Raw genomic sequence first — 288,358 nt, forward strand, 5'->3', positions numbered from 1 at the left:
CAGAACCATCTGCAACTAAACGTGGCAAAGACTAAGGAACTGGTAGTGGACCTGAGGAGAACCAAGACACCTGTGACCCCTGTTTCCATCCAGGGGGTCAGTGTGGACATTGCGGAGGATTATAAGTACCTGGGGGTACACATGGACAATAAACTGGACTGGGCTAAGAACACTGACGCTCTCTACAGAAAGGGCCAGAGTCGTCTCTATTTCTTGAGGCGACTGAGGTCCTTCAACATCTGCCGGACTATGCTCAGGATTTTTTATGAGTCTGTGGTGGCTAGTGCAATTCTCTATGCTGTTGCGTGCTGGGGCAGCAGGCTGAGGATGGCAGACGCCAACAGACTCAACAAACTGATCCGCAAGGCCAGTGACATTGTGGGGATGGAGTGTGACTCTCTGACGGTGGTGTCAGAGAGGAGGATGCTGAATAAGCTAAGGACTATCATGGACAACGCCTCACACAAACTTTATGATGTGCTGGTCAGTCACAGGAGTACGTTCAGTAAGAGACTAATACCACCAAAACTGAGGACTGAACGATGCAGGAAATCATTCCTGCCTGTGGCCATTAACCTGTACAACTCCTCCCTCTGAATGGCCCTGGGACTTCACTGTCACTGTCTGTTCTGTTGTATATCTTACATTTCAGTTTTTGCACATTTATTTCAGTTTTTGCACATTCAACATTCAGTACATAGTACATAGTAATTCTAATATATATTTATTTTGCACATCCAATTGTATTGCGGTACATTTTATATTGTTGTACATTCATTGAGTGGTTATTTCTGTATATTTGTATATTTCTTAAAAACATATATCCTTAGTATTAATATTCTGTTTCTTTTATATTGCCTTTATATATATATATTCCTTCTCGTCCCTCTTTCTAATTTTTATTCTAATCTATAATTCTGTTTTGCATGGAGCACTGCTAAAAACAATTTCCCCGGGGATAAATAAAGTAATTCTGATTCTGATTCTGAAATAACTGTTGAATGTCAAACTGAGTGTCTTACAGCCTCTGTCCCTCCTCCAGCCAGTCCTCAGTTAGATCTTGCACGATCACCGACCTTCTTTCCTAACTCCCCTTTAATTCTTCTCTGACTAACTGCCTTCCTCTCTTTTTTTTATTTCCTTTACCTCCCTACACACAGACAGACAGACAGACAGACAGACAGACAGACAGACAGACAGACAGACAGACAGACAGACAGACAGACAGACAGACAGACAGACAGACAGACAGACAGACACACACACACACACACACACACACACACACACACACACACACACACACACACACACACACACACACACACACACACACACACACACACACACACACACACACACACACACACGGTCCATTCTAACAGCTAAATAATCTGCTGGTGTGTGTGTATATTTGTGTGTGTTCTCCAGGCTCCCACAGAGGAACAATGTAGCTCCCAGCCTCTCAGCACCACTAAATCACCCAAACTGTATGAAACCTGGCTGGGTGAGTGATGATCCTGCATCCTTTCCCTCCTCTGCCTCCAATAAGAGACTCAAATATCATCTCTGAGAACACAGTTAGGGATGATTTTTCATCGCTGCCTGACACAGCAATGTCTTTTCCTGCATGTATCAACATATTTTTCTCCTCTTCATCTGGGATTTATGCAATTCAAAACAACGGGGACAGTGATGGACTGCTGATTTGGGGGACCAGGGGCCAAAAGACACTATTTCTGCTCCGACTGAGAAACTCTTTGATTCCACTTCTACCAAACAGCACATTCTTCAGATGAGCTTTCCAGAGTTGCCCTGCAAATCCACATTTCGGTCAGACTGACACAGCAGCTGAAGCTATGGTCAGCAGATCAAAGGGAACTTGGAGAGGTCAACTTCTTAAAACCTTCTTACACTCACAGATTGAGACAAGATCCTGAGAGAGAGAATATCCTTTTTTCAAATTGCTCAATAAGGCCTATTTCTGGGGTATTTGCATCACCGATGGGTGCTTTTTCCACTGATGATTGATACTGGGTTACATCCATGCATCTCTTATCCAAGGTGTTTCATAAAGGCTACTGACATATGAGATACATTGCACCATATAAAGCCAGGCTTGTCATGCTTGGCTTGCACTTTCTGCATGAAACATTCCCAGCAGACTCACACTTTCCTCTCTGACTTTTATTTGTTTAAATACTGAGGCCATGTCGATATTTGTCACATCTGCTGTGGTCATGGATATTACCAGCTGCTTGCAACTTAAGTGAGACAGGACAGTAAGCTTATTCTATAATAAGTTACTCGTATTAAAGTGCCCAGAAGCCCCAGTGAAATTCTGTTTGCACAATCAGAAATTCTATTTGGTTTTGGCTTTATTTTGTAGTAAACAGCCATTTTTTTTCCCCTTTGTTTATACTGAGTGCTGGGGACACCCAGTTGGGGTATGGTTGATGCTGATGGGTGGAGGGTATCACAACTGAAAAAAGGGTTAGACTGTAATTATGGAAGCCAAACAGTCATTTTACCTCCCCCACCTCCTGTGAATAAAAAAACTTTTTTCATTCGTATAACGTCCCTTTTGTGCTGAAACATATAATTTCTTCAGTAGTGCTGGCAGGCCGTGACCCCGGCGTTTGGAAACCGCTGCTCTAACAGATTGAATTAGGAATTTAACAGCGACTTTCAGGTTGAAGTGCTGGTTTTTAGCTTTCAAGAGTCAGTACACAGAGAAAAGCTCATATCCTCTCACCTGTGGCAGTGGTATTTAGCCCTGCTCACAGACTTGGTGAAATTGTTGCTCTGAATAATTCACTGCCCTCGCTATGAGAAGATTTCCTGGTAGGAAGTAGCCCCAAAGAGACACTGCTGCTGATTTTATTTACAGTTCACCTCCAATGAATTGGCCATGTGAGAAAGTATGTTTTTTATGAGTGAGAGTTGAGGGAGTTTGCACTGACCACAGATGAATGGTGCAAGTATTGCACAGTCTTTTATATATAGTTCCAAAGGGTAAAAAGGGCTGCAAGTACAATGTGGACAAATAAGGACGTGAGCACCTCTAAGCACAATGTCCTAATAGTTTTACTCTGACTGCACTGGGACTAAATGAGTAATGGCGCAGGATAATTTTCAGGGTGCAAACGAGCGCCACATCACGCTTTGCTTTTTCAGCCTGCATAATACTCCTTCAGGACCATTATTTTAGAGCATTAATGTCTTTCTGAGGTGAGATCAATCTTCAATCTGACAGCTAAGTGGAGCGATCAGTCGTATTTACTAAAGCAGCTGCTGTTCCCCCATGTGCTCTTCATTACAGACACACATGAAAGTAAGGGGGGTGATTTAGAGTCGAGGGTGCTCCAGAGAGTTAGCACCAATAATCTACTCAGAGGGACTTTATTAGCATTCACGTTACCCTCTCCTATTGATTACAGCAATGAGAGGGGGGTTCCAAAGTAGCTGTTTTGTTGTGCTTCAACATCAAAATGATTGGGCTTTTATGCCAAGGAGGACCACATTCGATTCGAAGCGAGGATATGCACACAAGTTGGATGATTCAAACTGACATTTTTCAGAGTTATTCAGCCAAAGCTCTTTTTTCCCAGAATTCCTGCTTCCTAGCAGTCTGGAATAATCAAATCCATCCACCGGTGCAGACACTTGGCAGAATCTTCACAGCAAAGATTTTACTGTGAGCAGAAATTGCCAAAAACAGCTCCTCAGTCCTTCTTGCTACCATTTAAAGCATACTGCCTTCATGACTATAAGTGGCTCTCTCTGCTTCTCATTTTTTCAGATCTGAGAAGTGATTTTCTAACTTGGAGACAGACTGAAGTGCGGGGGCTCGTACATGAGGTAAGGCAGGGAAACAACAGCTGGAGAGCTGCAGCTCAACAGCAGCCGTTGAGGAGCAGCCAGATAACCTCAGGTTGTAAACAGCACTGGCCCGCGCCTCGGCAGTGAGGCAGCTTATCAACTGAGGGTCAACATAAGGTCTGAACACACGGGCCTCCTCGTCTCAGCACGGTCCTGCATGGGATGAGATCACTTGCAGGCGCTGCGCTGGCAGTAAGACTGCACTCGTATTCATAGTAGATGTCAGATCAGAGCCAGATGAAGAAAAACAAACAATAACAAGTGCAGGGTGCCGGCAGCAGCGCGAGACCAGGAGTCTGAAATGTGGCGGAGTGGAAGGAGCTGCTCTTCACAGGGAATGAACTTTTTATTGCTCGGCTGCACAGCCTTTCATATTTGTCCCTTTTCGCCCAGTGACACATAAGCAAATGCAATATTCCAGCAGCTTTGCGTGGAAGCCGACAGAACTAAATATAACGGTGAAAATCCCGCGGAAACACAAACAGCCAAAAACTTCATCAAAAAAACTGCAGCAAACAGCCGTGGTTTTTACAGACGAAGATCTTTATGAAGTCACCATAAAATATTTCACTGCATGTCATGACAGCTTGCAGGTGGCAGCTGTTCGTGTGCTGCAGAGACTCTATATACAGCGCGATGAAGCAAACAAGAGACAAATCGGACAGCTCATTATGAGTGCACAATGCATCATTGTGCTGCTCTTTCACACTTGTAAAACTCCTGGAAGTTGGCATCTGGCTCTGCAGTGTTGCTCAACCCCCTTCTCGCACATTTGTACACATGTATCAAAGATCTTCAGGGATCGGGCTCGGAATAATTCGGCTGCATCTGCTCGCGCTCCCTCACTGAGCCACCAGGCCTGAAGCCAGATTTTTTGATGTTCAGGACTGGAGGATCTCAGTGTACTGACTGCAGGCTGGAAGGTGTGTGATGCAACCTCACAATAATCACTAATTCTATTTTCCCATAAAACTAAAAATGGTCAATAGCTGTTTTGGGAAAGCATGTGTTAAGTTATTTTTAAGACTTTCTTCTCACTCCTAAAACCAAAACAATCTCAGCAGAGTCCAGCTGCTGCAGAAATCAGACTTTTAATCGTAAAACATGCCGTGTGATTCCCAGAAAAGCTACTCAGCCCTCTCAGGTGTGAGCTTGCCTTCCTCCTGCAATATGATTCAGGCCATGGATGAGGAGGATAAGATCAAAGCCTGCGGGAGACAATATCTGCGGTGTCCCAGGGATTGACTTGATAGCGTCTCTGTTTGTGATGCATTGTTTGGGAGCGCAGCAGGGTGATAAAAGCCATACAAGTGTGCGGACAGGGAGGCGGAGACGAGGGTTTCTTCTCTGTTTGCCTCCATTACTAGAGTACACATCCAAACACAATCATTTGCTTGCATTGTGTGAGGATTACTGGTTGAATGGAACGGGCAGGGATTGGTCCTCGTCCAAGGCAAGACCTTCCCCTGGAATGACATGCTGTCCACTTCCATTTGGTTAAAAAATGTCGGCTGCTTCACTGATTATCTGCATATTCAGGAAGTATGCTGAAATGGTTGATAGAGGGATGGAGGTCGGTGCAAATTTACAAGACTGTCCTCATGAATAGAGGCTTAAAGGGTCCATTCTCTCTTACCTCTGGTGGTTTGAGGCAATACAGATGACCTGCCTCTGAGATTTCTGCTTAAACTCAAAACAAAGGAGCTGAATTGCACTGAAAGTTAGATTTATTGTAAAGCATCTTTGGAGGACAAATAAATTCTCTCTGTGAAATCTCAAGCAATTTCTGTTGAATACTGAGCAACAAGGACAGTTTCATGCAGCCGATTCCACTGAAATCCATCGACAGATGAAAACCATCTACACTGTTAGATACCACACAAGGTAAGTAAGAAAATCTGTGTGAACTGACCATTTAAGGATTCAGAGTCTTTGTCGGGACATGTGGCTGAAGATGTAGGTGACTTTCCCCAGCACGGCCTCAGTCTGGTGGTAAATGAAACTGTATGTGCTGGATGTCAGTGACCATGGGATGGTTGGGGCTCAGGGGGGTCCATAACTTGCAGCTCCATGTGCAACTCCTCCATGTCCACTTGTCAAAGTGTCCTTGAGCAACACACTGAAGCCCAAATGGGCTACTGATGTCCAGGCCAGTGCCTCCTGAGTACGCTGCTTCGCTCTGAAATCTTTAGAGTTAAGATGCTTTTGTGGGATAAAGTGGCCAAAAGTTTCTAGCCATGTTTCTTTGTCTTATCAACCAGACTCATAAATAACACACACACTCTTTTTCATGTGCTCCTTAGAATGAAAAATATGTAGATGAGATTCCAGTCGGGACAATTTGCTGCTCTGGTGGCCTTCGTGATTATGAGCGTTCCGATTGGCTGGACTCAGACCTGATGACAAAGCTTGATGGATGAAGGAAATGGAAATGCCAAGGAAATGAGAGCTATCTGGGGTCAAGGTGAGGCTGTGGCTCAGGGCAGTGGTAGGAGAGAAGGAGATTGCTTTTGGTCCTTCATTGAGAGAGCGGGGCTGACAGATAAGCATTCGCATGCCTCATTTCAGCAGAAAGCAGGATATCACCATGTGGTGAAACAGAAGAGTAGGAGGCATGCCACTGATTAGGAAATAGCTTGGGGGGCTTGACTCATAAGCTCAGCAGAGCAAAGCTCCTCCATATTTGACACTAAATGAGTGTATCACTTCTGGCATTGCTGGCAAATGCCTTCGTGCTGCTGAAGGAAGCATATGAGAAATCTATTCAAAGGTGAATCTGTCGGCAGTGCGCCATTTGAGGGAAGTAAGAAGGTGTCAAAACAGAAAGGTGACATGACTCCGCCACAATGATTTCTATCTGTCAGGAAACCACAGTGAAGTTTAAAATATACCAGCTTCGTTTGAAAGCTTGCGGTAGAGTTTCAGCTGATGATTATTTTGGATAAATGATTAATCAATTGGTCTATGAAATCTAAAAAAACAACAGCAAAAGTGTAAAAATTGGAAAAATGGGGAGGAAAAAAAAGAATCACATCTCAGATGCCAAACTTGACATTGTTAAACTGCTTGCTTTGTTCGCTAACACTCCAAAACTCATATATTATTCAGTTTACAACAATATCAAACAGAGACAAGCAGCAAAATGTCACATTTGAGAAGCTGAGCAAGTGACAAGAGAAGAAAAAATAACAACAAATGATGGCTGTTTACCTTACAGAGCAGCAGCAGCACTAAAAATCTTATCAGCCATGGACTAAATTTAACAGTATTTGGCTGATGGTAATTTCCCACCCACCCTGCTCAGTGGAAGACAGCTTGCAGGCACTGACGGTTTGCATATTTACTACTCTGCTCTTTATCTAGGGAACAAAGATAAGATGTGCATACAAAAGCCAATGCAAAAGGATTTACACACACTTTCAGCTTTCCAGCAAAACAAGAAACCAAACTCCTGGGCTAATAATTAACTCTGCAGACTCAAAACTAAACACTGACATTGAGCGAACATGAAATCATGTAGAAAACGGTCCAGGAAATGCCTGCAGACGTGAACAGGCTCACACTGACCGATTCGGCCGATGTGGACTGGCGGTGTTGAAATGTTGAAACGTTGCTGCAATGCATGCATGACAGTTTTATCTTTTATTGTCAAAGGATGATGAAATCTGTCTGTGAGGTGATCATTAGTAACAAAATCAATGAGTTTAATGATCCATTGGAGCACAAATCAACATGTGGCTCATCATGGCTGGCACAACTTCAAGCTAAGGCCGTTTCAAAGGGAAGCTTTTGTGTTATAGCATTACACTGGATCAAGGCATGTTTTTCTGCTCTTTGCCTGATGTGCTGTGCAGCTGGATGTGGGCGCTGACCAAGCCTCTGCTCACGTAGAGGGACCTGCCTGGACTCGGCTTCAAGGTGAAGCAACGGCACACCTGAGGGTGGAGGGGCGGAGGGCGGGCAGCTGCCGGCTCTCACTGAAAACACATTGCCATATGGCCAAGCAGAGTCTGCCGGGACAGACCGCAGACCATTTTCCATAATGTTATAACACAATAACAGCAGCTCGCATCAGTGTGAACTTTGCTTTGCACCCACTGATATGGCTGTGTGTCATTACTGTATTCTTAACTCCTTTTCTTGCTTTTTTCAATACTAAAACTCTCATTTTCTCAGCTAATGCATCATTCGGTCTATTAATTGTCCAATCACAATTTCCCAAAGCCAAAGTTGACATTAAATGATTAAAAACCCAAAGATATTTAGCGTGTTGTCATGGAAAATCAGCAAATATTCACCTTGGAGGAGCCTGAAACAGTGATATTTTGACATTTTTGATTGAGCATCACAATAGTTTTTAATTAACAGACTAATGATTAATCGACAAATTGTTTCAGCTCCAAAATATTTAGTTGTTCTCACAGATCTAATGTGGTCAGCTGATCTGACACTTTGCTGTGTAAAGTGTATATTCTGAGACGGATGCAGGTTAGCAAAACACAGCAGATCTAATCTCATCCTCACTGCAAACACACACACACACACACACACACACACACACACACACACACACACACACACACACACACACACACACACACACACACACACACACACAGAGTGTTCTTTATCAAAACGGAGGCTTTCACGGAGTGAAATGAGAAGGACAGGACAGGACAAGAGCGCAGTATTTTCATTCTTTTGTAGATTCCCATACGCGGTTGGAGATGTGCCCGCCCGCCGAGAGCACCGCTGGGTTCTGCACCCAGCTCAGCGATGGCATGGACAGGCTCAGGCATGCGGGACACAATCTGTGACATCGGCGGCAAAAACCTCAGAAAGGGCAGCTGTGTCTCTGTGCTAGTTTTTGGAAGGATTAGCTTATGGTTTGAAGCACAGAGGGTGCCGTACAATGTGCAGACTGTAAAGCCTCTAGAGGCAAATTGGTGATGTACATAAAATGTATGTGATTTCTTGTATGGCATAAAATCTGGCAGGTAATTTCCCCTTATCACACAAAACAAAACTGCGTCCATCAACAGCGATGCCTGGTCGGTTCCAAATCGGGAAATCAGAGAGGCTTACCACACCACTCAAAAACACACATTTACATGTCAAGATTTATATTTCTTTAAGTGTCTAAGTGCTTCTGAGATCATATGTGACAAAGTTTGTAAAATTTGGGGGTTTTCTCTCCGATCTAGAGTCCTTACTGTATTAACTAAATATTGTAACTATGTTTCTCCGTGCAGATCTACAGTGCTTCTGTCAACTTTGCATTTGCGGCGCCTGCTGCAAGTCTGTCTACCCTGGAAGTGAAATGGAAAACAGTTTGAGAGAAGCAGTAGATTTCCAGAGACTGGTGATGCATTTACAGGCTGCCAATAGTGCTGTTTGCATATTGTATTTCGTCATCTCAGTGCCAACTGTCTTGTCTCATAGTGCCTCGTAAAAAAGTATGTCAGGACAAAATGTCAACTGCAGATTTCCAAAATAAGACTAAAATATCGAAGAACATAAAAATCTAATTATTCATCGTATGCATCTTTTCTACATGATGGTAACGCTGATGCTGTGTGTGCCAGCCCAGTACAACTGCTCTGTACATATGGCTCATGCAGAGGGAGAGTTCAAACAAACAAATACCAGCTTAGTGATGGTATGAGCAGGCTCGGGCATGTGGGGCTAAAACAGCGACATCCACAGCAGAACCCGTTGAATCAGCTGCATTACTGAGAGCTTCACAGCATTAAGTCCATCCATTATCAGGCTGCTGCGGGTCTCATCATCCGCCACCGGAAAAAAAACTACAAAGCATGCATCAAATATCAGGGCCACTTAAAGTAATGATCCACTGAGCAGGAGATGCAGATTTTAAAGCTTTGACATACAGTTTATAGTGTTTTTGCTGTAAGGCAACTGATGCAAATAACACACTTCAGTTTCATGTCGACGCTCACAGTCAAAACTAGATTAGCAGCAGGGTGAGGTAGACTGAATGTCCCTGCGTGCTTCCTACATGGCATTCTTATTGATAAGATAACTATATGCTGAGTAGATTCAGGTTTTTATCGCGCCGATCACCTCTTCTTCTTTTCTCATTTATTTGTGGTCCTTGATTTGAAAAGTGCAACATGATTCACATTTACTAACTTATGATATCACAGAAATCTAAATTTAGGAACTGACGCAACAATGTCCAGAAGTGATTCGGAGGTTTTTGGGGTAAGTTTGGTTTCAAGCCTTTTTCCAGGTAAGAATGTCAAGTCTTTCATAAAGTGACTCAAGTCCCCATTTTTGTCTTAAGTCAATAATCTGGCTGCATTTCTTTCTCTTGCATCATCCTCATACTGTACATGTAAGACTCTCAATCTGACTAATGGAAAACTCCACAAAAACAACCTAAATTTTAAAAAAGAAAAAACATCAAGGACGGACACACATGCAATGTGTACTATATATACCGAGTGGACAGAAGAAGCAGTAATTACAAGATGAATAATAACAAGTCAAAGCAAAAAGAGTAAAAACAGCAGACAGTATTTACACACTTAATTCTCCACCGAGTCACCAGCTGTGGCTTTTACAGATTTCTAACTACAGACTCCGTATGCTCCTGGTTGTTTGAGTTGCATATGCATGCTGTGCATCCTGTCATGCTGTATGAGGTCCTTATTGTCCTGATGATGACCCACATTAAGCAAAACCTCTGCTGCATGCTCATCTCTCCATTCTGATACTCTGAGTTTCTTGTGTGCAAATAAACAGAAAACCCTTCTTACTGAGTGACCACACAACTGACCATCAAAGACAAAGGCAAGTTAAACGTCACAAAACGGGATCTTTGTTCTATTTCATGATCAAGACATTTTAAGGAATTCCTTCATAGCAAAATGAGATGAAATCAGTAGGGCTCTGTGGTTGCTTGTTTGGCCGTTTGTCAAGGCAGCGCTCAAAGCTTGTTCATTAAAACAGCGAATTAAAATGAGTGTCGGTCAAAAGCGTCTCCCAGCTGGAATTATATTGCACACACTATAATCAATCAGACCAAAGATTCAATTTAAAAGCAATCAGCATTTGGTGGGTTTTCTTGAATCAATAGTAATCTGATGATAATTTTGACCCGTGGCTGTTCTTTATTTTTAGTCTCAAATGTTCCTGCTCCCTCAATAGACTTATGGGAATGAGTGCCAGGCATGCTGGGGATGCTCCAAATCGCTGCCATGGCTCCACACACTACATTACCCAGCAAAATGGCCTTACATGTCCTTTTTTAAAGCCATGATGTCAGGCAGCAGCACATTCTGGGGTCAGATCAGGCTTAAAGAGTGCTTTTGATATGAGAGATGGAGCGCATAATGTCTGGGAATTAATTAGTTAAAAGCATCCAGCAAAGCGTGCAACAGGCCTGCTGATCCAATAGGCTTTTATACATACAAGTGAAGTGTCAGCAGGGGGCAATAATGATGGGCGTAAAGCCCAAAACTGCAACTGTCACCTGAAATGTTTCTCAGCAAGCTTGAAAGTCTAACTGGACTTTGCATATTCATTATAGCTAACTTGACGTGGCATGAGAACGCGTTCTTTTCAAGCCTCTGTGAGGCAAAACATGAGCCTGACACGGTGGACTGGTGTGTCCATTACATGCTGATGATAACCAGGTTGCACACAGACTCAGAAACAGAACTTAGTATGTGCACAACTCATTCCCTTTTGTAAATAACACAATGCAATTGGCACAACCATTTAGCATCAATTCTCCTTTTGTTCAAATCAACAGCTAACTGGAGCCCTTTTGATCGGAATTGTTGTTTTTTCTTAACTGCACCAGAGAGGGGGCATAATCAAACAAATGGGCTAAAACACAGCAATCACTTCTACGTCGCACTCAACGTCTCGTGGTGAAGAGCAGTAATTAGTCCCTCAGTTTCATGCTCCCTGTGTCCCTGCGAGCAGACAGAAATGGCCCTGCAGAAACAATAACGACAGCAGATTTACTCCTTCACATGGTCAGCTGAGAGCCACTCATCATTTACATTTATCATATCTTGCTCTAAACTGGATTTAAGAGGTACGTCTGAGCTGACAACCCCCACTTAAAAACTTCAAACATGTTCTTACACTGAGCTTTAAACCTCATCCAAATCCCTACTGGGAGTTTCCACCAGAAATGCACAGTTTGGTGGCCCAAACGACAAAAATAACCTCCTGTGTGCCTAAATATGCCTCCTCTGAGTGTTTATACCTTTTATGAATTTATGGCAGCGCTTATCTCTCCCAAACCTCATGATAACAGTCTACCTGCCATATGCCACTGAATACAAGTCATAAATCTATTAAGTAGTGCTATGATTAGATCATTCTCCAGGCTCGGAGCGTGAGCGTCAGATGGGCAGTTGTTCAATGGTGTTTTGTCGTCACAGCTTGTTTCTTAACCTGGCAGCTGAGGACAAGAGAATTCAGAGGCTGTCAGCAATAAAAGAGAAATTGGAAAACCTTCCCAGTTGCACGGAGATAAAAGCTCTTTTGGCTGCAGCGATTCAACACTTGACCTGCTGCGTCTGCGTGTTTGGAGGCTCAAACTCAAACAGATTTTGAAACAGCAGATTCTTGTGCCGTTTGTCTCTGCTGAGTCCTGCGGAGAAGAAAGTCAATGCTCTGGTTTTTGAGCGTGCACGTGTTTGGGTTAGGGGAACTAAAAAGGGATCACAGAGCGAGGACGCTGTTGCAGCTTTGAAAGAATGAAGTCAGCATAAAGTCAACTTTTAAGTCACATGTTTGAAGATAGATGAAAACTACACCGAGTACAAAGCAGAGTCAGAAACAGAACGATCCTCTGATAATTATACAGCACAGAGATGCTCCTGCACCCCTTGCAAAACTGATGTCATGCCTCATGTCGACCCAGTAATCAAGTGAGTCAAGAGGAAAGAATGTCTAATAATGGAATAGTACACTCTCGCTCAGACTGATCAAAACAGCAGTTTTCATACCGACGGTCGCTGTCAAGGGGTGGAAACAGACAATTACTGTTTGGGGTTTCAGGTGAGAAAGGTTTTTCTCAGCATTCGTCAACTTGGCACAATGCAACACTTGTCAAATAGTCTGAAGCCGGAGAAGCATGAGTTGTTAGCCCTTTTTAATTTGCAACAGGATGAATTCTGCTTTGATCCTGCACACAGTAGCTGAACAGGCTCTATGAGTTCTGAACTCACAGCTGACGATGGATTCTGAGATTTGCAGAAAACCAAAACCAGAGGTTCTGCCCGAAGGTCTTCAAATATTGAACTATTTTCAACTTTTTCCTATGTGCTCTGTCAAAAATCACTTTAAAACGTGTCAAGGTTTCCCGATTTGTGTGTGATCATACTAAATGTTCACCCATGAAGACATTGTCCCAGTTGAAAAGCATCTTTAATGTTACTGATGCGGCTCCCACTTTCCCACAGGTGCTGGTGACAGGTGGGGGTCGAGGGGAGTGGGGAAGAGGCCTCGCCAGCGTGGCCGGCTGCCACAGTGGGTCAGGGGATCATCTTCCGCCCAGCTGCTGATGCCCTGTTATCCCTGAGCCATTCATCACGGCTCGCTGAGAGTCAGATATGTTCTGCCCCCCGAACCCTCCAGCTCCCAGCATTCCTCACTTTCCCCTGTGGCTCTTCACTGCTGATAGCTGTCAGGGCTGGGCTGATGTACCCAAACACCCACCCACCCACCATGCAGTTTGCATGTATTTGCAAAGCTGCTTTGAATCTCTTTTAAGAACTTAACCCCATGTCACTCTTCATGTCTGCCTGTCTGATGTCTTCACTGCAGCTGAGTCTTTAAAATGACGGCATGCAGTACTGAACTTAAAGGACCAGACTGTGTGATTGCAAGTTATAACTCTAAGTACAAATCATGGATACTTTATTCCTTTGCCAACCACTTTGTAATGCATGCTGTACACTTTTAGATCTTCTTTAATCTTTCCATGCAACTGTTGGCTTCTATTATTTTTCTGTATGAAAATCATTTAGCAGACCCTTGAGTCAGCTGTAGTTGCGTAATCCATCACTGTGATCATCAAGCCTGCATTTAGTGGCAGTAACTTGCCAAGAAATGAAGCAACGCATCAGACAAAGGCAGGAAAGAAGAAGACAACAATGTCTCTCCTGTATGGGTTTGCCCTTTGACAACTTATTTAGTGTACAACATATCAGGCAAGCTGAAGTAACCCACTGCCTGACTGCAAATACACAGCACTGAGCAATGCTGAGGTTAAGGAAAGATGAAGTCAGAGAGGGGGCAGCGCTAGCACACATATTGACAGACCCTTAGGCAGGTGGACAGTAGTTAACTTCATGTCATTATTGATCAGCTGATTCGAGTGATTGATTGAGTCAATGTTGATGGATTGGAGGTGAGTTGGTACAAGCAAGGTAACAACTGGCCTGCAGGAGTGTGGGGGTGGGTTACTTCAGTACAGTTAAAGCGATGGCTACGATGTTTCATAACAGCTGAAGGAGGTGTGGGTTTTTTTTATACATAGTCGCCCAGTTTTATAGGCTAAGAATAAACTGTCTGAAGTCCCCAACCAAAATGCATCAGCAGATACTTGATGATGCTCTGCCAGGCCTGTGGTTCAATCACCTTCACTTTTTGCATGTTTAACTGCCTTTTTACCTTCCGTGAAATGAAACACATCCTGATCAGTAGGGTGGAGGTCAGGTGACTGGACCCAACCAATCAAGAGGTTTCCACTGCTCTTGTCTGTATGTTTAGATCACTATCCCAACAGTTTGATCAGAGTCTCACAGCGTTCACCAAATATGGACATAGACAGCCTAAAATTAAAGTGGAAAAGTCGACTCTTTAACCTCAGTTCACCTTCATTTCAAATCCAACAGAGCGAAAACAATGAAACACATGCTGCTTTGCTGTAACCAGCCCATAAACATAAAGGATAATGTAAAACAGGCATGTAAGAATCTTACAACAACCCAAACATACACTCTGATCAGAGAGACCATGCCAGGGGGACAAGTCAGGAGCAGGTCATACTTCAGCGTCTTGCTCAAGGACACTTGAACACAATGACACAAGGACAGAGATGCCATAGACACACTGGCTGCCTGAACCTGAGACCACCCAGTTACTGAGGCAGTCTCTGCAGCCGACAAGCTAGCCTGCCGCCGGTGAATAAACAGCCGAGATCTATGACTGTGACAGATAAGCCATGCATGTACAACAGATGACTGATAAAGGCTAATTTTATGTGTCTAAAAGATGTCGTAAAACGTCGTGATGATGCTCAAACATGGTTACTGATCTGCAGAGACTGTAATTTTATAGTTCAGTCAGCATCACTCTGGATTAAAGGTTAAAATACTATTGTTGAGAACAGAATTTTACAAAAACACTGCTGATGTTAGAGTTTGACATCAACAGTCTTCAAATGCATCATAAATTAATTAAATTAAACACTTTCTCTGTTGAGTAATAAAAAGTGTCAAAGATTTGCATTTTAATACAGCAGCAGCCACCGTAGAGAACTGCAGCCACCCCAGGCAATTCAAAAGTTACAAGTGGATAGATATAATTTGGCCTAATTAGACTTTTAATAAAAAGAAAGAACTTAGTGTGCAATGATACAGTTTAAGTCAATCTAGTCTTTTTTGTAAAGAATTTGGTTATTTTTGTGAACAAAACTGGTGAATATCTGTAAAAACCTGAGGAGGAATGTCGAAACTTGCAGGACAAATGCCTTCTTTCATCTTTCCTAAATGAAGCTGTGGCTTTAAAATTCATTGTGCTTTTTTGACAGTTGAGAAATGTGCAGCATTTGCATTTCCCTCCAAAAAATACAAATGCAAAGTAGGAGTTCAATGGCTGACCCTCCACAGTCAGCCCAGCCCCCTCCCAGCTCTTACCACATTGTAGCAGGACTTCTTGTCTGATCCAGTGAAGTGGTATGGGTCCACCGTGTTGCACCTCTGCATGTACATCTTGAACATGTTGTTGATGTGTTTCAGGGACATGATGCAGACGGCTGAGTTTGGGGTTGGCTCCGGAGAGTTCGGCTTTCCCCGGGCAAAGGCGGCGAACAGCACGTCGTCACCTTCCTCCACTTTCAGCTGCCTCTGCAGTTCAGCGTCGCTGCCCACCTTGGTGACGTGTGCTGCCTGGAGGATGTTGAACACCTTCACATCTTCCGCGGAGCGTCGCCGCCTTTTGTCAGTGCTGATGCATTCAAGGGGCATCTCCACGTAACGGCGGAGAACAAGGTCCGAGGAGCACATACGGACTATGCGGGTGTGATAGGCCTGGGAGTCCCTGTTCACCCGCTGCACGGTGAGGAAGTAGGTGAATGGTCCGCTGTGAAAGGAGTAAATGTATCTCAGGTAGTAGTTTCCACGTAGCGATGGAATGAGGTCCATGTATGAGCGGTTGGAGAAGAAAGTGAAGCCGTTTTGGCTCGTCTTCATCTTCCGCAGGGAAATGGTATGGGGATGTGGTGCGCTGCCCGTTAGGTTTCCGACGCCTGGGATCTCAGAGTTCCCGACAAAAAACTTGATGACGTTGCTCTCCACATTGAGCACCTGAGAGCCTGAAGGGCTGACCACAACATCCGAGTCGCTGGGTTGGCCCTTACCTTGCCTCGCCTTGTCGGTGAAGCAGTAGACCTGTTCGTCTACGGTTTTCGGGCTGAGGTCGTCATCCAGGACATGACGGCGGCAAATGCCATTGTCTGCTGAGCCGCAGCTGTACAAGCCCTTGTCATAAATGTTCTCCACCACCAAGGCGATGTTGTGGTTGTCCACCCTTCCACCGCTGCTTATGCTGGTCACTTTCTGGCCACAAGTCTGGTTTGCAAGCAGAGGCCCGGTGTGGTACTCTGACAGCTTGGTGAGGTTTGGGGCCAGGGCGTAGATTCTGTTTACAGCCCCAACGTAGATGATCCCATCTAGCGTCACCATGTTCTGGATGGGGAAGTCTGCAGTGAACGTCGGGAGCTCGTATGTGACTGAGAGGTTGAGTTTGTTGGTTTCGGGTGATTTATCACACTGGGTCTGTGCACTGGGGCACACGGCCCACAGCAGCACGAAGGCAGGAAGTGAGCGGAGATTCATCCTGTTCCAGAAATAAGAGACATGAGAAATGAGTTGGTAAAACATCCCTGCTGGAACACAAAGAACTTAAAAATTCATCATAGATATCTTCGAATAGGTGGCCTCAATTGTTTGCAGCGTGAATGTGTGGAATCTGTGCTGAATAGGAACCACTGAGGAGAAACAAGAGGGACATCAAAATCCCTTTTTAGACTCATAAATGGAGCAGTGTCAGTGTATAAAACCAGGGTTTACTCACTTCACCACAAGCAGTGAAATCATTCCTACTGAAGTGACTGGAGGCTTCATAGAGACACAAAGCTTTAATATCAGCCTCCTCATCATCAGCACTTACACTTCTGACTCCACTGACCCCAGACAAGCCAGCAGTGAGACCTGGTGAGCACTTCTGCGGTGCTCAGCTCCATTCCCAAGTGACCACAGCGAGAGGCAAAGCAGTGAATCACCCAGAGAGCAGCCCACTCTGTAGGGAGACGCAACCAGGGGCCTAAGTTTAGACGGCAAGGGCCCGAGGGAGCGGAGATAAACTCAATTAAGACAAATGAGGCTGGAGGGAGAAGGCAAGGGGGAAGATTGTGCAAAATGATAAATAACCCCAGCAACTAAATGGCAGTCCACTGGGAGATGCTTTTAGCGTGGGGAGGGAGGGAGGAGGGAGAGCAACACCAGAGAATTTGTGAAACGAGCATCTGCATGTTCCCTATCTGGATGTGGTTTTGACACGATCCCCAGATGTAAACCAAAACAAGGCAACAACAACCAGCACAGTAGGTTTGGTTTTCATATCCATGCCCACAGTGATGCATGAACTCACTGACATTCCTTGTTTGCATATTTTGACGGATTTATGACTGATGTCTCACTGTTTGCAGCTCATTTGTTTTTAGAGCAAGTGCTGAGTTTTTCACGTTATCACAACGTTCAAGGGAGACGCTTTTAAGACAGAATAAACAGGTGCTTGTAGAAAAACCCCTATGAAAGTTTAGAGTATAAAATAGAAGTAATAAGTGCCAAAGACATAATATAAGAGAGGCAAAACTGTAGGAGGACAACAGTGATATAGGAGAAAGGAAAGATAAAAGGAGTCATAAATACAGAACATGAAACGCACCTTAAGATTCTCATCACACAGTATTAGAGGCAGTTCTGTTTTACTAACGCTATGGAGAGATGAGTATCGTCTTGTTTTGGTCTAAAATTCTGAGTAATAGTGAGCACATCATGGCACACCTGCACCAAACACAATGAATTTACAGCCTCGCCGCACGGCTGTTTCTTAAAGGACAAAAGGCGGTAAGAAACAGTGAAAATGTTTTCATTCTGAGAGGAAAGTGACTCATGGCGAAAGGTCTCAGAAAACACAAATGGGAAGTTGGTGAAATGGTGTGAGAAGCCAGAAAAAACATTTCAAAACAGGCTGTGATATCCAGCGGAGGAGGTGAAGGGGGTCAGGAGTTCCAGGTCACAATCTCTGCGTTTTTACGCATGAAAATACAGTTTGGGTAAAAAAGAAAAACGCGAGGTCAAGAAACTGGGAGGAAATTTGAACAGACTGAACTCACCTGTTAGTAAGCAACAGTTCGTTCCCTTGATTCAAATCATATTCCACTGGTGTCTCCAAGAGCGGGACTTCTTGACTCTCTCATCAAGTCCAAATTTTGATCGCTGTGGATTTTCTCTTCGCTTCTCCGCGAACCGACGCTCAGAAAAAGTAATCAGGCTTATTTTTCAGAGTGACTTTGACTGTTTTCCAGTAGTTCGGCTCCAGTTCGTTGCGCTCCGTCTGAAACCTGTGAGACTCAACACTAACTGACTGCATCCAGCAGAACGCGCGCTGCTGCTGCTGCCGCCGCTCAGCTCTTCTCGTGGCGCGGAAAGCCCCGCCTCCTCCTCTCCAAACTGTGTGACGCGTCCAGGTGCCGCCGCGGCAATTCGGTCTGTGGGGCTCAGGTGAGACGGGCCTGCAGGTAGGAAAGCAGAGCCAGAAAACAGCAAATAGCAGATGATGACCTCTAATTGGTGATTATCATGTGGCACAGAACCACCAAATAGCCGACAACAAAATCAGAATTTCACAGAACTATTTTCATTTATTAGGGAGATTTGATAGATAATTTTATATATAATGGCCTCATAGAACTTTGATTTATCTTTTTTTGTTTGATATTAGTTTTCATCTACTACAGTAGTACATATTAGCTGTGAATTTCTTACTACCTTTTGTAAAACTACTTGATTAAGAAGGATTCATCCACCAGATCCAATTATTCTTGAAACAAGCTCTGAAGAAGAGGTTTTAAACTACTAATAAAGCATATTTTACAGCTCAGCAATGTGGCCTTGGCTTACCATTAAAACTCCCTAAATGTTCAAATTAAGCAAAACTCACAGAAAGGTCACCTATAGGCCACATGAGGGAAGGTCTGTCTTCCTTCTCCAGCGTCCACCTGACTCCTCCAGCTCCTCTGTGAGTCAGACTTGGTTGTCATGTTAAAATGGCTCACTCAGCCATAAATAATGAGCTAAGTTATAAAGGCTAAACCAACTGTATGTGTGTGTGCCTCAGCCATGAATCACTGCAGCCAGCACAAAAAAATCCTTTGTCCCACTCCCTGAATGGAGGGCAGTTGCAGCGAAGACTGGAAAGCCTGATAACAGAGTGTGGATGGAGAATTAATAGGTGCAGAGCTGCACAGCGGCTGTTTGTGCTCACTGTCTGTCAGACACTGTGACATGAGAGGGTTTAATGAAACAGACAGACAGGGAACGAGCGTGTTCAAGTGGGTAGGCGAGTGATGTGATGGAATCTGTGACATCTTGAAACTAGGCATATCACTCTGTATGTGAATTTAATAAGTGTTTCAATGAGCCGAAGTGTCATTGGTTTCCTCTCTTCTCATTTTCCAGCTTTTAATGACAGGAAGGCTCAGCTGGTTTTAAACGTCTGTTGCATTCATTCTCAGGATTGAAACTCATCATCTTTGGCTTCCTGTGGAGACATTTTCTGGACAAGCCCCCAAATTCATCAACCTCTCTGCTCCTGATTTCCCAGAGGACAGCACCGTTACCTCTGGCATCACACCAGAGAGCCCTTAAACTGCCATCATGCATCATTCATCTCAAGGAAATCTTCATTTCCTGGAATATAACTGGCATAATAATGAAGAAAAACGTTTAATTTGAAAGTGAAACACTGAGTAATGAAACCAGACAGACAGAGGACATTTCTGGGTTCAAAAACAGGGAGAAACAGCAAACCTGGTTCTGTCCTAAGGTAAAAAAATCTACCCAACAGCACCTCTACTGATTAACACATTGTAATACAGTACAAAAACTGAAATGCAAAAACATTAATCTTTGGTTTATCATTGGGTTATGTGCTGGACCATGTTTGCCAGTGATTTCTTTGAGTTATGCAGAGACTCCAGGAATGAGTGCCTTTCCCCAAATCTGAAATTACTCCTTTAGGTTCACAAACTTTTCAAATTTCTGCTCAGAAATCAAGACTGACATCTGAGACTGACAACATGAAATTTGGCTGCAGGCATCAACTAAATGCCCCAAATGTGATCCAATTCAAGGCTGTTCTTGCAAAAAAGCGTTTCAATCTCCTTCAACCCCCCCCCACTTGGTTTTGCTTTACCTCAGGGCGTTTCTGACGCATATGCTGAGGGGTGTGTCTGAAACAGGGTGTGTCTGTATCTGACTGTAGACCCTTGGGGTGTGTCTGTGTGGCTCCTGTGGTAGTAAACCATTTTGGCTTGGGCCTGTATCTTGGCTGGGAGTGAAAGAAGAAGAAGGAGAAGAAGAGGGAGGAGGAGATTGGCTCAGTGGTGAACCTCACACTGCTGGCATGCAGGCTGTGGAAACCCTAAAGTATGACACAAGTTGAAGGAATGATCTGCATCTGTCAGCCACAAACACCTGCAGCACAACAACAATGCACTTCCTATTTTCTGTGTATATTCTGGTCGAGGCTGCACAGTAGCAGAGATGAAGAACATGAGGGAGTAAATTTGGCTGTGTAGTTTTTCAGCGTGTGAGTAAGTGGCATTAAAGGGTCAGTTCACCCAAATTAAAAAAAGGGGGCACTGTTACTGGAAATGAAAGATGCTGTTGATTTTTTAAAGAATCAAAAAACAAAAGAGTGGACGCTGTTATAACTGTAGCTTAAAGTCCACGGTGTTGGAGTGAGATGCACATTCAGATATGGATTGCAATGTTCAACGTCCACATACTTTTGGCCATGTAGTGTGTCTCCAAGCCTGTTCAAGGAACACCAAAACAGCTTGACAACAAAATGCTTAAGTTAAGTGAGAAAATCTGTTTTTCTTTGGCCATTTGGATGGATCAACCTTTTAAATCCCACTGCAGCTGCAGGCGTCTGACTTAGCATGGCGCCATCTGCTGGTGCTCCAGGTGAACAGGCATTTTTGGTCACCAGAGACCTGAAGGGAACTTCAGGTTAGGCTAATTTCTGAGCTCCTGAAAAGAAAGTGAGGGGAGTAATCGTAGAGACAAAAGGGAGTGATTATCGGCTAGAGGAGGGCTGCACTCAGTCTTGATTTTACCATTTCTGTCGACTCTTCCTGTGCACCTAAACTTAGTCCAACAGAGGTTATTTATCACCTGCAGGGTCAATACAAACCCTGGTTAACTGCTGACCAGGATAGTAAACTCTGATTGATGCTCTTGACCCATCAGAGGCCCCTGTCTGCTTCATTCTGCAGATGGACTCTTTTACCTCTCACAGATCCTTTAGCGTTGATTAAGTGTGCGCTGCCTCCATCCCTCAGCTGTGTATCTCCACAGACGGCTTCTTCAGTTCATGACTGAAGACGACAGAGTGATTCATAAAAGGTTAGATGACAGCTGCAGATCAATGCAGGATTTTTAGCAGATTCTCTTCTCTGTACTGCAGCAACGAGAGAGCAGTTCAGAGTTTAGAGTTCGTGCTGTTATTCTGTGATTGGATTTTTCTGTTCAGGGAGAAGCTGCATCAGATATTCACCTGTCCTGCAGCTGCATTGAATTGTCTTTATTTTCTGTGACTCTGCAGGTAGAATCGGGTGTCTCTTCCTTTTTGTTAATGAAATTAAGCCAAAAATGTAATTCTTTGTGCCATGTTGATTTCTAACACATTTAATGCATGTCTTGCTGACTGGTGTTTATGGTGTTTCCTGCCTCGTCGGAGCCTTTTGCCACCTTTTGGTCACTGCATACCGGTCATCAGACCTCTGGAGGGGCAGACTCCATGTTTTCATGTGTGCACACACACTCATCGGTGCTCTCATCTTGCATTACCTGAGTGAGATAAGAGCACTCCTAATGAAAAAGGAAATCAAAAGATTACAATCTCATACATTACAGGAAATGGTTACTGCAGCAGACAGGCAGGAAAACTGACAGTCAATAAGTTGCTGCTGCGTCTGCATCTGCCCGTCTGTCACTGATGGCTCACAACCACCCAGCTCCTATCAGGACCATCAGCAGGGGAATAAGTATAATAAAGAAGATGCGGTATCAGCTCAGGAAAGTACACACATGGCCTCATAAGGCATCCATATCCCTGTGATGAGATGTTTTACAGAGATACAGCTTTCAGTTTATTAGACTGCTCTTAATATTCACGAGTCTCAGAGTGACTGAGAATGTGAGCACACTGTAAAAATATCCTCTGCTCAAGTAGCTGAAATAACTCAGACTCAAAGGTTTACAGGACAAATGTCTTTGCTCTTTGACCCCAGTTATTAAAAAATCCTCCTCGTCCTCATTCCTTTGTCAACAAACTGTTTCCGTAATGTCATCAACTTAAAAATTATTAAAAAAAAAAAAAAAAAATCTTTTTATTTAATTTTATTTAAGTCTTTATTGCATTCAGTGTGGCTGATGGCTCCATTTCCCTCTGCTGTGTCATTCTCGTCTTAAACTGTTTACAGGAATCCTTCAAGAGCTCTTAAACCCGTCCTGGCTGTTTATCTGAAGAGGCTTTGACTAAAATAAACCACATTCAAGTGCCAGTGAAACACAGCATGACATCTGGGCTTACTGCATTTGCCTTTTCCCTCCACACTGTACGTATACATTCATGCTTACTCTCCTCTTCTTGCTCATCCCCTTCCCAGCTGTTTTAATGCCAACAGTATCTGCTGTAAGGTTTAATATTTATTTCTGCAGATCTTTGAGGATGTTGTCTTGCTGATTTAGTGGCTGGCCTAGTGTCATTGCACTTCCTGCTTGTCCTTGTTCTGGAGTCTGTGAATTAACAAAAGATGCATCAGTCAACTTTAACCACATCTGGAGGGGAGGACAGCACATATAAGGCAATTTTTAGAACAAAAGAGTTCTGTGAAGCAATGCAGCAACCAGCGCTCAACAAGACACAGATGATTAAACCTTTTCAGTAATGATCCAGTGACAAGCCCCAACTACCTGGTTAACAGAAGAACATGAAGAAAACAGTGCCACCCAGAGAAAAGCTAAAGTCATCAAGTGGAAAAAATGTCGCAAAGGTTGACTAATGTGTGATCTCAGAGAAGAGCAGCAAAATCCAAAGATTTGAGACAGAATCAGCACAGGAAGACGTGACAGATTCCCTCTTTATTACGCCGTCTCAAACAGATGTGGTTAAGTGACGTATCCATTCAAAGAGTGCAGACTGACTTATGCAGGACCAGGTGTGCTGGAGGGGAGGGACATCTGTAAAGCATCTGGTGGATGCCGAGCCTGAGGAGATGGATCCGTGCCAGCCTTCCTCTTGCTTGATGTCATAGCACGCTTCATCATATTCACTATTCACTGCAGTAACAGCTGAGAGAACGTGTGGCCAAAACCAATTCAGACTATTCCTTTGAAAATGTGGGATTTTCCCTTTGTGTGTCTGTGTGTGTGTGTGTGTGTGTGTCCCAAGTCTTGTTTCCATGACAGGTCTGGTTAAAAAGGAGCTTCTACAAATTTAGTGATAGACAGAACAAAATGTAAGACACTGTAGAAAAAAAGCATAAAACATTACAAATGTGGTACAGATGTGCATAAAAAACAAATGTCTTTCTGCTCAACGGGAAGCCTCAGATCATCAGAGGTTTCATTTAAACAAATTAACATTTATTCTTTAAGTATATGACTTCTTTATCTTTTGTGATTTCTTATGGAGTGATGTGTATTTGTTCTGCTGCAAGGTTAATGTCCAAGAAGCTGTAAAGAAATTAATTAAAGGCAGCTGGAAATACATCTGGAATTGTGTTTAGTGTATTTGAAAATCACATTTAGCTGACAGCAAATCCAGGTACAATAAGCAAAATATACTCTAGTAGACAAGTTGTTGTATGTAAGATAAGATAAAGGTTATGACCTGCATGGATTTCTGTGTGAATTCAGACATGAGGCCCCGCAGGAAAACCATCTGAGAGTTTATTGTCTGTGAGGTCAGGCCAAACCAGGACAGCAGCAGCTTCCCTGAGGGTTTGTTTGTTGAAATCAAATAAAGAAGACATGCTGGAGAACACAGAGAGCAGCGTGCACCATCTGACCCAAGAAACTGGCTTTGTAAAAACAGTCAGAAATGTGTTCAGCTGCAGATGTCTGTCAGCAGATCATGAGGGCTGGATCTCCTCTGGGCTGCAGATGAGTGTGTGATCAGTCTGTGCCCACCAACAGGCCGAACGCTGCAAAACAAATCCACTTCTGCATAACCAATGATAAAACAGATCTCGTTCAGCCATTTTTCAAAAACAATCCGAGGGGTCTAGTCTAAAAGTGCTTATTTTTGACCCACATTAACAAAAGTCAGACCACTAAATAAACACTAATGAAAGTTACTGGCCTTTAAATCTTTAGATTCAGCTTATTTCAGTGTTAGCAGTAAGGAACATCTGAGGGATTTTCAGCGTAATGTGGAAATATAAAAATATATACTGTAAGAAAACCTGAATCTGTTGACTGTCAAAAGTTTTGCTGTTTCTACCATGATGCCTCTCACATTCATATGTCATTGAGTTTATGGAAATACTTAATTTTACCACAATTGATCCAAACACACATTGTTATTATGTTATGTTATCCATGAATTGTTTCATAAGTGATTTTCTGGAAAAATTGTCATACAATATATCATGATATAGGTATGATACGATGACATATTGTGACACATCGCCCCCTAGAGGATGTAACAAACGAGGGATTGTTCTGAATGACCGCTCTTAACATCCTAGTGTAGAATTAAACCTGAGATTTGAACCAAAGGGCAAGAAAGCGAAATTGTTGTTTTAGCCTTGCTTGGTTCAAAACTGTCTCATGATAAGTGAAGCCTTCCAGCTCTGAAAACTGATGTGGAAACAATGCAATCAACAGTTTTCAGTCAGCTCTAGCTGAGAAATAGATTGAAAGCTTGGTTAGAAAAATCACAGCTAATTAAAACAAGTTTAATCAAGTGTGCAAATGGTGCTTCACATGATTACTTTCCTGGGGAAGAGAAAAGGATTGAATCATTCTGAAATATATGACTTACTTGAATTGCCCTTGTGGCCCTTGTATGCTGATTACAGCAGTAAGTGGAAGCCAAATGGAACAACAGGACAAATTAAACATTTAAACAAAATGAGATTAGAAATGTCTCTTCTTTCATGACCTCTCCACAAAAGCAGTATAAAAGGCAGGACACACACAGCACCTGAGCAAGGTCTAAACAATACTTCCTCCCGAGCACTGTCTTCAGGGAAGGTGAGTGTCTCCACTCGATGTATTTTGAGATCACAGAATCACCTATCCTCTCTAATAACTGCTGTGTTGGCTGCGAGAAGAAACAGCTGCTGATCCTGCAGCCTTCCAGGTGCTTCGAAGCCACAATGTTTATGTCACCTGGACTCAGACTTTCCACTGACAACTCCACTGAGTCAACGTCACGTCTACCTTACGTTTGTTACATCTGTGAGCTGCTGTCTGGCTCTGTTACCACATGATACAGTGCTGCACACTCTGGAGATGAGTTACCTGCCACAGCAAAATTAAAGCAAACAAAATTATTACTTTGCACTTTCAGTGGTCTGGTATGTTCTGTTGGTACAAAATATTTGGACCTGTTGGCATCAGATATTAAGATAGAAACATGAATAAGAAATTCTGAGGAACTCTGTGCACATACACTTGACTACTTCTGATCAGGGGCTGCTTGAAGGGAAATCTAAATGCTGCAGCACACAATGATATTTTAAACAAGTGTGCTTGCAGCCCTCTCACAACAGTTCGGTCCTTTCCTGTTTCAACACGATAAAAGTCAGAAACCAGAAGACTGGAGGCCGTTTCAGATGGACATAATGTCTGGGTGTCCACAGTTTTGGCCATATGCATTTCTTAATTTAGCCCACTAGAGAGCGCTGTTGCATTGCAAAAGCTGAGGCTAGGCTCAATGGAAATCATAACGCAGATCAAAACACCACCCCTCACGATGATTTGTTTAGTGAGAGTCACTGGATGCTGAAGCTTTTCCCAGCATGCATTTGTCAAAAAAACATTTATTGGCTGTCTTTGATGCAGCTGGCCTGTGGAAGGCAGTGGGCTTGCACAAACCCCTGGAAACATGTTCCATGCATCTGTTGTTTTACGTTCAATTATTTTAGCATGTTATTGAAAATAAATGTGCAGGCTCCTGAAGGTTGTCTGTGTGGGTTAATATACGTTCATGTGCATTGTACAGGGTTTGTGGAAAATTGGCAAAAACATGCAAAATCAATGGTGTAGTTTAATTCAAGACCCCAGTTTCACAAGTTCATCGTACAGGTAGGTTTGTGGTAGAGATGAGAGCCAAATGTTATTCGATGAACAGGCAAACTTACCACCACCACACAGAGGAGCACTGAGCTAGCTGAGCTTCTCAGTTCACTGCCATTAGCTCATAAGTGCCACTGTCCAAACCTGTCGTCTGCATGAGGAGGCAACAGAGCCGCCTCTGTCTACTCTCATCCTGCTGTTATGTCTGCTGTGGTCCTGCAACGCGAAACACTGGAAACTTTCCAGAGAGAGAGCAGGTTTTACTTCACCAGGACTTTCTGCATCCTGTTTGGTAGTTTTCTGTCACAGCTCAGCTTGAGTGCAGACCGTTGAGTTGGTCTGCCTCTTCAAAGTTTACCTGTTTTGAGTGTTCAGTTGATTCCACAAGCTTGCATGTTTTCTCTCTGGTTGTTTTCTGTGATTTAACTTCACCTTGACTGAACTTTTCATCATTTGGTTAGATATTGCTGGGTAGGCAATGTCCTGCCACCAGTTTGTGCCTCTCATGCACATCACACAGCTAGCAGTAAGGTTTTTGTATAGATGCTTGCGATAGCTGAAAAACCCAGATGGTCCTTTAATGCAGCTCTGAAGGTATTACCCAGGTATTACCTTCTGCACATCTGGATCAGAAATCTTCCTTCAGTTGCACAACAAAGAGGATTACAACTGGTTTCTTAAGTTGGCCGTCGTTCTATTAGCTCTTTGGTTGTTTGAACTGCATGCTTTTCTAATGCAGGATGAAGCTGTTTAGCAGAGACTGAAGGCTCTGTGAACAGAGCTTGTGTTTATTTGGAGTGGAGAAGGTTTTTTTTTATTTATTAAGTTTTATCACACCCTGTAAAACAGAAAAAAAGCTTTCCTTAAGCTTTGGTGACCCCTAGTGGAGGTCAGGACCCTCAGGTTGGGAACCAGAGTTTTTGACAGTGTGCTTCTTCAAGGAGCCCTGACCTCAGTCTCTTTCATAAACTTTGGGTTGAACTGGAACTCTGAATATGAACCACACCTTATCGCCTCACACCTCACCTGACTGCACTCTTGTGGCTGAGTGGGAGCAAATCTCTACGAAGTGGAAAGACAGTCAGACGAGTGAGGGCTGTTATAAAAGCAGATTAATGCACATGGCTTTTGAAAATGTGCACATGGTTGTACTGTAATGTTTGCCTGCTCTGTAACTCTGCTGTATGTTAATATATGAGAGTCTCCTACTCATGCTTGGCTCCAACCAGTTTCTGCTCCATAAAATGAGATGAAAACCTGGAGGCAGGATTGTATCGTGCCCATTGAATCCTTGAAAACCGCCCTCATAAGATTAAAACAATATAGCGCTGTTAAGCCGACTTGACTTATTCTCAACACACTGCTGTTGAACAATATACTGTAGTTCACAGTAAGAGTACAGGCTTGCCTTGGGCTGGATAATTATGTGGCTGCTTTTGGTGTAAATTAACTTGAATACAGTCAAGAGACTTGACTCCAGTCTCATGAGCATTGCCCAACACTTTTATTTGTTTCTTGAGTATCCATGGAAATGTTGTGCCAGGCTTGGAAAAACAAGCCTGTGAGCAGCACTGCAGGCTTTAGACTGTGCTGACACAGACTCGGATACAAATACTACAGAGGGTTTAGAGGGCACCGCTGCTGGAAATTATTTTTCAGCTTCTCCAGCTTCATTCTTATGTATCCACAATGAGCTTTGCTTCAACTGACTGGTTCCTGCAGTACAGATGAATGAAACCAGTCACAGAGTATCTGCTGTGGATCATTAACCGATTAGATTTGCTATGACTCACTATCACGAGAGAAAGAACAAAAAATGCACTGTTAATATCTGACTTTAATGCAGAGGCACATGCTCGTGATCACTTAATCCATCCTGATAAATAAACTGCAGATAAAGAACCAAACAAATGGAGACTGGATTATATTAAATTTTAATGTGCACAGCGTGATATTGTACAGTAAAAGCAAGGGAGGGAAAAAAAATCTTATAAAAATATCACTTTTCGAGCTTAAAAACACTCAATTCAAAGATCAGGAGCTATGATATTATCATCCCTGTGAGAAGACAGCAGGTAGACTGAAGGTGACGGAGTCAAAGCGAGCTTAATGTCTCAATAAAACATAATCCCCACCCCATCCCAGAAACCCCATCCAGCTATGTCTCCCCTCATCCACCTCTGTGGTGGGAGGCATCAGTTTGATACATTTCAGCACCGTCTCCACAGTCAAGAAGCAGGGCAGCAGAACAAACTAATTAGGGAGAGTTCAAAGGAAAAGAGGACAAAAAAAAGGGTAGGGTGCTAAATTTCACCTCACATTGTCCAATTCCAATGCATTAACCTGTGTAAGTACCACAGTGTGTAAAAAAATCTCCACATAAGCTTGTAACTCCACATCCTATGTGTAGAAAAGTAACTGCTAGTATTGTACTACCTTTGCAATACAGAAAGGAGATCTTCACTAATGATACTTACCCACAGTTAGTGCACTGGATTGAGGTCATAGCCTGAAAATTCTTACTTTCTTGCATAAAAACCCATACAGTACATACAGGATATTAAAACAACAGACTGAACCTAACCCCTAAAAGTTCTTCATTTTCAAAGTGTAGAAAAAAAAGCATTCATGGAACTATGGTGATGTGCATTAAAAGGCATTGAGCTTCACTGAAAATTGAAAAGCTAAATTGTTCAGAAAACCTACATTGGAGTAAAAAACAAAGTTCATGTAAGATTCAAATGCTAACATTCTCTGTCACACACTCCCATCATAACGAGGATAATGGTGATGGAGGTGGGGGTGAAATAGGAAGCTGGTGCGCAGAGCAAGTGAGCCGAGATGCACAGTTTCTGCATCATAGGGCTGTGTGGCAGGCGTGGCAGTGGCGGACGGCGAGTTGCTGGCGAGGTGGCGTGGGTGCATGCAGGAACAAGGGCAGGTTCAGTGTGTGAGACTGCTGGAAAGCCAGGGAGGGGGGCATGGGTGGTTGGGTTTGGTGGGTTGGAGGTCACGGGGGGCAGCGAGCTGTGTGCTGCTGTGCTGTTTGGCCTGTGTGGTTGTTTTGCTTTTGCTGAGTCAGATAAAATTTGGCAGCGCTCACTCTTTCTCTCTGCTTTGACCTTCCCCGACCCCTGACATCCCTGCCCAATGGCTCCCAAAAACAAACACAAATAAGCGCGAGAGAAGACAGTGATACACCCTGACATCCCCTCTTCACATGAGTCAGTCGAAGTGATAAAGCTCTCCACAGAATGGAAGGAATTTACATGGTGTGGTGAAGCTAACAGAAAACAGATACGGAGCTTGACAGCGAGAACTAAAGAAACAAAACAAAACAAAACTAGAGAACACAAACAACAACAACAACAACAAAAACCCCGGAGAATGACCCTTTGATTTCCTGTGCCCACCCATTTGGTTACACCAACAGTGGAGAGAAAAAGCAGCCAATGGAAAAAGGCGGGGTCAGGTTCCACGTGACCAGGCCCCTTCCCTTGCTCTGGAAAAGTCTCTCTTCTCGTTTTCCAGAGGTCCATTTTTTTTCTTCTTCTGTTCTGACTTTTCCCTCCATCTGTGTGGCTCTAGCCCTCCCATCCTCCCTCCCTTCTTTCCGTTAATCCTCCTTCTCCTCTTCGTGGAAGCTACACCTCCTTGGTCATACGGATTCGGATGTTGCTGAGGCACTTGCCCATGGCCTCGAACAGTGGGTCGCAGAAGGTGTGCACGCAGATGGAGTAGACACGACTGACGCAGTGGATCTCGATCAGGTAGCTCTTGACGCATGGCACCACGGCCCAGATGTGTATGAAGGACAGGATGGCAAAGAAGATTCCCCAGATCAGCGCCAGGGGGATGCCGACCAGCGCCGTCAGCAGCCGGTAGCACCAGTACTTGGTGACGGTGAAGGTGGTGAAGCTGGCTTTCCACACGCCGTCGAAGCTGTAGGTCCCTGCAGGCTCGGCGATCACATCCTCAAAGTCCACCTGTAGAGACAGGAAGAGGAAGAGTGAGAAAATGCTGGCACAAAGACTTATTACAGATGTCAAAATACCAGTATTTATTGCTTATCCTTTAAGTTGTTACCTTATATCAGACCAAAAACAGAGAGAGAAATGCACTGAACAGTAGACTGACTTCATTAACAATCAAATAGAAAAGATAAAAGCAACAAAAAGGATTCTTTGTAACCTAACACCCCAAAAGCATCTCTTATCAATGTTCTATCCCTAATTAAAGGTTAATCCATTCATCATTCTACACAAAAAGCAGGGTTGACACAGGGCTGGTTGTGCAACGAAATGCAAACTGTAGTCCCTTTATGCTACACGAGAAAGAAAAAACTATTCATTATTGAGTATTTATGGTGATGCCATGCAGGAAAACATGAAGACATAACGAGGAGGTCAGGGTGGTGGAAAGAGCTGCAGCGGCAAACAGCGTCAAGCACATTAGCAAAGTGACAAATGGCAGTGCGTACACTTACATCAATATGATTGGATGCTTCCATCAGCCGGTAGCCCAGCAGCTGGTAAATGAGCCAATGATGATGAAGCTCAAGTAGAACAGCTGATGCCAATCGGTTAGTGCAAGCATTAGCTGATCAGTGCTTAGCCCAGTGTTTCTCAATTCCGGTCCTCGGGCCCCCCTGCCCTGCATGTTTTAGATGTTTCCTGCTTCAACACACCTGATTCAAATGAGTGGCTGGTTATCAGGCCACTGCAGAGCTTGAAGACGCGCCGATCATTTGAATCAGGTGTGGTGGAGGAGGGAAACATCTAAAACATGCAGGGCAGGGGGGCCCGAGGACCGGAATTGAGAAACACTGGCTTAGCCAAACATTGTCATATTGGCCTGAAACTACAATGGATCAATTACACTAGTAAGTAATTATCTTTAAAGTATTGACAGTGAAAACAAAACATTAGTTACCATCACACTCTAGAACTGATTTGTACTGTCCAGCATACAGAGAGATGTTCACATTAGTCTCATCATTAAGACTCAAATGCCTCCATCCACTGCCAGCAGTGTTTCACAACAGCCCTGTTATGTTGCTAATGAAACCATCACACAAACTCATTAATCCTCCTGTTACATACTGTGCATGTCAATTTGCTAAGACAGAGGGTGGGAGATTTACACTTCCCCTCACAGCAACTGGTACACAGTCTAACCACCAACAGACTGCCCCGCCCAACAATGATTGCTACACACACTATCTCTGGCATCTGCTTCAAATTCTCCAAACCAGCAATCCAACCCTGGGATTTTTGTCTCCAGAACATCTTCAAAACATCCAACTCGACTGCACAGACAGATAGACAGAAAGATAGACAGATAGATGATAGCTAAAAGGATAAAACAGATGCTATTCTGATGTTAAATTTGGACCAAAATGGACAAACTGTCATATTTTCAGTAGCTCTGAAGTTAAACGATGGCTGCAGATGGAAAAGATGCAGCCTATAAAACACTGTCTGGCTTAAAGACACCATGCCACTGTTTGCTACAGTCAAATATAATCTTTTCTTTAATATCAGGCTTTTGCATCTGCCACGTCTTCATTTTCTTTTGTGGAATAAACAAAAGGAAAGCTGCACAGTCATTGTGACCAGTGGTGGTCAGCACAATTGGACAACCAACAGAAAGAGCACCGCCTACAGGAGCTGATGAACAGGAATCCAGAGAGGAAGACATCTTTTACCCCCCCCAGTGTTTGATTGATAGATGATCAGTGGTTCCCTTCCTCCACCTCCCATTAAGATGACTTACTGAGTTACTGTAAACAGGCCTCTAAATGAGACAATACCTGAAAGTGTACATGAGGAGGGAAAAGTGGCAGCTGCGGTGACAACAATGCAGACTCTCCCTCGCTCTCTCACCCTCTCCACTGGCTTCTGCACAGAGTCAATATTTATCCTACAGTTACTTGGAGACTGTGTGTCATCTAACAGAACAGTTGGCCACTGAGGACTAATGGCTGCAATATCAATAAGTCACGCAGATATTACCCAGTGTCGCACTGACTGTGAGGATGTGATGCCCACTTACACAAGCTGACTACTGGCACCAAAGAAAAGCACATCATTTTTAAGAAACTGACTTCAAACAACGGGATCAAAATCTATTGTGATGCCTCATATCCATGTTTGAAAAGAGATATTTACTTATATAAACCACTCTCATATCTGCTAATTAGCTTAGCTTACAGTAGCATGAAGGCGGGGAACAAAAGAAAAATGCTAGCTGTGCTCTGTCTGAAGGTAACCGGCTGCTCTGGAGCTCACTAATTAACAAGCTGCATTTAATTTGTTGTTTGAGGCGCCGGCAGGCCAGTTTGACCTCCTCTGGTTCCAGTCTATATGCGAACTGTCATTGGCTCCTGCTTAACATCTAACAGACAGATATGAAAGCAACAATGATTGTCTGATGATGATAATTCAATATAAACCCCAAACTCACACAATAACCTTTATATACTGTCATCAATAAAACACACATATCATTCTCTGAAGTTCATAATTCAAATGCTTTAAAGTCTTGTGAGTGCCGACTATAAAACACATCTCAGGGCTTGATTATGTGAGAATAATTGTCATGTTTTTCAGTCCTGGATGTGTTATTTTTGCTCGTCGGGTTCCTTCTTTCTGTCTTGAAACAGCAGCTTCAGTCCAGCTCTTTCACTCCGAGCAGCAGCGTCAAACCTCTCACACAGCACCAACTGGCAGAGCTCACTACAGCCTTATAATATACTAAATCTGACTGCAACCACAAAACCAGTGCGGCGTCCGTTTAATTTTTCCACAGCTACAAATTTTAAAGTGGACCCACTCTGCAGTTTCCAGAACTTTGATTGAGACTAAATGAGGGCCTTCTGCAGAGGCACAAACAAACACAACCGCAGAAGGACGCTGCAGTTTTGACTTTATATAGTGAAGCTGTTTCTTTCCATAGTTTTCTAAATACTCTTCTGTTTGCAACATTAAGGGGAGAATCATCACTGTTACCTGAGATTTGCCATTTAAGTATCTGGTCTATAAAAATTCCGCAGCTTCAACAGTGTTTGCTTGATTTTTATACTCTATTGTTAATTTGGATTTGGGCAAGAAAGGGACAGAAACTCTCTCTACTCCAATGGTCTATGAAGACTTTTGTCACACAATGTGGTCAATAGGGAGGATTTTTGATCAAGCTAAGAATGTTTTTAAAGAAGGTCACAATTTTTGTCTGAGTCCTGAAGACTTAGCAGTTGTTGAATAAAGAAATTCAATAATAATGACCAAGCATCTGCAGTATAAAAAGCATTTAAACATAAAAAATTGTACTTTTACTGCAGCAGCAACAGTTATGCCGGGTCAAAGCATGGACCTCTGTGGCCCAATCAGAGGTTGCACATGACACAATGGACTCTCAGGGTCAGCATGTGACCAGTCCCCAAAGCAACTGTATTATTGAGTAAATAAGGCAATGTGCTATTTCCAGAGCTCTATCTTCAGGCTGTCGGCTATGCTTGAACAGACAGAATGGGACTCTGGAGGAGAAGGTCAGAGTATAGCACAGTAATGGGCTTTGGTAGTCAGGGGAAATGTATGGTTTGCTTCATCGGAGAGATTAGGATGATTGGGATGATACGCTCAAAAGTACACAAAAAACTGTTTGATTCTTAGATTCCGACATCATCTTCACAAATTAGCTCATATTAAAGCTCTGAATGCAAAAAAATTGCGTTTTTTTTTTTTTTTTTTACATATATTTTTGAGGCATGTCCACAGTTTTGTCAGATCTGCATGACATTTGCATGAAAGCAAATCCCACTGCTCTGACCTTGAAAGAGTTTTGTGAGCTTCATGGACGTCTCACTTCACACAAGACTTTAGCTGTAATAAAAGCACAGAAACTGAAGGTTTTCACACAACACCCCACAATGAGGTGGCCAAGTATGATGAAGAATCCACCAATCATAGGCTTTGCCGCCCCAGAGGGAGTGTTTCATTCCTTTCAATCTGACCTTCAGGATTGTGGATCTGCTGTCGGAGTTCAAACTTCTCACAGCTCCCTCTCAAAATTGTCTCCAGTATGGGCATTTTTACTCCACTGACACCCCCCCAGGGGCAGAAGCTCTCTTTACAGGGCAAACTCAGTCATGGAACTTATTTGATGTAGCTGGGTTATTGAGGCCAGCTGCAGCAAGTACAGGAGAACAGCCTGTGTTCCTTTGATTACAAGATTACAGTGAGTGTGTGTGTGTGCATGCGTCTGTACGTGCATGTACACTACATACATTATGTCTGCATGCATGGAACGCACATTACGTGTGAGTACCATATATGGGGGCGTGTGTGGTCATGGTGGATTGAAGGATGAGGGTTGCTGGAAGGGATTCCCTGCTTGTGCTTTTCTTTGTGGCACACCAAACACACATTTCCATTTGGCTGTTTCACTGGCCTCAAAGCACCTCTGAGCCACTGTATATAGCACACCGTAAAAACTACAGGATCATGGGAGTTTATTCTGAAATCCAGAGGGAGGCAGTGAGCAGCTTTTGGCTCCTCACAGTAGAAAATAGTTATTCTCTACATGTGTAACAGCTTCCTTCAAACATTGCCGGAGTTCGTTAAGTCTCTATGAAGGGATTTTGTCTGTTTCTCCAGTTATTCACAGCCTTTACTTAAGTAAAAGTACCAATACCACAATGCAAAAATGCATCATTAAGAGTAAAGGGCCTGCATTTAAAATTTCCTGTTAAAGTATTTTACCAAAGATGTACTTAAAGCATCCAAAGTGAAAGTGTCATCATGTGAGTATCCAGTGTTACATTGTTATGTATGTTAACATTGTGATGCATTATGATTGAAGCATTTATATGTTGTAGTTGGCAGAAGTGCAGCTCATTGAAAGTATTAAACATACTCTTAGGTGGTGAGTACAAGAATGTGTTGTATTTTAAATATGCTTATTATACTTTAAATCCTTGGACTAAACTAAACTAAAGCAGCATAACATTACAATACTTAAATTCAGTCAAAAGTACCTTAGAATTGCACTTATGTAGAGTACTTGAGTAAATGTACTTAGATACTTTCCACCAGTGGTCACTGTTCCTTCCAGCAGTTTAAAACCTTACAGTGTGGACTCATGTGATTTCAGATAATTTGGCCAGTGTCTGTTGAGTTGATTGGAGTGGGGGCGGTCGTAAAAATGCATTCTATTCTGAGCCTGGAAGGAGACTCTGACTCACTGTCACAATGGAGGAGACTCGGGAGGGAGAGAAAGCAGTGGGTGCTAGAAGAAGTGGACACAGAAAAACAAACAAACAAACAAACAAACAAACAAACAAACAAACAAACAAACAAACAAACAAACAAAGTAGAGACTGAAGTTTGTTTTCTTAAAGGACACTTTGTCACTGAATCCATTCATGGAACCACTAAACAGTAGGAGATTTAGTACTACAATAAAGGATAATATTTCCAATGACAAAAACCAATAACATCAAACAGTCCGTTATTATTTGGAATCTGACAGCAGCCAATAAAAAGCAACACATGGACATTTGCTCCTCTGACACAACTACGGGCATGTAGGGAGGGAGGGAGGGAAGAGAGGGCTAGAATGGGAGGAAAGAAGGGAGGAGAGATTGGGAGTGGTGAGGGATATCCCCCCAGATTAAGCAGCTACTTGGGTGTTTCCCTGTTTTAACAAGGCAGAGTTCAGGCATTTCAAAGCGCTAACCCCCCTGTCCCACGCAGCGAGCCGTTTGACCCCACTCTTTTGGAAAAAACGGGCCCAGCTGGAGGGAGGGTGGCCGGGCTCAGGGAGCTGCTGCTCCCCGCTTCCATACAGACGCGTCAGGTGGCTTTCAGCGCGCCACTCCCCTGCTGTTACAAGCTCTCTCCCTCTGCTAACTCTTTAAACAAAATAAACGCTCGCCATTTATGCAGTCAGGCTGCTCTCTTAAGGAAAGAATTCCACTTCCCAAACAGCAAGACGTGTGCAATAAGGACTGTGGGAAATGTGTGTTCCAACAACAGGAAATTCGTAATGTTTCCGCTGTTGGAGCGAGGATGTTCAAGTTCGCTGCTTGTGCGGACGCGCAGATATTTACACATGACAGCAGGGCAGCTTGCCATAGTGTGGCATCAATCAGCTATACTGCCTCTGCAAAGCTTCTTCCTAATAGGGGAAAGTCACCGATGGGGAACCCTGATGGAACCATAGTACGCAATTCCACTGCGCAAAAGAACTACCTTGCGCCTCTGGCACGCACATCCACACACTACACCAATCTGACAGCTCCCACACTTCGGCATAGTGTCCCACAGTTTATTTCAGTTTACAGTGATTTTCATGCGGCTTCACTGAAAGGAAGCAAAGCGCAAACTCTGCTTCAGGTATTCTGGTAAAGGTGTGGTTTCAGTGGCCATGAAATAAAAGAACAGCTGCATGTTTAAACGAAGACATAAAGCTCAAAGATGAACAGCCCTTCAGGTCTGACTCACCTTGACCACGTCGTCGTTTATGCGCTTTGGGTCCCGGTTGACCAGGTCGATCTCTTTGGTGTGGACATCCTCCATCGTCTTCTCGTTCAGACTGTCGTTGTCCATGTCTTTGTTGTTAGGTTTGTATATGTTCCCTTGTTTTCGGATGAAAGGCGAATGCAGAAACTCCTGTCAGGATCCAGAGGAGGCAGAGAAAGAAAAGAGTGAAGAGGAGGAGGGATAGTGTGCAGTGCGCCGAGAGTTGGAGCGACTGGAGCTGCGCGTTACCAGCCTGCTCCACAAACAGGGATGGGTTTGAATAGAAAGTGAAGCACCACACCCCTCGATCCAGCCGCAAGGGGTCCTCACCACCCGGACAGAAACATAACACCCTGACCTAACATACAGTTGATTCAACATGCGCTTGTGACCATGGCAACATTTTTAAGATATGCGTAAAAGCGCACATTCAAACCGGACATTTCTGGACACACTTCAAGATATTCTTGAGCAAACACGGGTTATCAACTATGTTTGTAATATGACAATGATATTCGTGAATATTTTGAGGCATTTCAGTAAAGTACGTAAAAACGTGCTGGCTTTAAAAACTGAATGCGTAAATATTCCCTTGGTCCCCACAGTGGTACGCTGCCCGGGAATCTTTCAGCACATTCTCATTTATACTCAAATTCATAGTTATTAGCTTCATTAGCAATGTGTTAAAGCATGTTCATGATATAAGGCTGGCATCTTGTGTTTGAAAACGGCTGTGGCTTTACTTTCCTTTGCGCTTTTACGCACGAAATTCTAAACTTTCAATACGTAAAAACAACAATCAGTTGTTCTTTTAATGGAGGTTTTAGCTGATAAAATCTCACACAAGCACACTAATGTATACTCAATAGTCTGTCATATTCCCTCTGCGTGTGTGGGAGAAGCGTTCATGACTAGGTGCCAGAAAAAAGGATAATGATTGAGACATAACGCTCTGGAGTTGGAAAAACATCCAAATTTACTATATGAAATCAAATTATGAGCGATAATAATCACTTCCGTGATGAAAAAAACTCCGTGTCAGCTAAAAAACTTTAAACCCCAAACAGTGGCAGCTGTTAATGAGAACCATACTGTACCTCTTCTGTTTCGCCGTCTTTCAGTCCTCCTGTCATGCTGTCCTCAAGTTTGGAAGGATTAGAGCGGTGAAACAGACAAGAAGACAGTGTTAGAAAGCCGAGTGGGAGGCGTGGAGACAAACTGGGAGGACTGGGGCTCTTCTCGGGGACCTGTACAGTAATCTAATGCCTGCCCTTTTCGTGAACGTGACGAGAATTAAATGCCAGAGTCGTGAGGGAAACCTCCGGTGTTTCCTCGGATCCCGCAGAGCGCGTCTTCGCAAACCCGGAGTCACCTGTGGGCAGAGACACGAGAGCCACTGTGTACAGTTCCCGCAGGAGGAGAGACTGACTTGTTCTATTACGAAAAGGGTGTTGTAATTGGAGTGGAATTACTTTATTTTGGGCTCGGGGCACAGTATAATACCGTTTTTGTTCAGTGAAACGTGGGCGTTAATTGGGAATGGCAAGGTGTGGATATTTGCCATACCTTAGCCTCAGGGAGACCAAATCCAGCGGTTATGGAAGAGAGCAAGACGAGTTAGAGAGGAGACCAAGAAAAATATACTGGAAAACCAAATGAATAAATAAGAAAATTAGGGAAGTTTTCAGAACTAATCAGAAGTCACTTAGCTGTTTCAGTAAATATAGAGCCCTGTCTGTCATCACTTGCTTCATCTACCCGCAGAAAATATATTATTTAGAGCTTTGATGAACCAGAATTTGGTGATTTGATACTCTGCAGTTGTTGGAAGCCATGCAGTCCCTCTGGTTTGCTGACATTCTTGCATCAGCTCACCTTGGAGTGTCACCAGCAGACACACTCAGCTGTTTTCAGCCTGAAGTTATGACAGGAGCAGTATTTGGGTGTGTCTGATGGGATGGATACTAAAACAAGCTAAGCTGGCTCTCCATAGCACCTCGTTTCCACCTCTTTTAGTCTTTGGATGTGTGTTTTTTCAGAACAGCATGCAGATTCAGTTTAACATTTCACTGTCTAACAAGTCTGGGCTGTCTTTGGTTGCTGAGACAGTCTTGATAACGGATTTGGAAGTTCTAACCAATACTTTTGATGATGGTTGATTATTACTTCACTTAAGTTTAACAGATTGTTTATAATCCTTTGCTATGGGCTGGTGTTCATACTGTATATTTGGTAATAACACAGTTATATAAAGATTCAACTGGACTCTACATGTTTACCAGATTAATGGCTGTGTAATCATAACTCTCCTCATGCCATTTCCAATTTCTAATAAGCCACCAAGTCTGCATTATCCATCCATCCATCCATCCATCCATCCATCCATCCATCCATCCATCCATCCATCCATCCATCCATCCATCCATCCATTTTCTATACCGCCTATCCCTTTCGGGGTTGCTTGGGGGCTGGAGCCTATCCCAGCTTCAACGGGCGAGAGGCGGGGTACACCCTGAACTGGCCTCCAGCCGATTGCAGGGCAGCAGTTATACATGTTAAATCATAATAACATGTATAATCCAACAACCTTGCAGCTGTTAATGTCAGTTTAAGTTGGGAAGTGTGAATATCTGTTGAAGGGATTTTTAATAATCTGGGAACCCCAGCTTGTGCTCATTAATGGCTTACAACTAACCTCAACATTAGGAAATGTAAGTTAATAATATTACAGTATGTACAAAGTCTAGTAAATTTGTTGACCTTGAATAAAACCAGTAGTTAAGACTTATCATATGAGGGTGCATCAACAGAACAATTTTTCATGATGAGCGCAGCTTTGTTTCTCCTTCCCTGCTGCTCTGACAGTCTTTGTTTTAAATTGTCAGCATTCTGCCTCTTAATTTATGAGCTCAGCTTCTTTGTGAACCAGTTTGCCTCTGCTTCGACATCACTGATTCTGCTGGTTTTGATGTTTTGATGCAGCCACTGTGACACCTGCTCTGGAAAGATGCTCTGCTTCACAGCAGGCACGTGCAGGGTGCTGGAGCACCTGCCCCTTTGCCCCTTGATGCCCAAAGGGCCCTTTTGTCAAAGTGATTTTTTATTTTTTATTTTTTGTAAGTGTGTGTGTGTGTGTGTGTGTGTGAAAGTCCGTCTGTTTGGCCCAAAAATAATAATAAATAAAACAAGAAGATCCGAGGCAGTAAACAACTGGTCTGATGAAAAGGTTTTGCAGCATATTCGCTTGTGCACGGTGTATTCTTGCAAGATGACTGACGAAGTGAAGTGAGCAATGAGCATCCTCTGTGTCATCCAACTCTGCATACACACCTCTCACAAGTTATAGCCGCACACACAGCGTGTGAGAGGCTTTTTTGTTTGTTTCTGTATGTTTCTCTTGTCATGGGCAAAGTGCATTAGAGAGATATCATGTGTTATTTTACTGTCAAGCTGTTTTTTTCCTATGTTTCTGGAGGCAATGAGGCATAGACTATGTTATTTTACTAAAACTTTGCAATATGCATATTCACATAATTTTGGACTATTGCAGTATAAATACAACAATAATAGAAGAATTTGAATTTTGATTTTCTCAACCTCTCATTTAAACATATCAGTACTTGTTTGTTTATAACATTTACACACAAATTAAATATAATATACATACAAATTATTTAACTTTTAGAACCTTGCTGTCGATAGTCAAACTGAATAAAAGCACACAAATATTTAAATGCATGATTTCTATATCATTTAATTAGTTTTTACTTTATTAATTTAGCACTAGGAATAAAGGGCAGATTATGAATGGATTAAATTCGTGGCTATACAGTACAATTTTTGAAAAGGTATGAAATGTCATAGCAGCAGCAGCTTCCTCACCAACCCCCTCAACAGAAGCTGTTTAATGTCCCCCATCAGGTAAAACAGATTAATTTTGCTTTGCACTGGCCTCTAACAGATATATGAGGTGTGGACAATGATATGGTATGTTGTGATTCCATGTTACATTCTTTATGAATATGGGTTGCTACCATTCAACCAGTTATATTGCAAGGTATGTTTCTGTATGGTGTTTCAAATTCGTGCTCCATGTGCCCCCTTTTAACTTTGAGCACCTGCCCCTCCAAAGGTCTCTGCACAGCCCTACTTCACAGGGTGTGGCGCTGAACACAGATCAAAAGATCCAAATGAAGCCGTTTCAGGCAAAGACGTTATGCTGCTGTGGACTCACAGAGGATGCTATGTCAGCAGTTTCACATGTTATGAACCATTCTGTGTCTGAAAACAGTTCTAAAGTATGAGAGAGATTGATGAACAGCTTCTGGGAGACAAAGTAAAGTTTATCATTTAATCATTTAAACTTCACTTGACATCAATCCAGGATATAAAGAGTGCTCTCAACATGTGACTTCTTCTGCAGCAACACAACATTCCTGTATATCGAGTGAATTATGGCTCCATGGCTGAGCAGGATCTGTGGGAACTCTTACACTGAGTCTGTTTCATGAGTAGACGGTCAAATCATGGAAATGTGTCAGTCAAAGCAGATCTGGAACAGGCTGTTAAACAGCTGATTCTGTCTGAGTGTCAGTGGTCAGTCTGAAGGATGTTGCTGGGAAAGCCTTGAATCCTCAACATCCGGATGACCTTTCCAACCTTGAAACGGTAATGAAGGCTCTTTTAAAACAACTAGCAGCTCAAGAGTGACATTAATTCACCTTTAAAGGCATGATAATGAGTTATATCTGAGTTTGTTGCCTAAACCAGACCACAGACCGGAGTCTGGACATGAATCCTGGATCCTGATGCCACAGTCCTGCACTTTGTTTGCCCTCCATCCATCCACCCACCACCCCCTGAGTCCAGCGCGGTGCATAAATAAAGTGTTTCATTCACTCAAAGAAATGTTGTCTCTGATCATAATCCAGGTGGAAATTACATTTATCACCACAATGTTATGAAGAAAAGAGATTAGCGATGTACAAAATGATTTCTACTAGACAGGGCTTCTTGTTTCATGTGATTTCTTGCATCTTACTTAAATGATACTTTCTGAAGAATGTACTAAGGACACTTTTTGCTATTGTTGTCAACCTCAAGTATACTCAAGTGTACTCAAGTTGTCCCTGAGTACTAGTAATACTTGAGTATACTTTAAGTGTAAATAGTTGCTAAAATGGCACAACTTTTTACAAACTTTATGTGTACTGAAGTACACCAGTGAAAACCAGGATTCATGAGCATTAAAAACACATTTGCTGTACAATTGTATTGTATCACCAGTGTGTTGGAAATATACTTTCATGTACTTCAAATGAAGTGAAATGAAAGCACACTGTAATTATGCATGCTAATAGTGTATACAAGGAACTTGAAAATAAGTATACTTTTCATTTTCAAGTACACTTTATTACCATTTTGTAAGTATTTGTAATTTATACATTTTTAAAAAGTACTTTTAAGTACAATTTATAATAGAATTATATTAAACTACATTTTTTATAAGTTCCCTGAAATGCTAAGTACTGCAGAATTAGTATATTCATTTTTAATACATTTAAGTCGAACTTAATGACATTATTTAGAAGCAAACTTTTTAAAAGTACATATCAAACATACTTTAAATGAAGCACAAAAAGTAAAAGTGTACTTGTGACTCTTCTATACTTCTATTAGATATGATGTAACTATTCAGCTCAGTGGACACGAGACTGACAGGAATCCCTGACTATCGTGGAGGAAGTGTTTGTATTAGCAGCATTAATGCAGCAACGTGTGGAATAATCTTGAAAATGATCTAAAAATGTGTAGAACAATTTATACATTTAAAAAAATACTTAACAGGAGGATGATCAACTTATACAAATTAGAACCATGAGCAGTGGTGCCTTCTATGTTGAAGAGTTTTTTCTTTTTTTTTTGACTTTGTTTATTTGTTAATATAAATGAAACAGTAGATTGCAATATAACCTGTTTTGTAAAAGGGGAGGTGAAATAAGCTATGCTTCAGCCTACACCTTTTTGGTCTTGAACATTTATTGAATGCTTTCTTTAGTTATTTATTTATTTGTTATTTTGATTTGCTTAATCTTGTTTTGTTTTCCTTTCTTGGACCTTGATCAGCTGCTGTATTTGTGTTGTGTTGTCAAGTCTATTGCGCAATGAGTTGTTGTGTCAAACCAAAGACAGAACTAAACTAAACTAAACTAAACTAAACTAAACTAAACTAAACTAAACTAAACTAAACTAAACTAAACTAAACTAAACTAAGGAAACAGTGAGTAAAGTAGTACAGTGCAATGACAGGAGTGGTAGTAACAGAAGTAATTTTTGAGTAGTGGTGACAGAAACAAGAAACAAGATGTCATTCACCTCATGTAACCACAGCCGGAGTGGTAGCAGCTAAATACCATTACTACAAAACAGTACGGATACTATTAATAGCAGCAGCAGCAGCAGCAGCAGCAACAGCTGGAGCAACAGCGGTGAGTTGTTGTAACAGCTGGAGTGTCAGCTGCAATAGAGCTCACAAAGCAGCGACAGTGGTACAATGTACAGCAGCAGCAGCGCTGCAGGACGTGGCAGCAGGGTAATACTTGTAGTAAATAGCAGTATCAGTGGTAGTAGTATCACAGCACTGCTTGACCAATAAAGAGTGGAGCATCGCGTGAATGAATATTCTGTGCAGAGAAGTGTAACAGGTAGAAATGCTGTGCAGGCCTGCAGGTCCAGCAGCAAAGCCTCAGGTCATGTTCCATCGACCCACAGCTCATCTTTGTATAGGAAAGTGTCTTATGCAATCTCAGTAAAGTGATTTATGAGACCTCTCTGGCAGTCAGCTGCATATCCCAACCACACTCATCTCCTGTGACAGAGGAAAAACACCACACACAGAAAAATGGCCTAGAGGAAAAAAATGTCTTTATTTTGGTCATGAAGAACACAAAAGTTCTCAAATGAGTAGTAACAGTAAGAGATGATTGAAAAAATAAAATGCAAACAAATAAAAGTAGTATTTTTTATTGGCAGATGCACGTAAAGTTAGGATATATGTGTCTAAGATGGATGTATAACTTTAGAGGATTAGCTGGGCTGAGGTTGATTAGTGCTGTACATAGTATGGCTGCAGAGAGAAAAAGCTTTCGCCACACACCTGTGTCTTCCACTATTGCACAACCCTACCTTGAATTGAGTTGAAAAACTAAACACAAGCATATCGTCCGGCAGCTCGTCAGCAGTCTAGCATCAGTGAAAGGATTAAAAGAAGCTCTGAGAGGATCGCTGGCCTTCATTTGTCAGCTGGGAACAAAACATCACATCATACAGCATTGTTGTCTGAGGGCAAATCTGTGGTGCGCTCTCATTCTTTGGGCTCTGGTTTAGGAGTCCAGCAGGTTAGCTTGCTAGCTGGCAGTGCAATGTTGACTTGGAGCTGTTGAAAATGCAAATATATAAGTGTTATTACAGTGATGTACATCTATTTTTCTGGATGGCCAGACTGTATTCAACAGGCTCATCGGTTCATATGGTCACTTTGTGATAATCTGTATTTTAGTACAATGATAATTTCATCTTTACGTCCTGAAATGCTTAAGTTTGTCCACCTAATGTTGGAAGAACACTTCACCATGGCAGCACTGCTTGACTAACCAATATTGCTTTTAGCAACAATTGCTATATGCAAAAGGTGTTACACCAAACAGCAGTCATAGTTAGCAAGTAATACTGCTGGAAACAGCCAGATGTTTTTTTCAGGTGTAAAAAAGGATGACAAAAATGAATGACAGCTAACATTAATCTGTGTCTGCTAGATGTGAAAAAGTCAGCTGTTGGCTAAGATGTGTGTCCTAAACTTGCACATTAAATTGCCTTCTAAATTTTAGACTGTACATATCATAGTGGAAACTGTGCAGACTTGTACCTACAACTCAACTTTATCTATTCCACTGCAAAAACAAAACAAAACAAACAGTGCAGACAAAATGCAGCTGATTAGCAGTGCTGTAGCAAACAGCAAGCACCTCTAGATTAAACATGCATGTACCGGAGTCTCAGCTCAACTGTGGCTTCATCCTACCTCAGTAGCAAAGGTGCTACACCTTCAACACACTGCTGTTAGTGAAGTCCTCTTATGTCAGATGCTGCTAAATGCCGATCAAGAATAGGTTGCAGCATAAATAATCAATTAGAAAGCCTCTCTGATCATATCCAATCCTATTTTCAGTAACACGTTTAATTTAATCTACCGCATAAAACTTCGGTTCATCTAAAAGCAAATGTCCACTGTTATTGACAACACACTGTGAAGTCAACACAGCTGTTACAGTTAGCCTGAAAATGTGCAACAAGCTGCATCTCAGCATCTAATATTCATATGAAGTTTTCCCAGGGCATCGACTCTGATTCAGCTCATTACATTACAACTTCTAGCTGAATTATTTGCAATATATACAATGTATAAAAAAGCAGAAATATTACATCTCTCAGCAAAGTCAGCAGTGTGTTTGCCTTAACAGCAATTTTTCACTCCTCCAACTGATTCCCTCAGCCACAAAGTAAAATGGAATGACAAGCATTTCTTTTTTTGGTCACAATCTGCAAAGCAACTCCATCTTTTGTGGCAAACATGAGCTTTTCATAAAGTCCTAAATACTGTAGTATCGCAACCATTTAGTGATGAAACAAAAGGGTTAGGGTTAGTGCATGGATTTGTTGACTTGGTTAAAAAGTAAAAATAGCCCAGCCTCCTTGCAAATAAATTACTAAGCCCAATGTCTTTATTCATAGTTGCATGAATCGATAATTCTAAGCACTTTGTGCAGGACTCTTCAGGATTTTGTACTTTATTTTATAAAGAGCTCATGTATTCCACTACAGGCACCATTCACTGCTTTACTTCTTTGACTGTGATCTGTCCTACGTGTCTCTCCACAGGACGGAGAGGTGTCTGCTTCAGTTCTCAGTGGTCTTCACTTGGATGGAGGACAGGCTCTTTCCCATGCTGTGGAAGAGCGGAGTTATGAACATGTCCGTCAGACTCCTCCACACCACCTGCACTGATGGTAAGAGCATCAAGAAGCACTGGATCGCCGGCATCACCAGCCTGGAGGAACAAAGGTCAAAAGTCACATCAGATGCTGAGAAGTGATGCTTTTGAACATGCATGTACATTAAGCCCTTCCTCAAACATATACATCGCATTGCTTACAAAAAAAAATTCTGTATTTTCTTTGAAGCATATCGAGAAGTACCTGATTATGAGCATAGAAAGCATCAGTTTTACTGGTAGCTGGTACAAATGTCATTTAGACTTAACTTTCCGAAACATTTATTGACTTGTATCCTAAAAAATGTTGCTCCGCAGGTTCAATCTTTAGCTCATAGCTGATAGACACAGCTTATCATCTTTAAATCCACAGCAAGACCAACTGTCTGTCCAAACAAGCATGTGTGCATGATCTACAGCTCTAAAACCATCAACATTATCACTGGAACGACTTCTGCAGGGACTTCTGTAGTGTCTGTTTTCAGGATGTGATTTCACTCCTTGTTTGGTATCTGTGTTGATGCTTCTAGTGTCTCTGCAAAAGGTCTTAAAACAGTTTGTCTTCACAATAATTTACACCTTAAAAGAAAACCCTTCTAAATATAATGTTATTAATCAAGACATAACCCATATTTGTATGTTCATATTTTGGATGCATTGACACTAATTCAAAAGACATCTTCCAGTCCAGTTTATATAATGTTTTGTGACCTTCACTCCATTAAGATGAAGGTGTTGTGAACGCTCCTTTGAAGCAGCACCCCTGTGTGATCTGTCCTCCTAACATTCCGCATGTATTGACGAGCTCAGTCCTCTATTGATGAATACCTGTTCTGGCCTCCTCCTTCAAACAGCTGAGGGGATCATCCAGAGCATGTGACCCCACCTTCAAGTGAAAGGTCATGCAAAAGTAACTCTGCAGCTCTCTATCTGCATCTGAAGAATGAGCCGCTCTGGTCTGCAAACAGACCTGCATCGCTGCTAGAATGCCAGCAAAGGGTATAGGGCGTCTTTTTTTTTTTTTTTTCCACTACCAGTTCAACTCAACATTCCTCCCAACTTTCCATAGAGCACTTACTTCATGGCATAAAATGTTGTTTCATGAAGTGTTAATAAATGGACTCTTTGGGTTGTGGCTGGGAAGGTATACACACTTGGGGGCACCTGGTTCAACTTGATGCAGGCACATACTTTATAGTCGCCATAAGCATGACATAATAATCCAAATAAAGGTACAAAAACAAAATGCTGACAATATGCTTCGATGTTAAATGACATGTGACGTCAGCTTTGAAAATAACCTCCGTAGTGTTTGCCTAAAGAGCCAGAACAAGCATCCTGGCAAGAGTCAGTGGCCCCTGAGGAAAATAAGGTTCCTGTAATGTTCCCACAGCCATTTAGAGTGTGTTTTTGCTACTCACAACAGGCTTTAAGTCATATTATGATACTTCAATAGTATTTTAGAGTTTTTTTTTATATCACTATAATACTGGAGGTAATGTGCTTGAAGCACACATGATAGTTTTTCTGTACTTTATATCTTTTGCACCACTACAATATTATATTTGCTGGAATTTTTAATGTCGTTGGAGTATTTTGGTTTATTTATTCATGTCTGATCACTCTAATATGTTTCTGTGCTGATTGCTGAAAAAAAAAAAAAAAAAGTCACTGTGCCAGCCACAGCTCAAAAAGCACCAAAGTGAAAGTTGTAGGGTGATGGGGAGCTTCTTCCTACCAGATGTGGATGCAGCTGAGCACCCCGAAGACCACGCCGAGGACGAACGCCAGGGGCACGGCCAGCAGCGTGGTCAGCAGGCGGTAAAAGATGAATTTGACCAGCTCGAAGACGGCGTGGCTTCCTATCCACACACGGTCGAAGCTGTGTGAGGATATGGGCTCCGCGATGACATCTTCAAACCCGACCTGTCAGATCACACAAGTCACGGCACACAATGAGCTCTGGAAGTAATCAGCGGTGACGGGAAGGTCCGTGGAGGTGATGGATTGATGCGCAGGCAGCTACTTCCAGGTATTCACGGTGCAGATTACCAATCTCATAGTTTGTTATATGAAAACAATAAGATCACATTACGCCGTAACTGGAGATAATTCAACTTGACAACCGCCACCATATGTGGTTTCACTTTCAAACAGTAATTCCGCACAATGAACTGTTTACCTTCAAGTGCGCGTTAATGTCGTTTGGATCTCGGTCCGGCGCCGCTGCATACACCTTCCACTTCTTCGACAGAATTGGTTCTATCGATCTGTTGAACTCATCCTCGTCCATAATTATGCTGGTGTCCGATTTCTCCTTTTCCAGACCCATGTTGTACAGTGAGACGGGCGGACGGCGTAGGGAGAGCAGCTGGTGACGGTGCGCTCTGCGCCGGACTGATCGGCACCCCGCCCCATATGGAAAGCAGCGCAGCGTGGGGCCGAGGAGACACAACAAGCTCAGAGTCACATCCTCAGACCATTTCAACAGCTCCGTGATGACTGACACTACTGTGCGGCGCACTGGTCTTCAGCCGCGGGGTCTGATACCAGCTGAACACACCAGCCTCCAACGTGACAGCCTAAAGCATGATCATTACAACAGAAGCTGCAGAACTTTTTTTTTTCTCTTTTCACCACTGAAGCACTAATCTTTTAAAAAGTGGTCAGTTAAGTGGAGGCATTTCTGTCTGTGACAGAAGGAGCGATGTTTTGGAAAATTTAACCACCTGAGCTTTTGCATTACTGTGCAGAACACATCAGTTAACAATTCCCCCGGGCGGAGTGTTTTGGAAGGAAACACCCTCATATTTATCTCCACACAGTTTGTAACTATAAAAGCCTGCTTATTGTTACCATAGCTAAACACACTGTTCTACCTGTTGAGTTGATTTACCACAAATGCTCTTTTTGGTGTTGTGGATTTATTGCTCTCCGGCTGTTTGATGCTCAGAAGAACATGAGCTGACATTGTTAGAATAACTGCAGGACCTCGGATGTCTAAACCTGAACCACAACAGGAAGACATTGTCCTCAGGCAGCCGGGGTTCATATGGAGAGGAATTCATCTCTGATGACAGAGGTTTGACCTTGTACCATGACCCTTCAGCAACATGTATGTTTGGACGTTTGTCAACATGAGAAATTATTACTACACTGATGAAAACTGTGTGAGGTTAGTGCATCTTGATATGAAGAATGTGCATTCATGGGTGTATTTGGTTGTGCTGTTCCTCTTACTAAAGGTGTAATGTAGGAGTCCAGTCTTCTTAAAATCTTTGTGTGTGTGATGGAGTTAGTAACTACGTCTAAAAATGAAATGAGTATTTACTGTATACACGTGTGAATGTACGCTTATGCATGTGTGCATGCACACAAACAATATGAGGTGCTTTCAGAGGGCAGGTTTTCAAACTTTTTAAGCTGCAATGACAAATATCAAAATCACAATACACTACAAGTAAAGAACATGAATTACAATTACACTTTTATTGATTCATGTCAATCAGCAAACCAGGTGCAGGAGAAGGTTTGCCGTACTTCAACTTGGATTGTCAGATGCTAAGCTAACTTCCAAGCTAAGCTAACAGGCTACATTATGAGTTGTTGCAGTCAGGCCTTGAAGGCCCCATGACACCAGCTTCATATTCTCTAATATTACATAAGTAGATCATCAGAAAACCTGCAGTTCTTTAGTTTAAGTTTAACTAGTAAAGGTTTTTCCTCCAGTGCAGTTGTGGCCATGCAAAATGCTCTAAAAGGCCAGCCTGCCTGCAGTCCTGTGCACTTTGCATCTCATTTGTTGATATGGCAGGTCCAGCATCCAGCTTATTGACATGTTAACAATACCCTCTTTTGTTTAGACACCAGGGCCTGGATGTGATGCATAGACACACAAAAAAAGTAGGCCAGGAGAGTGAGTGACAGCAAAGCAGAACACAGCAGGCCAAACAGAGGGATGCTGGGCATTCAGAGCGATCAGGGTGATCCCTGGCTGCAAGCATGGTGACAATACAACACCACAATGCTCCTGGATTAACAAACAGAGAAGGATTCTGACAGACAAGCATTCAGCGAGAGGAGAACTGGCTGGCCTGAGGGTGAGGTGGAGAGACAGGCCAGTGTTGACATGAGAATATGTGAGTGTGTGGAGCTGAGAGCCTTTGGTTTGTGTCACAGTTTGGATACCAACAGTGTGATGAGACGACATGTTTGGCCTTTCAGTTTGCATCCAAGGCAATGAACCATTTGAATGAATAACTGCAAGTCTTTTCCTCAAATGTGGTATTTGTTGCTGCACTGCAGGCAAACCTGAATATTTTCGCATTTCATAATGTCCAGGTGAGGAGGAGTGAAGTGTCTGAGTGGCAGATGACTGAATTTCAAAGTTCACACACCACGCTCAAAAGAAATACAGCTTGTTTTAATCTCTGTTCGATGTTCAGTGTCGCAAATGTCTTTTATGTCAGTGGATGATCCAGTGGACATTAGTAAGAATTTACAGCTTGTCCCTCAGCCTCTGTTAGCTGCTCTTTCATCCCAAGGTTCTGACCACGTGCAGTGTTACATTCCTCATAAACACACCATGTTGTGTCATAGTGTGTCAGGCATTTCACTCATTAATGGCTCTCCGATGTGGTGTTTACTGTATGTGCAGTTCAGAGCTAAAGTTGAGATTCAAGAAAACCTTTGCTTGATTCCTGTATCTGCAGTTTATATGAATATTATATACATTTATCTGAGAGCCACAGTCTTTAGTTACATTTTAAATTAAGATTTTACATTGAAAACACAATACCCTGATTAATAACCCTCATTCCAAAAAGTCATATATATTTAACATTTTACCTCATCGGCTTCACTGATTTTTGTTGAAATATGGTTATTCTGAGTTTGATGCAGCAACATGTTTCAAACACGTTGGGATGGGAGCAACTAAAGACTGGGACAGTTGTGGAAGGCTTCAAAAACACCTGTTTGGAACATTCCACAGGTAAACAGGTTCACTGGTAACAGGTGAGAGTATCATGATTGTCTATGAAAGGAGCGAGGTTCACCTCTTTGTGAACACATTATTGGATGAAGGAGAGTACTGCATGGACACATTAACACTTTGTAAAACTACTGTCTGGAAACACAGTTTGTTTAAAAATGACTGCATTCTGTTTTTTATTTATGCTTTACACAACGTTTCAACATCTTAGAGTTGTACAAGATCAAACCAGTTGCCCCAAACCTTTTTCGCTTGTGAACTCAGATGTCTATGAGTTGTTAGCAGTGGCATTTCCCCAATAAAATTCTGAGATAGTTTCATTTAAATTGCTGTCTGAGGGCTAAAGACACTGAGTTATCCTGGATTTCACAAAAAAAATCAAAGATAGGAGAATAGGCCCAAATATGAATACAGACTGGCTATCAGAACTTTGTTTTTTCTTTGTTCCAACCTCATCAATCATCTCACAATCCCTCAGATTTAACCTGTGACCCTCCTGGAGGGGCCCAAGCCCTAGGCTGGAAAACACTGGACTAAACTAGCTGCTAAACCACCTGTTGGACCTCAAAGGTGTTTGTGGCAGGTTTGTACATGTGACTTCCATATTGCTTCCAGAGGCAGATCGGGCAGTAAGAAAGCTTTACTGAGCGCTGAGTGTTTGTCAATCAGAAAACTCAAGTCTAGGTTGAAATGTCAAATACATTCACAGCTGTATTCCTTCTTCACAACGAACAATGACTACAGCTGGTAAGACCAGGAATTCACACATGTTAAAGTGCATAAAACAATTCCTACACCATAACTAGCCTGTTGAAGTGTTGAATGCCGCTGCACCTTCTTCTGGCTATCTTCCATACGGCAGGTTAATTTTTAATGAATTCACCAAGCCGCCACATTCCAGGACATCCCGGCTTGCCTTCCCTTGAGGATCTTTGTCCTGATGTGGAACAGCGTGGAACGTTTCCTATGATTTCACTGGGAACAAATGTATATTTATCCCAGAGTTTCCAGGGGGAACAATGATATCAGCGCACCCGCAGTGCAAAAGGAATTTCCTGTTACACCAAAAGAACCCTCATCTCTGTGGTCTGCAGCACTGATCGTCTGTAGTGCAGTGAGGGGAAGGGTGTGTTTGTGCCTTTAGTGGTGGGAAGCAGGGATGCATGTGTATACATTTTTATGTATATGTGTGCAGATGCATATGCTGTGTGTGTTAAAGAAAACACCCAAACTTTCCTTCACTCTCCCTCTCAGATATGTTTTTGCATTCCAACACTCAAATGTATTAGATGTGATCTGACTTAATCTCAGATGCCATCGTACAATAGTTTCAAAGGAATAAAAACAAACAATCGAGCAGACAAATACAAAGGAGAATCAAAATAATTCCACCTCAGAAAACAGCAGTTTCCAACTGCTATCTGAAGATCTGCAGATAAAAACCTGTCATCTAGCTTTTTATTTATTGCAGAACTCAGCTTAAATTACAAAGATATTTGCATCATGATAGTTTTGTCTGCAATAAATCGTGGATTTGGCTCAGATTTGAGTCAAACCAGAAAAGTCGTATGTGAAAACATATGATAAATGAGACCCAGACAGCCGTGCATATCAACCCAGCCTTTCCAGCACAGTGAAAACTGAATATACTGTATGTCAGTTCATATTCGTAGGGAGCTTTTATTTGATGGAGCAGATTTATCTTACAGAGCTGCAAAGCCTGCAAATACAGACAAAAACGTATGAAAGGAGAGCTTGTGTGACGGTCTGTGCATGCATGTGTACGTGCATGTCTGGGAGCACACACATGTGGTATACTGTATGTGTGCTGTAGTATATTTATTTCTATCCATGCACTGTTTGTATGAGGTTGTCTGTTTAATGTAAATTCTGCCATTTTTGTTTGTGCATGCCTGCAAAGCGGGGTGCATGTGTTCTGTATATTTATTTCTGTCATTTCAGGCTTGTGCAGGCACTTCAGGACTTATACATGGAGAGAAGCGTCTGTCAGGGAACCAGAGGTTGCTGATTGTCCCGTACGCGAAAGGTTGCAGGTTTGATCCCAGCTGAAGTGATTTGTAGTTCTGCCTGGCTTAACCTCTGCTGGTTGTTGGGCAGAGGAGGTGAACCAGTCCCAGTGGCCATTTTCTCTGTGATGCCGTCTCCGCAAGTGACTCATTCAAAATTCTTTCCAGTAATAATGAATATTGCTTTCTGGCACAGAGCAGCTGGTAAAGAGTTGGGTCTGTTAAAAAAAGAAAATGACCCAAGCTAAATGAAACCAAGGCCCTACATACATCAATCTGCCACAGAGAGAGGTAATGAAGGTAAGTCGAATTAAGGACTGCTGACTTAAATCTAATTTAAATGTGTGTGACAGACACACAGGAAACAACACAGCTGTGATAGATAAAAGCATATGAAAGTAAACAAATGCTGTGAATGAGTAACATGCACAGCCCTCCAATGACGTGCATAGAATATGAGGTCAGTCTCTTCCAGATAAAGGAAGAAACAGATAAATTTAGCTTCACCTTCTGTCTACTCGCGTCTCTTGTTTTTCCTGAAGTTAACAAGCAATAACTGAAATCATAAACCTGTCAAGCTGAGTCTCTTTATTAAGGCCAGGATTGCTGTCCTCACCATCACAGTCAGACATGCAGCGAGACCACGCCCCTCACCACCTGGGGCAAGGTAACCTGAGAGAAGAGGCCGCTCATCATTCTTCAGGCCGATAAATACCAAAGAAAACAGCACTGAGGATGAGAAAAATCTACAGAGGGTTGAAAGGGTCTCAGTTTCTGCTTTTAAAATATTCCCATTGCTGATAATTTGTCATATTTTAATACACTACTCCAGGTGCAGACATTTCTCACTTTCTGTGTTAGAAGCTGCTAATTATAATCAGACGTGTTTTTTTGGCTTAAGCACGAAAAATTCATGCAGCGTACAAGGTGCACTGTAAATCAAATTTGCATAGTATTTCATAAGATGTAATGTGACACTGCTGTGTGTGCATGTTGGAATGTGAGTTAGATCTTAATAAGATCCAGACACTAATAATTTCCATATAGTGGGAACAAGAGTAAGTTTCATAAACTGCAGTGAAAGTTTGAAAGATTCAGGTTTGAATTTTGTGACATTATTCTATTAGTGACCAAACTTGAACATCTACTCAGTAATGTGTTTGGTCTTCTGCTAGCTTTTCAGTGATGGGCAGATAGTCACTCGATTATTTGCTGAACCACTGCCTTAGAAACATAAAACAGGTTTTTAGTTCATGTTAAATGATCTTTGTCTTGAATAAAAGTTAGCCTTTATCATTACTCGTCAACAACACCTTCACACAGGACACAAAAACATAAAAGTAGCAGCTCAGTCTGAGCATACTTAATGCACAAACTTGTGAGGTAGAAGTACACATGGAGCTCCTCAGGATTCAGCATCAAATACAGAGTATATGCAGTATTTATACCCTTGTCTCTGCACCTCTCTTACTGCTCAGCCCTCAGATGTGGTTCATGGATGGAGAGATGAGAGGGGGAGAAGATGGATGTGGGTTCTGGAGGGAGGAATGTCCTAACAGGTCCCGGCATACTGAGGCACTGACTGTCACATTTGTTCTAGGCCGTGGAAAAATTTCGCAACACACTCGCAAGCCCCTCAAACCATTTTCCAATATGGTCCACAATACTTTAGACGACATCTGTAGAGTTAGTGTCACCTGTTCCTCTGCTCTCAATCTGCCAGGTGAAGAAGTTATTTTTATACGGTCAGCGATAGGACATGCTGTACCACATTTCAAAGACATATGAACCTTATAAAACGGATCACGACTTGAACACAGCCTAAGTTGTGGGCTGATTGAGTGAAAAGAAGGCGAAGAACATATCAACATAAAGTGAACATGATGCTTCAAAGAGTCTGATATCCAACATATAGAGAATATCAAGCTTGACAGAGAAAATGCCTTCAGTTAAGGCTGAGTAACTGGCTGGACTCCAAATGCAGGAAACAGTCAGCTGATTCAGAAAAGGATTTACTGTCACAAAACAGGTAATGGATCACTGGATTTCAGGTGGAGGACTGGAGCTTGGCAGGTTGACACATGAGGGAGATGATCCCAAAATGTAAGAAGCACAGTTCAGTCACAAGGAAGAAGGCAAGCAAAGAGCAAGGCATGAGGAGAACTAGATGACGAGATGAGTCACCAAGCTAGAGAGTCCAGCAAAGAGTGTTTTTTTACCGGGTTTTTATCTTGTGGCTGGTGATTCGTGGATTGGCTGCAGCTGTGGTGGCTGATTGGCACGAGGATCAGGTGTAGTTGAGCCACAACTGAGGAGGAACCGCCCAGTCCAGATGCACACACACAAGGAGGAGGAGGAGGAGGAGGAGGAGGAGGAGGAGGAGGAGGAGGAGGAGCATCCTAACACCTTCACCTTTGCCACACCTGCTATTTTTTTGCATTATTATTTATTTTGTGCAGATGGTTTTATATTATCTGACTGGCACTCTTTTAAGTAAATCTTCTCGTTGTGCCATTTTCTTCGTCAGATGTTTAATGGCACCTGGAAGGAAAATTAGCAGCACCAATGGTTTGTCTTAATGTGCTCAACTTTTAAGATTCGCTTAACAGTAATGGAAGGAAACCCACATTTATTTACATTTCTTTTCTTATTTATTTACATCTTTTTAAAATTTTGTTAAAATTTGCACTAATTTGGATGGAAACGTAAGAGACTTAATTCACAAACAGTGATTTGAACATCAAATATTGACGACAGTAGGCACCATCTCCTGCTGTAACAAGTATAAATCAAACATCATAAAAGCTGATCAGTGCAGTTTTCTGTTGCATTGTATTTTGATAAACCTGAATGTGTGTGTCTGTCGCACAGGAAGTGAGCACGAACTAACTGATCAGTCCTGCCCTCAGACCAAGTGGTTTGCAATGTTGTAGTGACGGTAGCTCAAGTAGACCTGAGCTCATTCATATATAACCATCATGAAAAGTCATTATCCTCAGGCCTTGTTACGTGCCTCTGAAAGTGATTAAAGAAATTTTGTCTCCTCCTGAGCCAGAGACTGAGGTTTACTCTTCTGACACTTTCACACGCACAAACATACATACACACACAAACATCCCAACTCCCCGAGAGTTTGGGATGTTTGTTGAAGCTGTCTGGGACTCGGGTGCAGCCCTGGTCAAACTCAAAACACCAGTTTCGGGTTGAAAAACTGGTCATATGAGTGCCATATCTCATTGTGTACAGTATGAATACAGTACTATTAAAATAGAAATACATCATCATCAAAACATACTTTTATAAAACTTGTGATTTCATCTTCACAGTGTGAGTGCAGCTCATTTAACGATGCTGCTAATAACATGTCACGCAGCCCAGTGTCCATGCTTTGGATCTCTTCTTCTGCTAGTTCAGTAGCCACAGCTCAGTCTCAGGTTGTGAAATACTGACTTTCTCTCAAGCCCCTCTGTGTCTCATAAAGACACACGGGGTGCCCTTTATTGTCGGTATGAGGCATCTGCCAGAAAGCCTTTGTGCCAGGTGACCATTTCAACACATTGTTGCAAAACATTGCAAAATGTTGCAGTTTGATTAGGTTTAGGCACCGAAATGACTGTTAGACAAAGTGTTGGTATTTGGCGACCCGGGTCTGACTGGTGTGTTTTTTTTTTCAGTAACTTTGAGCCACATTCTAACAAAGTTTTTACATTGTTTAAAGCAGTGTTCCAATTAAACAGTCTACCTAATGTGGGATCTGTTAAAAACATATTTCCTGCCTGACCAAACACAGTTTACTTTTTAGAAGTTTTGTGTCATTGTCACTTCACTTGTTTCTTGAGGTAAAGGCTCAATTTGAAGGACTGTTACAAAATAAATCAAACACTAGGGATTGTAATCATGGTACCAATGCAGTTGTAGATCTCAACTGTGGGTCAACATGTGATGAGGAAGGATTAACTTCCTTCTAAAGGCATCCACGCTGACAGCATATACATTGTTGGACATTCAGAGCATCGTGCAGAGCTGTGAATGAAACCAAACCAATGAAACCAAACCCCAGCATAGAAAATTCAGCATTGTAGCTTTGATCACATAGGAAGCTCTTGTTGCCAGGAAAACAGTTGAATAGCTTTTTGATCGCTGTTCATTGTGTCGGTCTTTTGCTCGGAGCATTACCCATAAAACTGCCTCGTATGTCAACACCCAAAGGGTTCTTATCTAAAAATGGAAAATATTGCCTCATGCTGAGCAGGAGAACTGTGTGCACCTGCTTTTTCTCCTTCACTGAAATATAAACACCTGAAAGTGCAGATCCCGTGGGGAAAATGATCACTCATGTCTTTGGCTACACGGGTTATTATGCTCGTATTTAGTGAAACTACCGGGTCACATATCTCAAAGGGAAAACAGCAACAGCCTCATTTGCACTGCATTCCCTCTAATCTTTTGGCAACACCCTGTCATCCCAGGCCCGAGAGAGATTTCATGCCTCGTGCCAAAGGGATGTAATTTCTTCTCATGGATGGCAGACAAAGAATTACTCTCTTAGGTGATGAGTCTTGGCTCCAACCAGGTGGAAGACACTGATATTTGCTGCCTCCTTGAAAGTGATTTTGTGGCTGTGGATCACGTGAACATGAAGGATGACAGCACTGGAAGGTATGCAGAGCAGCTGCTGGATCATGCACAGCACCACACTGGTACAATGTTTGTAGTGTTGAGTCAGCCAGAGCTGACAGACCCACTGAGTAGTTGGCAACCTTTTCTGCTGTTTTGGAGAACAGCAATTAAGCATGAAAACAAAAACAGTGTAGCTTCAGGTTAGAGTGTCCTAATTCTTTCCAGTAAGCCTGAGATAACCAAGAGTTTTATTTTGAAGAACAACAGAGGTGAAACCTAGGTCAAAAGACCCTCTTTGGCCTTGAGAGAGTAATGATGGGAGATTTGAATACCTAGTAGAAATACCACAGTGTAAGAGTAAAAATCCTGCATTCACAATTGTACTTAAGGCAAGTAAAGAAGTATTGCAAGCAAAGTATATCTATGTAAATTTTGAAAGACTAAATTCCTTTTACAAATGAAAGTTTAATTTAGAAGCGGTAAAAGTTCAAGCCTTGTTCAGTTCTTTACAGACAGAGGTTTTGCAGCCTTTCTTGGTCTGCTATGACCAGTAGCTTGTAGCTTGTCTAATTTTAGCTAATGTTAGCATAGGTGCTGTACAGTGGATTCAGTTTTAAGTCTCCTCTAGATGTACCAGTGCTACACTGCTAATTTTAACGTTCACTGTATCATTATCCCATACAGTTCAGTAGGCTTACTTTAAAGTGCCAATGTCAGATTGGTTTTGCAAAACCTGTAGTTACTGCTGATAACAGCAAAAGTGGCTTAATACTACAGGTCAGAAACTTCAGGGGACAGCAACTGTGATCTGATTTGATGCTGCACTTGTTATGGGTCTATGTGCAGCAGGGCGCAGTGAAAGGAGTTTGAATGCATTTACTGTTAAGCTGCAGTAGTAGGAAATGTTGAGTAGCAGTAACTTAATACAGCATTTCTTTTCAAGGAATGTCACACAAAGACCCAGTCCATAATACTGCAATATATAGGGTTAGGGTTACTTGCTCTATAACTACTATAATACTTTCATCAGTGGGCCATAGGCTCAATCACCACTGTGTTACCTCATTCAGTGACTTAACAGATATTTATTTAAATAAAAATCTTTCAGGTATTGCTTGAAGTATCTCATGTAAAACTACTTATTATGCAGGATGCCCTTTTCAAAGTGTTATTTATGCATTCAGTGTTAAGCAGCATATTAATGTTGTGGCTGGTCCACATGCTGCTACTACAAGCTACTAGTGTATTTCAGGTTATTAAGCATTAAGCAAAATTTTTGCATGTAAAAATTCAATCTGCAAAGTAACCGTCTCCCAAATATCTCAAATACATGTAGTGGAGTCCCTCTGGAAGAACAATGAAGTTGCACAAAACAGAAAAACTCAATTAAATTAGAAGATTATACTGAAGTTCAGTATTTTCCAGCTCTGTCACACTGTTGCACATTTGATCATGTTGAGTCTCATCAGGCAATCTCATCAAAATCTGATCCAGTTTTCCAGTCGAAAAGCCATTGTGCCTGGATGTCAGACTTCATCTCCAGACAGTAACAGCACAGTTAAACTTTTGTGCAAATTGAGTCATAGGTGAAACTGTTTACGAAATCACTCCTGCAGCTGCAGGTTTTCACAATACCAGGGACTCAAACACTGCCAAGTTTCTTCACTCTTGTCCTTTATCACTTGTTATTCACTCCACTGTTGCCAAAAGATACTCTGCACAAGCTCCACTGCCTCTGGTCTGTCCTTGTGTGGCACAAAAGGTCTTCTTAGTAGGTTTTACATAAAAACACAACTAAATTCACTTCAGCTCACAGCTTCACACAGGACAAGAAACAGATTATAGTTGATCCTAAACTAACTCTAAAACTTGTGTGTTCACCTTGCTCTACGCACCCAGTTACCACCCAGTTTAACACGTAAAGGTAGCATTTCATCACAGTTACTGTACACCTTCAATGCTTTGTATCCTTTCCTGAATTTGTTCATTTGGTCTTCAGGTTTTCTTACTTATCTGTAAAATAATGTCAAGTAAACATATTTCCACTGATTGGTCATGTTTAGTTCCCAATAATCATTTCCCAGTTGCCTGGAAGTGGATTGGAAATTTTGAACTAACAGAAGTATCATCACCCACTTAGTGACTTGATCTGCTGTGTTCTTGTGCTCCCTTGAACCAAGCCAACATAGCATAACATAACATTTAAGCATAACATAACATTTATTCATTCTAGGGCTGTCAGTTTAACGCGTTAATTAGATTAATTAATTACACTGCAAATTAATGCGCTATAAAAATTAACGCAATTAATCATGAGTGGCAAGTCAATGCGCAAGCATTTTAAATTTGGCCCTTTGAGTGACCCGTAGGCTGCAGTGAGGTCGCATCCTACCTGCGCCACTAGTCAAAAGCAGGGTGACAACAGACATGGATGCGACACCGGAGAGCGAGGCAAGCCTACTTGGACCTTTGAACGGCAAGTTTATTTATAAAAAGAACAAAGACGGGACTATTAACAAGAGCGCAGTGATTTGTACCTTGTGTAAAAAAGAAACGCTAAACATGTAGTTGCTGCTAGTGCCGCAAGTGCGACCGTGAGCTCACTCCGCCAACCCACACTTGCTGAGTTAGGAAAACGAATGAGCAAAGCCACGACAGAAAAACTGACAAACTCAATCGCAAAGTGGGTTACTGCTGATTGCAGGCCGATTTCAGTCGTGGAAGACGAGGGTCTAAAAGAGGCGTTTCAGATAGCGTCATCTGACTCTAATTTCCAGCTACTGTCGAGAACTACAGTGATAAAAAGAATTCACCAGCTGTAATGTGAATGTCAGTGAATTGTAATGTCCTAGAATTCAAATTCTTTATTTGGGGACCTTTAGCAGATATGAGATTAAAATGCAATTAATTAGATTAATTAATTACAAATCCTGTAATTATTTAGATTAATTTTTTTAATCGCCTGACAGCACTAATTCATTCATAACATAACATTTTTGGTGGCACGGTGAAAAATTGGTAACTGTCGCCTCACAGCTAGAATGTCCCGGGTTCGGTTCCCACCTCGGGCACTGTGGGCGCCGGGGGACATGTCCTCCACCATGCCTTCAGTGCCCGTTGCTCGAGGAAAAGCCTTTCTGTGTGGAGTTTGCATGTTCTCCCCGTGTTCACCTGGGGTATCCTCCATGAAAAAAAACCCAATAAAAACATGCAAGAAGATCACCACCTGACTGAATGGTTACAAAAGGAACTGGCTCCCCGGGCGCCGCTGTCAGCTGGCAGCCCACCGCTCTTGGTCTGCCGCGGAGGAAGAACTTACCAGGATGGGTCAAATGCGGGGAATAATTTCACTGAAGCATGTGCATGATGTGTTGTTGTGTTCTTCAAAGCATGGCATGTGCATGTGTTGTGATCAATAAAGTAAAGTTCTTCTTCTTCTTCATAGAAAAAGTCTGTTGTTTCTTCGGATGCGGAATGGGCAATAAAATGCTGTGATATTCTTGGCTGGGCATGGCCTTAGGGTTAGGATGAGGGTTATAACATTAAAAAAAATACAGACCCAAAGGTGCATTTAGAACGTTTGTACCACTGGAGTGCCCACCTCATGCAATACCAGAGGTGAAATGATGCTAGAACTTGACAAACATCCCATAATATCAAATCTCTGAAATGGATAATGTGTCACAGTGAAGATTTTCCAGGATTATATAAGCTTCCATCGCTCAGGAGGTTCCTGCTTCTTCCAGCCCGAAAGCCTTACTCATGCTTTTAGGCCTGACACAAATATGGGCTGGTCATGACACACCCAGCTTCTCCATGAGAATCAGCACATCCTCTGCAAGACACACACACACACACACACACACACACACACACACACACACACACACACACACACACACACACACACACACACACACACACTGCACCAGCCCACACATCCCAAACCACAGCAGCTCTGACTGGAAGCTCTGAATAACTGTTTAAAGATGTCTGCTTTTTTCTTTCTTTCTTTTCTTGTACACTCCATCACCACGGACGAATGTGAGGGCTTGGCTTTTACTTGGCAAAAACAAGATTCGTGAAACTATGCAACTAACAAATATGGCAAACACATCAGAGCGATTTTCCCGACGGATCCATTCAGCTCATTTATGCATGACGTGTGGTTGTTTACTTCGAATGCCACCAACCCAAACAGAGCAGCAGATAAGAGGAGCAAAGAGCACAGTGTCCCTCCATTGACATACTGCTGATCCTCTTCAGGGTCACATTAGGCTGGAGCTCACTGGAGCATGAGAGATGGAAAAGTTCCTGGACAGGTGCATCACATACAAAGACACACAGAGACATTCAGTTCAGTTTTCCGTGTTGGACATGGTTAAGGTCAGGAAAAGACTGAAGCGCCACATGCTATGTGCTACATGCTACATCCATCCACTACCCTACCACACGCACCTTACCTTTCCACCTTGCTTCATACGCATAGGCCACACTGCTTTCACTAATGACACTGAACGTTGGAACTGAATGTTAACTGTGAGATGAGCTATTGTCTAGTCTGGACACAACACCTGGAAACAATTTTGAATATGAAATAAAGATCCTAATTTGGGGAATACTTGCTGGCCACAATGAAGAATGACTTCTGAAGCTGTCTTGTGAGCTAGAACTGGCCTTCAGTTCGGTGGTTTCAGAGCCCTGGATGATAAATCTGCAGATAAACCTTAAAAGTGCACCGACTGAATGAGGTTCTCTGTTGCCTCTGTAAGCAGCTTCACTCACTTCACTATTGAGTACTGGTTTTTGTTTTCATGTTGCCATTGAACATTGTTTCTACGCTGATAATAACCAGATCAGAGTCCCTCAGTGGGTCAGTAAATGTGGAGATAAACCTGAAAAGATGCTGATGGTACATTCTTGCCTTATATATAAACTGCACCAATGCTGCTGCTGCTGTGTGTGTGTGTGTGTGTGTGTGTGTGTGTGTGTGTGTGTGTGTGTGTGTGTGTGTGTGTGTGTGTGTGTGTGTGTGTGTGTGTGTGTTACTGGGTCAACAACGCTGCAGATAAAGCTTTGAAAACACATTCTTTATTGACTGTGTAAGGTTTCTCAGTGTGCTGAGTATCTCATTCCTGAGGTACTTCCACACCTGACACACACATGGAGGGTGTGGTGAACTGAGGAGCCACGAGCCAATAGACACGCAGAGCCTCCCCGGTAGTTTTCCACAGAACACAGGACGTGAATGATGCTTTCACACAAAATGGCCACTGCTGGACGGTTTTCAAAACGGCACAAAGCTTTCTTTTAACACTGCGGGGGGAAATCTCCAGTTTTAATGATGCTACTTTGTGGCAGGGTTTCCCCCTCAAGACAGAGCATGCGGCCCAGTCCACTTTCCTAAATACAGAGCTGCATTGTCTGCAGCTGCTGCACGCACTTACCATCTGTACTTCATGGTTTTAATAGCAGATAAATTTCCAGCTTTGATACTCATCCAGTCAATCCGTGTGCAGGAATTTGTCTTGGTGGTGCTGAACCAAAGACACACTTCACAGAGCTTTCAATGCACTCATGGTATAGAGAGAGAGTGAAAGTTTATGGAAATGAATGGATGGCATTGAATCTGCTTCATTCATTAAAATCAAACTTCAGCACCCAGATTAATTCAGCACACCTCACTCACGACCTCTCTTCACCCAAATATCAACATTTCAGGTTTGCGAGATAGCAGCAAGGTTTCAAGGATGCCAAACAAAAAGCAAAGCTAGTTTGGTGGAAAAGGGGGATCAGAGGATGCAAACAGACAACAAAAGTGAAAAATTCATACAGAATTCACAAGAAAAAACTGATGTTATCATTCCCATACATTCCAAATATAACTTGCTGATTAGCACCAAAGCATACAACGAACAGGTCCACACAGGTATGACTCTGATTACGATCTTGTCTGTCACTAAATCTTCCATGTTTTGTATATTTGCACGGCCTGGGAAGCCCAGCCAGTTGCCCCAGTAACGCTGATGATATGGACAAGTATCTGGTTAATGGAAATGATGGGTTGTGCTGAGGAATCTCCCTGTGGCGGACAAGTGGAAGGAATAGTTGCTGCACTGCGCACAGGCAGTTGCCATGTTGGGAAGGAACCGTGGGGCCAGTCAAACAAACATCCCCTCTCTGAGTCACAGGCCGCCTCCCCCCCCCCCCCCCCCTCTAGTCCAAGGAGTTCCCTCGCTAAAAGCGTCCTGACTTGCTGTAAGCCTGTAATTACGGCCGATTTCTCACTCGCTCACTTTCAGTTCCTTTCATCCTTCCCTCGGCTTGTCTCTCACTCTCTCCCTTCACCTCCTCCATCCAGGCCCAGACACTGCCCACTCTGTTACGTCCTCCCTGCCTTCCCTGCTCCCTCCGCTCTGACAAAACAGCTCCTGGACGGTATTTTTAGGGGGTCACCCCCCTCCCATCTTCTTTCCACCTTGCTCCACAAACAGGCACTTCACTCCACTTCTGGAGGAGGAAAATTCAATCGGCTCACTCATTATGGCCTCATCTGGCATGCACAGCTCAGGCCGCTGACCTAGTGCAGCTGTTTGATTTGCTGTCTTCGTCCAGAGATGACAAGATGAAGACCATATCAGGATGGTGTGGTGCCAGGTTTAAAGACAATCCACCGCCATTTGGACTGAATTTGCATCTTACTTTTCGGATGGCCCTCTTTGTGAGCGTGGCTTAGCTGTCAGTAACTGTAGAACGGGACTAAACATGAATTAAGGCAAAGAAATGAGGAGTGCAAAGGTCATCCTGTGATGGGAGATTTTAACGGAACAGACTAAAGGAGTGTCACAGTTTCCCATTTAATAATTTCTGTATTTATTTATCTAATTAAAAAAAGCAATACCACAATGCAAAAATATCTGACTGGAAATAAAAGTCCTGCATTTAAAATCTTCCTCAAGCAAGTATTTGAACTTCTCTCCTAAAGGCCTAAGGTGTTGTTTTCTCTACTGGTTCATTGAGGTTTAGCACTTCTATCATTCATGTTTATGTTGCTGTGGATATTTAAATAAAACTACCTTATATACTGATGGTTAGTTTAATTTATAACCAGACTGCCTTGTGATAGGTACAGATTAATGCATTACAAAAAAGGGATCTGCTCTTAACCAGTAACAGCTTTGAAAAAATGTTGTAGTGGATAAAAAGTAGAATATTTCCAATAATATGTGATCAAGTAGATTTTAGTAGACTCATTTTGATGTGGGTGTGCAGCCACCAGCCAATAGCAGCGCACAGGTGGGGTCGATTTTACAAAGAAAAAGTGACCGGGCTGATCTGTGTCGGAAGCTCGGGAGGCTGCGCTAAATTCTGTACACAACAATTAGCTTCTGGTTTGTTGACTGCTGTCTGGAACTCGACAGATTACCAGGCATTGTAATTATGTCATCATGATGACGCATAATATATAGTACTATAAATAGTATATATATAGTACTACTATGCGTAAACGAGCTAGACAGAAGATGGCTAAACGTGCTGAATTAAAGCCAGTAATCCAACATAGTGTATCTGTTTGTTCAGATACACAAACAATGCCATTCTCACATGATAACGACATTATTTGATAAAACATATCATTCATTTTCCTGCAGATAGTCATGAACACGGCAAAGTTTGAATGTTGTGGTTACAAGGAGCGTAGCTTTGAATAAATAAATAAATGAAAATACTCAAGTATAAGTACCTCAAAATCATACAAGTCTATGCACAAGCAGCAGCATTATGAGCCTGTTCTTACCTGCAGCAGCAGAAGTTATCAATGGCTTTCATTTCCCACAATTCCAGATCACACTGTCACACTGATTTTGCTCCCTAAACCTAAACACCTCTAAATACACTGCAGCAGCACTGCATCAGCTCATGCCACCACAAGCTGGGGATAAATGACTTCACGGCTCATAAAATCATGTGGACAGTAGGTTTAATTTCAGCATGGGTTACCATCACTGCTGCTATGACCCCATCACCATCTTAAAATACCAGAAAGTTTACTGGATGTTCAGTAAGTACTGCTTACATACAGTGTTAACCTCTGTCAAAAGTCACCCAGCCAGTGCTCCACCTCGCTGTCATCCAGCCTTTGTGTTGGAGGGCGTGGCTCTGGCCTTTTGGGTCTCATTGCTACGTGCATGTAGCCAAGGAGCATTCTTGGAAAAATAGGAGTGTAAGAGAGAGCAGCAAGATATCAGACCACACATTTCCTCTGCTAAGGAATGCAACCTGCAGCGCTGGAGGGAGGATAGGCTCGGCTCAGAGTTCAAAGACCGCGGCTGGTGTCTCCGCGCAGGAGGAAAATCAGGAGGAGCAGCTGGTCAGGGGTGTGCAAGGTGTCCAGAGACAGAAGACGGAGATAAAAGATACAAAGACAAGGAGTTGCTCCAAAATGACACATGCACCTTTTGAGAAAAGCAACAAAGTATGTGAGTCATTCATGCCAGGACAAGAACAAAGCCGCTGAAATGTGAGGAGTGACGAAAGACTCACAGTGAGTCGAAATGTTAAGATGCATGAACTTACAGTATCAAATACATCTGTATTTTTCTTTTTTTTTGGCATTATCAGAGAGCAGAGAGGCTTCTAATGGTGCGACAGCAGAAGCTTCATCTCATCAACATTCAGTCACAGGTCAGCGGTCAGAGTTGTGGCTGCTGTACAATAACTGCGGGCATTTTCAGGTATGAGCAAGAAACACTGGTTAAGTAGAGATGAAAGGATAAAGGGAAAAGCCTGACTGGAAGCTGTGGCACACCGCTTTGTTGTGCTGGCATGTTCCATAGGCTTTGAACGAGGGAATGACACAGTGGTGGAGCCTTGTAAGTGGAAAAATCATTGCCTAAGGACAGGGACAATTTGGCAGAACTGTGTTGACAAGCTGGCAGAGAAGCGCAGAGGAACAGAGCGACAAGCTAAAAGAAGGGAGTGAACTCAGAGTCAGTGTGGTAGTGACAGACAGGGTGGGTCATTTACATAGAGGGTTTTCAAAGAGCAGAGCTACACCACAGGCCGATATTTAGAGGCTTGTGAAATGAATATATGGATAATTGCAGCTCTGGGAAATTCATAAAAACACCTTTTATTTAAGCACCACCTGAATTGCTAAAACAGCCATCAGTTATGTAATTTAGAGAAATTACTTTTCATATGATTATTGATAATACCTTGTCGGGTTTGTTATATAAATATATAGAGCCAAGCACAGCACACACCATACCTGAAAGCTGTGTTCATCATTAAATAAATATAAAAATATTGTGATAACACGACACTGCCTTGCATTTTTACTCTAAAATGTTGATGTTTGTATTGTATATCTAAAATGACTTTATTTATTTGATGAGGAGTGTGATGTGTTTATGGTGCCCAGATTTGAACTGAGCATCCGTACTGACGCAATCCCACCACAAAAGATCATTTAACCAAATCTCACGCTGACTTTGCATAATAGACACATATGTAATGTAGATGTGGACTGACATCATAGTGAAACTATGTGGCCGTACTCTGCATGAATGGAAGAAACCCATTTTTATACCACACACAGCTGCTGGAAAAAATGAAATCTCTATGAAATGAAAAATAATTTTATAACGAACCAGCTGGTTCCCAGACAATCTGACGGTCAGGGGGGAATGGCTGCAGCTAGTGGTTTATTCCTGATGAGAAACGACAGCCTACCTTCTGAGTTGTATGTGATGCAAGCAGCGCTCCAAAGTCTCTGAGCAGAGCTTAGTGTTGCATGTGTGTGTACCTTTGTGATAAAGTTTGAGTATGAGTTTAGCTAGAATTAGGTTTAAGTTAAGGTAAAGTGAAGGATTGGGGGTTGGGCATAGGGTTAGAGAAGGGTTATGGTTAGCTGTGGCGGTTAAAGGAGAAGGCTGGTGTGTGTGGGTGTGTCATCATGACAAAATGTGGACATGGAGACGCTTACTGCAGCAGAAACGAATGCAGAAGCAATTTTGAGGATTTTACCAGGTGTGTGTCTGTGGACGAGTTTTGACATCACAGGCATGCGAGATGCAGTCATGGAGCTGTACAGGTGAGATCAAAATGAAGGCTTTGAAGATGGGCGTGGTCCGACCCATGCACATGGGCTGGAACACGAACATGTTGACATGTGATCGCATCTCAAGATGATCTCCAGTTCTGATTGGGGTGTTAACTGTAACACTTTGCCTTTATGTCTGAACGATTTGATTGATTGATTGATTTTGTATTGACTGGGACTTTGCAGGCAATGCATACAACAGACTCATCAGTTCAATACTCAGCGCTTTACTTATGCAAGAAAAATGGCAAAATCCAAGCGATTACACAAAATTAAAAAGAAGAATGGGTGCTGAGACAGCAGCAGCAAGCATCAGTAAGCTACAGGAAGTTGTTGTAGTTCATGACCTCTAGATGATAATATGTTAACGAGTCACAATAAACACCCCAGCAGCTGCAGCACACTGAGCTGTGGCCCAGTCCGCTGTTGTATTCGGTGAGTAATGTGTATTTCTACTGTGCTTTTTCTGAAGTAGACCACCTTGCATGTTCTTGTATATGACCCATGTGATGCAAATAAAGTGTTTCAGGACTTAAAGGAGCCACAGAGGGAACCGCTGACCTTGGCTCTTTGCAGCAGCCATACTCTGTGACTGACAGCTTCTCCTCACACAGGCCGCCCGTGTTGTTTATCTTCTGACCGTGTTTTGGGGTTTACCGGCACTGCCTCACTGTGCAACGTCGCTGACGCCTGGAAACTGCCAGACCGATTAGATGCAGCCATTTGTCCTGACACAAGTGGCACCTTACTGCAATTTGTACCCACTTGTGTCATGCACGTTGACATTTTGTGTTTACACGTGTGTGTTTTTGTGCAACAAAGCCAGATTCATCTTTCATGGAGACATTCATCCACTTCGAAACTTTCCTGAGAACTTTCATTTGCAGATTCTAATATTTAAATTCTATCATGTATCTACATAAACACCCAACACAAAGAAATGATTCCTCCACTTGTGTCATTCAAAGGTTTTATTGATTTCTAACATGCAGACGTAAAACGACTGCAAACGAGACCATTGAGCTCCTTTTATAGAAGACATACTTAATGCCTTCGTCATATCAAAGTTCACTCTGCAGCCGACATTCTACTTCAAACCATGTGTGAGAGAGTGTTTATTTTGAGTGGCGGCTATTTTTAGAGTAAATGCCTGCACTTGCCTCAAATTAAGCTTCATGTTTTAACCGAAGAGGTCATAACAGAGAGAGAGAGAGAGGAAAAATCTGGGCTCCTCGTGGGATCAGGCGGCGCTGGGAGAAGAAACGCAGTCTGTCATATTCTGGGCAGACAAAAACACGCTGGTTCACATCCAGACTTCTGTTACATTTAGAAGATGGTCCAAACTGAAGCTTTCATGCAAATCAATGATTTTTCTCCACTCCACCACGCCGCTTGTCATCTGTTGCTTTGCAGACTGCGTGTGTGCTGTAATATTGTTTAATGTAGACCTGTTCTGCACTTCATGCTGGATGCCACTAACATCACACATCAGACAAACATCCTCCAGGGTTTTGTTTTCTCATGGCACTCTCATCAATGCTACCATGCATCTATCATAAAGGCAAATTGTATTACTTCTGAAATCACAACCAGAGCTATTTGTAATTGTAGGAACTGATTGCGAGACATAGTTATTGCACCCTCGAGCATAATCACTCAGCAAGTACTACATGTCATTTGGTGAAAAACATGGGTGAGCTTCATGGCGAAGCAAAACATCTGAGATTGCATGAGTGCAATGTCCTGATATGAGCCTGAGAGAGGTAAAAATGCTCCTAAAAGAAAAGCTGCAGCACTTCTGAAGTCATAGTAAGTTGATTAAGTTAGCAAAAACACACAAAAGACATCAGATCAGGAGGACATATTGACTGCCACAATACAATATGAAGTCTGTAATGTCTCTATTGTGATATTGAGAGTTCTTATCTCTAATATCATGGTCAACGATTCCTGGTCCATTGATGTCTAGCTACTGAACAGTACAACACCTTCAATGCAGGTGTCTGCTTTCCACTTTGAATAAAGATTCCAGTATAAAACTGGTCAGCACAGCGACAGTGAGGCTAAGCTACAGAGCTTGGAGCTTGTGTTATTTGTGATAAATAGCCGCTGTAAGGAGCATGAAGTGGTTGGTCCAAAACAAGTAAAGCCTGGGAGGAGAAAAGCAAGGACTACGAACATTAGCTACAGTGATTTGATTGCATCTGGCATTTTACTGGCCAGAAGGTACAAGCAGGATAACGCTGTAACTTCGACTAATGTGCCAGAATGTGAAAATTCCATTGTTCTGCTTTCAGTTCAGATCGTTGATTACGACAGCGTTAGTCACCTTTGAAGCCATTCTAAAATACTTTATAAACAAACACCTAGCCTGCATTCTTGCATTCCTGAGTATTACTGCACCAAACAAATTTCAAAACGAACAGAGCAAACTGTCATCCTGGATAACACTATGATAATGGATTACATCACCATCCACAGGGATATCCACACCTGCCTTCAATTATACTTCAGTGTACTCAAGCAGTCCTTGACTTTAAGCATTGCAGAATTAATATATTCATTTTTAATACATTTCATTTAAACTTAGTGACATCTATTTAGAAGTACACTTTTTAAAGTAAAAACATACTTTAAATTAAGCACAACAAGTAAAAGTGTACTTGCAGTGACTTTTCTATACTTCAGTTACATTTCTATTACACTAAAGTAAACTACTTTTTGACCTGGGCAGTTACTGTTGACCCTTATTTGGAGATTTCACGTCTCATGACCCAAAGCTTATGCAAGAATTTGAACCTCCTTCTGTCTCAGAGGTCATCTTGACTGTCATCACGTCAAACTGACGCCAGTCTGAGGTTCAGCAGTGAACAGCACAAAGTTCATCTGCCACAGTTCAGTCAGGTGGTTAAAACACCGCGAGCCTTGGCTGAGCTCACTCCTCAGGAATCTCGCCTCTGCTCCATCAGCCTGCCTCGCTCTCAAACTGAGGCACACACACTCGCACACACACGGCATCTTGCTGTGCCAGGGATGTCAACATTGTGCCAGAGCAAGACAAGCCTTCCTCAACGTTCCACTCAGGAAGTGGTGTAAAGCAGATAATGAACAAATGGGGAGGGGGAGCAGCATGTAGCTGCATTTGTATCTGTGTGAACATCTGCCATGAAATCTCAGATAAGCAGCACAAGTGACTGAGCTATGGCTAAAGTAATTAATAAGAACCAGGAAGTGTGAGATTTGTTTTCTTTGTGCAGCTGAACATGACATCAGAGGCGTTATCTCGGCCCGGCAGGCCCCCGGTCGCCATTTTTAATTGATCCCTGTAGGAAAACTGAGGTCAGAGGTCAGGCTGTGGAACAAGCTGTGGAGCTGGTAGAGCTCTGGACGGAGGGCATGTCAGAGTGGTCAAAGGAGGTGAAAAGTTTCATTTTGATTTTCAAAAACTAACAATGAAGTTGTATGAATCAACCCACATCTCAGATCTGTTCAGCTATTCAAAGAGTTCTGACCAATTACGCTGTAGGCGGGAGATTCTTTCTACTAAACTAGCGAGCTACCAAACCACATTCATGAAGAATTCTGACAGCGAATGCCCATGAGCATAGAAGATTGATAAAGCTGTACATGTTCTTGAGGATTGAGAAATAAAACTTTTTCATTGGCATAGACTTAGTTCTTCAGACAAAGTTAGCACCTAGCGGGTAAAAAAGCAGAACAACTGACTGCTAAATAGCCAGAAACTTCCCTCAACCCTAAATTCTGCCTAGCACGTAACATTAATTGCTGCCATTTGTCAATCCGTGCGTCGTCTCCATTTCAAGAGTGTACCTCTGTTCTGCTTTGCTGACAATATGCACTGAGCCGAAGCATCAATCTGATCAGAGCAGAGCCAGTCAGACAGGAAGTCAGATGCAGGAATGCTCCTGATTGTACATCAACAATAAACGCAATTAAAACAGCCCCCCCCCCCCCCCCCCCAAAAAAAAGAAATAGTTTAACTATGAAGCCTATTTTCTCACATGGTGGAAGCACAGATATTAAGGAAAAATGACCAAATCAGCAAAATCTGAACAAGTTAATAAAATCAGATGCTCCGTTTCTGGAACACGCCCATTGGGGTTTGATGCTGCAGGATGGAACAAAAATGTGTTGGAGATGCTACGTCAATCTCAGGGTTAGGAGTAGGTGGGGATCAAACAAGAGCTAAAAAGAGTCAGTCACAGACAAGCTGTCTCATCTCATGTCTATCTAAGGATAAAATAAATGCTTTTGATTGGTGCTTAAAAAACGTGTGTGAGGGGCTCGATTTGACCGCCCCTCCTGTGCTGTGGCGGTGGGTGGTGGGGGTTCACCCCTGGGTAACAGTAATGGCCCTCTATGTTTTTCTTTGTGCAGCCTGTCAGTCTGCGCTTCATTAACTGCCAATCTGTCTCCACAGTTGTTTCATTCTTCTGTCATTCACGGCCTCATTGCTCTGCTCTTCATCCTGTCACCTCCCTGCTTCTGTCTCTCGTCACACTTTCACACCATTTCTCACTCATTTCTTGTCACACACTCGTTTTATTTCCCTGTTTTCTTGTTGCTTTCTGCCTTTACATGCCTGTTAGTGTTAACATCAGCAGACCGAGGTGTAGCTGCATTGATGTGACTATATAAAGCCTCCCTTGCCCCTCACCCATCCGACCCCCCCAGCCCCTTCTTCCCACAATCTCCTCTGCCTCTCAGCCTAACCGACCGACGCAGAGTTTCCTGGCCTCGGCTCAGGAAATTGCTGCTCCAAAGAAGGAGGAGGAAAAGGAGGAGGAGGATGGAAACTTAGAGACGGCTGCTTTGCCTTGGATACAATAATAAAACACACACAAACACACACTCTCGCTCACTCACTGAGAGGGTGAGAGAGAAATGCACACACTGCCTGTGCTTGCAATCAGGCAAACTGTCAGGATGTCTCTGTTATCAGGACATAGTGTGGGAAAATCAGTACAATCCAGTGAACAAGGGAGGCAAGGCCACATGTTGGGGATGTTCCTCCCTTCTTCTTCTTTTTCTTCTTCTTCTTCTTCTTTCCTGTTCTTACTCTTCTCTCTAATTCTGCAGGGGGTTATCGATGGATGCTCGGCCCTGCTTCTCCATTGCTTTACCCACCCAGATACTGAACACTTTCATCACCAATGACCCTGTTTATTCGTTAGAATAAAGAATTCTGCCACCCATCAGCAAACATCTGACACTGCTTAAGAACAGTTAGAAATGAGACCAGCGTGGTGAATCACATTTCCATGACATTTATCCTTCCATCCCCTCTTCCTCTTTTCATCTAACTTTTTCATTGCCTCATTCTCACATCTCTGTCTCCTCTGCTGTCACGTCACTTTCCTTTCCTGTTTCTCTGCATTAATAGTTCCACCGTCTCTCCTCTCCTTCCCTCTTTCCCTGACTTTTCTTTCTCGTGATCCTGTGGTCCTAAGTGGTGAAGGGAGATTTTTTTTCCCCCCTCTCTGGTGTTGCTCAGTGCTGGTGACTCAGTCTTGCCTTTGAATAACAGAGTTCCCTTCTTCCTTTCTGTGCGACTGGCCAGTACAGTATGTGTTTTCTCAGTGTGTGCACGCACTAACTCCAGATCCCTTCAGGCGGGAGAGAACACAAAGGCCAATGTGTGACAGAGGCTTTGCTCTGTACTGTGCAGAATACAGCATTGTGCAATGTATCGACATTTGGCTTGCACTTTGACATTTTATCAGATAACCTTGATTCTTCTCAATGCTCATCTTCGGAGAGTTTCATGCTCATCCAAGCTCCAAATCAGTAAAATCTGTGAAATTCAGCCACCTAAATGAATGCCACATTTGCTTTTCAGAGCCCTGCGTCATCTGAAATAAATCCTTCCACTTTGCTCTCGAGCAGGTACGACTATGACAGGAGAAGCAGAAGTATGGCTGTTACAACTCCTCCATCAACAACACATATTATTTATAAACATGATAGCAAATTTCTCTTAGACTCTACTTGTTTAGATCCTGGTCGGGTTATCAGCAGTAGCTGAATGGGTATGCGAGTAGCAAGTAAATAAATCACACAGGTATGGGGTGAAAAAAGGAATACTAGCTTACAAATGGGAGGATTTAATTTAGTTAGTTAGGCTACACAGAAAGCTGGAGTCTGTTTAAGAATAAAATGGGGCTGCAAGAGGTGGAAGTACTGTCATTTTTTTTATGAATGAGGAGGGATTTGGTGACGCTGGTTACTGGAATTGTCACATCAGGCATCCAGCAGCGGCCATCTTTGGCTCTTGCTCATCGCCTCTTGCCTCTGATGCCAACTGGGCTTCCTCGCTCCCCATGCAACGATAAACCACAAGGCCTTGCTCCACACTCTAAAAACTGTCACACACGCACGCAGAGACAAGCGTAACAGATGCGTATTGGGTATGTGTGAATATGCGCATATACACAAACAATAGGCACAAATGTACACTGACATACACACAAAAAGTCAGCCAAAGTCACTAAGTGAGCAACATGCAGACACACACACACTCACATACACACACTGACACAGAGTAAAACCACAACGCAGGGAGCCAGAATACTCTGCAGATGACGTACATCCTGCCCTGCCACGAGTACTCCTTTAAGTTCCCTTTATGTCAACGCTGGTGTCTCCCCTTTTTCCTCTGGCTGTAACTCACTGGCAGCAGGTTGCTATGACAACACTAGGACACCATGACAATGGAAGGAGGTTACATAACTGAGGGATGGCATAACTCCGGAATGGAGCATAGCAGTGCAGCCATCAGAGGTGACGCAAAAATGATGATAAATGCCCCAAATCTCAATTTATTGCTCCCTACTGACCACCACTATTATAGAGGGAATAATGAAGCCCAAGATAATAGAACTACAAAGCCTAAATCTCTCTAAAGCTTTGACTTTGCAATGACATGGTATTCTGGAAAACATCCACTGGGAATCAGCATCTGGAAGGTACTCTAAAACATAGACCGAGAATCCAGCACTATTTCAACCCAGACGTGCTATATGCAGAAGGTGTAATTCATGAGTAACCAGTCAGAAAGTCTGAAGGACACTTAGGGAAGGAATTTAGGATTCTTGTATATCAGGAACTCAACAGGAAAAAGGCACGAGGCGGGAAAGACCAGCGGTGTCGTCACATGTGAGGGAATTCCGTAGGATGTGGGAGAGTTTGTCAAAAGCCTGACAGGGAAACCCTATCATCCCATGAAATTCCTTCCAAAGCTTCTCACCACACACACAAACAGAAACATACATATGCTGATACACAGACACGCTGAAATGTACAAAGATATGCATTAAAGAGCCCCCCCCCACACACACACACACACACTCTTCACATACTCACTCAATCTTACACGTACATGCAACAGAATTCAAGCGGACCACATGCGAGACAGTGGATATAAGGAGGGAAAACCCATGGAAAAAAGAGAAGACCGAAGCAGCAGATCAGTGAATGGGAACGTCAGCATCCCCACACGTCTGAGGACACCCCTGTGGTCACGTGGTGCAGTCCAGCAGGGTGAGTGAGCTGTTGATGGAATATATTTGGTGTGGCTGGACACGCAGGGATTTCCTCAGCACGTTAGTGGAACGCTGCTTCGCTAACGGGGCTTCAGCTGATGTGTGGAAATCTGTTCATGCAGGCACACACCCTCATCCGCTGGCTCACACTGACCCATGTCAGAGTATTGTATGCCGACTGGTAGCAGTGAGGATATGACGGCATGTTTTGGAGCTCTGGATGTGAAAACGATACCCCAGAGAGGGTTTTCTTGTTACCCAAATAGGCCTCAGCTGGCTGCTTCCATGTATTGTCATTGTAGCGGGGGAAAGAAGCAGGGGGGGTTCAGTAGAGAGTGCTTGGCAAGGACTCCCCCAATGGATTCTCTTCAACAGCTTAATCAGGGGGGAAAATAACAAAACATAGTGGCGGAAATGATCCCAGAGGGCGTAAACTACACCATGTACTTTTTTCCTTTGAGCTGACAGAGGAAGCTGTGTCATGGATTGCTGTGAGCCTGCTTGCTCTGATTGGACAGGCTTTCCTTGTGCCTGAAAACAGTCATTGCAGAACAATCTGTGTCCTAATGACATAGCTGAAGCCCTGCAGGGTTTCCTCAGAAGGGTTCTGCAGGTACATCCTTCAGTGTAAGAAAGGCTAATCATTTTCAGTTTTTGCTGATTTTCCCTGAAAAAACAAAAACAAAAACAAAAAACCATCAGGAGTCAAAAAGAAAAAAGCCCGAGAGCATTTCATTGTAAGTTCAAATTCCTGATGAGTCTAAAATGAGTGGGTTAAGTTATGGATATGCTCAAAAAGAACCACTTCACCCAGTGTGTTCTTCGACAACAGTGCAAAGCACAAGTGTTCATAGCTATTCCAAATGGCCACACAGCTGGCCATCATAGAGAGGGGTGAGACACAATATGGGGAAAATGGCGTGCACACGTTTCCTGGAGGGCATTCAAAGAGTAAAGACTAAACAAAGGACCTTGAGGTACTTACTTTCTCACCTTCACACACACAGGTGGTCATGGTTGTGGGATTGCTGGTTCCAGAAAGGCCACACATTTCCAACATTAGAGAGGTGACACAGTTTGACCATCAAACAAGCACATCGGTTAGAGTATCCTGACGCCTGAAGGCTTTTGAGCACTTGATTTTTAAACCGGTCTGGAAGTGCAACAGGAAGTAGGTGGACCTGAAGTGTTGTCTGAATGACTTTAGTCAGTACAGCAGGTGAAGGTTGACCCAGGAGGTCAATCTGCAAAAAAATCTGCAATGAACAGCAGATATCTTAATATTTGTCAGTGCTATCAATAAGGATGTTAGTACATTGGGTATATGGATGGGAATTGAAAACCGGTTCTTTTTGAGAATCGTCTCCCAGTAGCTCAATTCCTTTTTCCTTGAAACATGCGTGATAACATCACACACGCTGCATTGTTTTGGTTTAGAATGTAGCCGATATGGTGTCGAGGCAGAAACGCTCCAAAGCAGTGGCGGCTCCTGACAAATTTCTCAGGGGGGGCAACTGTTGCGATGATGGCTATGATGACCTGTTCAATGAGTAAAATAATATTAAATAAAAGTCAGATAGAGCTGGAGCCTGTCCCAGCTGTCAACGGACGAGAGGTACAGCCGATCGCAGGGCAGTGATCAATTACCCTCTCACTGAAATCAGGCATGTTCCTGACAAGTTTTCTCTCCATGGAAAGCGAGGCCAATGTGACAGTTGCCAGCCATGTTGATCTTGCAGTCTCGCGAGTCCCGACACGACCCTTTTATCACTGTAGATGCCCCTGAATTTCGGTAGGTTAATTTGTTGCATTTTATCTGGCATTACTGTTCAAATGAAAATCAGAAATTTGAGTTCTGTCAGAGTTGCATGTTGTTATTTTAACCAGTGTAGTTCTGCTTCATTCATTCCTACTCTGAGAAGTAGCTCACCTACTTTTTAGGTTTGTTCTGACGTTACGTCACACATCATTTGTGCATACTGTATATGTTATATTTTCTGTGCAGAGATGAAAATATAAATGACAGTTAACGCAAACAAACCCATTTGTACTCTTATTTCCTCACCCAATGAGAATCGATAAGAGAGTCGATAAGGAATCGGATCGATAAGCAAAATCGATAATGGAATTGGAATCGTTAAATTCTTATCAAATCCCATCCCTAATTGGGTACTCTGTGAATTTTCCCTGGATAACAAAGGTTAAAATCGAGAGATGGGAGGCCATCAGAGGTGGGTGTACCCACATGTGGTCGAGGTATTTTCTCTCTCTTGTTAGTGGGGGAGCTGGCCTCAAGCCCAGATCATTCTTGGTTTCTAATTAATTCACTTACTGGGTTAATCTTGTTCTGCTTATGATCAAAGTGTGGCCTACTGTCCCAGACTGACCCGCTCATTTGCCAAATGTGCCTCCGCAGCTAACGATCAAACCTCTGGAGTTAATTAGGAGGTTTCCATTGCTGGGTAATGTCTGCTTTTTTTCTTGCATAAGTTCAGGGTATAGGAAATGAATAGCCTCGCCTTTCTGCTGCCATAAGTTAAACCATAAGTTAAGATGTGTATTTTCTGGTGCAGAAATACATGGATCTGTTATTCACAACTATGGCAAAACAGGTCCTGGAAATAACTCAGTCAGGACATTGGAGTAAAGCAAACACAGAACTTAAGATTTTGATTGCAGGCTTTTTGGAGTTGTTTTGTTTAGCAGAACTCATGGTGAGTGAGGAGGTAGGTTTGCTTATTGAGTCAGGTGTTGGAGGACATACTTGTGGGTGCAGGGATGCAACCAGTAACTTTTGCAGTGGCAGAAAACTCTCGGAAACTCAACAATCATAATAACAACTACGGCGCTCTCATTGCACTTTGTCCTTGTACTGTGCTCGCCAAGTCACACTGTGACTTGTAAACTTAAAGCAGGATGAAAAATTAGAGGTTTCACTTCTACAACTGTAGAAGTAAATAGATGTGTCTCACTAAAACAAATTATTCATTTCTAAATGTGTTTCGATGCTTATGGCACAGTCAGTACTGTACATGTCTCAGCCAATTATGGATGCTGGATCTATGATGCATCTATGCTATGTTATGACACTATTAAACACATGTAAAGAGTCCCTGCAGGTTAATTAATGGGGATGCAGCTGTCAGACATGTTAGATGAGAAAACGTACCTGACACGATCCTCATGGGGTGGAATGCAGAGAATGCCCTCAACTGGCGAAAGTACAAACAGCTGAAACAACAGAGAGGAGATAATATCATGGAAGACACGTCGACCAGCTTCAGTCTGCAGGGTTCATCTGGAAAGGTTAGCGCGGTGGGTGTGGCACAAACGCACACAAACAATAGGTGTAAAGCATTTACACACACACAAGCATTCACACACACATTCAGGATACATAAACAGGAACAAAGACATATCCCTCTGTTCCACACACACACTAACAGATTGTTCACAGTCTGTGCAGCCTGAGCAGCACAGTCAGAGGCATGCATGGCCTCAGTGACCACAGGAAGAGCTATGAGCGCTAATTCCTTCCATGGCTCCATGGTGCCGCACATTGTGAGCAAATACGATTTATTACGGCAAGGGAGGCCGAGCGTATTCTCCAAAAGCCACAAAGAAACAGGGAGACTCCTGTTCATGTGTCCCGTTAGAAGAGGAACAGCAGGGGCTTCACAGTGGAGCTAAACGCAAATTCCATCACACACACACACATCGTGGGAAAAACACAGGGTGAAGGACCATCACACACAATCCAGCCTTGGGAAGGTTCCTGCCAAAACACCATACAGACAGGGTTTTTTTTTTCTTTTTACAACCTACAGCTACACTTAAAATTAGAAGACACCCAACAAGAATTTCAAAGAAACTCCATCCTGTGCAGACCCATACCAACAGAACCAGAGCTCATTAACCCACACTGTCAAACAGCAGCTGCATCTCATCATCACCACAGCTGCTAGCACGCCCCTAATCTACCCTGTCCATCCCTGAACAGGGACTTGGAACATACGTACCACATGGAGACGGGGTGAGGAGGGAGGTGGCAACCCAATGGCGGGGGTGTAAAATTCCTTCATGATAATCTGTATATGTTTGAATTATGTTTTGCATGGCTTTGGATGAGTAAATCTGGGGAATACCTTTTAAAGAAAGTAAGAGGGATCACAGAGGAATTTTCCAGTGACCTACGTGTTGAACTAATTCAGCACGTTCTACCAAGACACTCTGCTTATCTTTGAATCACCAGTTGCCAAATCAGTGTGTGTATTGTACAATCGCAGGAAAAGAGAACCACATTTTTCCAATTTCTCTTGGAGAAGGAGCCGAAGTACAGCAGTAATTCACCAAGAACACTGCAAAAGGTGGAAATTCTACAATGGCTGCATTTATGTGTTTGTACTTGTGTATGTGTGTGTGTGTGTGTGTGTGTGTGTGTGTGTGTGTGTGTGTGTGTGTGTGTAATGGCTCAGGATATGCACATACAATACAACTATAGGTGTACACATTTCCAGGCTCTTGGAGCTGCGCTGTCACGCCTCAGTGGCTTTAATTGTGTCCAATCATGGAGAGAGAGCCCCACTTTGACGTGAATTAGCCCATAACATTGTGGAAAGTGTGTCGGTTGGCTCAATAAACGCCTGTTTTCAGGGACACCAGAAGGTTGTCTGTCCATCTGGGCGGCTGGTTGGGTAACACATGACCCAGTCAGCGCAGGAGTCGACCAGGGTCGCCCTGTTCTGATCAGGGCTACAGATTAACACGTGGAGCAATTTGTCAAGTTGAGTGGAATCTATTTAGGAAGGGGAAACTTTTTTTTTCAAAGAGCTTTGGCAATCAAGGGCATAAATACAAAGTGTGCAAACACATTATCAAGGAAAACTCATTTTTTAAACAAGTGATTTCTTTTTTGTGTAGTTATTTTTATTTATCCAACCTTTGGAGAAACCCTTACCTTTTTCAGCAACTTTCCAGTTGAACCCAATTATCTTGAAAACCACTTATGAGAAAGTGAAAACATAGGGAGCACACACGAACGGTCCATTAATATAATCCATTGCACAGTAAAACTGTGCAAGAGCATGACCACAGCAGTTACAGTTATTCATAAAGTTGTCAAAAAAATTCTTCTTTATAAGTGATCGTTTAAGTGCTTTAGATTACACATCGAAACTGGGAGACTTGTTAAAAGCCTGTCGAGATACTCCACTTGCTTTCTGTCAAGCGCTGTGTTTGGCAGACAGAGCTGAGAATCCCAGCATTGCCAAAATTAACCTTGTAAGTAATATTTTATCATAAGTGATTTTAATTGTCGATTCAAGTCAAGTCAGATTTTGTTTATTCAGCACAAAATCACAAATCATAATTTGCCTCAGGGAGGTTTTACAGTTAAGGAAAAACTCCCCCAAAAACCCTTTTAATGGGGGAGAAACCTGAGGAAGAGCCACAGAGGAGATGACAAAGTCACTAATATGTATAGATTCTGAAATATATGTGAATAATAATAAGCAAAACTGCACAAACAAGGCCCAAGTAGTAAAAAAACAGCCTTAATTTCTTTCTTGGTAGCAATTAAGGGTAACATGCAGGCAGCCGAGGACTTATCTAATGTCGTTCAGAAAGACTCTGAGTATGCCTCAGGTTTGATCTCTTTCCCTTGTCAGCATGTTCACTGAATGAACCGTTGGAGCTGTTGTCTGTGTGCAGTCCTCTCGATGCCTTCAGGAAGTTATGCAGCAGAGAAAACCGAAGAGACAAGCTCAGTTCTGCCCATCAGGCCTGAATGTGTCCCGATGATTACCTAACTTGCAAAGAATGAAAGGTACGCCGAAAACCGCTACCAGCAGAGAGCTTTTGATATGTCTCACCTTTATCAGAAAAATAACCCTCGAGACACTTCATGAAGATCAAAGGCAGCCAAGTCTCAGTAGAGCCTTGAGGATTAATGCTCTGTTTTCTTGGCCAAGCTTCCAAACACTGACATCAGTGTTTTTTTTGTTTCTCGTGCTCTAAAACTAAAATATACTGTTCTGTCTTGCCTCATCGCGGCAAGGTCAGAGGTCAAACTCGGCTTGACGTCACCTCACCTATGCACGATAAAACCCTGCTTCCACTTCTGTTACTTGTGCAGTATGAAAGCTATGTGAGAGGAAGCCGGTGTTTGGCACCGCAGCACTGACAGGTGATGCAGAGCAGGTTGGTCCAGAACTACAGAAAGCCAGAGCTCAACACATGGATATGCAGGGCACCTCGCAAACACGTCAGGCACGAAGAGAATGGCAGCCGAGAAAGACGAGTGCTGCACATTCAAATGTTTTTACACCATTTAGATACATTTTGTATTTTTTGGTGTCTATTTTCTGTTTATGATGCTCATATTTACTTCTACTGTCATTTTGGATATTATTTTTTCTTCAAAATAAGTAAAATATTCTGCTCCAGACTCATTTCAACATATTATTATTATTATTATTATTATTATTATTAGTAGTAGTAGTAGTAGTAGTAGTAGTAGTAGTATCACAACTCTGACTATGATCTATGAGCTGATGCTCTCACCCAACTTCCACATCTCGTCATTTCCTGTGTCATAGCTCAGTTGGTCAAAAAGCAGGTTTGGTAACTGAGAGATTGTGGGTTTGAAACCAATATGCACCCTGCAGTATTTAATATCTATACTACACAAAACAACAATGTTTACAACTGATTAAGAGCAGATCTTAATCATATGTGTCCGGTCTGTCATGTGACACAGTGATTGAATTGGTCAGTCTAAATGACCAACAGGCCTGTGTGGTTTAAATGATTCTGGGCTTGTGTCCAAAATGCATCTTTTGTGCTAATATCAGATTGCTTTTGCAAAATTACTGTGGGCTAATGAGTGCTTCCTGTCATCTCTGAAGGTGGTTTGAGATGCATTTGTTGCTTAAAGAGACGGCTGCATTGATGTTGTCCTTCTTCCCTCATACAGGAGGCATACACAGTGTATTTAAGAGCATCTGAGGTGGCTACCAGAGGCCACTGTGAACTGCAAATTATATTTACAAATTGAGTTTGCTCATTTATCGTGGCCTCTGATGAGTAAATATCTTTAAAAATTACAAGTTAGTAAGCCTACAGATGTTCTGACAACTAGGAGATAATCCACCAGGGGGAAACTCTTTTTAAGGATGTTGACAAACATCCACATATTGAGCATCATTTAGCTGATTCAAATCAGCTTGTTTTTGTCACAGTGATCTTCCTCTGTTTGGTCATGCGATTTTGATCAGTCAACATGCTGAGACCAATAAGGAAGAGAAGAAAATCCAGGGTCTGGAGTGACCCTGATGGCAGACAATGTCCCTCCACTTATTGTAATTTACATGTCAAAGGGTCAAGTTCAGGGACCCTGCCCATTCTTCTTGCTTTGGCTGTTTGATATTTTCTATGAAGGGAAAGGCCAAAGAGTGCAATAACAACATTCCCTCGAACACATTCTTTCAACAAGTATCGACCGGCGCACCAAAAAACACACAGTCAGACCCAGACGCTGGTGTTGAGGGAAGTCATGAAGATATGCAGTGTTGAAACAAGTTGATTGTCTTGATGGGATAATGTCTCAGGATTACATTGGCGAGATGTTGAAAAATTAATCACAGAGCTGCTAATTTAGACCCTGCTCTCCTGCCAGGAAACCCAGCAGGCCCACGGGATATTTGAGGTGATTACAGCTCGAAGAGTTTCCTTGAGGAGTAAGAATTTAATCTATGTCTTCATATCTGTGTCTACATTTCTCTCCACATGCCAACAAATCATTGGTGAAATCATGTATCATGCATTTGTTTCTTTGAACCCTGCAGCTGTCCGTCAGAGGCAGCGATGCAGGGCCGATGGTGGAAATGTTTTCCTCACTCAAACAGGAGAAGTGTGGATTTTGGCACGGACTGGCGGCTCAGAGGGTGACTGCGATCAAGAGTCAAAGGTCACAAGGTGAGAGACGGGCTGGGGCTGACGCCACACCTTGCCAGTGGCTCGTGGAATTTGTGAGAGAGTGAGAAAGAATGAAAGAAAGCACGTCTTCTCGTCCTCTCTCTTCTGTTTTTGCTCCACTTCTGCTGTCACAAGATGACTTAATCAAACAGAAGCATGGATGTATCTGTGAGTAATGAAAGCAACGAGGGTGGACCGGATGCTTCCACACCAGAAATCAGAAATTAGAAAAAGCTTTATTGCCAAGTACAATTTTACACATACCAGCTAACAGCTAAGCTATTAAAAAGTAAAAAATATGACAATATAAATATATATACACAGTCAGTTTTTTTTTTTTTTCAGAATAAAAAGAGCAGTGCAGCTTTCAGTGATTAGGTGGCATGGTGGCACAGTGGTAACACCAATAGTGACAAGAAGGAACTGGGTCCCCGGGCGCCGCCATCGGCTGGCAGCCCGCTGCTCCTGGTCTTCCGCGTCTTAGAGTTATGGCAATATCAGTGTGACAAGCAGAGGCAAAGGTGGAGTGTGAAGAGTGTTGGGGCCTTGATAATAAGGCTGACAGCAGATGGGAAAAAAACTGTTCTTGTGGCGTGAGGTTTTGGTCCTGATGGACCGCAGCCTCCTGCCAGAGGGGAGTGTCTTGAAGAGTTTATGTCCGGGGTGGGGTCCTGGAGGTGGACAGGTCCTGGAGAGATGGAAGATTGCAGTCAATCACCTTCGCTGCAGACCTAATGACACGCTGCAGTCTGCCCTTGTCCTCGGCAGTGACAGCAGCATACCAGATGGTGATGGAGGAGGTGAGGATGGACTCAATGATAGCTGTGTAGAAATGCACCATCATTGTCTTTGGCAGATTGAATTTCTTCAGCTGCCGTGGGAAGTACATCCTCTGCTGAGCTTTCTTGATGAGGGAGCTGATGTTCGGCTCCCACTTGAGGTCCTGGGAGATGATAGTTCCCAGGAAGCGGAAGGACTCCACAGTGTCAATAGTGGAGTCACAGAGGGTGATGGGGGCAGGTGAGGCTGAGTTTTTCCTGAAGTCCACCACCATCTCCACTGTCTTTAGAGCGTTGAGCTCTAGGTTGTTCTGGTTGCACCAGGTCACCAGATAGTCAACCTTCCACCTGTAGGCGGATCTGTCACCATCAGAAATGAGTCCGATGAGGGTGGTGTCGTCTGCAAACTTCAGGAGCTTGACAGACTGGTGATTGGAGGTGCAACTGTTGGTGTACAGGGAGAAGAGCAGAGAAAGAACGCAGCCCTGGTGCTGATGGTCTTAGCATCGGAGATGTGTTTCCCCAGCTTCATGCACTGTTTCCTGTCAGACAGGAAGTCTGTAATCCACCTGCAGGTGGAGTCAGGCACGCTTAGCTGGCAGAGCTTCTCCTGAAGCAGAGTTGGGATGATGGTGTTAAAAGCAGAACTGAAATCCACAAACAGGATCCTGGCGTAGGTTCCTGCGGAGTCCAGGTGCTGGAGGATGAAGTGGAGGGCCAAGTTGACTGCATCGTCTACAGACCAAAGGTCAAAGGACTTCATGACCACAGAGGTCAGGGCGACATGTCTGAAGTTGTTAAGTCCTGTGGTCCTTGGCTTCTTGGGAACAGGGATGATGGTAGAGGACTTGAAGCAGGCTGGCATGTGACATGTTTCCAGTGAGGTGTTAAAAATGTCTGTGAACACTGGAGACAGCTGATCAGCACAGTGCTTCAAGGCAGATGGTTAGACAGAATTTGGTCCAGCTGCTTTTCCGGGGGTTCTGTCTCCTGAAGAGTGTGTTGACATCCCTCTCATGGATGGAAAGAGCAGTTACTGAGGTGGGTGGGGTGGGAGAGGGGGGACCTTTAAGGTGGGCATTGGTGGAGGTGACTGGAGCTGGAGCCGATGGGAGGCGTCGTGGGGGATGGTTGTTGGACTGTCCCTTTGTCTTTCAAAGCGGCAGTAGAACTCGTTCAGGTTGTTGGCTAGGCGTCGGCTGTTGATGGAGTGGGGAGCTGTAGGCTTGTAGATGGTGATCTGCCTGAGCCCTCTCCAGACAGACGCAGAGTTGTTAGCTGAGAAGTGGTGTTGGAGCTTCTCAGAGTACAGTCGTTTAGCCTCTTTCACCGCCTTGCTAAACTTGTACTTCGCCTCTTTGAATCTGTCTTTGTCCCCACCCCTGAAGGCCTCTTCCTTTGCCAACCTTAGCTGTCTGAGTTTGGCTGTGAACCAGGATTTGTCATTGTTGTAACTACGGCTGTCCTGATCCAGTCACGTGATCGGAAATCGGGGCCGATCGCGTGACTGCAGACTCGATCGGATGGGACATTATGTCCTGATCAGGTATCGGGTAAATAATATATACATATGTATATTTATTGTTATTTTTAATCACATTTACAATATATGGGCTAGTGATTAAAAATAAACGAGAATAAAACAGTATTTATTAACTACCAACGTTTACAGGCCGGGTCTGTGTCTGACAGACGCCACTGAACAGCGCATGCGCGGAACACGGCAGCACGCAGCAGTTTGTTTTGAAGCTCGGTATCTCGAGAGGTTGGAAGAACAAAGCTGCTTTTAACACCACAAACTTGATACAACACCTCAATACACTGCACTGCAGTTTACAATACACTGCACTGAGAATATGAGTTAGGAGTGCAGGTCCAAAAAGCACAATACTGGCCTTAGGCTACTTGATAACAGTCACTTTTATTTGCTCATTTGTTTGCATTTGATATTTTGATGCCTATTTTAAGTGAAGCAGCTTTTAATACTAGACTACTGAGTCTTTATACCATGGTCTGGGTGCATACTCGATTCTGATTGGCTGCAGGGAGTCCGGTGCTGTGGACACCTATAAAAAAGTTCCGGTCAAATAGCCTGATTGTTCTAAATTATTGCGCTGGCTCAAACGCTAGTTGGTAACCGTGGCAACAGAAACTCAGAACATACGTTAACATACGTTGTTGCACAGTTTATTTATCACAATGGCAAGACAGTAGAGGACACACACAAGCGGTAAGAGGTGCACTTGCCCTCTGAAATGATACTTTGTATCACGTAACATAACGTTAAGCAATCATCTCACTTCCCTCCACTGATTAGGTCTAATATAACAGCTGCGCCGACTGAGCTGCAGGTTCTGTGACCAGAATGAATGAAGCAAACTCACGGGGTGAATAAAAGGCTTACAGTTAATGATAAAAGATTCCAGGTCAGGAGAACAGTGCTGCTGGATCACTGTCACGTCGTTGCACCAGCCGCTGTTTATGTAGAAACAGATTCCTCCACCTTTAGTTTTGCCGGAAAGTTCCGTGTCTCTGTCCGCGCGGTAGAGTTGGAAGCCAGCCAGCTGCAGCGCAGAGTCCGGTATTAATCCACAGGTCCACGTTTCGATGAAGCACAAAACCGCAGATGATGAAAAGTCCCTGTTTTTACCCGACAGCAGTTGCAATTCCTCCAGTTTGTTGGGCAGTGAACACACGTTAGAGAAAAATATTCCTGTGCGTAGTCTGCGCTGGCGAAGACGCACGAGTACACCGGCCCGTTTTCCTCTCCTCTGGCATTTCGCTGCATGATCAAAGGTGAGTGCACCTTTGATCAGGATGTCCAAAATTTCCAATGTAGAGAGCAGAAAATTAGGAAATGAATCCTCTGGTGTTGTCACCCTGATGTTCATGAGCTCATGGTGAAAGAGGTCATGGTACCGTCACAAAAAAACAGAGTTAAAACACAAAACAAAACAAAACAAAACAAAACAAAACAACGTGCACCAACACACCAAGGCAGCCGTCCGCGGCGCCATCTTGATCCATCACAGTAGTTTAATTTATTTAGGCCTGGAGGACAGTTTCCACAGAAAGCATTAAAACCATGTTACAATATATAAAGAGTAGACGCTGCATCGACCGCTACTGCCTATCGGCGCTGCCGAGCCGTGGGGCCGCTGTCTTGGAACGGTCACCCGCTCCACTCAGTGCTGTTTGGCAGGCACAAAGAAGTGTCAGCGCATTTAATCCATCTTATACCATGGTCTGGGTGAATATTCGATTCTGATTGGATGCAGGGTGTCCGTTAAAAAGTGTTGTAGGACACCTATAAAAAAGTTCCGGTCAAATAGCCTGATTGTTCTAAATTATTGCTCAAACGCTAGTTGGTAACCATGGCAACAGTAACTCGGAACATATGTTAACATACGTTATTTCACAGTTTATATATCACAACAGCACACAAAGGCTATATATAAATATTTACATATAAACAAAATACTGACTAATGAACACATTATATTTCTAATGCCTAATCAATCATATATTGTCTCTTCAAATTATTAAAATAGTTGTCTTTACTGCCACTATCTGCTTCTCTATCATATATTAGTGTGTGTGTGTGTGTGTGTGTGTGTGTGTGTGTGTGTGTGTGTGTGTGTGTGTGTGTGTGTTTACAGTCTAGGCTACATCAGAATATTCTATTACTGTTAATCCCATATCCATCCATCCATCCATCCATCCATCCATCCATCCATCCATCCATCCATCCATCCATTTTCTACGCCGCCTATCGGGGGGTTGCGGGGGGGCTGGAGCCTATCCCAGCTTCAACGGGCGAGGGCGGGGTACACCCTGAGCCGGTGGGCAGCCGATTGCAGGGCAACATATACAGACGAACAACCATTCACACTCACACTCACACCTAGGGGCAATTTAGAGTCACCAATTAACCTACATGTTAATTGTAGGTTTTTGGTCTGTGGGAGGAAGTATGGAGCCGGAGTACCCAGAGAGAACCCACGCATGCACGGGAAGAGCATGCAAACTTCACACTGAAAGTCCCTCTCGTGGCCTGGCCCACTTCCGTTTTGTGGAGTGAATTTGCAGCATTTGTCTCTTGCAGTTGTTTTGGGGTTGTGTGTGTTTTGATATTTGCAGCATTTTTCTTTAGTATGTTTGTAAGTTTTTGCTTCTGTTACAGGGAACATCTTGTTTAACACTCTAACATCTTGTTTTGTACTCTGGCATACAAAAACATCTTGTCACTGTGATAGAAGGCCTGACTCTTAGCCCTGAGTCATAAATGTCATGTCCCCAGAGACAATCAGTAGTGGCAAACAAGATGCCCATGGCACCTCTCCTCCTTATTTACGATGTCTGCAAATATGTCTGCCGGACACAACACACATACACACACATCTTCCGGCGCCGTACGAGCGGCAGCCTTTTACAGCAGCTCGCTAGACTTTAAGAGTTTTTCTTATCTTCATGCTTTTCTTGTGCGTCTTCTTTTATTCTTTTTAATCTACGTGTTTGTTAAAATCTGGCGCATCAGAGACATTAAACACGGTGACTCTGGCGCTACTTTGTAATCACTTTTACAACCCGTACACAGCTGTGCGGCCGGAGGAGCGACCTGATGTCCCCCGCGAGTTAAGGAGGAGGATGCGGGGGTGCCGTGCTGGGATCAAACGCCGCGACAGGAGGAGAGCTTACAGACCGACTCTCCCGTCCGTCATCATGGGGAACGTAAGATCTCTCCCCAACAAGATGGACGAGCTGGCAGCGCTGACCCGACATGAACAGGACTACCAGCGGTGCAGTTTGCTACTTTTCACGGAGACTTGGCTGGGAATGCAGCACACGGACGCGACTGTGGCGCTGGATGGATTTTCACTTGTACGGGCGGACCGGACAGAGAAGAGCGGTAAGAGGAAAGGAGGAGGGCTGGCAGTGTTTGTGAACAATAGATGGTGTAACTCCAGGCACATCACTATCAAGGAGCAGCACTGCTGCCCGGACATTGAACTGTTGGCCCCCTGGTGAGCTCGTCCATGGACCCGCAGCAGTTCGCGTACTAGCCTGGCATCGGAGTGAACAATGCCCTCATCTTCCTCCTCCATCAAGCCCTGTCTCACCTGGAGCTGCCGGGGAGCTCTGTTTGGGTCCTTTTCCTGGACCTCAGCAGTGCTTTCAACACCATCAGGCCAGCCATCCTGAGAAACAAGCTGTCAGGGACTGTCCTCTGTAGTGTGGGGGCCCCCCAGGGAACGGTGCTGGCACTGTTCCTCTTCACCCTTTATACAGCGGACTTTTCCCACCTGTCACCCACCTGCCACCTGCAGAAGTTCTCTGATGACTCTGTCATTGTCGGCCTCATCACAGATGGGGACGATAGGTCATACAGAGGACTTATTCAGGATTTTGTGGACTGGTGTCAGCAGAACCACCTGCTGATCAGTGCGGTAAAACCAAGGAGTGAACATCCAGGGAAGGGACATTGAGATGGTCACATCTCATAAGTACCTGGGTGTTCATCTGAACAACAAACTGGACTGGACTCATAACACCACTGCACTTTGTAAAAAAGGACAGAGCAGACTCTACCTGCTCAGGAGGCTGAGGTCTTTTGGGGGGCGGGGGGCACTCCTGAAGACCTTCTATGACTCTGTTGTGGCCTCTGCCTTGTTCTATGATCACAGCAGCTGACAGGAAGAGGCTGGACAAACTCATCAGAAAGGCCAGCTCTGTCCTGGGATGCCCTCTGGAACAGGTGGAGGAGGTGGGGGAGAGGAGGATGACAGCCAAGCTGTCCTCCATGACAGACAATGACTCCCACCCCCTCCAACACACACTCACTGCACTGAGGAGCTCCATCAGTGACAGGATGCTACATCCAAAGTGTGTGAAGGAGTGGTATCGCAGGTCATTCCTTCCTGCAGCCATCAGACTTTACAATAGAAACTGCTCCAAGTAGGCGGTACAATAATCTGCATGACATTCTGTGCAATAACTGAACTGAACAATTTTTGGGGAAACAATCTGTGCAATAACCTGGGCAATAATCTGTGCAATATTTCAGTACATAAAAGCCTGTAATCTGTGCAATATTTCTCTGTAAACTGTGCAATATTTTAGGTTTGTATATACTTTGTGTGAACTGCATGCACTTTGTCTTAATATTCTATTCTGTTAGTGATGCTGCTGTGAAATTTGGAATTTCCCCTCGAGGGACGAATAAAGGAATATTGAATTGAATTGAATTGAATTACTTATCACATGTTTAGAGGCTAGTACTTGAAGATGTCTAGAATGTCCTGAACCGATTAATGTACTGGGCTGGTCAATCCCAACTCCTTAAATGTGAACGATTGTCTGTGAACGGTACTAATTTTGGCTGAGATCCTGAGGGAACTCTGACACTCTGAGACCGGCGCTGCATTGCTTTACCTGCGACCTAAAATAAATACTTTGGCTGTGAACTGAAGACTTCTCCGGACTGTTCTTGAGCTTCCAAACAAAGAACCGAGCTTCAAAGCTAACACTTCTGCTTCGTATCTGTGATTGCAGCGTTTTTCTGTTACATTTATGTGTTTGTGGCTTTGCATCATTCCCGTGTTTGCAGCGTTTTGCCGTTTGCAGCGCATTTGCCCTTGTCGGCCACCATACCATAGACTTATAAATTCACAATTTGTTGGATAATACCAAAATTAACCATGATAAAGGTAAAAATTGTGCTTTTCTTCATTCAGAATAAGATTATATGACCAATGTGACTTTCACCTGAAAAACAGCACTAATATCCTTTTCACAACAAATCTCACTTAAACTGTATGTAAAACACGTTCCTATGAATACAAACAGACCAAAAGCATATGACTTCAGCCAGTGACAATGCTGCTTAACTTATGATGATGGCAGTCGGGTATAGTCTGTAGCTCTCATGGTTTAAGTTAAGGGGCCACGGTGACAGAGTATGCATGTGTGTGGTGTTTGGAAGAGATACAGACGAGAGAGAGAGAGAGAGAGAACAGTGAAGCAGGATAGTTACAGAGTAATGATCTTGGACAAATCTGTAAACACCACACCCTCCTCACCTCCCAGCCTGCTGCACAGACATACTACACATAACCTGGTAACACAGCTAGGCTTCAGACCAGATGCAGTTATTCTCTGATCTGTGGGAGGCTTGATGAGGAATGTGGAGATGTTTATTCAGAGGCAGAAAGTGTGTGTGTGTGTGTGTGTGTGTGTGTGTGTGTGTGTGTGTGTGTGTGTGTGTGTGTGTGTGTGTGTGTGTGTGTGTTCCTGTATTTGTCTACATCTAGTATATATACCTGAGCTCACTCACACCAGGTTTGCTCGTCTCTCCATGTCTCTCTGTAAGACATGGCTCTTGCGAATGAATGGACTTCGCTTTCATTTGTGATAATGGACACCTCGAAGGGTATTATCCCGCTTATACCATGGTCACTTATGAAAGAAATAAATATTAAATCAATTATTAATACGTTAATGTTGTTTTTTTTTTAACATTAAAATCGTAAGTTTTTCACAAGAAGCGGCTGAGTGGACTATTTAATATCTCTCGTTGTGACGCGTTGCCAAGGTAACCGGCTCTGGCCACAGAACCTGCAGCTCGGTCGGCGCAGCTGTTATATTAGACCTAATCAGTGGAGGGAAGTGAGATGATTGCTTAACGTTATGTTACGTGATACAAAGTATCATTTCAGAGGGCAAGTGCACCTCTTACCGCTTGTGTGTGTCCTCTACTGTCTTGCAATTGTGATAAGTAAACTGTGCAACAACGTATGTTAACGTATGTTCTGAGTTTCTGTTGCCACGGTTACCAACTAGCGTTTGAGCCAGCGCAATAATTTAGAACAATCAGGCTATTTGACCGGAACTTTATTTAACTTTTATAGGTGTCCACAACACTTTTTAACGGACTCCCTGCAGCCAATCAGAATCGAGTATGCACCCAGACCATGGTATAAAGACTCAGTAGTCTAGTATTAAAAGCTGCTTCACTTAAAATAGGCATCAAAATATCAAATGCAAACAAATGAGCAAATAAAAGTGACTGTTATCAAGTAGCCTAAGGCCAGTATTGTGCTTTTTGGACCTGCACTCCTAACTCATATTCTCAGTGCAGTGTATTGTAAACTGCAGTGCAGTGTATTGAGGTGTCGTATCAAGTTTGTGGTGTTAAAAGCAGCTTTGTTCTTCCAACCTCTCGAGATACCGAGCTTCAAAACAAACTGCTGCGTGCTGCCGTGTTCCGCGCATGCGCTGTTCAGTGGCGTCTGTCAGACACAGACCCGGCCTGTAAACGTTGGTAGTTAATAAATACTGTTTTATTCTCATTTATTTTTGATCACTATCGCCTATCCTATATATTGTAAATGTGATTAAAAATAACAATAAATATACATATGCAGGGACGGACTGACCATCATACCGCACGTCGGTATCGCACGTCGCCGACGTGCCATTTGGGCCGACAGTCGGCCACTTTTTTTTTTTTTTAAACCTTGATCTGACCGGCCCATACAGTTGATCAGCGGCCCGATTGACACTGGGCTGGCCTAAGCACGTCGTTAAACACCTTTTCGCTTTGGCCCTGTGGCGTAATGCAATCGGCGAAAAAAAAAAAAAGTCAGCGCAACAGTTTGTTTGTAAACACCGACCGCCCCTCCACACACGCAGTTCTGCGGCCGATAGGTAATTTTCTTCTCTGACACGAGACGGGGCTCATCTCGTCCAATCATATCATGAAACACTTCCCTTCTTTCACGTCGGTCACGTATTGGCCGTTTCTCAATATGCGTTCTTCTCTGTACTTGTGTTCTCGTGTACTTGAGAAACGTCATCACTCTGAGTCCAAGTACTGTTCCAATTCACAAGTCCGCATCTCGACAAGTACACTCAAATGCCCGGATGTGTTCTTGCCCCTCCCACTTTATCGAGGATGCATCGGATGGTGACTTGTGCGGACTTGGGGCAACCACGTATCCCAGAATGCATTTCGTAGCAACAATGCCAGAGGAGAGGACTCACAACTAGAAGTTACAAGTTTGGAAATACTGCTGTTTTAGTAGTACGGAATGTGGTTTTAAGATTATTTTATGTGAGAAAGTGGATGTTAATCTGTGGTCGATTCATCACGATAGCGTGTAGTTTAAAATTTGCTCCAAAGTTTTTGGAGATGTGTCGTCCTGCTAACGTCATCAAGTACGCTGCTGTCCCAATTGCAGAATGACGGTCCTGTGTCCTCCCGTCCTGGAGAGACTGTACTCCCAAGTCGAACTTGCTAAGTCCGAACTGCGAAGTTCGTAAGTCCGAACTTGGCGTACTTGGTATTGAGAAATGGCCAATGTGTTAGGATCTCCGAGAATGGAGAGAAAATGAAAAGGAGGTGCAGAGAAACTGCGAGAGAAAAAGAGGCTGACTCTTGAAGCCAGCGCTGCCAAATGCGCAAAAAATTCTGCTACGTTTGCCACGGCAGGGCCTTCATCAGCTCCCGTGGCTGATGACAGTGGTGCTGTTGGCGACATTGAACAGGGACATGCAGTAAAACCTGCAGTAAACTGGACTGCTTTCAGAACACGTGTCATGAGGAAAGCAACCCAGCCCCTTGGTAAATCTGACAATGATAAAACGTCAATAACATATTTTTGGCTAATGTTCCATGGCCAGGTTAGTTTGTATTCTAGTTAGTTTATAATACCTGTATACGCAAGTTTGTTTGTTTTTTTAAGACATTGTGTATGTAGCCCTCTCCTTCATTCATGTGTCACCCCTCTTAAGTTTTCAGTGTCTATACTACTATTTTTATCTTGAAGACTGACCAATAATTAAATCTCTCTCTCTCTCTCTCTCTCTCTCTCTCTCTCTCTCTCTCTCTCTCTCTCTCTCTCTCGCTCTCTCTCTTACTACTACTCTTGGAAGAGTTAGCATCTGATCCATCATTTCTCATCTCTATTCTTTCTTTTTTCTTCCTCCCTGAAACACATAGGTACACCCAATAGGATGAATTCTGCTTAAAGATCCATTACTGTGATGAAGTGGTGGAGTATACTTTTTTGTAGTGTTAATAAATTAGACTTTCTGGAAATATTTAATGTGTCCACTCTCACTGATTCCCGCTAACTCATTGCATGGCTTAAGGTACGTGGTTTTAAAGAGTTGCACAGTTGGTACACACATTCAAGAGACTGAAAAGACCGAAACGGTGCGCGTTATCAAATGTGGTGGGCCGGTCTGGTCCAATATGCCAGGGCCGATTTCTTGTCCCAGTCCACCCCTGTACATATGTATATTATTTATTAATACCTGATCAGGACATAATGTCCCATCTGATCGAGTCTGCAGTCACGCAATCGCCCAATTTCCGATCACGTGACTGGATCGGGACAGCCGTAGTTACTACTGTTGCCAGGAAATGAATGTAGCGCCCATTCTTTGCCAATCACCAACCAACACACATGTGAGCCAAGCCAGGTGAGTAAGGCTGAAGAAAGCTGGGCTGCAAAGAAATGAACAACAAGCAACTGTCATCCACCACCCTCGCTGGAAAACATGTGGAATGTGTAAGTTAAATGCTATTTTCTGCTCCTACATCAGTCAGGCATTTTATGTCTCTGAGCTTTCTTTTTACCATTGCCAGCATGTCACTAATGATGCTGTCATGACATGAACAAATGATGATATTCATTCATATGGGAGTTTGGAACATGCTCTGACGGCACATGAACAGTGTCAGTTGTTCAGGTGAGGTTATGTTAATGAGGTAATTCTGTATAGTGTGGCCGAGCTGTTAGCAGTCACTAGTGAAGGGCGCTCTACTGACTTAGCAAGTGATTGAGCGTCACACCAGAAACTGACGTGTCCTTGTAAGGATAAGCGTAAATACAGTGTGTTATTGTTATTGTTATTCACGTCGGCAGTAATGACACCCGGTTACGCCAATCTGAGGTCACTAAAATTAATGTGGAATCGGTGTGTACATATGAAAAGACGAAACCTAAACTCAACTATAACTCATTTGAAAGCCTTGTTCTCACTCTTTCTCATGAGACATGGAAAACAGTGCAGCCAGTTTTATTTGTTATAGTATACTGCTCTCCTGGGCCTTACTCAGAATTTATAGCTGAGTTCTCAGAGTTTCTATCAGGCTTAGTCCTTAAAGCAGATAAAGTAATTATTGTAGGTGACACTTTAATGTACATGTCGACGTTGATAATGACAGCCTTAGCACTGCATTTATCTCAGTATTAGACTCAGTTGGCTTCCGCCAGAATGTACATGAACCAACTCACTGTTTTAACCACACCCTCGACCTTGTCTGACATGTGGCATTGAGATTGAAGACTTCATAGTCTCCTCATAATAATGTTTGAATTGATATTACCAGACTGCCAGCCAGTACACAAAAATTCTTATACCAGACTCCTGTCTAATAGTGCTGTAGCTAAATTTAAGGATATGATCCCATCAGTATTTAATTCAATGCTATGTCTCAATACAACAGAGGATTCCTATGCTAACCTTAACCTACATCCACTGCAACTGCTACTACTGTTATTACATCCACTGTCACTGTTACTGTGACTGCATTTCTGTCTGTCTGTCTCTCTCTGTCTGTCTGTCTGTCTGTCTGTCTGTCTGTCTCTCTCTCTCTGACTGCATTTCTGTCAGTCTGTCTCTCTCTGTCTGTCTCACTCTCCCTCTCTTGCTCTCCCTCTCTCACCCAACGAGGCAGATGGCCGCTCACCCAGAGTCTGGTTCTGCCTGAGGTTTCTGCCTGTTAAAAGGAAGTTTTTCCTCGCCACTGTCGCCAAGTGCTTGCTCATGGGGGAATTGTTGGTTTTCTGTAGATAAAAGAGCTCGGCCTGTACCAGCTCTATATGGAAAGTATGGAAAGACAATTTTTGTTGTGATTTGGCGCTATACAAATAAAATTGAATTGAATTGAATTGAATTGAATTGAATTGAATTGAATTGAATTGAATTGAATTGAATTGAATTGAACTGAATTGAATTGAATTGAATTGAATTGAATTGAATTGAATTGAATTGGGGGCTGCACGGTGGCGCAGCAGGTAGTGCGCGTGCCTCACAGCAAGAAGGTTGCCGGTTCAATCCCCCGGGTCAGGCGGGGCCTTTCTGTGTGAAGTTTGCATGTTCTTCCGGTGCATGCGTGGGTTCTCTCTGGGTACTCCGGCTTCCTCCCACAGACCAAAAACATGCTCATTAGGTTAATTGATGGCTCTAAATTGTCCGTAGGTGTGAGTGTGAGTGTGAATGGTTGTTTGTGCTTGCATGTGGCCCTGCAATCGGCTGGCGACCGGTTCAGGGTGTACCCCGCCTCTCGCCCATTGTAGCTGGGATAGGCTCCAGCCCCCCGCAACCCCGAAAGGGATAGGCGGTATAGATAATGAATTGAATTGAATTGAATTGAATTGAATTGAATGAGCGGTCAGTCTGCCAGCTATGTGGTTAGCCACTAACATGCAAGATACAAGCTGGCACGTGCTGCCCAAAAACACTGTAGATTCATTCAAGAGCAGTGAAGCTCTTTGTAGCAGTGACTCCTGTCTCATGCATGACTGCATATTGCACCTGTGTTGTGGAGCAACAGGTGGAGCAGGATTATATAAACTTACAGACACAAAACTAGCTTCCTCCATTAAGCTTCCTCATTTGAAGGTACAGTCAGCTAAAAAAAAGAACAGCTGAAGTTAATCACCACCTAAAAATGAAGTCTATTAAGAACAAATTTATCTTCTGTATCCCATTTTTCCATCAGCCCGGTCTCTAAACCCTGATGGGCGCGGTCAAGGAACCCTCCTTCATCTTCACCTCCTGCCTCTTCCTCCTTCTTTATTGCTCTGTGAAAGTGTATCAAAACCAGCCAAGATCCTCAGGGAAAAAAGACATGAGTGAGTATAAAAAAAGAAGCAGCAGTCAATTCTTATGACCATACAAGGCAGCCTCGCATTCCTGCCTCAGACATTTACAGGCTCTTAAACTTTGTTCCTGGTGCTTGCCAAAACTCTGTGGAGGAATTCTTATCTAGCTTGAGTACAAGAGACATTTATTTATGTCTTTTCGGCATGGAAGGAGTAAAGGGAGCGTGATAAGTGGTGGAAGGAGGGATGTGTGTATGTCAAAGGTTAATAGGCGCAAATAAAGGTGGAGAGAAAATGAGGTCAAATAGATGTATGGGAGTGTAAGTCTGGAATGAGAAGTTTCCTCTTAAAGGCTGAATGACTCTGAGTGACATGAGTGGAAACATGATCCCCGTGTCAATGGTAATATTGTATCTGTGAGACACAATGAAATTGCGGGAAGTTTGGGTTTATAGAAGAAGGATTGTCTGCAGACTGCCCAGAACACAGACTTTGAAACTGGTTGAAACTGGTCTTACAGTACAGTATTTATTGGATGTTGCTCAGATTCCAAAAGACTAATCAAAATTTCACCTATACCTCCCCAATCAAAGCAGTTTCATTTTCACACTTTCTCGTGAAAATAACTTTTTAGCTGAAGGTACCCTAGTTGTTTATTTTTTAACGATGTCAAAAAGGTCACGATTTAATCAATGCAGGTCAGTAGGTTAATCCATGTTAGTTTAGATAGAGGCATTGGTATGCCAGCATAAACTCCCACACACCTACTGCACACACACACGCCTCTTCAGTATTAGAGTGCTGTTCCATACCATGAGTTAAGAGTCTCTTCTGTGTGTGTGAATTATTTTCCACTGCTCTGTTCAGCTCTGCCTGGCACAGCGGTGGAATCCCCTCATTAAAACCAGATGCAAAAAAAGACGAAAAGACAACAGGCTTTTATACCGACAGACACACACACACACACACACACACACACACACACACACACACACACACACACACACACACACACACACTAAAGCATTTATGTGTGAAACAAGCATGCACCTACAGTGTGTTTGATGTAACACACACTAAAATGTAGCCACGCATGCACACACAGTCGCAAATAATATACTAGTAACCATAAATGTCTGATTAGACCTTTTCAAACCAACAGCCGGCAATATGACGCTTGCCCTAAAGCCGCTGGCTGTGAATCAGAAGCGTGGAAAAAGCTGGAAGTTACCTGCAACTGGAAGTCCCACTAAGTGTCCTCCAAAACCAGGGATGTAGATTATGTAGCAGTGACCTCTGCAGTGCAGTATGACACCTCTGGTCCTCAGTGCAGTGGAAGAGTAACTGTCTATTTATGTGCAATCATGTAAAAAGTCCTGTTAGGAAGGTTAGCACCAGCACTGCTTTGACTACGTCCGCCACAAAATCTCCTCATGTCAACAAAGGAGATAATGGTGCACACTCTGCACCCTGTCTACACATCAACACTGCAAGCAGAGTTTCTGCACATCTTCACCCTAGAAGGAGATTTCCGAAAGGTCAACTTTCAGCGACCAAAAACTGAAATGAAAGGTAAGAAAAGCTGCATTTTAAAGGATACCTGTGTGCGTGTTGATGAGGCATCGCTCTCAACATTCATATTCACAAGCACCAAACAGTCAAATACCAGTTAGCGACTAGCTAATGAAGAAAGCTATGGAGGCAGGCATTTTCCTCAGGAGATGGTCAAACTAGTGCGAAAAGGACAGTGAATATTACACTTACACTGGTCTAATAATTGCTCAATGTTACTCTGAATCTGCTGGATGTTTGAACAGGCAGTTGTTTGCCAACGTGTTAAATGTGCAATAACTGAGCTTTGTGGCCACAAAGGTGAGAGGAGCTGGAGATAATTCACTGTTTTCATGATGTTATTGTTACATTATACATTGTGATAAGAATATTGATCATAGACTTATCTTGCTTAGCTTAAGTTTGTCAGATGATAATATGTTTGAGGTGAGTGTTTGTCAGCTTGCTGTGGAGTTGTTCTACCCCCCACTGACTGAGTGAATCCATTAATGCAATGTGAAATGTTGGTTTAGGCCAGGGGGCGGGGGTTGTGAGCACAGGGTCAAGTTCACTTATATTTGTTCTGGATGACACCACAAAGTCAAACCCAGGCACTTTATTGTTGCAATAAATAGTTTTAACCTTGACGTGGGAATCTTGACTGAAACAAAACTATTGTTTAAGGAAAATCACATTGTAGAGGAAATAAGGGAGCACAGGAATCTGATTGGACGTTGCAAAGCTGATGACCACAGAATGTTCATCCATGTCCAGATTTCCTCAGCTGATGAGCTTGTAGACGATCAATGCAGTTGCCAGAATTTCTCAGTGGTCATTCATCCATCCATTTTCTATACCGCCTATCCCTTGCGGGGTTGCAGGGGGGCTGGAGCCTATCCCAGCTGTCAACGGGCGAGAGATGGGGTACACCCTAGACTGGTCTCCAGTCGATCGCAGGGCAACACACAAGACAAACAACCATTCACACTCACACCTAGGGGCAATTTTAGAGTCACCAATTAACCTAATGAGCATGTTTTTGGTCTGTGGGAGGAAACCGGAGTGCCTGGACAGAACCCACACATGCACGGGAAGAACATGCAAACTTTGCACAGAAAGGCCCCGTCCGGGGATCGAACCGGCAATCTTCTTGCTGTGAGGCACGCACAGTACCTGCTCCATCACTGTGCTGCCCAATGGTCATTCAGCTCAGTGGAAAATGTATGACCTTATGAGTTGTCTCATTTTGCTGTCATTGTGGGCTGTGGTTGGAAGACCAAGAAATGAAAAAGACAGAAATGTAATTCTTGGAGAAATGTTGTTTTTCTATGACAGAATTGTAAACACATGACATACTTGAATCACTAACAGAAACACTGAAGTGTCCTGCTCTAATGTGCCCTACCAGTCTGGGAGGAAGGTCCAACTGCTGGAAGTCAAAACATCAAAAATGAAACAAAGCTTAAGAAATGCCCTAAAAGCAGATTTTCAAGACAGCTGCTGATCGTTTTGGACAAACTGCTACTTTGAGCTGACTACAAAAAAGTCAGTTATGGGAAAATTGCAAAATTGGTGACCTCCGAGCTAGGGCTGGGCAATAAAACGATAGCGATATGTCTCGCAATAGACACGTAATCAATATCAACAAAAATGCATTCAAGCGTTAGGCAGAATTGCCGCAAAGTGTTAGGACCCAGAGATGCAGACCCCGAGACAGGGTTTGTGTAAAACCAAACAATATTTATTTAACAAACGAGAAACAAAAACGCACTCAACGAGTGCGGCGGAAGAAACCAGAAGTTGTGAAGCAAGGTTGGTTGCATGAACAAAGGCACTCGCTCTCAGGTAACTGAGCAACGTAGGGAGTAATCGCTGATCAGTGGGAGTGACACGCAAACACGGCAATCATGTAACAGTATCACGTTCAGTTGCGCCATCACGTTGTCTTGTGTTTGATTCTTCGCGAGGAGTGAGATGAGAAATAGAAAGCGCGGCAGCGAGTGAAGAAATTGTTGATAAAACAGGGAAAGTCAGCTCGCCAGTATGGCAGTTTTTTGGATTTTTTAAGTCGGACCGTAGTCAGACCAATGTGGTCTGTAAATTATACAAGACTGTCGTCCCCACCAACACCACAAACATATTTAACCACCTTATTCGCCAACGTCCAACAACATCTGCAACCGCAGCACCACCGCACAAGCAGCAGACCACCATGCAGAGGTATCTGCTTCAGTGCCTGATGACAAATCATCTAAAAGGCACAAAGACATAACCCAGGCAATGTTTAAATTTAACGTATTTTTCTCCTGGTCCTTATTTTAAATAGGTCATAAAAAATATCCATAATTATCAATATCGACCGATATAAAACACTTATATCGTGATGCAGTTGTCAGCCATATCACCCAGCCCTACTCGGAGCACTCATTCGTCTCTGCTCCTCGATATAATAGAGTAGCTGTATTTGCAAATGCAAAAATACAAAAAGGGTTTGTACCACCATAAATGTGACTGCTACTCTGAATGCATGCATGGTCACCGTAGCCAAATGAAAATGTAAACATAGGTCGCTCTTTTGGTGCAGGTGCAAGGTCTGGCGTATAATGTGACGTTGGGTATCTGAGACTCCGTTTTTCTCCGTTTTCCTCAGTTTACATGCAAATGTGCAACCGAAGTTTTCCAAAATCTCCACTCTGGCTGGAATTTTTAGAATGTAGCGTTTTCAGAGGTGATTTTCCTTTTGCGTGTAAATGAAAGGGACAAACGAAGGGAAAATGTCTCTGTTTTTCACAGAACCGTGTACGTGTAAACGGACCCTTTGTCCTTTTAAATCAGCATTTTGATGCGTGTCCTGTAATCCAGACACAACAGATTATGGCCATCAGTATGTCATCGTTTTATGCCCTAAACTTGAGCAGAGCACTGACTAGCTCTATGAGAATACAATTGCAGCTTTTTCCAGCCTGCAGCATTGAGAGATGGAAGAGTGTGGTTGACAATTGCAGGAAAGGGAAACTTGTAATGAGAGGTTTGGTTGTAGCCACGATGATAGCGGTCAAGACAGCGTGGGTATCAGGGCATACAGACAGTGCAAATTTGGACTTGATATCATAGAACATTTGGATGCCATACACTGCATGTCATCCAGATGTTTTGATTTGTATGAGTACATCTGATTATATACCTGATTCTTTGTTTCTGCAATCATTATACAATCATATCATTAAATTTAGTTGAAGGTAATTTAGTCTTGTTCACAGCGACTGCAATTCTCAGAGTTAACTGTAGATGATCCTGCTACAAAAGCAGTGAGAGCAGTGTTTTCTGAACTGGAACCATCAAAATACTGTGTAATGCACCCCTTTTTTTTAAGGACATGCACCCAGCTGTGTCAACATCCTCAACCTGTCTGTCTAAATGGTTCTCCACAGCAACCTGTTAAACTCACTCTCACCAGGATCACATAAACCCTGCTTCACAGCATGCTGAGGTCACATGACATGCACTTGATTTAGTGGATGGCTGATCTTATCTCAGTGCTAGATATAAATTCAGTCTAGGGAACTCTTAATCACTGTCAAGCTTCCATGTGCAGTGATTACATTTGGGTACTAGAGATAGAAATGCTGCAAAAAGGTCGGCATCCATATTTCAAACAACTGTAAACACAGCCTGCAGTGCAGCCAGCATGTCTAACTGGAACAAATACTGTCATCTGTAAGATAGAGTCATTAACTGGTGAACTTATCATGGAATGCAAACAGTAACCAGGAGACCCAAAGCAAACAAGAAGCCAGTTCAGGTCAATAAAATACTGTTATTGTCAACATGAAAGTCTGGGTAAACATTTCTAGATGAGAATCAGTCATCAATTCTGACTCACAGTTGTTCCATGGGGGCAAAGAAGCCCAGAGACAAACAGTATCCTGCAGGCTGGTGGCCCTTCAAGTACTAATCAGTGGCCGTTACATCAGAAACCAAAATGCTGGATGGATGTAAATGGAGAGATGACTGTTCTGAAATCTCTGGGCAAAAAGCCAAACAAATAAAACACTAGAGACCATCTTGAGGTGGCATCACTCCAGCTACAACACCCATCAACATGTTGATGGTCCGACCCATGAGCACACAGCAGTCATTACTGCATTATTATGTGGGTTGAACCACACCCTTGTTTGAACTTGTCCTTCAGTTTAATCTCAGTTGCACACCTGTGGTAGTTCTCGTTACAATTGGCCTCTCCAGGACCACATTTTGACTCACAAGGTGAAAACAAGTCAGCCACACCATCACGGTTGGTAATAACATGAATTTTGGCCTGAGGGTGTCACAAAACATGCTGTTACCTAGATCAGTCCTGCAGATGTAGAACTGGATTCTGGACTGCAAGATGGTTCCCGTTCACTCCAGTGAAAGTTGCTCCCACTGTACCTGTGTGTTACCTGGAATTATCTGTTCCTTTACCTGCCCCGCATGCTTGACCAAACTTTCAAAGAGTGATAATTAACCTTGATTGCACTTCCAGGTGTATTTTCAGCATTGTTATGGACTCCTTATTCATAGTAGCAGTCAATGTGTAAATGTTTTTTGTGCTGATGGGCAGTACTTTTCTTCTTTGTTGCAATACCGTAGATGGCCACTGGGTGAAATTAGCAGCTCTGGGCAGTCACTGTCCGCTAAAGAGTCACAACTTCAGTTCTGTTTGTGTATGGATGAAACAATTGAGACTAAGTGGGTTAATTAGTGAGCTTTGAAGGTGTTGGTAGGCATAGATTTTTATCTTTGGACAGAATCAGGCTAGATTGGTACCACATTAACTGCTACCACTGTATGCTAGCCTGAAAGACAATTACTTTCTGGTTCAATTCAATTCAATTCTATTTGTATAGCGCCAAATCACAACAGAAGTTGTCTCAGGACACTTTCCATATAGAGCTGGTACAGACCAAGCTCTTTTATCTACAGAAAACCAACAATTCCCTCATGAGCAAGCACTTGGCGACAGTGGCGAGGAAAAACTTCCTTTTAACAGGCAGAAACCTCAAGCAGAACCAGACTCTGGGTGGGCGGCCATCTGCCTCGACCGGTTGGGTGAGAGAGGAAGAGCAAGAGAGGGAGAGTGAGACAGACAGACAGACAGACAGACAGACAGACAGACAGACAGACAGACAGACAGACAGACAGACAGAAAAGCAGTCAGAGAGAGAGAGAGACAGAGACAGAGAGACAGACATGCAGTCACAGTAACAGTGACAGTGGATGTAATAATAGCAGTTGCAGTGGATGTCAGGCAGGGCCAAGGCAGGAGATGCAGCTGAAATCCACAATCCAGATTCAGCCACTGTCCATGGGAACCTGCAAGACGACAAAGCACAGAGACTCCGGGGAAGGAGCTAAGTTAGTAACACGCCGTGGTAGGACATGAGAGCGTGCGGATGGAGAGGGACAGAAGGACAGAGGAGCTCGGTGTATCTTCGGATGTCCCCCGACAGTCTAATCCTACAGCAGCATAACTAGGGGCTGGTCCAGGACAAGCCTGAGCCAGCCCTAACTATAAGCTTTATCAAAAAGGAAAGTTTTAAGCCTACTCTTAAATGTAGAGACAGTGTCTGCCTCCCGGACAAAGACTGGAAGATGGTTCCACAGGAGAGGAGCTTGATAGCTAAATGCTCTGACTCCTGTTCTGCTTTTTGAGACTTTAGGAACCATAAGTAGACCTGCATTCTGGGAATGCAGTGTTCGAGTAGGGCAATAAGGTACTATGAGCTCTTTAAGATAAGAAGGTGCCTGGCCATTTATGGCTTTGTAAGTAAGGAGGAGATCCTTCTTTGGCAAATTTTGAACAAAGGGTACAGGCTGGTTAGGCAGGTTAGCCTGCCATGTTTGTTGGCTATTGATTTCAAATCCTAACATCACTGAGGCTGACGGGGACTGAGTAATTATTTATGACAGTTTTATGTTGCGTTTTGTTGTCTTTTTAAAGAATTTTGGCTACATGTGTTGGCAGCCATTTTTCAGACAAGGGCCCACAAAGCCCAGTGAGAGACTGTTTTTGAAACGTGACTTGACCTGACATCAGCTGCTGCAGGGATGGAACATATGATCCTTCAGAATGCTCTCTAACCACTAATCTGCCCCTCCAGAGGTAAACACAGTCAAGATGTCTGGGCCTGTCTGAGCTGCAGTGGCAACAATAGCTTCCTGGCAAGCAACATATTTTGGATTCCTCAATCAAGGGTGCTGACTAATTAATGAATGCTAACAAACACTGACCAGTGTTTCCAAAAAACTGAAAAACAGCAGAACCACCTCTTTGTCTGAATTGTTATCATTAATGCTGATTTTCAGTGGATTGAGTTGTCATTATAAAGTGAGATATCACTACATGAAAACTGTGACAAAGTGAAAACTGGAGGGAACAGCCCTCACTCAGTATAGGAAAATGCTTTAGCTGAACAGGAAAGGTTAGTCAGAGCTGTAATGATGGAGATCTGTTAGACATTTGCTCAACAGGTGTTTCCACACTGGCAGACAGATGTTATTAAACCCTCAAAGCCTTCCTACAGACCTTAAAAGCCCATTTAGTCCAACACCCAAGATCTAATTTATGTGTCCACAGGGAAGACTGACCCCTACTGGACACATCAAAAACTTTTCATGTGATGGACCAGAACTAGTACCTGGTGTGGAGCGAAATGTTGTATGTTTTACATTGTATTTGAAAGGTGGAGTTACTTTGCAATTGTAGTGGGTGTTTGTCCCCCCAACATCCACAAGGGGCAATGAGTCCATTCCACACCATAGATGGCATAAAAGCAGTCTTTGTGACTTCACCCACAGGTTTCTGAAGAGCCATTGTGAAACTCTGTGACATTGACTCCTGCCGTTTCAATATTGTCTGTGTCTGATGCTGCAAAACTAATCCAAAAATGGTCAAAGAGGTGGAGTGTGGGTGGAGCTGAGTTGGTTGGTTTCTGGTTACTGAAACCTACTGGCTAGCTCTCAGTCAAAACAGCCAAGGCCATAATTATGCATAACTTTAAGTCTTAAAATAATTTAAATGAGTGAGTTACATAAAAATTCACCCCTGTACCGTCCTGAATGATGAAATTAGCTTTAGAGACCAAAACTGTTTTTTGTACCAGGCCGAGGATCTATGGGGATTGTCTCGCTTTTAGAGCAGCCTTTACGTCATTTTAGTTTACTATTTTTACACTGTAGCATTGCCATTTGTTCTTTTTGAGGTTTAAGTTATTCATCAATGAAATCATGTGTCAATGCTCAGCCAACACTGGTTACAAGATATTAGATATATAAATACATGCTGGATAAAACAATAATGAGGTAATAATGTTGAGCCAACAACATGAACAACATGAAAACATGTTCCACAAGTGATAAAAATAATAAGTTCCTTTGTCTCTAATTTGGAGCCAACCTGGAGCTCCTTCCACTTCAAGTTTTAAGCATCATTGTGGCTGAATGTCTCCTTCTGTCTGCTAGTGCAGTCCGCAAACCAACAGGTGACGTCATGGTGGCACCATTCACAGTTTGCTATACAATTATGCAAGCAACAGATTTTGTTGTTGAATTTGGAGGACTTGCTGGACTGTGAAGATTATAGCATTCGATTCACATCTGTAAACTGTGCAATATTATAGGTTTGGAAATACTATTCCCGGTACACCCTTTTGTATATACTTTGTGTTAACTGCATGCACTTTGTCTTTCAATATTCTATTCTGTTATTGATGCTGCTGTGAAATTCGGAATTTCCCCTCGAGGGACGAATAAAGGAATACTGAATTGAACATCAAACCACCCAGTGGACCTTTGTGCCTTTGTAGAAGCATCTGCATTCTTTGACTAACTTTCTATTAACCAGGACATTAACAAATATCTCAAAACCTGGAGAAATTAAACCAAAACCTTGCAGAAAAGTACAATAGTTAGACTTGTATGTGAGGCTGACGTGCATACATACAGCTTGTCTGGCTGTATTATTTAACAGGATGGCCTCTGTTGGCTGGATCATAGTCTGTAATACCAGACCTCCTCTATAATGACATTCCATAAAAATGAATCTCTCCCGCTCGCTTACTCTACCCTATCTGCAGGAATGTGGGTGAGCGAGTTTCAGAGAGCTGGTGTGCTGGACAAGGGTGATGTCTCCGGGTCCTACGTTCGGGAAATAATGTGTTTCACCTTGGATGGTGGAGTCTGATGAGCCTGAAGTGGTTGTGTTTTTTTAGTGAGGAAGGATGAAGCCTCATCTTAAGTTGCTGTTTTCATTTCAATTCATGAAATCAATCAATATCAATATTTGTAGTTTCTCCCCCAAAACACTTGAAGATGGAAAAGAAGTCGTACCAAAGGGCACTGTTTTGTACATTGAGGAGGGCATTGCAGCCTTCCTGAAAGCAGAGGATCAGTCAGTATCTCCTTCTGTATCCTCTCTCTCTGACCTGGTTTCATCATAGTGATTTAAAAAAGCTCCTTTCTCTCTTTGCATGCCTGAACTGCTCTCATCCATTATGTTTCTAGTGTTACAGTTTGTTATCAAGGTGCTTTGACTCTTTGCACTGTTTGTTCCTTCAAGCAGCTGAAGCATATTGTTAAGTGTAATAACTGGTTTGGATTTTGCAGTCGGGACAGGAACTGAACACCTTGAGCTGAGATGATCTTCAGGCATTTGCACCTATAGTGTCCTGGCCAACTCATGGGAGACTGTCTCAGATGGAAAAGCACAGAAAAGCTTAACTGCTGCTCTGTACAAAAAATAAAAAAAAATCTTCAGATGAAGCGTAAATCTCACCGTCTTTGAGCCTGAAATGGCCTCATCACCCCTTGTGGCCACTGGGGGAAGAAACACCCACTCAAACAGCAGACCTCAACAACCATCAAGTAGCAGGGAGTGTTTTTGGTCCTCCGGCCTCAGAGAGCAGTAATGAGCCCATTACTGCTAACACAAACTGCACTTGTAGTAATTATGTAAAGTCTGTATACTGCAATCTGTACTGCAAGAAAAGACATTTCTGTGTTTATATTCTCTATACGGGAAAACATGTAGGTGATAGGAGAGTCTTCAGGGACTAAAAAACAACCTGATGAGAACAATCTAGTGAATAAAACAGAACAAGCAAACGTTTTATTTCCTTTAATGAATTACAGCTGAGGTGCTTTTTGAGAAAAACACTCAACCCACATCTGCAGCATCTCCACTGGCAGAAGACGATCGTGATTAAATTCAGATACGATTCTTTTCTATCTTTGCCGTGTAGCCTTTATTGTGAGCGCAGTGGCTTGTGCCTGTAATGATGTTTTTGGGCTTTCCTTTTGCAGTGTGTGATGCAAATATTCTAAAGTTCTGGTAGCATTACGCACAAAACATTTGTGTAGTCTATCTGTGGTTTTTGTTAGAGGACTAAGACAACGTTTTCTAATACAAAGACTGGCGTATTTAAACTGAGCAAGTATAGATCCTTCAAAGTTTTAAAAAAAATCTGTTGGTGTTTCAAGAGCTGATCAATAGCACACTGTCTTGTTGTCCAAGTATAAAAGCATGAAACAGGCTTCTCTCTGTGTTTGATGTGTCTCCACACTGTCCTGCTGTAGCTGAAGGCTGAGGAAACAGAAAACTCAAATTCCAAAAAACTTACAAAATCTCATCTTGATTTAATCTCTTTGCTCTGTGCATGTCACTCTGACTCACTGCGTATACACTGGATACAGTTTGCATAGAAGCTCCCCAACATTGGGGCATTTATGACTGCAATTTATGACATGGATCCTCTGAGTGCATGTTCTGAGGAGGATTTATGAAGATCAGGCCTTCTGCAGACTCGACTCAGAGTCTCTCCGTAGGAAAGTTCAAATGGACTCCTTTAGCAACAGCTCTGAGTTGGACAAAGTTTAAACACACCAGCCGAGAAATAACAACGATAAACTATCACCGTGCCGCTGAACTGATGCACATGTTGCTGCATAAATGGCACTGCAGAGGGCACAGGAGAGATAGATGCATAGCCATCTAAATTCTGAAATTGTTCAAATAATTTTCATCCACATCTGCATCTGCATCTGCATCAAAATACATGTTATGATAAGTTCCATCTGGGAACATTGGAGCTTTGTACAAAAGCTAACGATCACAAGTCATTTGAAGGTATATTGTTGCTGTGGTGCCACCTGTAGGAACCTCCCAAAATGCTATTTCTGGATGTTTTTGTCAGTCAGGCCACACCTCACAAGAAGACAAAACTGAAAACTGGCAGAGATCATTAGTCATTCTTGACATTTGTTTTGTGTAGAACCCCATCAGTGCTGTAACACACCTCACTGACTCTTCTATGACTGTCAACATTTTCCAGGTTTCTTTAATTTCTCTGTGGAGTTAACCGAAGTGACTCTTAAAGCTCTGAGGAGGATAAATGGAAGGAAGAGACTGCTGCTCTTGTCTGTCATCCAGCCCCATCAATTCTCTGCAACACAGCAGCATCACCCAGCTCCCACAGGAGAACCAGAAACATTAATCATGATTTGGTGACGCTGAGGCAAACCACAAGCCAATCAACACTTCAGCATCTCGGCTCCATTTCTCCATGAGCCAGTGGGGAGCTGAGGAGCAAACAAGCCTCTCTCCACTGGGGAGATCAGCATGGAAGGTGGTGCAGAGTCAAGACAGGATTCAAGTCAACTTCAACATGATGCAAATTCCTGTGAGGAATGAATCACAATGCAAATTCAACCATGAAACAAATCACATGCAAATCGCGCAAACACACAATATTACAGAAAGAAGACCCCACCCATCTCTGCACGGCTTGTTGAACCCTATTTACATAAATGTAATCTCAAAAATAAAGCTTCAGTTCTTTGGTGGTGGCATGGTGGAACAGGTGGTAACACTTTCGCCTCAGAGCTAGAAGGTCCCGGGTTCGATTCCTGCTGTGGGCGCTGGGGGCGTGTCCTCCATCATGCCTTCGGTGTCTGCTGCCCGAGGAAAAAGGGGCCTTTCTGTGTGGAGTTTGCATGTTCTCCCCGTGTTCACCTGGGATCCTCCATAAAATATGAAACCCCCCTCTAAAAACATGCACGAAGATCACCACTTGATGGTGACAATGAAGAAAACTGGGTCCTCGGGCGCCCACAGATGGCAGCCCACTGCTCCTGGTCTGCCACGGAGGAAGGACTTACCAGGATGGGTTAAGGGCAGATTAAAAATTTCACCAGTGCATGGCGTGTGTGTGCATGTGCATGTGCATGTAATGTGTGACAAACAAAGGGGATTGTCCCTCTGATTCTTCTTCTTGTCCCCCTTTGATCAACTCTGAAAGTTTAATGCCAGAAACGATCGGCCTTCCTGTCGCAGAAGAACTAGAAACACAAGGAATTTTTGACACAACATAATAAGAGAAAAAACAGGAGGATGCTGGAGTCATAACCTCAACTGGGGGATCCTGGAGCTAGCCAGGCTATTCGGTCTCATCAGGTCTGGCAGAGTTGTGGTTGAAAGAGGGGAAATAGCAGCACAGCTTTGGGCTGACTGCCATTTAAGACAATGGGGCTTCTCAGAGATGGAGCTTCCTTGAATTGTGCACTGTTTCCACATGGTGAATGAAAACACAAGCCCCTCAGAGGTGGTTTTTCCATCATGGCCAGCCCGCTGCAGAGCTCCCATCAGTGTGTAACAGCTGATATGTCAGAGAGAGAGCTCACCCCAACCCACCCTGTGTGCTCAGCGCTCACTGTATCTCTGTGTACAATGAAGGACCAGGACTCATTAACAAATTTCACTTGAAATGTGGCAGAGGAGCTGCTCACAGGTGCAGACATCAAAAACTAATTGTGGATGGTGATGCTCCAGCTCCAGAACTCCTGAGGAAACAGGAAAGCATGTGGAAAAACATATTGCTCTCTCTGTGTGAACATTAATTAGCAGTGGCATTTCAGTTTCAGTCTTACATCATTTCCATTATAATCTGGATAATATGGCAATTAGCATACAGTACATGTGTTTGTAGTAGGGTTTTGTGATTCAGCTTGTTTCTCAATTAGTAGGACCAAAGCACATCCATGCAAGTGTTTTCACTTACGCTATGATCTCTGCTCAGGACGCCATGGTGGGAATTACATGAGGTCACCACATTAAATGCACTGAGAGACATGTCGTAGTAGTAAAAGCACAGGTGTAATTAATACCATTAACGATGGCTGCATTCAGTTTAAATAAGCCTGTTCCAGTGTCCTGGTATTTTGCATACTGGCTCACTGTAACGGTTCACTGGCACATTTAATGGAACTAATGGAGGTATCATTAATGTTATTACTTCCACCTGTGCTTTTCTAGTGATGGCACATCAGAATGTTTGCTGTGAAAGATTTCACTTTTTTCCATAAATTTCTGCAATGGCTGTATGGTATGGAGCACATCATCAGTCAAGCTGCCACATCACGTTAGCTGCAAACCTTCACTGGCTACGTCGCGCCTTGCAGAGTCCACTCAACCAGCGAGGAGGGTCTGCTGCTTCAACATGTGCAAAAAAAACTTCACCACCCAGAGAAGACGACTCATCAAGCATGAGTGAAACGCCTGTGTGGGTGGACCAGAGAGGGCTTTAATTAGCCGAGGAAACTCTTATAGATCAAAGATTACTGGAAAAAAAATCATTTAAAGTGCAGTTTATTGCTTGAAAGGGGAAGTACATGGCACAAAGGGAACAAAAACTGTGACACAAAACTGTTTTATGTGAAGCAAATTCCAGTGTTTTTCCTCAATTCATCAAGTCCTTCAGTGTTTTGCCAAACCTGTCATTGTTCCTATACAGCAACTTTACAGTGTGCACATCCATCTGGAGCCCAGTGGATGATCTAAGTCGACTTGGACGAAAACTTACCTCCATGTGTTAACTTGTCTGCCAATTCCTAAGTAATTACAGAGGGAGAATCCACATTTTCTGCCCTCCATTATTGGTTCCTTCAGCTTTTATTCCCCTTTCATTTACATTGAATAACACATTTTTTTTAAATTTTGCTTGCCATAATACTTATTTATTTAAATCTATAATTTTTATGTGAACATGAGAGACCAATTTGTAAAAGCCAATGCAGATCAAAATAAAGAATAAATAACTAAATGAGTCAAATATTTGTGAAGATCATGTTAAAGCTGCGCTGGACATTAATGGTGTTTAATCAGTCTAGTTTGAGGCGTTATTGTACTGCATTGAACTGCATCACTCAGTGTTCCCAATTCATTAGATAAGAGTTAATGCAATCCAATATCCTTTTCAATAATCCATATTCTCTGTACGATTTAGCCGCATTAACACACACACAAATGGAACAATATTCCTGTCATACACTTGTCTAAATACCACCACCATATGATGGCAGCTAGTAGCCGAATATACTGTTATCTGATTTGGGGCAATTTACTTCCAAACCTCTCAGCTAAATTCAGAAGGTGGAAATTCTCACATCACACACACAAAAAAAGGACTGCTGCATAATGATTGGATTGAGAATAATATAATTGATTTCAGTTTGATCTGCAGCTCACTGGAGGCAGATCAACACCAAACCTGGTTAATACTGCTCGTCATATTGCTGCATAGAGGAGAGTGAATCTCAGTAGTTTTTATATGAAGGAAGCAGAAGATGGCACATTCAGTCCGCACTAACAGTTCTTTGGGTTACAACAGCGCTAATCACACAGACACAGATTTAAGGTTAAAAAACTGGACTGACCAATACAAAATGAATCTCATCAGTAAGAAAAAAAGAGTTGAAAGAAGACGGCTGGTTTTAAGGCAGAGGACAAACTGGAAGGCAGATGTGGGTGTCTAGCTGCGACAGATTTATCAAAACTGTGGTCTTCCATTGACAGAAAGAAAAGAGCGGCCTGCTGCACATGGACTCACTATTATTGCACGTCTCTACATTAGAGGGATCAGGCACTATAACCACAGTCCATCATCTGACTGCACCAGTGTTTGTTTTCCCTGCTCTGGTTTTCGTCGAAGCTCAGTCTGTCGCGTGGTTGTGGAGAAGATGGAGGGCCTCGTTTTGGCCCTCTAAGCCACGGTTTTCTTCTTGCACTCCACAGAGCAGAAGAGTAAGCCCTGTGCTGCCATGAAGCGTTGGCCGATCAGGCACTTGGAGCAGCCGGAGCACTTGAAGCACTGCGGCTCGGCGTGCCAGTGGTGCTCGCCGTAGGAAACTCTCTGGGCCTCGGGCTCCACCGCATTCTGGCAGGCCGAGCATTTCTGGGATGAGGGAGGATATAATGGCGTCAATGCACACAGTTGACTCTTTACCTCGATATTTGACATTTTTCACTTTTCATTTTCATATTGCTATTCACACTTTCCACTTTGGTTTTAGTCATTTAGCCTTTTCTGAGCACACTGCTGCAAAAATGTAAATCCTCTGTAGCTCCACTGCAAGTATGAACATAAAACAAGCATACACAAATAACACAGACAGCAAAACAGCACAACGTGCACCGATATATTTTTTTAGTTTTGAGAAAAAAATTCCTTTAAAGCCAAAATGTGAATGAGCTTCATGAGTCCAAAATCCATTTTACACTTTAAAAAAGAGTGGAGCTATTTTCTCATCTTTGTAACCAAGTGGAAAGTCGACCTTTATAACTTGAAGGAAGCAGGTAGTTATCATTTATGCAGACACAGCCAGAAGTGAAGGCGAGTGTGAAGTCAGATAAAAAACAGTGGCTTTGCGGGGGATTATGTTGGATAAATCATGCAAACATACGCCGAGTGTTTCACATTCTTGACTTTGGGTGGCCAGCGTTCATTTACAATCTTCAGTCTCTTTTATCAGTTTCACACAGGGGTCTGATGTGCACCCGCATGAGACCCTTTTACTCCAAATCTCATGACCTGTGATAGCCTGTGTCAAACTGACAACACAATGCAGGCACAAGAGGAGGGTCAGGCACTTTGTCAGTGGTGGTTGTGTAGAATGTCAGCCTGACTTTCATCATCTTTCAATTTAAAAATAAACACTCAAATAGCAACCTGGGGTATATTATCACACACACACACACACACACACACACACACACACACACACACACACACACACACACACACACACACACACACACACACACACACACACACACAGTGAAACAAGTGTATTTATCTAGTTTTTAAGGAAAATGTTTTGTGTACTCCAATGATGACTCTGCCCAGCCTGCTATGCTCTTGTGCTTGTTGATGTTACCACTGGGATGTTACTATTATTAGCAGAATGAAAAAAATCCCATCCTACATATGGTGACATTTATATGAGGGAAAAATCCACACGTCTTTCTTTGACATCATTGCCAAAAACATTAATAATGCATGTGCCTTATTTGATACCGCTGACAGGCTGTCAGCAGCCCCTGAACGTCTGCACACTAAGTCAGGCAATGAATTAGCCTGACAAAATTCACAAAACTAAACAAGCTGTATATATCAGGACCTGTGTCCATGTTGTGTCCATTTAAAAAAAATTTCAGAAGTGTTTTCAACTGCATGGCATCAGAGCTTCTGTAAATAACTGATATCAAACCTCTCCTTTTTAAATGAATTTAACTAAAAAAATCATTGAAAAGGCTGTTTTTCTACTGAACATTTTTCTGATCCTTAACCGTTGTTTTAATGTGATCTCAATTCCAGTCGGGATCACCCCATCACTGTGACTGATCTTGAAAAAGCTTTGAATGACAACCAGACAGTGGAAAAAGTTCAGTCGTAGTATTATTAAATCTCAGTGCTGCTTTCAACAAATTACTAGACTGACTTGGAATCTGGATGGGACTCTAAACTGGTTTAAATCCTGTTTGAAGGACAGAGATTGCTTTGTATCACACATCTGAGTGTACAAAATGACGTGGAGTTTTCCAAGGCTCCATCCTCGGGCCTCTTTTGATCTACATGCTCCCACTAACTCTGATTATTTAAAACCATGACACATCTTAGCATAACTACAGTCCCATACAAACACCGAGTCAGAACACTGAACAAATTAATGACTGGAAGTACCAACTTTGTTATTGATTAAACAAATGAAAATGAAATAACTGCTTTCAGAGCAAACAACAAATAGTCAGCTTCAGTTGCTAATGTTAAGGACACATAAACCAGGCCGGAGATTTTGGAATCACAAACCTAAATCTTAACATCCACATTAAGATAATTACAAAATCCACCTAATATCAACTTATTAATATATCAAGAATTAGACTTGTCTCAGCAGAAATCAGGAAAACTAGTTTTAACTCTGTGTTTTTATCTTCAGAAGGCTCAACCACTGTAACGTTGTCTTACTTAGCTGGTCCAGGATGCTGCTGCTTGAGTCCTCAATAAGACCAGGAAAGCAGATCACATCACTCCAGTTCACAGATCTTTCCACTGGCTTCCTGTTTCTAAATGAACTGATGTTAAAATACCTCTGTTGATTCAAAAGTGCTAAATGGTATAGAGCCAAAGTACATCTCTGGCCTCTCAAGATGGTCCGGGACAGGTCTGCTTATTGTCCCTAGAGTCAAAACTAAACACGGAGAGGCAGCATTCAGTCTTCATGCTCCACATATCCAGAACATCATCCCTGAAAGCTTGAGATCGGCTCCAACTGTCAGCTCTTCAGGACTTAAGACCTATGACAGGACTTGTGTCTGCCGCTGCCTTTTATTCAATTAAACTTGGTATTACTACTTCTTATTTTGCACTGCACTGCAGCTTTTATGGAATTGCCTTTTTGTTGAAAGGAGCTATACAAATAATTGCACCTTACCTTATAGGTCAGAACAGGACTTAGGGTGTGAACTCTCATCAGGGCCACTCAAGCTCTGAATTGCAGATTGGAGAAGCGCTTCCAACAAACAAATATTGAAATTTCAACTATTTAAGCAAACTGAAATCCAGAGAAAGAACGTCTGTCTTACCACAGCATAGTTCTTCATGTAGCAGGGCTTGCAGACAGGCTTGTCCTTCTCCATGACATATGTCTCTCCAGCAAGGATGCAGTCACAGTCAAAACAGCAGAAGTGCTTCAAATGCCAGTTCTGGCCCTCAGCCTGAGTGTACTCATTACTGAAGATCAGCTGTGGACAGACACACATCAAACTGTAGACTAAATAGTGACACCAACCTCAAAATTAAACAAAACTACTAATAACATCCAAATACTTTTCAAATAACCTAAATAAACATATCCTCTCTCACCTCATCACAGCCTCCGCAGCGTGGCTTCTCGCTGTCTCCGTAGTGGCGTCCACAGTACAGCTTGCCTTTCTTCCAGAAGTAGATCATGTCCACCAGCAGCTCGCTGCAGGTGCAACACACGAAGCAGCCCGGGTGCCACATCTTGTCGTAGCCGGCTCGCTCGGCGTAGACGGCAGGGTCACCCAGACGCATTGGCTGCTGGCAGTGATTGCACGACTTGACGGGGAAAATGAGAAGGTAGTTGGTGGTGGATTTTACTGGCAACATTAACAGGCAATGTCCACAATTTTCCAATGAGATTGTGCTCTTCATTAACTCCCTATACGTATATAGCTAATGACAACCTCTATTTTCCCAGTAAATCATCATTTAGACTACAAAATGTCAAGTTCCCAGAGCCCAAAGTGACACTGTGTACCATGATATGGAAATGCATGAACAAAACAAAGCTGCGTCAGAATAGTCAGGTACATCCTGTCCTTCAAAAAAGATCTCTAACAGCCCCTTTAGATCTAACAAACAACCATTATGCCCTTCCAATGCTTCTCAATAGGTTGGCACAAAGGGTAATATCCTTCTCTTTGAGTCAGTCTCAGAGTCAAGCAGGGTCTCCTTTGGTCTGACAAAGGAAACATTTAAGCTTTTTGTCTTGGATCACAGAATTATCTGAACGACACAGTTTACTGCAGAGAATTGGTGGTTTTCTCCTTTGTGAAACAGAGGCATGGGCCCTGTGACCTGTCCATGAAGATGACTCCTGGTGGAGTTAAGGTGGAGGCAGAGATGAGTAAATACAAAGTCATTATGACACCCTGCCTTGAGAGAAGAGTGTGTTCTTGACATTGTGCAGTCATGGATACAGTGAGGAATGAAGAGGGAGGATACAGGTATGAGAGTGAGGAGGAAAGGATATGAACAACAGAGGAAGATGAAGACTGGGAGTTTGTACGAGAAGGGAAAGAAAAAATACAGGAAAAAACAGAAAAACTGAAAAAATGGTGCTGACTGATGCCCTCACTTCAACACTGCTATTCTTCCATAACTCACTGCTGCTTCTTGTTTCAATATCAAAATGCTTCTTAATACATGCAGCAGGATTAGAAGCAGGAATAAATCATGAGGCTCTGCACAACAAGAATTAACCGACTGCACATGGTGATGAGGAGATTTTAAAAAACTCCAGTTGTGACTCATGACCCATTGTGAATTATAATTTAATCACCATCCATCATCCTGAACAGGGAAAGTGGAGTTAGAGCTGGTCTCATGGCTCCACCTAGTGTCCTATCTTAGAGTAACACAGTGTTTTCTAACTATTCCTGACAGTAAGGCACTGAGAAACCTGGTGAATTTACTTAATTACTGTAATTTACACGTCAGGCTTTACATACAGCACACTTTAAAAGTCAGAAAAAAGGGGTAAAGGGGGAGAAAATCACTCTGGTGGATTTACAATCTGTGACGAGGTGTCGCAAGCAGACTTCATTTAATCCTGCTGCATCACGTTAAAGAAACACTCTTTGCACTGATTCATTGTCATTTTCATGTTTTCCTCCCTTTGGTCGTTACATTTCTAAAACCATTCACAAGACCCTTCAGTTTGTTACCTGCACTCCAAACTAGCTGCTGTTTCAGTAAAACTACTGTCATTTCAAAAAGCAATGTTAATTAATGTAATTGAAAACTAACAACATATTTTGAAGGTTTTGAAATTCACACAGAATCTTACAAAGGTCTGCTGTGGTAGTCCAGCTTGCTGAGCTCCAGGGACACCCATGGCTCCAGCAGTGGCAGTAGTACCCATGGCTCCACCAGTTGGTCCAAAACCTGCAGATGCTCCAACCCCTGGACCTAAAAGTGGTCCAGCACCACCAGGTCTAGGTCCAGCTCCACTACTTCCTGCTGCAGGTCCAAAGCCACAACCAGCTCCAGCAGCAGCTACAACCCCAGCACCGGCAACTCCCGGTCTAAACCCAGCCCCTTCAGCTCCACCACCAGCCCCAGCGACAGCTCCAGGTGCACCAACCCCAGGTTCAATCCCTGCCTGTCCAGCACCAGGGGCACCTCCTGCCGTGACACCAGCTCCACCCTGCCCTCCTGTCTGAACCAGAGCCATCTGTTCAGGCAGCATGACATCTCCGATCCCCAGGGCCTCATCCTTGTACTTGCGGACGTACTGCTGCATTTGCTTGACCTCGGCGGGGCTCAGCTCGTGGCACTTGGACGGGTCCTGGTCGTGCTCGGGCAGCTGACGAGCCATCTGCTGCCGACGGTAAGCAGCTCCCTCTGTGCCGGCCACCGGACGTTTCTCTGGTGGGAGTAGCTCAATGTAACGCACTGCCTGGAAGTCAGAGGAGGAATCAGAAGAAACTAATCAGCTCAGATGGGATGAAGAAAAGACTGTGAAGGATAGAGATGAGAAAAGAACACAGAGAGCGAGTCAAGGGAAATTCTTGTAAAAAACTTTTGAAACAGGATTGTGGTGAGAAAGGCGTGCAAAACAAAGGTCCTCAGATAAAGTTGTAGACTAAACAAACAGAAACATGGCTTACTACACAAGTTTTAAAGTTCTGGTAGTCCAAGCAGGAGGTGAGTAAAATGGTGAGAGCTGCTGACATACAAAACCTTTTCAATTACCATTTATTGCCATTATGTATTATAAGAAGTTCTATACGTGGACTAAATCGACTGATATCGGAGCCTCTTGTGGACAACCACCTTGATGAGAAGCCACAAAGTCTGAGTTTGAACTCTTACCAGATACTTGTTGGCTACTGGTGGTGCCCAGTCATAGGTGACAGACTTTATTGGCACATCTTTAGGGACTAGTTCTGCACTGGCTGATGTGGCCCTGACAGCAACCGGCACTTTGTTCGCCTTGATAGGTGTGACGCTGGCTGGTACAGGCTGAGCCTGAGGCTGAGCCTGAGCGTAGGCCTGAGCCTGGGCCTGAGCATGAGCCTGGGCCTGAGCATGAGCCTGGGCCTGAGCATGAGCCTGGGCCTGAGCATGAGCCTGGGCCTGAGCACTGCTGGGTGCCGCGCCTGCAGCGGATCCAGCAGGCTGTGAATAACCAGCTGCAGCAGAGGGGGGCACCAAGGTGGAGGGAGCACTCGGTGGTACGATGTAAGCCGTGGCAGGGCTGGGCAGAGTGACGGTCATCATATTGCCCTTGTAGCTGGGGATGCCGTCCTTCTTCAGCTTGGCGATGAGGCCGGTGTACTTGGTGTCCTCAAACAGCTTGCCAACCTTCTTGTTCTCCTCCGAGTTCATCTGCACGTTGTGCTCCGTGAGGCCACATTTACAGTTTCGACAGATTTTTCTGCAGATGAGAAGGAGAGGGAAACATTTTGAACTTGGATTTTCACAATGTTTTTCAGTGTGAGAGAGGGAAAGATTGCACATGTATGTGTTGTAGATGTACAGTCTCGTGCTTTAAAGGACCAGTGTGCAGGATTTATTTTTATTTTTTTCGACTGGCAGTCCACCGCTCCTGGTCTGCCGTGGAGGAAGGACTGGCCATGGATGGGTCAAAAAGCGGGAAAGAATTTCACAATTGCATGGCGTGTGCAGTTTCCCCCCTCAACTATGCATGTTGTGTGTAATGTGACAAATAAAGGAATTCTTCTTCTTAGTGGCATCTAGTGGAGATATTGCAGATTGTAACCAATTGAATAATCCTTGTCTCACCCCTCCTATTCCAGCATTCACCTTTACCTGCTGTAGCCGCCAAATTTGTGAAAAATGCAGAAGGCTCTCTAGAGTCAGTGTTTGGTTTGTCCATTCTGGGCTACTGTAGAAATTAGTTCATTTCTGTGTATTTTGTACATTACTGTATATTATGTTACTGTGGAAAAGCCTCTGATCTCTTTAAGTCTCTTGACTGCATTGTATTGTATTTTTTAAGTAAAACCTCTTTTCTTTAGGACAACAATCAGTCTGCGACACCACTACAACAAGCTCAGTGTTCAAACAGCTGCACATTTCACATGTCTCAACACAGCCTGCCTCGTATTTGTAGAGCAGCTATGATATAATTTAGGACTGTTAGACATGCTTCAGCATGACCAGGCCCACAGATTTCCCTCAGCGGAGTCAGGCTGTTTGGGCCTACTTTGATTCTTATAGGTGAGAACAAACAGTAATAATGAAAGTTTTCATATTCGGGAAAAGTCTTGTAACCTGTGTAATGTGATGACTTTGAAATGGTGTGTGGTATTTGGCAAAATATATTCAAATATGAATATGCAGCAGATGTTTCATATCTTTTATGATGTGGAAACCCTTTACCTGCAGAGAGCATTCAAACAAGGCCCATACATACAGGATATAGTCAAACACTGTAGATCCCCACAGACTCAGGATGGTAAACAAGGCCACTGTCTGGCTGTAACAGCGCAGCATTCCTGGCTGGCCACTGCCCTGTGGTGGGCCTTTGTGCTGCTGCTGCTGCTGCTGCTGCTGCTGCTGCTGCAGTGGGCATCGGGGCACCTGGTGCTGTCTTCAGCAAAACTAGCCAAGTGTGGCTGATTGTCCAGACAGAAGAGAATTTCATGAGCCACTGGTCCAAAAAAATGCATAAACTGTGACAGACGGCGGGACACAGGGCGGAGAGCCCTGTGCGCTCAGGACTTTTTTTTTGTTTTTTAACAACACTAATGTGAGCATCTCTGCAGAGGTGACCCTCTCGGCCTCCAATTGGGTTTATTTTGTTGATCCAGGACCAGAAAGACCCACGACAGCCTGATATTCCCACTCTCTCCATCCCCTCTGTTAACAATAAGCCGATGGGACGTGGGACTCGGCTGTGCTCAGGAACAGCATGTTCCCAGCAGGCCACGACTCCTGCTGCTATCAGATATTTTTAATTAGGCAAAGAGGAAAGTGATGTAACTGACCAGTCTGGCCCATAAATGGAACTTTTACTTGCTCTTCTTGCGTGATTCCATGAACAATGTGCTGAATGAGGATGTGTTTCTTTAATGTCCCGCTTCATAAACATATTCTAACATAACCTGGCAGCTGCCCAATAAAACCAGTATTCCACTAAGTAGCTCCAGTTGAGGATTCGGTGCTTTGCTTTTGTCATGGATGGAGGCTCGTTCACTGTGATGCTGTACAAACCTCCAGAAATGCAGCTCGAAGCCTTCGCATTTGTCTTGGCACTTCAAACAGGCTGCTCCGGCGCCGAACTCGTGGCCGAGGGTCATCTGCGAACAGAGCACACGAGATTTCAGGCGCTATCACAGATTCGCTTTGACTGAACACAAACGCAGGGCTTCCATTCAGCGGCTCTTTGCTCTTAATGAGCTGTTCAGCTGCTGGACCAAGATCACGTCGGGAGTGTGACAGAAACAGCGGACAGCTGATAAATCTGGATTGAAAATGATTTAGAGGTAAAATGAGCAACAATAAGAGACACAGGATCAGGATAAACAAGCGATTTCTGACAGCCAGTTTTTTAAATCACCGTCAGCCTTCTTATCTGTGCTTAAAGTGGTTTTCTTTTCATCTTTAGAAACATTTCAGCAACATTTCTCTTAAATTCAGAATCTGGAGACTCTGCTGCTCTTCTGTCCTCACTGTCTGCATCCTGTCCCCTGACCTTTCCTCATGTCCACCTTCAGCCATTACTGCTGCTTATGACCATATATGGTCAACTATTCAATGTTGTTGAAAGCCTCGTGGGATCCCAGCAGGCACACCTTTTGTCAGAGGGATGGTTTTGACCCAAATGGCACTCACTCCTCAGGAATGCAGACCGTGACCCCCGTTTGTAATGACGTCGGTGCAATGCCGATATTTCCACCTTCCAGAGTGGAGAGATGGCGCTCCACTGGGAGCCATTCCGGAGCTTTACGGCGTGATTCGTTATGATAATTAAAGTGACAAATACGTGAATGAATCTCAGTTTTTTCATTTATGTTTTCTGGATGAAGACTCACTTTTTTACAGGCAGCATAAACACAAAGACGCCACAGAGGAGCTTTGTCTGAATAAAACTGCTAACATTCTGGTTAAAACTATCCGAGATCAAAGATCACATAAACAAGAGAGCAGACACCAAAGGAAGCTTTCGGTACATGGCGGTTTTTGATCCTCGGGACACCAAAGAGTGCTGTAGTTAGATTCCCTGACCCTCCTCAGACTGCTGTGAGTTATGTACTTGTGCTCCATCTCACTTGTAAAGTTTGTGATCTGTCACTTTCAGAGGATCCGCAGAGTTCATTTCGGACGAGACCATCAGCCAAATGCCTCCCATGCAAACCTAAGTGTTGGGATTTAAAGCGAGCCAAGACAAGTGCTCACTACTTGTGGAAGTCTAAATATTTGTCTCAGGGTAGTGAGGATGAGCGGCCGTTTTTGGCTGAGCTCGCTTGCTGTGTGCGACTTTTCTTTAAAACAGTTTCACAAACTGCATTGGCGAGTTTGTGACTAAGCCTGCAGGGTGATTCATGCCGATGACCGCACTCTGTTCAGACATAAAACACAGTTCAGGTCCGATGAGTCACATCCATGAGTCATTCTGCAGCAGGCCAGAGCTGCAGACCGGTGGCAGCTGTAATGACGGAAGTCTACTGGTTATGGAGCCATTTGAATCTCAGCAGGCCACCTGCTGTCAGAGTGTGAAATCTTGCTTCTGCTGCATCGATGAGAAGCCAAAGCTCACATTCAAAACTCTCATCTGCAGCATGAATGCAATGTCTTATTTCTAATCCAGTGCTGCAAAATGCTGCAGCTGATGTGACAAATTCCAGGAAGCAGAGTTTAGTTCGATCAAACTTTTCTACATCTAAGAAGCGCTGTCGTACTTCACACTGCAGCAGCCATTTAACACTCATTTCACAACATTGTAGATCATGAATCCACACACACTCCTTCTTCTGAGAATCTGGGTGTGGTGACAATGATGAAAATATTAAATCAGTCTAAGATCATCAGTCCTCATCTGTGGTTTCAGTCCTGCCTCCTCGCTGTTGTTTTGTTTGTCTACTGTTTGGATTTTTTTTTTTTATGTGGCACTTCTGTAACAATCTTTCCAGTCCAGAACAGAGAAATCTAAAGTGTATTTGAGAAAAACAGGGAAAATCTTTGCTTATGGGAACTTCAGTAACCACTCAGGTGTTTAGAGAAGACTCCTCAGAGCCCAGCGCTGCTGGGAAGGATCACCACAAGCAAGCCAGCCTGCACACAGCGCACTCACAGCCACATCTTATTGCCTCTGCCGGCTTTCTGGAAGTCCACATGAGCTTAATTGAGCATGATATTACCTAAACACACAGGTTGCTTTTCTTGCAAAGGGCAGTTACAGTTTGACAGTAATTACAGCAGCATCTCGCTCCACCGGCAGCTGCTGCAGACTTATCTCCTCTGGGGATTAAAAGCAGATGTCAGACCGGGTCTGTCTGGGTCATCCAGCTGCTCAGACCCACTTTCCAGCCACGGCTTAGTGTACATACTGTAGAAATGGGTATCATGTGCTTTAATGGGGCTGACTTTGTTAAGTCTCACTGATCAGCAGTGAGCAAAAAGATCTGCAGACAGAGGCTGGTTAAGACCAGAAAAAGACTCAAATGAGACCTTGTGGAAAGAAACAAAGGCTGGTGAATCCTGAAATAGCAAATGATCCGTTTTGGGGGGCTTTTTAGCCTTTGTGACAGGGACAGCTGAAAGGATGACAGGAAATGGGGCAGAGAGAGAGGGGAAGACACACAGCAAATGAGCCACAGGTGGGAGATGCATTGGGATAACTGTACCTTCTAAATGTAATCCTGCCTGGCACAGTAAAACCACACTTTCAGAAAATCAGCTTAGCATTTTAAGTCATAGAGCAGACTTAATAACTTTAATTCTCCCTTGTACAACCAAACAATATTATAAAACCTCTTAATTTAATATCTTTTTGCTGAAATGCTGAAGTACATAAAGAAGAATGCAGAGCTTCACTTCTTAAAAGGACTATTGAGAGCAGCTCTACAATTCGGCAGCTGTCTAATTCAAACAGCAGCACTTCTTCTTTGGTAAATCAACTTTAACAGCTGGTTCTTATTTCCAGTCAATGATTTTCGCCCTGGAAAACAGAGCTGCTGTCGGTATGAAGCAATGTGCGCTAATACTAAAACATTAATATTGAGTAAACTTTAACTGTTTCGCGCACGATATCCACAATAATACAACACCCGAACTTCGCAGCGTCTTCTATTCATTTGCTAATTATTTGTTAAAATGTTAGAGAGCTTGTGAGTTTTGTTGATTGGCAGGGTGACACCGTCTTGACAGAATTTCAAACGCAGTTTGGCGTGGAGCCCTTTCAGGTGGAGCATAAAGGAAGTAACATTACGCTTTACTTCTGCCAAGACAAGTGCTTGTTAATGTCTATCACCTATCAAGACAGGACGCTCGCAATGAAAGCCGAAAAGCAAACAGCAAAGTCTGCCCATGATACCGACGTTTCCTCGCCACCTGCCCGTGTTAGGCACACCTTTTCAGGGCGTTCCCCGGTCAGTGGGGCACAGCGAACACACTTACCTTCTTCACTTCCTTCTCTATCTCCATGTTTGTGTCTCTCAGGGAGAACTTTACTCGGCCCGGACGAAGCGAACACAGGAGCCTCAACTGAAACGGCTGTCAAAGCCAAGACCAGATTAAAACCGAACAGGGGAAATAATGCAAGTACCCGGTTTACTCTCCGCATTCCCCTCAGAGGTTCTACTGCGCACTGCGGTTAAGTTAAAGATTATCAACGACATGATTTCCGGTAAGGGCTTTCAAAGTAAAACCCCTGTTTAGCAAGGTCTAGCTAACGGTTGGTGTCATTAACAAACCAAAGCAAAGAAACTGAGTACACCAACTAAGCACTGAGATGTGTGTAGAATTTTTAATAGAAAGTTTAACATACTTTTTGAAATAAGTGAATGGCAAAGAAAAATGAACCAAGAGATAAAAGTAAGTAAGTAAGTAAGTAAGTAAGTAAGTAAGCAAGCGTTGTTAAACCTATTACATCCAATTCAGATTAGTCAAAAGAAGTTGTACATCTAACATAACATAATGCAAACCACAATGCTCGTGAACAGTCAGAAACAGTCAGAAGTCAGCAGCGAATAAAAGCTTTTCATCCCAAATGTTTTATGAGTTTGCATCTCATTTAGCCATTCACACACACTGATGGAAGCAAGCTACTGTGCATGATGCCGGTCTGAACATTGGGAGTAATAAAAGTGATGAAGATAAAAAAATAACTGAATAAATAAAATAAATAGAAATCAAATTGACACAAAATTGCCTCTCTAAGTGTGAATTTCATATGATTACCACCTGCACTGCAGCAGACCACTGCATTACCATTGTATTTACATGTCACTGCATGTATGACGAAACAGAAATGCAGCTGTGTTCCAGATTTTTTCCTTTTATTTTTAAGATTAATTTTCCGTACTTCCGGAAAATATTTACGCCCTTTCTCAAACTTGACGCCGTTTTCACTCTGGAGGTCCCGTTCACTTTTCATTGACTTTCAAGGCGGCGCTTGGGCTGTGATAGATCATCATATTGACCAATAGAAGTAGACAAGGCGAGCACTAGAGCGCAGGATAACTAATCAGAGAGCAGCAGAGGCGTGTTCTTATCGTAACAAAGGATATGGTAGTCTCATTATAAATGCCCTGTTTTGTCTTCCAGTGAGTTCATTTTTTACTTATAATTATGTTGTGATTTTTTTAAGGGCATGTCGTAAAAAAAAAAAAGAAATATGTTCATTATTTTTTTTGGCAGCCTACCCATTGGAACAAACCTTGGACACACAACCCACACACAACAGCTGGTTTGTTATGTGACCTGATGTTTCGTGGTTTGTGCCGAGCTGCTTGTCAAACAGCTGCAGTGTTGCCTCAGTGACAGGAAACAATGCGGTTTGCAACTTCCTCTGTGAACTCCTGCTGGCCTCTTCAAAGGAAACAGCACCGTCACACCCTGACAGGTCAGCCTGTGGACTGTGTCATCTGTCAGGGAAACGCGTTGAACAAGCGTGGATGCTGTTTTTCAGCAACACTGCTTCACCGTGGTGTCTGATCTATGCTGTCTGGTATGAACATCTGTAATACAAAATTGTGTCTCCTCCATTTCCAGAGATGTCGTCATTTTCCCTGCAGAATCCAAAACTTAGTACAGCCTCATCATGTGTTCTGAAGCTGCATGATGTGATGACCTGCAGCCTCTATTTTGCAGAAGCAGGTTTAGAAAATGGACAGAGGAATTAAAAGACATTTTGAAGTTTTAACTACAAAGTGTGGCTATAGCAGTGTGAGCGTACTGACTGACCTTTAGTCTGAGCAGTCTGGGAATCTTCTCCATGAGAGATTAAATCTGTACTTTGAGATAAATGAACCTGTTCATGTATCTATCTGTGTGATGTAGGACATGGAAAACAAGCCATGGTCCTGCAGTGCTGATTAGGTTTTTTCTGGTCAGCTCCAGACTGCAGGTGGCACCGTAGGCCAGTTACTTTAACCATGACCACAGGCTTTCCCTACAGCTGTCCTTGTCACTTAAAAATGTAGTTCTGGTGCTTTCTGTGCTTCAAACCGGGGCAACATATTAACAAAACACTTGTAGGGGTCATTCTGGAGCTCGTTGACCGTCTATTTTGAGGCGTGTTGTGAGGATTCAATCACTCACAGAGTTTGTTCATATTTCTTTCACACATTTTAACTGCGTAGCAACAACACAGTCAGAGACTTTCCCAAATAGTCATTAGACTCTCTGTCAGTGTTGATGTAGTAAAATTTATGGATTGCAGCTTTAAAGTAGATCTGTGGCTACTTTCAAGATTTAACACCATTGTTCATTCAACTGGATAGTATCACTTCTTTAATAAACTGCATCGACATCATTCATTCAAGTGTTGTTGTGTGGAAACAAAAACATGCCTCCTGCCTTCATTTACATATTTCAACTGCTAAATCCATAATGGGACTTATATAACATGTGCAAGAAGTTATAATAGCTTATGAAGACAATTAAGGGCAAAAAAAGCTTGAAACAAGTGAAATGCTGCAACATAAAAACAGATAACATGTTGTCAGATGAAAAACAAGCATATAATGCCTTGATTTAAGATTTTTTCATCTTACTTAGATCTCACCTTTTGTTGTGTACTGCCTGCTGATGTGTAGGAAGGATAAACAGAACTGTTTTTTTCTCCAACAAATACTTCTTGACTACATTTATCACCAGAGAAAAGTACGTCAAAAGAAGGAAGTTACACAGTCTCAAAATGCTGTTTCACTGTGACAAAGACAGAGTTAAGACACATCTACGTCTGATGGCTTCACTGATGCTCAAACTCGGCGGGCAGAAGCTCAGTGTCGTGCTCGAGGAAACATCTGCAGGACACATGGACATGGACAAACTGCTTTACTGTAAGTCTGTGAATCAGAGGCCGTCCAGCAGGTGTTTAGCACACCTGACTCTCTCAGCTTCTGTCTCTTTGCTTTTCGCCCACAGTGTCCTTATCAAATGGCTTACATAACACAATCCTTCACATTCTAGGACATGTACAGTGGAAAGTGAGTAATGTCAAGAATCTCTACTTCGCTATCATGTGAACTGACTTTAAATGATTACAAGCTCAAGTGTGAGGGAAATATTTTGTGCTAATGACATGAGAAGGTTTCCATATGAGGAGGATTTGGATTCTAGAGTCATTCAAAAATGATGAAAATGTTATCTGATGTCCATTGCTCAATATTCAAACATCCAGTGACAACACACCAAAATGTGGCTCTTATAGAAGCAGAAGGCAAAAGCTGGCTATTACAGTTGATGGTGAGTGTTACTTTGATGTCAGCTTTCAGGTTTAAGTGCTGCTGACACATTTTTTTGGTGGATATCTCATTCAGCAATGAAACCGAGAGCACCAGATGGGAATTTTTGCACTCTGACATCTCAAGTTGTCTCATGTCTGGAAGTGTTTCTCTCTAACATGCAGAGTTCACAGTACATGTATCCCAGCAGCTGGTTTAGATTTGGCCTGTTTAAGCTGCTTGCTGAGTGCAGTCTTAACCCAACAGTAACAAAGAGGAAGCTGAAACGGAGACGGCTGCGGCTTCCTGTTCAGCAGCAAGACTCCATCTTGAGCTGAAAACTGAATTTATCAGCACTTAAGATAAGTTAAAGGGAAACTCAGGTGTCACAGCAGCATCAGTGATGTGAATGAGAACCTCAAGAGCACAGAAACAGAAACAGAAACAGAAACCAAAACACAGAACAGCTCACTCTGGATGTCTGCATGGGTGAATGAGTGAACACATGTACAACCTGTCAGTACATTAATGCAGATATGTACCAGCACATCCTCATGACTGAACGGGTGAAGAAGTTGATTGCCAATGTTTTCCAAAACTTTATATATGACCGCTGGAGAGTAGCAGCCTCAGGCATGCCAGACCTTCATTGTCATGTGGTTAATGTTGCGAAACAGTCGCTGGTTGCTCATGTTAATGGACCAAAAGTAACTACTTTGTCATCTTTAGGCAACAGAACTGTGGGCTGATACAATTATGTACAGTCTATCAGTAAATAGTCTCAGTCTATGAGGCACAGCCTCTTCAGATGTGATGCAAACTGAAGGGGGTCCAGGGAGTCACTCACCAGAGGCTTGAGGTGCTGCAGGACCATACGTCAGAGCAGCGGGCCTGCAGCCTTTTGGAGCATTGTGGTGTCTCTTCTTGGGCATCGTGATGACCTCTGGGTTGGTGTTGTCAGGGTTCACGCTGACCATGAAGAGCTGCTTCCTCAGCTGGCAGGTTGTCATGATCAGGGGTGAGGGGGTGGCACATATTTCCTCGGAGCTGCTCTTCTGTATTCTAACCGTCAGTCTGTCTTTGTAACTGTCCTCGGCCTACCTCAGAACAGCCTTGGCCCCCTCAGTGTCCTCTGCTGTGAAAGCAGTTCTTCCTGTTCAGCAAGGCTTCAAAGCCCCCACTGATCCAGGACTTGCTGGAAAAGCTACATACCTTTTTGGTGGGTGCAACACTCCTCCTCATGTAGTCCATAATACAATGGGAGAGTCCCTCAGTGTCCACATTGTGGACTGTCTCCCTCAGCTCCTCCTCGGCTTCCACTGACCACTGGTGAACTGTTCTGATGGAGGCGGGCTGCCTCCTGACAACAGGCTTGTATGCTGGTCCAAGCCTGATTAGACTGCAGTCTGATTTCCTTTCATTCTACTGTTTCATCTCTATCATTTAAAAAAATCCTTGGAAACTGTAATTATTTTCTCAACAACAACAACAGGAAAACTTGACAAGGACACAGTGACAAAATACAGTGCTGAGACAAAGAGGTATTGAGAAGATCAGTTGACACAAAACAAAAAATCATTGAAACTATATCGAGGGTAACATGAAGCTAAATCCTCTTAAATTCTGACAAGAAAATAATAATAAAAATGAATCAAAATATGTTATTATACAAAGAAAATATATGGAATTTTTGCTGTTTGTTTTGAAGCTTTTTCATGTTTCATATCATCTAAAACTGAATTTATTTTGAGTTTTGGACTAAGACTAAGCTCTTTGGTCTGTAAACTTGTGAAGGGAACCTTTCACTGCTCTCTGTCATATTACAGCCTGAACAATTAAACACGTCAAAATAACTGACAGATGAATTGATACAGACAATAATTCAGCCATAACATGTATCTCGGATATCCTCGGATACGTCACAAACGTATGGTGCATGGCGCAACTGTTGGTATCTCTGGTATCTCTAGGCTGGTGTGGGAACGAGTCCAGCTGCTGACAGAACTCCATCACCTCAAGCAAGGTTATGAACTTGACCTTTCAGGCTCCACAATAAAAGCCTGAGATCGGCCCTGCCAGGTTCACAATGTCGGTCACAATGAGGGGGCTGCTCGCACTCGCCGCGCTGTTTGTGGCCGTTTTCAGCAAGGAGACATTCGAGGGGTAAGTGGGGTTCCCAAAGCCTCCCGCTGCTGTGTAGGGTGTAAGTAATGTGTATATATGTGTGTGCATATGTGAAATAATTATGAACTAATATGGAGTGCCTGTAATAAGACATCTGTGATTATTGGCCTTTTTTAAATGAATGCACCAGTACTGGTGATGCATGATGAAGATGATGATGATGCACATTGCTTCCATGCAGGTACTTTTGGTTTAATCTGGTGTTTCTGAATGTCGCTTTTTGAGATATCAGCCTCCACCTCAACACAACAGTGAGGTGAAGTGAATGTAGTTTTGTTTGTGGTGCTCAAAGGTTTGGAAAACACATTCAAAACAAAAATGTCAATGGCAGAGGCAGATCGTTTTTGTAATTTGGCTGAAACAACCCTTTAAAAGTGCACTTGCAGCAATCCTCTGACTGATACTGTTTCCTCATCATTTGACAGTGTTTCCCTCTCACCCGCCTGCCCACTCTCTTCTGCTGCATAGCTTTTTAAAAGTGTGTAAAAGACCCAACTAGGCCCATTACAAAATTTCTATATTTGGTATTTTCACTGGTGGAAATGTTTACCTATAAAGACAGATCAGCATATTTCTAACAATGTAAGACCCAGTCAGATATTCGGAAATTTGTTTCATTTGGATGAAATGTATTTGAATAAAAACAGATTTTTCATGTGTAATTACTTCATTACCATAAAGTTCTTTAGTTTTTCCACATTTGGAAAGCCTCACTTGGAATCAAGCTTCAAACCCTGAGAAGTGCTTTGCTCTGCCAATCAGACAACACCAGGAATCATCACTCTGTTCTCACTGTCCAACATCTGAACAAGCAGCACCAGCCTTGAGAAATCTTACTCCACCTCATGTGCACCAACTTTCCTCTTGGTTTGGAATCTTGGATAAAGAGATCTAAACCATTGCCTTTCTGTTCTTGCAGGCATCAGGTGCTTCGCATTGTTGCAAAGGATGACGTCCAGCTGTCTCTTATCAAGGACCTGGAGGACATGATCAGCTTGGAGGTCATTTATCATCCACTGACAATAGTTTAAATAAATTCTAAAATTAAAATGTAACAAACCTCTTTGTTAATGAATATACTGAAATGTTGTTTTCTTCAATGAATGTCTGTTTTCTTTCAGCTGGACTTCTGGAGGGGGGTGACTGATGTGGCCAGTCCTGTGGATGTCAGAGTTCCTTTCCACAGCCTGCAGTCTGTCAAAATTTACCTGGAGACTCAGGACATTGACTACTCCATCATGGTCAAAGACCTGCAGGTACGAGTCCTTCAAACAACCTGGATTCTCGAGTCATGAGCAAAGATGATTTTGCTGCACTTGTTTTTGAGTTTTTCAGATGTTTGAGCTGATTTAGGGCCAAAGCTCAATCTGACTGCATCATGGATTTTAGAAAATGTTATCGGATTCAGATATGATGGTATTGCCCTGCAGGTGATGCTGGATGAGGAGCAGGAGGAGATGGCGTCTGTTGCTCGCTTCGGTGAGGTCAGAAACACTGACAGCTTCGACTTCTCCAGCTACCACACTCTCGGCGAGGTTAGTAATAACAGCAATAATACGTTTTATTTAGTTTCAAATGGGACATGAACAGTGTGCACCTAACACTCAACCCTGTGGAACTCTCTGGGGAACTAAAAAAACAGGATTTTTCAACGTTGGCTTGATTTTGGCAACTTTCAGTGAAGTGGGAACTGTACCAGTGGACAGACAGGAGTTGGTAATGGGGACACAGCTCTTGCTCACAGCCTCAGAGTCAAGTTCTGCTCTCCCTTCCTGAGTTGTCTGGTAGTTTGCCAGAACTTCCTTGAAAGCAATGGGAAATCCCAGTGACACACAGAATTATTCCACTCAAATGATGCTCATGATTATAGACCTGAATTTTGTCTTTGGTTCAGATCTACAGTTTCCAGGACATGCTGGTGTCTGAGAATCCCATCCTTGTCAGCAAGGTAGTGATTGGTCAGAGCTACGAGGGTCGTCCCCTGAATGTGCTCAAGGTAAATTAAACAAACATACGAGAGCAAATTAAAGCTCCACAGTAATTAAGAAAACAGTAGTGAAACACATCATTTTTAGTATGTTCATTCATTTATTCTTTGCATGGAATTTTATTGAACTATGTTCCTTTCCGGGGTCTTAGTTCAGCACCGGTGGAACCAACCGTCCCGCCATCTGGATCGACACGGGAATCCATTCCAGAGAGTGGGTCACTCAGGCCAGTGGCACCTGGTTCGCCAAAAAGGTGTTCTGATATTTCTCACATTGTTTTTATTCCTACAGTTTCTGACCATCAACCTGCCTCTGAATACTGTGTTCTTTACATTTCTGAGTAGATTGTGACTGATTACGGAAGTGACCCAGCTCTCACTGCCATCCTCGACAACATGGACATCTTCCTGGAGATTGTGACCAACCCTGATGGCTTCTACTACACCCACAACACTGTGAGTCTCTGGTTTTACAGTTATGTCCTACCACATTGAAATTTTTGATTGACAACATTCGTTCATGGTACTTTTTAAAGGCGCCTACAGGGTGTCCCAACCCTGCTGAGGTCCAAAGTTGTCATTACTCTGAAACTTGGAGAGTTGTGTAATTTCATATGAAATTGAAAACGGCATGTGTGAAGGACATGAACACAAAGACTTGTAAATCCTGTCTTTCTCTTTAAAGCTACTATACGCAAAGACGTTTTTTGATACTAGAATGTTCCAGGCTCGGACATAACATCTGCTCAGTTACAGGATGATATAACACATGTAATGGTTGTGTATCTGCCTGAATAGAAGAAACCAAAAATAAGTAATTCAAGAATAGCATCAAACAACAAACTGTGATGACTTACTTTGATGCTTTCAGAACCGTATGTGGCGTAAGACCAGGAAGCCCAACCCTGGCTCTATATGTGTGGGAGTCGACCCCAACAGGAACTGGAATGCTGGTTTTGGAGGTAACGTCTTTTCTTTCTAGCTGAACTGTACCAAGGTACCACGTGAATTTCTTTAGAGTTTGTGTTTTGTTTTAAAATCATCAGTGATTGTCTTATAGATTATATACTTTTATTAGTAGTTTCATGCTTGGTAGTACTACCAGATGGTGCCAAAGTTCCACAATTTTAATCCATTAATGCAGTGGCTTTAAAGGAGTGTTTTTCAACAGAAGTCTGGCCTGCAGCAGAGCTGCACAGATTTGCCACAAATTGCTCTGAAAACATGCAGAGGACGCAAAGTACTTTGCTTCTTTGCCTCTGTTGTCATCCCTGAGTAGAAGCTGGTGCGAGCAGCAGCCCCTGCTCAGAAACCTATCATGGACCAAGCGCTAACTCTGAGTCTGAGGTCAAGTCCATCGTGGACTTTGTGAAGTCCCACGGTAACATCAAGGCCTTCATCTCCATCCATTCCTACTCCCAGATGCTCCTGTACCCCTATGGTTACACTGGGACTCCAGCCAAGGACCGGGCCGAGCTGGTAAAAATCACACTCCTTGCCTTTACCCAGAGCCGATTGCTGATCTCTTCTCTGGACTCATCGGTTTTGCAGTGCCTCTGAATGTTTGCCTGTAATGTTAGAAGCATACAGTACAGAAATAACATGAGAAACTATGAACAGAAGTTCATTTGTGATCATGATCATCTCCTCCCACAGCATGAACTGGCTAAGAAGGCCATCACTGACCTGGCCTCCCTGTACGGTACTCGCTACAGATATGGCAGCATCATCAACACCATCTGTAAGTTTCATCAAGACTGCTTATCATATAGATTCATTTTAGTTTATCTCACTTGTACATTCACAAATCAGATAATCAGAATTAATGCTGCTTAGAACTGACTTCCATAATGGCTGCCACTTGACACTCTGAACATTATATCTAACTGTCCTGTGCAATATGTGTTTCAATTGCAGACCAAGCTAGCGGTGGCACCATTGACTGGACCTACAACCAGGGCATCAAGTACTCCTACACCTTCGAACTGAGGGACACCGGCCGTTATGGCTTCATCCTGCCAGCCAATCAGATCATCCCCACTGCTGAGGAGACATGGCTGGCTCTGATGACAATCATGGATCACACCTTCAAGAACCCCTACTAATGTGTGTGCAGAGTGGAACTCCCTGTAGAGAGGATATACAAACCGACTAATAAATGAATCACTGGAAAATGTCCGCTTCCATTTCTTTATGATTTTAAAACCTTTTAAATTTCTAATGTTTGCTTTGCTGCATTTCACACCTCTGTCTTTATTTGATTATTTCCTCAGCTCTTAAACATCTCATTGCTAAGACCATCGCCACTCAGTGTTTTAGATATTATGAATCATAAATAGATATGTACATAGTATAAATGTCAAATGTTCCAGAGCAGAAATTTCCTGGCCTATTAGATCTCAGTTCTTTCACTTTTTGTGCCAATCTCAGTTTATGCTTGTGAGAAACACGCAAAAGCTTCATGCCTGAAAGTGTAATTAGTTCAAACTTTTAACTCTGGGCTTCTTCCAAGGATCTGAAAATCTTCTTCTTTAATTTAAATGTTTGTGTTTTTTGCAGAGATGTGACAGTTTTCATCCAGTAAACTACTGAATTAAATCAGTCCAGTTCAAGTATATTTAAGTAAAAGTTATACAACAAAATCAGTTATTTACTCTCCTTTGGTATTTGTTCTGCCAGCATTTCACAAGTGACTCATTAAGGCATGGAAACAATTCCAAAATACAGCAAACAGTTTTATACTTGCTTTGACATTCACACACAAGTAAAATCATTCTGATCCAATCATTAATGTGAGTTTAGACTTATGATGAAAACAAACAGTTCACACAACAAGTCACTAACTCCCAGGCTAACAACACAAAAGGACACAAATTAGCTGAACTGTTTGTTGAATGCATCTGTGGGTAGTGAAGTGCTGTTTGTAATCTTGTCATATCTACCACAAAAAGGAAATATGTTTTTACTTCCTGTATTATAAGGGACATATAGAACTGATTTTCATTCTGGGAGCCAGACCCCTCCCAGGCAGCAGATATTTCTTGACTACATTTTGTGACAAAAAACAGAGTTTAGATACATATGTGTCCGATGGCTTCAGTGATGCTCAAACCAAACAGGTAGAAGCTCAGTGTCTTCCTCGAGCAAACATCGGCAGGACACATGAATGTGGACAAACACGGTGTCCCCTCCAGCAGGTGTTTACCACACCTGACTCTATCTCGGCTTCTGTCTCTTTACTTTTCGCCAACAATGTCCTTCAACTGGTTTACATAACACAAACATGCACAGTCTGGGACGTGCACAGTGGAGAGAAGTTGAATGAGTGAGTAATATCAAGTATCCTTACTTTGTTTTACTGCTTTCATTTTACTACTTAGAGTCATTCAAAAATGCTGATGTTGTTATCTGATGTTGATTGCTCAACCCAGAAAACAGAAAATGTTCCAGAAACATTCTCAGAACGTTCTAGGTTTCTATTTGGTAGCTTTCCCACAATATTGAGGAAGTTACCAAACTGGAAACATTCAAATAACCTGTGTGTAACATTTAACTTATCTTCCCAGAACATTTTGGGAACTTAACAATATCATTGAACATTTGTGCAAGAAAAACTTGCAGTTTTAACATCGAGAGAACACTAAGTGGAAAATATTCAAATGACTGTCCGGGAACGTTCAACTAACCTTCCGAGAACTCTCTGGAAAGATATCAATAACATTGGTTTTACATCTGAAAAACTTGCTAGTTTAAACATCTAGAGAACGTTTAGGGGAAACTTTCACGTAACCTTCCTGGAACATTCAACTAACCTCACCAGAACTTTCAGACAACCTAACAGTAATGTTGATTTTACGTCAGAAAAACTTGCCGTTTTAACATCTAGCGAACATTGAGTAGGAATGTTCGATAAATGTTTCCACAGCAAAAAAACAATGTTCCCAGAACGTTTTAGGAACTAAATTTTGCTTGCTGGCAATTTTCAAAGATCAGAAGCAGAAGGCAAAAGCTGATGGAGAGTTGAAGTTGATCTTGAGTGCTCCTTTGATTTGAGTTTTCTGTTTTTAGTTCTGGTGTCACATTTTCTTGGTGGATATCTTATTTCAGATATGAAATCGAGAGCACCGGATGGGAATTTCTGCACTCTGACATCTCAAATTGTCTCATGTCTGGAAGTGTTTCTCTCTAACATGCAGCAGTCACAGTACATGTATCCCAGCAGCTGGTGTAAATATCACTCCTTTAAGCTTCTTGCTGACCGCAGTCTTGCCCCAACGGTAAACCAGAGGAAGCTGAAACAGAGAGCTGATGGCGGTGGTTTCCTGGTGTGCAGTGAGATTCTATGTCAAGTTGAAAACTGAATTTAGGCCAGCACTTCCATTGTGTTGTTTTCTCTTATTCATTTTTAAATTTTCCCTGGAAACTGAAGTCATTTACAAAACACGAACAACAAGAAAATATTGGCAAGGACACAGTGACAAAATAAAATGGTGACATAAAGTCAAAGAAAACCAAACCCAAACCCAGCAGACCTTAAATAACCTCTTTCCTTTAGGCTGAATACAACTTCACAAACATATACGAGTATGGTGCAACTGTTGGTCTGGTATCTCCAGGCTGGAATGGGAAGGGAACCAGCTGCTGACACACCTCCATCACCTTCACCAAGATTGTGGTTTGGACACATGACCTGGAACGCTCAACCATAAAAGCCTGTGATCGGCCCAGGTTCACACTGTTGATCATGATGAGGGGGCTACTTGCACTCACCGCGTTGTTTGTGGCTGTTCTCAGCAAGGAGACATTTGAGGGGTAAGTGGGCATACAGTATATGTGTGCATGAATGTGAAAAAATAATGAGTGGATATTCCTCTTAGTGGTATCCAACCATGCATGTAGTTTTGGTTTAATCTGGTGTTTTTGAGTGTCTCTTTTTGATATTTCAGCTTCCACCTCAACACAACAGTGATGTGAATGGTTTGCTTTGTTTTGTTTGTGGTGCTCAAAGGTTTGAAAAATCCATTCAAAACTTTCTAAAAAAAAATTCCATTCAATTAAAAAAATGTCAGTGACAGAGACAGATTGTTTTTGTAATTTGGCTGAAACAACCCTTTAAAGATGCACTTGCAGCAATCCTCTGACTGATACTGTTTCCTCATCATGTGACAGTGTTTCCCTCTCACCTGCCTGCCCACTCTCTTCTGCTGCATAGCTTTTTAAAAGTGTGTAAAAGACCCAACCAGGGCCATTATAACCTTTCAATATTTGGTGTTGTAGTGTGTACTACCTTAATTTGATGTTGCATTCGTTGATAAAATGTCGGGGCACCACCTTCCTCAGCTAAGAAGGACTGCAGAAATTAACTGCTATAACGCTGATAAATACTAACGAATGAACTAACAGTAAACCAGTCTGATAACCTGAAGTGTAAATTCTGGATACAGGGATCATAGATATTCAGTTCAAAAGGACACCGTCTAACCAGGACTTAAATCAAAATATCATTTATTAAGCAGAATTGTGGATAATGGGTAATGTACCATGAATAATAACACAGAAGATGGGAGGTGATATGACAGAACACACAAGAAACTTGTGGCAACACAAGGGTAAATAAATTGGCGATAGTGAGAGGCAGTCGAAAGGGAATAATGGGGACGCGAACGCAGAGTTAAGGGAATGAACGATTAATGGAGAGAATTTGGACGAATTGACCTACTCTTAACCTCACGGACCAACTCTTATTCAAACCCGCTTAGCGTGCCTACTTGGTTGCTGGCGTCCCGTTGTGCTCTGCTCCGAACTGGCTCGAAGACGTTCCAGATGTTCGTCCGTGGCTCGATCTGCTTGGTGTTCTAGTGGAAGGCCCAGGCACACTAAGGTGACGAGCTGATGCTGAACGGGGCGTCTCTGGAACTGGTTCGGCGGTCGGTTACAGATGATGGACTGCTCCGGATGGTTGTGAACCGGACCAAGGATCAACGGCTGGCTGCAGGGTTTGGTTCGGTTGAGTCTGTGACGGATTATTTTAGACTGATAGTACAAATTAAGAGTCTCTTCGATGGCCGGTCGAAGAAGGCTACAAAATTAGTATTACTTGCCTAAATTTACTAATGAAAACAAAACAAAACGTTGGGCTAAAGAGGAAGTTAACTTTGAAGCTTACGGCAAATTATAAGAATACGTCTTCTGAAGATAATTTACGCTACTCGGAATGGCTTGGAGTAGCTCGAAGACGAAAACTTAAGGAGCAAACGACTGTGCAAAACTTAAGACAAAGAAGTAAGGAAAAGAACTCAGCTGAGAGTAACTAGACGTGAAAAAGAAAACAAAAGAACTACAAAACAAAACTAACTAACACAAATTTAGACGGAACTAAAAACAAACAAACTAAAAATCTACTGACTGTATCGCGCACTACACGCAGTTTTTAAAGGTCGCTCCGGGGCGTGTCGAAAGGCAGGCCATCGAATCACGTGAGACTCTTTGTGACGCGCGGTGTAATCTCGCCTCATGGAGCTGAACTAATCAAAGAATCATACGAGGGGCTCATCTGCTTCTCACTATGGTCAATCACATATAATTTCAATGACCAATTTTCAATGGCATTTCAACATTGTTCACAGCATGCATTAGACACTTTCTATGGTTGGGTGACAACATTAAATGATAATCATGGTACAGTTTTATCCCAACAGGTATAATAACTCAATGAATAACTAATACAAAAATAAAGGTAAGAATAAAGAGAGGCAGATTATATTTGTCAAAAATGATTATCACGATTGCGGTTACTTATCGATAAATGTGCCAAGTCAAGCATATTCAATCTGACGGTTAGGAAACTCTGGATGGCAGTATGGTTTTGTGGTGATAATTCATACAAACTTTTATAGAACCGTTAAAATCAAAACTTGGTCATACTTCAGGTCAGAGATACGGGAAAAACATCAATATTATGCGTACCCCGAGTCCTGCAAGTTGAAAACATGAAAAGTTAAGTTTAACATAAAAGTCTGGTTATCTTGGAGTGTTGAGGAAAATCACACAAGCATACACAAGTTGCCTCAATGGATGTCCGGTTTACGACCCATCAGCATTTGCTGATGTTTGTGGATGTTCCTCTGCAGCCTGGCGTTTGTCTCTCCAGACAGTTTTATTGTCTTGATCACTCTTGGGGCTATCAGGAGAGAATTAGCATTGCCATGAGAAACATAGTGAGGAGAAGGTGAGGAGAAGGCCACCTTTGATGTTGAGGTGTCTGTGTCCCTGGCTTCCCTGAAAAGAAAACATGGAGGAGATGTCTCTTGTCCAGACATCTTTTCTCTCTTCGAAATCAGATTGCATTATAGGTAAACCAGATGGTCTACAATTCAATCAGTTGGCGGGTTTACACCTCCATTTCCCTTGAGTATCACCAGAAAAGGAGGGAAAGAAGGGGTCAGTTAAAGGCCGGTTCTGCTACAGTGTCAATGTTTACCTTTAAAGGCAGATTAGAGTACAATTGTTTTTAGACCTGCGGCAAATTTATAACAATGTACAACCCAATCAGATATTCAGAAATTTGTTTCATTTGGATACAATTCATGAAAATAAGTTATTTTACTTCGTAACTACTGCTAACTTTCTTTAGTTTTTCCACATTTGGAAAGCCTCACTTGGAATCAAGCTTCAAACCCTGAGAAGTGCTTTGCTCTGCCAATCAGACAACACCAGGAATCATCACTCTGTTCTCACTGTCCAACATCTGAACAAGCAGCACCAGCCTTGAGAAATCTTACTCCACCTCATGTGCACCAACTTTCCTCTTGGTTTGGAATCTTGGATAAAGAGATCTAAACCATTGCCTTTCTGTTCTTGCAGGCATCAGGTGCTTCGCATTGTTGCAAAGGATGACGTCCAGCTGTCTCTTATCAAGGACCTGGAGGACATGATCAGCTTGGAGGTCATTTATCATCCACTGACAATAGTTTAAATAAATTCTAAAATTAAAATGTAACAAACCTCTTTGTTAATGAATATACTGAAATGTTGTTTTCTTCAATGAATGTCTGTTTTCTTTCAGCTGGACTTCTGGAGGGGGGTGACTGATGTGGCCAGTCCTGTGGATGTCAGAGTTCCTTTCCACAGCCTGCAGTCTGTCAAAATTTACCTGGAGACTCAGGACATTGACTACTCCATCATGGTCAAAGACCTGCAGGTACGAGTCCTTCAAACAACCTGGATTCTCGAGTCATGAGCAAAGATGATTTTGCTGCACTTGTTTTTGAGTTTTTCAGATGTTTGAGCTGATTTAGGGCCAAAGCTCAATCTGACTGCATCATGGATTTTAGAAAATGTTATCGGACTCAGATATGATGGTATTGCCCTGCAGGTGTTGCTGGATAGAGAGCAGGAGGAGATGGCATCTGTTGCTCGCTTCGGTGAGGCCAGAAACACTGACAGCTTCGACTTCTCCACCTACCACACCCTCGGCGAGGTTAGTGCACACGGGTTGCATTGCACACACATATTCAACTTCAGCCTTTGTTTAAGGGATCAAAAGGAATCAAGATGTTATGCAAGGTCCATCCTGAGAGGTTCCCATGCTAGATGACGTATTTAATCTCTCCAGCATGTTTTGGGTGTACCCCAGGATTGCCTACCAGTTGGATGTGTCCAGAAAACCTAAAAAAGTCATGAGGATCTTGATCAGATGTCTGAATCACTTCAGCTGGTCTCTTTCAATGCAAAGGGACAGCAGCTCGACTCAGAGCTTTCAGTTTCCTGAGGGCCTTCCTCATCTCTAATGGAGAGCCGAAACGCCCGATGTAGAAACCTCATGTATACTGCATGTATCCATCATCCTATCTTGGTATTTTTGGCATATTGCATTTAACATACTATATATTGAGATATACTAAATCCAATTTGGGCATGCTAATTAGTATGCTGATGTGGGTATTGGAACAAAATGTCTGGGTCAAGCTCTGCTTTCCCTTCCTGAGTTGTTTAATAGTTTGCCAGAACTACCTTGAAGCCAGAGAAGTTTTTCTCCATAGCCTCCCCACATGTTCTTGCTTTGGCGCCACAGAAGCCTCAGTCTACCTGTTGACCTCGAACAAAACTGAAGTTATAGTAGTAGGCCCTAAACATCTTAGAAAGTCACTTTCTGATGACATAGCAGCTATGGATGGCATTGCGCTGGCCTCCAGCACCACTGTAAAGAATCTGGGAGTCATCTTTGACCAAGACATGTCCTTTCACTCCCATGTTAAACAAATTTCAAGGACTGCCTTTTTTCACCTACGTAATATCGCAAAAATCAGGCATATTTTGTCTCAAAATGATGCAGAAAAACTAGTCCATGCATTCTTTTTTATAACTTAAATTTTTATTGAGTTTTCACAAGTGTATAACAAAAACAATAACAATACAGCATGAAACTAACAAACGGTCTGGAAGTATTACTGTACAGTCCATTGTTCCATTTAGCTTTTGTTCAGTTGATGTCTTGGTGTCTCGTATAAATGTTCCATTTTTCCCAGTTTTTTTCAAATGTGTACTCTTTGAGTCTCAACAGGTATGTCAATTTTTTCATTACAAGGATTTCCTGGACAATTTCCAACCACTGCTCCTGGTTTGGAGCGTTCACGTTAAGCCAGTTTCTTGTGACCGCTTTCTTGCTTGCTGCAAGTAATACTTTAGTCAGGTACAGATCTTCTTTCATTACAACCTTCTCAATATTCCCAAGATACATCACTGGACAGGTGTTTGGTATTCCATATCCCAAAACATTTTTTACAACTGAGTTAACATTCTGCCAATATAACCTCATTTTTACACAATTCCAGAAGATGTGTGCATGATCTGCCTCCATGCTCCCACATAATCTCCAGCAGTCTTGTTGTATAGCAAGTTGCCTAGATTTTATCTTTGGTGTTATAAAGTAGCGAGTTATGTTCTTCCAGCAGAACTCCCTCCATATTAATGAATTTGTTGATGTACATTGTGTCTCACACATGTGATACCACTCCTCCTCTTGTATTTGGATTTTTAGTTCTGCTTCCCATTTTGCTTTTATATAAAGCGTTGATTCTTTCCTGCTCTCACCCAAAGCTCGATAAAAAGCAGAGATAGGCCGGGACCCCTTCTGTTTGTATGAGTCGATCATTACTCCAATCACCTTATTTATAGTTTCATTTGGCCTGATCTCTTTTGTAAAATAGTCTCTCAGCTGTAAGTATCTATAAAAATCTTTGTTTTCGAGACTGTACTTTGTCTTAAGATCCTGGAAACTTAAAAACTGTCCACCTTCTGATACTGTACATATTGCTGTCACACCTTTTTGTACCCATTCTTTGAATGCTGGATCATACGTCCCTGGCTTCAACTTAAGATCATACGCAAACCACCCCAGATTTCATATATCCCTCTTAAGTTTGTATTTTCTTACAACAATACTCCATTAGTCCATGCATTCGTAACTTCCAGGCTGGATTTTTGCAATTCTTTACTATCAGGCTGCCCAAATTCGTTGCTGAATATTCTCCAGTTGCTCCAGAACGCTGCAGCACGTGTTCTGACAAAAACCAGGAAGCGAGATCATATTTCTCCAATACTCGCCACTTTGCACTGGCTCCCTGTAAAGTTTAGAATAGAGTTTAAAATTCTCCTCCTTACTTACAAAGCCATAAATGGCCAGGCACCTTCTTATCTTAAAGAGCTCATAGTACCTTATTGCCCTACTCGAACACTGCGTTCCCAGAATGCAGGTCTACTTATGGTTCCTAAAGTCTCAAAAAGCAGAACAGGAGTCAGAGCATTTAGCTATCAAGCTCCTCTCCTGTGGAACCATCTTCCAGTCTTTGTCCGGGAGGCAGACACTGTCTCTACATTTAAGAGTAGGCTTAAAACTTTCCTTTTTGATAAAGCTTATAGTTAGGGCTGGCTCAGGCTGGTCCTGGACCAGCCCCTAGTTATGCTGCTGTAGGATTAGACTGTCGGGGGACATCCAAAGATAAACCGAGCTCCCCTGTCCTTCTGTCCCTCTCCATCCGCACGCTCTCATGTCCTACCACGGCGTGTTACTAACTTAGCTCCTTCCCCGGAGTCTCTGTGCTTTGTCGTCTTGCAGGTTCCCATGGACAGTGGCTGAATCTGGATTGTGGATTGCAGCTGCGTCTCCTGCCTTGGCCCTGCCTGACATCCACTGCAACTGCTACTGCTGTTATTACATCCACTGTCACTGTTACTGTGACTGCATGTCTGTCTCTCTGTCTCTGTCTCTCTCTCTCTCTCTCTCTCTCTCTGACTGCATTTCTGTCTGTCTGTCTGTCTGTCTGTCTGTCTGTCTGTCTGTCTGTCTGTCTGTCTGTCTGTCTGTCTGTCTGTCTGTCTGTCTGTCTGTCTGTCTCACTCTCCCTCTCTTGCTCTTCCTCTCTCACCCAACTGGTCGAGGCAGATGGCCGCCCACCCAGAGTCTGGTTCTGCTCGAGGTTTCTGCCTGTTAAAAGGAAGTTTTTCCTCGCCACTGTCGCCAAGTGCTTGCTCATGGGGGAATTGTTGGTTTCTTTGTAGATAAAAGAGCTTGGTCTGTACCAGCTCTATATGGAAAGTGTCCTGAGACAACTTCTGTTGTGATTTGGCGCTATACAAATAAATAAATTGAAAATTGAATTGAATTGACCTGTCTGCTGCTTCAGAAGACCTTTGGGCCAACCAGGGCCAACAAATGTCCTTCATCGTCAGCTTCAGAGCTTGGCTTTGGTGATCTGGAGCAGTAGAGCACTTGGCCTCCAACTAAATGACGTGTTGGTGTTGAAACCCAAAATGATAGCAACAGAAAACTCGCTCAGGACCACTGTGGTGTACAGAATTATTTTATTCTCAAATGATGCTCATGATTCAATGCCAGGATTTTGTCTTCGGCTCAGATCTACAGTTTCCAGGACATGCTGGTGTCTGAGAATCCCATCCTTGTCAGCAAGGTAGTGATTGGTCAGAGCTACGAGGGTCGTCCCCTGAATGTGCTCAAGGTAAATTAAACAAACTTACAAGCGCAAATAATCAGTTATTAAGAAAATAACAAGAGAACACATTATTTGAAGTATGTTTATTCATTTTTTCTGTGCATGGAATTTTATTGATCTCTGTTCCTTTCCTGTGTCTTAGTTCAGCACCGGAGGAACGAACCGTCCCGCCATCTGGATCGACACAGGAATCCATTCCAGAGAGTGGGTCACTCAGGCCAGTGGCACCTGGTTCGCCAAAAAGGTGTTCTGATAATTCTCATATTGTTTTTGGTTTTTCTGCATTGTTCCTGCAGTTTCTGACCATTAACTGGCTGCACTGAATATTGTGTTTTTTACATTTCTGAGTAGATTGTGATTGAGTATGGACTTGACCCAGCTCTCACTGCCATCCTCGACAACATGGACATCTTCTTGGAGATTGTGACCAACCCTGATGGCTTCTACTACACCCACAACACTGTGAGTCTTTCATGGACGGAATATTTTATGAAATGGTTTCAGAATTATGTCCTAACAAATTCAGGATTTCAATTGACACCATTAATTCATGGTATTTTTTAAGGTGTCTACAGGGTTTCTCAACCCTCTTGAGGTTCAAAGTTGTCATGACACTACTAGAGAGTGGTAAATCCTGGATTCTTTTGCAAAACTACTATATGCAATTTTTCTCATAAAATTGATAAGTTCATTTTATTGGTGATACTAGAATTTTCCGGCTCAGTAGACTGGTAAAGTGGACCTGATATTTCAAATTAACAAGCGGATATAGAATGATATAAAACATCTACAGTTCCTACAGTTCATGAGCTTTCCCCCCTTGAACTTTTTCACATTTTGCAATGTTACAACCTCTGCTATTTAATTAACACAACATGCACAGTGCTTTGAATGTGCTAAATACTTTATTTTGCGACAAACAGTAATTAAGACAAAAAAAGCAAACATCTGTTGGCCATTCCAAGACATTAACCTTCTTTTCCATAAACCAGTGTAGCTCAAAGTAGCACAAAGTTCAACTCTGGTCTCAACTGACCAGACCATCCCCCCATTTAGATACAAGCCTAACAATATCCATTTCAATTGGTGGTTCCAACATGAAAACATGTGGAAAAGTCCAAGGAGGGCAAATAATGAAAGGCACTGTAGCAATGTGTGTGTGTCTGCCTCAGTCAATGAAACCTTCAATGAATAAATGAAGAGTTACATCAAAAGAAAGGAGGGTTTTAATTCAAAATGTAAAAGTGACAAACTGGGACGAGTTACTCTGATGTTTCCAGGACTGCATGTGGCGTAAGACCAGGAAGCCCAACCCTGGCTCTAATTGCGTGGGAGTTGACCCCAACAGGAACCGGGAAGTTGGGTTTGGAGGTAATGTAGCACCACATGGGTGGCATGGTGGTGCAGCAGGTAGTGTGCGTGCCTCACAGCAAGAAGGTCGCGGTTCGATCCCCAGGTCGGGCAGGGCCTTTCTGTGTCAAGTTGTGTAATGTTCTTCCCGTGCATGCGTGGATTTTCTCCAGTTCTCTCCCTAACCCCCCTAACCCTAACACAGACCAAAAACATGCTCATTAGGTTAATTGGTGATATATATATATATTTTATAAACAAATATCTAAACTACATGTTTGCACATTTATTCTAACATATATGTGATCAAAAATATCTATCCAAGAAATGTCAACAATTATTTTGGAATATATGTCATAAACAAATATATAGACTAAATGTTTGAGCATTTATTCTGAAATATATGCTCTAAACAAATATCAAGACTACATATTTGCACATTTATTCTGACATATATGTAAAGAACAAATGTCTAAACATCCAACAATGATTTTGGAATATATGTCACATACAAATATCTAGACCACTTAATTTACCATATATTTTGAAATATATTTCAAAAGCAAATATCTGTTTTACATGTTTGCACATGTATTTCAGAATATAAGTTTAAAGCAAATATTGCAATTGCATATATGTACATATATCATAAGACATTTGGGCAAATATGTCACATGTATGTACATACATGGCCATATATCAGATTTCTGTATAGGTATACCCTTTATTTGACATTCATTCACATAACATCATGTGAACGGATCGTAAATGTGAGTTAAGACGGATGGTGAAAACGCATCATTAATATTTTCATTCAATCCACTTCATAGAGACTGAGTGCATCCTGGGAAAGCTGGCCAAGAAACAAGCAACAAGTCAGCACCAAAAAAAACAAAAGGCCACAGATGAGCAATACTGTTTTTTAAATGCATCTGTGAGTACTGGAGCACTGTTCGTCATCTTATTACATCTATGACAATTACAAAAATACAGCATAGCTTGTCTCCATTTCACAAAATGGATCAAGCTTCAGAACATCATTATATAAATTACATCTCATGCAATACAGATTCTCGGCAAATCCTTCACCTCATACCAACATTCAGTTACTCTGTCTCCTTCTGAAAGAGAGGAATGCACCTTATCTGTTATACTGACGGAGCTGAACACAACGCTTTTGGACATGATCATGTTAAGAAAGAAAAATATTGAACAGATTATCCACAGAGTTAAGTGATTATCTGGACAGGTCCATCAGATGGTGGAGATCAAAATGGATGAGAATAGTGTTACATGGAAAAATCCTTTAAGTACAAAAAGATCCATCAGTTCTCAGATTCACAGAGGAGGCACTGCGCAAACATTCAAACAAACACAATTTATTAAATACAGGTTCTAAAAAAGGGGAAAAATGCTACAGTCTGATATAAATCTCCAGAGGTGAAGAGTGGAGGATTACAAACGCTTGATTCTGATATGCAAACATCCAGTCTTAATTTGGTCTTAATTAGGTTTGAGAATGGCTTGGTCTTTTTTGTGTTGTGTTAATTTCTTTCCCAAGGTGTGTGAAAATTCCAAAAATGAAAAATGCAAAACTTGACACATCAGATTTAGCTCGTGTGTACAGTTACACGTATGTACAGCTGTGGTGCTTCCTGTCCAGCTGACCGTGCAGTGGTGTCATGCAGGATTATGTTGTTTCATTACGGATGTGGAGCAGACATGTGACCTGAAATAAACAGACTTGGAGGTATGTTTGTTTGTGTATTTCTGTGAGGTTGAGGATGGGGAGTGGGGTGGGGGGGCGTGGTTTTATTTCCACGGCCTGCTGCTCTGAACCCTGGCGCTGTCCCTCCCAGCTGCTGAGGAACTATGTCGACTCCAAGTGCTGGACACTTTAGACTGCGAGCTGCTGGCTGACATGCGGCTGGACAAGCGACCTGCAGTGAACACACATGCAAACAATACTGAGGGGCAGCAAAGTGATGAGACTGAAAATGGGTCTAACAGTTAGCCAATCAGGAGGGATGGGTCACTGTGACCCGTCCCAGCTTTACTTTACAGGCACCATATTTTCTGAGAATTTCCCAGGAAGGACATGATGTTCAACTTCAAATTCACAGGAAAGTTCCTTTAAGTTGGCTGACTTTTAGGGACAAATGGAGAAAGTGCTCAATCGATATACTTCCAGTCAATAAAATCCAATATACTCTTTGTGTATCCTGGAGTGTCACCGTGCACAGCAGGTCAGCTCAAGCTTACAATCCATCACAAGTTACTTTGGTTAAACTTTGGAGGTCAACAACTGCTTTGAAACTCAACTACCTAAACTGAAGTAATGGTTAAAGAACTTTGATTTTCCAAGGACTCTGTGCCAAATTGTTGCCGTTACTTCATTCGAAAATGCCTAAAACAAAGCTCTAATTTCAAACTGAAACACTGATTTCTGATGGCGTGCTCTCACTGTTGGAGCTGGGAATGAGAATCTCCTCGAGCTGCTCCTGGATCTTGGCCAGTTCATCTGATGTGAACCTCCATCTCTTCTCCGCTGCCTGCGGCGGCACAGAGTTCTTCTTGTCCTTTGATGAAGTGGGAGAGGACAGGCACAAGGCTGGGATGGAGCCTGTCGCCATCCCTTCTGGAAACTTCTGAGCGACTATTTTCAGACCTGTGAGAGGGCAGCAAAAGGATTTTTAGATTCCTTTGATGTTATAGATCAGTTAAATTCGTGTTGCTCACTTATGTCTGAAATGAAATCACCCAGTTTCACTCGATTTTCTCATCGACTAGATTAAGACTGGACATTCATTTTCCTTTTAAATCCTTTCCTCCATCAGCCAGATGCACAAATGTCAGCTCCAGCTCCGCTCACAGGTACTTACAGGATACATGACATGACATTTTCACTATAGATTAGATTACTTTTAGTGGAAGGAAACAAAGCAACTTGAGTGATACTTAACCTCCAGACAGCATGAAGAGATTCTCAAATCCTCGTTCACACATGGTGGTGGCTGCCTGGCTGGCTATTCTCTCATCCTCATCGTACACGATGATGATCTTCCCGGCTGTATTTTTCTGCACAGTTTCGTCACAGTCAAGTTCAGTAATGAGTCAGCTGTAAGTGTGTTTAAAAAGCTTTGACACTGACTTTGTTACATGAAGAAAAAACAGGACAGGTAAACGCTTTGTGCAGTTTGCTGAAGGATACATATTCCAGCACTTCCTTGGTGTAGGGGTTCATTGTTCGGGAGAGTGTGGCAATGGGGAAACTGTGCGCTGCAGGAGAGAGAGGAGTTTAAACCAGCAGCAGACATTTCCACCATTAGAAGCTCAGCTTCATGCTCCCGCCACCTACCGCTGATGATGTGGCAGTGGTCGTACTGGTCGCGGTCCCGCACGTCCAGCAGCAGGTAGGGGCAGTCGGGGTAAGGCCTGTCAGCTGGCTCGGGGCTGAACGCCGACTCGTTCATCTTCTGATTGCTCCTGCTGAGGTTCAACTCTCCCACGCCGCTAATAACACTGTGAATGATTAAAGGTTAGAGGCGCCATTACCAGTCACAGACATGCAGGGTTATGTGAATGTACGTGTTATTCATTCTTATTAATTTCCACTACTTGTTTACAGGTGTACTGCCATCAACAGATCTTTGTATCTCAAAAGGACCAAGATTTGCATCAGGGAGTACTTTGTGTCTTTTTAATTAACCTGCGTGGCTTCTGTTATTTTCAATAACAATAGATTTGATAACAGCGCATATTATGTTAAAATGCTAAAATGGGTATTGGTGCAATGACGACACACAAATGTATTACACAAAACGTTATTTTAAGGGTTTATTTTCTATTTTGAGTCTCTTTGGCGGACTCTCTTCTGGTGCAGCACTCCTCACGGTAATCAGTCAGCAACAATGCACAATTAGGTCTCCAATATAAGAAAATGACAGAGAGATAATTGTTTATGATATGAGATACCAGAGTTATCCATTTGTTAAAATCATTTTGGCTCATTTGACTGGTTTATTTAATCAATTGTGTGCACTGATGTAGAATGCTCATTGAACTCAGTCCCAGTGTGATTTACAGTATACAGACAGCTCGTAACACACACACTTTTCCATTACAACAATGGAGAAAGTCCCACTTCAACATCTCCTGATGCTATTTTACTCATGTCTGTGACAGCCAATGATGATTCAGTACTGACAGTACTGACTTTGCCGATCTGGCAAGTTTCAAACCAGCGGATGTGAGCAGACAGGAAAACGACTCGCTGCAGTAAAGGTTAGTATGGAGCAGAGCCAAACAACTTGGTAGAAGCACACCACTTTCCCCTGGTGTGTGCTTACCCCCAGCACTGCCCTATTTTCTGTCTGTCCTCCCCACAAGCTGACGGCGACCTGACAGCTCTGCCTTTACCGAGGCCCAAGGTGGCCTCCGGAGAGAGCACAGATACACTTACACTCCTGGGGTTTCTGTTCAAGCTGGAGGACGAGGGTGAGAGGAGGGGACACCAAGAACGCACTGAGGGATGTTAGTGTGTGGTACACAGGAGGGTGGAGGTCTGAAGGGACAAAAAGTGGATGTACACTGGGCTGAGTGTAGATGCAGACATGGTGGCTGTCAGGACACAGGTGTGATTGTGGTTAAGAGCTGTAATCATTGGATGCTGGCTGTTACTGAGGGTGATAGTGTGAGAAGATTAAGAACTGAGAGCACCTCCAGACAGCGACAGGAAGCTGCCTCAGCTGGGCAGGGCTAGTTTCTGAATTGCTGTTGGCTTTTGTTGGGGATTGAGTCAACGGTATAACCTTGTGTTAACTTTTAATGCTGTGGGCTGATTTTACCGGTGTGGGGGCAGATATCTCAACGATAGATACCTAAAACTTATGCAAATAAAGCTAAACTTTCTGCATGACTAGATACAAATAGAGGTAATATAATCTAAGTGAGCTGGCCCTTTAACACCCATCCAGTGGTCATAAATGTGTATATCTAACCTGCTAGACAACAGCAACTGCCTGGAGTCCCTCTTTTGTCATAAATACGTGGCCTGTATAACTGTAACAGTGACAAGTGCATTTCATAGCCTACTGCTGAAACCCCAGGGCACAGACGACCACCAGGAAGGGTTGCAGCTGCACATGCAGGGTGCTCTACAGTTTTCAGCATGGCTCAGAGAGCACTGCACTAACAGCAGGGACACATGCCGTGTTCTCTTGAGTGCAAACACACACTCAAAGTATTTGCCTTCCTAAATATTTCAGGTCGTTTGCATATAGGTTGTCCACTAAACTACGAGGAATACGGTGTGCTGTGTACAGTATGGAGGATTACATGAGGCTTTACAAGGTGCTGTACCTTAGCAGTGTCGACCTGGCAGAGTGGCAGATTTCCTTGGCGTCTCCTGCATCCTGGCGATCTGATAGAAGTGACGCTTGCGGGGAGCCGTTGGTGTGTTCGGACAGACACTCGAGGTCTGCATCAGACACCACTGACAGACCGTCTGCAAGGAATGGGAAATCAAGCGACTGTCACCCTGCAGCACTGTGAGAGACTTAAATCCATAGAACATTCAGCACTCATAATGCTGCGTAATGTGTTTTCGCCGGTTACCGTCTGTGGCGTGTGATTCGCCGTCGACACTTTCATTCAGGTCTGATACGGAGGCTACCTGAAGTATCTGGTATGAAAAACAAACAGGCTTGTTCAAGGAAGAAGAAACTGCAAAGAAATTGGAAGTAAAGGAAGGAGAAAGACAATTGTATCCTGGAGTCTGTAAATGAAAGTAATGAACTGAGCTTAATTAATTCAGAGCTGTTTGTCCAAAACTATTCACAAAAGTAGTTTATGAATTATTAAGCGGTGTAAATGGATCAGGTTTTCTTACAGCTTTCATTCAGTCACCTCCAAAATAAAGGCCACCGCAAACATAACCAGTGGCTGGATTCTCCTTTAAGTGTGACATAAATCTTGCAGGACGTTACAGGAAATAAACATGAATGCTTACCAATTGTGCAAATGTTGTCACCTTTAACCGCTTGAAGATTTCATCTTTTCGATACCTGTAATCTGAAAAAAAACATCAAACCAAAAGCAAACACTTAAATCTGAGAAAGGTTATAGGAGGAAGGAGGTCTGCTGACGCTCCTGAATATCTCATTTAGAACAGCAGCTGAGCTGAAGATACTGACAGTCAAAAAGTCCAACCGCTGGTCTAATCACTGCCTGATAAATGCAAAATAAAGTAAAAGAACTGTGATAATTACTTTGGCCACTGCATGCAGCTGTAGTACAGAGAACTCACCTGGGTCTCGCAGGTCCTCTTTCTCCTTGTCCCCCTCTAATGCTCTCAGCTCTGCCCTGTCTGTTCTCATGCTACCTTTGAGCCAAAGCTGCCACTAGTACACCCAAATCAGGCTGCTCAGACAGTTTTATCTGTGCTATTGATACTTGTATTATCCACAGTGTGACCTCGCCAGCTCACAGCTCTCAAAGACCCCTGCTGGCACCTGAGAAGCATGGCCTGATGGTCTGTGTCCAGTCACACAGGAATTATTATTGACAGCAGTACAATCCTCCTTTGGAGAGCGAAGGAATCAGTGTCACTTATCCCTGAGAAATCAGAGGATGGGTCAACAAATGACCACTGGAGACAAAGGACTTATTTAACTGGGAAATATCAGTGGTTCAAACTTCTCCTGTTTACCTCTTGTAGTACACTGGCAGACAGTGATGAGACGCCCACATATCCATGGGAAAATGAAGTGCCAAACTGGCAAACCTTCCTGTAAGTGTATGGTAAATAGTTCCCATCACCTCTGAGAAAAGACCCTAAGAGGAGTTTATTTTGCTGGATCATGTGTGAGGAAAGTGAACTGAACAAATGACTGAACCAAACAGTCTGTGGCAGAAACCCAGCAGCCCGGTGGACAGAGACACTATTCTGTACTTACTGGGTCAAACTGTGATCCAAGCTACTACATTTGTCCCTATGAAGTGTCCTTTAGGAAGACACAGAAGCTGTTCCCATCTATTTGGGAACCCATTACAAACTGAATCTCAGGGGCAGAAGTGAAAACTTGAAGACTTGGAAAATGGTAGTTTGGTAATGTTTCTTCAGAGGCCGGATTTAATAACGTAAAACATCTGAGATGTAGGAGTACATCAAGCAAAGTGAATATAGTAGCGCAGGAAGAAGTGACATGATAGTTCTGAAGAAATGCACAATTACTTTCCAGTTCTAATTCCTCTTCAATTGAGTTACTTACTTTTTTTAATCTCCTCCAGTTTTTCCATATACTTTGTAAGGCTGCAACCTGTGATATAAAAATGAAAATAACACTCATGATGAAGAGGCAAAAAAGAGCGTTAATAATTGATTTTAGGTAGAACAAATGGCACTAGTTTAATATACTGCAGTACATCTGTACACGGTCAAAGTACCTGTGTCCAGCCTCGATTTGACATGTTGATACTTGGCGTTTTTCGGGATTCTTTTTTTCATGTACTAGAAGCAAAAGACAGCCATAGATTTTGGTTAGCTGTGTAGCAAATGCTAAAGGTAAAGTTAGCCTGCAAGCACAGGAGCTTTTAGAAGAAGTTAGCAGTTAACGCTATGAGTCGTTTAGAGGTGGATTCTCGTATTTTAATGCTGACCATAGCTAAGTAGCTAGCTTGCATGGATAGCTACATTTGTTTTTGTTGACACACGCTTTATTCACATTATGTGATATTATCGACAGAGCAATATTACCAATTATCGGGGAAATATAATTAGTAATGCTGTCATTTAAGTGACATTAACGTTACCTGCACACTGCCGATGCCTCGATTGAGCGACATCTTTTCAAACAGAAATGCCAAACATCAATTTCCAAGTTTAACAATCTCGGTGCTGATTTGTCAGTGCAGTTTCACGTGCCAATCAGAGAAGTTGATACTGCGGCTACTCCAGCAGAGTAGTTTCATACGACACGGCCAGCTAGTTGCTTAGCAGCGGAGGACGCGCCACCTTATTGACGTGCTGCGTTCATCTCATATAGAAAAAAACCAAAACGTTTATGCATAGTAACGATGCAAAGTTCACGAAACAACGGTCCTGAGTCGTTGCATTGCCCTTAGAGGTAGTCAAAGGTCACACATTGTACCCTTTATCGCTATCACACAGCAAACGCTTACTTAACATTCATGTTTTGTTCTGTTCAATTTGTGTTTATTTGATGTTTATTATACGTGGCGCGGACCTCTCCAGTAAGTATGCACAGCCTTAAGTAATTATGTGTACCAGATACCGTAAAATTCTGAATTTCTCAGTACGTTATCATTCTTGTTTAACGCTTGTATGTGGTGGTGAATAGTATTTTCAAGTTGTGAATGGATTTTTCATCTGTGATTATCGCATTTACCTGTTTTCATATATGTGGTGAATGCAGCACCACTTCTCGTTGCCACAAGAGCGAGCCACAAGTGGCTTGTTATTTTGTTAGCTGTTGAAATAGCGGGTGGTATTCGGCTGTTCGTGTTAATACAAAATTCAGTTTACATTTAGAGTTCAGAAAATTCGAAGTCAACTGAGTTTGTTAAAAGGCTGCCGAACAGAGCGCCGTAGTATCTGAGTTCGACACGTCAGGTCTGCGACAGTTGCTGAAGGCGCACTGTTTGACAGCCATGGAAGTAACGTTACACAGAAGCGTGGCGGTTCAGCTTTCTCTCTGACAAAAGTAGCTCGTTTAGCAAATGCCCACAATGGCGTCTGTTTTGGTAAGTATGTTTGTCAAACTTTCGTTAAGGCTAAAGAGCGGAAGTGTGTTGACTTTGATAAGTTGCAGTAATGCTAATGGTAGCTGAGTCGGCGAGTTTGTTAGCTGCATCTCTTAAGAGGATTGTCTGTGCGGGGCTGTCAAACACTCTGGGTCTTCTCTATTAAAGAACATGAAAGACCTGCCTATTGATAAATAACGGCTTTAAGCTCTTGTACTTTTTGCTCAGTGTAATGTATCATCGAGCAAAAACTGTCACTACTTTCCCTAAACGCAACCATGTTTGGTGTGCTCAGGCAGACAGGGTTCCACAGGGAGGTCCTGTCCAGCTCTCCACTACAAGAAACAACAGTTTTCCTCAGCCTTCACTGAAGTTCTGCAGAGCTCTTCCACAGTTGTTTTCACTCAGTGTTTACCAGTGCTCAGCCTCCTGCTGACAGAGCAAGTGAACGGAGTTGAACACAGTGGAAGGACACGCAGGTTAAAACAGCTGTTTTTTTTATGATGGTTCTGTCCATGCGAAGACCTGATAGACTGTGCATTTTCATTACAGGAGGATCCAACCCTAGAGAAACACTTCAAGGGGCATAAAGATGCCGTCACCTGTACAGACTTCAATCCAAATCGCAAACAACTGGGTACTCCTGCTGCAACTACAAGCTTTACTGACTCTAATAGGCTGCACATAGGTGCCCGTCATCATATGTGTTTGGCTCCCAAAATAGATCAATGTTAGTTTAACATCACCATTGATTTTGATGAACACATTGACCTTTGTAGAAGTTTAACCAGTAAGACAAGTCAAGATAATGTATACAGTATCTTTAAGATACTTATACAATAGGTATAATAGACAAACCAGAACATTTTGGTCATATTACACTCTTATCTCACTTGCAATACAAACTGAGCTCACTTTATTAACTGTGATAACTCATTAGACACCAGTAATTAAATCTACTGCTGTTCTCATGCAGAAAATCTGTCCTGTTAAGTGTGGAAGTCTTGACTAAATTTTTTTCCGTTCATCTCTCTGTCACCTCCCTCCAGCCTCGGGGTCAGTGGATAAGAGCCTGATGATCTGGAATCTGGCTCCAAAGGCGAGGGCTTTCCGCTTTGTCGGCCACCAAGAGGTCATCACTGGGGTGCAGTTCTCCCCCTCTGGTAACCTGGTGGCTACTTCGTCTAAGGACAGAACTGTCCGACTGTGGACACCTTCCATGTATGCTTTTTGTTTACTAAGTAAGAGAAGTGGACTGTCATATGAAACAAATGGTCTTGTGCACAGTTTGCTGCATCAGTATTAGGGATGTCCCGATCACGTTTTTTTTGCCCCTGAATCCGAGTCATTTGATTTTGAGTATCTGCCGATACTGAGTCCCGATCCGATACTTCTATAAAACATTATTAAACGAACTAAGAGCAAAGAATAAGATCCAGGATGTCCCTTATTTTTATTTTTATTTTTTACCATTGGCTCTTATATTAACATGTAACACTTATGCACAATTGTGCATGCATGCAGTGCAGTGTATTGTAAACTTCTATGAGGTAGCTTGAATTACAGTCTCAAGTCAGAACAGAGCAAAGAAATAAAATAAAATTTTCTTCACATTAGGAATAGTGCAACATTAAGTAAGGGATAATGCCCGACGAGGTTGTTTTTTTTTCTTGTGAAAAACTTACGATTTTAATGGAAAAAAAAAACAACATTAACGTATTAATAATTGATTTAATATTTATTTCTTTCGTAAGTGACCATGGTATAAGCAGGATAATGCCCTTCGAGGTGTCCATTATCAGAAATGAAAGGACGACGCGGAGGCGTGAACCGTCCGACGCGAATGAATGTACTTCGCTTTCATTTCTGATAATGGACACCTCGAAGGGCATTATCCTGCTTATACCATGGTCACTTACGAAAGAAATAAATATTAAATCAATTATTAATACGTTAATGTTGTTTTTTTTTTCCATTAAAATCGTAAGTTTTTCACAAGAAAAAAAAACAATTTCACTGAGTGGACTATTTAAAATCTCTCGTTGTGACGCGTTGCCAAGGTAACCGGCTCTGGCCACAGAACCTGCAGCTCGGTCGGCCGCAGCTCTTATATTAGACCTAATCAGTGGAGGGAAGTGAGATGATTGCTTAACGTTATGTTACGTGATACAAAGTATCATTTCAGAGGGCAAGTGCACCTCTTACCGCTTGTGTGTGTCCTCTACTGTCTTGCCGTTGTGATAAATAAACTGTGAAACAACGTATGTTAACGTATGTTCTGAGTTTCTGTTGCCACGGTTACCAACTAGCGTTTGAGCCAGTGCAATTGTTCTCGTCGTTCACTTTGAAATATTTCCACACAGCAGACATAAACGTAGCAGCATATCACGCACCTCAGCTTCGAAACAAACTGCTGCGTGCTGCCATGCGCTGTTCAGTGGCGTCTGTCACAGACACAGACCCGGCCTGTAAACGTTGGTAGTTAATAAATACTATTTTATTCTCATTTATTTTTAATCACTAGCCCATATTTTGTAAATGTGATTAAAAATAACAATAAATATACATATGTGTATATATATATATATATTACTTATCCGATATCTGATCGAGACATAACGTCTGATCTGATCGAGTCTGCAGTCATGTGATCGGCCCCGATTTCCGATCATGTGATACTCTAATCAGTATAATGGAAACCTAATGACACTGCTCAAAAAAATTATGGGAGCACTTAATCATCACAGTATAACACCAAGTCAGTTAAACTTCTGCGATATCAGTCTGTCCATTTAGGAAGCACAATTGATTGTGACTCAGTCACCTGCACTAGTGCAAATGAAAGTGACAACAGGTGCAACGGAGAGGCAAAAGCAATACAACCCCCCAAAAGTGAATGGTTCTGCATGTGGTGGCCACAGACAGTTGCTCACTCGTTATCCTTCCTGACTGATTCTTCTCTAGTTTTGAGTTCTGTGAGTGTCCTTGTCACTACTGGTAGCATGAGGAGGCACCTGCAGCCCAGTCAAGTTGCACAGGTAGTCCAACTCCTCCAGGATGGCACATCCATAACTAGGAGACTGGCTGTTACACAAGGAGAGCTGTCCGGGGCTGTAGAAGGGCATCAGCCCAGCAGCAGGACCGGTATCTGCTCCTTTGTGTCAGCTTTAAGTGATTTGATTTGATTTAAGTGTTCTCTTCATTTGAGCAGTGTATAATACACTAAGAGGTTCACATATACCATGCAAGCTGAGGCTGCACGGCATGTTCGACTGTTTTTAATCAGCTTTATTTGCTGTTATGTGTCTGTGGACTATAGAAAAGGAGAGTCGACAGTGTTCAAAGCCCACACGGCTGCTGTACGCAGTGTTGCTTTCTCCCATGATGGCCACAGACTGGTGACGGCGTCTGATGACAAGTCTGTCAAAGTGTGGGGTGTCCACCGGCAGTGCTTCATCTGCTCTCTCAGCCAGCACACCAACTGGGTTCGCTGTGCAAGGTCCACATCATTAGTAACATGTTGTGTGTGTGTGTGTGTGTGTGTGTGTGTGTGTGTGTGTGTGTGTGTGTGTGTGTGTGTGTGTGTGTGTGTGTGTGTGTGTGTGTGTGTGTGTGTGTGTGTGTGTGTGTGTGTGTGTGTGTGTGTGTGTGTGTGTGTGTGTGTGTGTGTGTATGTATCTTATAGGTTATAAGACAATTAGATAAAATTCAGTGGTCAATATTGTCTGCAGTGTGTACTGTAAGTGTGTGTAACCGCATGGCTGTGAAGCAGGAATTAGTTCAAAAAAAAAAAGTTCATTTGCTCCCACTTTGTATAACTGGCATGTTTTATATTTTCCTCATGGCAGGTTTTCTCCAGATGGGCGGCTGATAGCTTCCTGCGGAGACGATCGCACTGTCCGGCTGTGGGACACGTCCACCAAACACTGCATCAACTGTTTCACTGACTATGGCGGGTACGTCCTAAAACGATCTGCCTTAGAGTCCTTTAAGTTTTCCTTTTTGTAACACAAGAACCAATACATTTCCAAACAAGGAGGTTTGAGGAGGTGGAGAATGTAGATTCTGGTTTCTGACTTAAGACCAAAACATTACTGAATAGAATTAAAAGTTTTGAAAAAGGCTTTACAAAATTGATGTAAAAACAATTCATTTTAGTCATTGCTTTGTTTCTCCCATAGATGGCACTGTTGTGCATTGTTTATGCCAGAAACGCGCATGTTCGTCTGCTTGTCTCTCGCTTTCTGTTTACACACAATTGACAAATATTTGCAATAAGTGTGTAATTTAAAATATTTCTAATAAATGCAAATGATCACCAGATTTTGAAATTTCATCATGTGGGGGCAAAGAAATCCGGGAATTGAAACTCCAGGAGAACAGCGGGGGATAAATTTCACCATTTATCAGAACCAGATCATTTGTATCACCTGTGTGTTTTCTTGCCAATGCTGAAACTATAGTTGCTGATTGTGGGCCGGCATGTCCTGTCTGAAGAGCCCAGTTGGTTAACATGGCCGCTGAAGTGCAGTGGGCAGCACTTCGCACCGCTTCTGCCTCCTGTCCGAGCCCAGTGTTACACTGCTGCAGGTCACTGAGTGTTTTTGTTATTCCAGATCAGCAACGTTTGTCGATTTCAACTCGAGCGGCACCTGTATCGCATCCTCAGGAGCTGACAGTTCACTGAAAATCTGGGACCTACGGACCAACAAGCTGATTCAGCATTATCAAGGTAATATCAAAACGTCACAGCTGTAATAACTCTGTATTTCTTGTTTGGAAAATTAAGTAATTATCTGATATATCCTTGCTAATGGCAGAAGACTGTCATTGTATTCCTAGTTTGTCAGCTGAGAAATTAGCTTGCTCACAATCTGCAGGGTGCTAAAGCTTCTTAAAGTTTTTACCGTCTCCTGTATTCATGTGAATTGCTGTCATGGTGTTGTTGGCGTGCATGGCTTATTTTTATACCTCTTGGATCAGTCCACAGTGAAGGAATCAACAGCTTTTCCTTCCACCCGTCCAACAACTACCTGATCAGCGGCTCCAGTGACAGCACTGTGAAGATCCTGGACCTGCTGGAGGGACGTCTCATCTATACCCTCCATGGTCACAAGGTGGTGCTGCAACACAGCTCAGTTCACCCATCAGATCGCACACCACAGGCCGTCTGAGGGACTTTATTCCAGCTCTGATATTTACCTGGATTAGTCCTTGATGTTGTTTTCATGGGATGTTTTTCTTCACTTGAGTTGCAGGGTGCTGTAATCACAGTAGCCTTTTCCAGGACTGGTGACCTCTTTGCCTCTGGGGGAGCCGACAGTCAGGTTGGTGTTTCATGGCTCCACAACGACTGCCATACTCTCAGTAGCTTGTGACGTCAAGGTTAAACTTTACTGTCTGTAATTGAAAGTGTGAGCAATGTGGTCAAAGAGCTTGTCCCTTGATCCCATAGGTGCTGATGTGGAGGACAAACTTTGACACCAAATCTTACCAGAACGTCCTGCAACAACACAGCCGGAGGTCCACCCCCGATCCCCCACCCCACGTGACTGACATCCACCCCAGAGGACCCCACCTTCACCATCCGCAGCCCACAGCAATTCAGGTTAATTCAGTTTTACCTTCACACGCTCATTGTTTCAGGGAGGCACTCAGTGCTATGCTGGGGTCTGTTTGGAATGATTAGGTGCTCGTTAAGCTTAAGCAGAAAGTTTAGCTTGTATATTTGTGCAAACCACAACAACATCAGTATTATCTACTATACAAACTAACACAAACAAGGTGCGACTGCAACACCAGGAATCAAATCAAGAAACCATCATGGCTAAAAGCAGCGTCCATCACATCTGGTCAGAAGGCTGGAAAGTAGCTTCCTGGCCTACAAACCAACAGAATTTCTTATTGTATTAAAACGTTGTTCAGGCATTGAAACTATACACATCCCTTTCCTGCAAAGACAAGAAATATCGTAGTCCACAGTAAAACAAGCCAGTCCACAGTCAAGAGAGACTGCATGTTGTGGACGTTTAAATGGGAAAGCTATATGTGACTTGTCTTTCTCTTCACAGATCAGTCCAACAGTGGCAGACACTCAGTCCTCTGATCCGCATGTCATAGAGCTGGGCCAAGCTTTTCACAGCACCACGGTAAGATGCTGTCGTAAATCTACAGCCACAAGAAAGCACGTCACGTCACACTCGCTGTACCTAGTCATGCTACCTAACTGGATTAATCAAATCGAATTGAAATAAGACTGGCTAGCAAAAGGACAACAGTCTCAAAAATGAAAGAAATTAACTTGAAATAGAGAATATGCAGGTGCTGCGCGCCATATCAAAAGAAATGAAATGAAAAGTTTGTGTCTGGGTGTTGCTTCTGTTACCACCAGGTGGCAGTGCAGACCAGTATGTAGTATGGTAGTTTGGCTGACATCTGCCTCAGAGGACAACGTCCCATTCACTTGTCAGATGCCCTGATGACAGCAGAAGGCAACCCTCTGCTGTCTGTCTTTGCTCTTTAATTTGCATTTATTCTTAAAATTGCTTATTTCAGCATAATTCAGAGACAAACTGCCACTCTTATCATCCGATTCCACACATCCTCACATCAGAGCTGCAGAGCACAGCTTTAGTTCAGTGATTACATTGATAAAATACTGGTTTAGTTAGCTGAAGTAAAGTTTCCCCCATCTTGAAAGCTGCATTACAGTTACATAAGAGTGAGATTTACGGGTCGAGTTGAAATATCCGTGCTCAGTGTTTCTCCTTGAATAAGCCTCACATATCTATTTCCAGTTTGTTTTCTGTTGTAACTGTGTAAAAGCATCATTTGTTAGACTTTGAAATGACCTATGTGAGTTTTGATTTAGTCAATATTGCCAAATATGACCACAGCTGGCCACTTAGCGGCTCTCAGAGCAGCAGGGGAATATATATCTTGCTTCAGGACTCTCAGCTGCCGTATTTTTATTTTTGACCCAGCAGTCTTGTGATTGCCACATTGTGTTTTCCAGATCATTTCTCTCTGTGGTTTTTATTGTTTCTGAGGGCCCATCTGGGGTGGCAAGGCACTGACCCGGCCTTGAACTCAAGTAGCAGGTTCACATTATGTTGTAAGGTAAAATCCTTTGTGTGAATTAGTGCTATCCGCTTATTCCACAAGGACTGATCTTGGATAAAGGGGTAGAAGCATGAGATTGATGCAGGTAGTCTTAATGTATAGGTTTAACGAGTATCCGGAAAACAACATGTGTGAGGATTACTCGTTTAGAGGACTACATCATGAATGTGCTCATGGTTGATGCAAACTACAGCAGAGACTACAGTGTTTTTAGGGCAGTGTTTCTCAATTCTGGTCCTCGGGCCCCCCTGCCCTGCATGTTTTAGACCCCGTTTACACTTAGGGAAAACACATATGTTTTCATGCGGCTTGGCCTCTTGTTTACACGCAAACAGTGTTTTTTCACGGAAAGCGATTATTTTTAAAAACTCCAGCCAAATTGGAGATTTCTGAAAACGCTGGCTATTTGTAAACTGGGTTAAACGGTGTTTTAGGTTCCGAAACGTCACATGTGACTCACGTCGTGTGAGTGACCTGTGTTTACACTTGCGCCCATAGGTTTGGCGTACTTATGATGCGCTCGACGGCGGATTTATCCGGGTTCATGTAACCGACAACATTTTTGAAAACGATGTTGTGTGCACGATGTTATTTTTGAAAACGGAGGGGCCAAAATATCTGTTTTCCAAAATAACCTGCTATGTGTAAACGTAGGCTTAGATGTTTCCCTCCTCCACCACACCTGATTCAAATGAGTAGCTTGTCATCAAGCTCTGCAGTGGCCTGATAACAAGCCACTCATTTGAATCAGGTGTGCTGGAGCAGGAAACATCTAAAACATGCAGGGCAGTGGGGCCCAAGGACTGGAGTTGAGAAGCACTGTTTTAGGGACTGTGCTAATTACTGCCCCCTGCTGTTGTAAAAAAGAACCACAGGACAGTGATGCTGAAAAGACTGTGGATCGCATAATAGAGAGACAAAAAGCTCAAATGTTTGGCCTCTACCCACCCAGCCATCATGAGAGAAAGTAAGAGTGAATAATAAAGCAATTGCATAACAAATACTGCAAGTGAAATTCAGTCACGTGTTTACGAAACCATCAGCGTGCTTTGTAATCCATGTATCATCACAGATTAAATACTGAAAATAGCATTCAATTCAATTCAGTATTCCTTTATTCGTCCCTCGAGGGGAAATTCCGAATTTCACAGCAGCACCAATAACAGAATAGAATATTGAAAGACAAAGTGCATGCAGTTAACACAAAGTATATACAAAAGGGTGTACCGGGAATAGTATTTACAAACCTAAAATATTGCACAGTTTACAGAAAAAATATTGCACAGATTACAGGCTTTTATGTACTGAAATATTGCACAGATTATTGCCCAGGTTATTGCACAGATTGTTTTCCAAAAAAAATTGTTCAGTTCAGTTATTGCACAGAATGTCATGCAGATTATTGTACCGCCTACTTGGAGCAGTTTCTATTGTAAAGTCTGATGGCTGCAGGAAGGAAAGACCTGCGATACCGCTCCTTCACACACTTTGGATGTAGCATCCTGTCACTGATGGAGCTCCTCAGTGCAGTGAGTGTGTGTTGGAGGGGGTGGGAGTCATTGTCTGTCATGGAGGACAGCTTGGCTGTCATTCTCCTTTCCCCCACCTCCTCCACCTGTTCCAGAGGGCGTCCCAGGACAGAGCTGGCCTTTCTGATGAGTTTGTCCAGCCTCTTCCTGTCAGCTGCTGTGACCATAGAACAAGGCAGAGGCCACAACAGAGTCATAGAAGGTCTTCAGGAGTGCCCCCCGCCCCCCAAAAGACCTCAGCCTCCTGAGCAGGTAGAGTCTGCTCTGTCCTTTTTTACAAAGTGCAGTGGTGTTATGAGTCCAGTCCAGTTTGTTGTTCAGATGAACACCCAGGTACTTATGAGATGTGACCATCTCAATGTCCCTTCCCTGGATGTTCACTGGTGATGGGGGAGAGTGCGGGCGGCGGCGGCGGCGGAAGTCCACAACCAACTCCTTGGTTTTATCCACATTGATCAGCAGGTGGTTCTGCTGACACCAGTCCACAAAATTCTGAATAAGTCCTCTGTATGACCTATCGTCCCCATCTGTGATGAGGCCGACAATGACAGAGTCATCAGAGAACTTCTGCAGGTGGCAGGTGGGTGACAGGTGGGAAAAGTCCGCTGTATAAAGGGTGAAGAGGAACAGTGCCAGCACCGTTCCCTGGGGGGGGCCCACACTGCAGAGGACAGTTCCTGACACACAGTCCCGTGTCCTCACATACTGCAGACGGTTGGAGAGGTAATCCACTATCCAGCATGTGAGGTGTTGGTCCACTTCTGAAAGCTCTAGCTTGTTTCTCAGGATGGCTGGCCTGATGGTGTTGAAAGCACTGCTGAGGTCCAGGAAAAGGACCCGAACAGAGCTCCCCGGCAGCTCCAGGTGAGACAGGGCTCGATGGAGGAGGAAGATGAGGGCATCGTCCACTCTGATGCCAGGCTGGTACGCGAACTGCAGCGGGTCCATGGACGAGCACACCAGGGGGCGCAGGTGGGCAAGGACCAGCCGCTCCAAGGCCTTCATGAGTTGTGATGTTAGTGCCATCGGGTCGCGGCACCCTTCCCAGCCTCAGACTCAGGTTGAACAAATGTCCAATGATCCCGCTCAGCTGGTCAGAGCAGGATCTGAGGAGTCTGGGACTGAGGCCGTCCGGTCCTGCAGCCTTCCTGGTCTTTAACCTCCTCAGCTGATTTCTCACCTGGAGAGGTGTGAGAGACAAGTTGGAGCAGGGGGGCTGAGTGTCTTGTGAAGTGGCTGGGGGGCTGGGAGGAACAGTGGGGGGTGGCGTTGGAGGTGGTGAGCTGAATACTGCGGGGGGGGGGGGGGGGTACTTGGGCAGAGTGCTGGCAGAACAAAGGAGGGCTGCTGCAGGGCTGGTACAGCTGGGGGAGGGGCAGATGCTTCCTCAAACCTGCAGAAGTAGCTGTTCAGCTCATCTGCCCACTTTGAAACCCCGGCTGCCTGAGAGTTTGGCTTCTGGTGGTCTGAAATGGTTTTCAGGCCTCTCCAGACTCCTATGGTGTTGTTCTCCTGCAGCTGTTCCTCCATTCTCCTCCTGTATTTGTCCTTCCCCTCCCTGATTTTCCTTCTTCGCTCCCTCTGAACAGTTTTCAGCTACTCTTTGTTTCCTGACTTGAAGGCCTTCTTTTTCTCCTTTAAAAGAGCCTTAATGTCAGGATTAATCCAGGGTTTGTTGTTGGAGTGACACCGTACAGTCCTGGTTGGTACAGTGTTCTCCACACAAAAGTTTATGTAGTCCATGATGCTGTCTGTCAAACTGTCGATGTCCTTCTCATGAGAGTCGTTGAATATATCCCACACGGTTGTCTCGAAGCAGTCCTTCAGAGCCTCTTCAGCCTCCTCAGACCACCTCTTCACTGTGTGGGACACAGCTGGTTGCCTGTTAACAAGGGGCTTGTAGACAGGCAGGAGATGAACCAAGTTGTGATCAGCTCTTCCCAGAGGAGGGAGGGGTGATGATTCGTATGCCTCCTTCGTGTTGGCATAGAATAAGTCCAGTGTTTTATTGTCTCTGGTGGCACATGTGACATACTGGATGAATTTGGGCAGAGTGGAGGACAGAGAGGCATGATTAAAATCCCCAGAGATCAGTAAGAGGGCCTGTGGTTTCTGGGTCTGCAGCCTGCTGATCACGGTGTTGATGACGTCACAGGCTGCGTCGGCGTTAGCAGAAGGGGGAATATACACAGCCACCACTATGGCGTGTGAGAACTCCCGTGGCAGATAATATGGCCTCAGACTAACAGCCAACAGTTCAATGTCTGGGCAGCAGTGCTGCTCTTTGATAGTGATGTGCCTGGAGTTACACCATCTATTGTTCACAAACACTGCCAGCCCTCCTCCTTTCCTCTTACCGCTCTTCTCTGTCCGGTCCGCTCGAACGAGTGAAAATCCATCCAGCGCCACCATCGCGTCCGTGTGCTGCATTCCCAACCAAGTCTCCGTGAAAAGTAGCAAACTGCACCGCCGGTAGTCCTGCTCATGTCGCGTCAGCGCTGCCAGCTCGTCCATCTTGTTGGGGAGAGATCTTACGTTCCCCATGATGACGGACGGGAGAGTCGGTCTGTAAGCTCTCCTCCTGTCACGACGTTTAATCAATGCGCGGCACCCCCGTATCCTCCTCCTTAACTCGCGGGGGACATCAGGTCGCTCCTCCGGCCGCACAGCTGTGTTACGCAGGGCCAGCAGCTAATCCCTACTGTAAACAATGGGAGCCATTGTCTCTCACGGACCCACAGACGCGGAGAAAGTGTATGGGTTGTAAAAAGTGATTACGAAGTAGCGCCAGAGTCACCGTGTTTAATGTCTCTGATGCACCAGATTTTAACAAACACGTAGATTAAAAAGAATAAAAGAAGACGCACAAGAAATCAGAAAAAGATAAGAAAAAACTCTTAAAGTCTAGCAAGCTGCTGTAAAGGGCTACCGCTCGTACGGCGCCGGAAGTGATATAGCATTTCATGATTCATAGTAATATTTAGATTTAGATTGTGCAGGGGAACACGTGAGTTTTCTTTTTGGATCTGGATGTCGTCTCTGGTGGTGCACACGATTTTCCTTTAGGGCTGTGACCTCTTTGAAGCTCCAGACAAATGCTCGAGCAGCGTGAAGGGCTTTTGAGTCCTTTGCACAGCTGAGAGGCTGTTATGGAAAGATGCTGTTTCTGTTTACTCATTTCATTACATGGGCACTGTTAAAAAAAGTGACTTTATATTTCGACTAAGCAACTAGAAGTATTTGTTTTAATGATCTCGTTATCCCCTTTTCAATCCCTGAAAAAGAAACTTGGTCTGTGTGAATTATAGCTTCCATCACAGCGGTCAACATTTTTCTTTAGTGTGCTGCCCTACTTGTCTTAGTGTCCCCTTCCCTGCCGTTGGCTGCTGTGTGGGAGGAAAGACATGAATGGACCAAGCCAAGTGGAAGTCATTTAGAGTCGGGCTGGCCAAGTCAGATAAGTGGTTTTGGTTCAAGACTCCAGTAAACACACAAGTGCAGAACAGCCATTCCTGCCTGGAAATGTTCTGATGTTAACATGAAGCTGTGCAGATGAATGCGCAGAGGGCTGGTTTTAACCTGCTATCAGATGGACTGGTTTGCCTTTACAGATCATTTCTGGTAAACTGGCAAACATAGAAAAGTCATTAAAAGGGGCAGAATATGTATTTTAATGCATGGACACATATGCAAAAGCATATAGGAAGTGACAAACGAAAAACCTTGTGGCCTTAGATCCTTAATTCGGATAAGGAACCTCCCATAAAAAATGACCTTAATTGGGGGGAAAAACCTCAGTAGATACTTAGCATTGAAACACTGCAGTATCAAGTCATTGCCATCTGAGACTGAGAGACATTAAAAGCTGAGAAATGTGCAGATGACCACGAAATGTGAGCATAAACCTTCTGGTGCACCTAAAGAATGTTTTTAATTTTTAAGAGTGTTTGACCTAAAGCTGCTGTGTGGCCAACAGCAGGGTCCCTCTCAGATTTGTCCCCCTCTTTCCGTTGTCCTCTCTGTGTCTTCCTCCTCCTCCTTTTCTCCTCCTCCGTCTCTGTGTTCCTGAAGGAACTCCTCTTTTCTCTCTTTTCTCCCTGCGTGAATTGCCCAAGCGTGCCTGAATGAGAGAGAGAGAGAGAGAGAGAGAGAGAGAGAGAGAGAGAGAGAGAGAGAGAGAGAGAGAGAGAGAGAGAGAGAGAGAGAGAGAGAGAGAGAGAGAGAGAGAGAGAGAGAGAGAGAGAGAGAGAGAGAGAGAGATGAGGAGAGAGCAGGAATCCACGTGCCTGTGCTCTGGCCCCCGGGGGCCCCAACCAGGGAGCAGCAGCCGCAGCTCTAAGAATAGACTAACTGGAGTTCTGCCTGCCTGTTTAACTCACTGACTAACTAACTGCACTAACTCACACTCATTTAATACATGTACATCAGTTCCATCCTTGCCACAAATAGCGCAATGAATGCTGCACCCGTATATGCTCTGACATGGTTAGTGCACCAGCTGAATGCATCATAGCCTCTGTGCATACACGTATGTCGGCGTGCACGTGAACAATGAATGTGTGTTTGTGTGCACTTTGGGTCTGTTACATGAGTCAATGAGTATTAGAGTGAGTGTGTGTATGAGTGTGTGCGTGTGTGTGTGTGTGTGTGTGTGTGTGTGTGAGAGAGAGAGTCATTCTTGTTTAGGACGGTTCAAAGCAGGGAGCCCCCAGTGCTACTCGTCCTGTCAACTCTGATTTCCATCACTGAGGAACTCTCCTCTCCTCTCCTCTCCTCTCCTCTCCTCTCCTCTCCTCTCCTCTCCTCTCCTCTCCTCTCCTCTCCTCTCCTCTCCTCTCCCCCTCTGGTCATTCCCTCGTCGTTCCCTCCTCCTTCCACTGATGTTGATGTCCTCAGAGTGTTGTCCCTTCCGCCCTGCGTCCGTGTTTCCCCCCCATCACCCTAATTGGTTTGAGCGTAGGTGGAAACAGAGAGAGGGAAGGGATGGGAGATGCAAATGGCCTGAGGTGGGTGCGTGGGTGGCTGGATGGGGAGGTTCCTGCACTCACAGTTCCTGCTTCCATTGGTGACCTTCATGTCCTTAATTTAGGTCTATCTCCTCTTATCACTCATGCATTACTTTCATTTTGCATTTTATTTTGACCTCAGTGGCACGAAACCACTGAGTTGCAAGTTGCGCATGTGTTTAAATGTCCTTATTTGGTTGAGACACTGCTTTCCAAAGCAATATCTTGAAGCAAATGAGCTAATAATATCAATAATAACCAAACAAAGTAACAGAAGTGTTTAGTCTTTTGTCTTTGAGCCATGTGTGCACACATTGGATGACCATGCATGAGGTTACTGTCAAAGCAAACACTGTACATGAGGCCTGTGGGGTGTTTTCATGCTGTTTAACTGGTGAGGTTGTCTGTAGTCATGTCAAAGTTTGCACATAATACAATTCTGCATGGTTGACTTCAGGAAGCGTATGCAGACACGAACGTGATGTCAATAATGACATGATGACCCTGATGTGGCATCAGCTGTGCCTTTGTCCGCTTCCTCCCTTCCTCTCTCACTGTGCATTAGCCATTAAAGCTCAGCAGTGAGCTAGCGGCGCTAGCAGGGCTCAGTGCTTCTGAATGGACTGTTATCAGCAAACACTGCATCATTACAGAGCTGACAGAGCCCCAAGGTGCTGACCTCACTCTCCATTGACATTACAGAGCTTTGTGAGGCACACCAGTAGCCATAAAGTGATCTCATCCATTCTCAGCCAACAGCCATAGCTTCTGTGTGCGTGTCCTTTAGCTTTGAAGCCTTTTGTAGCCTCCCCTTGGACTCTACCCTTGATAACAGATAATAGCATAAACATCATATTTTATATTTTCTAATGGTGGTAATGTGAGACTATCCATTTTTTTTTCCTCACGCTGGCTATGATTCATTCAAGCCTCTCTGACACTGGGTCCAAATTCGGTTTCAGGGGGCCCCAGAGGTCATTGAGGGGCCTTCCAGATTTTATCAGAGCAAAATGAGGTTCGTTTTAATGAAAGGCCTCCAAGAGCTGCTAGCTATGCTTGTCAACTTGCCTCTGGATAGCAACTACTTTTTGACCTAAATGTCACTAAATTTGGATTGGGTGTTTGGGTCAGAAAGTCAGCTTGAATAACATAAAATCTGATTTTACTGATGTTCATTTGATGAACGAACTGATGTTCGTTGTCATGCTTTCATGAACTCAAATTTGCCTGAATTTCAGAAATAAGTTGAACTGCGTTATTAACACATTCTCAGTGAAAGCAGTTTACTGTGCACTATATTTCCTTGTTCGTAAGCAGGTACACCTTTGTTGAATTGTGTTGCTGTGCGTCTCTAAATATGTAGTCCAGTGTCTTGGCTGCTGGAGTCTGTCCTCTGGTTGAGAGGCAGCAGGGAGCAGGCAAGCGTGAAATGAGGCCAAGAAAGACAGCAGAGTGTTAGAATACTGTGTGTGTGTGTGTGTGTGCGTGTGTGTTAGGAATCAGACTGAAGTTGAGCATCTACTCCAACAATTCCAGAAAAGTTGCGATGCTGTGTACAACATAAATAAAACAGAATGTTAGAATTTGTTAACCCTTTTGACTAGTGCTGTCAAAAATATTGTGTTATTAACACAAATCAATTTTCCATCCATCCATCCATCCATCCATCCATCCATCCATCCATCCATCCATCCATCCATGGTCTATATTGACTATCCCTTTTCGGTGTTGCGGGGGGGGCTGGAGCCTATCCCAGCTGTCAAAGGCCGAAGGGCGGGGTACACCCTGAACCAGTCGATTGCAGGGCAACATATAGTGTTTGTTCGTTCACGCTCACGCTCACACCTAAGGACAATTTTAGAGTCACCAATTAACCTAATGAGCATGTTTTTGGTCTGTGGGAGGAAGCCGGAGTACCCGGAGAGAACCCACGCATGCACAGGAAGAACATGCAAACTTCACACAGAAAGGCCCTGCCTGACCCGGGGATCGAACCGGCGACCTTCTTGCTGTGAGGCACATGCACTACCTGCTGCACACCATGCTGCCCGCAAATCAATTTTAACAGCGTCATTTTTTTAATCTTGAGATTAACGCTCTTTGTGACCTAGTGAACTTGTAGTTTTTTATAAGCTGTGGCCACTGCTAGTAACATAAGAAAAACTACAGGATTCGATTGTAAACTGGAAACAAAGCAATAGGCACGCCCCACGCACGTGTTTGGTCTTGCCTGCTCGCTAGCTGTAGGCTACCAGTTTGTGTGGATGTCAAGTGCAAAACGCCGAAATGGAAGCGAACAAGATTCTGAATGGAAAGTTTAGTTTCAAAAAGTTGCCAGATGGGTCGACTGACAAGACCAAAGTTATCTGTGTGTATTGTCGGTGTGAACTGAATTATCAACGTAGCACATCCAGTCTGAAATACCACTTGATGGCCAAACACACACGCAAATATGAATTCTCCTCCGCCTCCTTGTCAAAACCAGGCAACAATGGATGGCTTTCGACAGAGGTGTATGGATGCTATTATGTTCAAAGGAAACTGAAGAAAGGAAAGTTTAAGCCATGTTTTAACTGCACTATAGCCTGAGTCCTAGTTTACAATGATGTGCACTTTGTAACTTTATTTTGGATCACCCTGTTTTGATCCCTTAGAAAGGGTTGTTCAAGGGGCTTTTTTGTAACCAAGTATTTATTTTTTTGTCATCTGTTTATAGACAGTGTTAAATTGTGTGAGATTTTGCTTCAAATGTGAATGACTGCTCAAAGTGAGAATGTTAGTGTGAAATAAAAACTACACGTTCTTGTTTTCAATAAAAAACATTTGCACAAAGCAAGCCTATCCACTTTTCCATGTTGATAGGAGTATTAAAATGATAATTCAAGAGACATTTAGAATAGATGAAAATGTGCGATTAATTTGCGATTAATCATGAGTTAACTATGACATTCATGCGATTAATGGCAATTAAATATTTTAATCGATTGACAGCACTACTTTTGACATATACTCAACTGAAAATTTTTGTAAATATCTGCTTATTCTGAATGTGACGCAGCAACATGTGTCAAAGACTGGGAAAGATGTGGAACCCTCCAAAAAGACCTGTTTGGAACATTCCACAGGTAAACAGGCTCATTGGTAACAGGTGATAGGATCATGATTGGGTATGAAAGGGACATCCTGGAAAGACTCAGTTGTTCACGAGCGAGGATGGAGCGAGGTTCACTTTGTGAACACATGATTGGATAATTAAATTTAATTGTATAGTGTTGAGGAAGGTTTTCAATAATGCTTCTTATTAATGCTCCTCAAAGCTTTATCAGTGCAAATGTGTGTGTGTGCGTGTGTGCGTGCTTGTGTGCTTTTAAGAGGTGATTAGATAGCAGAAGGTTAGATTTAGTTACTTGCGCCATCTCTTGTGTTCCTGCAGACGTTAGCTGTGACGCCAGTTTGACCAGACAAGGTGTCCTCTACCGACAGGTGTCCTGTCACAGACGTGTGTGTGTGTCTGTGTGTGTGTGTGCGTGCGTGTGTGTGTGTGTGTGTGTGTGTGTGTGTGTGTGTGTGTGTGTGTGTGTGTGTGTGTGTGTGTGTGTGTGTGTGTGTCACCACACACACATTAGGTTAGGGTTAGGGTCAGGCTCCAGGAAATGAATGTAAGTCTATGTAATGTCCCCACAAGTGATATAAACACAGTGTGTGCGTGCGTGCGTGCGTGCGTGCGTGCGCGCGCACGTACGTGTGTGTGCGCGCACGTGTGTGTGTTTTGTACTTGTATTGCCTTCCATGGTGTGTGAATGAGTGTATAATCCTTATCACGTGAGTGTGTGGAGTAAATTTACTGCATTCTGCCGTCATTTTCATTGACTCTATTCATGTGCATCCATGAATGCAAAAGGCTGTGCGTGTTTGTGTAATTGCAGTGTGTACTTGATTGCATTTAAACACATGACCCCACCCCCACTCCTCTGTAGCTTCCTGTGCAGGGGAAGTACAGGATATTGGATGGCCTGGAGGTTTAGATACCAGATTTAAGTGCTGTAGAGGAGAACACGAGTGACAAGACACGACAGAAATGAGCTAAAGATAGTAACAGCTCAGAGGGGGAGGGGGGTTCACTTTCCACCAGGACAAGACTCCCAGAGGCTGCATAACAACCTCACACTCACACACATGCCCACACGTTAGCATACGCCATTACACTCAGGCAAACGCGCTTGTGCACGCTGAGTGAAAGCCATTCAAACACGTTCATTCATACTCTATGCTCTCATATACTGTGAGAATCACACTGACTCTTTCTCACATGCGGAACATGTGATGTGGCATTTCCAATGGGATTAAACTTGCTTTGCGTGATTTATTTGGATAATAGCATCAAATTTAACTGCCTCATGTAATGTGAGAGGATCAGGCATAGTGCTGGACACTACGGTGGCTGAGAGAGCTCAGTGCTCTGCAATCTGGCAAAATACACCCATTTCATTATGAAATGTTGTGCCAATGCAATCATGAATAACTAATGAATGAAAAACAGTGTGTCCCAGCTGGGGTCATCATGCCTGTGATGCTTGCAGCACGTCTCTGTATTTGGTTGCATTGTGTGGATTTGCAGCCCATGTGTGAACTGGTGATTTGTTGAAGTTGCAGTGCGCTGAGCACAGCTCCAGTGGGATGCTCATGTTGCTCTGTTTCTGCTGGACCTGTTACAGAATTGTTGTTTCACATAAAGTAAGTCTGGCACGTAGCTTTCTCCTTCCAGTGGCAAGAAAGCACTTGCCTGGTGCACAGCAAAGGATTTTTGAATTTCAGAGGCATGGAGGCGTCCCGTCGTCGTCAGCTGGTTGCGCTGATGAGGGCTATATTTTGAATGGAAAAACCAAAAAGACAAAACTGGATGAAGTCATGGCTGAGAAGACAAGCTGTGCACTGGCGACTCTTCCTGGCCAGCTCGCTCTCATTGGCTATTGTTTTTTTTACGCTGCAGGATTTCAAGATGCAAAATCAGGGAGACTCTGATCCAGGTTTTAACACTGAGATCATGTCTGTAACCCCTCACACCACACCATCATTTTGCAGATATTGTGTTCAGACCAGCCTGAATCGGGAATCGATTGTTGAGAGGGGGGAATCCAACACAAAATCTGCCCAGTTATCCTTTGTGTGGGGCCTGCATAATGCAGCCGTAAGGATTTGATAACACCTTGTGTAACCTGAATATTACACAACACCTCCTGACCAGTCGATGGCCGCAGCGACAGCCGAGTCAAAGCGGAAACCCGTCTCAGGAAACCGGGCACATCCCATAACACTTTGTTCTGCTGCGAGGCTCCCTGTGGTGGCTCCAGTCACTGTGGCACTGACATGCAAGTGTTCAAAAACTTGATCTTCCTCATCAAAAATACAAGAAGAGGGCAAGCCTTATTACTAATGCAGGAGGATTCTCTCTTCGGATTCCCATCCGTCCTTCCCTTCCTCACATCTCTCACCTTTCCTGTCTCTCCTCTGTCTCTCCCCTTGTAACTCTTTTATCTCAACCTTATGCATTGCTCACTTATAGGAAGCAGTTACCTGAGGGCCACACTGTTTTTTTCTGCCCTTGTGTTGTTGGTTACTTCTCTGTTTTATGTTAATATGCTGCCAAACCACAATTTATATTACTACTTAATCCTCTCTAGAAAAGCGCAAATAAACCCCAACAATCCTGAAGTTTCTAAAGTAGTGCTGAAATGATTGCTTGATTAGTCAATTGACTAATTAGTCATCATTGTATTAACAGTGAAAGTCATTTTTCAGGCAAAAATGCCAAACATTTACTGGTTCCAGCTTCTCAAACATGGCTTATTTGCATCTTTTCTGATTAATATAATTGTAAATGGAATAGCTTTGGATTTTGTAATGTTGGTCGGACAGAATAAATCAATTTGAAAATGTCATCTTGGACTGGGGAATACTGAGAAGGAAACATTTTTCTAATATAAGTCTAATATAAGAACTGTATTTTACAGTGTTGAAGGACACTGGAGTCCCCGAAGACGTCCTTCTGTTCTGAATGTGTAGAATATTTAGAACGAAGGTGAGACACGTGGAGGCATGTGACTGGATGACGTTCTGGCCCTGGTGGGATCTGGATAGGATCTGTTTCAAGGGGATGGCTTTTTAAAGTGAAATACCAACAATTAGCCCTTGACTCCAAATGTCAGGATCATTACTGATTTGTATCCAGTCGTACTGAAATACTTCATGGCTGATTTGGTGTAAAATTCACGTGATGGTTGAATTCATGTGTTGTCAGTGATAAATCTTCTATCATATAGTTCTTTGTTCACCACAATTTTTCTCACTGTGACATGATAATTTCTGAGCTGTTTACCTCCCGTCTGTTACTCTAAGGGCTTCCCTCCTTCCATGTCACCTCCGCCACCCCTCCACATCCGACCAACACTCTGAATGTGCTCTCTCAAGGGTACAGCTTGTATCCTCAGCTGGAAACATGCTGACAGTCAGTCGGTGTAGGAGGCTAAAAATAGCCGGGCGGGTCTATTACAGGTAGCAGGGACACCTGAAAGGCAAATGATGATGTGTTGTGTTTTCTTCCCCGCTTCCTGTTGTCCCTGCCTGGAGAAATGGGTGGAGGCTGGAACGAAAGACGCAAATAGAACTAGGATAAGAGTAGACACGAAATTTGATTACGGTTGTCATCATCGTGCCTGTAAGATCATGGCGAGAGAAAGGAAAAAAACGACGACTAGAAACGTTCATGGATCTCTGCCTTCCTCTTGTGATCAGTTCATGTTTTAACTGGCTGACTTGGCTTCAGCTGCCCTCGTCAAACTACGTCCTCTAAAAGTGCTTGTTTTTTGTCACTGACAGGCTCAGATTATGACAGCACTGTGGGAAGGATCCCTGCAGAGACGGACCTTTTTGTGAAGATCTGTTTTGTTTAACCAGAAACAACTGATATATTGGTCTCCTCAAAACCAACAGACCTCATTGACAGAAACATTACTTTTACTTTACAGATCATCAGAAAAAACACCTCATTCAAACTCACCTGAAACAAAATAAAACTCACCAAAACACCCCTTGTTAGTCCTTCCACTGATCCAACAATCACCTGCTCTGGTTTGGTCAAAATAAACCCTGAATTCACCAGTTTAGATGTGAAGATGTTCTGGCTGTACACACCATTTCTCCCGGCTGCCTCTCTGATGCCCAGCCTCCCTCTTGCAGCCATTTTGGTTGTTTTGCATCATATTAGATAAATGGTTGTGTCTGAATCTGTCTGAAAGTGAGGGTTACCAGACGCATCTGCCGGAGGTGAAGCTCGCAGATTCATCTGTTTCCCAGGCTAACCTTTCATATCTATACAACCAACGTGTTTCTGATTAGATTATTTACAACACAATGTTCTTCATAGATCTTGTCTCTTAATTTTGAGTGATGCAAATTTAAAATCTTAGAAATTTTCATCTCACAAAAGGGAAAAACTGATGACTTGAACCAAGATGTACCCCTCTGTTTAAAAATGCCCTTTTTATGTTTTCTTTGGCTTTGCTAACTACCACCTCTTCATATTTGCCAGAGAAGAAAAGTGTCTTGTCTCATGTTCTGGGATTTCTGTATTTGCCATTAGGGCAGCATAAAACTAAAAGATGTTTTGCATTCCTGCTGTTCTCTCCTGATTTGCATCTCTGATCGCTCTTCCCGATTTTTGCACCCCGGCATCATATGTATCAGAGGTTCAGTGGTATTTCTAGTAGTTGCTTTATAGAAATGATCTTTATTTTGGTAGTTATACTAAGATTAACAGTTGTAGATTGTCTGGCTACTGGTGAACATTAAGGCCACAATATTATGTTATTTAAGTTTGTCGAACTGCAGCTACACCATTGAAAAGGAAGCTGTAGTGTGTATGTGTATGGAAATAACAGGCTACCTTAATATCTGACAGTGTTGCTGCTGATGCTATTTTCTCCCTGAGTGGAGGCAGAGAGGATGTGGCCCGGTGAACCGCGTAGGCAGATCAGACGCCTCATGGCTCTGTTGGCGGCCAGGCTTATTTCTGTACAGCTCATCCAGGCTTGCAGAAAAACAAGTTATTGATTTTCAATTTTTTTTCTGTTTGTTTGTTCTACCCATTGAGAGGCATCTAGCTGCAGACCTTGAGTGATTGGCTGAAGGTTAGCCGAAACAGAACTATACTTTCAGTGCACTTTTTAGCTGACTGCTCAGTTGAGAACAATTGTCTGTCTCATCTGTTTGCTGTAGGTAGCACCACTGGCTCTTCTATAGATTAAACTGCCAGGGCGAGGTATCTGAAACCCCTAAATCCATATTTTATAACCAAGAATGTGCTTTTTAGTCTGACTTCAGAAGTATCTGCACACTTGCCTTCTTTACACACGCGTGTCACTGTGTATGTGTAAATTCTCGTACAGCCATACGTGTGTCTGTAAAGGGAGGATTATTGGGAAAAACAAATCTATTTCCTGTAAGAGTCGAGAAAGCTGCGGGGTCACGGTTTCCCTCCAGAGGTGCAGTAGTAACCCAATGCTGCCTCAGTTCCAGGTTAAACCCCCCTCCTCTTGCTGCTACCCCCCTCCTGCTAAGCTCATAGTCCACCTGTTAGGAAGTCATTCATCTCTCTGCTCCCCAGGGATAACTGGATCCCCCACCTCAGACAAAAGCTGCACTGATGGATGCCTTTAGTGGGCTTTTATTTTTTTAAGTATCCACTCTCTTCCTCTTTCTTTTCCAAATCTAATCCACTCTCTTTATATCTCCTGACTCTATCTGCTCATGACTTACCTTTTAACTTTGTTTTCTCTTTTGTGTTTGTCTTCCATTTCCGCTTCACATATGCAGCATCACAATGGGACGTGCTTCTACCGCAGCAATAAATAGGACTAGTTTCTAGTTCAAGGGCAGTCTCTGAGATAGGCTAATCAACAACCTCTGCTACAGTCTTAAGAAGTCTTAAGTCGCCTCCATGCACGTATTTCCTTTGTTCTCACTGCTATCTAATCAGAAAAAGTCATATATTCTTTGATTAGCCACCATATAAAGTCAATACACAAAGAAGTGCTGCAATCAGGGATACTCTGAAAATAATGTAGAGACAACAGAATGAACCATTGTTGGGAAGAAAATGGCAACGATTGAACTAGAGAGTCATTTTCTGAGAGGAATCGGAGCTTGGAAAGGACAACGGTTGTGATTTAGAGGGATGATATGATTTTATGGTGCTATTTAAAGGAACAGAGTTTGATTGCATAGAAAAACCTCCTGGACTACAGAAAGGTCTTCCAGGATCTGGGACCTCATTACAGCATCCCATATTGTAAATTACAAACACGCTAAATCCTGATTCAGTTTGTTGAGACCACTGCGTTGGCACAAGTGGGTTGCTGCTGCAGAGGACTCCAGCACAAAGCGCACGGTTGTCCAACAGTGACGCTCCTAACTTGACTTTCGCCGTAGTGCAGTCCAAGAACATCTGGCTGCATCTTGGCCAGTCAGATACATGCAAGTACACTTTCCTGGGTAGAGTTTATGGTTGGTCATGAGCACAGCCTTACACCAGCTACCCATGCCCATCACATTGACCCTCTTATTTAAACCCTTGAATTTACAGCACGTGGGTCAGCTTATGCATCATTGTTCTTATATGAAATTGTTGAGGGTTTTCACACAGGAGCCACTGTGCACACAGCTTAAGACTGTTTGGTCTTTGTTTCTGGACTTTTCTGATACCTTTTTGATCTTTTGAGGTCTTTTTTGTAATCAGACTTAGTCAGCAAAGAAATGCAGTTTTTACACCAGAATCTGTGATTATGCCCTCCATACAAAATTTCATATTGTAAGATTCAGAGGACTAATTGCTTTGTGTTGCATTATTATTGTTTTTTGTTTGATTTTTTTGTCAAGGTTCAGATGTAATATTCTTGTTTAAAGAGGCTTAAGTGGTTTGTGGTGGCCGTGAGCCCGGTATGTGTGGGAACATGGGAAAGGTTAGGTCGCTAGCATAGTCTGAGAGGGGGATCAGGGCTAGCCTTGAGCTTGCATTGTCTTACAGTGGGACAAGTAGCAGTTGGCAGTGGGGTTATTCTGAATGGCAAATGAGTTTCCCACAGGTGCTTTGCAGTCCTTTTGGTATTAGTGTAAGTGCGAAAGCTGATTTGCAGGTATTTGTGCGCCAATGCAGCTCAATCTAATCTCCCTTATGAACACCCTCCTGTTTTGGCAATTTCCTTTGAGAGCCACTGCCTGTGTATGTTTGGTAAATGGTATGTTTAATATTTGTGGGGAAATGTGGCTGGCTTCATTGCATTTTGCGCTCATCCTTTATTGACTGTGCATATACAGGGCATGTCTGATGTTATTGTGCTCTCTTTTTGTACCACTGTACTCCACCTTTCATGTGAGTTTGTGCAGCAGATGATCTTTAAAATACAGGATTTTCCATGACTGTTTCAATCACCACGTCTGCTGTTTGTCCATTTTCTCTGTCACCCTTTCACTCCCTCGGAGTTGTTTACCTGTCCAGTAATCTCCAGGTTGGCTTTCTCTGAGATAAAAGGATATGTGTCATGCGTAAGGTTGGATATGTGTCAAGATTACATGGAAAGATTAACCTCCTGCTGCCCTACATACACCTAAACCCTCCATATGGCAACATATTTCTTTCTCGAATCGAAGTCCTCATTGCCAAATGTTTTTAAGTTCTTAAAATTTGTATGTATGTATGTTTCTCTGTATCCTTGCAACCATTTTTCCGCTCATGTTTATTGTTCCTGCCCTGACACAGTTGTTTAAGTATGAACTCTTTGTCGAGCTGCACAGCGTTATGTAACTGCCGCTCTAAAGAGTGGTATGACTTGTGAATGGTCTGTGTTGTGGTTGGCTGCATGCTGCTTAGGTAACTATGGGTCAGACATGGCTGTCATATTGCTGGGAAAAATTTTAAAGATTATTGAAAGATGCTTTTAATTGTCAGCTCTCAGTTTGTAGTTTTCACTTTGAGGAATGAATGCACCTTTGTCTCATTTGGGTGATATTTAATTCACCAGAAACAGAAAGAAAGAAAGAAATCCTTTATTAGTCACATTTTTTTTATACAACATGCAGAGTTAGGGGGGGGAAACTGCACATGCAATGCATATGTGAAATTATTTCTCCACTTTTAACCCATCCTTGGTCAGTCCTTCCTCTGCGGCAGACCAGACAGAACAGAAGGGCATTATTACAACAGTTGGCTATTGAGAAGCTGGAAAATTTAGAAGAACCAGTACTTATTAAGAAATGTTGTTTTTGGACAGTCGAGTTATGCTAGCACGTCCAATTTATGTAAAAACAAGTGTAATACACCCACCATTCATCTTGAGCAGGTCAGGATGGAGATTATTAATGTTCATATAACCAGAAGCTCAAAGTCCCTGCTTGTCGATGTGTATCTGACATCCTCAAATGATTTCCGTCATATTCACATCATTAACATTAAAATCCTCCATGAATAAGCTGTGACACAATTCTGTTTTAAAAAGAGCCCATTGTATATTTGATTTGATTTGATTTATTTCTGGATCAAGACAATAAAAACAGCAATCCCAAGGATGACATGCAAACTATTCCAAGTCATGATACCAGTGTAAAAGCATTATTAGCTCTAGGTACTATGCAGGAGCGGATAGTATAGAAATAAACTTTAGGAAATGGAGCAAGCTCAGCATAAATGTCCTCACTCTAACCCAACGCCGTTCTCTTTGAGAGTACGTCCACATGGCACCTTTGTGTTGCAAGTCCCCTTGTGACCAGCTATATTTGAACAATTAAGTGAGCCTAATGAAAGGAAGTCACCCATTTATTTCCCTCTCTTCAGTTAGTTATTCTTAGAAAGTCCCTTTGCTGCTCTCATGAATCACTTGCACCACTTCAGAGGCCTCGACCTGAACTGACAGCCGTGGGCCTTGTCAAGAAACATCCAGTAATCTTGTTTCACACAGCAGGAGCCGTGTTTGGAGTGGCTCATGTGAGGGCAATCTACAAGAGGTCTGGGCAACAAGTGACACATTGATGTCCCTGAATTCACCATCTATCTCTTAGTTTAGGTATCAGGAATCCAGTTACTGCAAATTTCTCCCTTGAGGTGTCAAAGTGTATGTTCTCATCAAAACCGTCGAAGTGTGTTGACCAGTTCGGCAGATTGTCTGCGACGAGCAGCATGTGGTAGACATTGACTTCCGATTCAGTAAAGAGTTTAGCAGATGTGCTTCACGTTTTCATACTTATGAAATTGCCATGTACAGTAGTGTTGAATTACTTACATAAAGGCATCCATTTTTGGCAGCAGTGTTTGTTTTAAGTGGTGTGAACCAAAAAAACTAACTTAAGGGGTAGCAAGTGCAACAGATGAGTTCTCTCCCAGAAGTGCAATTTTTTTCACACTACTCTGTTATTTATGTTAACATTTGCTAATAACATTACATCTGTGCAACTATCCTACACTTTTTTTTTACTGTTATATATTTATATCTGCATTATCTGCCGTGCAATAGTACAAACCCACTGTATTTCATTATCCATATCTTACTCATGTGCAATACAAAATTGTCCATTGTGAGACTGAGCCATCCTTTTTATGGAAATATCGTTTTATCATCGCATTATATCATCACTCTTTTTGTACATAATGCACATGTATGGTTCAGTTATATCCTTTTCTATTCTGTTTGCTTCTTTAACTGTCTCCTTTTTATTGTTGCTGTCTGTTACAACTGAATTTCTGCAGCGTGGGATCAATAAAGGACAATATTTTTTTTTTATTTTTTTTTTACAATCATGATATTATATCACGGCGTCACAAAAATAGAAGGGATGCTCCACAGGAAACATGATTCCACCTCGTTTCACTCCATTAACAATGTAAGGCTACACAAAAAAAGGTTAAAAAACAGATGTGTTTTCAAATAAGACGGAAAATGAGGTTGAGGCCTACATAAGCTTTGAAAGGACTAACCTGTTGCATAATGTAGGTTAATTATTAAATGTAGTGTGATTCTTTCTCAGAGTTAGACAAAGGGTAGGATTAGGCAACAGCATTTATTTGTCAGAAAACCCAAAGTATATTGTAGAAGTACAACAGTCAGTGCACCATGGGGCATCAAGTACATTTACATACAACAGCAACCAGGCACCAGTGTTAGCAAAGCTACTGAGAAAGTATAGTGAGCAAAGCTACCAGTTACTCTACATTAAATGAAACTCCATTACACCAAAGCTACCCCCCAGAGAAATGTAGCGTGCACTGTTAACTTAAAATTTCATAGATGCTACTAGCCACATTAGCCACGGGATATGCTAACACCAAATCCATCAGGCTAACCAGCAGAATCAACTGTAAAGCAACATAAAAATAACAAAACTTACAGTTTCTAAGTTTGATGTCGTTGTCGATGCATCCTTGAGGTTCAGTTCTGAGGTGAATCCTGCTTTGTATTGATCCTCAAAGCAGTCCAAAGTAAAATACTCAGCGCACACATAACATTAGAATTGTTTGCCTATGAGTGGGGATGTGTCCATCAAGTTAATCCACTGGCTCTTCACTTCCTCAGACGGTGAGAGTAGGTGAAGACTTTCGTTTTTGCAGACAACTGAAAAATGAGCATGCATTGCTTGTGAAGCAGTCTTCTCTGTGGCGAGGAAAATTGTTGTTTGTGGGTGTATCGTCCGCCGCAGCCACAGGGATTCTGATGTCTTATTTATGGTTCTTTGACAGAACCACCTGAATGCTGAAAAGCGAGTGACCTTGCGGTTTATGGTTTCCCAAACCAATAATCTTACTGCTGCCGCTCCTACAGTACACGGTCCATTTATTCTTTGTTTCCTCTCTTCATCTTTGTTGTTCTCTTGACACTGCTCTCCTTCCAAAGTCTCTGACCTACTGTCTGTGGTCTGCAGCAGTAGGACTGCGCTGCCTTGATGATGAACCACATTTCCTCTGTTCCTACCACTCATTGTAATGCACAAGAGCCTTAGTGTTTTGGAAGTGCCCAGGAGGAAACTGTTTCAGGACAGAGTGGGCTCGAAGGTTTGGCTTGTTTGACGTTAACGTCTGGCCTTTGTGGAGGTGGTACAGTGAAAATGACAAGAAGGGCTTCACTGTTTGAAATGTTTTCCTTGTAACTCACATTTTTCCTTTGGTTCTCAGATGTTGCCCAGTAGGACCTCTCCCATCTCTGGAGTCTTTCTCCTCCTCTGCAAAGTCTTCTTTAAAGCTATAGTATGCGTTTCTCTCTCCTTTGAATAACAGATGAATTCAATACATCAACACAAACACATCAACGCACCTGAATTTTCAAATTTCTTTGCACTTCTTGAACTTTCCCAGCCTGACTTTGTTAGCTTTGAAGCTCGGTTCTTTATTGGAAGCTCAAGAACGGTCCGGAGAAGTCTTCAGTTCACAGTCAAAGTATTTATTGTAGGTCACAGGTAAAGCAATGCAGCGCTGGACTCAGACTGACAGAGCTCCCTCAGGATCTCAGCCAGAATGAGTACCGTTCACAGACAATCATTCACATTTAAGGAGTTGGGATTGACCAGCCCAGTACATTAATCAGTTCAGGACATTCTAGACATCTTCAAGTACTAACCACTAAACATGTGATAAGTAAACCATATGTGTGTATGTGTGTTGTGTCCGGCGTGAGGATAATATTGCAGACATTGTAAATAAGGAGTAGAGGTGCCATGGACATCAGTTTGCCACTACTGATTGTCTCTGGGGATATGATATTTATGACTCAGGGCTAAGAGTCAGGCCTTCTATCACAGTGACAAGATGTTTTGTATGCCAGAGTACAAAACAAGATGTTAGAGTGTTTAAACAAGATGTTCTCCGCAACAACTTTACCTTTTTGAGGGACTTGATGCAGAAGCAGGGTAAATCTTAAAGGTCCCATATTATGAAAACCAACTTTTTCTTGGTTTTGGGGTGTTATTTTGGGTCTCTGATGCTGCCACACACATACAAAGTGTGAAATAAGACTGTTTGCGCTTTTTCGAGTGAGATACGGATTTCTGAAAACACCCTTCCAAACAAGCCAATTCAAATTTGTCTCTCGCTAATACGCAATAAGGGAACATGTTCCCGCCCACCAGCCAGCACCCCCTCTCCATCTCCCCGGTGTCTCTCCACCCACCAGATACAGCGCTACCACAGATACGCCATTTCGTTATCGAAAGCACCGTGTAGGTAGGGACGCTACACGCATGGTTCTGTTGTTGGCTGTAAAGACCAGCACAAATCGCTCCATCGGCTCCCAGCCGCCGAGGACAAAACAGTGGCATGGATTAAATTCATTTTTGAAGTCAACGTCCCCGCTACAGTTGGCCAAAACCTGCAGGTGTGTGCTAACCACTTCAAGGCTGACTGTTTTTCCAACCTCGGTCAGTACGAGGCAGGATTAGCCGAGAGACTTCATCTAAAGGAAGGCTCACTTCCAACTTTGCATGGAATACCTGCAGAGGAAGGACGTGTAAGTATACAAATAATTAGCTGTGTGTTTCTTTCGTAGATTAGCGCGAACTCTTGCGTGTTGTAGCGTGTATGTTTTGCCATTGAGAACGACATAAGGCTAACCGCTAGCTTCGAGACTACGGCTTCAGCCGTCAAACGTTAGCTCGCTGCTACCATAGCTTCTGGTACATCACACCACGTTTCTGGTCTTGTAAATGATTAATGCATGTCCGAGGGAGAAGCCAGCATTTCCAAATGTTTAGCTGTGTTCATTTTTCAGTTCTACACGAACTAACAAAGTAGCGTTTTGCCATATAGCACACGCTAGCGCTAACCACGAGCTTCTAGTTAGCAATCAGCACGGTCTTTATATGCAAACCCAGCGACCAGGTCGGTCAAGCGATACATACATGGACGCTTCACCGGGTCTAAGCTTTGGAATTTGTGAAAATAATGCATTTGGAAATATCTTCTAAACTGGTGTATGTTAGAAAAGCCCAGGGCAAAATGAGTGTATGGTTGAGACTGCTACATCCCAGCACAATTTACACTCCAAGCGTTTTTTCTCTGGATTTTATTTATGAGTGATCCTTTTTTACGCTGCATGCAGCTGTTGGCATAGCTATACACGTAAGATAAAGCTGATGTCACTTCTCTCTTTTTACATAGGCCAGTGCATCATTACAGTTACCTGCTGTTGATCAAGTGTAGCAGTGAGCTGTTGCAGCCTTTAGTGCTTGAATTTACACTGTAACAGTGGTGTCATGTTTTACTCCTAAGTATGGCCTGCTATCATAAAAATATACTTTTGCACTGCATTACAGAGAGAATGCTGTTAGAGGACAAACCACCACATCATCAGGGGATCCTCTTTTCAAATTGAGCTTTCCAAAGTTCATGGAGAGTGCAGAGCCAAACCAGTGAAGACTGAGGCTACATTCGTGTTAACTTTTTTTTTACTCAAAAAACAAACATTTATATTGTACGTTACACAATAAATAAATAAACCAAAAACTACACACTTAAACACAGAATTCAAAGTGCAAAATGTCACTATATTAACAGTTGTTGAATAATCCAATAAATGATACTAATGATTCATGTTTTTCTGTGTGTCTGTGTATTGCACAGGGTATATTGATGATTTGATGGACATACACGTGATGGGATGACTACACAAATCTTCTGGCCAAGGAAGCTCCAGCACCAGCTCACAAAACTCATATAGGCTAGATACCTGTAACAACTGAGAAAATTGAACATTATGTTAGTCAAAAGGTTCTATAATGTCAACATCTGTATTCACATTTTTCTAATATGGATTCAGTGATTCCTCACTTGTGCTATATTTCCATGTACAAATATTCATGACTGCTGTCAATAAATATTTATTGTATATTTATAAAATGTTTCATGTGAATAAATGTGTAATTTACAGTATTTGCTAAGGAAAAACTTGGCTATATGTTCAAGAAAAGTTTATAATGACGTATGAACAATGAAGTTGGTTAAGATGAAACTCATTGCTCTGTCCCCCATAGCTGTAAAGGACCGTAGTCAACCCTGTAAGTGTTGTATGCACATTTAGGCAAACAGGTTCTAAACCTGGATGCTCGATCATGCCTGGAGGCCTTTCATCCAGCTGCTGCAGCCGTCTTGTAACCTGTTATGCATAACATAAGGTCAATATCTGCAGTGGCATGTTATCTGCAATCATACACTACGATCATACTGTAAGTGCAGGTAAAGATACTGTGACCTGTGGCACCTCCTGGCAGCGTATGTTCTCAGGCTCTGACTGCATTGTTGCACAATTTACACGTGTACTGATACAATCAAATAAAAAAAAAAAAGACAATTCATGCATGTATAAAGCTAAAGAAATAAGAAACGTTGCATACCAGCATTTTCAGCCAATCACAGCACCCCTTTTTTTTTTACATTTGAATGTGTGTGCTCTAGCTAGCTACTTTTCCTCAGCCTGAGCTGAATGGTCAGTAGTGCTGCTCAGCAGTGTCGTCTGTGTGCTCTGCCCCTGCATGTGTAAATGAGACGGAGCGCTGAAACTAAGCGCAGTTAGACTGGTCAATGCCTCAGCAACCCAGTGACTGCTAGAAACCCCCTCCTCTTTATGTAAACAACCAGGACCTTCGGACTCTCTGCTTTCATATGATACCAGGCTTGTGTGGTTTGTGTGATGTGGTGAAATCAGCAGACGCGCTAAAGTGGACATAAGCTATTTCCGTGTTTTCGTCACATGCCCATATGATTTATTTCTGTATGAATTATGTTTCCTTCAGGTGCAAATGCTTGGTAGAGGCTTTTAGCTGAGTTTCTCCCCGTCATTCTGGTATGCTACAAGTTAAGATTGGTGCTTCCTAGCGTGAGCATTGACCGCCTCTCACGCTGCCTACTGTACAGGCGGTGCTCATACCGAAGAGAAAAAAATAGAAAGACGTTTTTAGACTAACCTTTCAGGAGCATCCTGCTGAATTCTCTGAGGTTCTGTAGGAGCCCCCCTCTCCTTCAGGATTCGATTCAGGTTCGAACACGTATGGTTCAACTACTGACAAACTCCGTCTGTTTACTGCCGCCATGTCCGCTACTTTCACATGTGTAGTGCAACGTGAGCCTACGCTCTCCGCTCTTCACATTACCACGGTAACATGGGTGGGACAGCAGCATCTCATTTGCATTTAAAGCTACAGACACCAGAAACAGCACATTCTGAAAGGGACTGAAACAGGGAAATAGAGGGAGGCAAGAATCTTTTCTCCAGCAAACAGCTTCAGAAACATGTTGTATGGAAATCATAGACCTATGTAACTTATTGAAAAAGCTTCATAATATGTCACCTTTAAGCATGTGAGTGTGCATGCATGTACTGTATATGTAGTTAAACATCCCTACACCCACTGGTAGTGGCAAGATGACAAGATGGTGGTGCCCTGTCCGGCAGCAGCCACTCCAGCTCTCGATAGCGATGTGCGTTTTATGTTCAATATGTCGTCTGTACTGTCAGAGTTTTGTGCAAGAATAGTCTATGACAAAACTACACTACTTAGACTAAGAAACTCTGACATTTCTGCAAGCCCTTCTGGAGTTACACTGGCTCTGGAACCTGAGGCACTCTACAAGCTAGGCATCCTACACTGGCAAGACCCAGGGGCCTGCAAGGCAGCAGACGGCACTGGAGGCAGCGCAGGCAGTATGAGAGGCCTAGTATGCTTCGTAAGCATTGTGCTAGAACTAGCAAGCGAGGCAGCCGAGTGGGTATCAGTGCCAGGCTTAAAGCTAACCCCTACAGACTTGCACTTCTGTTCTGCTATCCAACGTTCGTTCGCTGGAAAACAAAATGGACTACCTTCGACTGGATTTAACTACACAAAGAAAGGTCAGAGACTGCAACGCCATCATCCTCACAGAGACGTGGCTCAATAACTCTGTTTCGGACAATGCCATTCAGCTGGACAGACCAACTGGTGTACACATGCAAAAATTGTCTCAAACCACCGAGCATATAGAATTTCTGTCCATTAAATGCTGACCATTCTACATGCCAAGGGAATTCACAGTCATCAACATCACAGCTGTATACATTCCACCCAGTGCGAACACAAAGGGCGCACTGTATTCATTGTATTAGTCTATCAGCTCAATGCAGAATGCCAACCTGGACTCTGTCTACATCAGGCATGTCCAAACTATTCCACAAAGGGCCGTGTGGCTGCAGGTTTTTCCTCCAACCAATCAAGAGGATGCAGTCTGACCAATCAGCTGTCTGAAGACTGAGATCGGCTGATGAAATGAGTCAAGTCTTGTGTGCTGTTGCTTGGTTGGAAGCTGTCTGTGAGGCAGATCAGAGCATGGCCAGAGGGAGCTACCTCAGCTCTCAAAGACTGTTTCGACTGCACAGACTGGACTGTTTTAGGGAGGCTGCCACTACCAACCAGCATGCCAACTTGACATGCCAGCATGCCACTGAAATCTGTGACTGGATACATATCCAAATGCATGGAAGATGTCACCATCATCAAAAACATCCCCACAAGGGCCAACGACAAACCCTGGTTCACCAAGGCAGTACATGAGCTCCTGAGAGGACGTAATGCAGCTTTCAAGTCTGGGAACAAGGACGCCCTTAGAACTACTTGAATTGGGGCGTGAGAACAGCCAAGCGTGCCTATGGAAAGAAAATTCAAGCACACTTCACTGACACTATGGACCTCAAGTGCCTGTGGCAAGGCATCCTGTCTGTCACCAACTACAGGCCAACACCCCCACCGTGCAAGGACAACACAGACTTCCTCAACACCATTAACACATTCTTCAGCCAGTTTGAGGAAGACAACACCACCACACCAACAAAAGCTCCTCTCTGCCTCTGACCACAAAACACTTCACCTGGACCCAGTTGATGTGCAGAGGACCCTCTGCACATCAGCTGCAGGTCCTGACAACATACCAGGACGTGTGCTCAGAGACTGTGCTGACCAACTCGCTCATGTTCTCACGGACATCTACAACACCTCTCTGAGCCAAAGCCACCACCATCATGCTGCTATCCAAGAAATCCCCAGCCTCAACACCGAATGACTACCAGCCCATAGCACTCACGCCCATCATGATGAAGTGCTTTGAAAGGTTGGTCAAGGCCCAAATAACTTCCAGTCTCCCCTCCACATTTGATCCATTCCAGTTTGCATACCTACCCAAACGTTCCACCGATGATGCCATAGCAACAGCACTCCACCTAAGCCTGGCTCACCTGGAGAACAATAACAGTTACGTGCGGATGCTGTTCATGGACTTCAGATCTTCCTTCAACACAGTCATCCCCCAACACCTGGTGAATAAACTCTGTGAAATAGGCATCAGCACCCCACTATGCAACTGGTTACTGGACTTTCTTGCCGACAGACCACAGACAGTTAGAGTTGGCAACAACTCCTCAGAGACCACCATCATGAACACCGGGGTCCCCCAGGGATGTGTGCTGAGCCCTCTGTTGTTCACGCTGATGACTCATGACTGTTGTGCCAAACACAATTCGAACCACATCAAGTTTGCAGATGACACAAAAATGGTGGGCCTCATCAGCCACGATGATGAATCAGCATACAGAGAGGAGGTACAACAGCTCTTCAACTGGTGTGACATCAATAACAGTCAACAAAACAAAAGAAATAACTGTGAACTTTAGGAAGAAACAAACACCGCACATCCCACTCACCATCAATGGCAATGCAGTGGAGTCTAAGTTCCTGGGAGTGCACATCACAGATGACCTGACATGGACCACCAACACCACATCCATAGTCAAGAAGGCACAGCAAGGCCTCCACTTACTTCGCCGGATAAGAAGAGCTGACCTTCCCCCCCTGCCCTCACCACTTTTTACAGGGGTGCCATTGAGAGCATTTGAGCAGTCTCTCAGTCTGGTATGGCAGCTGCTCTGCTGCTGACAAGAAGGCCCTACAGAGAGTGGTGAGGACAGCGGAGAAGATCACCAGATCACCCCAACCGGCAATCCAGGACTTATACACGTCCCACTGTTACAAGAGAGCAACCAATATCATCAAAGACCTTACCCACCCAGCACATGAACTGTTCACCCTCCTCCCATCTGGAAAGCGCTACCGCAGCATGCGGAGCAAAACTACCAGACTCAAAAACAGCTTTTTCCCTCAGGCCATCAGACTACTCAACTCACTCAAGAAAATCCCATGATCATTACACAAAGACCAACTGACTGTCAAAATAACTTAAAGTAACTCAATGTTTGCACTATGCTCTTTATATGCACAATATCATACATGTTTACAATTGCATCCCCATGCTGCTTCTGCGCTTGCACTTTCTATATTGCATCTTTTATTATTTCACACTGTGAATATTTTTTATAAATCATACAGATGTAGCGGCCTCGAATTTCCCCTAATCTCGTGCTGGGGCCCTGGCGGGTCCGTGACTGGTCCCTGCTTTGCAGTAGGCGGGTTCGTGACTGTAATGAGATCCCCCGCGATGACGTCATCGGCGTGGGGCCAACTCGTAACGCCCCTAAGCTCCATTTGCGGAAACTACCTGCACTCGCTCGATCAGTCCACCAGGAGGAGCAGTCATTATAACTGGTTACCGTGTCAGCTTTGCTGAGTCGTTCATTAGATCTGCACATAGCCTCCACTGCTGTAAGAAAAACTGCTTGTCTAGTAGAGCACCCTGTGCAGTTTTTTAAATATAATTATGCTTAATCATCCACATTATTGTAGTGCTCGTTCACAAACTTCTTGGATCTGCTCATCTGCCCATCCTGCCTTTTCCTCCACATCTCTCTCCACCTTTGGAGAGGCTCCCAGCGCATCTCCGCGTGCCGAGTGATTTGTGCCCAGAAAATTAATCATGAATAACAGAAGTTGTGCATCGCGTTTTTCTAGCATTCTGAACTGCTAAACAGTTAAATGTTTAATACTCGGCCTGATTCGCGGAGCCACTCTGCTTTTCAGTTGGTGGGTTTCCTGTTTGTAGCGCATTTTAGATTTGCGGGTTGCTATTTGATGCGGCGACCAGCAATACGCAGAGTCCTGTATGTGTGTGTACTGTATATTACTGGACAGAATTATTTACAGACATTTACAGTGCGCTGAAGAGGGAGGGACGGAAGGATGAAACGCCAATTTTCAGCCTGTGATCTGTTAATGTCTGACTGAACAGCCTCATGGAAGTGATATTTTACAGTTCTACATATTTTAATCTAACGAAATTCGTTAAAACAAGTCACTTGGTGCTTTCAAAGTCATGTCATTGAGCTGAAAGGTTCCAGATTTCGTTCGCCTTCACAGGCGGCTGCGGAGCGCCGCAGACGGCTCGCACTGCGCACTGCGATTTTCAACATCATAGGCTTAATATACTGTAGTTAATTATCACTGATCTTTTTCATCACTCTGTCTGTGTGACTGTCTGTGTCCTCCTCTCTGTGTCTCTGTCTCTTTTTTCAGACTGTTCACACAATGAATATAAACAGTAACTATTAAAAAAAAGTTATAGTTGCGGGAAAACATAGTACTCAGAAGCACACCAAGAATGCATTTTTTTACGTCAGGCGTTGTGCACGCGTGTTTGATATTAATATTGTGCCACTGCACCTCAAATAAATGTTTTTTTGGGAAACGGAAATGTTCAACATGACTTCATCATGTTAGACCAGGCAGACAGGTTCTTACTACAACATCAACTCTCCCTCCGCAGCCAGCGAGCCTCATCCCCCGCACGGACACCTACATTCAATCATGAATAATCCTAATGGGCCAATCAGACCAATGAAAAAAAACAATGTTGTGGGGCATAAAGGGCCAATGGGCCGATGTAGATGGGCCAATCTACTTGTTTTTATTGGCCAATCAGTTAACACACACACATGAAAACGACCAATAAACAGTGAAATCAGTACCATGAGTATTTCTCAGATGATGATTTCTGTATCTATCTAATCCGCGGCATGCAATATTTCACCCTGATTTTGGATAAAGTATAAATCCATTTATTTCATTGTTTCATATTTTGAAGTATTTCCACACAAAGCTGGTGGCAGACAGCACGTTATGCACGTAAATAAATAAATATAAAGGCGACTAGTAAATTGACATTAGACATTGAAAAGTTTGTGATCCTTCTCTAGGCTGTGATATTTTGTTGATTTTTCATAATTTCCAGAGTAAAAAATGCATTCTTGATGTGCTTCTGAGTACAAAGAAGATACACATGATTTAAAACGCTTCACACTTAGACATCAGAAGCAAACACAGTTTTGCATCACAGAAGTTTACATTTCAGCTGTCGTGGCCAAATCTCTTGTTAACTTATTAAGCTCTTCCGCACAGTGTGACATCTATTTTAATTATTAGAGAACTGCTCTAATGGCCACTGATAGACAGTCCATCCTATTCTATAAACTGTTGGTGGTTTGTGAACTTCACTGCATTTGTGCATTTGAAGCGATTAACTCCCGGCACATTTCAGAGCTGAGTAAACCTGTAGTTTCACTGACACATCGCGCATCATCACCACGGGCGTCATGATGTTTTCCTGTGTAGTGTCGAGCCAGCTGCGTTGTTGGCTGAAAAGTCATTATTTGCATTACAATGTATCCTTTGTTCTAACTCAAAGGATGGTCGCCAGCCAACCAGGCTCCCAGCCCCCACTGTCCCACAGACTAGCTATGGCCAGTAAAATAGGTGGAGGGCTGAGGGGAGCGTGTATCTCCAGTAATTAAAAATCAATTTGTGCCACAGATATTAATATTGTGTCGCTGGCTACTTTATAGACTTCACTAAATGTTTCCATTACACTTAATTACATTTATGGATAAGCCAACTTTCCCACCTCCCTCATGCATCAGAATGTATATTATCAGTCCGACCAGGAAATCTTGCGATCGCAAAAATTAGCGCATATTCAACCAATACTAATATGACTGTCTGCAGGCCGCTTCCTGGTCTATTTTTGCCGAGGGCCGTGCGCCTGTTGCGGAAAACATAGGCGAGCCCTGGAATCTCCAGATGACGCGCTCTGCTCCTGCAGCTCTGTCTCTGTTCCAGCGCATGTAAAGTAAAATTAGGTCATCATTTTTGTTGATAATTATCAAAAGCAAACTCTATGTAAACATATGGAGCCTGTTTATTCTTGGAGTCACAGGCTGTTTTGTAAAGCTACATCACTTTTATGACTCAGGAATGATTTTGTAACTTTTTTTTTTTTTTCGAAGTTATGTTTTGGGCTTTTTGGCCTTTAGTGTATAGGACAGCTGAGGAGCAGCCATAGCTGAGGAGTGGTTCAGGAGAGGGAAGATGACATGCAGCAAAGGGCTGAAAGCGGGATTCGAACCCGTAGCCGCTGCAGAGAACTTCATACATGGGGCGAACGCTCTACCAACTGCGCCAAATCTCCGCCACATGATTTCGAAACTTTGAGCTGATGCTTCTCATTCAAAACATTTTTTTTTTTAAGATGAGAACTGAATCTTTTCGACTGTTTCTGTAACGTGAAGTATGCTTATTATCATATAGGAAGTGATTATATACAACTTTTTTACATGAGTTTGTTTTTTTTTTTGTGCAACAATCACAAAAAAATTCATACAGTATATTGTAAGAGAAAAAATTAGGAATTTTCTGTTTGCAAATCGAAAATATGCATTAAAACAGGCTGATGGAAACACACATTTAAGACTTTTTTAAGACTTTGTGCGAGAAATATTTTTCTAAGTTGATTTAAATAATCAACGTAAAATAGTTGAGTAACTGTGACTGCCTAACTACAAATAAGCTTACTAAAGCAGATGAATGTAGTGGAGTAAAAATCTTTGCCCTTGAGATGTGTTCCTGTGAGGGACACGCCATCTCTTGGTGACACCCTGCAATTGAATGAATAGGCGTGTTTATGTGGATTCTGGGCACACCCCCAAGAGGAGGGGGGGGACTGGTAGCTGGCTGGCAGCCGGCTGGGAGCTGGATGGCCTCTGGCTGGGAGGAGAAATTCGAGGCTGCTGCATCTGTATGTCCATTGTCTGTCTGTATACGTTGTGTCCAGTGCTGTTGTCTGTTTGCACTATTATGTTATGTGTTGTGTGTTATATATTACTTGCACATTGGAGTATGGGGAAACGCAATTTCAATCCTCTCTGTAATAGGGATCGACCAATTATCGGCCTAGCCGATAATATCGGCCAATTTTCAGCATTTTTTCGATCATCGGCATCGGCCGTTTTTTCCACCGATAACCGATAAAATTAATTAATGTATTTTAAAACGCGCTCCGTTGGCTCCGATGCAGCCGTCTCTCCACTTGAAGTCACCATTCTTGGCTGTGTAACAATGTCCCGCCCACAGCCCTCACTGATTGGCTACATGGCACATGTGAGTCAGTGACAGCCAATCGACACTGAAGCCTCTACATGCAGCGCCACAGACAGGGAGAGGCAGACAACTGCTCCAGTGACCCAGCGGAGATAAGGCAACAGAGTCAGTCGAAGTTTCAATAAAAACCCTCTATGATGAAGTTTTAAAAATACTACAACCTTATGATTAATTTCAGTGATAACATGCAAGCCCAGAGTTGACATTTCACCGACCTACTTGTCTAATCACATCAAGCATACGACGAAAAAAAAAAAAGACATAACCAAGTGAACATGACCTCAAGTTTCTTACTTAATAAAAAAAAAGACATAACGACATACCGGTAGGTAGACTATAGCAAGTATAAGGGAGGAAAACCTGCTGAATTCCGCTGTTTGGCTGTGGAGATGAAACTGTTCACAACTTCAGCAAGACTTATACCATGGTCTGGGTGAATACTCAATTCAGATTGGCTGCAGGGTGTCCATTAAAAAGTGTTATAGGACACCTATAAAAAAGTTCCGGTCAAATAGCCTGATTGTTCTAAATTAATGCTTCACGTCGGACGGTTCACGCCTCCGCATCATCCATTCATTTCTGATAATGGACACCTCGTCGGGCATTATCCCTTACGTATTTCATGATGACCCACCGCTACGTTATAACTGCTGCAACGGCTTTATAGCTGTGGCCAGACACACAATAATAATACAGGCCCTTACGGTTACCATTACTTTGGGGGAATGATAAATCTCCTAACATGTCTCAGCCCGTGGAGCGGCTCCTGGTTTATCAATAAACAACATTAATGAAGCATTAATAAACAACATTGATTATAGCCTATAAGTTGAACAGTACTGCACGCTAACGTTTCCTTGTTTGTTTACAGTCGCCTCTCCCTCAGCGCTCGTGCTCTCATGTCAGGATGATGCAGCAATGTAACTACTGGTGTTAAATGATCGTCTTTTTGCCCGTCACTCGTAAAGTCCAGGGATATGAGTGAGGCAGAGAGCACACGTCAAGGAGATTATTCTCAGTGTGTTTTATTTTCAAGCAATAAATTTACCATCGCGTCTACAACTCGTGTGTAATGAAACGCTTTCCCAAGCTCGAAGATATGAAAACTGTGGTGCTGGCATGTCTCCTGCTACTGAATTGGGAGTACTAACTCAGACCCAAATTTCAGAACAGTTCAGTTCAGTTTATTTTGTTGATGTTTCAAAAATTCAGGGAGCTATTTTATTTATTTATTTATTTATTTATTTATTTATTTATTTATTTGAGTGAGTTTTAAGAAATGTTGCTGGAAGGCCCCTGCACTTTTTATTCCTAAATAAAATCAAAGGCATTTCAATGAAGATTTTGTTTTATTTTACAAAAAGTTCAGGTCTTTTTTAGTGTACACAAAGCAAACAAACAGGATACTGTATTCATTCTAATCCCAGGTGTGTTACTCCAAATTCTGACACCAAAATTTTCATTTTTGCTGCAAACGAATATCGGTTCTAAATAGCTATCGGTTTCACTTGATTATTAATAATTGGTATCGGCCCTGAAAAATCCATATCGGTTGATCTCTACTGTGAAACCACCTGTTGCATTGTTTGGTTGACAGTAAAGTTCACTTTGACTTTGACTTTAGTTTGCGCCCGTGTGTGGTTGAGTTGGCCAGTCAAACAGCAGTGCTGCCAAAGAGCTGATCATTGTGTAGCCTATGTAATCAGTCACATTCATTATCGTTAAAATTTGTGTGAATGTAAAATGGCCTCTCCAGTCTGACTTTTTTTTTTTTAACTATTTTTTGGGGCTTTTTAGCCTTTATAATAGCGACAGCTGAAGGTACAACAGGAAGGGGGGCAGAGAGAGAGTGGGAGTTGAACCTGCGGCCACTGCAGGGGACTGACAGGGTGCACACCCTACTAACTGAGCTATAGGGGCATCCCCCTCTCCAGTCTGACTGATGTGTTTGGGGCAGATGTAGTCCTGCAGTGTCAGCTGTGCACATAATTTATCATTTTGGTAAATGTCAATGACAGGTACGGCATTATATTTAGAGTTATATACATTTTTAAACCTTTTCTGTTTAAATTTGATGTGTTTGCAACAGATCCATAATGTCAGTTTAGGACAGTTTATTTTTGGATTATTTAGTCAGCCTTTCCCATGTTGCCCCTCCTGTACAGGTATTTTTGACTATCTAGTCTCAATTTTGCCTACAAATAATGTCATCTTGCCAGGGATGAGATTTGCAGATTTAGCAATACACACAGAGTCTGATGTAACCATCCCTTAGTGCTATTTAGACTCAACGCCTACATAGAAACCTGGCTTTGATGTTACAGAAGGTGGATGAGCACAAGAATGTCACTGGGGTTACCAATAAAAACACCTCCTCTGCCAGCTAATCTGATCATGTCTCCAGAAATTCAAAAAGTAGATTCCTCTACCTCAGAAGCAGCCTCGCCCACCGCCCACTTCCAGCTCTTTTCGCCTCTGAGCTCATCCAAACAATCATCCGCACAACCCTGACGCTGCCTCTACCTTTGACAGATTAATGCGTGACTCTCATGTCTTGATAAGTTTTTGTTTTGTCTTTTCCTGAGTCCTAGTCTGGATGGTGACAATGTTCTGCTTGGATAAATGAGATGAACATGGCTTTTGCCAAATGGATTAATCAGCTTTGCTCACAACACTAAATTGATCTTTTTGTTTTTTGCAAAGCTGTAAAGCTCAGCATGCAGGCTTACACGTTTGCAGACAGGATTTCATTTAAAACTACAGACAAATTAATTGGGAACAAATCCTGAAATGTTGTTGGACATCTTAGACATTTTAATGTTTTGCTGGATTTGATTTTAGGTCACATTGCACCTAATACATCAAAACTTTAGTGCCCACTGCATTGACATATTAACTAATAGACCCCAAAATGTTTGTGTTGGTCCTGTTCTCTAATTTGTAATTTCACTCTGTCCATTGTCAAATACAGTTTTCATGATTACTGTCTTACATTCACACACACCACACCACACCACACCACACCACACCACACCACACCACACCACACCACACCACTCTGCATGGTACTTCCTGTTCTCAGGAAATCTACCATAGTCTTAAAGCGTCCCATTGTTTGATCTGTCAGGTTTTAGCAGTGGATGTCAGCCTAATTTAGCTCTTCCAGCCGAGGTTTAATCTGACCCCTCAGCACTGCCACAGGCTCAACATGAGGAGAAGAAGCAAAATATCAAGTTCACGAGTTCATCGAGTTCACGCTGTAATCGTTAATGTGCTACCTGTTTTTTGAAATGAGATATAACGTTATTGATCCCACGCTGCAGAAACTACATTGTCACAGACGGCAATAGTAGAAAGAATAAAGAAAGAGACATAGAAAAAGAATAAATAGACATTAAAAAGGAATACAAAATGGAATCAACTAAATATATATTAATGCTGTCAAAAATATTGCATTAACACGTTAATGCAAATCAATTTTAACGGCGTCCTTTTTTGTCTTTTAAGTGAGATTAACGCTCTTTGTGACCTAGTGAACTTGTAGTTTTTTATAAACTGTGGCCACTGCTTGTAACCTAAGAAGAACTACAGGATCCGATTGTAAACCGGAAACAAAACAATAGGCACGCCTAGTGCTGGTATTACAATATATGTCGTAGTATATGTCGCAGAAAAATGTCTACCGTACGATATAATCCTCTATTGTTTATATCGTAATCTTTACTTGTGGGCTGTGGTTAGCTCGGCTAATGTAACTGTAGCATCGCTACTGCTTTGCGGTTGCAGTTTACGTCACCTGCAAGAACTCCGTTACGGCACTGCTAACTTTTTCAGCCATGCGTGCGAGAGCCAGCGGGAGCATAGACGTAAACAACGTAGCAGAGATGGAGAGCACAGTGGACGCTGAACCAGCAGAACCCAAAGAGGAATTGGTGCTGAAAAGAGGGAATAGAAACTCCATTGTTTGGCACTGGTTTGGATTTAAAAAGGCAGACACCGGCCAAAAATTGGTAATCTGCAAAACATGTCTCCATCAAGTCGTCACTAGCGACTCGAACACGTCTAATCTTTTCTATCACTTAATAACACGGCATGAAGAACAGTACAGAGACAGCGTTAAAATGCGACAAACTACTAAAGTTAAACGACGAAGTGATGAAACTAATTGCACTACCAGATATTTTTGAAAGGTATTTGTCCATTTGATATTTGTGTTTTATTTATTTTATTTTTAATTGTCTAATAACAAAACAGAAAGTAGTAACAAAAAGAGGGACTCTGGCACTAAAAAGACTTTTTATTGTTTTTTAATTGTCTTGTCCCTTTATATATAAAATATGTGTTTTATAAATATAAGGAGAAAAGATCAGAGGAATTGGCATTCATTTTGTGTGTGTGTATATATATATAATTCTAAGTAAAAATACTATATCGGATATATATCGTTATCGGGATATAAAATTACCTATATCGGGATATAAATTTTTGTCCATATCGCACAGCTCTAGGCACGCCCCATGCACTTGTTTGTTCTTGCCTGCTTGTAAAGGAGTAAGCTACCGGTTTGTGTGGATGTCAAGCGTGAAACGCCGAAATGGATGCGAACAAGATCCTGAATGGAAAGTTCAGTTTTCAAAAAGTTGCCAGATGGGTCGACTGACAAGACCAAATGAAATACCACTTGATGGCCAAACACACGGCGAATGCGTATTCTCCGCCGCCTCCTTGTCAAAACCAGGCAACAACGGATGGCTTTCGACAGAGGTGTATGGATGCTATTATGCTGAAAGGAAACTGGAGAAAGGAAAGTTTAAGCCATGGTTTAACTGCACTATAGCCTGAGTCCTAGTTTACAATGATGTGCACTTTGTAACTTTATCTTGTATCACCCTATTTTGATCCCTTAGAAAGGGTTGTTGAAGGGGCTTTTTTGTAACCAAGTATTTATTTTTTTGTCATCTGTTTATTGACAGTGTTAAATTGTGTGAGATTTTGCTTCAAATGTGAATGACTGCTCAAAGTGAGAATGTTAGTGTGAAATATAACACTACACGTTGTTGTTTTCAATTAAAAAAACCTCTGCACAAAGCAAAGTATTAAAATGATAATTCAAAGGACATTTAGAATAGATGAAAATGCGTGGATTAATTTGCGATTAATCGCGAATTAACTATGACATTGATGAGATTAATTGCGATTAAATGTTTTAATCGTTTGACAGCACTATATATAGCATATATATAAAGTTGTCTTTAGAAGGATGGCTCAGTTTCTCAATGGAAAGTGACACCGAATCTGCTGCATTTTGACATTTTTAAGCTTAGGTGATGCTGAAATTAGAGAACTCCTCTCCCTCCACACCCAGGATGAGATGACAGGACAGCTAAGCAGCATGTTGCAGTCAACAAGTTCTTGTGTTGCCAAAGCTTGCATGTCAAATGTCAAAAATCATGTGAGCGATGGGGCTCCATCCACAGCGGGAGACAACGTAGAACTTGGAACCCATGCGAAAGCCAAAAAACTCCACCATGAAGAATAGTTTTTCTTGTGCAGGGGAATACAACGTGCGTTTCACTGTGCAGCCCTGTGTCACAGAAAGACAAATGAACCTTAAACCTTGATAACTTTCCACCACTCTGAGGCATGATCAACATTTTGAGCATTCACACAAAGTCGTTTCTAAAGCGAACAGGTGCACAGCTGTGAAGATGCACATTAGCACATATACAGATGGAAATATGTTGATACACTGGAACACATCAAACCTTTTGTTGTTTGGCTCTCCGATGGAGAGCTGAGAGCCAGCTCGGTGCTACAGGACCCATGATGACATGCCACAAAGCCCACCTGTGGCTGTCAGGGCCTGGAGTAGCTCTCTGCTCCCTCCCGCCTGTACTGTGAAGGGCAGAGGCACAGCATGATCTCCAACCCCCCACTGCTCCAGCTGCCAGTCAAACAGCCCAGTAAACCCCCACCTCACTTCCAGTATGCCCTCACGGTGATGCTACTAAGTGTTGGCAGTGCTAGCTGCTTCCTCTTTGAGGGCCCCTCTAGCCCAATCAGCTGGCCTTTCTTTTCATTTTTCATTCATTTAGCCACTTGCTATCAGTGTTTCCTGCAGGTTGGCATTTTGGAAGGGGCTGCAGAGTGTTAGAGTTATCTGTGGATCATTGTTGACATTTCAGTTAGCAAGCCCAGTAATGTAACTTTCAGTCACAATGGATGAAGAAAGCTTTCACTTAAAGCTGGAGTGCGGGACTTTTACATTTAAATGAACGTCAAGCCAAGCCTGAAGAGTTCACTCAATGCTGATTAAGCCTATCATCGCCAGGTAAACCTCTCTGTGTCTCACAGCATATCAGAGTCTTTAAATCTGGTGTCTGTGGTGACATTCCTGCACTGGCAGATGGCTCATGATGCTTTTTATGTCAACCAGCAATAATCGTGATGACAGTAGGTCCAGAGTAAGTTGCAGTGGCCATTAGGACATAGACGGTGTTTGTAAAACTACTCTTACCGCCACAACGGGGAAACAGAGGTTCTGTGCTGCAGGTTTAATTGCCAAAACATCAACTATTACACTCATCTAGTGCTGCTCATGCTGTATGCAAATGGCTGCATTCTATTTTTATTTGAGCCCCCTGTCTTAATGGGACTCATCAATATGAGCATGCAGAGCCCTGCTCATGCACCTGGCTCACTCTTATATTTTGGCTGATTTGTACTATGTATCTGTTTCCCCTGAGTGATTATCTGTGCATTTACATTTGCCTGATAATTTTTCATGTGTTCATGCTCACTCTGTCACACTGGTACAACCCCTATGTGTGCTTTCACCATTTCAGCTGTTTCAGTTCTCTCATTGTATCTGCACAATATTCACATTTGAGTGAGGTCAGTGAACCTTGAAATTTCTTTCCTTGCATTAAGCCTTCTGCCACATTATTTCATCGCCACGGATTTTGTTTTTAGCCAGCATGTGTATGTGTGGGTGGGAATGTCCATTAAAATGTGAATAATGTGGGTAAATCTTACTAAGGGGCTTTAAAATGGGCTAATCCCATGCAAAGCCACAATGACGCTCATTCACTTCCTCGCTGTGAAAGGATTCGCCTCCACTTGAGACTTTGGTGGGAAAGAAACTGAAGAAAAACCTCTGGTTGGGATATGAGTAACTGAACTTCCCAGCAAAAGCCTAATTTCCTCTCAAACAAGAGACTTGTCTCAGGAGCCTCTACTTTTTCACGTCAGTCCATTCAAAGCTCATTCAAAGAACGTTATACTGAAGCTATAGGCGCAAACCGTCAACACTGACACCGTTCAGATTGATTAAGTACAAAGTGGTTTTTTCTCTGTTTGTCCTTTACTTTTAGCTGATGCCAGATGTAGAATTAGACCACTCAGACTTTGTCTTCCCGATCCTGAAAGAGACTGGTGCCTTTGACACCCCAAAATGAGAAATATAAAGTTTTTGGTATCAAATCAGATCAAATCAGACTTTATTTATATAGCACTTTTCATACATAATGAAATGCAACACAAAGTGCTTTACAACAATTAAAAACAATATAAATGAAAACAGAACAACAGTCAAAAGCCATCCCTCCCACCCACCGTATGCACTGACACACACCCTCATCAACTACATACATACACGCACACACACACACACAGACATTCTTACCACAGACAGTAGTGGGAGTAGGGAGACACGACAAGGCACTGAGGATCAAGGAGAACACACCAAGAGGAGTTGTCACGACTATGAGCACAGGGGGTGCCAGCACCTGGGCCCCCCCGACCCTGACAGACCAGCGGACCCCACACCAAGGTGGGGAGCCCCCCCACCAGCCAGGCTGAAGGGACCTGAGGACAGCACCCCTGGTAACAGACCAGGAAAAAGACCCCCCCTCCAAAAAAAAGCGAGAGAGAGAGAGTAAAAGGCATCCTATGAGATGAGTAAAATAAATTAAACAGTTAAAAGAAGAGACATTCATAAGATAATTAGTAAAGTAGATAAAATAGGGTAAAATAATACAATATATAAAACAGCAAAATAAAAGGCATCAACATAAGATAAATAAGAACCTAAGAAGAATTTAAAGGTCAGTTAGAAGCCTGATTAAAAAGGTGTGTCGTTAAGCTTCTTTTAAAAATATCAACAGTCTCAGAAGAGCTGAGGCTCTCCGGCAGGCTGTTCCACAGGTGTGGGGCATAGTGGCTAAATGCTGCCTCACCGTGGGTTTTTGTTCTGGCTTTTGGTATGGATAAAAGGTCGGTGCCAGAGGACCTCAGGGTCCGCGAGGGTTGATATGGTAAAAACAGGTCAGATAAGTGATAGGGCGCAAGGCTGTTAAGACATTTAAAAAGAAGTAAAAGAACCTTAAAATCGATCCTGAAGCGGACATGGAGCTAATGCAGGGACTGTAAAACTGGTGTAATGTGGGCCCGCCCTCTGGTTTTCGTCAGAACGTGTGCAGCTGAGTTTTACAGTGATTGGAGGTATGCAATACTCTTTTTGAGAAGACTAGAGAGCAGGGCATTAATAAGATGGCAAGAAGCTCCTATGAAATCTCAAACTCATGTTAGAGTACAATGCAGTGAATCATAGCTCGCAGGGATTTCGCAAATTTCTAAATATGGTTTAACTTTGTTGCGATGACAGTGACCAAACAACAGACATTAATCACAGACGCTGCCTTCCCATCTTTGTGTCTCGGCTCTTTACTCAGAGGTGTCCTGTGTGGATGATTAGCACACAGTTATTATAAGGCGCCCCCCTCAAACACAGGGAATCAGATGACCTCAGGAGCCACTGCCTCTGAGCACGAAACAGCCAGAAAAGTGGAAGTGCAAAGAGGAAGTGTAGTAGAAGAAAGAGGGAGAAACATGAGGGAGTGATGAAAGAAGAGGAACCAGAGTTGCTGACTGACTCATAGGATCGACAAAGGAAAAAGAGGAGCCAAAGAAAGAAAGGAACCGAAAGTTACAGGGGAAGGCAGAAAAAAAAAAACGTTCTCCGGTGTCTGGTTTGATGACCTAAATTGTTGGTTTTCATTTACTCCTGTGAAATGTGTGAGCCTGAAGTCATGATTTGCTCTCTGTAGGGTTGTTACTCCACTTTCTGGCAGAAAGGTCAGCCCTAAATCTCATCCACATGTGCAACATTGATTAAATCTTTCCACTAAGAAGTGAACTTGGAGTGTCATGTTTCACGTTCAAGTCCCCAAGACGTCCTGCAGATGTGTACTTGAGCTAAACACTGATTATGTTTGGGGGTTAGTGTTCTGCTGCTGACCCTGACCTCTGACCTTGCTGGGGAGCAGTTACAAGAAGACAGGATTTCCTCTTTCGAAATCATTACGCAGGTTAATAATATAATAATAATATAATATAAAAAATAATAAAATAAGCAGAAACAACATCTTCATTACTTAATGACCTTTTGTAGGAGAATCAGAATCAGAATCAGCGTTCCTTTATTGATCCCCGAGGGGAAATTGTTTAATTGTTTAGGAGACCAAGCGGGCTTCACAGAGCACCCTCTCCAGTCCAGAGGCCGTTCCTCGTGGCCAGCAGTCGAGTATAACAGGTGAAGGGAATTGTGCAAATGAAAAATCCTGCCTGAAGATGAACACATTAGACAGTGGATCTGTGCTTCATGGCGAACACAGTTGATAGCATCAGGACATGGCCTAGATATGTGTGTGGGTGTGTTTGCGAGGGCGTGATCATGTGTGCGCGCTGATGTTCCAGGTGTGTGTGTGTGTGTGTGTGTGTGTGTGTGTGTGTGTGTGTGTGTGTGTGTGTGTGTGTGTGTGTGTGTGTGTGTGTGTGTGTTGTGTGAGACAGAGAGACAGAAAGAGAGCACATTGAGTGTATTTGCTCTGTGGGTGTTTGCCGAGTGAAATTCAGCCTTGTCAGGAAAACCTTTCTGCCACCTCAACCGTACTCTTATTGAATGCCAGGCTTATTTTTCACTGTCTTTCCCCTTTGCTTTTTGTCTCTTCACCCGTCTCTCTCTGATCATAGCGAGGCCCTAACCAACTTGTAGTGAAGGTACATCGACGGTGATCGACTGTATTTGTCTTGCTGTAACCATGACACTTAATCTTAAGTATAATCAACACCTTGTTTGGTGTAGAAATTGCAGCGCCCTTTGTTGTCATGGTCATAATCCAGGTGAGTGTAGGTGTATGTTTGCTTTGTCCTCTTATCTCGGTGCAGAGAAGATTGTGACAGAACCCGATGGTGTTTGGCGTTAATGATCAACAAGCTCAGGTACCAAAGAGATAATAAAGTAATAGTCAGTTAGAGAGACGTGCTGTAAAGTACGTCTGACCTTTCCTGGAGCTTCATTATTGTGGTAAAGTGATAACTGAATTTTATCGTTCTTCAGGTGTGTATTACATGTTGAGAATGTCACTGTGATACAAGAGTTTACAATATTGTTGACGTACCTGTATTCTAAAGTTAATTGTGAGTGATAGAATTGCAATACACAATTATACATCATTAATCATACTGTCTTGAGTTTGAAGTTGCCCTGTAATGAATCTTCTGAAAACTCACTTTGAGTGCAGTTAGTTGAAATAGGAGACACTTGAAGCACAGTGAATGCCACACATGTCCAACACTGTTACTTAGATTCAATTTGTTGCCAATGGTTTCAGTCACATTTGTCATATTGTGGCATTGGAAGAACACATGGGCAGTGCTTTGTCAGTAAGAGTTAATGCGTTTTACTGCTGGGCTCGGTTGCTGTACTATCGTAACACTATATGACCCATTTTCCAAACACTTGTCCAGGTTAGTCAAGTGTGCTAAAACTTAAAAATGATTTTATCTCCTTAAAGAAAGAAAAACAATCGCCCCTTGAAGCTCAGTGACACATATAAAAATGTAGAAAACATGGACTCTTTGAGGGGCAATATATAGGTGCATGGGAGCTGTGGAAAGCCATAATAATCAGTTACCCACCATGAGGGAGGGCTGGGACATAACCTTCTCAGAGGCAGCCAAATTTAATTTCCTGCCCCTTGTTGGTCTGGTAATGCCATGTTAATAGCTTCCTGCTCTCATGCATTATAGCAAAGAGCACACAGCCACACATGCTTGTTTGTCTCAGCCACAGCCTGCCTGCCTAACCTCGCTGTCATGAATAAAAACACTAACTTTCTTGCAAGATGGAAACTTTAAGGAACAACAGAGGTGCAATAGAGGTGGCCACCGCTCTCAGTCCTGCCGCTCAAATCACATGACCTTGCGATGCAGCAGGATTGGTACATCATGTTGCCTGAAGTGATATATATGTGTGTGTGTGTGTGTGTGTGTGTGTGTGTGTGTGTATGTATGTATATGTATATGTATATGTATATGTATGTATGTATGTGTGTGTGTGTGTGTATGTATATGTATGTATGATATATGTGTGTGTATGTGTATGTATGTGTGTGTGTGTATATATATATAAACACATACACACACACACATACACACACATATATATTAGTGCTGTCAAAAATATTACGTTATTAACGCGTTAATGCAAATTAATTTTAATGGCGTCATTTTTCTTATCGCAAGATTAACGCTCTTTGTGACCCAGTGAACTTGTAGTTTTTTATAAGCTGTGGCCACTGCTAGTAACGTAAGAAAGACTACAGGATCTGATTGTAAACCAGAAACAAAACAATAGGCACGCCCCACGCACTTGTTTGGTCTTGCGTGCTCGCTAGCTCTAAAAGATTAGGTTACCAGTTTGTGTGGATGTCAGGCGTGAAACCCCGAAATGGATGCAAACAACATTCTGAATGGAAGGTTTAGTTTCAAAAAGTTGCCAGATGGGCCGAATGACAAGACCAAAGTTATCCGTGTACACGTATTGTCGGTGTGAACTGAATTATCAACGTCGCACATCCACTCTGAAATACCACTTTATGGCCATTTCACGAATGCGAATTCTCCTCCGCCTCCTTGTCAAAACCAGGCGACAATGGATGGCTTTCAACAGAGGTGTATGGATGCTATTATGCTGAAAGGAAACTTAAGAAAGGAAAGTTTAAGCCATGGTTTAACTGAACTATAGCCTGAGTCCTAGTTTACAATGATGTGCACTTTGTAACTTTACTGTGGATCACCGTGTTTTGATCCCTTAGAAAGGGTTGTTCAAGGGGCTTTTTTATAACCAAGTATTTATTTTTTTGTCATCTGTTTAATGTTAAATTGTGTGAGACTTGACTCATTCAAAAGTGAATGACTGCTCAAAGTGAGAATGTTAGTGTGAAATATAACACTACACGTTGTTTTCTAAAAAAAAAAAGCACAAGGCAATCCTATCCACTTTTCCATGTTGATAAAAGTATTAAAATGATAATTCAAGGGACATTTAGAATAGAAGAAAAATGTGCGATTACTTTGCAATTAATCGCGAGTTAACCATGACATTCATACGATTAATCACGATTAAATATTTTAATCGATTGACTGCACTTATACACACACACACACACACACACACACACACACACACACACACACACACACACATCTATATCTATATCTATATCTATATATATATATATACACACACACACACACATATACACATATATATACATATATATACACACACACACACACACACACACACACACACATATATATATATATATACATATATAGCGGTGACACTTTTCTCATGTTAGCTGAAGACATTGTCCAGAGTGTCCCTTTCACACATGTATCACATTTGTCCATGTCAGACACGAGGGATGGCGCCTGGGTTGAGCATGCAGGAGGAGCTTAACTTCTGCGTCCCGTGACGATGACTCATCTTTGGCATGATGTTATTATGTAAGCGGATGGAGCGTCCTCTTAAAACCGGGCACAGGGATACTAGATCATAGGCAGACAGTTTTTCAAGGAGGCAAGCGAGCTGGACGACCAAGCTGACTGTTACAGATCTGATCACAGAGTCACAAGACCACCTGCACATCAGTTCAGATCTCATTTCATTTGCAATCTGTGCTGTTTGCAATCGCAGTTGTTTTATTAGCGGTTGTTCTTTTTAATATCTTAACTTTGACTCCCATGTGTTTGTGATTTAAACCAAAGGATTGTATCCATCTAACCGCTACCACCGAGGCACACTGTCGCATGTCTGCTCTCTGTGGAGCCATTGTGAAACTCTTGAACCTTTTCCTTCAGATCACATCTTGGATTGAACTAATCAGGGGTTTGTAATCCATTCATCATGAACATTATTTTGTTGTTTGTGATAATGAGGGCTTTTCAACAGGCAGCAGTCCAGATCACGACTTGTGCTCCAGTGTGACTCATTCCTCATGGAGGCGATAGATATAAGCCGTCTTCAGACCAGAAACGAGAAACGAAGAGAGTGTTGAATCGTCGTCTCTCGTGGTTCCAAAACAATCCACTTCACGGCCAACAAAGCCTTCCACAGAGTTACCAAGCGACACTGCAAATGCTCAACCATATTTAATGAACAGTGAGCGACCTTTTTTTTGAAGGATGCTTTCAAACATGGCCCTCTATTCTCAGCACTGCCTCCATTTTTAGCATGAGTGGGCACCTGTAACCTTATCAGTGTAAGTGCTGTGTTCTATCCATTAAGCTACGAAGGGCTTAAGACCTTTATACATTATCTAAAACTGCTGATACCATATCTCCCAATTGACGTTTTTTGTAATATTTGATATTTCTAAATTGTAAATGTGTAAGCATGTTTCTCTGAAGGTTTCATGACATCTGTTATGCTGAACTGGTGAGTAGAAACGCATTGTGAAAGGACAAGAAAAGACTTGCTTTTGAAGATGGTGTGTTAGTCCATCGTAAAATATCGACCTTCTTGTCTCTTCTTTTCTTGCCGTCTTGTTTAAAATATTGATTGCAGTCTTGTTTTCATGAAGTTCTTGGTCTATTTTAATAGCATCCTGAGGATCTTTTTAGATCTTAGTCATTTGCTTGGGAGGCTTTGAAGGTGATCAGATGTGTTTTGTTGCCACTGGAGGGCAGCATAACAAGCTGGGAACACGATACTGGTATCTACTCAAAAAGCTGATACAGTGAACATGTTGTCAAAATGTCACCTGCTTACAAATGCAGCAGACACGAAGCAACATTAGCATTTGTTTCATGTTTCTGGCAACCTGATTCTTTGTGGGTCAATGCAGCTTTGAAGAGGACATGAAACACTCTGATTCTTATTTATTTCACACAGAATTAAGTGTGTGGGAATACGTCTGTGATTTTTTAGGATGGAAAGTTCTTTTACATAAAATTAGAAAGGTTTTTTTTTTCGTGCTGATCAACTGCTTCAGCAATAGTGTGCCTCCATGTTGTTCTTGTGTCATTAGCTACGTCACGAGGTTGGTTGATTGCATCAGGTTGGATACGTAGCTTGCTTGGCAGTACGAAGAAAGAATGGAAGAGGACAAAATTGAGCGGAATTTCGAAGTGATGCCATCACAACCGATAGCATATGCCTTCGAGCCACTGAGGAGACAAACACCTCAAACACAGCCACGGGTTGTTTTTGAGGAAGAGCAGCTGATGGTTTCTGCAGGTGCTGAGAGGGTGGGCAACACAGCGTGATGCGGGTGTGGCAACTGCCCACCCCGACAGAGTGTATTTGTTGTCGGGAGGCGAACGCGGGCTTCTTCTGGGGGATCTACCCTGCATCACTTTATCCCTCACCTACCAGATGCTCTGCTGTGAGAGGGAAGTGTTGGAAGTGGCCATGCTTTTATTGAAAGACATCCGTGCCGAGACCCTGGTGCACCCCATTAACAACAGGTAATTTAAAGGTAATGTTAGTTGCTGAGCTGGAAAGGCTCAACTGATTGAAAGATCATTATGTCCAGAATACATTCAGCCCTTGCCAGCATATAGTTTAATTCAATTCAATTCAATTCAATTCAATTTTATTTGTATAGCGCCAAATCACAACAGAAGTTGTCTCAGGACACTTTCCATATAGAGCTGGTACAGACCAAGCTCTTTTATCTACAAAGAAACCAACAATTCCCCCATGAGCAAGCACTTGGCGACAGTGGCGAGGAAAAACTTCCTTTTAACAGGCAGAAACCTCGAGCAGAACCAGACTCTGGGTGGGCGGCCATCTGCCTCGACCAGTTGGGTGAGAGAGGAAGAGCAAGAGAGAGAGAGTGAGACAGACAGACAGACAGACAGAAAGAAAAGCAGTCAGAGAGAGAGAGAGAGAGAGAGAGAGACAGAGACAGAGAGACAGACATGCAGTCACAGTAACAGTGACAGTGGATGTAATAACAGCAGTAGCAGTTGCAGTGGATGTCAGGCAGGGCCAAGGCAGGAGACGCAGCTGAAATCCACAATCCAGATTCAGCCACTGTCCATGGGAACCTGCAAGACGACAAGCTGAAGCTTACTGGCTAATGTCCTCATCAAAATTGCAGGTTAATCATGCTAAGTTACTTGTGTGCCACAATTGTAAACCTGTTAGCGTGTCATTAGCCATCCAGCTCCCTGGCAGGTTCGCTTACTCATGTAGCTGTAATGCCACAGAGAACTCATGTAGCGTAACGCCACACACTAACTAGCTAGTGGACCGGCTGGCCAAGTGCTACCAGTGTGGTAACGTTAGGTTTATTGTGGCGTTACCTTGCTAGCGCCACATCAGTAAACGAACTAACTTACAAGCTAAAAAGAGCGTAAGCTAGGTAACCTTAGCTTACTTATCTAATCCCTCTAGGATGCAGAGGAAGTGCACCTGTGGTTTTTTTCACATGATACTACAGGTACTCATGGAAGGATCCTCATGGATCCTTTAAGGTCTGTAGTCGTGAATGAGATGTATGTCCATGCAGTGCATTTCTTACTCAATGAGACGCATCATAGGTTCTATCCACACATTCATCGTTTCCTCTGATAATAATGTGGGTATCATATAAGATTGATCAGAGGGGTGATGTTGCACCTCTCTCTCCGTCTCCACGTTACCTCTCTCGGCCCCTTTCTCTCTCTGTATGAGCTAAGCAGTGCCGAGCGATGAGTCATCTTCATTCTTGGTGGTATTCGGTGACAGATGCTCACTCATTCATCCTGCAAAAGTGGGTCAGAGTGCTGAGTTCATCTTCACACTCATATACAGCATTTCTGCTCTTTCTGATTCTTTTCCAGTTGCTTTATTTCTCCACCCGTCAGACTGTCTCACTCAGGTCGTTACAGTTCTGTCCTGCATCTCCTAGGCATTTGAAGGCACCACAGGGATTGGACATTCATTCATCAGCAGCACACATTAACCCTAGAAATACATGGAGAATGGATGCAGTATCCACAGTGTGCACATATTGAGCCTTGCGAAGTAATAATGCAGTTGGCTATGCCGGATCCTGGCTGCACACCAATGTAAATGACTTATTTTAATGTGAAATGTACAAACACCCATAAGGTTGCTCTGCTGCATGGCATTTCTTCGAGTGCAATGAGGTATTTTAACAGATTGTGCTAGTTTTGCTGCAGTAGATGTGTCGCGCTACATCCACGCCCAATGTATTTTGCCCTACCACAGTTGCACAGCAGTCTCATGGAGTGATGCTTCTTTTATCCCGTCTCATCTCTGAGCTGTGTTGCAGAGAGCACTTTAACCCAACAACAGCCCAGCTTAATTCTGGCCTGTTCTCAAGTTACTCACAGAAATGGCGACAACTGATGTGACCCACTCCTGCCAAGGTTATTCATTTTAAGCAGTTAAAATGATGGTGAGCGCCTGCTGAATGTGAGAAGATGCTTCCTGACTGGTACACTACTCTTTGCTAATGAGGAACAGAAAGGAGAAATAACACATTCATCTGAGCCTACTGCAGATTCCGCCAGCTTAGGTATCAGAATCGAGTCGATGCCAGTGCAATTATTTTTTCACATTTGCACGCTTTAATTTTACCCCACATGTGCAGTGAATTGCTTGCTGTGTCGAGCCAGGCTGTCATCAAGGAGAGCAGCACCACAACACTGATGGGCTGAGATGGACAAAACACAGTGGAGCACAGAAAAAAATTGTTTTTGTTTGACTTTTTTTTGTAACTATGCCCCAATCTGCACAAAACAGACACTTAGGATTGGTTCAGGACGTCAGAAGCGTGTGTACAAATGAACTGATTGCCACAGCATTGTGCATTTTCACAACCATTCATTTAATCTATATTGGAATTCTTCGGCGTTCGTTTGCAGAATATGTTATACATAATTATCTATCCATTATATAATGATATAATCCTTTCCCACTCTTCCCCCATTTTTTCTGTCTCTCATCATCTGGCCGCGTTCACACATTTTCAGGAATACCTTGTTTGCCATCAGGATTGAATCCACGGCTTCTGTCCAGAACTGGCAATTATGCACAACTTATCAAATAAATGCTGACACCATGATATGATAGCAGAGCCAACAGGAGCCTTGTTACGTAAAGCCTCAGAGGGAGTTTGTTATGAATGAACAGCTGCAGTGCTGCATTCATTCAATAGATTTTGTGTTTATGTCAGAATTATTGTTTGTATGTGTGTTTTGGCTCAGATGTGAAACGTTCCTTGTGGTAAGAGAATTGTGTGTGTCCTTGTCATATGCGTGTAAGACACACACTGTATTCTTTGTGTGACTTGTGATGTGTGTACATGCACATGCATGCGTCTTCTGTGTTTCTACAAAGGTGTGTGCGAGTACAATTTCAAGCTGCACAACTTTCTTGTTGCAGTTCTACAGTGTGTGTTATTATGCGTACAGCTGTGTTATCTTGACAGAGAAGAGACAGTTCAGTGTGTGTTTCAGTGGATATTGTGTGTACATCAGTGCTGGAGATGCACAGATCAGCTGCCATTGAACCGAGGCCGGTGCTGTTTTTTTTTTTTGTTATTTTGTTGCTTGTATTGGAAGTGTTTACTGTTCCCATTCGTGTGTGTGTGTGTAATGTGGTCAGAAAACACAGCGCATGGCGATTCGCCGCCGAGCAGGATATTTTCGTCTTCATGTGTGGGTGGCTGCTGTGCGGATGTCGGAGACAGACAGATAGGGGAGAGAGAACGAGGGAGGAAGGGTGAGAAGTAAAGAGGATGTATCCACTTCCTCAAAGCCACATGAAACTCCTCGCGGCTTCCTGCTTGTCTTTCAGTTCAGCCTTTTTTAAAAGCACCAACATTGCAGGACAAAGATCCTGTTGGATCAGATCGGTGGCTCCAGCTAAACTATAGTTACATGATAATCTGTGCTCATGTGACACGTTTTCTTAGTGTGTGTGTTTTGGTGTCATTACAGTTTGTCCACATGTGAGTGACAGCACCCTGAACCGTGCGTGCTTTGTTTGAAGAGCAACAATGCTGTGGTGCGAGCGTGGATGGAGCACCTGGGTACATGACAATTAGCTGTGAGAGAGATGAATGGAACACAAAGCCTCTGATGTGGTGTCTTACCGACAGGAAATGGAGCCTTCAGACGCTTCAGACCTCTCACCAGTTGCACCTTCCACCTGACTTCCTGTTAAAGGTTAGCGGTTAGGAGTGGAGGATGTGTGTGTGTTGCTGTTCTTTAGCACACAGGACGCAGCCTACACACAGTGTACTAATGTTGCTGTACTAGTACTAGCACTGCAGTCCCCCCTGCTGCTGCAAATACCTGCTTCTGCTCCTTCGTCTACAAACCTGTATACTGCTACTGCAGCTAAAACTGTTACTACAACTGGTGCTGCTTCTTTTCTAATACTAGTTCTACCATGATTAAGTGGGCATTCAGACTGAAAACAGTCCTGTCTGGAATAAGTGCAACGGGGCTGTGTTGATTAGACGATGAAATATGATCCTGGAAGGTTGGTTTGATTAATAAATCCATAAGTTTGAAGCAAGATGCCAAAACTCTGCACAGCGGTTTGTAGAAGTCAAACAGGATTTTCTAACTCTAGAAAGTTACTAAATAATCAGTATTCTACCAAGAGTGTTTGCTGGTGGGTATTTCTTTTTGGATGATGTTGCAGCTTTTGCCTCACAGTGAAAGTTGAGTGAGCTTCAACTTTTTTGCCTTTTTGACGTTTTTTTGTTTGTTTTGTGTTGTTTTCCACCGGGGACTCTATGCCAGCACCCCTACTGCAAGGTGACACATTCAAATGAATGAAGGCGCTGCGTTTTCGGCACAGGGCTAATGATTGTCTAAGTACTGGCCCTTAATCGCTGCTGCTGCCGCCTCTGCAGCAACAACCAAACCACAATCCGCTGTTTTCTTGTCATTCTGTAATTTCATGCAACGTTGTTGCCCTCTACTGCATGACTTTTTAATTTTTTTGGGAAAAAATATTACACCCTATTTTGGGGGAGCTTTGGGGTCCCTGATCCTACATCAATCATAAAATTTAAACCCCCCCCCCAACAGATTTTGGTTTGTTGCTTCAAGGCAACGATGTGCGATAAGGGTAATAAAACACCAAGGTTTTCTAAAGTAAGTTATATTAGTGGAACAACATGTTATCCATGTTTTTAAAGTTTTTATTTGATCAAACCACTCAACAAATAGAATATTCAAATAAACAAGCAATTTATTACAAACACATTGCAAACAGTTACTCTTGCATTCATACACATGCACACGCGCGCGCACACACACACACACCAATTCGGATGTCAGGTGAGACACCAGAGGTGTATTTTCATCTTCCTCCCGTCTCTCATTGTTGTTGAAGTTGAGGGATTTCTTTATGGCTTCCCATCTGTTGAGGGTCATTGTGTCTGCTACTAGGGACACTCGGGTGGCTTTGTTTCAAAACATCTTGGTTGCTGGCTGACCAAGAAGAAGATATCCTTTATTGTCACACCACAGAGTACATGCACACACCATGCTTGGTGAAATTTCGTCTCCGCTTTTGACCCATCCTGGTAGTCCTCTGCGGCAGACCAGGAGCGGTGGGCTGCCATCCGACAGGCGCCCAGGGACCCAGTTTCTTTTTCGCCACAATTGGTAAGGTGGTGAACTTCATGCATGTTTTTTAGAAGGGGGTTTAAGTTTATGGAGGATACCCCAGGTGAACACAGGGAGAACATGCAAACACAGAAAGGCCCCTTTCCTCTCGAGCTAAGGGCAGCAGGCACCGAAGGCATGGTGGAGGACACGCCCTCAGCACCCACAGTGCCCCAGGTGGGAATTGAACCCCGGACCTCCTAGCTGTGAGGTGACATTGTTGCCACTGTAGCACCATGCCACCACCAGACCAAAGAGGGATATGTAGACCAGAGTGCCCAGGAACTGCTCTAATTCATTGGTGGTAAGGTTGAGGGGCTTGTTGGGGTCACACTGAATTGCATACAAATTGGATTCCTCTACAATAACTTCAAGAATCTCCTCAGAGAAGAACTTTCTGAAGTATTGGAGGGGGGACATGATGTCATCAGCTATTGGCAGTTGGTCCTGCCATTCTGGGTAGGCATCAGTGTTGGCGTTGTGGAGACTTGCTGTCTTGAGGCTGGTTTTCCCCTGAACAGAAGAAAAATGAAGCAATGCACATATTATGCGCAATGCACATACATATACATATTAGAAATAAATAAATGCAACAGGAACACTTGCATGCCCCCCCCCCACCTCACATTCCTGCTTCTTCCTTCCATAAAATGTCTTTATATCCATGTCCTGTATCAGCATGAGTAGATTGTAAAGGAAAAACATTGACCATGATCATTTATGCATTCAAAAACATCTCCATACACACACATGCTAATGCATTATATTGCCTGAACAAAATTGGGCTAACTGCACAATGTTGCCCTGAGGCAACAAATGAAAAACCACAGTTTTAGTATATGAATAAAAACAAAATAAGTATTTAAACAATTAAACATGCTTCCTTGCACACTCATGCACATGCACATATTTTTTGGTATAAAGTTATTTCAATTTAAACATGTTAAAAAGTGACATTTATCTTACCAATTGGTGGCAATGGGGCAATGTGTCCCATGTGGCTCGACTTACCGAAAGGACTGCTCCACCCCCAAACAAAAGGCCATGCCAACTTCAAATCGTCATTTCATTGGATAGAGATGTGTCTGGTAGTATTATTTTAAAAATATATATAATTTTTCTTTTAAAGGGCCAGTGTGGGATCTAAAAATGTGGTTTGTTGCCTGAGGGCAACGGTATGCAGTAGAGGGATCGTTTTAGTTTTTATTCCACATCTGTAATGCAGCTTGTGCTGCTTAAAACATGTACATAACAATTTTACATAATAATAGTACATAAACATGTCGTGAACACTGGAAGGCATGAATCGTATCGAATCGGTGTTATAGACAGACATGATGGTACATTGTGCTGTTATCTAATTTCCTGTGTTCTCTCACAACAACGTGGGCCCCACCATCCTCAAGGCAGAGGCCTTGGCAAACCGACTCTGCTTCCAGAAGCTCATTTTTGGGATGTGCAATGTGACTTCTGTGGTTAAGGATGCAGATAAGAGGGATGGAGGGGTACCTACTAGGAAGAGTTGGGGTCACCTTTATACACAGAACCTGCTGTGGAGGTCAAAAAAACACGGGGTCATCTGTATCTGTAACGTTGCTCCACTCTCCAGTCAGCACCAATCCCATTGTTATTCATTTATTGATGCACACTTCAAAAGTACAGGATGCGTTGGTGCACGGCAGGGTTTATGTTATCCTGTCATTACTGGTGCACCTTTAAAGGGAAAATCAGTTGAAGTCCGATTTATTGAAATCTCTCCATCATAACTTCGTTTGAAAATTATTCCAAAGTTAGATGTTAAACTCTTCTGGCTCTACACACTGGTTCCCCCGATGCTTGTCTCTCACTCCTCTCCCAATTCGGTCCATTAAGGGCTTATTTTGACCAAACCAGAGTTGGTGGTGATTGTTGGAACATTGGAAAGGCCAACCAAGAAAGTTTTGGTGAGTTTCATTTTGTTTGTCTCAAGTTTGAAAAAAGCGTGTTACGATGATAAAATTAGTGTTTCTGTAAATGGAGTCTGGTGGCTGTGGCGGGAGCAGCTTTGTATGGTTAAACAAAAAGGATCTTACTTTTTAATAGAAAGGGATCCTTTCCATCATGTTGTCAGACTCTTAGAGTAATGATCTGAGCCTGTCAGTGGCAGAAACACTTAGTGGACATTGACGGTGTGCAAACGCCTGGAGGGACATTACAGGACATCCAGGACATGTGGACCAGCACCAAAAGCCTGATGCATTTGGTAATTAAAGAATGTGATTAATGGTTTAAAGCATCTCTTACAATATATGCAATATTTTTTAATTCAATGTTTAACTTTATAGATTAAATTGTGCACAATTTTGACTGTTTGAATATTTTCTTACCGTTAGACTAATCGACTAGTTTAAGTTTAAACTTCCGTTTAATCATCAGGGAAATTAGTTGTTAGGAACGTCTCGTCATCTGAGGACCCAGCAGAGGATAAAATGGTTTCTGACATGATTCATTTGGGTTTGGTATCTTCACCAGTTCTTCACCAGTTGGCCACAGTTTTTAATGTACTGCCGTGTTTGGTCTTAGTTTAGAGTCTCACTGAGTTCAAGAGGGTTGCCTACATGTGACTGCATGTGGAGAAGAGGGCCCTGACTGCTGTTAATAATCAAGGGATTCTGGAGAGTGACTCCAGCTGTGTGAGTTGTATTTGAGTGTGTGGTGGTTGTTGAGCGAACAATTATTTGTGTGTGTGTGTGTGTGTGTGTGTGTGTGTGTGTGTGTGTGTGTGTGTGTGTGTGTGTGTGTGTGTGTGTGTGTGTGTGTGTGTGTGTGAGTGTCTGTCTGTCTGTCTGTCTGTCTTTTGGTACGGGTGGCAGCTCAGTATGTGTGTGCACCATTAATGTTTGCTGTTTGTGTTGGTTTCCAGAGGGAAACCATTTGTTTGTGTGTGTTGGTCTGTAAATGGTCAGTAAATCTTAATCTTAATCTTAAAAAAGTAGAAAACTGAAACCAGGGCGGAGGTTCAGGGCCAGCTAATGCCTCCTTTGATTCTTAATGAGGATTTCCTCCCTCCATGGAGCCCACTTTATTAACGACATTACATGGCATCCTGTGACCGGGATCACTAACCATCACAGGACCAATTTCAGTACCACAGCAAGCGTCTAATACAGGAAAGGAGGGGCGAGGTTGCTCCGTGGGTTCACACTGGAGTTAGACTAATAAAGGTTTCAGAGGCAGATGTCAGTATTCTGTGTCCACTGTGTTCTAATTTGGCAATTTTCAGCAACTTCTGTTTCATTGTTATTTATTTTTAGAACATTGTTCCATCATAATTAGTTCTATTTGAGTATGCAATCAATCAATCTGAGTCATATCCAGCATCTCAAACGTAGATGATAGAAAGTGGCCGGAATCAGATTTTTTATAAAAATAGTGCTCACACACAGCGCTTAATCACCAACATGACCTCTTTTTAGATTGAATTACTCACATAAAGAGGTGGATTCTTTTATTTCAACTCATTCTCATCCCTCTCTCTGTCTGCAGAGCCTCTCAGATGAAGCCCTGCTGCAGTGTCATCGTGACATGTCGCATGAAGGGTTCAGGAGGAAGCAAAGCAGCGGTTTATTTACTGCTGTCTTAACAGATGGAGCCTGACAGTTGCTAATAGTCCATTTCCTGTGTGCGCCACAGTGAGCGTCAGGCTTAACCACCCGCAGACATGTTTGATTGGCTGATTGTGAGAGGCACTCACGCTACTCTTCTGAAAGAGCTCACAAATATTGCTAATTGGACTGTGAAGAGATGAAAAGAGGTGTGTATGTGTGTTTCTGTGTGAGCGTGTGTGTTCGTGTTTTTGATCAATGAAACATGAGAATGGGACAGTATTACAAGATTTGGTGTACTTCTGTAAAGATCACAATACTGCATGTATACTTTCAAAAACTACACCTTCTGTTGATTCCCGTCGTGTTATCCAGCACAACTACTCCCCCTGAGTCTTTCCTGCCGATGATGTCAAAGTGACAAACACTTGAATGTTTCTGCGGTGGTTCCCATTTGTCATCATTGCCCCTGCACATGTCTGGCTGGACTTTTACCTTTATGTTGTCTTTACATTATTTCGACCTTGAACAGCTGTTCCTGCAAACGTTTTATTCAACACTTTCATTTGAATGCATCCATTAACCCCATGTCACTTAGATTACTTTAGAAGTGTCACTTCATAGATTTGGTGCAGTCAAGCTCTCACCTTAAGCAGTGCTTATAATATTTGTCACATTACGGTCAACATGTAAGCAGAGTCAGTGTTTGGCATCAGGAGGGCAGGCAGCTCTGCGTGAATACTAAACATCATGATGCCCGAGAGCCCATCTGTGTCCTCTCCAGTGGACAGGACGCTCGGACCAATGTGACAGACCACCTTATGAGGCGTGCTCACCCTGCTGCTTTCTATTTACAATTCAGATTTTAGTCATTTACTGTCACTTAAAAAGGAGGCCTGACCTGCAGCGAGTCACATCCACTGATGAAATGTTGTATCTGTGCTGTTGAATATATGCAGAGCATTGAGAGCGCTGAGTGTATATCTGAAAAAGACTGGTTTGTTAACTAGAGCATCATTCCAGAATAAGATGTTCTCCATTTTCAGTCATTTTTTGAAGACGTTGACATCTGACAGAATGATTATAGATGAAACGGTGAAATGAAACTTATTAGCACTGGAAGATCGCTGCTCACTGCACGAGGTGGATTTTCAGAGCAAAATAATAAACACCAGAGCAGTTTGTTGAAGATGAGTATGTGGCTGCAGGGGAGGAGGAGGGACAAGGGCAGGGGAGGTGATTGTGAAGGAAGGCGCAACATCAGAGAGGCCCTTCAATTAAGATCAAACAGCTTTTTTATGTAAGGGTCACAGTATCTGAGCTTCCTGCCAAAAGAGACAGCGCAGCTAATTCTGGTGCTTATGCTAATCATGTTTTTGATCAGACATCTGCGATTTGATTCAGGAGTAAAGGGGAGGCTATTTTTGATCTGTTTTCTCATGAGGATCCTTTTGATCGTAAACATCACAGCTACTGTTAACATCCTAACATAGGCTGCTCCTTGGATGACATTGCCACGTTAGGTGAATCTTCTGCGGTCATGTGACATTCTCAGCAGTATTAGCAATGTACAGTCATCAGTTAGCATCTGCATCTGATCATCAGCCACGCAGCAACACTTGGAAACTATTGCAGTAAGAATTCATAATCATTGTACACTGTGGAACGTTTACTTGACTTACTACACAAAGCACACCCATTATTTTGAACCCTTGTGACCTTTTATGAAGTGTTCTGCACCGACGGCCCTTCCTTCCCAATGCCACATGGAGACAGTGTGGACATTGTTGCCTAACCATCATCACAGGGGCACTGTCACATCACTCCAAATATCCGGTTATTATCACAATGGCTGGTCTGTGTTCTGCCACCCTGGCCTAACCACCCACTCATCTCCACGCTCACACCTCTACTGAGAGAGGATTTTACCTCAGAAATGGCCCTCAGAATGATGAGCTCCTTGTTTTGGATGTCATGCTTTAGCTCCATGTGTCTTGAAAGTATTGTAATTTGTCACCTGTTGACAGAGCTTCTGTCTGAGCTTCACTCAGTTCATTTGATTAAGTGGCCTGGTATCACTGTAGATCTGCATGATCACATGATTTCGCACATTCTTCTGCATACCTGATAGTAATGGTTACCAATGGGCACTTTTATGTGCATCTAACTTGCTGTTCGAGGACAGATGTTTTATTTTTCTATATCTGTAGCAGAATTCTCAATAAATCACATTATGCTTCTCTATATTTGCCCTGTATTCTGCTGCAGCTTCTGCAGGAATCATTAGTTTCATATAATCCACCGTGTGTGTGTGCTTTTATGTGTTTGAATGTGGCCATGTGTGTGCGCATTGATTTAGCAAGGAGGCCAGCCGGGGTACCCTGCCTGTTAAATGTTTGATTGCACCCAAACTTCCTGGCAGAGGAGGGGCACAGAGGCATGGAGGTCGGCATCTGCTGAGCGTAAATGAGCTGAGCAGATGTGGACCAGATGTGGCCAAGGATGAGGGGGATGGAGGGACAAAGAAGGAGGAATAAGGAGAAAAATGTGTATAGATAGCAAGAGACTCGCCGTCCACACACACTGACTTCTTTGTTCACCTCCGCTAAGGAGTTTAGAGAAACCCTCCCTCCTCCTTTCTTCACACACACACTCATCCACTGCCCTGCTCCTCCCTCCATCACTCCTTCCTCTCCTGCCTCCCTTTGAAGTGAAGACATTGTGCAGGAAGCAAACCGGAATCAATTGCTACATGCATTAGGCCAGGAATGTGTGACACCCTCCTCCTTTTCACCCTTCTCTTCCTTCTCTTCCTTCTCTTCCTTCCTTCTCCATCCTCCTGACACATCCGTCATTTATTTCTTCCCTTCTGCTCCTCTTCATGCGCTCCACACACCACCTGCTCTCTTCTTCCACCTTTCACATAAGGCCCTCCTATTATTTTGGGCAAAAGTCCAACTTTGCCTCACTTGGTGCGCATAGACACTGATCTGAGTACAGCTGTCATGGTTGTGTCATTGTCTGCTGTTTTGAGAGTGTGTGAGTGCTGATCTGCGGCAAATGCAGATAGCTAGGATAGCTTTGAATAATAATAAAAAACAATACTCTTGACTTAGATGCTCTGGTGAGAACAAATGCTCCATCTCTTTTGAGATTCACTTGTTTTGGCTTCACTTTCTTGCCACATGAGCTGAAAACTCTGTCAGGTCAGCCAAAGTTGGAGCAGAAGTCTTGTGACTCCAAAGTTTGAATTGCAAACTCCCAAATGTTGTCACTGGTGCCTTTGAGCAACATCACTTTAAGCAAGCTTTTCAGCAGACATCATACTGTGCCTGCTCTGAGAAGCTACTGTTGTGCATGTGTGAAGCTGTTTCAATGTGAAGTCATGCTCAGCTCTCTGGCCAGATAGATGATGATGAACGAGGAAAATGTGTCGCTGGTAAAACTGAACATTATGTTCTCTCTTTTTTCTGTCTCTCTTGCCATGTGTTTTTCTCTACCCATAAAAATCATTTTGTCATGAACGCTGTCACTTAGAGTAAAAGACGTACAAATGAAGTAGATTTTGATCCTGTTGTCCTCTGTGACTGTAGGTCTCCCTGCCTGCAGAGACTGCAAATAATCATGTGAACTTGTCTTAAGTTACTCCATCAGTCACAGAATCTGCTGGTCTGTCAGTAATCCAGCCACAAGTCATCCACATCCTTCAGTTGGCCAAGTTTAAACAGGCTCAAGGCCCACTTCAATGACAGAACAACAAGACAGGAAGGATGTGGCTAATCGAAACGTTATATATTGCTTTTGCACATTAGCCAGGTTAATTCATATTTCTATGCTTTTTTCTCCCTCCTGCTTTGAGATGTAGGCTCCATACCTCAGGCTCCTTTATGGTGGGTTTTCAGTATTATTATAAACAACTAAATCTTTAACTCCCTCCAGCTCTGACACTTCAGTTGACGCTTCAGCTCCATCTAGAACTTGCACTTCAGTGTAAAGGTCAGCTCCATCCAGTTCTTAAACTTCAACGGACATTTCAGTTCTACCTTCACTTTAACTCTTTTGAACGCCTACAGCTCCACTACACTTCAGCTCCATTCAGTGCTCACACTTCAACCAACGCTTAAAGTCTGTGTAGTGTTTACACTCCTGAACCATCAGCTATTGTCTGATCATCATTTAGCCTCTGGGGGAAACAGCCAATGTTTCGGGCTTCTGGTGTAGCCAGCGGAAATCTGGATAACGGATATCCGAGCCAAGGCTTCCTCTTCCATGTGCCAGTTATTGTTTATCATCCGATTAGCAACTTTCAAACACTACAACAGCTTGACATTTCAGATAATCTCTATGCTAATACTACAAACCGAAAGCAGAACGCTTCTGATACCAAATCTTTCCTGTGTTCATGTGCCGATGTCTGTTAAAAGAGATTAGATCAACATCCTCTCAGACACTTTTTCTCTCTTTTCTCCACTGACCCTTCAGATGATGCTTCGGCTCATTTTAGCACTTATGTGTCAAACTCTTACAGCTCGATCCCAGAGTGACTCTTTAACTCCTTTCAGCACTTGTGCTTCAACTGAAACTTAAATGTAGGAGTCACTCCATCTCCTTTCAGTGCTCCAGCTTCAGTTCCCACATCAGTCTCTTCAACTGTTAAACGCATTTCAAAAGCTCCAAGAAATCAACATTTTAAGACATTCAAGTTGTTTCAAATGTGGCCCTCGCTCACTGTTTGCATCCTTTACATTTCCACCGGGGTGTTGAAGCAGGCTCAACGCTTACAGGTGCCTTTAATGGGCTATTATTTTGATAGCCCATTGTTTTCATGGTGGTTTGATTCAGAGTTTCTTCTGGAGTACAATGCGTCTGATGAGGGCAGAATTTATGGCAGACCTGAGCACAGCAGTTATGTCAAAGAAAACACCTGCAAATAGAGAGCACAAAGCACTGAAAATCAATCAGCTGATGACCAGTCTTTTGCTTTCATCTCCAGCTTTTAAACGGTCCGACACACTTTATGCCCACGCAGGCTGCCGCCAACAGTCACCACTCCAACGGCTTGCGCCCACATCACACGGGCAGTTCAAGAGGGGAAGGATGGATGGGAGAGGAAAGCGCCGGGAGGGCAGGTGCGACTGCCGGGAGCCAGACTGGGGCTGGTGGGAGAGGAAGAGGAAGGAGAGAGGAAGAGGAGAGAGCACAGACGCACCCACTAGGAGTTCTCTCCGGTCATCCATCATGTCTGGAGTCCACCCTGCAGCACATTGTTCGGCAGTTGGACATTCTCACGCAGGTCAGTTAAACCAAACTGTCAATGCCAATTGAAGACACTGACGGGGTGTGACGTGTCTGGGGCAACAGGTTACTGCTGGAAGTGAATAATTGTCCGTGAGAGGGGTTTAACCCCAATGTCGGCTCACGTTCACCAATCAAAATGTCCCAGACTGCAATACTGATTCTACTGCAATATATTTCTCTTAATGAGAAAGCTGGTTGAAGCTGGTTTTTAACCCACTTGTCAAACCTGCAGAAACTGAGGCCAAGTCAAATAAAGACATTAAACACAAACCAGAGGCCAGCCCAGGTTTGAACAGGTGTCAGTAGCAGCTGATCAGTGAGAGACACAGCGAGCTAATAATTGAGCTTCCTGAAGCAGTGCTTGTTACTGGAGGATGTAATATAATTTATGTTATATTTAGCAGTTATTTTTAATGATAATTCATTAACTCTGGGTTCTGTCTGTTAACAGTTTGAGTTTTCTGTGCATTTATCACAGAATGAAAGTCAACACCGACGTGCTGTTCTGTTTCGAACTTGAGAGAGTGGCCAACTAACTATTTGATGCTATTCATGAAAAAAAAAAAGAAACATAAACTGTAAAACGATCTAGATGTAAAATAATTCATTCAGGCCAAAATGGTGCTCTCCTGAAAAACACCCTGAAGACGGAACAGCCTCCTCACTCTTCTGTTATTTGTCCATAATGGCCACAGGATTGACTTCCAGGCTCTGATCTCTGCTCCTCTGATGTTCTACTTCTGTAATTATTCTATTGCTGCTTTAAACTGATGGTCCCTTCCCTCCCACCCCACCTTCTCAAACACAGACTGTTTCAGTGCTGGAGGAGCGTCTCACCCTGACTGAGGACAAGCTGAAGGAGTGTCTCCTCCACCAGTCCCAGATTCTGAAGGAGGTGCAGTCATCAGAAGGGAGGCAGAGGATGGAGAGTGAGGAGATGGACGGATCACCTGTCCATTTCATCTGAGGACGAGCTCACCGGCCCTCAGACTGTGGCACAAACACACACACACCACACACACACCAAGTTGTGTTGCTTAACCCCAAGACTGCTCGACATGAGTGTGTGTGTGTGTGTGTGTGTGTGTGTGTGTGTGTGTGTGTGTGTGTGTGTGTGTGTGTGTGTTTAGTGGTCTCTCTCAGGGGTCAGTGGGTTAATCAGGATTGGGCTGGGATCGTCTTTATGTGTGTGGATGTGTGTGTGTATGTGTGTAATAGCAATATATTTTCTCTTTGTCTTTCTTCACCTCTTAAGGATATCCAGCTGTACAGCCAAGCAAAGTCTGGCTGGGACATTCCAGTGTGTGTGGGGGTGTGTGTGTGTGTGTGTGTGTGTGTCTGTCTGTCTGTCTGTGTGTGTGTCTGTCTGTGTGTGTGTCTGTGTCTGTGTCCGTGTCCATGTGTGTGCGTGTGGATATGGATGTTATATCCAATTGAGACAGCTGCAGCTATGAAAACAGACGCTACTTGTTTGCTGTATGACCCGTGTGTGTGTGTTTACATGTGTACTGTTGTGTGTTAGCACGTTTTAGCAGTCAGTTACTTCTGCAGTAACATTTTTCATTGTAATCTTTTTGCATCTTTGCATAAAACCATCTGATTTTAAGACTCAGTGTGTATTGCCTCAAACACACATCAAATAAATATCATTCATATGAATAAATCCTCTGTTGTGTTGCACTAATGTCATTAGTATTGTCTGTATCTCTGTCCAGACAAACGCTGATAACACCCCTTACACCTTACACACTTTAACCCTCATCTTATGTTTACACGTCTTTTATAAGTCTAACAGGTTGCACCAGCAAAAAAACAAAAAAAAGTTTGCATTTAGATGAGTCAGCGTGTGGAATCTCAGTGCTGCCAGAAAAAGCATTTTGACTTTCTAGGTCAAACATTTGAGATTCTACAGTAATTCTACATATGATGATTTGTCAAAACGTTATACAATGACAGTAAGAGTATAACGTATGAGATAGTTTGTTATTGTTAGCTCTTATTTTTTCATAAAATACACTGACATACAATCAAATCAAGCTTACGGTGGGTACGGAAAGCATTCAGACCCCCTTAAATTTTTCACTGTTATATTGCAGCCATTGAAATCAGGTAAGTTCATTTTTTTCTCATTAGTGTCCACACAGCACCCCATGTTGACAGAAAAACACAGAATTGTTGACATTTTTGCAGATTTTAAAAAAAAAAATACTGAAATATCACACAGACATAAGTATTCAGACCCTTTGCTCAGTATTTAGTAGAAGCACGCTTTTGAGCGAATACAGCCATGAGTCTTTTTGGGAATGATGCAACAAGTTTTTCACACCTGGATTTTGGGCTCCTCTGCCATTCCTCCTTGCAGATCCTCTCCAGTTCTGTCAGGTTGGATGGTGAACGTTGGTGGACAGCCATTTCAGGTCTCTCCAGAGATGCTCAATTGAGTTTAAGTCAGGGCTCTGGCTGAGCCATTCAAGAACAGTCACAGAGTTGTTAGTGAAGCCACTCCTTCGTTGTTTTAGCTGTGTACTTCAGGGTCATTGTCTTGTTGGAAGGTGAACCTTCGGCCCAGTCTGAGGTCCTGAGCACTCTGGAGAAGGTTTCGTCCAGGATATCCCTGTACTTAGCTGCATTCATCTTTCCTTCGATTGCAACCAGTCGTCCTGTCCCTGCAGCTGAAAAACACCCCCACAGCATGATGCTGCCACCACCATGCTTCACTGTTGGGACTGTATTGGACAGGTGATGAGCAGTGCCTGGTTTTCTCCACACATACTGCTTAGAATTATGGCCAAAAAGTTCTATCGTGGTCTCATCAGACCAGAGAATCTTATTTCTCACCATTAATTCAATTCAATTCAATTCAATTCAATTCAATTCAATTCAATTCAATTCAATTCAATTCAATTCAATTCAATTTTATTTGTATAGCGCCAAATCACAACAGAAGTTGTCTCAGGACACTTTCCATATAGAGCTGGTACAGACCAAGCTCTTTTATCTACAAAGAAACCAACAATTCCCCCATGAGCAAGCACTTGGCGACAGTGGCGAGGAAAAACTTCCTTTTAACAGGCAGAAACCTCGAGCAGAACCAGACTCTGGGTGGGCGGCCATCTGCCTCGACCGGTTGGGTGAGAGAGGAAGAGCAAGAGAGGGAGAGTGAGACAGACAGACAGACAGACAGACAGAAATGCAGTCAGAGAGAGAGAGAGACAGAGACAGAGAGACAGACATGCAGTCACAGTAACAGTGACAGTGGATGTAATAACAGCAGTAGCAGTTGCAGTGGATGTCAGGCAGGGCCAAGGCAGGAGATGCAGCTGAAATCCACAATCCAGATTCAGCCACTGTCCATGGGAACCTGCAAGACGACAAAGCACAGAGACTCCGGGGAAGGAGCTAAGTTAGTAACACGCCGTGGTAGGACATGAGAGCGTGCGGATGGAGAGGGACAGAAGGACAGAGGAGCTCGGTGTATCTTTGGATGTCCCCCGACAGTCTAATCCTATAGCAGCATAACTAGGGGCTGGTCCAGGACAAGCCTGAGCCAGCCCTAACTATAAGCTTTATCAAAGAGGAAAGTTTTAAGCCTACTCTTAAATGTAGAGACGATGGCCGTTTCTCAATACCAAGTACGCCAAGTTCGGACTTACGAACTTGGCAGTTCAGACTTAGCAAGTTCGACTTGGGAGTACAGTCTCTCCAGGACAGGAGGACGCAGGACCGTTATTCTGCAATTGGGACGGCAGCGTACTTGATGACGTTAGCAGGACGACACATCTCCGAAAACTTTGGAGCAAATTTTAAGCTACGCGCTATCGTGATGAATCGACCACAGATTTTAAGTTTTAACATCCACTTTCTCACATAAAATAATCTTAAAACCACATTCCGTACTACTAAAACAGCAGTATTTCGAAACTTGTAACTTATAGTTGTGAGTCCTCTCCTCTGGCATCGTTGCGACGAAATGCATTCTGGGATACGTGGTTGCCCCAAGTCCGCACAAGTCACCATCCGATGCATCCTCGATAAAGTGGGAGGGGCAAGAACACATCCGGGCATTTGAGTGTACTTGTCGAGATGCGGACTTGTGAATTGGAACAGTACTTGGACTCAGAGTGATGACGTTTCTCAAGTACACGAGAACACAAGTACAGAGAAGAACGCATATTGAGAAACGGCCAGTGTCTGCCTCCCGGACAAAGACTGGAAGATGGTTCCACAGGAGAGGAGCTTGATAGCTAAATGCTCTGACTCCTGTTCTGCTTTTTGAGACTTTAGGAACCATAAGTAGACCTGCATTCTGGGAACGCAGTGTTCGAGTAGGGCAATAAGGTACTATGAGCTCTTTAAGATAAGAAGGTGCCTGGCCATTTATGGCTTTGTAAGTAAGGAGGAGAATTTTAAACTCTATTCTAAACTTTACAGGGAGCCAGTGCAAAGTGGCAAGTATTGGAGAAATATGATCTCGCTTCCTGGCTTTTGTCAGAACACGTGCTGCAGCGTTCTGGAGCAACTGGAGAATATTCAGCAACGAATTTGGGCAGCCTGATAGTAAGGAATTGCAATAATCCAGCCTGGAAGTTACGAATGCATGGACTAGTTTTTCTGCATCATTTTGAGACAAAATATGCCTGATTTTTGCAATATTACGTAGGTGAAAAAAGGCAGTCCTTGAAATTTGTTTTACATGGGAGTGAAAGGACATGTCTTGGTCAAAGATGACTCCCAGATTCTTTACAGTGGTGCTGGAGGCCAGCGCAATGCCATCCATAGCTGCTATGTCATCAGAAAGTGACTTTCTAAGATGTTTAGGGCCTACTACTATAACTTCAGTTTTGTCCGAGTTTAGCATCAGAAAATTGCAGGTCATCCAGGTCTTTATGTCATGAAGACATGCTTGTAGTCTAGTTAACTGACTGGTTTCTTCCGGTTTCATTGATAAATATAGCTGGGTATCATCTGCATAGCAATGAAAATTTATTGAGTGCTTCCTGATAATCTTACCTAAAGGAAGCATATATAAGGTGAATAGAACTGGTCCAAGCACAGAACCCTGCGGAACTCCATAGCTGACTTTAGTGAGCACAGAGGAGTTGTCAACGCGTACAAACTGAGAGCGATCTGACAAGTAGGATTTAAACCAGCTTAGCGCAGTTCCCTTAATGCCAATGAAATGTTTCAGTGTCTGCAATAGGATGCCATGGTCAATGGTGTCAAATGCAGCACTAAGATCCAATAAGACTAGTACAGAGACAAATCCTTTATCAGATGCAATTAGAAGGTCATTTGTAACTTTAACCAGTGCTGTCTCTGTGCTATGATGCACTCTAAATCCTGACTGGAAATCCTCGAATAAACTATTATTGTTTAGAAAGTCGCACAGCTGATTGGCAACTGCTTTCTCAAGAGTGAGAAATCCTGGAGTCCTTCAGGTGTTTTTTTTTTAGCAAACTCCATGCAGGCTTTCATGTGTCTTGTACTGAGGAGAGGCTTCCGTCGGGCCACTCTGCCATAAAGCCCCAACTGGTGGAGGGCTGCAGGGATGGTTGACTTTCTAGAACTTTCTCCCATCTCCTGACTGCATCTCTGGAACTCAGCCACAGTGATCTTTGGGTTCTTCTTTACCTCTCTCACCAAGGCTCTTCTCCCCCGATTTCTCAGTTTGGCCGGCCAGCTCTAGGAAGGGTTCTGGTCTTCCCAAGCATCTTCCATTTAAGGATTATGGAGGCCACTGTGCTCTTAGGAACCTTAAGTGCAGCAGAATTTTTTTTTGCAACCTTGGCCAGATCTGTGCCTTGCCACAATTCTGTCTCTGAGCTCTTCAGGCAGTTCTTTTGACCTCATGATTCTCATTTGCTCTGACATGCACTGTGAGCTGTAAGGTCTTATGTAGACAGGTGTGTGACTTTCCTAATCAAGTCCAATCAGTATAATCAAACACAACTGGACTCCAATGAAGAAGAACCATCTCAAGGTGATATTTCAGTTTTTCTTTTTTAATAAATCTGCAAAAATGTCAACAATTCTGTGTTTTTCTGTCAATATAGGGTGCTGTGTGTACATTAATGAGGAAAAAAAAAAGAACTTAGCAAATGGCTGCAATATAACAAAGAGTGAAAAATTTCAGCAGGTCTGAATACTTTCCGTACCCACTGTATATTTCTAATTTTCAGTTCACTTGAGGGTAACAGTGTCTTCTAAAGATTTGGACTCAATATGTGGCCCTAACTCATCATGTGTCATTGTTAATGTGCTGGCGGTGGTGGGCTTCAATACACTGTGTAACTCTCGCCTGTTATGTGGTGAAGCTCGCTCATCTGATGTGTGTCATGGCCTCTCGTCTCCACCAGTGACTGTAAAGTGTTTTGGCTGGCTCTCACACGGCGCAGAGACTTCAGCTGTTTATGTTTCTCCAGCGGCAGAGATGTGGTGAACGATGCGGCCGGGTCAGGAGGAAGCAGTAAAAAAGCCACATAAAGGGGGAGCTCTCCGCTGGTTGTTGTTTGCCCTCCCCACCACATCCTGAGCTTCCTCCATGGCTATCCTCCCGCTGCTTCTTTTCTCCCTCCCAGTTACATAAAGTGGCGCCGAGACGGGAAGACTTCAGTTTCCATGTGACATTAAAAAGATGAGATGCATAAAATGTGAAATACTCAAATAGAAACATTCATTTCCAAAGAAAAATCAGAATAATTGTAGACCAACATCCGTCTGTTTTCATGTCTGTCTTGTTCTATCCACACAATTGTTCAGAATATTTGTCTGATATGAATAAAAGTCAGCATATATCAGTGTTTGAAGGGTCAGGTCACATAAGTTGATTTACATTTGAAGCAGCCATGTTCTGCTGTTCTGCATTATAATACACAAAACTCTTCACCAAACTAAAACTTAAGTAGCTAATTTGTTTGCTTGCAATAATTTTTCCCCATGTATTCTGGAAAATGTAGGAAATGGCCATTTTAAGATTTATTATTATTATAGAGTTTATTAAAGTGTAACTGGGACGATGTGATAGACTAGATATTAGAGATGAGATTGACCCAAAGTTCACTGACTCATTTGTTCTGGGTTGAGATTTTGACCGTATCACATCTTTAAAGCTCTGGAGTTGTTTCCAAGGTCGAGCGTGAACTGTCAAACTCAACTCTAACAAGAAGTCCTTGATGTGCTCAGAAGAATGAAAAGTATTGAAAGCGTTTAAATACGCTGAATGCCATAAAATCCTGATGTCCAAGATGGTATGTGGGTTGTCCTTGTAACACACAACTGAACCCAAAGTGACTCCTCAATGAAATGAATGAGCCAAGATGACCTCACCGTGCAGAAATGTCCCCTGAAGGCCTCACACTGTTTCCATACCAGTGGAAACACAACACACAAACAAACTCAGCTGTGTGCGTATGTGCGCGTGCAAAAGCAGGAGAGAGAGTCACAAGCAAACGTTTAATAACCAATTTCCACCTTCACTTCCTCTTTGATCTCATTAAGTGCACACACCATGCGTGTGTGCGTGTGTGTGTGTGTGTGTGTGTGTGTGTGTGTGTGTGTGTGTGTGTGTGTGTGTGTGTGTGTGTGTGTGTGTGTGTTCAGCATGTTGGGAACATGCATGATCACATAACCTGTTGATACTGAGCCGGGCTCACAGTTTACTGCTGATGCTGTTGTCTTTGACTTTACAGGCTGTGGAGGCATTTGTGGAAGCAGTGTTCCGATATCTTTTAGTGTTGCACAGATTATCAAGCTGATATTGACCTTTTATCAGAGATCTGCTGGCCTTTGCCTTAATCTCTTTTAAACGTCTCAATCTCTACTTCAACTGTTTCTGTGCAAAATCCCTCTCTCTAATTGGCCACAACCTCTCCGTGTATACCATCATTTTACCCCACATGGTCGACTTGTTGCCTCCTAGCCAGCTCTAGACGGAAGCTAAATATTGTCTTTTGCTCTCCGCTAAACCAGCAGACCCTCATCTTCCTCCTCATCTTTTTCCTGCCACTCTTTTCTCTTTTCGGGAAATTCCCACTCGACCCCGTGGCAGCCGAGGACAAAGCAGGAGGAGAAAGAAGAAGAGGAGGAAGACAGGCAGGAGGAGACCCACGCCTATTGAGTTACAGTGAGTGTCACTCTGAACTCATGATATAGCTTCAACAATAATTGACTCAAGTTTATCTAGTGTGAGCACCTATTTACACCCATGCAGTGACACCTGTTCAAACAGGTGTGTGGCGGGGGGGGGGGGGGGGGGTTGCACGCTGTTCAACCAGTGGCTGCTCTGCTTATTTTTATGCCTCTGTTTGACTTTTCCTCAGCTGCGAGAAAAGTCGCCTGTTTGCCAGAAGGGTTTAAGGACCTGCTTCTGTTGCTTCGCTCATAAAAGAATAAAGGACAAAACAAACAGGTTTTCACCTTCACATGATTGCCATTTAAAGCTCTCACTGCTGATCTGGTCAAATAAAATGCCTGTTTCTTTTCACAGGTCACAAATATGCACAGGAGAGGTCATGTGGTGCAAAATCTAACAGCTAAAATGCACAATTTTATGATATATGACAGAAGCAGTGACCCGTGTGTCAGTCTCGATTTTCCCATCGTGTTCACTGGAAAAAATGTGCCCTAAAACCTTAAAGTACTGTTGGTGATATTCATGTATTAAAGCCCAGTTTTGGGAGCTATAGCTCATTTCAAGGATCCAGGACTTCTGTCATAGCATTCTGGAAAATTTATGAGCTATGCAGGACAGGCTGTGGGAATGATTGACACTTAGAAAGTAAATCACAGCACAACATAACTCCTACAACAATGAGATATTCAGCTGCCACACCATCCAAACTGCCTTACTGCATAATCAGCATCCCTGATAATGTAACATCACACAGTTAGTACAGAATTTCAGTAGGCTCAGGAAATGGTTAGCTAACTCATACGCTTGTTTTTCCGCTCTCAGGCTGGTACACTGTCACACTGGCACAGATTCACAGCAGGGAGCCACTGAGTCATTGGCATGGAAATGTGATGAGAAACTGGAGGATATTGAATCCTCTGTGTCGTCAGCTGTTTCAAGTGTCAGTAGAAGAAATTGGTGTTACAGTTAACTTTGAAAACACTGATGTATCATTTGAATGTGCGTACTATTACTCTAATATCACATCATTTATTTCTAATAACATAAAGGAATTTGTCTTAGTGATGTGCTGCTCATGTAGTGATTGACAACAGTAGATTTGAGCCTGTCACCTCTTAAAACAAAGCTGTTCATATGATTCATTTCATTTCATTTCATAGACGCTTAAAGCGGTAAGATTCAGGTGAATTCAGTCAATCCATTAAGGGACAAGAGAAGAGATGAAAAACATGCATAATTATACAGAATTAATACGTTTTTTCTGCTTTCAAATCCTGTTAACTGGCATACTGAGTAGTCAGCAGGTCTGCATATTTGGTTCATATCCTACATTTGAATTGTTGAGGTAATCACAACACATGTTACATTCATACAGAGTCTATGTTGAATTCATTGAAATCACTTAAACAAGCCAGGACATGTTCCCCTGAGAGACATGTGATCACCACACCGGTCATTGTTTTCTAATGGCTACAGCGGCTTCTTGACACCTACTGTTCTCTCCATAGAACATTTAAAAAAGTGATGGTGGCCTGCTGAAACGAATTCACCTCTGGCACTAACAGCTGTTCGCCACCTCCTTGACTTTGGCCTCTTCGTCAGTCAACTTTCAGTCAGGCAGCCGAGACTGAGCAGCATCCGCCTGATGCAGCGTGGCATGCTGGGACATCTTTGCAGGCTGTTTTCAGCTTAAACACTCGTGGCCTGTTTTTACAGGGCTTAGCGTGTTGAACGCTTATCTCCGGTGAAAAGGGGGGAGTGGATTAAAAAAGTGAGGGGAAAAAGAGAGTGAGCAAGGGAGAAAAAAAAGCTGACTTAAGCACAGTGAAGGTTCAAAGGGACCTCTGCTCCTGCGTGATCTGTTTGTTGTCATTTGATCCCCGAGTTGATTTTCTCCCTTGCTCTTTTTCGGCCTCGCTGTTCCTCTCTTTCACTCACAGGAAACAGAGGGATGCATGTACACAAGGCCTCTGGCAGCAGCTTCAACCTTTTCCTTTCCTTTGTGGGCCAATAAAATGTTATTTGTCTCTTCTCAAACTTCCTGTATCCTGGACACATAGTATACTGAACCCTAAAGTGCCAAGTGCTTGCTCATGGGGGAATTGTTGGTTTTCTGTAGATAAAAGAGCTTGGTTTGTACCAGCTCTATATGGAAAGTGTCCTGAGACAACTTCTGTTGTGATTTGGCGCTATACAAATAAAATTGAATTAAATAGTTTTACCTCCAAGGCATGTAACCTGCTAAAGTTCAGAACCGTCTTACAGGCCAATAAGCCCTAAAGGCCACAGAGAATGCTTTTTACTAATACCAATCATTGAACTTTTTCGAGGAAAAACTGAATGTGTTCTGGACGCCTTTACCTACATTTGTCTAAGATATTTAGATAACGTGTCCAGTGACCATGAAATGTTTTGTGTATGCAAACAGTTTGTGCAACTACAGAGAGCAAACAGCTACCTCAACTACCTCTGAGCGCTTGATTTGCATCAGGCAGAGAAGAGACCCAGTAACCACTGATTTGGTCATTTGCAGGTCAAATTATATTTATGCAGGCTGTGTTTGGTTGAACATGACCATTGTTTCAATGAGGGTGTGTCAAAACCTTTCACTTTCAAACAATGAACCATACTCTTGGAACAACAGAAGATGAGCAGAAATGACATGGGAGGAAGTTCAAATTAAGATTTTGGCAGGATGGAGGACAGTTTTGTGAAATTGTGTGGAGTTTGAACATGAACACGCACCCATGCACTGTGTCTGAACACCATTTTATTTCCAGTTATACTCGTTTTAGTGAAGAGGTGGGGAGATTCAGTTATAGAGGTGTGCATAGCTGCTCACTCTGTTTGAAGCTTTGAAGCTTCAAAATATCAAAATCAACAACATACCATAGGGGGAAGCAGTAGTACAGATAATAACGAGGCTGCAGGGGGCAGCAGGATAGAGGGTGATTAAACACTTTTTTATTTTTATTAGCAGCAGCTGAACAAAGTACCAGAATCAGAAATTGGAGCTAAGTCAGACTTAAGTTCCAAAAAAGAGCATCTGAAGCACTTGACTTGATATCTGGAAGCAAAAGCATTCAAACCTCAAGTTTTAAAGTAAAATCCTGCAAACAAGAAACCAGAACCTGCTGAGACTTTTCCCCGCTGCACACTTTGAATATTTATTAAGCGTTTGCACCAGGACTCGTCTTGGTTTGGTAAAGACAGACTTAACACGGCTCTGAAGGAAAATGCCTCAATCCCGTTTTAGTGATGAGACTGAGCTCAGTCACTTCAGCTCGCTTTCTGACTTATTCCCAGAAAAGTAAAAAAAATAGTCACACTTCCCTCCAGCTCCCTTTCTGCTGCCGGCCTTCCAACATGGCTCAGTTTTCAGTTGTTTTATCTGGTTCCTTTTTCTCTGGAATAAGTGACCAAATGTGGGAACAGTCTCCGTCTCTCAGATAAGGAAGTGGTGGACTTCCTGGCATCTTGGTGTATCATTGGTCCAGAGCCATATAAGTTGAAGTTCACTCAAGTGGATCGCACATCCTTCCTTCCTGGCCGTCCGCAGACTGTTTGGTGAGTGGAGCTCCTGTCACGGCCTCCAGTGTGTGTTTATTTTCTGTCTTTAATATTTTTAAGCTCCAATAATTTAAGAATTTGACTGAAAAATAACAGTTTGTAGGGCTGCACGGTGGAGCAGCAGGTAGTGCACGTGCCTCACAGCAAGAAGGTCGCAAGTTCGATTCCCGGGTCGGGCCTTTCTGTGTGAAGTTTGCATGTTCTTCCCGTGCATGCGTGGGTTCTCTCCAGGCACTCCGGCTTCCTCCCACAGACCAAAAACATGCTCATTAGGTTGATTGGTGACTCTAAATTGCCCCTAGGTGTGAGTGTGAGTGTGAATGGATGTGTGTATGTGCCCTGCGACCGGTCCAGGGTGTACCCCGCCTCTCGCCCGTTGACAGCCGAGATAGGCTCCCCCGCGACCCCAAAAGGGATAAGCAGCGTAGAAAATGGATGGATGGAATAACAGTTTGTATTTACTTTGTATTTCTCCAGATAAGCTGGAATGTGCTGCACATATGTTGATTGGGCCAAAATCTGATGCAAAACTAGAAGGGGCAAAGTTTGCACTGAGAATTTTACCTTAAATGGACACTGTCAAACTTTCTGAGTCACTGGGAGCATGTCGATCATATCTGCCAGCATGTTCTGCAGCCAACTGTCCCAGCCAGTTTAACTTCTACATGACGTTTTCTTCTGATGTCAGTGGATGACAGAGAGGAGTTCAGCTGAGGTCAGTTTCATTTTCTTCTTTTTTTTTTTTTCTTGTTTTGGCTTGGGTTGACATGGCAGGGGGCAGCACGGTGGCGCAGCAGGTAGTGTGCGTGCCTCACAGCAAGAAGGTTGCCGGTTCGATCCCCGGGCGGGGCCTTTCTCTGTGCATGTTCTTCCCGTGCATGCGTGGGTTCTCTCTGGGTACTCCAGCTTCCTCCCACAGACCAAGAACATACTCATTCGGTTAATTGGTGACTCTAAAATTGCCCCTAGGTGTGAGTGTGAGTGTGAATGTTTGTTTGTCTGGCGACTGGTCCGGTCCTGCAACCGGTCTGGTATTGAAGATGGATGACATGGCAGGCATGTGGTAGAGATGGAGAAGATGTTGATGCTTGAAGATGTTGATGCTTTTGGACTGTTGCTCAGATAAAACGAGAATCTGAAGGTGTCACTGTGATTGGCTCTTTTTACTACATTTCCTCTATGAATTGATTAATCATTTAATAAAAAAAGTGACAGAGCTGAACTGATAATCAGTAGCTGCAGCCCTAAATGAGTAAATCACAAATTTCCTGGAATGCTTTCTTTCCATTGGCAGATGTGATAAGAAGCTTACCTTGGCAGGTAAACATACTCACTGGCTTTTCATTGATAATCTCTAACACAGTGCACGAGGAGAGTGCTGATTTGTTTGTAACTTGAAACGAAGCACAACATTTCTAACCTGGATGATGGTCTGATGAACGATCTAAAATGGGTCGTCGAAGCTCGTGCATGGACGTCAGCAGCAGACCTCTCACACACTGTCTTCTGCTGTGATTGACAGCCTAACACACCCTGAAATCGTGATACACTCTCTCATCATGTGAGTAAGTGTGTCACTTTGATCTCCTCTTCTTTGCTTCGTGCCGTCCCTTCCTCCCCCTCTCATCAGGCCTCCATGTGTCTTTTTAGTCATGTGTTTGGCTGCAGACTCGAGGATCTTCTCCTGGTTAAAGGTTTTTCTCTAAGCCTGCTGTCACGGTCTTTCCCTGAGCACTCCTCCTCAGAGGTGAGAATAGCAGGGATCCCATCGTCACACCTTCTTTACTACACAAACCTCGGCTCGGCTTCACCTTAGTGTTGTTTTTGGTGGCCTGTTTTTATTTTAGTGTTAGTCTAGTCTTTGTGTCAAGCTGTCATTTTAGTTTTTATTAGTTTTAGTCACGTTCATACTCTTTTTAGTCTAGTCAAATTTCAGCATTTTAGTCTTATTTTAGTCAGAATTATCTGTTTTGTTAAACTGGGTATATCCGACTATTTTCGTCTAGTCGACAAAAACTGATAACATTTTAGTCTAGTTTTAGTCAGGGAAAATTGTATTTTAGTCTCTTTTTAGTAATGAAATTCTATTGAACCCAGTCAATATAGTATAAGTACCTAGTAGTAGGCAATAGACGAAACCGAAATTTTCTTTTAGTCAAACCCATTTCACAATTCAAAGTGATCTTATTATTATATTATTGTTACGTTATAAACTCAAGAATACATCGATTCCAGCCATGAAGACGCTCTGATTTGAATTCACAACATGTTTGTTTTACCAACCAAAGCCGGATGGCCGGCCATCGGTCCCGTTCTCTACGTCAGTTGTCTGTCGTTAAGGCTAACCTGCCACAGCTGCATCTTCTAAATAATGCCGCCAGTGGGAACTAATGCTGTTACGTCGCCTGCGACTGCGCAGTGCCATAGACATAATATATGTAGACGCCTCATTACGTGCTGTAGCGTAATCCAGCGTCGTCGCCATATTGGGTGGGTCTCCTAGCACCAGAGCCAACCGAAGTCAAAGTAAAGAGCGCAACAATGCCCCTATTTTATTTATTTATTTTATTTTATTTAGCTTCCCAGCCCCAGTTACAAGCTTAACAGGGTAGTGTAAGACGCTGGAATGATCTGGACTTTTAAAGCTAACTTTTCCAGGCCTTAAAAAAAAAAAGAAAGAAGGAAAAAAAATGTAATGAGCAGGTACATATGGGAGCTTTGTATGTTTCAGTTTCAGTACAGGCTATTATGGAATCTTTGTCATCCTAAAGCTGTGAATGGTGTGTGTGTGTGTGTGTGTGTGTGTGTGTGTGTGTGTGTGTGTGTGTGTGTACGTGTGTGTGTACGTGTGTGTGTTTGAAAGCAGCAGTGGACTGTGGGCTGACACACATGATGAGTTGGCCAAAAAGACAAAACCTTCCTCGTTTCGACAGTTTGTTTTGGTGAAGTTTTATTCCGACACAAATTAGTATAAAAACTTACTCAAAGTTTAATACGCATGTCAACAGGTTATGCGAGATGTCTGGTTTTTGTGTGTGTGTTGTGTGCGCGCGCACGCGTGCATGTGCCTGTGCTTAACTTTACATTAAATGAACTCAACGCACAAAAACAAAAATGTAGAAATTCTTGTGTTATTGGTGTGTACAGAAGGGCCATGATTGTGTGTGTGTGTGTGTGTGTGTGTGTGTGTGTGTGTGTGTGTGTGTGTGTGTGTGTGTGAGAGAGAGAGAGAGACAGAGAGAGAGAGAGAGATCAAATGAACAATCAAACTGTTTCGTTATTAAAATCTAAAATTAATTCATTTATACATTTATTAATGGGCCATACCATATGTCTGTATTATGCTCTTTAACAAAGACAAAGTATTTCAGCATGAAAGCATTTGTTTTTAATGTGTGACACCGTCCTGTATCATAACTACATCTCTGACGTTTGTAACAAACCAAACCGTGTGAAAATCGGGTAAAAATTAGAGGAGTTATGATGATAATTGTAGCTGGACATACACCGTCCTCCATAGAAATAAATGCACTGGGGACGCAGGGGAGACCCATCCAAGATGGCGGCCGCGCTGAACGTCAGCTCCAATAGGAAGCGTCAGTCAATGAGGCGTCTACGTATATTATGTCTATGCGCAGTGCGACCTGATGCAGCCCCTGAAGTGAGGCACAGGAAACAGAAATACTGCAAAATAATTATAACAACGCAACTAAACGAGACGAAACAGCATTAGAACATTTCGTCTCGTCTCGTTCTAGTCAGCGAAAATGAAGAGACATTTTAGCAGAGTTTTTATTTTGTAAACCAAATGTAGACTCGTTTTTTTCGTCAACAATATTGCATTATATATTTGATTATAGTTATCGTCACATGACCAGCATTTCCGTTGCGTCTCGTCTAGTTTTTGTCACGTGATAAGGGTTCGTTGACGACGATATTTAGTCATAATTTTCGTTGACAAAAGCAACACTACTTCACCTGCATGTTGATGAATCACAGTGCTTGATGATAAAGGTTTGAGGGTAGTAGGATGGAGACAGTTTCACACATGGCTAAAGGAACTTAAAAAAAGCGTAATGAAATGGAAAAAAGGAGCACTGCAACGACTCAGCTCTTGAAAACAAGAAAAAAATAATAATAAAAGGGAGGAAATAATATTTAAAATCTTCCATTAGTGACATGTTTTTCTGTGAGTCAACAATAATGCTTTCCTTTCATAATAGCATCAAACATGACAAAGTGATTGTAACTTTGACTCCTTTGGATTCAATATGAAAGCACTTCAGAGGTCTCAATCATCATGGTGAACATTCATCATGAATGTATGTATTAATCTTTTTCAGCCCAACATGAATATGGAAAGTACAAAGTGCATAATGGCCTCAAGCATTTTACACCAGCAGTCTGAATGGATGTTGCTCTTTACTTTGTCCATTCTAGAACTTGAAGCAAGCCAAAGTCCTCTATTCAGCATTTTGGGGCCTCTGGGTCAGCTCCCACAATGCACCTCTGGTGAAGGCAACTTCCCGGTATGTGACAGTGGAGTCTCCTGTCATCAGACTGGCCTGATCCCTCGTTTCTTTCAGCCTCTCTTATCCCTCCATCCTCTTTACCTTCACTGATTGGATTGCTGCTGTTTATGAACTGCTTTCTCTGCTGTCCTTCCCTGCTCTTCCCTCTTAAGTTGTTTATACTCGACGGGCACTTTTCCCGCTTCACCTCTTCTTTTCTCCTCATATTTTGTTTCATTTCCTCTTATCAAGTACCACTGATGACCATTCAGTTGTTGAAATGTACAATGAAGAAACACTGTTGTTGTCCTGAGAAGACATCGGTCTTATTTTTATCAGTTTGCTAGTCACCGTGATGTGTTGTATGAATTTGGGTTAACCTAAAAATGAAGGTGAAAAAAAGTGATTTTTTTGTGGCTTTACATATTCATCAACAACGCTACTGTGCATCAGTGCCATAATAAAGAATATAGCTGCTGTGTCCCGTGTGCAATTAGGTGTATTTTTGAAGGGTGTGGGGGTGAATCCTGCAATTAAAGTGATGAAAGGAACACTAAAACACGGGTGCACCTTGTGTGAAGTGCTGTTGACTTGGTCCATGCAGGCTGTTTATGGACACTGTGAAATGCACTAAATCTTGATTGTTAGTGATAGTCCCCGACCAGGCCTTTCCTTCCCATTGCAGCACACAACAAGTCTGCAAAATATCAAAAAACAAAGGAAAATAACTCTTTTTGTGACCAGAGAAAGCAGATCTGTGTGTCTGAAACACAGCTCACCAGAAATTGTCTCCATGTTCTGCTTTAGCTAGATGCAAAATGACAGAGTTTTGTGTTCAAGGGAAAGATTTTAGTAAGCAAGGCTTTGGTGTCACAGCCACAGCTTGCTGCTTCCTGTCTCCCGAATGGTTTGCTGACCTTTCCACTGAATGTCAGGGCAGCATAGAGTCGCTCCCAATCTTCTGCTGTAACCTGCAAAGTCTCTCCCACCTGAATAACCTCATCTGCTCTCAGCGTTGAGCGTCTGTCAGTCCATGATTTCGCTGAAATTTCACATGAAACCTTCATTTGCTTCACAATGTTGAGCGAAAGGATGCAGCAACCATTATGACCAGCACCACAAGTGAAAATGTCAAACAAATACCCAATTTAACAAAATATCTAGATTAAAATCCTGATTCGACCATAATTCCATGAAAGACCTCCATTACCATCACGTTACTAATCGTTCATTCCACGGTGTTGATGACAGGCATCTGCCATTAGGCAAAGATAGCAGTCAATTACATTTGTTTGTGTGAATTTTTTTGCCCGAACAAAACCTAAAATTAGAAATAGAACAGAAAAAACTGCTCAAAAATACATTTAAAGAAATCCTCAAAAATCCCTTTAAATGACAGGCTGGCAATAACAACCCTCACAAACAGACCTAAAGCAACAATGACTTGATCCTATCAACACATATTGTCTGCCTGATATCTTCCTCCTCTGTGCCATAGAGCCCCATTGTGCCTCGCTGTTGTTTCAGGGTGACACGTTCCCTCATTACCATTAACACACACACACACACACACACACACACACACACACACACACACACACACACACACACACACACACGGTCAACATGTCACTCATCACTGCTGCTTTATGTTATTCTCTTTATTAATAATGTCCTCTTAAGTCAATACAGCTTATTATTTTTGCTTTAATATTGCCTTTAAAAGACAGACGTGGGCCCAGACTGTCAGTTTGTGCATTCATTTAAACAATAATTTTGCCAGTACTGCACATATGTTGATTGGGCCAAAATCTGATGCAATCCCACTTACACCATTCTGTTGCAGAAATTCTCTTGACAGCACTGAATGTGTGTTTAACCTCTGAAAAAAGTCCCTGACAAATCCACTATTTACTCCTGTTTGTGTAACGTTAGCTAAAAACTACAGTGTTTTAGGTGGACCTTTTAGAAATGGAACTAATTGGGAGCTGTTATTATCCTTTTGTTGCTGAGTGCCATAGACAGCACAGGGAATCAGAAAGCAGAAACGGCCTCACGCATCTTTAGTTTTCAGCTTTTTATGGGATTTGTTGGCTAGAAAAATATGGAATAACCGCAGCTTCATCTTCTAATGACAAGTTACGCTTTAATCCTGAAAAACAATCCTTTCACTGCAATAGATCGCCTTTAATAACCCTGATGTCTATGTTTGTGTGTGTGTGTCTTTTGGAAAAGCCCTACTTCGTCACTCCAAGCCTCTTCTGTGTGGAGTTTACATGTTCTCCCCGTGTTCACACGGGGGTTCCTCCTTAATAACACCCACTAAAAACATCCAAGAAGATCACCACCTGACCAATGGTGATGAAGAAGTACTGGTCCCCGGGTGCCGGCGTCGGTGTCGGCTGGCAGCTGGCAGCCCACTGCTCCTGGTCTGCCGCGGAAGATCAACAGACGGAGGATGGGATAAATGCGGAGAAAAATAATTTCACGAGAAGCATGGCGAGTAGTGTGCAACTAGCTCATTGTGTGATGTGATCTATAAAGTATGCTTCTTCTTCTTCTTCTTCTTCTTCTTCTTCTTCTTCTTCTTCTTCTTCTTCTTCTTCTTCTTATCTAGCAACTTGCCAAAAGACAAAAAAGAAGTCTTTCCTCCAAAACACAGCAGTGCCCCCGAACTCCCACCCATTCTCCTCCCCTATAATCCCCACCAGGTGTTGGTGAACTCAAGCTGACATGCTGCCCTCCCTCCACCCTCTCAGCCCTCTCCTCCTTCCACTACTTCATCATCCCCCCATCCCTGGAATCAGATAACTCTCCTTCACCCATGAGGAGAAACACTTTGTATCTGGCACCCGCTGTTTTTATTCCCTCTCTCCTGGCGTCTGTCCCTCCACGTTCACCCATCCCACCCTCCTCTCCCCGTTTCTGCACTCCCTCCAGCCTCCTCGCTCCTGGGTCCGGATGTACTGGGCCCATCTGTCGGCGCATCTATCCCCAGACTGAAGTAAGGGAGGGGAGGGAGGAAGGAGTCGACAGACAACAGAAAGCGAGAGGAGCAGCCAAAGGGCTCAGAGGAGACGGTGCTCTGTCAGAAACAGTTCCTTTCTTCTCCCTCATAATAATAAACAGGAATTTGTATTCGCTCAGGAAGTGCACGCCCTGTGTCAGGTGACTCGAAAGCAGGAAAGAACCCAACCACCTTAGTTCTTTCTTTGCCAACAACCGAAGACCCTGAACCTGGAGTTCTGCTTTGAAGTTCACTTTCATCTGATGGTTCGCCAGCCTTTGTAGCCGTAAACGGTTTTCCAAAGAGCTTTTACGTAAAGGCCTGTTTTAGAGAAACTGTGATCTTCCCATGGGAAGATAAGAGTATCTTCCCCTGTGTTCCCCCTCTGAGGCCTTGATTTCACACATCATCAATCCTGACCTGTGTAATCCAATAGGGACCCTTTGTTCTTGACATCAAAGAGGTCCCACTGGATCAGAGATCAATCAGCGATTGATAGCACAAAGTGGATTCCACCCGTTTGGAAATCCATCAATACCGTGACCACGGGGGAGTCCCTCTTCAGTTAACTGATTGATTTGATTAGGACTCTTCCTCTCTGATTCCCAAGATAACTGTATTGTTCCTCTGCTTTCACCAGTCACACATGTGGAGATTTTTTTTACAAGACATCTTATTTTCATCTGGCTGTCTTATCCTGCATGAACTATCTGATGTTTCCAGATCGTTCCGGTCTTCTAGAAATGTGAGGTCTTGTCTGGTCTTCGATAGCTTGTTGTTGATATAATGGCAAGAAAAGCACAAGTTTTCATTGATGTGATGAGATTGTCTTAATGTTTTCAATCCAATTCGATGACTGTCAGAACCAAAAACACACAACTTAATATACTTAATAATATTAGCCATTTTCTGTCAAGGTGTTTTTATGCACATTTTGAAATATCACATTGGAAAACGCTTGATGGAAACAGCAAAACTCGTAAAAACTCTCACTTTACACTCACTTGAGGTGGTTTTTGAAAAGGTGTTAATGCACTAAATGGGAGATGGAAACGCCTTTGTCGAATAAGTTCTGATGTAGTGAACAAACTCACGCGACTGATCAGCTGTTTCTGCTGTCATCATCTTACTGGATATTCTCATACCACTCTTCACCCTCATGATCTTTATCATCAGACAGCATGAAACATGGCCAATACTCGCTGACATAAGAGAACAAAACAAAACTTGCCCAAACAAACAAATTCCTGCAGACCTCTCTCCATTTTTCTCTCAGGTTTTCAATATTCCTCTTCTTCTACTGTTTATTATAACCATGTAGCTTATACCATCAACTTCTGAGGATTCACATTTTCTTTGTTTTTACATTTTTGCTTTAAAATCCTGCTTAAAAGACAAAAGATGGAGGCACATGCTAGTGCCTGGCCATGTCTCACTATGCACTTTCCCTCTTTACTAAACAGGCTGTAACCTCATGACCTCGCAGCCGGTCTTCCTGAACAGAGGCGGGAAATGGGAAAGAGGCCTGTCATGATCAGGCGCCAGGAAGGCAGGAAGTCCATTTTTCACATAAACACTAAATATTCAGCACGATGCAAGCAAGCAAGATGCAGAAGTGTTTGTTTACATGAAGCACATAAACATACAAAATAATAATGATAAGTATGAAGCAGTGACCACGCAGTAAGTTTTGATGGGCTGTTGGCACTGTGAGTGCCAGTCAAGCCCAAAACTTTATCTCGAAAGTTATGTCACTCAGTGGTGTAGTTAAGTGAACATTGGTGAGTAAAGAAGTAAAGACACCGATTGTGCACAGAGAAAGCTTCTCTGAGGACACTGAGGCGACTGTCATTAGCTAAATTTTATTAACCTTCGTCGACTTCCAATTGCAGTTTTGATACTGATCAACTCATTTATGGGGCCATTGGCATTGGTTTCAATTTAGGATGCCTGTATAGGTTATTAAAAAAACGTTTCAAATTGACATTCGTACCCAAATGTCTAGGAATGGGCATTTGCTTGATGCCAAAGTATATAAAAACACACACAGGCAGGCTCTGATCTCTGAATCACATCCCATCGGCCCTCAGTCTCGCTTGGCTCTCCTTCATCCTGGCAGCCTCCTATAGCCCATTCAGTCATCTCTGGCTATGGTGCAGTAACCCCCATCCCTCCTGTCCCGGCAGCTTGCTGCAGTGTGATGAGCGGGCAAAGGGCCATCCAGCAAGCAGCCGGTCATGCGACGGTGACGTTTGATCTTCAGGGGAGCGCCGTCAGCAGTGAGCCTTTCTCGGCTGAAGCGCTTTGCGCTTAAGTGGTATTAGAGGCAGGAAGATCCTTTAAGACACTGCAGCCATGCACAAGACCTGTGGGCAGCTGGCCATGCAGGTCTGATGGGATTGAAGGAGCCAGGGCATGCTGGCTACGCTGGGAGTTAGGCTGGATGGGGATATGAGAAGGGGAGGGCGAGGTAAGGAAGAAGGGGGGCAGGCAAGACTTGGTATGCCAGCACCGCCAACTCTGGCCTTGTTCAGATCCCCGATAATAACTGGTGCAGGCGTCGGGGATGGGCATGGTGCACCAATGCCAAGGATTAGGATTCTCAGCCACAGTGGGAACGGAAATATGAATGGAATGCATGTGTGTCCATGGATTGATGAATATGACGTACGAATGTCTATAAAGGGTTTTGTTTATGAACAAACAATGAGTGGAATGAATGCTTGAGTCCATTCTGAGCTTAATGTGGGCAACAGCAATGACGGCTGGTTTATTTTATCTGACTGTACATGTATTTGTGTGTGTGCCCACGTGCCGCGTGATGTGGCTCAGTGTGATGACAGTTGGTAGCCCAGGTTGCTGAGCAGTAACAGTGGTAATCGCTGCATCTCGGGCATTTGGCTAACGGTTGTCGACTCTTAGCGTAAAAGCGGCCGTCTGCTCACTGTCGCTGTGTGTCACTGTCACAGCTGCTGGAGCGCTGAATGGAAATCTGCTGTCAGTGGATTTAAACGCACCATGTCTTTACAGAGTAACGTGTACTGTAGGCCTCAAATGATTAAAGTGACACAAAGCAGGATTATTTCGTGGTCAGGCGACTTAAACACAAGACATTTGGTTGTTTAGTGCACTTGATTGCAGGTTTATAGAGTTTTGTGTCAATTGAATGCAGTTTAGATCTGTTTCATGAATGTTTAGAAAAGGTTTTCAAAGAATAAACCAAACCAAACTAAAAAGAAAAAGAGAAACTGAAACACACAATAACAACACATTTAAAATGGTCTACTTTTTACCCATTACTTTTGACAATAAAATGTCAGGGCAAGATACAGACCCTGTAATTTTTCAGTCCTTGCACGTTGCAATAATTCTTTGTTACTACAATATTTACACCTCTTGCTGCAAAAATTCTCCAGCAACCCCTTCCATTCTGAATGATGAACCTGTCAGCGAGCATTCTCTTTATTATACCTGTAGTATGTTGAATCACATTTTTTAAAACCAGGACCCAATTTTCTGACTTCCAGTTTCCACCTCCGATGTAATGTGGACTTGCGCTTAATCTTAATCTTGATGACAAAGATCCATGTTATAATGAGTGCAAACATCAGTCAGATGAGGTACAGTGAGAATAAGTGTAGCTCCTGGTTCTACTAATGCCAGTATGGCAAAAGATAAAGTTAAAAATCCATTAACGAACGCTCAACAAGCAAAGTAACAGTACTACTACAGTTTTGCATGTGATGTTGCAAGTGTTTATGCTTGCTTGAGGTGGCTTAATGTTTCACACCATCTTGTTTCCCTCTGTTTTTTGCAACAATAAAATGGTTTTCTGATTGGAGAACAAACACCACCTAGTGCATATCTCGATAAACCAACTCCCAATAATTGCATGATAGTGGATGGAAAAAAGTGTCTCAAAATTTAGTAAGAATTTGTGATACATTTGGATGTAAACTCAGCTACTAAAGAACAAGTTATGGTTAAAGTTTATTAAAAATAAGTGTTGAGAAGAATCTTTTGTAACAGGATTTCCTCAAACACGTTGTTCCAAAGTTCAGTGGTTCCGACTGCAAATGTTGGATTACCTTTTTGTGTTTGATCTAAACTCTGGAAAAGTTAAACAGAGACCACATCCTCTTAGCTGAAGCAAATTAACCACTCTCTTCAAAGACCCCAGTTATTGTTTATCTTCAGAAGCGTGTAAGACTCCTGGCTTTGTGCCCTCTGCAGTTCCTTGAAGCTCATTTCTTCCCCGCCGCTCAGTCGGTCAAAGGCCATCCCTTGTGCTAATTGTTCCAAAGGGGATGGAGTGTAGAGAGGCCTGTTCTCCTGGACCAACTCCAGTCCAGACATCTGAACAATGGTGACCCACTGTGTTTGTGTGTGTGTGTGTGTGTGTGTGTGTGTGTGTGTGTGTGTGTGTGTGTGTGTGCGCGCATGTGACTGAGTGACAGCCTGGGTGGCCCATAGCTACACTACATTGGGTGGTAGTGGGGTCAAGTCAAGCAGAGTTGGTTCTTGGACCTCGAACCTTTTGCTAACATTTGCAGAGCACCCAGAACCCTGCAGAGTCGTGTCAAGGTTAACGTTACATATGTCTTTGATTTAAAGTCTATCAGTCTGAGATGATGATTTCGGTTCTGTTTCTTTTGTTAAATTTCTTCAGTGTGAAGGCAAACATGGACTTCACAAGGATGCAGACAGAGGGCAAAAAATATTAGATGCAGTGGTGTAGTAGTCAAAAGTCTGATTAGCTTTCATCTCATAAGAAACAGCAAGACAGAAATCACATTAAGTGGCAGTGGTGGAAGTTTAATCAGAATTCCTTTTCACAATTTATCACAAACATGGACACTTAAAGAAACAGAGGAGATAAATATTCTTAGAAATAATTTTGGGAAAATAGTTGGTTGGGAACAGAACAGGACTGTGAGCCAGCTAACATGTCAAATAATGTAGCCAAATAGCTAATTGTTACCCAACCAGCATATCCAGGATAAGTCTGTACCTGCTAAACTGTGTTATGAACTCACCTTTCTTAGAAAAGAGCAATTAATTAGAACAGTAATAAAACTTCTGACCATAATTACCACAGACAAAAATTTTGATTGGCTTGGTTGTGTTCAATGAATCAAAACAAATAACTGAGCCTGTCAAGATTAATAAAACACTGCTAGCCTCACCTAGCTAGTTTTTAGTTACGTTAAGGTGGCTACTTGTAGCTCTGTTAGCCCTAGGGCTGCTAACTAGCTCGAATGTGACATCGTTAAAAGACGAGTTTTGATTCAAATCCACTTTCTTTACATGGCCAAATGTATGTATGCTGCTACACCCATATGTGATTATTGAACATCTCGATCTGAAACTATTGGCAGTAATATGTGGCTGTAACATCCTCCACTCTTCTGGGAAGGCCTTACACCAGATTTTGAAACCTGGCTGCAGGGATTTGCTCCTTTTCAGCCATAAGAGCATTAGTGAGGTGAGCCACTGATGCTGCCTGACAAGGCCTGGCTTGTAGTTGGCATTCTAATTCATCCCAAAGGTGATGCTTAGGGTTGAGGTCATGGGTCTGTTTTTCCACACCAGTGTTTGTGCAGTAATACCAACATCCCATAGTTTCAGGGTGTCAAGGCTTATTTAGAACCAGCCTGATTAGTCTTCACACCAAGTTCACCAAACTTGTGTCCGAGTTTGTCTTAGCAGGCTGAAATCTCAGTTCCAACTTATTTGGGTGTGTGTATCTCTACACATCTACTTTACTGAATGAATGAATGAATGAATGAATGAATGAATGTTTTGGAAAATTAAAATAGGATTTGTAGTGCAGCATCATCCTACACGGATGCATTTGGAAGACTCATGCACACACATCCGCTTCCAACTACATTCAGTTCTTATGCAGGTTTTCCTCTGGTTTGTCCCACTAAACAGATGCTCATAGTAATAACTGCAAGAGCGGCCTAATTACAGGGGCCACCTCACTTAGGGTCACACAACAACCAGCAAATCAGCAACAAACAACCACATAATGGCCCTCATCCTGCTCGCCATCCCATCATCCCCTGCTCTGGGGGGTCATTACCCAGGCTGCTTCAGGGCTTCCTTCCTTTCCCAGTGTTTACTGCATTCCTCCCATATTTCAGCCTTACTTGCATGGGAAGCTCCAGACCATGCTCAGATATTTGTGTGCCTATGTGTGTATGTGGGACTGAAACAGGTGTCGAAGGGCGAGAGGTCTTGCCTAAACTTGTATGACACGACTCATTTCCTGATGTGTGGTTTTTGTGTTTTTTTGGTTTTTGGGAGAGATTGCTGGGATGTTATGGAGGCTGAGGGAAGCCACATGGCACCAGAATACAACAAGCTCAGACTTCATAATTTTCTGTGATGTGGAGTTTGTTGGGTTTTGCTCTTACTCTCAACGCATGCACATACTTGTACTAATAGAGTTACCTATAGACGTCACTTTGAGCTCGACGTAAACAATACCTAAGCTGTAAACAGTAATTCATTTCAAACATCCTTGGAGAAAATGTTACCGAGTTGCTTTAAAAAACACAGATGCTGTCAGGTGTTGTGTAAGTCCTGCCTCACTGTCTCACAAGCTTTAATTCCTAAATATATATTCTCGTACAAAGTTTCTTGTTAAAAAACACTGAAACAAGTTCCTGGGTCATATTTGGACAGCTCATTATTTGGACAAAGATAAAAGAGTGATTATAGTGTTAGCATAACACAGCTGCATCTCCTATAAAGCTTTGCAGAGCGCCTGCTACAGAAAAAGACGGGTCAAAAGAGGAATCTCTGACCTAAAAAAGTGCAAGAAGACACAACAAAAAATATTATAACAATATGTGTAATTGGACTTCTGCCTTTTGTTTTAGGTCCAATTAGTTTTCTTTTAAAATACAGCAATAAAACATAAACAGGAAGTCATAAAGTCACTGAAAGATGATGCACAGGGAGGATGCCCTGGTGCCATTTAACTTCAACCTTCCTGTGTTTAATTTTCCTGGATGTTTTTCAGGAAGCGATGAGGCAAATTCAATTGCATCACTGTTTGGTTGAGGTTGGAAGACACCGGGTGTTGCTCTGTCTACCTTGTTTATGCTGCAGTTTGGATTACATCGACACAATGACCCGTTGTGTTGGTGAGCACTTAAGAGTAGACACAACCCTGCTCTCTGGCTGCAATCCATCAGTATCTGCAAAGTTCCACTTGTTGTATTTGTTGATTAGTTGCGGAAGGCTCCATTATGTGGAAAATCCCAGTGGCCTCATGTGCAGAATGCTAAGTCATATCAAGTTGGCATTATCACAGGAGACCAAGGACACTTTGTCAGATAAACATAAGCAGAAGCAAGAGAATGAAAGTACATGATAAACCCTTCAACAAATGAGGTTTGTGTCTGCATGTATTGCTCTCACTTTTTGCCAGTGCTCTTGCCAATGGAAATTGCCATAAATTGCCATTCCCATTAAAGCTGGTTTACAAATAGTAGTTGACAACAAATAACAGCGGCCAATACAAATTACTGTAATTTGTTATACTGTCTGCCATACTCTCACTAGAACTGAATACTTCCTGCAGCCGTTTCACATTAAAGCCTCTCAGGAAAGGAAGAAATTACATTCTCTGACCTACTGGAAGGCTTTTAATGTGAAACCATCAGCAATGAATTTGTGAGTGAGGACAGTATTTCAATTGAGAACAGAAACACAGAGCAACAAACTGGTGAGATCATGTTGTTGTACTGATGCACATGAAGCTGTCTAAATTATCTCGACTGTATCAAGACAGCAGGAAGACGTGCCCCGATTGAATTAACCACAAATTAAAATGGAAGCAGATCAAAACAGAATGGCAAACAAAAATATGATACAATATATATGCTTATTGTGGCATAATTAGGAATAAGGGCCTGTCTCTAATATGAGTCTGGTTATCTCTGCTTTTGAGACAAACATTTGAGAATGTACAGTGACAAATCTTTGAGGACACTGAATCATTCAGATCAGTGTCCAAATACAGTTTTTGAATATACAAAGCAAAACCAGCATCAGCCAGACAGCGGACATCTACAGCTCGTGTGCACATGTCCAGTCTTGTTTTGACGGCTGTCTGTTCATCAAGTCCACTGGCTGACGTCTATGAATGTCTGTACAGCTGTTTGGAAACTGAAGCACAACCACTCCCTACCGAGTGACCTGACAAGGAATGTCAGTGATGTTTTGCTAAGGGAATCAAAGTGGATCCATGAGACAGAGAGAGAGAGAGAGAGAGAGAGAGAGAGAGAGAGAGAGAGAGAGAGAGAGAGAGAGAGAGAGAGAGAGAGCCTTTTTTGGACATATTGTTACTCAACTCCATACAATAGATTCTCTCTCATTCTGTCTCTCAGCATTGCTCCCTGACAGCCCTTTCCCCTCTGCCGTTGTATGCCTTCCTTATTATTGCATCCTCTTGAAATGGAGTCACAAAAATTAATAGAAATGCCACCAAAAGCACACACACACACACACACACACACACACACACACACACACACACACACACACACACACACACACACACACACACACAGCACGACGCATACTCTTTCACAGCTCAAGATTGCAACACTCTCCACCCCCTCCCAATTAGTGTTTCCTGTTTTCTTCATGCTTTTTCTCGTCTGTTTGTTTGCCAACTTGCTCTCAAAGGACGCCCTTCAGTTCGATGCTTCCTGTTTTCACTAGACCACAGAAGTCTAAAGTGCAGGGCAGCAGCAATTTCTGTCCACTTGAACCAACAGCAGAACACCTTGACTTTTCCATTACCTGCTCATGGAAAACACAACAGCACATGTTGAATGTTGGTAGCAATGCAAAGGCCTGGCTGGAAAGTAGCAACGAGCAAGCATCAAATCTTGCTGCTGTAAATCATTATTGTTGGCCGCAATGAAAAGGAACGTCCCATCCGAGCTGAGGCAACAAATTCACCACCACCTTTTTGCCAAAGTGAAGCCGATTGAATTTGGTAATGATCCTCAAACATCTAGCCCTTATCTAAACCTAACCATAACCACTATTTGCCTGTTCCTAACCCTGTACCTAATCTAACCTTACCTAACCCGTAATCCTGTCCTCAGTCTGCACCCTAAAATTGAATGATTTACATTAAGGGGACCTGCATTTTATCCCCATAAGGGAGGTCAGTCCCCACAATGTGACTGTGTTAACAGATTTTTGTCCCCACAACGTGATAAATACCTGGTCACACACACACAAACACGCACGCACGCGGGCATGCACGCGGGCACGCACGCACGCACGCACACAGAATATGAGCGTGACACTTCACTGAAGCTGACCAAACCCTTTACACAACCCCCAGCCCCTCACATCTGTTGTAACACTCACAGATACAGAGACAGGTAAGCAGTGAGGCGATGCAGAGCAGAGACAGAGTGATGGTGCTCTTGATAACACTGGAGCTGCCATTGTCTTCACAGAGCGCTGATCAGGGTGTGTGTCTGTGTGTGTATCTGGGGCTGTCAACACAGCTGGACGGGACCTCCCTGGAAATCCAAGAGTGTGTGTGTGTGCTTTTCAGTTTCCATATGACTCTGAAAAGATAAGATAAAACTTTATTAATCCCACGCTGGGGAAATTAAATTGTTACAGACAGCAAAGAATAAAAGAGAGACATAGAAAAGATGAAAAGACTCAAAATCAACTATATATATGTACATTGTATACAGAGTACAAGAATACTATTGCCATAAAAATACTATTATAATGAATTGCACGTGAATCGGATATGGATAATAATTACTGTGTTTTGTACTATTATGCAGTAGGAACAATGGATATGAGCCAATGTTAACATAAATAACAGCAGTGCAAACAGGTTTGTGATGTTACGTATGCATGCACTATAACAAATATATAAAAACCATAAACTTTAGGATTAATAACACAAGAAAACACTTGCAAACCAGAAACATAGTCAATAATCACCACGCTGTCATGAAAATAATTCATTATTTTGCTTAAAACATACACTTAGCTACGCAACGTAATCATAAGAATCATAATAATTCAACATACAAATCATTCACAAGACACACAGCGACTGCCCTTCACAACACAGGAAATGTGTGTGTGTGAGAACGAGACAAGTTTGCACGACACAGGAAACATGTACGCCTACTTGTCTGCAACTGAGTGTTTGTGTGTGCGTGTCACTGTATGTGCTCCCCATCCCTGAGGTGATGTAGGTGTAAATGGGCCTTTGATTAACACATGAATGGTCTGCGGATGGGTGGTGGAGACAGCAGCTGACAGAGCAGCAGAGACAAGATCTTGCTGTGGGCTGAAAAGGTCCAAAGCTCCACCTCACTTGTGTGCTGTTTAACATTTTTTCCAAAGCTTTGGCTATTATATTGAAAGTCCAGAAGTGCTCTTTCTTTTTCCTCTTCCTCTCTAGCAGTTGGCAACAATTTTTTTTTCTTGAATGAATGCAACCATTTTTGGAGGAGTGGCTTCGTAAGGATGCATGAATTGTGGCCTGCAGTGAACTCGGTTGTATCATTGTTGAGTTTGTTCCTGTAACTTTCTCTCAGGATCAACAGGCACCTGCTGCATCTCTCTTTCTTTGTAAATTACAAGAGATGACATGACACCTAGTTTTGTCTTGTGCAACAGTTACATCTCAAGCAGAGTTGCCAATTTTCAGTCTGTCTTCAGGCTGTCCAGTTTACACACGTTGCTTATATTTTGTAAAATATCTGGGCAGCTTTAATCCACAGCTTTTTGTAACCGAGTCAGCCCCCCCAAACCTTCAGCCTTCATCACTGTAGCACTGAAAAACAGGGGATGGCGTTTCCAAGAAAGCGTCATACACACAATGAACCGTCAAAGGCATCACGTGCTGTCCACCGGCGAGTGTTTGCGTGGGTTCTACTCTGCTGAGCGTTCTTGCTCCTGTACAGATAGAGTCAGTGTGATAACAGGAGGAAGCATGCGGTGGTTATCTGCGAGCAGGAGCCTGGCGATGCCTCCTGCTTAGCCTCTGCTGATCTCAAACTCCTCGGAAGGAGACCTTGGCAAGCGTCTCCTCGTCGTCACGCTTGCGCGGCCTCTCTGCTTTGTTGCTTCATGTTTTTTAGATTTCACGATGCCTTGCCTTTGTGCTTTTACTGAGTGAGACATTTTACTCCTTGCAGGAGAAACTATGTTCCTAAACTATCTAACACCTACATGCTGACAGTCATATGTCTTTCATGAGACAATATATGGATAAAGCTTTAATCTGGATTTGTTACCTAGTTAATGACATGTCCTGGTAATCTGATCCAAATATGCAAATCAGGCAGCGCTGCCTGAAAGCTGGTGAGTCGAGGGAAGCGATGGTAGCGGACAGACTCTTCTTACTTTTGATTTGCAAAGGAAAAAGAAGTCTTTACAGCTTTTTGCCGGGCAGCTGAGGCTGAACTTTAACTTATTTAGCAGATTTTTTCCTTAAGAATGTGATCATACTCCGTTCACATGCCAGATCACCTCCACACCTGCTTTGGCTGATCTGGCGGCATTCTGATTCATTGTTTTCGGCGTGCACCTGCATGTTTTTCTCCCTATCCAGACAAACCACATAGAGATCACACACCAGGCGGAAATGTAGAACAGACGAACTTACTGGTGAGATATTACATACAGATACAGATATTACATATATTATATAACGCTGGGGAATCTAAACAATCTTGCTTTTCTTTTTGTGTGTTTACTCATGGTATTTTTCACTGCTCTTACTGAACACCCACTTCCTCTTTCAAGCACAAGCACAAACACAAACACGCTTTCTGTGCAACATGTGCTATGTTTAGGATTTTGCAACGCCATGATGTGTGCAGACACTCTCTCATTGTCTGCCTCTGTCTGTCTCTCTGTCGTTCTCACAGAATAAATTCCATGATAAGTCATACTCACTTCCTGAATCCCATGTGTCATATGCACACATTATCTCTCTCTCTCTCTCTCTCTCTCTCTCTCTCTCTCTCTCTCTCTCTCTCTCTCTCTCACACACACACACACACACACACACACACACACACACACACACACACACACACACACACAGGTCTAGCTCCAGACCTGATTAGTGCATGTGGTGAATTTTTGTTTGAGAACAAAGGATTTCCCTGTCTGAGACGAGCAGGAGAAACAAGGGGGAGGACAAGATTAGCTGTTGAATGAGAAGAGAGGGTGGGGTCGGGGGGGGGGTGTGGTGGTTGGGTTGGCAGCCTGGAAAAGATGGAGGTTAAGAGTATGAAACAGCTTTGTGATCCTCCTGATTTGAGTCTGCTGCTCACCTTCGGGGAATGTTTAGATCTGAAATTTGATGTGATGTTTAGACATTTAAAGACATCTGTATTTTAACTGTGTGTTTTAAAGAAGAGCAGAGCGCGCCAGGAGTGAAGCTTCAGTGTTTTTGGTCCCATGAAGACAGTAGCAGAGTGGAGTCTATGAAGCAGAAGGTATTAAGTGGAGACAATGTGGCTCTGACCTTTAAACTCCTTGCTTCTTGTCATCTGGCAATTTAGGCTCATCTTCAATCATTAAGTCAGTCAGTATGGAAATGTGAACTGATTGAAATGCAAATGCATGGAGAGAAAGGTGAGACAGGACAAAAAGGTGGAGTGGAAAAGGTGAAACTTTTAAGGAGCATTACAGGAGAAAAACAACACTTTGCTTTTTGTTCTCTCCTCTGACACATCTGTCACACATTCACAACAAAGTGGACGTGAAATCCAGTAAGTCTGCAGGGCTGTGGGAAGTGAATAGAGAGGAACAAAGAGAGGAGGCAAGTCAGGGGTTTCCCAGGAGTACGACGCAAACACATCAAGACCAAACAAGGCAACAGTAAACATGCTAACAGATCATCAGACCAGAGATATTAATCAATGAGTAGATAACCTGCTGGCACTGATCTGTGAAGATATTCTTACATGAATCACATGGTGACAGGATGCGTCATACCAGGTTTTGACATGGGCCAAATGAAGTTGACAATTGGCGTAGTTTTGAATTTTTAGTAAAATATGTGAAATCTGAAGCCTTGCAGCCGCACTCATAGGTCAGTTTTTCCCCAAAATGCTGAAACTGTCAACCTCTCAAAAACATAGCTGACATTTCTAACGCACTTTGACCAATTCAGCAGCATTGATGGAAAGGTTTCAGCATGTAAAGCATGTTTTAATGTTTTAGGTTAAAATGTGGCCTGAGAGTTCTCAAGTTGTGGACCGATGACCAAATGAATGGTGCAGTGGCTCTTATTGGTGCTTAGACCCTTTCGTTCAGCCTGCTCACGGCAGGAGTGTTGCTGCCATGTCAGGCTGCAGATCATGGCTGCCTCGCGTGTCCTGCACCTGTTTGGAACATTCCACAGGTAAACAGGTTCATTGGTAACAGGTGATAGTGTCATGATTGGGTATGAAAGAGTCGGAAAGGCTCAATCGAGGATGGAGCGAGGTTCACCACTTTTTGAACACATGATTGGATAGGGGAGATTACTGCATGGACTCAGGGACATGTAAGTTCCATTCTGGTTTCACTTACATTTTACACAGTGTGCCAATTTTTGGGAATTAGGGTCGTACAGGTGGTGTTTCTCATCATCAGTTTCTCTCTATGCAAACACGGAACTAAAAAGCAAAGTATATCTCCACACATGCCTCTTTAGTTTCTGGAATGCTGACATGCTATCTCAGATCGCACGCTGGAGCAGCGTTATGTTTGGTTGTTGTTTGGTTCGTTGGGAAAAGCAAAGCCGAAATTATGATGGGTCTCTTCTTTAAGGCAATGTTGCAGACCCTCTGTTTAAAAAGGGCTTCGGTCGGCACTAGGCCAGGCACATTTGAAAATGCATATTTTCTTTTGGTTTTAACCTTCTATCCTCGGTGCAGTGGTAGTTTGCCCAAACCTCTGCTTTCTGCACATGCTCTCCAGAGAATCTTTTGCACAATCATCTGTATTTCAGTACATTTTAACATTTTCACAGATGCATTCACAACGTTAAAGAAAAAAAAAATTTCCTTTGTTAAGTCATAGCACTAATGAGCCATCCTCAAATGTAACCAATTGTCTGTGGGGCTCAAATTTGTTGTTTTACTCCCAAAGTTGAAGTACAGTTTTCAATTGTGTGGCATTTCAGTGTGGAAGACAGCCTCCTGTAAATAATGTGAAAACGCTCGAGAGGATGTGGGTCCTTTTTAGGTGTGGACAGTACTTTCATATCTATGCGGACACATTACGGCACTTCACGCCTCCATCAGGCTGATCAAAGCAAGTTTAATTGAAAATGCTGCATTTCCTTACATGTAGTCACAAATAAGTGATTACCGAAATATTTAATGTTCAGAGAGTGATGGCCGAATTCGTGACAGGGACAAAGAGACAGAGAAGTGAAACAGAGAGGGTGAGAGAGGAAGGGAAAGATGGGGCCAAGGGCAAAAAAAGAGACAGAGGCAGAAGAATAGGGTGAGCAGCAGGGAGGAGGAGGCAGTGAGGGAGGGGAGCGTTTGCTGGTGAAAGAGAGCAGAATTCATTTGAAGGTGAATAGAAACAGCTTGGCGCCATTCAGAGGGACTTCTGTCACGCTGGGGGGAGGTGGGGGGCGTTCCACAGGGGCCAAAGGGACATTTTCCAGCCATGTTTGTGGTGACTAACCCGGGTATTTTCATCCAACACATGATCATTTCCCAACATTAACCATTAACCTTAAAATTAATTAAGTGGTTTTTGTGTCATAACATAACTGGACCGCAGGGATGTGACAACATGACACTGAAAACTGTGAAATGTGAGGAATATGGTTTAAACATAAAGACACGAAAAGGTTCAATACATCCATGGTTTGCAGAAACATACAATGCCAACATTTATTCTGGGTTGCACACAGACAGACATGCATTTAAGAAGTGATGAGTGGCTGAAAGGCAGTTGTCTGCTGTTAGTGCATGTGTGTGTTTGGGAGCAGCAGAAAAAAAGCAGCTATATTTGTATTTGGCAGAAAGTGAAACAACCTAATAATTTATGACGTTCGCTGGCCTGAAGCCCAAACTTTGCTTTACAATGTCCTGTTGAATTGACCACGATGAGAGGAGTTCCTTTCAGATTGCAGCTACATGAAAACAAACTCGTCAATTCAACTGTTTTCTGTTAAATGATTGGTTCCATTTAAATCATCTGCTGCTCAGCTGAAATTTTGTAACCCTGTTTTCTGCTTTTATTCTGTTTATGGACTTCCTGGCTTGGAAATGAATGAATAAATCTATAAAGGAAAAGCTTTAAGATGACGCATATGAGAAACGATAGCAGCATCGGTTTTAGTGTGTGAAGACGGAACAAGTAATAGGGGGAAGTGCAACAAAAACAAATGTGTTTCTGTCCACACATCTGCTGAGAAATGACGGCGAACATCTATTTCTGTTAGTCTGGATATCTGACCTTTAATGCACTTAATGTAAACTATAAGTACAAGCTGCAGACTCTGTTCAGACTCTGAACAGTCTGCTCACTTCATGCCACCCTCTACTACCACATTAACAGGAAAATATTCTCCTTTTAATTCCACTACATTGACAGGCAGCTGCAGTTAATTTGCAGATGAAGACTTTTCTTGTTGTAAACAAAAGACAAAATGTGCAAATGCATGTGTAAAAGCCGTTTCACTCATCACGACAAAAACCCAGCACAAGTAATTAGTCCCTATCATTTCAGATGTATCTGCTCAGCCTGTTCCACAGGAAGTTGTCAGGCGATTGATTAAGTCCTCCTGGACACCGATGCTATCTCTTATGTGGTGTCCGAGGTGTGAGACAGATGGGACACAGCAGAGAAATGAGGCTGCTGTTAAAACACACTGTATTTGGGCAGAAATGGTTTAAACTGAAATCCGCACTCGGTCACTGTATGAGATATGGTTTACAGGAAGCCGTGATGGAAACTTTAACTTTGCTGTCAGTGGTCCATGCAGTCTGCGTGAGTGTGAGTTACTGTGTAATGTAGAGCCAAGTGGGATTCCAGAAAGATAATAACTAAAATGTAGCTGTAGACAAGAAATTAAAAGGATTTTTGATGTATTGGTGAAGTACTGTTTAATCTACTTCGCAAATGGAGCTGCAAACCTGTACCCTCCTGACAAAGACTCACTACTTTATCTTAATATTTTGAAAAACAAATGTTATTCTTACAGCAAATTCAGCACAGCACCTTAAGGATGTACTTTCTTGTGTTACTCATATTATACTAACTAGCTACAAAAAAACTAGTACTATAAGTAAAAATATGTGCGCTGTACTACAATGTAAATCAACCATAAATAGTAAATATGAAATAATATGCAACAATAAATCACAGCTGTCTGCGACAGTTTACATAAAAAAATAAGAATAATAACAGTAACAGACTGATAGAACACCTCCACTGCTAATAATAATACTATAATAACACCTGTAATAACAATACCATCAATAATGATATACAGAATTATATATAGTAACAATATTGTAATATTTAATGATACGTAGTAGTAGTAGTAGTAGTAGTAGTAGTAGTAATGATAGACTATTCAATCTGATGAAGGAAACCCATTTCCTTGACCTACAGTCTGCAGCTAATTAGACCTCCTGAGTCTGGACAGACATATTAAATTGACAGGTCATCAATTAAAAGTCTTTGTGTGACTTACAGTGGACTGTGAGACACAGATGGCGATGAAAACACAACCAGTGGAAATGCTCCTTTTGTTTACTGTGCAAATGCATTTAGTTTTGGTGTGGAGGCCATTGAGGAGGCCGACAGGAAGTAATCAGTGCCCCTGATGACTCTGCGTGGGCCGCGTTAAAAGGGTGTGAAGGACGTGGACATGCTGGAGACCAGATGGGAAGTAATGCCAATGCTTCTTACTGAAGAGTGAATACAGACACACATGTGTGCTCTTTTCATGTGCAGGACATGTCCTTATGAAGAAAGAACTGGGCTACATAAATCCTGGAATATTACAGGGATGCTATTTATAGCCAATCCCACTAAATGTAAATATCACAGACATCGGCTGCACAAGTCAGAATGAAAGGATAATCTTTCCACAGCCTGCAGTTTCACAGGAATACTCTGGTTTGTCTAGTTAGTGTGAGAGAGAGAAAGAGAGAATGACACACTGATATACCACCGCCCACACAAACGACCCTCTCCAGTCCAGTGAAGGCTGCACAGCCAGAAATATCTCTGCTCACAATGTCTCAGAGCAGTATTATTCAGCTTTGTTTATTTGAGGTGCTGCAGATTAAAAAGCTGCACAGAAGCATCTGAAACAGGCACCGAAAATAAAACCCATCTTCATAAGACACTCATGCTTTTTATTATTTAAGCATAATATCTAGAGGTTGGGTGGATTTATCAGGTATAACCTACTTGGACTGTGAAATTCTCGAGATTTACATCACGTAAAATGAGCAGGAGCATTTTTCTTTTAGTTCAGGGTGCACTGGCACGTTCTTGTGCATAAAAGTGCACAGACTGTCTGGCAGGTTTGTGGAGCTACTGAAATATAAAGCATGTAACCCAAAACCAGTTTCTCATCACAACATAAAGTATAGGAGCCAATGACAAGAGGGTATAATAGAGATGTAGTCAGAGGAAGGACGTCCCATTGAGAGACTGTTGAAGCTGAGGGTGTCCGTTGTTTTTATTTAGTCACAATCAGACTTTCAATCCAACGTTTTGTTTTGTTTTTTTCTTTCATTACTCATCTGAAAGACAAGACTGAACTATTCAAAATATGGGTCTGATATTTAATGCATGTGTTATTTGGAGTTATATTGTGAGTTTGCATTTTCTTCAAGTTCCAAAAGTCTAAACTTAAACTCTCTGAAAGTTACGACAAACTGTGGCCTGTAAAGCACATTATCTTCAGCCTGTATTATTATGGCCTCTCAGCTCTTCTGCTCCTCTTTAACCTTCTCTCTCTCTCAGTCTGAGTAAGGCCACTCTCCCTCCCTCCCTCTCTTCCTTCCTTCTCCCCGCAGTTCTTCTGTTTGTTTGCACTGGCTTGATCCGGAGCGGAAATTCCTCTCCGTTTTTGTGAATGACAAACTCATTAACAATTCATCAACACGGGCAGCTCCATCCGGCCCCCGTTTCCAGGGCGACCGCGGCTGGGGCTTCTCTGATTGGCCGCTCGGTATAATGTATCCAATGAAACGCCTCGCATTTGTAGCCATTCAGTAGCCTGGCGCCACAGAGAGCACATCGAGCCAGAGCCTGCAGGGCGACTATTCACAGCGCGGACAGCGGGGGACAGGCGGCATCCGCGCACACTAATATACGTGCGTAACCCGCATGGTCCGGATCCAGAGGTACCCTCTACCCCACCGTCCTGCTCTGGAACTCTGGAAAGGAGGCTAGAGGAGGAAGAGGAGCTGAACTCGGAACAGTGGAGTTATATAAGAGGAGCGGAAGCGTCAGCCGCGTCGCAGGGCCAGTGTGACTCATTGATAAATACACAGGCTCTCCGGCCAGACGCATGAATGACAGCCAGTGTGAGCAGCCGGGAAAGCTGTGAAGGAGACGCGTTTTGGCTGGTGCGTCTTGTCCCGCATCGCATTGCAGGACGCTCAGATTGAGAGCTGGTTTGTCTGATTTTTCACTTTTCTCGTTTTTTTGCCCTCAGTCTCTTTTGTGACTGCGGGCCATTCGAGCAGCGGACTGAAAGGAGATCCCAGACAGATTTTTTTGGTTGCTCGCCTCCTTCCCGCTACAGCCAGAAAACCTCCGGCTCTCCAGACCTCGCTTCTTTCAAATCTTTCATTTTTTGACTCCTGCCTATAAATGCTTGACAAGCTCAAGCCCGTCGTCCAGCTCGACTCCGTAATGGCGATCAGCAAGACGGTGGGCTGGCTCCGGGAGCAGCTGGAGACGCGCAGGGACGGCCTGCTTGTGATGGACTGCCGGGCCCAGGAGCTCTACGAGTCGTCGCACGTAGAGACGGCGATCAACGTGGCCATACCGAGCCTCATGCTCCGCCGGCTCAAGAAGGGCAACCTGCCCGTGCGGTCGCTGCTCTCCGACGGCGAGGACCGGGAGAAGTTCGTGCGCCGATGCAAGACCGACACCATCGTGCTGTACGACGAGTACAGCCGGGAATGGAATGAGAATGTGGACGGGGGCTCCGTGTTGGGTTTGCTGCTGAGGAGGATGAAGGACGAAGGCTACAAGGCCTATTATCTGGAGGGTGAGTGCGGTTCATTCACATTTTAGGGCCCCGCGGCCGCCGCTGTTCATTCACAGCCGCAGATTATTGCGCAGGGACGGAGGGAGGCGCTTTAGCTGGCGTTTCATGTAAACCCAATTCACAATCAGCTGCACCTTCGCATGTTTACAGCGCAAATGTAGTAAATCAATCCTTCCTGAATGGGTAGACTATTAACCTACTTTGTTCCCTAAAAACGCACAATGTGGAGCTGTAATCAATTTGGCTTTCAGGAAGGAAAAGTGGTAGAGTGTGAATCACAGGTTAAGATGAATATTTCTGGCAGTCATGCGCTCACACAGAGGCCGTGTATTCACTGGATTTTTGTGACATCTTCCAGGTGGCTTCAGTAAATTCCAGGCCGAGTATCCGGGTCTGTGCGAGACCAACCTGGACGGCTCCTCCAACAGCAGCTCCCCCACCGCCCAGGTGCTGGGCCTCGGCGGGCTGCGCATCAGCTCCGACTCCTCGGACATCGAATCGGACATTGACCGGGACCCGAGCAGCGCCACAGACTCGGACGGCAGCCCGCTGTCTAACCCGCAGCCCTCCTTCCCGGTGGAGATCCTGCCGCACCTCTACCTGGGCTGCGCCAAGGACTCCACCAACCTGGACGTGCTGGAGGAGTACGGCATCAAGTATATCCTCAACGTGACTCCCAACCTGCCCAACCTCTTTGAGAACGCGGGGGAGTTTAAGTACAAGCAGATCCCGATCTCGGATCACTGGAGCCAGAATCTCTCTCAGTTCTTCCCCGAGGCTATCAGCTTCATTGGTAAGTCATCATGCAGAGCTGAAAATACGCAGCAGCTCCTCTCTCTGAAACTGTTCACCCCAGGAGGCCTCTGGGTTGTTAACATGTTCATTTACTGTCAGGGCTGCTTATAATCAATTCTTTTTTATTATTGATTAAACTGCAATTGGTTGTATTTGAGTCATTTATCCATGAAATGTACAGTGACTTTTCAAATTGCTTTATTTGTCAAAACTCAAACATAGAAGACTCAAAAAAGAGAAAAGCACATCCTCATGCCTGTAAAGCAGGAAGCAGCTTGTTGGCTGATTATTCCACTAATCATTTCACAACTCTTCACTTAATCCCTCACTGCGAGTTTTTTTTGAATGCATGCAGACAAATTGGAGGGGCAGAACCAGATAACTGGAGACATAATCTTATTAATGTGATATGTCTTATCGCTGCCAAGACGTTTTTATGTTCGTATTGTGCAATTGAGATTAGATGAGGTGTCCCTGGCTGTGATCTTATCAGTCAATCAGGCAGGGACACACAGAGCAGGCAGATTAAGGCCATTGTGTTGAGGCAGAGGAATACAAGTCTGCCTCTAATGGTGCACAGGCTAAAATGCACTGTGCACAAAGGATTTGACTTCAATGGAATACGTCCTGGCCTATCTCTTGTCCTGGGGCTTGTGTAATTGCAGAACAAAGGGCGACGTTGAAATGGGAGAATGGGGATAGTGAACAAGGGGAGGGCAGTAATTCGAGCGCAACAGGAAGGAAGTGGCATTGAAAGTAATCTAGGACATGGCATTGCCCCCCTCCTTCCTCCCTCCACATTACAAAAGGAGCCATTTACAAGCCCTGTTGACATCCTGTTCGCCTTGACAGGGTGCCCTCATGACTCCTACGTTTACACGCCCAAATGGCACCATTGTCAGAGTAACCCTGGCGAGCGGAAGAATGGTTTAATAGACCGTAATAGTCAATTTCCCAGCCGGCTACTCGAGGCCAAAAAACGAAAGAATGTGGGCTCTGTTTATGTGCGCTCCCGCCGCAGCCCCTGTTTGTTGACTGACACGCCTGGGAGATAGCCGGGATAATAACTTCCGCTGCTCTCCCTCTCTGGACCTGCTCCAGCTTCCAGCACAGCTTGACTTAAATGTCACAGATGTTTATCGCAGGTTTTGTTCTGTCCGAAGGGGGCTTGTGGAAGGACTAGTGCATCTGAAAGGTTCAAATAATGCCTCTTAAAACAGCTGAAAATGCCAGATATTTGCTGTTTCACTGAGGAGCTGCCACTTTTCTTTTCTGTATCATGACACAATGGATGATTTGGGGGTTTTGGACTCTAGGTTGGACAAAACTAACAAAATGAAGGTACCACCATGATTTAATTGGCTAAATATTTAACCAGCTGGTCATAAAACTTTTAATCTGGAATGAAAAAGTGCTATTTGCAGCCTTTAAACACTTTTCTGTGTCACTTTAAATCTGCTGTGCAGTTCTTGAACGGGTCTTTAACAGTTCCACCCTCTTCACTTTCTGCCAGATGAAGCTCGGGGCCAGAAGTGCGGCGTCCTGGTCCACTGCCTGGCCGGCATCAGTCGCTCAGTCACTGTAACGGTGGCCTACCTGATGCAGAAGCTCAACCTGTCCATGAACGACGCCTACGACATTGTCAAGATGAAAAAGTCTAACATCTCACCCAACTTCAACTTCATGGGCCAGCTCCTGGACTTTGAGCGCACACTGGGCCTGAAGAGCCCGTGCGACAACCGCATCGCAGCACCCAGCCAGCCGCTGTACTTCACCACCCCGACCAACCACAACGTTTTCCAGCTGGACCCCCTGGAGTCCACGTGAGGGCCGCTGCCACCGCACATCTCCTCGCTGGAGGTTTCATGGGCCTCCTGTTGGAAACGCTGCAGAAAGTTTCTTTTTTCCGTCGTCTGCCGTGGGACCGGGCTCTAGATGTTATTGATACAGCTGGTTTGAGGCGGTTGCTGCTGAACGTGGTTACTGGAGGGCCAAAGCTGTCTGGCCAAGATGCAGCTGCTGTTGACTGAATGAGGAGAGACAGAGACAGAAAGGAGAGTCATTTAAAGAGTGCAGATACTTTCTTCAATCCTATATCACTGTCGGACTCCTGAAGTCTTTTCTCTCTTTTTGTCGTTGTGTCTGAGGAAACGGCTGTACGTTATGCTTCAAAGCTCCTGGGCTGGTGTGCCAAAGAGACATGATTGTTCAAACTGGACAGATCTGAAAACTAAACCCTTTTGAGGTCTCGCACTGGTTCCCCCAAGACGCCAGGGAGGTTGTCTCCTTTGTCTTCTGTGAAGACTTGCCTGTGTGGGGTTGAAGCACCCCAGCTTTAAAAGGCACATCATATATCGAACTTGATTTTACATTTGTGGAGTCTTTTTGAACATTTATACATTGTGTATATATCTTAATATAAAGACAGTACAGTAAAAGCCTTGCTCTAGTATATCCCCTTTGCAACAAGTGGGTACTGAACATTCTCTTTGTTTCATATTCTACTTTTATCCAGTAAACAAATTGCATATTGATCAGTATATTTAAGTTGATTATGCCAAAAATCAAGTAGGCTTTCTAAGACTTGTGCAAAAACGTGTACATGTGTAATATTTTCGATAATCGCTTTACGTGTGAATACAGCCGACAGGCCTTGTTTGCACCCATCCTCTCACAAATCAAAGTCACCTTGGTTGTTTGCCTTACTTTTGCGCTCAGAGGGTTTAATTGCACATTAACCTTCAGAGAAATTCACCATTTTTCTCAACTCTGCAGCATCCCAGAGGTTTTTGTTTTTAAATTTTATCACAAGACAGAGTCAACCAAACCTTGAGCAGTTTTTAAACGATAGTGAACGCATGCTTTAGTCAGGATGGCCCAACATGTGTTGTCTGGATCTCTGAAGGTTAATGTGAGAAATCCTGATCTGTGCACAAGGGTTAAAAGTCATGTGGACAAAGTAGGAGGCTTTGCTCCCCTCGCCTCTTCAGGGAAAACTCTGTGAAATGCAGTTTTTATTTGTCAAGATGAGAGAAAACGTGTTGCCCCCTCCACAGAGAAGGCCTCTTTCCAGAGGACGCTTGGTAACCTCTGCCAACCCGCTCCACACTCCTCTCTTACGAATGTAAAGAAAAAATAAGTTATTCATAAATTGCTATTTTGTCTACACTTTGTGCTCTCCATGCCTGTTCTTTCATTGACACACTTGTTGGTTGTTGGTGTTTGGTCTGCGTCCACAGTAACACGTTTATGTAAGTGTCTCCTCACCCGCAGTACAGTTGAGTGTTAACCAGGAGGCCGAGTCACGACAACAAAAACCTTCGCCATGAATCATGGGGCTGTTCACCAAGCTCTCGGTATTCATTAACCACGGTACTCCACACATCTCCTAAAGTTTCCAGTTCAGAATTAGCATGTCCTGTCAAATGACGCTAGTGTAACAAAGCAATGTGCACACTCTGTTCTCTGCAACAATCATTCACAAGCTGCAAAATGCTACTCGACAGGTACAAGGTGATTCCAGTCACGGTGTAAACAGCCCGACTGGTTTTTCCAGGTGCTGCTTTGCGACGAGGGCTTCGGGTTCACACAAGCACTCCCTCCTCACTTCCTGAGGGTGGGGCCTCTGCATTCAGCCATCAAAGGGAGCTGAAAGTACCTAGATACAGTGTTATTTGATAGTGATTGCAACAGCATGTACCTGTAAAAACCAGGAGGCCAGGAAATAATCCTCCCAGCGCAGGAGAGGGAGGAGGAGGAGGAGTGTTGTGTTCTCACGCAAGCAGCGACTTGCTTCACAGCTCAGCAGAGACCCGCCTGCTCTGCACACACATTCCCACACATGCTGATCAGCAGCAGAGTGTGTGAATTCTGGGGACAAGTTAAGCATTTCCGTGCATCAAAGTGGGCATCAGTTGAATATAAAAGGGGGTTCTCAAAGACCGACTCCCTTGTTGCCTGCTAAGCCCTTGATGTGCACAGCATGTATGTGCTTGTCATGGAGTAAGGACCTCAAACTGAAGTTAAAAGTGAGTCAACACAAGCAGCAGCTTCACTCTGATTAACTATGAGGAGTTGCTTTAATCTGTGAATATGCAGTCAACACAGGAGACATCTTTGGAGTTTGGTAAGGGCTTCATAAAACACGAGGGCCAGCAGTACCGCACTTAAACCAAAAGCAGACAATGGAAGGTATGAGTGAACACTACTTCAATTCATCTTTTCAGCATCTATTTATTGTTTTGGAAACACTTCGGGCTGCACGGTGGAGCAGCAGGTAGTGCGCATGCCTCACAGCAAGAAGGTCGCAGGTTCAATCCCCGGGCGGGGCCTCTCTGTGTGAAGTTTGCATGTTCTTCCCGTGCATGCGTGGGTTCTCTCTGGGCATTGGTGACTCTAAATTGCCCCTAGGTGTGAGTGTGAATGGTGTGTGAATGTGCCCTGCGATCGGCTGGCGACTGGTCCAGGGTGTACCCCGCCTCTCGCCCGTTGACAGCCGAGATAGGCTCCAGCCCCCCCGCGACCCCGAAAGGGATAAGCGGCATAGAAAATGGATGGATGGATGGAAACACTTTTCACCCCCCCCCCCCCCCCCCCCCAAGTTTTTGTAAGTGATATTATTGTTGACAATGCTGTCACGAAGGCAACCGGGTCATCTTATGTTTTCCTCAAAGCCCGGAAACGACCAAGACACACTGCATCTGCAGAAAAGCAGATGCAGAAATAAGAAAGGAAATAAGAGAGGAGAGAGGAGCATGTTCACTGAAGAGGTAATTAAAATATCATAATTCTATACAGAGCAATAACACAGTTTGAGTATTGCTTTGTGCAAAGTAATGCCAGCAGGGGTGAGTGTTGGGGTGAAGGAAGGAGTAGAAGATGGTACCTGGAGGCAGACAGAGTGAGGCTCATAGGGATCCAATCAACAATCTAGCTGATGCTGTTATTATTCTATAGCCATTACATTGTGCAATCAGCATTTACTTCATAATGGAACAAAGCAAATGCTTGACTATTTTCAGTTTAATATGCACATCATACACAGAGACTAACATGCAGTAGATGTAGAAAGGAGGTCTTCTTCAAAAACTTCTTGTTGAACTAAAAGCAGATTAATGAATTGCATTTGTTATGAATCATATGTTTAATGATGAGCAATTAGAGGTCAAAATAAAGTGACTGAAGGTCTCTCTGACATGTCTTTTTTAGGTTTAAAGTGGAAATTAACTCTGGAACGACTGGTTGAACAAAGCGTGAATCATTGGCAATGCAATAAAGGGCTAAACCTGCAGCATTCATGTCCTGACGTAAATGATTTATAAAAAGGCTGCTGCGTCTCAGTAGGTGCCAACGCGGAAAGTTGAGCTGGCACCTTTTGCCCATTTCCTGGGTAATCATTTCATAATAGTATGACTCCTACAATCCAGCTCAAACAGACGAGTGGATGCAGGACTGAGCAGTGTTTGTTCCAGCTCACTGAATGAAGTTGTTTTTAGGGAGTTCTTCATTTTCCATATTGCCCTCAATCATTTGCATAACTTGGGCCAAAAATCTGGAAAAGAGACGAGTAGCATTGCTAGAAATCTCTACTGATGTATACAGTACAGTGGTGTTGCATCCTTTCATGCCAAGTAGTCCTGCAAGCAAATGTCTCTGAGATCTTACACTGATAATTTAGTGGCATTGCCATTCATGTTTTCTGCCTACTTTGTAGTTTTTAAAGTCATGGGTTTTCTGATGAACTCAATTGAAGGAAGAGTTAGTTTATCACAGGATTAATGTAGACATATTGTATAGCCAGTGAGCGAGAACATTCCTACCCACCACTTGTCTAAACCGGTCCATCTAAATGGTAGAAGGAAGCTATAATTGCACCACTGGAGCAGCAAAATTTACCAATAACCAGCATCATCCTCTGTGGCACCATGAATGTCTGTACACAATTCAGTCCACCCCATAGTTATTTATATTTCACAAATTGCAGGACCGACAAAGCAGTTCCCTGGGCTATGTTGCTATTTCGCTAAAAATGGAAGCCATAATCCTTGAGATGGCTACATTTATACCAGGATCTGGTTGAACCAGTACCAACATAACACTGTGTGTTTACACTTAGACACCTTTCGTGTGCTAGCTGGCCATTTTTAGAACTTCTGATGGCTGATGTTTGATTTTTCTAAGCTGTTCTTTGAGGAGCAGCACCTTAAAATTTAGTTTTAGGTCTTCTGGAAGGGAATCATTTTACACATCTGGTGACATAAAATCAAAATATGTCAAATTTGGGACCTTCACATGTCCTAATAGATTGAAAGACTGGGTAGATAAAAGGCATTCAATAGTCACAACGTGAAATTAATTAGCTGAAGATTGTCTATTGAAATCAAACTCAGAATCTGAGAGGTAAATACACAGCCAGGAGTGGTGTCCTCTGAACAGCATGAAATTCAATGTCTTGCTCAAGGACACTGTAACAGATATGGACTCAGTGGCTGCTGCAGGGGACCAAACCTGTGAACCTGCAGATGAAGGGATGGGTCGCTTCAGCCACCCGGATATCGTCCATCAAACTTGAACCTAACTATAGTCAAGCCTGGGAAGCTCTTATTCTTAGAACGGATCACCATGATGTCATGGCAGGACTGGGATTGACAAATAGCGTTGGGGGTATGCGTGGCACGCCAAGTGCCCAGGGGCTCGCATGGCCGTTCTTCCTGTCTGCAGCTTGGCCTTTAGTGGTTTTAAAGCCCAGGATTAAAGGACACAGGAAACTACCAGGACTAATTTTAGACTGGCATGTAGATGGGCTTGGCAGACCCCATCAGCACCTTCATCACATAGCTGCTGTGACAGGGTGACAGGGCCGGCCATACAGGGATCTGGAAACACGTATGGCTGGGTCATGGTGAGGGCTGTCAGGGGGGTTGGCATGCGAACATGTGGTCAGATGACTGATATGCCTAGAATTAAATGGACAGTAGTGAGGAGATAAGCAGACATTCAGGCTAAAATTAACACTGCATTAAAAAGTGGAAGGGTCTTCATTGGCGGGCTGCTGTAAGTGTAGCTGAGGGGATGAAATACAATCCAGTGTTAAGGATAATCAGAAGCCAAAACTTGATTTATAATGGTGTGACACTGATGAAATTTCTCTGGAAAGTTATCATGGGGTCATTTTACACCATCTCTTGATGTCAGTGAGGTAAATAAAAAATGCCCCATTCATGTTACAACATGTTTGATGTGCCTGTGCATTGTACTGTGGCTAAAGTTAAGACAGGTTCAACGTCTTTGCCGGATGATCCTGAGTCTTTTTACCAGGGCTCCTGCAGTGCTATCGTCTGTGGATCCGCTGATTTCTTTCTTAATTTTGTGGAAATGCACTTACTTTAGTAGAGTGTGGAGCTTTTTTGTCAACGTGCTATAATGGAGTGCAATTAAACAACATTTTCAGGGTTTAAGACTATCGTCCGTGAAGTGCTTTTACTGCAGTCAGACAGATGGCCTAATGCGAAGGAAGACGTGAACCCTGAACGTCAGCGCCACTCAGTTCTTTGGATGATTCATATGAGAAAGCCGTCTAAGCTAAGAAAAGTCAGGAAAAGCAGCAAATCACAGCTGCGGTTGACAGGTAGAAATCCACGCTGCATAGCTGAAAAATTTATAAGTTATGTTTCTCCTCTGAGTTACAAATAATGCTGATAACACAAGGTAACTTCACCTTTGACCTCTGTTGTCGCCAGTAGGAGTTGTGGTAACATTGATAGAACTCTTACCCTCCTACTTGCACATTCTTTCACCATAGAGTATAAAGCAGCCAATTAGAAGTGTGCACCAAATATCACCATGCTGAATATTGGAATAATAACAGCTCAGCTGCTATTTTGGCTGAAGAATGAGATTGTTCTGTTTTTGTAGCAGCTCACGACTCCAGGTGCTCGCTAACAACGCCGCCCTCCAGTTGGAGCAGATACGCTGCCAGTGCGTGGGGAGTTTTAGTTGGAAAACAGAACACGGGCCAGAAAGTAACTTTTAAAAGTCTGAAATCAGCACCTGGGTCTTTGCTGAGATTTTGGCGCCGATCAAAGAGCCAGTCAATCAGCTTCTGTTACTTTGTGCCACATGAAACTGCTCCATACTTATTTCTCCCGACGGTAGCATCCCGACGTGTTGAAAATGCTACATCCGCTACATGACTGAGTGCGGACATAACATTTAGCTGCGGGCTCGCTGTGGAGCGCGGTTGCCCCACTCCCCTCCAGCTTTTTGGACATGAAAATGAAGGCAAGGGGTTGTGGGGCTAAACTTGGCGCGCCTGCTAATCCTCTGCTAACGGTTCCTGTCCCTCTTACCCTCAAGCGACAGCGTGTTGACAGCAGCCTCCACCCCCTCCTCCATCCGTCCCTTCATCAGCTCCCCCAGTGCCCCCCACCCACCTGTCTCATGTCACATTGCTTCCCGCTCATCCACTCCAGTAATTTCCTGTTGCCCTCATGGATCGTGTTACAAGTTCTAAAACTGCAAAGACAGACACACACACGCAGCCTACAAGCTCAGAACCCACAGACATGAAGGGCCCCAAACACTCACACACACACTCTCTTGCATGCCAGCCATGCTATCGTTTTCACTGCCAATCCTCACAATCTCATTGCTTACACCATCACACTTTCCACTTCTCTCTCTCTCTGCAGATTATTAATCCGGCTCAGAGAACGTACTGTGACCAAAACCTCGTCGGAAGCAACAGATGGACTGGCTCACAAAAAACAACAAAACTCCCCAAACACTTCCTGTCGGTGGATTTGCACACATGCAGATCACACACATTGTTACGCACACAGTGACACACACACACACACACACACACACACACACACACACACACACACACACACACACACACACACACACACACACACACAAACCATCAGCCCATACTGTAACACTTCTCATGAATGGGGTTGTTGAGGTTAAGATTAGAAAATGCGCATGTGTGTGTGTATTAGTCATGTTGTGGGGACAGTAATCTGTACACATAGTGACATTGTGGGACTCTCCTTCCTTATGGGGACAAAACTCAAGTCCCCCCCTGTGTGTGTGTGTGTGTGTGTGTGTGTGTGTGTGTGTGTGTGTGTGTGTGTGTGTGTGTGAAATCACCACCTCCAACAAACATGGCACTTTTTGGTTTGTTAGAGGAGTTTATCTTTTTGTGAGTAAGATTTCTGCTGTTTGAATCGTGTGTGTGTAAGTGTTGTGTTTATGTGAAATTGAAGGATGATGGCATGTGAGGGGTGTGTGTGTGTGTGCGTGTGTGTGTGTGTGTGTGCGTGTGTGCGTGTGTGTGTGTGTGTGTGTGTGTGTGTGTGTGTATGTGTGTAAGTGTTGTGTTTATGTGAAATTGAGGGATGATGGCATGGGAAGGGTGTGTGTGTGTGTGTGTGTGTGTGTGTGTGTGTGTGTGTGTGTGTGTGTGTAAGTGTTGTGTTTATGTGAAATTGAGGGATGATGGCATGGGAAGGGTGTGTGTGTGTGTGTGTGTGTGTGTGTGTGTGTGTGTGTGTGTGTGCGTGCGTGCGTGCATGTGTGTATGTGTCAGAGAGAGGAAGTTGTAAAGATCTGTGTGCTGACATGTAAATTTTCTCCTAATTGAACAGCAGGCAGTCTGCTAATTAAAAATCCTATCAGAGCTTCTTTCCACCGCTGAGAGCAGTGAATGTGTGTGAGTGTGTGTGCTGCATCCATTGCCTTATTAACTTATGTGTGTATCCAAAATCAAATAACATTTGTTAAGATTTTACATGTCTGGAGCAGATGTGCAATAATGTCAGCTGGTGATTTGATTCATGGCAGAAGACTCACCACGCCCACAAGGTGGAGATAAAAAAAAAAAAGATAAAAAAAAAATCTATTTTATCACCTTGTTAATTAAAACGCTCCGATAAAGATAAAACATGACTGGATGACCACCTCTCCACCCTCCTCCAGTTTCCTGCTCTCAGAGGTCACCTGATCTCTGCAGCAGTCTGGCTCACTTCCTGTCCATTTGCCAGCATATAAGACCTTAGCTCACGCTCTGCCAGATCAGCTGTGTCACATTTGTGCATTTTTAGCCTCTCCCCTGTCCTCCCCTGCAGACTAACACATGTTTCCTGAGTGAAGCCTGTTTGCCTGTCGCCAGCGTGTGCATAACATGCTGTTGTTTCCTGCCTTCAGATTTGTTTGCCCAGACTGTCAAACCTGGAAGCTGAAATGCCGGATCCTGTGCCAGTTTTGGGGGAACTGTTACAATACAATCAGGGCAAGGCCGAGAATCAGATTGAGGTGAAAGTTACAGAGTGCATTGCATCAATGAACGTCCTCAGAAGTGTGGAGTATTGACGTTTGTGAAGGTTTCATTAACACACTTCCCACTGTTAAAACCATCACTTGTGTGGTTGGGACCTCTGACCCCACCCATGCCCTCAGGAATGCTGGGAAGGAATGTCTAGAGTAGGGGGGACGTCAGAATGAAGAGCTTTGTTTTGGGACTCAGTGTTTTGCTCTCTCCCTGTTTGTGTGTGTGTGTGTGTGTGTGTGCACAGTACAATACAATGCTCTCTATCACAGTCAGCCCATGAAGTTTCCACTGCAAGACAGTTTGTTTTCCCCAGTGTGATCACATCACATCACAACAAATTGGAAATAACAGATTATTATGGCAGAAATGCTTACAGTGCTATCTTTGAATATAAAGGGAGCAAATCTTGCTATTAAAAGGAAGAAGCTTCTTCTGTATTTAAAGCAAAAGAAGGCAGATATTTGCTTTTTGGAGGAGACTCACTGAGATAATGAAGAATCTACTAAATTACAAAGAGACTGGGTTGGTAAAACATTCTTCAGTGCCTATTCTTCTAAGCAGCGGGGTATTAGCATCCTAATTCATAAAAATTTTAACATTAATATTCATAAGCAACTCACAGATAGGGAAGGTGGCTATAGATGTAACCCTTTGTGGCATTAGGTGGTCTCTTATTAATATTTATACTCCTAATAGAGATTGTCCATCTTTTTTCACCCAAAGGTGGCTCGGTGGTAACACTGTCGCCTCACAGCTAGAAGGTCCCCGGTTCGAATCCCGCTGTGGGTGCTGGGCGTGTCCTCCACCATGCCTTTGGCCATGGCTGCTCGAGGAAAATAAGGGGCCTTTCTGTGTGGAGTTTGCATGTTCTCCCTGTGCTCACCTGGGGTATCCTCCATAAAATACCCCCATTAAAAACATGCAAGACGATCACCACCTGACCAATGGTGACAAAGAGGAGCTGGTCCCCGTTCTGGTGCTGGTCGACTGGCAGCCCACCGCTCCTGGTTTGCCGTGGAGGAAGGACTGACCATGGATGGGTCAAATAGCGGGAAAGAATTTCACTTATGCATGGCGTGTAGAGCTTCCTCCTCAACAACGAATAAAGGAAATTCCTCTTCTTAAATCTGTAACAATGTGACACAAATTGGGAATTCATATGTAATAATTGGAGGGGATTTTAATCAGGTGAGAAACCCAGCTTTAGACAAGTCAAATACCACAAATACAAAACAGGTTCAGAAATCCCAGATAGCAATTGATGCTTTGGAAGAAGAGCTGGGCCAAGTCGACATCTGGAGGCTCTTACATCCTACAGATAGGGAGTATACCTTTTATTCAAATCCACATTCCTCATATTCAAGGATAGACTATTTTTTAATTTTGAAATGATTAGTGGGCATGACTGTGAATGCATCAATTGGTAATATTGTATTGTCTGATCATGCTCCGGTGGAAAGCAGTATTATGCTTTGGGTCTGTATCCGAAACCCCTAGAAGCCGATGGAGACTCAATCACAAAGGGAGATTGGGGGAGATATCACATTAGAAGAGGTCGACAAGCTATCGGACGTATTAGCACCAAAATTACTTGCTGTTTTTTGGGAAGTCCAGGATTATGCCTGAAAGTATGCAATCTGCTGCAATAACACTTACACATGAAAAAGGCAAGAACCCTCAGTAGTGTGGAAGTTATCGCCTAGTCTCTTTGATAAATTTAGATGACAAAATATTGGCTAAGATTTTGGCTACAAGGCTAGAGACAAATTTATCAAGTCTTATTCACCCAGAGCAAATAGGTTTTATTAAGGGGCGTTCATCTGCAGATAATGTTCGCAGGTTATTACATTTCATCTGGAAGGAAGGGAATAGTACTGAACCCACGGTTGCTTTCTCTCTCGACGCTGAGAAAGCGTTCAATAGAGTAGAGTGGGGGTACTTGTTCAGGACACTTCACAGGTTTGGATTAGGCTACGTGTTTATAAGTTGAGTTAAACTCCTGTACTGTGACCCCAAGGCTTTAGTGTTAACAAATGGGAGGATGTCCCCTGCTTTTTCCCTCCACAGGGGTACAAGGCAGGGATGTCCCCTGAGCCCACTAATCTTTGCATCGGCTCTGGAGCCTTTAGATGCTGCCATTAGAGAAAATGTAAATATTGAGGGCATTCATGCAGGAAAGACAGAACACAAGTTACTGTTGTATGCTGATGATGTTTTGTTGCTGTCCACAAATCCAGAACCAGCTGTACCTCATGTGTTACCACTGATCGATTCCTTCTCTCTTATCTCAGGGTACAAAGTGAATTGGGAAAGTCAGAGGCAATGCCATTGTCGAGCCTGTGTCCACAAAATATTAGGGAAAATTGGCAATTCAAATGGCTTCTTTCAAGTCTGGTATATTTAGGCATCAAGCTTACCACAGGGTTAAAAAACATTATGACAGAAAATCTTCTTCCTCTCATTCAGAAAATTGAGAGCACCCTACAAAACTGGGTCTATCTTTGTTGGGTAAAATAAACATCCCAAAAATGATAATTGTTCCTCAAATTAACTATATCACATATTTGTTACCTTTGAGCTTTCCCCCTCTGTTATTGAAAAGATATAATAAGGCTGTACATACTTTTTTATGGGCAGGCAAAAGACCTTTTTTCAACTGAACAAAATTATGGGCTGCGAGAGAGGGTGGGGGTCTTAGCCTGCCAAGAATAGATTGGTACCACTATGCCTTTTCTCTTAATCAGTTGTCCAAAAGTTATATGGTAGAAAATCAAGCTCCAGGATGGGTCTCAATTAAAAAAGAACTTGTTCAACCTCTCCCAATAGAGGCCTTTATCTCACAAACAGGGGGAGAAATCCCATGTAGGAATCCAGTGTTGATGTTTGCGAGAGAAGCTTGGAGAGTATCACACCAGGTTACAGGGTCAAAGCCTTCTTGTACCAAGAATCATCTCTTTGGCATAACAAACTAGTGAAAGTGGATAAAAACCCTCTACTGGAAGACATGGGTGGAGGCAGGAATTATTTTCATTGAAGATGTTTTCAAGGATGATATTTTTATGTCTTTTGAACAGATTATTGCTAAATACAAACTCCCTAAGAGAGATTTTTGGAAATATCTTCAATTAAGGAGCTGTATAATGTCAATACAAAGGAAATGCCATCTAATACCTCACACAGTGATACAGGAACTGTTTCAGAGCAATCTGATGGCTAAGGGCAGGACATCCAGGTTTTACAATCTAATGAGACAATCTCACCCACCAAAATTTGATGGTCTCAAGAGAGCTTGGGAGGAGGATCTATAGAGGGGGATAGCTATTGAGGCGTGGAGAGAAATTGTTGGGTCCTGGTATAAGACATCAAGGGAGGTATAGACACGGTTAATTACATATAGGATTATTCATAGGACGTACTGGACTCCCTGTAAAATGGCAAGATTAAAACTGAGTGTGCTGGCGATGTGATAGGAATAGAGGTACACTTATACACATGCTATATGAATGCCAAACAACATGGAATTTATAGAAAAATATAATACTGTTCCTCAATAAAATACTCAGAATAGAGTTATTACAGAGCCCTGCGCTCTGTATATTAGGTATAATAGCGGAAGGGGTGAAGCTAACAGCTCAACAGACTCTGTGGTGTAGACTGGCCCTCACTACAGGTTGTAGGATTGTCCTTAGACATTGGAAAACAAAAAACAACATTTAATGAATGGTTGGGGGAAATGACCAAATTAGCTAATTATGAACAGCTGATTTTTAAGGTAAATAATAGACAGGGGGTATTTTTGAAAATGTGGGGCCCCTACACTGATACAATACTGAATGACTAACCGAGGAGAAACTGACACTGTCATTTTATGTTAAAGATTATGGTTGTACCTAGTGGTAGATATGTGTATGATATGTCATGTGCTTACTGAGACAGATGTCTGATACCAACGTGATTAGGAATATGATGAGTGCTAAGTGCTAATGCTAAGTGGGATTGGCGTTACTGCCATGTGAATAACTGAATTGAATTAAAAGAGAGCCATAATTCTGTTGAACCATGTATTCCTTTAGCTCTGAACAGTAATGACTTCATGAGCTTCTTTAATGATAAAATTCTAACTATTAGAGACAGAATTCATCGACTCCTGCCGTTAACAGGTACTGTTTTGTCTTCAAACGCAGAAATCGTAGAAACTGTTACTCAGTCTGTCGCAGTTTTAGACTGTTTTACTCCTGTTGACCTTCACCAACTAATTTCAATAATTTCATCATCAAAATCATCTACCTGTATTTTAGATCCTATCCCGACTAAGCTGTTTAAAGAAGTATTACCTCTAATTGACTCTTCAGTTTTAGACATGATCAATCTCTCTTTATCAACAGGCTACGTACCACAGTCCTTTAAAGTAGCTGTGATAAAACCGCTACTGAAAAAGCCTACTCTTGATCCAGGGGTTTTAGCCAACTATAGACCGATATCCAACCTTCCCTTTCTCTCAAAAACTCTTGAGAAAGCAGTTGCCAATCAGCTGTGCGACTTTCTAAACAATAATAGTTTATTCCAGGATTTCCAGTCAGGATTTAGAGTGCATCATAGCACAGAGACAGCACTGGTTAAAGTTACAAATGACCTTCTAATTGCATCTGATAAAGGATTTGTCTCTGTACTAGTCTTATTGGATCTTAGTGCTGCATTTGACACCACTGACCATGGCATCCTATTGCAGACACTGGAACATTTCATTGGCATTAAGGGAACTGCGCTAAGCTGGTTTAAATCCTACCTGTCAGATCGCGCTCAGTTTGTACGCGTTAATGACGACTCCTCTGTGCTTACTAAAGTCAGCTATGGAGTTCCGCAGGGTTCTGTGCTTGGACCAATTCTATTCACCTTATATATGCTTCCTTTAGGTAAGATTATCAGGAAGCACTCAATAAATTTTCATTGCTATGCAGATGATACCCAGCTATATTTATCAATGAAACCGGAAGAAACCAATCAGTTAACTAGACTACAAGCATGTCTTCATGACATAAAGACCTGGATGACCTGCAATTTTCTGATGCTAAACTCGGACAAAACTGAAGTTATAGTAGTAGGCCCTAAACATCTTAGAAAGTCACTTTCTGATGACATAGCAGCTATGGATGGCATTGCGCTGGCCTCCAGCACCACTGTAAAGAATCTGGGAGTCATCTTTGACCAAGACATGTCCTTTCACTCCCATGTAAAACAAATTTCAAGGACTGCCTTTTTTCACCTACGTAATATCGCAAAAATCAGGCATATTTTGTCTCAAAATGATGCAGAAAAACTAGTCCATGCGTTCGTAACTTCCAGGCTGGATTATTGTAATTCTTTACTGTCAGGCTGCCCAAATTCGTTGCTGAATATTCTCCAGTTGCTCCAGAACGCTGCAGCACGTGTTCTGACAAAAACCAGGAAGCGAGATCATATTTCTCCAATACTCGCCACTTTGCACTGGCTCCCTGTAAAGTTTAGAATAGAGTTTAAAATTCTCCTCCTTACTTACAAAGCCATAAATGGCCAGGCACCTTCTTATCTTAAAGAGCTCATAGTACCTTATTGCCCTACTCGAACACTGCGTTCCCAGAATGCAGGTCTACTTATGGTTCCTAAAGTCTCAAAAAGCAGAACAGGAGTCAGAGCATTTAGCTATCAAGCTCCTCTCCTGTGGAACCATCTTCCAGTCTTTGTCCGGGAGGCAGACACTGTCTCTACATTTAAGAGTAGGCTTAAAACTTTCCTTTTTGATAAAGCTTATAGTTAGGGCTGGCTCAGGCTTGTCCTGGACCAGCCCCTAGTTATGCTGCTATAGGATTAGACTGTCGGGGGACATCCAAAGATACACCGAGCTCCTCTGTCCTTCTGTCCCTCTCCATCTGCACGCTTTCATGTCCTACCACGGCGTGTTACTAACTTAGCTCCTTCCCCGGAGTCTCTGTGCTTTGTCGTCTTGCAGGTTCCCATGGACAGTGGCTGAATCTGGATTGTGGATTGCAGCTGCGTCTCCTGCCTTGGCCCTGCCTGACATCCACTGCAACTGCTACTGCTGTTATTACATCCACTGTCACTGTTACTGTGACTGCATGTCTGTCTCTCTGTCTCTGTCTCTCTCTCTCTCTCTCTCTCTCTCTCTGACTGCTTTTCTGTCTGTCTGTCTGTCTGTCTGTCTGTCTGTCTGTCTGTCTGTCTGTCTGTCTGTCTGTCTGTCTGTCTGTCTGTCTCACTCTCTCTCTCTTGCTCTTCCTCTCTCACCCAACCGGTCGAGGCAGATGGCCGCCCACCCAGAGTCTGGTTCTGCTCGAGGTTTCTGCCTGTTAAAAGGAAGTTTTTCCTCGCCACTGTCGCCAAGTGCTTGCTCATGGGGGAATTGTTGGTTTCTTTGTAGATAAAAGAGCTTGGTCTGTACCAGCTCTATATGGAAAGTGTCCTGAGACAACTTCTGTTGTGATTTGGCGCTATACAAATAAAATTGAATTGAATTGAAATGTCAATGCCTACTTTGTGTGTGTATACCTTTATATTTAAATGTACTTTTTTTTCATTTATTAATTTTTTTCTATTACATTTTTGCTATGTAAATGTTGTTGCTGTTACTTGTTGGAAAGGCAATAAAAAGAGAACTACAAAAAAGCACCTGCCAGTGACAGAAATAGTTTGACCATTCGCAGCTCTTCAATTGCCTCTTGGTGGATGTTCGTGCATCTCTTCATAACACCCACCTTCCTGTCCCATCAGCCCCCTCATCACCCATCTCCCACTCTGATCCATGTGTGAATCTGATGGATTTGCAAGGTGCTGATATAGCTGGCTGTTAAGTGCTGCACGTGTGTCTGTGAGCTTTCCCAGATACAACAAAGCAATGTGGGAAACATCCGATTTTCATGGTTTACACCGTAATAGGCTTTTACCATTATAGGCGTCTCGGCAGAACCAGCTTGGATGGTTAGAGGAGCGGGTACTGATTGGGAAATTGTTGGTTCCAGTTCTGTGAATCCAGAAGAAGCAAACTCTTTTTCAGCAACAAACAACCTGCTGTATGGTCACATTTAAGCCAAGACACATTATTTATGATTTTAACAGGCCACATAAATGCAGATGTGACAAAATGTAATCAAGAACAAGAACCAACAATGAGTTGAGACCAAAACAGAGCTAAAACAGATTCATGATTCCAAATGAATGCTAATGTCTTCCTGCGTCTGCTGGAGGTGTGAATAAACACCTGTTTGCTAGCATGTGAGATGTGACAGCTTTTAAGGTGCTGACTTCCCTGTCAGCCTCTGTGTCATTTTGGATGAAAAAACAACATATCCCATGAGTCTTTTTCATTTGTGCACTACCAAGGCCTCATGGGAGCTGTAGTTTTTATCCAGCAGTAGCTGAGGTCATCTTCAGTGGCTAAGCTAATGTTGGCGACGGCACTTTTGATGCTGGAACTCACAGATTGCTTGCAGTGTTGCTGTCCTACACCTTTTCATGCCTTTAGTTGTTTGCACCAACAAATCATAATACATCAGCACACATTGACGCCTGAGGGTACATTTTTGTTATATACGGATATGTTTGTTGCACAAGGTGGAAATACTGGTTTTTATGGGTCTATGGAAATGGAATTTTAGCTGAGAAAAAAGTCTAATCTAATCAATGCTTAATCTTTCATTACCCATTTGTACAACTCAAGTAGTGTAAATTCTAAAAGTCTTTCTGAGCTTGTTTTTCTGAGTGAATTCAGCAGCACAGTGACCTGATTAGCCAGGCCAGTGCTGCAGCTCACAGTAAACTGTTTCTCTGACTTTAATCGTGAGTGAGACTGGAGACTTATGAAACCTTTCCTTCAAAAACTATCTTTGGCTCCTTTCTAAACCTTGAGTCAACATGTCCTTCCATCCAAACGGCCTCTACCTGAAGTGGCTACAAGATCTTTCTATTATTGCTCTGCTGGAGAAAAGAGACATTGGGAGCGAGATATGAGAGCACTAAACAGAAAGAGAAAGAGAGGGAGCGCCACAGGAAAGAGAAGCGCTGGTTGACAAAAGGCGATCTCTAAAGGCTGTGAATCATTTGTGCTGTCTCCATCGAGCCCACACAGCCAACTCGAGAGGAGTATAAATAGTCATTATGATTTAAAAGCCGTTTTAAAAATGACAAAATGAGAGGAACAAGGCGAGCAGACATCACAGCCTGCCCACACAGACAGACCTGTTATCAGGCCTGCTTAACTGATGCACATTTTTTGTTTTCTCTCTGTTGGTCTCATTTACACTTTCAGCATAGTGTCAGTTGTGTCCAACACCTGTCTGGTGTCAGTCTGACTGTGATGCAGGAATCCATCAACAAATAATCCACCTGTGGTTGACTATCACTCTCACCACAGATGTAGAGATACAGCCTACTTTCTCAAGTTAAAACATAAACATGAATCGCCACATAACGACCAGGAGTGATAAAGGGATGATTAGTGAGCTTTAAAGATGGTGTTAAGCAGATACTCCCCCTGGGTCCTGTCTTTATGCTAAGCTAAGCTAATCGGCAGCTGGCTTCTCATGTAACTCTCAGCAGATACTTTAAGTAAGATAAGATAAAACTACTCTAATCAGGGAAATTAAATTGTTACAGCCAGCAAAGTACAAAAAGAAGACACAGAAAGATCAAAAAGGATAGTAATAAAAAAAATCAACGAGGTATATGTACATTATGTATGAGATTATAAGAATATTGTTGAACTTGAGTTAAATATGGATAGTAAATACAGTGTTTACACTACTGCACAGTAGAAAAAAAATGTTTCTTATATTATCAAATTATTGTTTTAACATTTATTGCTGTGCTTGTATTTTGGAAATGTTATGGGCTGCTGTCATTTTTGCTATTTTCAGTGAGCTAACAATAATAAAAAAGTTGTAGTTGGGAGCTTCAGACAGTCTCCAGGATCTCATCTCCTTGTCTCCCCCTTGATGCTCCCATCCCTGCCAGCTTTCTTTATGTGAATCAGTTAACCTGCGTTCCTCTTAAAGTGTGTGTGTGTGTTCTCACACTGTGGCGACTTCAGACATCCGTACTTTCCTTCCCAGCCTACCACCCTTATATTAGTGAAACTATAATAACATCCTAGTCAAGCACTCCCTCCTGTTCCTCGCTGCTTTGGCTGCGTTATTTCCCATCATCAGCATCCGCCCATGGCAGGTTGCTGACACATTGAGGAACAGGAAGTGGAAGTGGATGATTAACGCAGATCCAGGCCTGCCTGCCCAGTTTATCCAGCCCAGGTATGAGTAATACTGCCAACACAACTGTGCCACTCCAGCGACAGAACAGAGGAAAGAGAGCTAATAAGGGAGACAGTGGGAGGAAGCGGCACTTCAGCACTCTTCACCAACTATTATGTGATAAACAGAATATTTCACAAGATTGTTGACATCGACCAAAATAGACACAATATGTTACTCATAAATGATGCTACTGTGCGAGCGACCACATCGCAACATCGTAACTCGACAAGATATTTTTGGTTTACAACAACATCTGAGACTTATGAGTTAAGTGAGGAAAAATCACCAGATTCAGTTTTCTTTCTTTCTATGAAACCAAAGCTTACTAAATGTTCATCATCTGGGTTTTAGTCTCCCATTTTCACAGCTCAGGAACACATTTTTACGATCATGTGGTGATAATCTAATGTTGATACTAGATGCATTGATCAATGACATCTGCAAAGGCAGTTTGAAGATTTAATCATTTGTCAAATGGAGAAACTCTACGATATATAAACTCTATGGCGAGAATGAGGCATTTTTTGATTCTCTGCAGGCGATCACAGGGCGTTCAGGGAACCATTACCTCAAATAAAACCCACCAGGGCAGCTTGAGGGAAAGTAGCGGCATCAAAAACTGGATTTCCGGGACTGTGCTGGACGCCACAAACTGATGAGTGTTAAGAGAGTGTGAATATGAGTGTGCGAGGCTTCATCTGTTCGTGAAAACAGTGAGAGGCAGACAGCAGGTAGACTGAGGAAATGTGCACATCAGTGGTTTCTTGCTGCTTCTGTAAACACTTAATTTGTCTGTCATGCATGCGTGGGTGCCTCACTCAAGAACCCCTCGACTTCAGCTCTCATGGAGCGAGGAGAAATCCATTCTCACCGACAGATCCGTTCTTGAACTTCCACTCACCTTATTTCTATTTCAATCTTAGATCAATATTCTCATGTTTAATGTTACCCTCACCCACAAAAAGAGATAAATATAGACACACCTGTGCGTCTCTCTTTGTTCGTCTTCTTTGAATCATCTTGCGTCTCTGTTGTCAGGCCAACGGGGGCAAGATAAATAAATACATCCGCATCATATTCGACTATTATCCAGCAGAAGCTTAAAATGGAAAACTGAAAGACACCAGACAAATAGAGGCTGTCCTTGGTCTGACTGAACCCTCACTGGCTGCCTGTGAATGGGAGGAACGCGGTGAATGGAAGCTGTTAGCAGGCAAGCATTCCACTTTGGGGGTTCTTATCATTAGAAGAACTTTTAATATTTGAAGATAACATTTAGAGGTGAGCTGAGGTTTAATAAGTGACAGCAGGACAAAAAACCAGGCGATCACATCCAGGAATATAAATCCAATCACACGACAATAATCTGACAATCAATGCAAATGATCAACAAACAACAAGTGCAGCACCCGCCGCACATGCCCTGTCACTCCCCCGGTAAAAGAGAAGTATACTTTGCTGTAATAAGTATAACAGGTATGTGTGTGTGTGTGTGTGTGTGTGTGTGTGTGTGTGTGTGTGTGTGTGTGTGTGTGTGTATAGTGAGTAATAATATGTACAGATATCTTTAAAGTATGTTAAAATAAACAGCAGAGTATTGTGATATATGCAGGAAGGAATATACAATAAGTTGAAAATAACAGGAGGAATATGAATATAGTAAATTAAAAATGGCAGCATAAATATGTGCTAAGGTTAAAGTGCAGTTGTGAAGAGTGACCCGAGGTGGTAATAAAGGTGCAAAAATACTCATTTTGAGTTCAGCAGTCTGATGGCCTGGGGAAAAAAGGCTGTTACAGAACCTGGAGGTCCTGCACCGAATACTGCAGAACCTCTTTCCAGAGGCCAACTTCTAAATAGATCTCATAAAGTTCTACTTATATCTATGAAAAATTAGTATCCTAATTCTGCAATATTTAAAGTGGTATTATTAATATGAATTGTACTTATGTATACCTTTAAAAAGTGTACTAAATTACAAATACTTATGATAGTAATAAAGTGCACTTATGCAAAGTATACTTATTTTTAAGTCCTGTTAGCTTAATTAAAGTGTACTTTAACTTCATTTGAAGTATATTTTAATATATTTCCAACACATTGGTCATATAATAGAATTGTACTGCAGGTGTGTTTTCAGTGCTCATGAATCCTGATTTTCTCTGGTGTACTTCAGTACACTTAAAGTCTGTAAAATGTGCCAATTTAGCAACTATTTACACTTCAAGTACACTTAAGTATACTTGAGGGCGACAAAAATACCACAAAGTATACTTAGTACAGTCTTCAAAAAGTCTAAGTTAAGTGTATGCATGTGACATTCATTGTGTACACACGCTGTATATCTGTCAGGAGGACTTTGAAATTCACATTCTGAGATCTTCACGCCTAAAGAAAAACTTGAGAGTTTTAACAGCTATTGAGGCATATTGAGTTTCCTTCCTCCTGTTTATGTCTAAAAATAACAAAGACAAAAATATGAATCCCTAATATGGCAGTAACCCAGTTCATATACTTTTTTCACACTGTGTAAATAAATGTATGTTTATTTATTTAATCCGTGTATTTATCTTTCTGCAGCTTCCTGTAATACCTTTACTGCAGATTTTTCTTGCAGTTACTGCAAACAACTCGACATGATGTCAATGAAACACAAGAAAAACTGTGATTTAATGAATCAAATGGCCATTTCATCCCTTATTAACCTTAACCAGTCACCTCTAACCTTAAAGCCTCTGTTGAAAAACCGCCTTGAACGCACAAACACAGCCGCCATCCTTCTGTTAGAGCAGAGGAGAAGCCCATTAACAAACAGCAGGGGCCACACCGGATGGCAGAGCGCTGCCGCTTGATGTAAGCTGGAGACTCAGGAGCCGACAGAGGCTCGTAAATATTTTAGTGCGTCTAATGTAATGTTTCCCCTGACCCCCCCCCCCCAAGTTTCACTCAACACTCAGCTTTACTACTCATCTCGTTTCATAATGTCTGATTATTGATTCCTGAAGGAGAAAGGTCAGAGGTCACAGTCAGATGCACAGCAGAAGCCCTGGAGGTCACTGTCTGGCTCAAGGGCAAGTCAGCGAGGTTGATGTTCCCTAACCAATAATTCTGTATGTATACAACTAATTATTTACATTCATTATTATGTTGGTGACAAACGTAATCACTGTCTGCATTATGTTCACATAGAACGCTTGTTTGAGTGCATGAAGAACTGGACTCACAGGGAGGCCGTCGGGGTGGATGGAGGTGCAGGACTGTGACACCAGAATCCAGAGTCCATGTCCAGAATGTGGTCCGGTTTAGGCAACAAAAGCACTTTGAGAAAGATTGGGACAGCTGCTGACTTTTTCTATATTAAAACAGACTGTGATCTTTCCCAAACCTGAACCAAGTGCTGTCAGAGCCTCAATAAGACAGCTGAACAATGCTCTAGTCACTATGAGTGGATCGCACATTGCTGCGTGCATTCAGCATCAGCATTTTTGTGACATTCATTAACAACATTTTCTGTTGCTAATTAGCTCCATATAAAAGGAATTTTAACACAGGAGACTTGAAGTTGGAGTTAAACCCATTGAATGCAGGTTAGGCTCAGTTATGCCTTCTCTTCCTCTGTATTAGTATTCTTTGTTGCAACCTTTAAGACTCAGCAGATTGCCAGATAGTTATAAGCCGTACGTGCAACACATTAAGCACACTTACATGTTAAAGAATTTCCTTATTCAGCAAACATGTCTGCCGTACGAACCCCACCCACCATGTACCCAGTGGGGGCGTTATATCAGGATGTGAAGTCAGGTCAGCAGCAAACACATAAAAAAACACAATAGCAGAAAGCTTTAGGGGAGATTTTAACATACAGAGTTTGCCTTATTTCGCATTTGGTGAGTAGCTTCATGTTGTGAGTCTTGGCGTAAATATTTGAAGGCATAAAGAATTAAGCTGCTACCTCCCAGGAGTGTGGCTGTCACATTGTATAGAGCTAAATGAAAATAAATGGCCTCTTTAAAGTGTGGTATTAAGTCACTGTATGAAACCAGAATTGACAGAAAGTCACTGGGAAACAGGCCGGATGCTGGACTTCTGCTTTAAAGAGCAGTCATCTAGTTGAAGGACGAGCTAACTCGCTGCTCCAGTGCCCGTCGTCCTGCCTCGGCTTCTTGGTTTTGACCTCATCTTTTGTCTGAATTATGAACCGCTTATGCAGAAAAAACAGTGAGTGCTTTAAAAAAAGCACCAGATGACCATGGAACCACAGGGCGAGGGGATGAACTTTCTCACAGTACCTTGAGCTAAATCTCTGAAGTGCGATTTACTGCGAACATAGATGCCTTCTCCTTTATGAATGAGCAGAATATTCATTTCTAATATTCACTTCATCTCCTTCTGGAAGACTTCTGGTACAAATCCTCACTGTTAGCTGCCGAGCATTTGCACAAAAGCTCAAAGTATCCAAAACAACAGGTGGAATTTGGCACGTTTTACAGGATAGGAATGAAGCTGCGGTCCAGATCATTATTGAAACACCTTCACAGATGAAGTTCCATCATGGTGGATGCACATGGACTTGCTAATGTGTCACACACATGTTATTTTCCTTTCGATGTATTCATTGCACACACAGACACTAGTGATGCCGCACTCTTCCACTGATCAACAGGTGGAGATACTGTATGCTGCATTGCACCAGCAAAGGCAGGCCAGAAGAAGACTGCAAGCCAGTGAACATGGGCGTTAACAATGCTGGATTTGAAATACTTTGAAATTCGCCTTTGCAAATGTTTGTTCACAAGAAGTTTGTTCACACCGGGCAGACATGCAGGCTCCAGGGCTTCAGCAGAGAAGCAACTCCGCGACCTCTGACCTACCATTTTCTCTTTGTAACTGAGGTGAACTCTGACGCTGAGCTCTGACACTGGGCCTGTGGGTTCTCTGTCTGTCAGGGTAACACTTATGTGAAAGGTAAGAGGAGGAAACGTCCTGAAATCAATATCCTCTTTGTGTCGAGGGCTCGCCTCTTCCGCTGAAATCCAGACATGGTAAACCTCCGAGCAAAGAGGGATTTGAGCAGATTTAGCAAACTGCTGCTATAATATGTTGACGGAAAGAAGATTCTGGTAACATGAGTTATCAAATAACAGAAAAAAACACCATGAAGTAATATCTTAGGGGAAATGAATGCAGCGAATTACTGCTTCTGTGTAACACAGTTTGCACTTCAGCACTGCATCCATGAAGTAAAGAGGCTGCAGGGCCCAACAGTGAGCCATTCCTTTGATTCATTATACAAGAAGGTGCCTCCAATGTTTGGTGCTGTGCCAGCAAACCAACCTGGTAGCCCAAAATCCTATTACTGGATTATTACTGCCTTTTAAGCTATTAGTAAATCTTTTAAACCACTAATAAAGCCATTAGTTACCTTTGTGAAGCACAGCTCATTTGAAGCTGAGACCGTGTATTTAACTAAGCACAGTGTCTGTCAAACATCTGGTTAATGAGAAACTGAGAATACTGAGTCAGATGCCATCTCATGCATGTTGCAGCCATATGACAATATCATAAATATCCAGCAAAAGGGAAGTAAGTGGGCCTAACCATCTGTTACACTGCCAGCTCAGACATCATGCGTTCACAGCCGCTGATCGACTCCACTTATTGGAGAAAGTGAACTCTCCCCACCTCCACCTGCGGTTCACTCAGCGAAACATATTATCTGGTGACACCGTGGGAGGAAAACACAGGAGGAAAACCACTGTCATGACAACAGACAATGAAATAGACCATAACCCAGCTTGATGCTGGTAGAGTGAGCACGTGTGTGTTCAGACTTGCTCATAATTGGCCTGGTGATTACTATGAAACCCAAGCAGGCTGGTTGTTGCATTACTTCCTTCCTTCTCCGTTCCTAGAGACTGACGGTAATGACTAACATTTACTGACTAAATTACACACACACTTAGATACGCATGCAAACCACGGACACATAATCACAGAGACACACACACACTGCAAGTACACCTTTTAAACCTACAAATATATGAGCACATCCAAATGAAAGGGAGTGTTTGCTGTACTTCTATACTTATGAGGGCTGAACTAGCTTTATATTCCAGCTTTAATGTTAAACCAAGATTTATAGAATACAGCTACAAGCACATATGTTGCCACCAAAGACCAAAATCTGTTAAAATGTGTGTATTTTTTAAAGCTTAGTGAATTCCTGAAAAACTGGGCACTATACTTTTTATCAAACCCTCCTCAAACAGAAGTAAATAGTGCTTTTGTTGGGAACTATTTTCAGCGTTGGATTAATACACATTTGGTGCTATAGAGAGCATTTCTAGTGGCAGGAAAGTGTATGTGGAATTGACTCAAAGTCAACTTCTGTGCTCTTATTCATGGTAACGAAGGAACGTGGCATCTAGTACAACAGTGTGGCTCATTGATGTGTTTTAAATAGTTCGTGGACAACAATGGAGCTCTATGGCGCAGAACAAAACGACCCGTCTTATGATGATGTTTACCAGTGGCAGTGTTGTACTTCCTGTCAACCCTCCCTCACCCAACACCCCCCAAAAGGAATGCAGACAGCCTTCGCAAAACTGACCTCCACCTGCCTAGCCCTGACCCTTCCTCTCCTGTTTTACTATGCAGCAGGAGTGTTAAATTGCTTTGACCCCCCGTTCAACTCAGCCAAATTGATCCTGAGGAGTGGGATGGACAGGATGGCGGATGAGCCGACAGACAGACGGACGAGCAGAGATCAGTTAACATGGTGGTGGTCTCCTCCTGGTCAAAGTAGTGGAGTGAATATCAGCCACGTTAGCCTGCTGTCACCACCTTTCTTTTATAACAGAGAAAATGAAAGACTGGAAACATCCACATAAAACCTCTCAAATCACTCCTGCAACATTACCCACTTCACCCACACTTGCATTTTCTTGCAAAAAATAGGGTCAAATATGCTGCTTGTGCCGCTGCAGAGTTTCTGAGCTTTTCAGGAGTGCTCTAACGTGAAGAATTAGTATATAAGCTTGGTATCATCACGTCCGCAATGTGCCGTCATTTCTGTGGAAACACAACGATGCTACACAGTGAGGAACCGACCTCAAGTGCAAACCACTGAGTTTTGGAGAGAAAGGTGGTGAGTTTTGACAAGGAAAAAATTAAGGATTGCTGAAAAATGTAAACTGTTTTATTCTGAGTTTTTATTTAAGCACACTAATGAGGCCACCACTGAAGATGCACTGGTTTCCAGGACATTCAAGGACCCATGAGGTCTTTAATCAGTGGTCAT

General features: G+C 43.0%; 9 protein-coding genes across 9 annotated transcripts in view; 4 read left to right on the top strand and 5 right to left on the bottom strand.

Moving 5' to 3' along the window:
• The window catches only part of met (MET proto-oncogene, receptor tyrosine kinase), a 64,079-nt gene extending 47,088 nt beyond the window's left edge, over positions 1–16,991 (bottom strand). Inside the window, exon 1 of the mRNA XM_070972827.1 lies at positions 15,792–16,991. Within this exon, the coding sequence (XP_070828928.1) occupies positions 15,792–16,991 (1,200 nt within the window). The remainder of the gene's footprint in view (positions 1–15,791) is intronic.
• An 11,678-nt stretch (positions 16,992–28,669) lies between these two features.
• cav1 (caveolin 1) lies at positions 28,670–38,706 on the bottom strand. The gene is made up of 3 exons (XM_070973204.1): positions 38,374–38,706; positions 37,259–37,426; positions 28,670–30,742 (listed from the first exon to the last, which is right to left on the bottom strand). Exons 1-3 carry the CDS (start codon positions 38,407–38,409, stop codon positions 30,401–30,403), a joined length of 546 nt encoding a protein of 181 aa, XP_070829305.1. The 5' UTR covers positions 38,410–38,706; the 3' UTR covers positions 28,670–30,400.
• A 5,485-nt stretch (positions 38,707–44,191) lies between these two features.
• On the bottom strand, positions 44,192–48,822 carry cav2 (caveolin 2). The gene is made up of 4 exons (XM_070971323.1): positions 48,508–48,822; positions 48,064–48,251; positions 46,200–46,382; positions 44,192–44,711 (listed from the first exon to the last, which is right to left on the bottom strand). Exons 1-3 carry the CDS (start codon positions 48,655–48,657, stop codon positions 46,232–46,234), a joined length of 489 nt encoding a protein of 162 aa, XP_070827424.1. The 5' UTR covers positions 48,658–48,822; the 3' UTR covers positions 44,192–44,711; positions 46,200–46,231.
• Positions 48,823–111,499: 62,677 nt separating this feature from the next.
• Positions 111,500–124,790, bottom strand: tes (testis derived transcript (3 LIM domains)). Its single transcript, XM_070972279.1, has 7 exons — positions 124,599–124,790; positions 121,194–121,279; positions 118,827–119,391; positions 117,799–118,410; positions 116,070–116,285; positions 115,790–115,948; positions 111,500–113,099 (listed from the first exon to the last, which is right to left on the bottom strand). The coding sequence occupies exons 1-7, from the start codon at positions 124,623–124,625 to the stop codon at positions 112,908–112,910; spliced, it is 1,857 nt and encodes a 618-aa protein (XP_070828380.1). The 5' UTR covers positions 124,626–124,790; the 3' UTR covers positions 111,500–112,907.
• Positions 124,791–127,470: 2,680 nt separating this feature from the next.
• On the top strand, positions 127,471–134,215 carry cpa5 (carboxypeptidase A5). Its single transcript, XM_070971788.1, has 12 exons — positions 127,471–127,486; positions 129,841–130,033; positions 130,974–131,055; positions 131,176–131,310; positions 131,485–131,589; positions 131,949–132,050; positions 132,194–132,295; positions 132,387–132,497; positions 132,913–133,003; positions 133,321–133,520; positions 133,698–133,782; positions 133,959–134,215. The coding sequence occupies exons 2-12, from the start codon at positions 129,957–129,959 to the stop codon at positions 134,144–134,146; spliced, it is 1,278 nt and encodes a 425-aa protein (XP_070827889.1). The 5' UTR covers positions 127,471–127,486; positions 129,841–129,956; the 3' UTR covers positions 134,147–134,215.
• Positions 134,216–136,339: 2,124 nt separating this feature from the next.
• LOC139337308 (carboxypeptidase A1-like) lies at positions 136,340–146,971 on the top strand. The gene is made up of 10 exons (XM_070971851.1): positions 136,340–136,366; positions 136,597–136,853; positions 139,905–139,986; positions 140,107–140,241; positions 140,416–140,520; positions 143,957–144,058; positions 144,195–144,296; positions 144,404–144,514; positions 145,333–145,423; positions 146,964–146,971. Exons 2-10 carry the CDS (start codon positions 136,786–136,788, stop codon positions 146,969–146,971), a joined length of 804 nt encoding a protein of 267 aa, XP_070827952.1. The 5' UTR covers positions 136,340–136,366; positions 136,597–136,785.
• Positions 145,417–153,297, bottom strand: cep41 (centrosomal protein 41). Its single transcript, XM_070972222.1, has 11 exons — positions 153,215–153,297; positions 152,849–152,912; positions 152,674–152,721; positions 151,413–151,474; positions 151,019–151,085; positions 150,764–150,908; positions 148,761–148,924; positions 148,614–148,681; positions 148,366–148,480; positions 147,867–148,070; positions 145,417–147,342 (listed from the first exon to the last, which is right to left on the bottom strand). Exons 1-11 carry the CDS (start codon positions 153,245–153,247, stop codon positions 147,215–147,217), a joined length of 1,098 nt encoding a protein of 365 aa, XP_070828323.1. The 5' UTR covers positions 153,248–153,297; the 3' UTR covers positions 145,417–147,214.
• A 559-nt stretch (positions 153,298–153,856) lies between these two features.
• poc1b (POC1 centriolar protein B) lies at positions 153,857–223,808 on the top strand. Its single transcript, XM_070972220.1, has 12 exons — positions 153,857–154,165; positions 154,718–154,802; positions 155,215–155,386; positions 157,485–157,664; positions 158,014–158,121; positions 158,782–158,897; positions 159,149–159,282; positions 159,424–159,492; positions 159,621–159,773; positions 160,237–160,314; positions 221,823–222,122; positions 222,936–223,808. Exons 1-12 carry the CDS (start codon positions 154,142–154,144, stop codon positions 223,092–223,094), a joined length of 1,578 nt encoding a protein of 525 aa, XP_070828321.1. The 5' UTR covers positions 153,857–154,141; the 3' UTR covers positions 223,095–223,808.
• Positions 223,809–259,612: 35,804 nt separating this feature from the next.
• On the top strand, positions 259,613–264,591 carry dusp6 (dual specificity phosphatase 6). The gene is made up of 3 exons (XM_070972409.1): positions 259,613–260,628; positions 260,987–261,421; positions 262,937–264,591. Exons 1-3 carry the CDS (start codon positions 260,226–260,228, stop codon positions 263,248–263,250), a joined length of 1,152 nt encoding a protein of 383 aa, XP_070828510.1. The 5' UTR covers positions 259,613–260,225; the 3' UTR covers positions 263,251–264,591.
• The last annotated feature ends 23,767 nt before the right edge of the window (positions 264,592–288,358 follow it).

The sequence above is a fragment of the Chaetodon trifascialis genome, chromosome 10 (genome assembly GCF_039877785.1).
Source record: "Chaetodon trifascialis isolate fChaTrf1 chromosome 10, fChaTrf1.hap1, whole genome shotgun sequence".
NCBI classification, from domain to species: Eukaryota; Metazoa; Chordata; class Actinopteri; order Chaetodontiformes; family Chaetodontidae; genus Chaetodon; species Chaetodon trifascialis.

What these genes read in the sequence shown, in the direction of transcription:
- poc1b (XM_070972220.1), top strand. Translation starts at nt 154,142, where the DNA reads ATGCCCACAATGGCGTCTGTTTTG. An exon ending in CCACAATGGCGTCTGTTTTG is followed by an intron (nt 154,166 to 154,717) that starts GTAAGTATGTTT and finishes TTTTCATTACAG; the next exon opens with GAGGATCCAACCCTAGAGAA. An exon ending in AGTTGGACATTCTCACGCAG is followed by an intron (nt 222,123 to 222,935) that starts GTCAGTTAAACC and finishes TCTCAAACACAG; the next exon opens with ACTGTTTCAGTGCTGGAGGA.
- cav1 (XM_070973204.1), bottom strand. Translation starts at nt 38,409, where the DNA reads ATGACAGGAGGACTGAAAGACGGCGAAACAGAAGAG. An exon ending in AAGACGGCGAAACAGAAGAG is followed by an intron (nt 37,427 to 38,373) that starts GTACAGTATGGT and finishes GGATCCTGACAG; the next exon opens with GAGTTTCTGCATTCGCCTTT. An exon ending in TAAACGACGACGTGGTCAAG is followed by an intron (nt 30,743 to 37,258) that starts GTGAGTCAGACC and finishes CTGTCTCTACAG; the next exon opens with GTGGACTTTGAGGATGTGAT.
- dusp6 (XM_070972409.1), top strand. Translation starts at nt 260,226, where the DNA reads ATGCTTGACAAGCTCAAGCCCGTCGTCCAGCTCGACTCCGTAATGGCG. An exon ending in CAAGGCCTATTATCTGGAGG is followed by an intron (nt 260,629 to 260,986) that starts GTGAGTGCGGTT and finishes GACATCTTCCAG; the next exon opens with GTGGCTTCAGTAAATTCCAG. An exon ending in CGAGGCTATCAGCTTCATTG is followed by an intron (nt 261,422 to 262,936) that starts GTAAGTCATCAT and finishes ACTTTCTGCCAG; the next exon opens with ATGAAGCTCGGGGCCAGAAG.
- LOC139337308 (XM_070971851.1), top strand. Translation starts at nt 136,786, where the DNA reads ATGATGAGGGGGCTACTTGCACTCACCGCGTTGTTTGTGGCTGTTCTC. An exon ending in AGCAAGGAGACATTTGAGGG is followed by an intron (nt 136,854 to 139,904) that starts GTAAGTGGGCAT and finishes CTGTTCTTGCAG; the next exon opens with GCATCAGGTGCTTCGCATTG. An exon ending in CCTACCACACCCTCGGCGAG is followed by an intron (nt 140,521 to 143,956) that starts GTTAGTGCACAC and finishes TCTTCGGCTCAG; the next exon opens with ATCTACAGTTTCCAGGACAT.
- cep41 (XM_070972222.1), bottom strand. Translation starts at nt 153,247, where the DNA reads ATGTCGCTCAATCGAGGCATCGGCAGTGTGCAG. An exon ending in CCACTGCCACATCATCAGCG is followed by an intron (nt 148,682 to 148,760) that starts GTAGGTGGCGGG and finishes TCTCTCCTGCAG; the next exon opens with CGCACAGTTTCCCCATTGCC. An exon ending in TCTCATTCCCAGCTCCAACA is followed by an intron (nt 147,343 to 147,866) that starts GTGAGAGCACGC and finishes TGTTCACTGCAG; the next exon opens with GTCGCTTGTCCAGCCGCATG.
- cav2 (XM_070971323.1), bottom strand. Translation starts at nt 48,657, where the DNA reads ATGGGTCTGGAAAAGGAGAAATCGGACACCAGCATAATTATGGACGAG. An exon ending in ACATTAACGCGCACTTGAAG is followed by an intron (nt 48,252 to 48,507) that starts GTAAACAGTTCA and finishes GTGATCTGACAG; the next exon opens with GTCGGGTTTGAAGATGTCAT. An exon ending in CTCAGCTGCATCCACATCTG is followed by an intron (nt 46,383 to 48,063) that starts GTAGGAAGAAGC and finishes TTGTTCCTCCAG; the next exon opens with GCTGGTGATGCCGGCGATCC.
- tes (XM_070972279.1), bottom strand. Translation starts at nt 124,625, where the DNA reads ATGGAGATAGAGAAGGAAGTGAAGAAG. An exon ending in TTCGAGCTGCATTTCTGGAG is followed by an intron (nt 119,392 to 121,193) that starts GTTTGTACAGCA and finishes TCTCATCTGCAG; the next exon opens with AAAAATCTGTCGAAACTGTA. An exon ending in GCTGCGGAGGCTGTGATGAG is followed by an intron (nt 115,949 to 116,069) that starts GTGAGAGAGGAT and finishes GTCTGTCCACAG; the next exon opens with CTGATCTTCAGTAATGAGTA.
- cpa5 (XM_070971788.1), top strand. Translation starts at nt 129,957, where the DNA reads ATGTCGGTCACAATGAGGGGGCTGCTCGCACTCGCCGCGCTGTTTGTG. An exon ending in GCACCTGGTTCGCCAAAAAG is followed by an intron (nt 132,296 to 132,386) that starts GTGTTCTGATAT and finishes ATTTCTGAGTAG; the next exon opens with ATTGTGACTGATTACGGAAG. An exon ending in CTGGAATGCTGGTTTTGGAG is followed by an intron (nt 133,004 to 133,320) that starts GTAACGTCTTTT and finishes ATCCCTGAGTAG; the next exon opens with AAGCTGGTGCGAGCAGCAGC.